Genomic DNA, 288,358 nt, shown 5'->3' with positions numbered 1-288,358 from the left:
ACGTAAAATAAAAAAATAAGCAAACAATACACATTTACTTCAAATAAAAATCCGCAAGTACTCCTTAAATCAGCGAGCTTCTGTGGAGAGAGAAACAGAGTTGACAGTTTACGTCGATGACCTGTCACCAGAATACAAACGCGTTAGGTACAGCACCAGAAAGGCATCGGGATGAGTTCAGACCATTGTCTTATTTCTGTGGTTATGTTTCCTGATGATACTTTGGGAAATGTATTTTTACGCTAGATTTCGTGTCTGTCAATGAGGATTTGCGCAAGCAGGATTTTGTATGCATGATTTATAATTCCTATACACTTATCCAACTATGATTTGCAAATTATCGTCGAAGTGTTCTAATGTGTTAAAACATAACCATCTGAGAAAAAAATTGGGCAATTTATTCATTATTTCATTAATCAAACCTACATTTCATATTCAGCTCTTTGTGGAATCTTACTATGGTATCACAGCGCAGAAATAGAATGAGAGCCAAGAATTACACAACCGTGATCCATAAAGTCACTTGCACAGGATATGTATCAACAATATAATGCTTGATGGTAAGCCTCAGCAGACATTTAGAAATATTTATCGCTGGAGGCACAAATGCACACTAGCTCCATAATTTGACCACCCAGTCAGGCTGGCTCTAGGATGGTTATGATCTCAGCCGCTTATCACTGGTGGATCTCAGCGGCATTTAGTTGAATAATATTATCTTAAAGACTGATTATGGTTTCTCACTTGGTGATTTGACTTCGCAATGCATTACAAGGGTAGAATGAACCCTTGTTCTGCGAGTGGTTTAACGCTAGTTTTTGGATCACGGGGGGAATATAACTCACGAATGCAGGTGCTGAGGAGAAACATCAGTCAATATACAAATCCAGTTGAAATGTTTCACACATTTTTATAAATTCCATTCAGTATTTAATATATAGAAAATCAATCTAAGAGATAATATTTTAGACTTCCTAGAATGCATAAAGTATCCACAAAAGTTGCAGATGATATCAGTAGAGGACACACAATAAAGAGTAACAGGGATTATATAAATCCTCCCGAGATCTGACTTGATAACCTGTACTAGATAATGTTGACCTGATACATACTCCACGAATCTTCAAAATATTTTCTTTATACCATTAAAATTAACATGCCAAATAATAAACTGAAATTAATTAGATAAACGATAAAAGCAGCTTTTGCAATTTAATAGATTTCCTTGTAGCGTGGCTTTGGTGGGCTTAGAGGTAGTGTGATTGCTAATTACTGTTGTTATGGTTCTGGGTTTTAAGTAATTATTGTTTGCATATCACTTGAAACAAATGCTCTCATGGTAAATAGTTAATATTTAATAATTGAATGTATGCGTGTATTCTGATTTGTATTGGGGCATTTTGCCATACTGCTGTTATTGCAAATCTTAACCTCTATTGTAATATGTGATGAAATGATCTGTATGGATGGCATGCAAAACATAGTTTTTCACTGTAACTCGGTACATGTGACAATAATAAACCAATAAATATTTTAACAAATAAGCAGCTTTAAAACAGTTCAGATAATCAAAATTCCTGTATTGGACGCTACGCTGTGTCTAGCAGAAAACAGCGGTACCCAAAAGTGTGTTCGTGTTCAATATCATTTGCTAGTGAAAAATCTTGATCCATTCTCACAACATTCAGCATTCAGTACGTGCTTTTGACCAAAAAGAGATTGAATGGGTCAAGTTACATTAAAACGAATGGATGATTTATCAGGCAAAATAGTTGGGATTAAAAATCTTACAGAAAAAAAATCACCATTGATCATAGTGCCTCCCAGTTCAGAGTTCAGTTTCTTACATCTCTCCATGAATTAAACATTGTATTCTCATATTTCATATTTTATTCTCCCGATCGTGTTTATGCATACAATTATATTACATTTCCGTACATTTTGGTTCAGCTAAAATTAAAGACACAAGCTATTTTTTCTGGATATTTGGTTTCTATATGGAAAGCAATTTTGTTTCAGCATACTATTGACAAACATACGTTTTTTTTTCACTTCTTTTCATATACTGTATCAGTTATCCGGTCATCCTTCTAATTCGACAAATGCTTATCCTGGTCGGATAACGAAATCAAGAATTTGGAATGTAATATTTTGTTAGGTTTCGCGCAAACAGTAATGCAGAAGACTAGATGTGTCCGCAAGTACACATGACTCAGCTCAAAGTAAAGGTTTTAAACTTCATGGCATTGTTCCAATAAAGCTGCTAGGAATAACGCATTTCTGGTCAAATCTATCCCAGAGTTAGAATGATTCTTTTGAGATGAACGTAGACACACATGATCAAGTACTCAACTGAAGGTGACGTTTCTAATGCCATCAATGAAAAGCAACTTGCAAGATTTGAAGATTGGTATTAGATTGCAGATATTTCCCTCAATCACCTTTGGCATTTAGATAAATTATGTAAAATGCTCCCTTAGGTGATTACATTTGTAGGTTGGAAGCCACAGCAGAATAGACTGTAGGTCGAACGTGGAAAGGTTTGATAACCTGAATGGCCGTCTCTCCGTCCGAGCAGCTTTTAGTTCTTAATCGTAAACAATGTGCACGGAGTTTAAAGTTGGTCTCATTTGGAGGAGGATGCTAAACTCGCATATTTATACTCATGGTCTCGGTAACCGGGAAGCCCCTGGTCCTGATGCTTCCCCGCCACACACACACGTTACCATCCAACACGCATTTGGTTTCTCCAGTCTAGAGGAGACCATGTCATGAGCAATGAATGCAAAACAGTAAATTTGGAGAAGTGCAAGTCAATTGCTGCTTTACTTGGAATTTAGTGTATTGCTTCCCATTGCCTCTCACCTTAATGCTCCATCTCACTCCTGCTCTTTGGCCTCCTATCCTCTTCCAGCAAACCCCAATATGAGGAACATCAACTCATCCTGTATCTGGTCACTTTGCAGTCCCGAATTCAACAATTTCAGAATTCCTGTTTGTGTTAGAGCTGACCAGTTCTGATATAAGGTTATCCACTGTTAACATCAACTCTAGTTTTCTCTCTCCACAGATGTAATCTGATCTGATGAATATGGCTGCTTTCTCTTTTACTTCAGAATTCCTGTAACTACTGTTCTGCATATTTCAGTTCCAATATTTTTGTATATTTTCCCTCTGACCATTGCCCCACTTGCCTCCCTCTGTTTACACTCCTGTAGGAGGATCTGCTACAATTTATAAACATTCATTTCCCTTGGGTCATCAAAGCAATTGTAACTTTCAAACAACCTTGGTCTCTGCCCCATCGCAATCATTCTCTCCCCATCTCTGCAATTTAACACAACTTGCATTCTTACTTTTCCAATCTGTTATGAAGGTCATTGACCTGAATTATTAACTCTCTTTCTATCTCGACAGGTGTTGGCTCGTCTGCTGAGTGTTCCCGCCATTTTCTGTTCTTATTTTTGCTTTTCACTGAAAGGTGGTGGTTTTCCCCAAACACTTGTCCTTGCCCTCCCGGGGGTAGGAGTTACAAGTCTGATAGATGCTAGGGAAGTAACTCTGGGGAGTTGCTGCAAGGCATCATGTTAATGATACACGCTGTATCCACGGTGCACTAATGGAGAAGGGAGTAAACGTTTTAAGTGGTGGGGTCTGGGTGCCAGTCAACTGGGTTACTTGTCCTGGATCATGCTGAACTTCTTGGATGTTGTTGAACGTGTACTCAACCTGGCATGTGCAGACTCCTGGATCATAGCCCCGACTTGTACCTTGTTGACGATGGAAACATTCTTGGAAGTCTAGAGGTAAGTAATTCACCACATTCTGACCTGCTCTTGGAGACATACTTTTTACATGAATGGTCTAGCTAAGTTTCTGTTCATTAATTACTCCAGAATTTGGCAATGCTGATACCATTGAATGTCAAAGTGAATTGGTTGGACCCTGTTGTTGGAGAGGTTCATTGTCTGACATTTGTGTGGTGCAAATCTGCTTTGCACTTTGATTTATGTTGCAATTTCTCCATGCTGCATATTTCTAGCAGTGTGTTTCCTAAGCAAGCACACATTGGTGCTCTCATCAATATGGCATTGTGATGCAACTCACAGGCTCCATTTTAGAATGGAAACAGTACCCAGAAAGTGTATTAACAGATCCAAATTCTGCACTCAGGAATTGTGCGAAATGTTTCCAAAGTGCTGTTTAAATTTTAGCAACATTCAAATGTTGGTAAATGAAACTGCAAAGATAATAAACTTAAAGAATTAAGTCCATACAACAAAAATAAAGGATTATAAAATGTTTCATGAGTAAATTGTTATTCTTAGCACAATTAATGTAAAATAATGTTAACAGTCAAAGAGTTGATTGCCACAACAATAATAGGTGAGAACTCAGAAATAATGATAGTTTGAGTGTATATATAACTTGAAATCTAAAGGATTGATATATCAATGTGCTCTCAAGGAAGGATTACATTAATGCATAACCCTTGATCTGCTTTGTCAAAGAATGGAGAGTGGACAGTCTACAAGCAAGCTAAACCAAGTGAGGTATGTAAAAGAATATGTTTCATGAGCTGAATTACTTGTGTGTTAGCTCACTGTTTTCTTATGTTTGAAAATATAATTCAGAAGAAAGATTAAATAGTTTAGAATTAATTAACTTATTGAAATATCTTATGCGACAGGATTGTAGAATCATCTTCAACTGCATTCTATTTAGTAATAATCATATTTTAAATATTTAATAGTATTTCTGCAGTTTTTATAGCTTTATAAACCTTAGATTGTGTTAAGTTTTAACAAAAGTCCCTAAAAATGTAAATAAAAGCACACTCTGAAACAGTGACTTTATGTTGCTCAACATCCATAAGCGATATATGTTTATTTATAATTGATAAAGTTATACAATTCCACTTAATGAAGCATGTTGTATATCACATGGTTTGCATTAGACGGTGCAACTTTGCACTTATAGTAGCTTACCCAGCATTAGACCATAATGTTCTGCATTATAATATCAACTCATATCTGTTTTATGTCAATAGTGCAATTATCTTTCGGTATTCGGTGCAAATAGCAATCCAGAAGAATTGTGACAAAATTTCAACCAATCGGCAACTGACTCACAGGCTTCAGGGAAATTGAAAATACAAAACTGATAGGCAAGAAATGACTAGCTGTTTCATCAAGGCTACCCTGCTCTGTAATAGCCAGACTATCAAGACCAAACATTTCTTTCAACCCAAATTCCTGGCCACTTCTGAAGCCATATAATCTCCAGGGAAAGGAAAAGGTGCCAGAAAAATAGAACTATAAAGGGGTAAAATCCTCTGGAAAGTACTCCTACAATGATCAGAAACAGTCCAGGAGTCACCCAGACTAATTGTCTTCCATATTAGTCCCAATCAAGAAATTGTGCAAGCTCACACTTGAAGGTCTACAGAGTACACATCACACCAGCTGGCTATGTATACCAGTGCCTCATGACCCACTTGGAAAGACGAACAGCCTAACATTCAGTTTTTACCCACATTTTCATAGTTCAAATTCCTTGGTCTTTGATTAATATAGCAATCGAATGTTATATGATCTGTGATCATATAACACAAAAATAGTGCTTTTTGATCCATTAGTGCAACTGAATATCCAATTAACTTTAGCTACACTTACTCTACATTAGTCATAAGCCATAAACAATCTCTGCCCCACTGTTGAACTATTTTGGTTTTCTCACAGAAATTTCAGGCCTTTCTCGCCAATAAAATTATATCAAAGGAGGTTCAAGAAAGAAGAAATAAAATGGGCAAAATAACCACGAATCATTGAAAATCCCAGTAAACCTTTGTATGCTATGACACCAAGCTCTGCTTGTTAGTATCTTGTCCCTGTTCACCAGATATCTTTCATCAAACCTTTGGTTCTGGATTTACTCATTTACCCCCAGTTATTTTAGTCATTTACACATTATTCTACACATTTGAAAATATAATTCACAATAAAGCTGGAAAACCTATCATATTGTGGCAACAGAGGCAAATAAATTAATGTAAGAAATATAGTTCAAACCATTAGGAATACAAAAAATCTTATCTGCACATTATTGGTTTGTTTCCAAAGCAACAGGGAACAATCTCTCTAACCTGCAAAGCTGCAGTCACCCACTCTCACTGGTCATGAAGCACCTGTATCTACTTAAATGTCATCTTCTTAGTGGCTTTTGGATAAAAAAATAAATTATTCTGACATTTACAAAACAAGATGTAGTTAAGCCACTGTTCAATGTTACTTCAAAATTCTGTTTAAAAATCAACTGCACATCCTTGCATGGGTGAATTGTCTTGTATCGAAAATTGTTTACAAAAATAAACTTAGTGAAAGATTGCATTAACAAAGTCACTTCGCAGCATGTCTCCCAACATTTTGATCTATCTTGATTTCCTCATTTTTTCGTAGTGCTGCTAGTAATAATTGTAGCTGCTGAAACATTGAAAGCAGTAGCCAAAGCTCAGAGTGAATTAGCTTTATAAATACTGACTATATATCATACATCATATATAACAACAGAATTACTTGGTGTTCTGAATCCACAAATTAGGAACTCCATGGAAAAAAGCATTTTAAAGTCTTATTTTTAACAAGGGGCATTTTGATTAGAATTTACACTCACAAATGTGTTCACCTGTACTAATTTTTGTATTTTATCACCTCAGGTTCTCATTTAAACTTCTTAATTTAAAAGTGTCGACAGGTGCTTTAAATAACTAAGAGAAGGTATTAACTGTCAGCCTCCCAGCTGACATATGATCATCCTGTTTTGTTCTTTGTTCTCTCATAATTCTGCACAAAATCAACACATCAGCTGAGATCTAAATGAGACAGTTGACTAATATTTCCATCTCCTGTATATTATCCAAATCATTTGAAGCAGAAAAGTGTCCTGAATGTACCAGAAGCCTGCAGAAATCTAATCTCCGAGAAACTCAATCTCCTATTCTGTACACTATTGTCGACAACCTCAAGCGGCATGTTGCTTTAGACAAGGTGAAGATATAATTGAATTACTAAAATAGCCATCTGTCTAATCATGCTTTTAATCACAGATAGGTTGTGCTTTAGGATTATATAATTTAAAATGGCTTACCATAGACTTATTAATGATTGAGATTGGTTCTGTAGAAAAATGGCCAATTGAACCAATCTCTTATGACAAGTTCAGATGGTGAAAATACCAAAGTAGTAATCTCTTTATGACACTATCTCTTTAACAAGATCCCATTGATTCATCTAATAAATAAGGTGTTATTTGTTGTTGCTAGACCCTCTTTTGAAGAATTTTGGCTATTATACTATTTATAAAATCATAGAAAAGTACAGCACAGAAATGGGTCCTTCCAGCCTGCCTCATCCAACCATGATGCCTATTTACACTAATCCCATTTGCCCACTCCAGCTCATACCCCTCAACACCTTTCCTATCCAAGTACCTGTCCTAATGCCCTTTAAACATTGTAATTGTATCTACCTCTACCGCCTCCTCTGACAGCTCGTTCCAGGTATTCACCACCTTCGGTGTGAAAAACTTACCCCTCAGATCTCCTTTAAATTTCTCTCCTCTCACCTTAAATCTGTGCCCTCTAGATTTAGACTCCCTTGCCTTGGGAAAAAGATTTTGACTATCTATCCAATCTATGCCCCTCGTAACTTTATAAACCTCTATAAGGTTACCAGTCGGCCTCTGACCTTCCAGGGAGAATAAACCCAGCCTATCCAATCTCTCCTTATAACTACAGCCCTCCATTCCAGGCAACATCCTGGTGAAACTCTTCTGCACTCTCTCTATTGCTACCACATCCTTCTTGTAGTGTGGCGGCCAGAACTGGACACAATACTCTATGTCTGGTCTAATCAATGTTTTGTACAAATGCAACATGACTTCCCAACTTTTATACTCAATGCCTCGGCCTATGAAGACAAGTGTACCAAATTCCTTTCTCCCTTCCTATCCACCTGTGTCACCACTTTCAGGGAGCTATGGACTTGCACCCCAACGTCTCTCTGTACATCAACACTCCTAAGGCCCCTGCAATTTACTCTGTATGTCCTAACAGAATTTGACCTTCCAACGTTCATCCTTTCGCACCTGTCTGGATTAAATTCTATCTGGCACCACTCCTCCAGATGATCTATGTCCCACTGTTTCCTTCTTCACTATCAATGATTCTACCAATATTTGGGTCATCCGCAAACTTACTAATCATACCACCTACATTCTCATCCAAGTCATTTATATATATTACAAACAACAGAGATGCCAGCATCAATGCCTGTGGTACACTGCTTGTTACAGATTTCCACCAGAGAAACACCGATTCACCACTACCCTCTGCCTCCTATCACCAAGCCAATTTTGGAACCAGTTTGCCAATATGCCTTGATCCCTTGTGCCTTAAATTTCATAACTGTTTCACTACTTATTTAAGTATGTTCCACACATGAATAAAAACAAAAACTACATGTGATGTTTGGTGATATACACTAAAAAGACACTCCATGTAGTAGGATTGTGGAGCTTCGATCTGATCCATTGGTTAGGAGATCTTTTACCTCTGTCTATTGCATGCTGTTTTTGCCACTTGGCATGTGTGTAGTTCTGAGCTGAAACTTCATTAGATTGGAATTTCATCATTTTAGGTATGTCTGGTGATGATCCCTCATTCTCTTCAGCATTCTTCATTGAACCAGGGTTGATCCCCCAGCTTGATAGTAATGGTAGAGTGAGGGGTTTGATAAGCCATGAGTTTATATTGTTGTGGTATATATTTCTGCTGCTGGAGATGGTTAAAAGCCCTTTAACATAATTGTAGCACTACACATGTCCTCAATGTGAAGGTGGGACTTCGTCTCCACAAGGTCTGTGCAGTGGTTACTTCCACCAATGCTGTCATGGACAGTTGCATCTGGGACAGGTAGATTGATGAGAATGAAGTCAAGTCACTTTATCCCTCATATTGGTTCACTCACTACCTGCCGAAGAACCAGTCTGGCAACTTTATCCCATGGGACTTGGCCAAATTAGTCTGCCATCATGCTACCAAGCCCCTCTTGATGATAACCACTGGAGTCCCTCACCCTGAGTACCTTGTGTGTTACACTGCTGGACCATAAGACGGTGTAATGGCTCATTAATTTTTCCCCACCAAGCTGAATGACAGTAACTCTCACTCCTGATTACTGCATTGTACTCACCACAGGGAAGCCCACCATGTGAATTTTGGCCAAAACAAAGTCAACTGTGACATCTCTGTTCTACAGAGTGTCACAGTAAAGGTTAATGCATAACACAAGTGAGGTAATGTGAAGTCTACAAAAGAATGCAGTAATTCCAAAGGACAGTTTTTGGTCAGGGTTCCCAATTATCAATCATTTATGGCTGCTAGAACTCAGCTCAGCAGTTACATTGAAATCAGCAGTTCTGAGGAAGGATCTTTGACCCAAAACATTAACTCTGTTTCTCTTCCCACTGATATGGCCTGACTTGCTGAGCATTTTCACCATTTTCTGTTTTTATTATTGAAATCAACAGAGACCGAACTGGTGAATAATTTGTGGATGCTTACAATAAAATTATATCCAATGTCAATTTTATGATTAAAATTAATGTTATTTTGAGAATGAATAAAACTTGCTGTAAAACCTAGATCGTGCAGAATATTATCTGTGTGCGCATTTAATAGTGAATGAATTGCCTAAGAGCAGATAGAGCATAATATCTAGAAACTATACTACAATGCAGATGGTAAGCTTTACCATTCTTAATTTACTCATATTATAAGCAAAAAGTACTTAATTGCTGTTCATTTTTAGGAAGCAATTTCACTTAAATTGATTGTCAATTCCAATGAGGGTCTGTGATCCATTTCAAATGTTTGCAGACAATCTACATTTAGTGCCAAACACATAGTAATCCAGTTTCATAGACTTTTGCTTTGTATATTATCCAGCATAATATGGAAACAACATCTTGCACTGTTTTAAATTAATAACACAAGGAATGAAATCAGTGGAAATACAAGTCATTTCATTTATACTTTGTGATAAATGGCATAAAATGTAATAAATTCTAGGGGTTGCAATTCAGAATTTTATGCTGTCTGTGGATTGCAGTTTCAAAGTGCTACCCTTTCACTTTTCAGGAAATCACTGGTTATCAGGAAAATCACCACTAAGGTGAAATGTTCCCAAAGACAACACATTGATAAAAATATACATGCAATACATTATCTATGAAGCTGAAACTCCCTCTAGTGGTTAGATTGGACATGAAGGATACAAAATACAACTCAAAAACAAGCACAGGAAGACCATCCCTAAAAGGTCAAGTTCAAATGCCAGGAACATTAAGTCAATTGAAAACTGTAACTATCAATGTTACTTACTGTAAATTGGTATCAAGTTGTTTTTTACTAATCAAATACAGGATATCACTGCCATCATTTAGCTGGTGATGTTAACCCATCCTCTTGACCTGCTGCATTAGAGAGTGAAATTAGGTAGAGTTGCAGGAATTTGCCCCAGCAATGAAGAATGTTAAGCAATACATATTCAGTTAAAAATGGCATGCAACTTGGAGGGGCATTTGAATGTAGTGGCTGGTTGGACCTACTGCCTTTCCCTTCTTGATGGCTGCAGAAGCCAGGCTGATGGAATGCACTTCGTAATGCTGTACATTGGAATATTCACTGGGTGGCAGGGGAGGGTGTTAATGCTTAACCTGGTGAAAAATCTGCTGATTAAAAGGTTCACTTTTTCCCGAATGGTGTCATACTCCTTAGTGTTGGAGCTACACTTGGCCAGGGAATTGCAGAGTACTTCATTACACTCCTAATTTATAATGCTGATTCCCCAAAGATATTCTCATTGTTGAGTAGTTCACACAGAATACCTAACCTCCGATCTATTCTTTTGGTCATAGTATTAATAAAACTTTCCTCAGTTTTGAGGTGTGGGGGAAAGGGGCGGGTCTGGTGAAATTTGATGATGGTAAGATTGCACACCTTGGGGAAGTGGTTAGACTCTCTACTGGTGGAAAGAATTAATTTCCTGGCACTGGTAGGGTTAGGATGTTATTTGTTACTTTCCAACTCAAGCACAAATGTTGGGCAGATCTTGCTGAACACAACCATAGACTGCTTCTTTATCTTGAGATTTATGAATGGAACATTGTGGAATTGTTAATTATCATGCAGGAAAGGTCACTGAAGAACTGAATGGTCAAGCCTGAGTCACCGCCCTGGGGAACTCTTGCAAGGACAAGCTGGGGCTGTAATGACTGGCCTCCAATTACTCCCCCTTTCTTTTTGCCAGGTTTAACAGGTAACATTTTCTTGATGCCCACATAGATCCAAGTCTCACCTCACCTCAGGAATTCTGTCTTCTCATTGCTATGGCTAAATCTGCATTGAGGTCCAGAATCAGATGTGAGGTTACACAAGCAAAACATCTTTAAGCAGGCTACTGGTGGACAAGCAGCACCTGATACTACAGTTCACAACCTCTTCCACCACTTTAGGCAGTCAGAGCAGGAACTGATTGGATTTGTCCTGCTTTATGTAGATAGGGCCTGGACATTGTTAGGTAGAAGTTAGTATTGCAGTTGTGTTGAAATCCTTGACTGGAACACACATCTACAACACTATAGGCTAGATGTTCTCACAATTCATAGTTTTAGCTGTATTCGATACACAGATTTTTTTGTGACATCACATGGAGAGAATTCTTTTGCCTTAACATTGGATTCAACAGTACTGGGAGCCTCAGAAAGGAGCAATCAACTCAGCTGGAGGTGGTTGCCAAGATTTCAGTCTCATGTTTTGCCTTCATTTGCTTGGCCCCACTCTCACTAAACATGGGAACTTCCATGAAGCTATCTGCTCTCATTAGTAATTTCAAGGACAGCTCAGATTCATGTGGCAGGACTGCTGAGCGCTGGTCTGATTCATTAGCTTCTGCTGTTTAGCAGGCAGATTGTCATGTAACAGTAACCTGAAGTTACATTTCACTTTTATTTTAAAAATATAAAGGTACATCTGAAGCAAAAAGTGCTGGAATCACTTATTAGATCAATCAGCGTCGGCAGGAAGAGAAACAGGGTTAATGGTTCAGGTCAAAGACCTTTCGTCAAACCCTTGGACCTGCATTTTCTGGTGGCTGTTGCAGAGTTCTGATGAAAGGTGTTTGTGGAGGCAAAAGGGGGGTTGATGTTTCAGGTCAAGACCCTGTATCAGGACTGGGGGGGGGATGTTTGGGGAGGAGGAAGAGATAAAATAGAAGTGCAGGGGAGAGGTGGGACAGGTGACAGATTTTTGGAAGGGGGGGGGGTGGGAAAGAGATGGAACTGATAACACCTGTGCTGACTGCAAGGACCATCTTGAACTTCTGGTTGCATGCCACTTCAACACTCCCTCCCATTCCTGCGCTGAGCTGTCTGTCCTCTGCCTTCTCCGCTGCCAAAGAGAAGCCAAAAACTACAAGAACACCTCATATTTCACTTCAGCAGCCTACACAATGCTATGAATACTGTGTTCCTTTCCCAGTCCTATCAATCCTCTCAGGTTCTCTCTTCCTTTGCTCACCTTTTCCATTCTCTCCCCCCCCCCCCCCCCCCCCCCCCCACATGGCCCCAACTGCCCATCATTTCTCCAGTCCAACCACCAGCTCACCTCCCTCCAAACTTCTATATCTACTTCCTTTTCCTCCCCAGTCCTGACTCAAAATGTCAACACCTCTCTTTTGCCTCCACAATGGCTTTACCAAATCAGAATCTGGAAGGAGATAATTAAACCAGATTACTTTTCTCTCCGCAGTATATTGTATATATATTATATATATAAAAAATCAAAATCAATTGATTTCTAATAAAGCCTAATCATTAAAGGATTGCTGAACTACCACTGAGCTTCCTTAAATAAATGCCATGCGAGTTCAGGAGTTTTACCCAAGTAGCAATGAGATTATTGATTATTACGAATTCAGGGACACATCATGAAAGGAAAAAAAACGTTCATCATCCTGCTCTACTTCCCAGTGTCATTAGAGCTTTTGTATCTCCCCAAATCACAAGTGGTAAACAGAAGCTGGGTTCTGTTAATGGAAACTATTATGGACTCAGTGAAAGTCCCTTTAAGATAGAGAGTGTGTGTGTATGTGTGTGTGGGGCGTGCTTACGTCAATAGAAGATAAAGGACGTAATGACGTTGTTGAAGAAGCCAGAAGAAGAGAGAGAGAGAAGGGAGAGAGACACCAGCCTGCTTGTTTTCTCTATCGATGGATGAGAAACAATAACTGTGTTTGCCACTGAAATCCATGTATGGAAGTTGGAAGTAATCCGGTGGAGTTCACTTTGTTGCTGACCTGTAGAAGGAAACAGGTATTTGTATGTGGACGACCACGGTTCGGATGCTTTTCGGGGTGAGGAAGTCACTACCGAGTAAACACTGAAGTGTCGTTTGGGTCCCATCGTGGAACATTTGGATTTTGTATGTACTCTCTCTATGTTTTTCTACATCTACATCTTATCTTCAGACAACGGTGGTTGTTGAAGAAGCCCTTGCTCATGTTTCACCTTATGGCTTGCGGAACTGAACTTTAAGAACCATTCTGGAACTGGGAGTTTTGGACTTTGTCACACACACACACGAAGAGTTTAGTTTTGGGGTTAACGTTCGAGGTTTAACATTCTTGAATTCTAACATACTAACATTTTTACTTTTATTTTACGTATTATCATAAGTAGTGATTAATAAAATAGTTTTTAACACTGAATCATGCTCAGTGTGTTTCTTTTGTTGCTGGTTCGTGACAAAATTGGGGGCTCGTCCGGGATTGTTCCCAAGGTTAACGAGTGTCATCTGGGATCGTTCCCCAGATTGACAAGATTTATTCGGGATTCAATCCAAAGATTTTTGAGGGAGGTCTGATAAATTCTTTTTAATTGGCTTGTGTGTGTGGAAACCAGCAGCAATGGATATTAAGGCATTTTTGGAGTCACCAACCCAAAAGGGATTGGAGGTGGCGAAAAAGGATGATTTGATAAAGATTGCTACAAGGCTAAACCTTACAGAAGTAAAGCAGTCTATGAGAAAGGCAGATATTCAGAGACTGATAGCTGGCCATTATGTGGAAAAGAAGGTGTTTGAGAAGGAAGTGTTAAAACAGTTTCCTGGCAGTGAAATAGCAATTTCTGAGGCACAGGTGCAGCTGGCAAAGATAGAGGCTGAACGAGAGCAAACCCAGTTAAAGATAGAGGCTGAACGAGAACAAAAGAAATTAGAGACTGAACAAAAGCTAACTCAGATGAAGATAGAGGCTGATCTAGCAATGAAGCAGATGGAATTGAAGAGGATGGAGCTGGATAACGAGGAGAAAAAGAGGCAGCATGAGTTACAAATGAAGCATAGGAGTTCGGAATCTGATTCTGATGATGGTTTTTCAGCCAGCAGGGAGGTTCGATTAGTCCCTCCGTTTGAAGAAGATCAGGTTGATCAGTATTTCCAACATTTTGAAAAGGTTGCTGTGAGTTCAAACTGGCCAAGGAAAGGATGGGCTCTTATGGTACAGAGTGTGATTAAAGGTAAAGCTCAAAAAGCTTATTCTGCTTTGTCTGTTGAGGATGCAGCTGATTATACCAAGGTAAAACAAGCTATTTTGAAGGCCTATGAATTGGTCCCTGAGGCTTATAGACAAAAATTCAGAGACTTGAGGAAATCTGCAGATCAGACTTATATGGAATTTGCCAATGGAAAGAGAATATGTTTTGAACGATGGTGCCTGGCTAAAAATGTAGATGGGGATTACGATAAATTGACAGAATTGATACTGGTGGAAGACTTTAAAAGATGTGTTCCAGCTGAATTAACAACATATTTAAATGAAAAGGCAGTGGAAACTTTACAAGAAACTGCTAGGTTGGCAGATGATTATGCTTTAACCCATAAATCCAAATGGGGACAACCTAAAACCTTTCAAAAGAGTTACAAAGACAATCCAGGTAAACCAGAGATTAAATTGGGAGGTAATCAAAAAGGAAAGGATGAAAAGAAGCCAGGGCTGGAGAAACCTGTTGAGCGTACTTGTTATTACTGTAGGAAACCTGGCCACGTGATATCTAATTGTGCCCTTTTGAAGAAAAAGAAGGAAGCTGGGCCCAATGCTTGCTTTCAGGCAATTAAAAATCAAAAAGGTTTAGGAGATGCTGTTAAAGACCAGTCCTTGCAAGAGGGAAAAGCAGAAAAGTTGGAGGAGGTGAGAAAAGAATTCCGTTCGTATGTATCAGAGGGTTTTGTTTCACTGAATGATGAGTCACCCCAGGTGCCAGTGAAAATTCTTAGAGATACTGGGGCTAGTCAATCTCTCTTGCTGGACAGTGTTTTAAATTTTGGTGAAGAAAGTGACACTGGTGAAGTAAATCTAGTACGAGGCGTTACAGGTGAGACCATGTCTGTCCCTTTTCACAGGGTGATTTTAAAGTCAAAGTTCGTAGAAGGACCAGTCGAGATAGGGATAAGACCTAGTTTGCCAGTGGAAGGAGTTTCTTTGTTATTGGGAAATGACCTTGCAAATGGAGAAAGTGATCCTGTGGTACGGTTAACAACCAAACCAAGGATTGATGAGTCTGAGGATGATTCAGATGTTTACCCATCATGTGCGGTGACTCGAGCTAGAGCTAGAGAATTAGCCAAGACAGACAGTCCGGTGCAGTCTGATGTAGTTCCTTGTGACAGTCCTAAACAGGAAGAAAATTTTGATGCCTTATCTGAGACTTTTCTGTCTTCACTGGAGGATCAACATCCTTACAGTGAGCCTGAATTTAAAGATTTGTCTTTGTCGAGGAAGGATTTTATGGTGGAACAGACAAAGGACCCTGAGTTGACAGAATTGAAAGAAAAAGCTCTCTCATGTGAGGAGATTGAAAAGGTGCCAACTGGATACTATGTCAAAAATGGAGTGTTAATGAGGAAATGGAGACCTCCTCATGTTCCTGTTAATGAGGATTGGGAAGTTATTCATCAGGTTGTTGTTCCAAAAGTTTATAGGGATGAGATTTTAAACCTGGCCCATAGTATGCCTTTGGGTGGTCATTTTGGTGTGAATAAAACTGTAGGGAAGATCTTGAAACAATTCTATTGGCCTGGTTTGAGAAAAGATGTGGTGATGTTTTGTCGAACCTGCCACACATGTCAGATGGTAGGTAAACCAAATCAAAAACCCCCTGTGGCTCCTTTGAAACCAATTCCTGCTTTTGATGAGCCCTTTTCGAAGGTGATTGTGGACTGTGTTGGCCCCTTACCAAAGTCTAAGACTGGAAATCAGTATTTGTTAACCATCATGTGTGCCACTTCTAGATTTCCAGAGGCAATACCCCTTAGAAATATTAAGGCCAAGACGGTGTCAAAGGCTCTTGTAAAATTTTTTACCTTGTTTGGTTTGCCAAAAGAAATCCAATCTGATCAAGGTAGTAATTTTATGTCAAAAATTTTTCAACAAATAGTCTATGAGCTGGGAGCAAAGCAGATTGTATCATCTGCATATCACCCAGAATCTCAAGGAGCTCTGGAGAGATTTCATTCTACTCTCAAAAATATGCTGAAGACTTATTGCTTTGAAAACACCAAGGATTGGGACGAAGGTATCCATTTACTTTTGTTTGCCGTTAGAGAATCGATCCAGGAGTCAATCGGATTTAGTCCGTTTGAGCTTGTGTTTGGACATAGGGTGAGAGGACCTTTGGAGTTGTTAAGAGAGCAATGGGTTAATGAGGAAGTTCACTTGAGTCTGTTGGAATATGTCCAAAAATTTAAAACTCGGTTGGAGAGAGTCTGCCAGCTAGCGAGAGAGAATCTGAAAACAAGCCAGATAAGAATGAAGACATATTTTGATAGACGTGCTCAGCCTAGGACATTCGCAGTGGGGCAAAAGGTGTTGGTATTTTTCCCTAGCCAAAATAATCCCTTGCAAGCTCGTTTTTCTGGACCCTATGTTATTGAATCTCGAGTGACTGATCTAACATATATAATCAAAACACCAGATAGACGCAAGAAAACACAACTCTGTCATGTAAACATGCTAAAACCTTATTATGAGAGGGATTCAGTTGTGGCCTTGGTGGATGGTGTAAAGGTTGTTTCTAGAATGCCTGATGTTGATGTTGAGGAAGGCCAATTTAGACCAAATATTGTTCCATCGAAACTGAAAAACCAAAATATCCTGGAGAACCTTGAAACGAAGTTGGACCATTTACAAGTTTCACAAAAACAACAGATGAGAGAATTAATTTTAAAATTTAAAAATCTGTTCCCAGATGTTCCAAACAGAACATCGATAATTACCCATGATGTTGATGTTGGGGATGCAAAACCAATCAAACAACACCCATATCGAATGAATGTGGAAAAAAGTAAACTTGTTGATCAGGAAATAAAATACATGTTGGAAAATGATATTATTAGACATTCTAGTTCAAATTGGAGTTCGCCCTGTGTTATTGTACCTAAACCTGATGGAACTGTTAGATTTTGCACAGATTACAGGAAAGTGAATGCTGTAACAAAGTCAGATGCTTACCCTATTCCTAGAGTGGATGATTGCATAGACAGAGTGGGAAAGGCAAAATTTCTTACAAAGATTGACCTATTAAAAGGGTACTGGTGTGTTCCATTAACAGATAGAGGAAGGGAAATTTCAGCCTTTGTAACCCCTTCTGGATTGTATGAATATAATGTTTTGCCATTTGGAATGAAAAATGCTCCGGCAACATTTCAAAGAATGATTAATTCAGTGATTCATGGGTTAAAACATACAGATGCCTACATTGACGACTTAGTGACTGGGAATGATACTTGGGAAGATCACATCTCTGCGTTAGAAAGGTTGTTTGAAAGACTTTCCAAGGCTAACCTTACAGTTAACTTGGCTAAAAGTGAATTTGGCCATGCCACTGTGACGTATCTTGGTTATGTTGTAGGTCAAGGCAAGCAAGCTCCTGTTCAGGCAAAAGTTCAAGCAATATCTGAGTTCCCTATTCCCACAGGTACGAGGACTGTTAGAAGATTTTTGGGAATGGTTGGATATTATCGAAAATTTTGTAAAAATTTTGCTGATATTGCTCTTCCCCTAACTAATCTTCAGAAGAAGGGAGTAAAGTTTGTTTGGACAGATTCTTGTCAAGAAGCATTTGAGAAGCTGAAAGCCATTTTATGCTACCATCCTGTGCTCAGAACACCTGACTTTGAAAAGCCATTTTCATTAGCAGTAGATGCCAGTGATGAAGCTGCAGGAGCTGTGTTGTTGCAGAAGGGTGACCTTGATGATATTGACCATCCTGTAGCTTACTTTTCAAAGAAATTTAATGAGCATCAAAAGAATTATTCCACCATAGAGAAAGAATTACTGTCGCTTGTTTTAGCCTTGCAACATTTCAGTGTATATGTTTGCACCGCTCAGAAACCATTGACTGTGTATACAGATCATAACCCATTGGTGTTTCTGAGCCGAGTCAAAAACAAGAACAGAAGGCTGTTAAACTGGAGTTTAATTTTGCAAGAGTTTGATCTCATGATAACTCACATTAAAGGCAAAGATAATGTGATTGCTGATTGTCTTTCCCGATGTTAAATGGGAAACATGTATCTGTACTAATCTGATAGTCTGTAGTTGTGTAGCATGATAATTATTAACATTACTAACTGTATGCGCGGTTAAAATTTTCTTGGGAAAATTTTTTTTTTAGGTGGGAGGTATTATGGACTCAGTGAAAGTCCCTTTAAGATAGAGAGTGTGTGTGTATGTGTGTGTGGGGCGTGCTTACGTCAATAGAAGATAAAGGACGTAATGACGTTGTTGAAGAAGCCAGAAGAAGAGAGAGAGAGAAGGGAGAGAGACACCAGCCTGCTTGTTTTCTCTATCGATGGATGAGAAACAATAACTGTGTTTGCCACTGAAATCCATGTATGGAAGTTGGAAGTAATCCGGTGGAGTTCACTTTGTTGCTGACCTGTAGAAGGAAACAGGTATTTGTATGTGGACGACCACGGTTCGGATGCTTTTCGGGGTGAGGAAGTCACTACCGAGTAAACACTGAAGTGTCGTTTGGGTCCCATCGTGGAACATTTGGATTTTGTATGTACTCTCTCTATGTTTTTCTACATCTACATCTTATCTTCAGACAACGGTGGTTGTTGAAGAAGCCCTTGCTCATGTTTCACCTTATGGCTTGCGGAACTGAACTTTAAGAACCATTCTGGAACTGGGAGTTTTGGACTTTGTCACACACACACACGAAGAGTTTAGTTTTGGGGTTAACGTTCGAGGTTTAACATTCTTGAATTCTAACATACTAACATTTTTACTTTTATTTTACGTATTATCATAAGTAGTGATTAATAAAATAGTTTTTAACACTGAATCATGCTCAGTGTGTTTCTTTTGTTGCTGGTTCGTGACAAAATACTTCAAATAAAAATAAGCTAAGTTCAAGAATTTGATGCAAAAAGATCTTAAAAGAGCATAGACCCTGATAATATTCTACCAACATGATCTCCTTATATATTTGAAGATTGTTCTTTTGTTGGATGGAGTAGTTTCAAAAGGAATGGAAGTAACTCTTGTTTCATTTCAATTTAAAAATGTTTTATTACAATAATCAGAAGCCAAGAGAACAATTTTAGTGAAAATCTACAGTACAAGGTGCTACCAATTTATTCTAGAACATATAAAGCAATAGACACCAGTAAGCAGAGACTCTGCAAAGAGATAGCTGGCACTTTGTGCTTTTCTTTACGTTAATCCATACAAATCAAAAATGCAAAACCCATTTCAACACACACACAAAGTACAGAATAAACACTTCTATAAATATACCCATTTACATGAATTATACTACAATGTATCATTTTAAGTGTGCAAAATCTAGAATAGATGCAGTTATTATTGAAAGCAATTGTCTCTACATAAAGGTGTCAAAGGAAATGCAGATTCACAGCTTAAAAATATGGATACAATATTTTCCTCCCTTTACCTTTCCATTAGCTAGTATTGAAAGAGACAATCTAGGACATGGTTCATTTTCTTCTTGAAACCAGTTAGCAATAACTATTCAGTCTGAAACCTAGGCTCCCAACAAAAAAAATAGATGGAAATTTGAGTTGGAAAAAATGGTGCAAGTAAAATTTCATTCATAAATCAGTACATATTATTCTTTGAAACTTCATGACAAACAATTCACTCAACAGGGAAAGAGTAGCAATTTTAAGCATAAATTATTTCCAACTAAAATTTCAAATGATACACTACTAGACATGGGAAATTAAAAAATCAATTTCACATGGGATATTACAGATGCAACTTTTGGTTTTGAAAAATTATATTTGCACCAATATTGTTATAATTTAACCATCTTTGTATCATACAAGGACAAAACTCAAATGGTGGAATGTGAAGGAAAATACCTTTCTCCCTTTGTTCCACATACAAAATAACAATTAAACCTGTTTCCTTCCAATGGAAACTGAGCTAAATAAATGAGAACGACTCCAAAATTTTAAATAAAAATGGAAAATGCTGGAAACAGGTCAGGCAGCATCTGTAGAAAGTGTTCTACGAAGAGTCCTGGACTTGAAGTATTAGCTGTTCCTCTTTCCACAGATGCTGCCTGAACTGCTGAGAGTTTCCTGCATTTTCTGTTTTTATTTCATATTTCCAGCATCTGCAGTTCCCTTTTTAAAATATTTTCATTCACTGAGTTTGCTCTCCAGTCTGCACCAAGTTCATCTGAAGAGGAAAACAATTGGCTTCAATGACCTTGAAAAGTAGGTCTGAAAGCTGTTTTGATGCTAATTCATTTATTAGAGATGACTGAATTACTTAAATACAAAATGTAATTTAGTGTTCAAATGCTCTAAGTTTCAATAGAAAATGCAAAAATCAAAAGTATTACAGCAGATAAGACAATGTTATTTAAGTTTTAAGATTAATTACAAAGTAGATAAATACAGCACATAATTACAATCCCAAAATGCATATCTGCTCTAAGGCACTCATTGTCAAAAGTGGGCAGAATATACTGTTGTTGCAAAATTGACATGGGAAAATATTCTGATTATACAGAGAAAATTGTAGTTGGTTCATAAAACTACATACACAAAAGATCATTGAAGAGAGAAAAGAGCAAATTAGCAAAAAAAATACAAGCATAGACATCAAAACCATAAAGCAACTTCCAGTGTCTGGCGTGTTATAGGCACTGATGGAAGTAGCTTTATTTACAGCAAGCTTTTATATACTATATCATCCTGTCATCTGAGGTCTCAAATATTACCTTCAATAACAATTTCAATAAATACTATAATCAGCCAACATAAATTCCCTGGAATAAACTACATCTAATAGCCTGATGCCAATCTTCAGAATGGAAAATGTAAATTGTCCCCAAAGTTAAACATAATTTTACCCCCATATTCAACCTGCATCCATAATTCTATAAAAGGTGAAACTTCATAATCAAAATGGAAAATCTTAACTGAACACCATTTAACATTTTAAACTGTTTTGTTAGATTTGCACTGACATTTAACTGAAATAGTTCTATAAAGGTAAACACACAATCTGAAGTTCAACATTTATATAGGGAAATGGGTGGGGGGGTGGAATGGAAACAGATGTGTCATAAATGCAGTTCACCATATCAGGTTTTAGAAGCACCTTGTTATTTATTGATCTATAGTATTAATTTTCCTCTAGTGAAATTTTGCATGGAATGCAGTTCTGATCCTTTGAATAAAAGAAATTATAAATTCTAAATCCATTATATAATCCCATCTTCAGTTTTCATTTATCATAAAAAAGAATGGCAATATTTGTTGAGTGTATTTAAGACCAACATCATATTGATAGAAACAGCACACTTGTAACCTTTAGCCCCAAAATATTTAATATCAAAATGTTAAGTTACTTGGATTTCATGAGGCACCTGGATATTAGTAGATTGAAAATTGTCTGCATGTGGTACACTGTAGCTAAAGACTTGAACAGTGTCTGAATTCCCCAAAAATGAAGGCACCATTGCTTATACTTTAGATGTAAACCCTTTAAAAATCACTGGATTTTTACCTTAGGAAAATGACTATTTTTCCTTTTGATGACACAGTAGTGCACAAAACAAAAATTAGTTGTCATGAGGATCCATAATAAATTAAGACATTTCTTATCCAGTTTTGTAAAAACTATACTTTCACTCCAAAAATGTCAATACCAAAAATATTTTCAATCACAAAATTAAGGTAATAAGGTTACAATGCTGAAATCACTGTGGCCAATATTCAAAATGTTTCAGTTTAATTAATCAACCACAAGTGTTTTCAGTTTCTTCCATGTAAGACTTCATTTTCACAAAACCCTTGATACATTTGCAGAAGTTATAGCTGCATTTCTGAAAGACCTATAATCCATGTTCGATTAGTAAACTACAGATGGTCTTTTTGCTTAAAACCAACACTTTGTGACCAAGAGATTAAATGGTTTAGGTTATACTTTTATAATAAATGTTATGCCAACATGAGTGAACATTTACCCCTTTTATAATAATAACTAGATAATCTGGTTAAGCGCGACAGTAATTTTCCCAATTGTGAATGACATTTCAAGAAATGTAGATACAATTATTGTCATTACTAAAGGCACCAATTAAGACACTTAGCGAAACTTGTGATTCTTCGTAACAGACACAGAAAAGCTCAAAATGCAGTCCTCTGCCTTTAAAATGATGTTCTACCTTCCCATCTTCATGCAAGTGGCTTTCAAGCCAAACATGTTGTAAAGCACTTTATCACTGCATCTCTGTAAACAAGATGCAAATTTTAATTAATACTCCTCTGTATTTTTTTTTTAAAAATAAAACTGGCATTTCTTAACACCAAGTTAACTAAGTGCTGCCTGAAGGCAAGATTTCAATTATGTAACTTTCGTATTAAAGCTCAAAACAAAATGCAACTTCCAATGTCAGAAATGATGCCAGTAGAATTTTCTCTTTTAACAAATGCATACAGATCAAAATTTACAAGAGAATAATAATAAAAGTTTTGTATTATAAATTCACAGAGGAACCAACAACACATTAATTTTGTACAACTATAGCGTCTCCTTTAGCAGTGGCTACAATCTACAAAGTTAGGGTCGCATAGTGACTAGGTAGGGAAGTGGCGATCATTAGAATTGAACTTGTGTTCAGTTAACCTGAAAGAAAGCAACAGCAGGTGGCCCAATGCGATCCAGTGATCCATGGACCTGACAAGATGACAAGCATGCAGGAAAAGCAGATGTCCTGCATATTGGGACACCGATTTAGAATAAAAGCCAGATGTTAAACGTCAACTTAATTTGACTGATAGCATGCAAAGTAAGGAGAACTGTCATATTAACTGCAATGTAAGGAGAACTATCATATTAACTGCAATGTAAAGATTGTTTTGGTAGTGCAGTCATTGCAGCAACTAATTTCCTAACTGCAAGATTCAACAAATGGCAATGGGATGGAGGACAAACTAAACTGTATTGGTTGAATATTGGCCAAGACATCAGGACACTACTCATCTGCAAAGAAAATGTCACTGGAACTCTAGCAAGCATTAGTCTCAAGTGAAACAGACCTTCTAACAAAGAAATACTCTTTCAGTGTTCCACTGAAGTGATACTATAGAATACCTATGTTACTCCTGGAGTGGAAAGACAGCAGTTCTACCATCAAATGCTGACACAAAGTGCATTTTACATACTATGAGATCTGAAGCAAGCAAGAATTGGTTGCTTAAACTTTGGTGAAAGGAAAATTGTAAAAGCAGTGTACCTTGAATTAACTTCTATGTTCAAACGATACAATATTTTCTCAAATTTGTTTTATAATAGGAATGAGTTTTCATTTGGTTGTATAATTTCTAAATAATATCAGCTTAACAGATTTTGTTCACATGCTTTCAGTATTCAAAAAGGTTAAAAATAGATGACACTGGCTAGATGCATATTGCTTGGAGACCAAATATAGAAAGTCCAAAGGATCATCGGGATTAGGTAGGAATTAACAGTATTATGATATTTTCCAGTTCTGTTGAAGGATGTACCCAAAAGAAATAACCCTCTTTTTTAAAGAAAAGAGCAGCTAATTTACTGGTGTACTTAAAATTTCTGTTTCTATTTCAGATGCACACTCTTATAATATATTTGTATTAGGCAACTCACCTTGCAAATGGAATATACGAAATACTATACCTATTAAAAAACCAGAAGGAAAAGAAACTATTACTGTGATTCTATTTGTTCTAACTCATTTGCTGTTGTCAAAATTTTAAAAAAGTCCCATGTCAGCTAAAAGAATAATAGGAGATTCACACATTCCAGAAATTGAACAGAAAGAACAGAAGCACCCAATTACAAACACAAGAAATTTACATTATGATTCACATAACATATATTATCAAAAAGAATGCAAGCAAATAAAAGAGTTGGCTCTTGGTTCAAGCCAAGGAATGCGGAACAGCGAGTATTTTTGTATGAACTAATGACAAACATTGTGCAATGCTGAGGTTTCCAGCATTTTCTGTTTTCACTTGGATAGAAGGTGACAATAGGAAGCAGGAGGCTAAATTTTCTTCTTACAATATGCAAGATATACTTTATATGATTAGGTAGTGTTTCATTTGAAAGTGATGTGCATTTCTTGCTTAGCAGTGGTCTACAAAGTAAGTGCTTATTAAAAAATAATCTTTTGGTAGAACTCTGGCAGTTCAAAGAATTATGGCTTTCACTTTCAGCCAAGAAGATCAGGTGATCTGAGTATGAAAGATAATTGATCATTTAAAGTGGATCATTAACCTTGTGTTAAGTAAAAACTTCCCATATTTAGATTCCCTCTCATCTGTACAGTACTAACTTCGTCTTTTTGTGAATTTACAACTTGCACCCAATCAAATTATCTTCTCACTTGCCCAGGCTAATGAGAATACAATCTGCTCCCTTTTGGAAGCTGGCTTTGAATCCTGCCCTTTGTTGCTTATAAAGGCTCTTGGATTTAAAAAAAATTCAGAACGCACCAAACCCAGTTTGTTACAACACAACTGTGTCCGTCACTGCACAGCTGCCTTTAGATTTTATTTCAGTAACTGTAATGGATGCCATTTGATCTCTTTTTCTTCATGGTTAACAAACAGCCATTTGAAAATTTTATCAGCCATCTTATTGAGACGGTCAATGGTCATGCAAAGCAACAAACAAATGAACTGTGTCATGCATGTTAATTGACAAAGATCTTGCAACTAGATTTGAAGAACCTCCAGTATAAATGTGTTTGCCTACCAGGCCATGGCAAAGAACTGCAACACACAGAATATCAAAGCAAGCCCTGCTTTCTTCCACTGTAAGAGAAAATAAAAATAGATTTCACATAATGAACCATTTTCTCTCAACAATTTCTTTATGGATTTTTAAAGACGTGAAACATACCCAAAATGCAGAGCACAGCGTACACACAAGGCAAACCTGTAGAAAGAAAACATTTCACACTTTGAGACAAAACTAAATACAATGACTGCATTCAAGATTTCCATACATTTGTCAAACATTTAATTGTTGACAGGCATACTATTACACTACCAAATTCTGTTCAAATCCAAATTTGTAATTTCAAGATTAAAAGTCAGACTCAACAACAGGAACAAAATCACATTTTCAGACCTTGGAAAATTAGCTCTTGGTAAATAGCTAAACTCCACCATTTCTGTTCGCTGCTCTAGGATCTATCCATCTGTTTTTGTAAAATGTCCAACACAAAAACTGTGTGATAGAAAATTTTGTTGCAAGGTGGTAGACTTTGTCATTTTAACTCATAACCTGAGTACAAGCTCAAATAAATATTCCTTAAAAAAAAAGTAGCATGAAAATGGACCATTCAATTTGCAAGTGATGATGCTGTTCAATTATAAATTTGCATTTTCCTGAATAAATTATTTTGTGCAGTCATTGATTCCAATTCAATATGGTACACAAACCTGAAACAGTTCTTTATTGGTCAAAATTTGAATACTCTGGATCTTCCAGAATTTTATGGTTCATGTTAAACTGAGGTAATTTTGTTTTATACATAATGGTAGTTTTGTGCCACGTAGACATTCCAATATTTGCCTATTTGAATACTTTGGAATCTTCAACAAAGAGACATGATTTTTTTTATATATACATGGAGCTTCCCGATTCTTTTAATATATATTGAAAATATTTCTCATTGTCTTATCGAGTCATGGAGCCATACAGCATAGAAACAGACCATGTCTACGCCGACCAGTGGGCACCCATCTGCATTAATTCCATCTCCTAGCACTTGGTCCATACTCTTCTCTGCCTAATTGATTCAAGTGCTCATCTAAAGACTTCTTAAATGCTGTTAGCTTCCACCACTCTCTCAGGCACTACTTTCTAGGTAATCGCCACTGTCTGGGTGAAAAAGGCCCCCCTCACATCTCCTCTGAATCTCTCCCCCTCTTATCCAACATCCATGTCCTCTTTGTCCATGTCTGATTTGGGGTAAAGTTCCATGAATCAAATTAGTGAATTGTCAGAACACTTATAAGGCAACCTGGAGAATCACTAGCATCTAGAGATTCAAATCCTCTTAAGAATTTTATACATTTCATTATCACTTCTCATTGTTTTAAGCACCTGGGAATATAGGCCTATCTTATGCAATGATAGCTCTCTTATCTTGGGAATTAATTTAAGTGAATCACCACACCACTTACAAGGCAATTACAGTCTTCCTTAAGTAAGGAGTTTTCTGTCTGCTCTCACTAATGTCCTGCACAATTGCAGAAAGATTTACCATTATACTCCAAAACACTTGTATTAATGTTTAGTATATCATTTGCCTTTCTAATCAATTGCTTTACCTGCACGTTTACAGGAACAGCCAAATCCTTCTGATTATCATAATTTACTAGGTCATTATCTTTCAAAAATAAAAACTTTATTTTTGTATAGTTTACAATTCGCCACATTTAACTCCATCCATCTTTTTGCCCAATCACCTCAGCCTATGATATCCCCATGTGATCTCATGTCTTCATAACTTCCTTTCCTCATGTAGCTCTGTTTAATCAGAAAATTTGATAAGATTACACAAAATTTGCTCATTTATTGCATTAATATAAGTTATACCTAGTTGAGCCCATGCTCCGACTTTTGCAGCCCTACACAAGATACAACCAGGTAACCCAAAAATGAATAGTTTCAAGAGATCCAAGACAATGGATTTCATTTGTGTTATCCACAATGCCTTTTTTTTTTGATAATCTCACACAACATGCAGGATAGTTTCTCCTTATCAGCCTTATTTTTGTAGGTACTTATCATAATCTTCTATTTCTATCAATTAAGTATTGTTTTGAACTAGAAAAGCAACTTGTTAGAAGGAAATATGGATGATTTCCTCCTCTGAGTATGATTAAAACACTTCAACATGGCAATGTTATCAGCAAATAAACCTAGTTATAATCCCAAACAAGGAATTATGCATTATATAATTCAGAATCAGGTCACATATAGAATTACAAACAAGAAAATTGTACTTGGGAATGCCAGAGAGTTCATAAATGCTCAAATGAAGATAAAATGAAAATACTAAGCACTTACAAGCATAACAATGGTAGCAATTAATCGAGTTGGTTCAAACATTTTTTTCAATTGTTTGACGGGCCCCATCAAGAACAATGTACTGAAAAGCAAAAGTGAAGCACAAAATCATTAATTAGCAATAACAAGAGAACTAAAGAAATGTATGCAAAAGGAAAAGGTTTGCAGGGGTGATATTCCTCTATGGTTGAAAACTCATTTAAACAAAGGAAATACTCACATTTGTATAGCACCTTCACAACATCAAGACATCCTAAAACCCTACAACTAATTAAGTATTTACAAAATGTAGACACTGTTCTAATGTAATAATTTGCACCCAGTAAGCTTCAATAAGCAACAGTATACTGAAGATCAGTTATTAAGTGTAGAATGAAGGAAAACTAAATCACTAAAGCAACAATTATTCTTCAAAATATTGCCATATATTAAAATAAAATCACACTGATGAAGCAGGATAACTTCAAAGAGCCAGGGTAACAGCTCATTGTTCTGAGAAGGTACTAAACAGGTGCCTTACTGGCATGTCAACTGAGACATTTTGTGTTCAAGTCTCTGGAGAGGGTCCTGAACCCACCACCTTTTTTTTTGGTGAAACAAGAGTGCCAAAAACTGAACTGCAGCTGACATTCAAGAAGAACATTAAGTTGGCTTAAATCCCTAAGCACATAAATAGCAGAATAAATTTTGAAAACCAATACTACTGCACTACAAAAGCAAATAATTGTAAAGACTATTTCATTGTTCTTTCACCTCTCTCCACAAAATATTGGAATGTCTACCTGGCACAAAATTATCTTCATGTATTAAAAATACTTCTTTAACACTACCATCATGGATCATTTTATCAAGAACCACAAAATTCTGGAAGATCCCGAGTTTAACCCTTACGCTCATTTAGCTGAGCCATTGTAGAATGAAGGTTTTGCAATCACCTTCAAAAAGCAGAAGTTAGACAAGAGTAGATAAGCTTGAATTCCTCTTCCTAACCTCCAAACACCCACCTTCATATAGGAAATGCATGTGAAAACTGAAGAGGTCAAAACTAAGCTCAGCAATGTTATGCTTCCAAATCAAGACATGTATCAGACAGCTTTTGAGTAACTTCACAACTATGAAACATACCATTACAATTTCTGCACTTCAAGAACTCTAGTGGGTAATAAAAAGGTGAAAAATCTTACGCTATCTTACAGTTGATGCTTCTAAATTTCTAGTGCTTTTTGTGGGAGAAAGTACTATTCATTCCATTCTGAAGAAATTCAATTATCAGAACTGAAGGTTTCATGGCAGAATCTTGAGTGCAGCTCAGAGAGAGGAGGTAAAAACAGTCTCCATAGATCCAAATTAAGTGAATTTGAATAAAATCACTATAATCGCAAATGTATTTTTTTCACTCAGAAGTGCAAAACTCCTCATTATCCATCCTGAAAAAATGAAAACAATGATGGAGCAGGATAATTGAAGGAGCCAAAGTTCAGGCTCATTGTTGGGAGAGATGGGAAGAATAGCTCTTTATGCCACATGTTGGAATAGTCAGTGGTTTCAGCAAGTGCAAAAAGATAGTGCAGCTCCAATAGAGACACAAGAGACTGAAGATGCTGGAAATCTGGAGCAATGCACCAAAAACTGGAGGATCTCAGCGGATCAGGCAGCATCTATGGAAGAAAATGGACAGTCGACATTCTGGGTCAAGACCCTTCGTCAGGACTGGAAGAAGGGAGATAGCCAGTATAAAAAGGTGTGGGGTGGGGTGGGGGGGGGGGGGAAGGGGTGGAGCAAGAGCTGGTGGGTAATAGGTGGATCTAGATGAAGGGGGTGATAGGCAGATGTAGAAAGGGAAGAATGGGAATTATACAAGCTGAAAGGTGCCAGACAGAAGTGACAAAGGGCTGAAGACAGAATCTAATAGGAGAAGATGATGGACCATGGAATAAAGGGAAGGAGGCAGGAACTGGGAGGAATATGTGGGTGACAGGCAGATCAAGGGGGTGGGGCAAGGGGGAAGAGATGGGGTGATAGGGCCGGTGGGATAAGTGGTTAAAAAAAAGGATGGAGGGGAGTGGTTACGGGCAGTTAGAGAAATCAATGTTCATGCCATCAGGTTGGAGACTACCAAGGCAGAATACGAGGTGTGTTCCTCTAATCCGGGCTGAGCCTCAACTTGGCAGTACAGGAGGCTGTGGACAGACATGTCATTGTGGAAATGGGAGGTGGAATCAAAATGGCTGGCCACCAGGAGATCCTGGCTGCTACAGCAGACAGAATGAAGGTGCTTGGTGAAGCGATCCCTGAATCTGCGTCAGGTCTCACTGATGTAGAGGCCGCATTGGAAGCACTGGGTGCAATAAATGACACTGATGGAGTCACATGTGAAGGACTGCCTCACCTGGAAGGACTGTATGGGACCCTGAATGGTGGTGAGGGAGGAGTAGGGGCAGGTGTAATCCTTAGTGCAGTTGCAGGGCTAAGTGCCTGAAGGGGTATTGGTGGGGAGGGATAAGCAGACAAGACAGTCACTGATAGATATCTTTATTAGTCACATGTACATCAAAACACACAGTGAAGTGCACCTTTTGCGTAGAGTGTTCTGGGGGCAGCCCGCAAGTGTCACCACGCTTCCGGCGCCAACATAGCATGCCCGCAACTTCCTAACCCGTACGTCTTTTGGAATGTGGGAGGAAACCGGAGCACCCGGAGGAAACCCACGCAGACACAGGGAGAACATAAAAACTCCTAACAGACAGCGGCCGGAATTGAACCCGCGTCGCTGCCACTGTAAGAGCGTTACGCTAACCGCTACACTACCGTGCCTGTGGAAAGCGGAGAGGGGAGGGGTGGGGAAAGACATGCCTGGTGAGATCCTATTGGAGATGACAGAAGTTGCGGAGTACAGTAGGCATTACATAGGTTAACAGCTCTTATATCGCATTTTAAGTGTATAATTCACAAGAAGCTCAAAAGTGAAAACAATAAAAAAGCCTCAGAATGTTTCATTGTATTAACAATTTGTAAAATTATTCAACATTATCCTGGGATAAAAAGCTCGAAAATTCTGCTTGGAATAACAAGCAAATAACTGGCATTCTGCAAAATAGACAAATGGTTTAAAAAATTTAATACGTGTTCTGATATCTCTGTAGTTGAATGTTTACATATTAATAGTAACTTACCTACCGATGGATGATATGTTCCCAATGCTATAAAAGACAGCGAAAAGTATTAACCCCTTTTTTGGAATCCAGAGAAAGCACGCACCCTGAGAAAGAATTGTATTTGTAAACAAAACATTAACTAACACAAACTGTACATGTACTTTTAAAACAATATCCTCTTTATTTTCCAACTTGAAGGTGTGGCAGGGAAAAGTGTAGATGTCTCAATTTGGCTTTGACAGCTGAGCTAGACAAAGAAGTTTTTGTATTATTTTACCATTACAAAAAAAATCACTCGCAATCTTATCTAATGGCACTGCAGGAGCTTCATTTCACAGACTGCAGTGTTCTAAAGAGGCTGATCACCATCTTCCTTTGTAATGCAAAAAGGGTTGAGAAGTAAATGCCAACTTTTCCAGTATGGGCCACATTGAGAATTATAAGAACATAGTCTTTGCTTGTAACTGGCAATGCATAATCTTTCAGTCTGATAGTTTTGATTTAAATACCTCTGGTAAACAAAAAGTGGCTGCAAACTTAAAAATAATTTATGGACTACACCTGGGAAATGTAAATTGGATATCATAAATATCAAGTCATAAAAAGTTTGTGGGGAAGCAGTTTTATTTACTAGAGTGAACATTCATTTCAAGCATCAGAAATATCTAAACCAGGTTTTAAAAAAAGGGCAAAAAGAAACTCAGCTCAGGACTGAATCTAAATGTTTCCAAGTGATAATGAGTTTCTGTTATATCAAACTTAAGTTATTGAAACCTTTAGCATGCTTAAGACGCATCAGCAATGTGGATGGATTTAGCAATAGCCTGTAGTCTCTGAAAAGGGCAGAGAAATTGGGGTGAGTTGTGTTGGAGGATAACTCTCTATTACCATTATTCCTACATGGATGGTATGAAAAGGATGACAGAAGAGAGGCAGTGAATAGAAAAAACTGGAGCAATCAGCATATCAGACAGCAGTGCAGAACAATATAAATGCAGCACGATTTCAGTGGTAACTTTCAACATATCCACACCTTCAAAAGAAAACATGTCCAATAACTAATATATCACATACTACCAATACTCCTGAAGAAAACTCAGCCAAATATTGATTTAAAAAATGTTGACATTTACTGTACAATCAAAAGAATGTCCTTCGATTCAACAGATGAGTAGATTGGCTATTGCTATTCAAACAATGTTATATTTTTTTTCCAAAAATCCACACAGGCTATTTTTCCAATGGCAAGGACAATATTTATCATGGCGACAATACATTTTCAGTAAGGATAACAGAGAAACAACCAGAAATCAAGAACGAGAGAGATCAATGAACAGAACAATTATAAGTCACCTACTTGAGCTCTAATCTCTGCCATGGAAAAGCATTCACAAATAAGTTTGCATGGACAGATATATTTCATTTGTAAGTGAAAATCTCCAAGAAAAGGAGTTTCAGTAAGAGTACTGCAACATTAATAATGCCCCCACCCTCATTAAGAGCTCTCCAACTTTCATTCCTCATTAGAAAACAAAATCTTTGAACACATATGGCCATGTGCCCCACAAATATTATCCTGGATAATCAGTATTTCACAAATATCAGAATGAAACATAACATTGCAAATATATTGATCACAATGTGTACCTTGTACAGGCGGCCTCCAGTTTGGTTAACAGAATTTCACCCTGACAGTTTTCACTTTTCCTCTTCACTTTTCTTGACATGTAGAAATGACGCGATCTCACCCATCAGAAAATTGCAAAACAGACAGGTTTCTAGGAAGACACTCCCGCCTGTAAGTGGGGGGGTCACCTGTACCACACTTTAGCATGCAAGGTTCCAAGTTATATTGTGTACATACTTCAGGAAGAATAAAATTTGTTTGTTCAAATTAGCTTACCAAAATGGAGCACAGAATTCCAGCTACAAAGCAGACAAGAAAGCCCTTCACTCGGGTTCCCCATCCTAAGGAGCTGCCTTCAATTACCTGCAGGAAGAATAAAGTAGCATATCATATAAACAGCGAAGAATGATTCTAAACAATTTCTGGTCATTAAGCAACACTGCTGTAGTTGATTCTTGTAGTTGCTCATTATATAGATTCTAACAGAAGTGAAGGCTGAAGGTGCAGTGAACTGAGAAGAGAATAGAAATAGACAATAGAAATATAGACAGATTGATGGAAGAGAAAACTATGTTGAGAATATGAAGAGTTACATTTTGATTTTATTTACATTTTGAGAGAGATATGTTCATAGAAAGTGGCAGGGCCATCATAAAAGTTGTTAAAAAAAGCTTATGGGATCTGGGGCTTTAGCTGATGTGTAAAGTAACAAAAGTATTTGGAAGCTAGAAGGTGGCCCTAGTGACAGCAGAAAAATACATTTCTACGTTTTGTAAAATATTGCAACCATGGAAAAACAATTCAGAAGATATTTGAGCCTCTTATTTAGATCTTTAAACATTCCAGAGTATTGATTCTGAACCAATGGGTCAAAGTTCTTATACTCCATTTGTGAAGAATAACTGAAGTCACAATGACTGTTATTAAAATAATGGTTTGACCACAACTGGAGTAACGTTCCCAGCTCTGGGCACCATACTTTTGAAAATGTTAAGGCTTACGAGATAGTCCAGAAGAAATTTACAAAAATGGTTCTGGGGCTAAGGGATTTTAGTTATGTGGAGAAGTTGGAGCAGAAGAGAAGGCAGGGGAATCTAATAGAAGTATTTAATATCATGAAACATACAGTGTAGAAAGAAAGAAACTATTCCCATTGAGAGGATACAGAATGAAGATTGTGAACAAAATAGCCAAATGTGACATGAAATTACCTTTTTTAAATAAAAAAACACAGCTAGTGGTAACAGTATGTAGTGTACTGATAAGGGTATTAATTGAGACAGATCCAACTCTAGATTCACTAAGAAGCTCATTAAGCACCTGAAGGAAAAAAAGTGCTCTGTGGAGAGGGCAGATAAATGGGATTAACTGGATTGTTCTTACATCGAGCTCCTACGGACTTCATGGGCTAAATGGTCTCCTTTTGTGCCATTACCTTCTGCAAAATCTCTTGCAGTTGACTTCAATGGCAGTTTTAATCTGGTGTTTGTTAAATATAGACATTCAATATTGTTGACTTTTTTTTAAACTGAGAAAAATAATAAAAATTGAAAAATTGGCCTCACTCGGAAGGCCAGTGTTTTTACCCATCTCTAGCTGCCCTGGAAAGGTGGAGGTGGGCACCTTCATTAAGCACAGGTCATCATTTAATACAAGTGAACGTTTTGCCAGATCACAGTGTAGTCGTGAGTGAGGGTAGAACCCCTCCAACAACAGTGGCAGAGGAACAAGGTTAACCTTAAAGACAAAACTGGATAAGCAGATGAAGGAAGAGTATTGGCGGGATGCAAGAATGGGGTAGATCAATGTCATTTCACAATAACACACATTGTCCAAGTATACATTGCTTTTTTTGAGAATTTATGTCCTTTGATTTTCTATCAAAACTCTGGAGGCATCGTGTTTTTTTTGAGCCTTTTGTTTAGATCTTTATCTTCCGGACTTGTTGTTCCATAGTTAATGTTAATAGTTGCAATATTTTACAAAATATGCAAAATGTCTTTTATTTTGCTGTCACTTCTGACTCATTCTAGTTTTAGAATACTTTCATTGCTTTAAACATCTGCCAAAGCCTCTGCTGACTGCCATTGCATTGTTGAACTCACCTCTAATCCTTCACTGCCTAGTTTCAAAATGCTTACATCTTCCTGGCAGCAATTAATTACTAACAATAATGTTTCATTCAATGACTGCACAACTCTTAATTAAACAAGAATACAAAATGGTAATACAAAGAAACCATCACTCCAAATCCAATCTCATTATCTTCTGATACTCTCATCCTGCTTAGAGTCACCATAAAATCATTGTACCTCCTTTTATTGACCATGATGATTTGCATCTTTCTGATAGAGAATACAGGTCAAAAGCACTAGATACTCAATTTCACTTTTAAACAGCATCCTTCTGCTTCTCAAAACTTAAAGATCAGAATCAAACTTTCAAACATTGCATAATGAAATATTTCATGTCCTCATGATTTAAAGACCTTCAAATGACAACTTTTGTTTCTAGAACATACTTAACCTAATGATTTTCAGTCTTTTCCTCACAAGGACAAACCTCCAGTATGATTGTTCAGCATTACCACTTTCACCAACTGCATCAATGATTAACCACAATATTGAATTGCACTGTTACTTGTTCCACAACATCAAACACATTAAATCAATTAGCCCAGAAAACTGTGAATCTATCACTCATAACATCGTCACAGGTGAGAGGTTCATTGATTTTGTGAAAGACTACCAGAAAACTACCATTGTTTTTCTTCCAGCATGGATGGAAATCAGACACCCATAATGGGATGTATTATAACAGCATTATAAACACCAAACTTACTAACTCCAAGATAAAAAAAACACAAAAATTATAAGATTAATGTTCCTTTCTTTCATTAACTCTTCCATTAAAGAAGCTGAATCAAAGAGTGTTGTTTATTCAGTTTTTGTTAAAGGCTTGAATGCAAAATTCCATTTGGCTCATTGAGCCATAGATTGTGCAAGACTTTACCAATATATTCAATTTTCTAAAATCACTTCAAAACATCTTTGTGATCTCAAAGATAGTCAACTAGTTGTCTACAATATTTTCTACATTAATTATTTAAGAGAAGCAATTAACATTTCAGCTCCCAAAATGTTAACTGTTTCTCTTTCAACAGATGCTGCCTGACCTGCTGCACGTTTCCAGCATTTTCTGCTTCAATGTCAGATTTCTAGCATCTCCAGTTTATTTGACAGTCATTTATCCAACTCTATTCAACTAAACAAACATGACTAACTGAGGTTTGTTCATCAATTATAGTTAAAGCATTTTGACCAGTGATAAATTGAAGATAAATTGAAGGTAGTTTGCTAAACAAGTTATTTCAAAATATCTGTGCACTACCAAAAGAATTAAATCCTCAAATGATTAACAGGTAGCTAGCAGAGCTACATATGCAAACAGAATATTTGATTAAATGCCATTACCTTCCAGATAATACTTCACTGTGGACACAGTTCAAGATGCATCTTTTCATACGATTTAAAGATTAACCATCAACATAGATCTAATTTTCAATATTAATTAGCATATTACTCAACACATCAAATATGACCAGTCTAATTTCAGCTGGAACAAGCAATGTTATGGAACCGAAATGAGCCACTTGCTCTTTGTGTTGGAACATCTCTTTGTCAAATATTATAGTTCTTTTAAAAACACAAGTGGATGGATACATGAGTTCTGTGTGCACCACTTCGAGGGAAAAATTCAAAATTATATTAGTCTACTTCATAAACAATTCTTCCAGTCCACAATTATTATGCTCTGTTAAAGTCACTTGTAATTGCCTTCACAGTTATAAAAATGAATGTGATCAAAGTTCTAACATTTTGCACCCTTCACATTTGTATATAGCATGAGAGAGAAAAACAAATGACAATCCTAAACCCCTGGGAAATATCACTGCTTAACCATTCTTCCAATACTAATAAAACACCTATTACCCAATTTTTGGTTTCTGTGGTTTCACTGAATTCAGAGTCACGTTACCATGTTCCTGCATTGTGATGTTTGACACCAAATTTTCACGCTCTTTGGGAATACTTCTGATATTCAGAAAGCTGGGACCTCCATAAAGAAGTAAAGCTACTGTATTTTTGATGCATACAATCAAGATTGCTGGTCTCATAGCAGAGGGAGCTTTGTATTCCTCTGGCATTCAGGTGACTTCAAAACATCAGTTTTGCATTCCCTTGGGCATTCTAACACAAATGTTATGTAACTGAAGATTGAAATGGTAGAAGCCCTGGAATTAACAATAGCTCAAACAGCTGAACCACTGAACAAAATAAATCTAAGTCAGTTGGAGATGTTCCTGACTCAGGGCTACACAGACTGGTAAGATGTATTACTTAGAATACTAAAAGACTGGGACCAAAATTATTCCATCATAAAAATCAGGATGTTTGTCCAGAGTATTAGACATCTCAATCTATTACATTGACATTTGTGCCACAAAAGTTGCAGACTGATTTGGCAAACATATTCAGGACCTTCTAGAAGCACTGTGCCACATATGGCCTACCAGTCCTAACATTAAGGAAGCCAATGGATCTATAACTATAGACTGCGCGCTGCAGATGGGAAAAGCAGCTTTGGAAGAATAATGAGATTTCCAGAGAAGTGTTTATGAACATGTTGCAGAACAAAACTAGTGAAACAAACAACACCTTTTTTGGAGAACTGACAGTAGAAACAGGAATGAAAAGAAAAAGAAACAATCTGTAGCAAGAAAAGGACTTTAAGGAAGGCTACTCAGTACAAATGTCTGTTAAATAGGAAAACTATGACCAGAGTTATGAAATCATATGAAACAGACCAGAAATAGGGTCACATGGTAAACTCCACTCTATCATTTGACACATGTCCAGCTTAGGGCACTAAGAGTTTGAAGATATAAGTTTTCAGGCAATAGTCTACATTGTATTTTTTGTGAACTTCCACACCCACAAATACAATATTCCCAACAAGGTACCAGAGAAGACTAAATGGGAGAGCTGTAACAAAGGCCTACATGCAGAAGAAAAAAGTCATACCAGAGCAGAATGAATCACTACAAAAAAATATATAAAATCAGACCTTTTTTAATACTAAATAATAATGCACACATAATAGAATCATGACATTATATACATATAAACCTAAAGAACTAAAATGTTGTAGACACAAATACTTAATCAAATGTGAACCAACATGATTAGTATGCTCACTTGTTTCAAAGCTGTTTATGACTCCTTGACTGGCCAAAGAGTTTGCAGATACCACTGAGACTCGCTCCCAACACTACTAAACTGCTAAAAGCTAATTTCAATAAGAGTTTTGAACTATGACCTGAAACCTACACCCTTGTGTATATCACATACAGATTAGCTCAGAACAGAACCAAAAATTCTTTTAATGAAATGTGAAACATCAGACATCACATGGAATGCGCACCAATCTTATCTACCGTAGCAAATACCAAGATACCAATAAATAACAATAGAAGCGACAGCACAACAGGAAGCACGGTTCTATTTAGAGTTTAATTTCTCCAGAACGTGTACTCTCCCAACAAAGATACTTGAATCAAGGAAAGACTGGGACAAACCCCATTCGTGTTTCAATGACGAGCCCAGAGTACAAGAGTCCAAATTAAAAGTGAAAGGCTGCAAGGGAGAATGTTCAGTGCTACAGTCTGGAGGCACCCCGAGCCCCGCGCCCGGGGTCCCGCACCCGGGGTCCGGGCACCCCGAGCCCCGCGCCCGGGGCCCGGCACCGTTCCCCGGGTTACCTCCAGGGCTGGCGTCCGCCCCCGTCTGCCCGGCCTAACCCCGCCCAGCTCCGAGCCGCGGCCCCTCGGCGAAACCTCACTCGGGACACGGCCTGACCTCACTCAGAGCGCCCTGGTCGTCCGCCGAATCCTCCCCGTTCAACACCTTCTTCAGCTTGTCCATCTCCCCGCGGCCGACCGCACACCCCTGACTAAACGCGCATGCGCGGTCGCCAACAGCACCCCCTGTGGCCAGACGGTGCACTGACACTACACCCTGCAAAATCATCTGAGGCAACACACAAGACGCTGGAGGAACAGCAGGTCGGGCAGCATGTCTGGAGGGAAACAATCTGAGGCAGTCCCTAGGGGTCCAGTCGACTATCCATTTCTCTCTCCAGATGCTGCCCGACCCGCTGAGTTTCTCCGGCAGCACGTATTTTTTCTCCACATTTTCAAGGTCTGCATTCCCTTGTGTCTCCTGACTTGCTTCCACTCCAGTTCTGTGGCTGAAAGTGTGAGTTCTGCAGACTCTGCCACAGATAGGCCAGGTGCTGTTTGGTAGGGTGGATGGAGGGGCCACTATCACTGGGTTTCTTTATGCACCTAACAAAGAAACTCGAGGTGCACCTGGTATCCCAGATTACCCTTTTAAATCATTCACTCTGACCTCCTAGAAACGTTTTGCCATCCTGGAGCTCAGAGTAGAGTACCTGTTTTAGGAGTTGGTTGTTGCACGTGCAGATGATGTGGCCTATCTGTTGCAGTTGGCTGTTAAATAGACCCTCAATGGTGTAATGTTGACCTGTGAGAGAGCACTGACATTAGTTCACTTTTCCTGCCAGTAGATCTGAAGGATTTTGTGGATGCAGAATTGGTGGTACATCTATTCTGCCTTGAGGTGCCCTCTGCACTAGTCCCTGTCTCTGCAGATTATAAAAGGGTAGGGATCACTGCTGCCCAGTAGACCCAGTTTAGTGACAAGTTTGAACACCTTTTTCCTCAGATGTTGTGATGCTGTTGTAAACTTTCTCATCAATGTCTGCCTCGCTGAGAGGTAGTTCTTCAAATATAGAAAATGATCCATGTTTTCCAAAGTCTTGATGTGAACCTTTATTGTGGGGGGTTGTGTCAGGCACTATGGAACAGATTGGTAGAAGAATTATGTTTTGCAGATGATTATTGTAACCCCTTTTCTCTTGTACATTGAACAAGTCAGTGATGACTTCGACCTTGGCCTCCAAGTGTGCACATATGCAATGATCATTCGCTGATTCCAGCTTGATGATGTGGTGGGAGTGATATTTGTTCTGGAGTGCCGGTCAGTTTGAGCATGAACCCATGAACAATACCTCATTATTCCTTTTTTTTGCACTATTTATTTATATTTGTAATCTACAGATTTTTATGTCTTGCACTGTACTGCTGCCACAAAACAAGAAATTTCACGTCCTATGTCAGTGATAATAAATTGGATTCTGATTTCAATTCTGAATAGTTTTCTGCAGATTCACTTCACTCCAATGGGAACTTGTTAGAAGTGAGGGGCAATATTGCAGCTTGCAAAACTCTGAGTAGGGTGAAAGCAATGACATATCCTTATTGATCTAAATCTGCATTGGAATAGGGTCTGTGCTAGTTCTGTTGGTTAGAATCATGACTTGCATGTAAACATGTAGCAGGTGTAGAATGGAGGCAAATTTCTGAGGGCAGTCACATTTGCAAAAGATTCCCTACAGTTCTCCTCAGTTATCAGAGTCAAAGGCTTCTATAAGTTTTAAAAGGAACAAATATAGTTGGTTGATGCTGTTCATGACTTTACTTGGAGCTATTGCATGGTGAAGATCTTGCAATAGCTGCAAATCAGGGAGAAGCCCATCAGCCAGTTGGAGTAATAGAGCAAGACCCATGCAGTTCCTTTCCATGTGGCAAACAGGAGGGAGACACCTCTGTAGTTTTCACGATGGGAATTGTTTCCTTTCTGGAAGATGGTCATGATTATACTGTCTGAGGTCCCCCAGCATGTCCTCCACATCCCAGATAAGATAGGTACAGCCCTGAATTTGTTCTCAGAAGTTTTAGAACTTCACCAGGGATACTGTCTGCTTCAGAGGCATTATTGTTTTCCAGTTGGTATATGTCTTTTTAACCTCTTGTTGGTCTTTGTTAGAGGTGACATTGAATCAGTTAGTGTACTGTGAAATGGAGTTAATGACAGTTGCATCAAGGATTGATTGAGGAATTCTTCCAGTATTTACTGACAGCCTCACTATCCTTGATAAGCTCTCCCCCTTTTTTGGCTCCTAATGAGGTGGACCCTTGGGGTTTTGGTCCACAAATAGCCTTGACAGTGGAGAAACCATGTAAGTTGTAGTTATTAACATGTTCCTGGATCTCCTGTACTCCTTCAGTACACCATCTGTTTTTTAGGTTAAGAATTTTTCTGTTGGACTTTGGTCTTCCGAAAGCTTTAGAACTGTTTTCTTCCCATGAGGCATGATTACATTTCAAAAGCAAAACCACCTGAATTTGTGATTAATTAGTGCCAGATCTTCTGTTTTTTTTCATCAAACCGGTCATGGCGTTTTCTAATGGAGAAGCCAAGAGTTTCTTCACAAGCGCTAATTATGCTGGACTTCAGGGGAGTCCAAGAACAGCAGACACCCTTCAACTCCAATTAGTTGAGAGTCCACAGATTGTCTACAAGGCATTAACTGTGAAGAGCAATCTTGTAGATTCCTCAAAACCTGAGACCTTGATTTTCCTGTTGCATTGTATCTGTTAATGCCATTATTTTGGAGCCAGGTTAATGGAAAGAACAGTTGGAGTAGGCAGTGGTCAGTCAAGCACTCATCATCACCTGTTGCGGTATGTAGTCTCGCTCAGATGATGACACAATCCAATAGATACCAGTACATAGACCAGAGTTGTTGCTGCAACGTTTTGTGCTTGCCCCTTCGATGAAACAAGGCCTGAATTGAATAAAACTGTTTTCCGAGCATTTCATCAGGAGAAGGACTTTACTGATGTTAGCTTTCCCTACTTCTTCTTTGCCAATCACACCTTTCCAGAGGTTTACACAGAAACAGACCCTTAGCCCCACCACGTTCATGCTGACCACCACTTAGCAGCACTTGGTCCGCAGCCTACCTTGGTTATAAGGATAATTCTTAAATGAAAGTATCTGCCTCCACATCCCCTCTGCATTGCATTCCATATTCTAGCCACTCTCTGGATGAAAGAAATCTTCCTCTGTTTGCAAACCAGTTGCATGTTAACAGAATGGAATCCTTGCTGATCAATGAGGTTGTTTTGATTGCCACATCTGCTGTCCATCACCCCTGCACCTGTGGGAAACGGGCCAGTACAGCTAATAAACCAAAGGTCTCATTCAAGGAGGTAGTAGGGTTCTACTGCCACCTAGTGTTTTAGCCTTAGCCTTCTGATTCAAAGAAATGGAAATGCCAGATATACTGCCTGATGCTTCTCCTTTGTTGAGGGTCCTACTCACTGTGCAACCGTAGGTGAATCAGTACCCAAGAAGCTGATAATCCCGATGCTTTTTTGATTGGCCAGCTTGTCCCTCTTCTTCATTTCACAGTATTGCTTTCTGCATGAACTACGCCTATCTTCAAATCTTGCTGGAAACCAGCTGACTGTGAGAAAACAATCAGCACAGACAAAATGCTGAAGGAACTCAGCAGGTCAGGCAGCATCAAGGCAGGTCCAAAAGTCTGGATAATGAGAGACACAGGAATAATCTTTTCAAAAATGTTCCAACATTTTCAAAGGAATGTCCCAATGCCTGTAAAAAAAAACCTTTTACAGAGTCGCTTGAGAGTTGAGAGAAATGCTAATACATTTTTTTGCAATTTTTCTGTCCCTTTCAAAGTGTCCCAAAGCCAGTGAAAGAATTTTGTTTCTTCCAAAACAAGATCCAGCAGCTCATTAGTACTGTCAGCTTAAAGTTTTGTGCTCCTCAGTGTTATCAGCTAAACTTTGTCAATCCCCCAGCTCCTGTCCAAAGCCATTCTGTTTTTACTTGGCAGCATTCAAACAACTCAGGAAATCTGTACAACCATAAACTGCAGTTAAAGTCACTCTTAATGAACAACGAACATTTGATATAGCGTCTTCGACCTGAAATATTAATTCTGTTTCTCTTTCCATAGATGCTGCTTGATCTGCTGAGCATTTCCATCATTTTCTGTTTTTAATTTATGAATTAATAACTTGTCTGTCCTGCAATTAAATCTGGGACTGATGCCTTTGGGTTCCTTTCCTAACCTACCGATTGTTTTTAGGGTTTTAATTTCCCACTGTGTAGAAACAATCTTTCATTATTCACCTCTTCCAACTTTCCATAATCTATTCCACAGTCTATTGAACTTTAACCTAAAAGCTGCAGATGCTGAAAATCTGAAATAAATAGAGAGAGCTTAAAATACTCAGGTCAGGCAAAGAGAGAAAAACAGAGTTAATGTTTCAGATTGATGACCTCAGATCAGAACCAGCCAGTTCTGCTACCAACTGGAATGGCTGATTAACTGAAATTATTAAACTCATGTTAAGTCCTGAGGGCTGTAACTCACCAAGGCAGAAGATGAGATGCTGAACCTGGAATTTTCATTCAAACGGCATAAGAGGCCAAGAGATCAGAGTGGGGTGGATATCGGGACTTCATAATCAGCAGGTCAGGTCAAGCTTAGGGAAATATTTAAATTCAATAAGTACTGTAAATGTCTATATTAGTGATAATATAGAATAACACAAAGATCCCAAGTGTGAAAGGTGTTCCTCCTTTTCAGAAGAACTTTGAAGCTTACTTTTTATACGAATGCAGAAATTTAGAAGCAAAGGGAAAACAGAAATAGTAAACTTGTCTGAATTATATGAGGTTAAAGTGTTATGGATAAGATGAATAAATATGGTCTTGATAAATTAGTTCAATAGGATCAGGGCATAAAACTAAATGAATGGAAAGCAAACTTGATTGTTTTGGAAACAATTGATCTGTTTGGAAGTATTTGCAAAGGATGACAATATAGTCAGGGGAGTTTGAAATATGGTTTAATATTGGCTGGGAGCATTAAGGGCACTTAAGATCTCAATGCTGAAGGGAAGATTAGTCTTTGATAAATATAGGATATGGCACTTGCAAGTTTAATGCCCATCCCTGACTGACCTTGAAAGTATAGTGATGATCTGTTCTCCAGAACCAGTGTAATTTTCTGAAGGTACTCCTAGGATTGATAGGGATTTAGTTCCAGGATTCAGTCCCAATGGCAATTGAAGAACAATAATATATTTATGATTTTTAAAGGATGTACAGGTGATGGCTTTCCCATATGCTTGTTTCACTTGTCCTTCTCAGTGCTAGGTGGGGTTTGAAGAAGCCATAATGAATGGTTGCAATTGGCATTTTATCAATGGAAAATACTGCAGTCACAATGAGGTTCCCACCTGCTTTAAGAAGACATCTGTCATCCTGGTACCTAAGAAAAACAAAGTAATGTGCCTTAATGGCAAACACCTGGTGGCTCTGACATCCACCATCATGAAGTGCTTCGAGAGGCTGGTCATGGCACACATTAACTCCAGCCTCCCAGACAACCTCGACACACTGCAATTCACCTAACGCTGAAACAGGTCTACAGCAGATGCTGTCTCCCTGGCCCTACAGTCATCTCTGGAGCATCTGGACAGTAAATACACCTACATTAGTCTATTGTTTATTGACTACAGCTCTCCTTTCAATATTATAATTCCAAGCAAACTCATCTCCAAACTCCTAGACCTGGAACTCAACACCTCCCTTTGCAACTGGATCTTTGACTTCCTGACCAACAGACCGCAATCAGTAAGGATAGGCAGCAACACCTCTGTCACAATTATCCTCAACACCGATCCCCCACAAGGCTGCGTCCTCAGCCCTCTACTCTACTCCCTGTATACTCATGACCAGATTCTGCTCCATCTACAAGTTTGCAGATGATACTTTGTACTGGGCCATATCACAAATAACAATGAGTTGGAGTACAGGAAGAAGATAGAGCCTAGTGACATGGTGTCATGACAGCAACCTTCCCCTCAATATCAGCAAAGCAAAATAGCTGGTCATTGACTTCAGGAAGGGGGTGGTGCACACACTCCTGTTTACATCAATGGTGCGGAGGTTGAGAGCTTCAAGTTCCTTGGAGTGAACATCACCAATAGCCTGTCCTGGTCCAACCACCTACATGCCATGGCCAAGAAAGCCCACCATCACCTCTGTTTCCTCAGGAGGCTAGAGAAATATGACATCCCCATCGACCCTCACCAATTTTTATCTGTGCACCATAGAAAGCATCCTATCCAGATGCATCACAGCTTGGTATGACAACTGCTCTGCCTGTGACCGCAAGAAACTACAGACAGCAGTGGACACAGCTCAGCAGATCATGGAAACCAGCCTCCCCTCCATGGACTCTGTCTACACTTCACTGCCTTGGTAAAGCAGCCAGCACAATCAAAGACCCCACGCACTCCAGAAGTTCTCCCTTCTCCCTTGCTATCAGGCAGAAGATACAAAAGCCTGAAAGCACATACCACCAGGATCAAGGACAGCTTCTATCCTGTTGTTATAAGACTAGTAAATGGTTCCCTCCTGCAATGACTCTTGACCTCACAATCTACCTCATTGTGATCTTCCACTTTGCCTACCTGCACTGCACTTTCTCTGCAACTGTAAAACTTTATTCTGCATTCTGTTATTGTTTTACCTTGTACTACCTCGATCCACCGTTGTAATGAATTGATCTGTATGAACAGTATGCAAGACAAGCTTTTCACTGTACCTCAGTACATGTGACACTAATAAACCAACTTACCACGTGCCAGTGGTGGAGAGAGTGAGGTAGCTAGGTGCTAATCAAGATGGAAGTCTAGTCCTGGTTGATATCAAGCCTTTTACGGGTTGTTCGTACTGAATTTAGCCAGGCAAGTAGAGAATATTTCATCACATTTAACCTGTCTTCTGCCTCATACATGTTATAAAGAGTTTGGGAAGTGAGGAGATTACTTGCTCACCAAAAATGTGCATTCATTTATTAATTCCTTTACCATATTCATGATTGGTTGAATAGGTAGCCTCATAGCTGCTTTTATAGAAAATCACATTTCTGTTTAAAGGTGATTACTCAACCCTCAGAGTGTTGATGGTAGCTAATTAGGAGATGGTAACACTATTGGAAATCAAGGTACATGGTAGACTCTCTCATTAGAGATGGTCATTACCTGGCATTAGTGTGACATGATTATTACACCACTTAAAGGCCCATGACAAAATGTTTGCCAGATTTTGCTGCATATGGGCAGAGGCTACTTTATTATCTGAGGAGATGCAAATGGCATTGAATACTGCATAATCATCAACAAATAACCCCACTTTGGTTTTGCTTTATTTGTAGTTGTCCTTATGTTAACATACAGAGTCATTTAGTCATATTTGCTTGAACACAATTTATAGAGAAATGAAAAAATAATTTAAGAATAACAATTTTAATCATTTTTAGAAACTTAAGACATCAACATAGGTATATTACAACAACTTTTAACAAACTGAAAGAACTTAATATTTGACTATTTCTAGTTAAAGAATCTTCATTTCCTTTATTTCCTTCAGAAATAGATTCATTGACATTAACATATTCATATAACCACCTAAGTACAGTACAATTTGAATTGACAGATATATTCTTCCCAATATATAGTAAGGGCATTATAAGCTTCAGAAAATAAATGTATTTCAGGCAGCAAAATTAAATGGAAAACAAATCAATATAAAATCAAATATATACATTCTTTTGAAATTATCCACTAATTAAGAGAGTTTGGAGATCATTTTTGGTCCTTGCTGAAAAAAGATTGCACTGTAAGCAAGCTCAATGGCAAACTGAAACAATTATACAACATTTAAATTAACTGAATCAACTTCAAGAATTGTGTTTGTTTAACAAAGATAAAACTACATAATATATTTCTCAGTTTTAGAAAATAAATATTAATTTCATCCATGATATATACTGCTTACCTGACTATATATTACTTAGGATTGCATAAAAAGAAAATCTAAGTTTATCTACAATGAATTTATTTATAAAAAGCCATTTCTACAAAAAAAAATCTACAATGGTTTCAAGCTTTCCTGTTCAATCTTTTGCATACTGCACATCAAGTATAGCTCTTAAAACATGTATATTGTGTAAATATGAGCGTTGAATGCTTAACATTTTAAAATTGATAAGTATGTAGATTTGAAAAAGTAATTGGGAGAATACTCAAAATTCTTAAATGTTTAAGGCAAAATGAGAATGTTTGAGTTAGTCAAATGTCTAAAATTCTTTTCTAATTTTTCAACATGTAAGCACACATTGAGCTCATCTGACTGAAGACAGGCAGGCACAATTACAGACATTGGTAGCAGTTGAGCAGGGAACAGGAAGTGAGAGGGGTAGCCCAGAGTTTTTTTTTGGAGATAGAGGTCTGACAGCATTGGACTTGGAAGATGGGGTTGGGGTCAGGTGGGTGGAGGGTGTAAATTGGTGAGTGTAAATTGGTGAGAGTGTAAGGGAGGAGGCATTTGCATTGGCTGAGGAGGAGGAGTGGCAGTTGGAACAAATTGCCAGCACAGTTGTCAGGTTGCAACCATCATGCAGTAGGAGTGAGGAATGGTGTCAATATTTTTCCCCAATAGAGACAAAAACTACTGTATATTGTATCATAATACCTATAGGATGTACCTACACTAAAACGGTGGTGTTTTTGTTCTTTTTATCTACTCAGTGGTATCATAAAAAAAATTAAGCTTTTCCTCAGTAATAATTCCAGAAGTTAATTCAATTTCCTTTTTCAGTCCAGGATTCCAAACAGTTTCAAGTTTGCTAACACTTGGTCTTTCTCAATAACCACCACAGCAACACCCATAATCAAAGACCCCACCCACCCAGGACATTCTCTCTTCTCTCCTCTTCCATCAGGTAGATACAGGAGCCTGAGGGCACATACCACCAGGACAGCTTCTACCCCACTGTGATAAGACTATTGAACAGTTCCCTTTATACAATGAGATGGACTATGACCTTACAGTCTACCTTGTTGTGACCTTGCAACTTATTGCACTGCAATTTCTCTGTAGCTGTGACACTTTACTCTGTACCGTTATTGTTTTTACCTGTACTACATCAATGCACTCTGTACTAACTCAATGTAACTGCACTGTGTAACGAATTGACTTGTATGATCGGTTTGTAATAAAAGCTTTTCACTGTACCTCGGTACAAGTGACAATAATAAACCAATACCAATACCCAACCACCCCCCTCCCCTGGGTGGTTATGGATACGACTGATTAATGTATTTCACTAACCAGTTACTGCTGTTGTTGGCTTGAAGACATTTATATATCATGAAGTAGCACTGACATCCTAAAATGCACATTGTGCGTAAAAGTATATGCCAATATTCTGGCAAATAAGGTAGAGAAATTCAGGATGTTTAGGCAGTGTGAACCAAAACTCTCTTCCTGAATTTTCTTCCATCTCATTCTAAATTACACTGGACATTTTCTTTTTGCCCCCCTCCCATCAGGCAGAGGATACAAAACCTGAAAGCAAGTACCACCAGGCTCAAGGACAGCTTCTATCCCGCTGTTAAAAGACCATTGAACAGTCCCTAGTATAAGATAGACTCTTGACCTCACAATCTACCTCATCTTACTGTCTACCTGCACTGCACTTTCTCTGTAACCATAGCACTTTATTCTGCATTGTTTTCCCTTGTACTATCTTAATGCACTTTTGTAATGAAATGATCTGTATGGACAGCATGCAAAACAAGTTTTCACTGTACCTCGGTACATGTGACAAAAATAAACCAATTTACTAAACTACACAGGGGTACTTTCTTTTCTTAAAAAAACACTGTAGCAACAGTTTCTGGTCATGGTACAATCTGTTCCAAATTAACTTTCCATTTAACTTATGAAAAAGTGTAAAGCTTAGTTAAGTATAACCAGTGGACCTAAATGTTAGTCCAGAAAGTGGTTCAGGCTTGATGCCCAGTGTTTGAAGTACAATGGTCTAATGTGACAAGAATGCCTTGTCCATCAGAAGTGAATGATGCCAGATATTAGATTAACTAATAATATGTCATCAATATCACAGCACAAACAGTCATCAAGAGAACAAAGTTTGCAAGTAATTTCCTGGTCCTGAAAAATTAAGACACAAAAATGTTCCAAAGGTAAAGAAACATGTTAAATATTAGCCTTGGAGGATCATTGTAGTGAAAGGCACCTGTTTACCACATCTGATTTGTCTTCTTGTTTGTACAGTGAAATCTACATCAGCCTTGACTAAATATTCATTTGTCATTAGGTACACTTTTTCGTCAGTCCTCAGCCTTCTGTGCTTTATTTCCTACACTGATTTTAAATGTTGTTCTCATCTCAAAAGTTCAATTATGGTACACAGATTTTCTCCCTTTAACATTATTTTCAAACACTACTATGAGAATATGTCTAATGACAAGACAGCATTTCTACTTGTAAAATGGTCCAAGAGAAACACATGGCATTCTGTTATTGAGATCGTATTAAATAGAACCAGCTAGGAATTTTCTTGGAATCCTTCAGTCACCATTATCACAAGATTGTTGGAAACCCCACTAATATCCTAAAGCATCTGCAGTTGTGGTGGTTAAACTTAAAAAATACCCAAGGAGATACTTGGCACCAATAACTTCTCAAGCAGAACTTAGAAATTATTTATCTTGGTTTGCAACGTTTACTCATTTTTTCTTAAAGCATAAACACATGTATAAAGAACACATGATTTTGCTACAAATATAAAAACCATAGGTCTTTTTTCATGTATGGCTCTGACAGAATCTTTGCAATGATGTGACTGCAGATACTTCAAGCATGTGAAAGTGGGTGACGGGGGTTGGGGGAGGTAAAATTTTTATCTTTGACTGGACCGTGAAGTAGACCCATAGGAATCCTATAGCTAGTGTTGACTTTCTTTTCAACTCAATGTAAAACAGATTTCTTGTTCACTCTGAGCACGTTTCATGTAATGGCCCAGACCAATTTCGTTCCATTGATCTTTGTTCAAAATTTTCTTTATGAAACTTCCATTCAAATTCTTTTCTATTTTATGTTCTATTATCAGTATAATCTTTTTTTTCCTGAAAGGGACAGTGCCAACCTGAAGCATTTAAGCCTTTGTCCTTTCTCGTGGAATATCAGTGTTATTGGTAAACTGCTTTAAAATGGAAAGCAGCCTGAACTGCACTACCTCGTATAGAGCATACTCAGGTATTCAGAAAGAACAGACCTTCAAGATTCATCAAAAGTCTTAAACATTTCTGGATATGTCCCAGGCAACATATTTTCTCAAACTGAAATCCACCTTGCAGGGACATTTTAAAAATGACTAAAATTATAATCAGACTTCCATTCTCTCAGACAGACAAACTACATTTTACAAATCACCTTAATTCCTATTCTGATTTTTCTCATTTTGTTTTCAACTTTAAAGCACAAAAAAAATGAGATTCTGACAAAAGAATGCATTTCTCCCATCTTCCATCACTGACAAAGAGTGGAACATGGTATGAAGTTGCACAATGCCAGCCTTTACCATCAACAGACTTGTCACAAATTATGGACAATGCAGAAAAGTACAGACAATACAGTTCATTTTCATGCATAAAGCACTTCATCATAGACACAGGTTTACCCATAGGAAAGGAGGTCAACCAAAAATCACTAAAGGTATTTTTTTTTTAAAAAGGCATATTCCAGTAATAAAGAAGGCACAGTAGTAGCAAATGACAAAATTTATCTGGCTACATTTCTTCTTCAGTCTCTTGATCTTTCTCAGATGATTTAAGCAGTCCCATTTCCAGAGGCTCAACGCGTTTTAACTTTGTATGAATCACCCTATAAGCACACAAGGTGTAAGTAAGTTTGATGACATTCGTAACAGTGAGAATGATACTGATTACAGTCACTATGTTAAATAAATTTGATTGGTACCCCATCACCAGCCTAAACTTTCATTCCTTCCATAATTGGTGCATTATGTCTGGGGTGTGTACTATTTTAAAAAAAAGGCTCTAATAGCACCTCTTAAACCCGCAATAACAATTTACAGAGCCAGTGACCTGGGTTCAATTCCGGCCACTGTCTGTAAGAAGTTTGTACGTTCTTCCCGTGTCTGCGTGGGTTTCCTCCGGGTGCTCTGGTTTCCTCCCACATTCCAAAAATGTTCAGGTTAGGAAGTTGTGGGCATGCTATGTTGGCGCCGGAAGCGCGGCAACACTTGCAGGCTACCCCTAGAACACTCTACGCAGAAGATGCATTTCACTGTGTTTCGATGTACGTGTGACTAATAAAGATATCTTATCTTAAAATCCACCAATAAGGATGAGGGCAGCTGGTGCCACCACCTTCAGGTTCCCTTCCAAGTCATACATTATCTTAATTTAGAAATATATCCCAGTTCTTTCATCATTGTTCAGTATAAATCCTGGAGTTCTCAAGGGCAAATAGGGATGGACAATATATACTGGCCTTGCCAGCAATACCCACAACTCAAAAAAAACTAAAATATGTGGTTTGAGTTAAAAGCATAGAATACATTTTCCATATATTTCTGCATATTGCTTTTATTTACCTACATTTTACAGTTAAGCAAAACTGTGTTTAACTAGTGTCTTTAATCCCCATTGTACGAGTTATCTTTTTCTTGTGCAGAAACCAGTACAAAGACACTAGAATACCTTCAGGGTTCTGAGAACCTTAACAGTTCTATTGAAATCTTCTGGGAGAAATCACTTCTGCACTCAGTTTTAAAACTTTAATTGATTGGATTGTCCTGTTAATTCCTGTTATTTAATCAATTCCTGTGATTTGAACACCAGGGGGCAGGAATGCAACTCTATTGTGAAATAAAAATTCAAGCTACCACATACCAACATAGCAAATACAGTCAATTTTCATGACAAATAATATACTTCTGTACATGTAGTAATGAAATGATACATCTTTGTGGCATACTTTCTAAAGTGCTGATTCGATGGATTTTGATTGATGTTTGGAATAGGATGGTGCACCTTTTGTCATTAATATTGGGATTTTTTGGAGGGTAGCACAGTGGCACAGCAAGTAGATCTGCTATCTCACAGCTCCAATGACCCAGGTTCAATCCTGACCTCTGGTGCCGTGTGTGTGGAATTTGCACACCTTGTGTAACTATGTGGGTTTTCCCCCCATATCTTGGTTGGTAGGTTAAATGGCTGTCGCAAATTCCCCTGGCTGGGTGGTAGGAGACTCAGGGTGGAATTAGCAGGTATGAGGAAGAGAATAGGGTACAGGAAATAAGTGGGGGAATGGTAGTGATGGGATTACTTTAAGAGCTTGCAGACACTTAACAGACTGAACAATCTCCTTCTATGTCATGAAATTCAAAATAAAATGAAAATCGAAGGTTTTTCATTGCAAATACAAAAACCACAGCCATGAGTGACAGAGCAGGATTGAGGTCTAACATTTGCTTCTGATTCCTAAATTAGTATTATGGTGTCACAGAATATATGCACCTGTTTAAAAAAAACAGTAAGTGTTTTCTCTGTTGCTCCCTGATACCTTGAAAACAAATTAGTTGGACACTTCAAGTATGAGTACACTCAGCAGAATCTTTACCCTGTTATATTAAAAATAAACCTACTAAATTTAAAAGCCTGTATTGAGGTTGGTACTTCCTACAGAACTGATTTCAATAACAACTTTTGCAATTAGCTTCACAATGGCTATAAACGAATTCAGTAAAATAGCACACAAAAACTTCAATAAATACAGGCAATAAAGTATGATTAATAATTCAGCCCAAGAATACTATAAAACCTCCCTCTCCACCCCCTTGGTTCCATCTGGCTTTAGTTTGCCTGAATCCACCTGTCACCAACCCACCTCTTTCTTCCAACCGCACCCCTGCCCCTACCTAGCTCCATCTGCCCATCATCCTTCACCCCTCTTCAGTCTAAAATTACCGACTGGCCCCTATCTCACAACTCCCCTTCTCCTCTTTAGACTGGCCATCTTCCCTCTCCAGAGTACTAATGCAGGGTTTTGATCCAAAACGTTGAAAAATTCCTTCACCCTCCCCCTCATGTTGCTTAATCTGTGAGTTCCTTCAGCAGATTGTTTGTAGCTCCAGATTCCAGCATCTGCAGTCCTGTGTTCCAATATTATGAAATCTAACTGCTGAGTCCAACATTTTGTTTTCAGCTTTGGAGGAGAAATGAATGTTAAAAGATGTAAAGAATGAAAACTATACCATTTTGATTCAAGAAATATTTGTTACTTGGCCAGTGCTTGTATAATTTTCCATTAGTTTTAAAATTACATAGAAAACAGTGGAAGTGTACAACCAGATTTCTAAGTGTCTGTGAGGTACAGAGCAGTGCAGAAGGAGCATGAGAGAGAAAAATCCACCAATATCAATTTATTTTTTTTTAAGATTTTGAGTTTCTTAATATCCAGACCATTATCAGGGACTTCCCTTGGAACCAAGGCGATACATTCATGAATATTTGCATACACCCTGAATGAAAGGTGGTATTTTGGATTTAAGCATTTATGTACAAAAAAAATTGCCTTAGTAAATCAACAGCTAGAAATATAATTGAAATGAGCAAATCTATAAGGTCAGTTTGGTTCTCTTTTTAGCTCAAATGAAAAGGTTACAGAAATTGATAATAATGCAGGTTGTTTACTTTTTTTGTGTGAAAACTAGCCTTTAATTAAAATAAACTAATTTAAGGACATAATTTCCTAATGTGGTTTATTACTTGACTGATTACCAATAAAATGCTTTTCCTCAATTGTCAAGCTTTTTAAATCAATTAGCATATTTCATTTCAGAGGAAATAAGACAATACATTTCAGAGGAAATACATTTTCAGAAGAAATAAAATGAAACCAACAGAACAACTGAAAATAGCAAGGTGCTTTTTGTTTTGGAAAGGTTGGGAGATTGAAAGTTGCCAATGTTTTGAGGGACTTGAATCACCGTAAATTAACATAGGCACAACAGGCAGTTGGGAAAGCCAACAGTGCATTGGTATTTATTGCAAGGGAACTTAAGTACAAGGAAGCAAAGAATCTTGCTACAATTATAAGGGTCCTAGTGAGGCAGAAGAATGTGTACAGATCTGAGCTTCCCGGCTAAGGAAGTAAGTAGCTTGTGATAAAGGGAAAGCAGCAAAGATTCACCATAATAAAAACAGAAAATGCTGGAAATATTCAGCAGGTCAAGCCACATCTGCGGGAAGAGAAATAAATTTAACATTTCAAGTTGAAGACACTTCATCATAACTGGGAAGGAGATAAAAGAAACTTATTAAGCTGTGGGCAAGGGAGGAATGTCTCTGATAGTGTTAAACCAGCTTGACCATGGGGGTAAACTGTAAACAAGGTTATCTGGTCTACCAGTGAATGGGCGCATTTAGAGAGTGACAGCATGGACAAAAGAACACAGGAGATCCAAATAGCAGAGAAGGAAGACATGCTTGGCATGTCCTCTACTACCAGGGGAGAAAAAAGGGCAAAAAACAAATAAGCTAAGCCAACATCAAGTTACACACAAATCAAGTTACCTGAAGTTGTAGAATTTAATACCGAGTCCAGAAGGCTGAAAATTGCCCAGAAAGAAAATGTGGTGCTGTTCAAGTTTGCACTGGGCCTCATGCTAACAGTACAGGAGGCAACAAACCAATAGGCCACATTGGGATTGAGAATTGAAGTAGCAGTCAACATGAAGCTCAGGGTCCCCCCTGCGGACTAAGTGCAGGTGTTCTGCAAAGTGATCGCCCAATTTGCATTTGGTTTCTCCAAAGCAGAGGAGACCATATTGTGAACATCAAATGCAGACTGGAAGAAATACAAGCAAATTGTTGCTTCACTGGGAAAGACTGCTCAGGTCCCTGGATGATGCAAAGGGAAGAGGTGAAAGGACAAGTACTGTGTTGCCTTTGGTTACAAGGAAACATGTCACAAGGTGGGGAGTCAGTGGGAAAGGAAGTGAAGCAAACAGTCCCCGCAAAATGCTGAAAGGGGAGGAGAGGGGAAAGTGTGTCTGGAGGTAGAATCTATTTGAAGGTAGCAGAAATTGCAGCGGATGATCTGTTAAATCCAGAGACTGGTGGGGTGGAAGGTGAGGGTCAGGGGGAACTCTATCCTTGTTCTGTCCCAGAGGAGAAGAGATGAAAGCAGCGGTGTGGGAAATGGATGACAAGTGTTCAAGAGCTTTGTTAACAATGGTAAAGAGGAAGCTCTGGTTCAGGAAGGAGGAAAACATTTCAGACTGACTCCTGGACGGCAACTTTCTCATAAGAGGAGAGATTAAGCAGACCGGAATTATGTTCTCCACAGTTTAGAAGAATGAAAGTTGATCTCATTGAAACACAAAAATTTCTTTCACGGCTCTGCAGGATGGATGCAAATTTGCTGGGGTATCTAGATCTAGGGATCACCATCTCAAAATAAGAGTTCAGCCAATCATGACAGATTAGAAGAAATTTCTTCACATAAATGGCCATCTTTTGAATTCTCTACTTGAGAGGGTTGTGGAGGCTGAGTCACTGAGCATATTCAAGATAGAGATTGATAATTTGTTTTAAGTATTAAAAGGAAATCAAAGAATATGGCATTAATGCAGTAGAGTTGCACTGAGGCAAAAGGTCAGCCATGATCTTAATGGACGGCAGAGTAGCCACAAGGATGGAATTGTCCACTCATATTTCTGTTTCTTATGCTCTTACGTTATTAACTAGTTTTGGCTTCAGCTATGTGAAAGGGAAATGTATCTACTCACCAACTGACAATTGCATAGCTAATGGCCACAATCAGAAGCGAAAAGGCGTAATGCCAACAGTAGCACATAGTAATAAACATCATATTGTCATGGCTGCTTTGGTCCCATTCAGGGCTTCCATTAGGAGGATAGAGAATAAACCCAATCTGTATAAAGAAATTAAATAATCTCATTTAGAGAGATTAAAATATGTGCAGTTTTTTTAATCCAGTGTAGTTATAAATTCAATGTCTTCAAGTGAAAGAATCATACTATTTTGAAAACTATGGTTTAGCAACAATGCCTTTCAGAAATATATCTAAGACTATTATAACAAAACAAATGTATCATTTAAAATAGTTTTATTGAATGACATTTATTTATAGCAATGGATCAATAATGCATAAAACATAGTTAAGAACACATTCTGTAGTGGGACACTGTAGTGGCTTCAGAAAACATTTTAAGCTGATCAAATTTAGAATTCAGGCACGTAAACAGGATGCAAATAAACATTAGATTTGGAACGGGGGTATCAATCTAATTGCCATTGTGAAACCAAACCCAGAAAATATGATTAAATATTTAAACAAATACAAAACTGACCTAATGATACTCATTAACTATTTAATTTGGTGGTTTTTGGCTAGGAAAACTAATCATTCTGCTATATGTGATATTATCTGATTGCCATCTGGAAACACTGCAACTATGGCAGTAAGCCCATCAGGAAACATACCAAAAAGAAAAACATAATTCAACTGCATGGGAAATACACAGTCTGGCTCTTCTGGGCTGTTACTTTTGCAATTTTTCTTGCTAATTCAAATACTAGTTATCTCGTACATAAGTATGATCAACATAACTACATTAACTAAAAAAGTGATGGTGACCACAATGGTGTATTCTCACTGGAAAATATGCAAACAATGCTGCTCATCCATTGAACTTTTGACCGAAAGGCATTAATAACAAAAAGGTTTGCAACGTTAACCAAAGAACAATAACCCAAAATCCTGAAGAATAAAAACAAATCTCAAAATTAATTACATTATAGAATGGTATGAATCTGTAACTTGTAATGTTCATTATAGTTTACCATTGTTTAATTCTGATAGTCATTGATGAATTTATCATAATGCCAACTGTATCTTATCAATCTATATAATCAGCACCAACTCTTTCCTTGAATTTGGTGAAATAGCCTCTTTTTAGAACTACTAATTAGAAATCTGTATGTTAATGAAAAAGATTAAAGATTTAATTCATGTTTCACTGATATTTTAAACCACTGGCAGTAAAAGAGCAAATCAATTAAACCCACCTAAAATATTAAGCAATTTATTAAGAAAAAAATCAGATTATCCACTTTCATCCCAGTATAATCTAAAACTTCCATTATCCTTTCAATCATGGGGGTCAATTTCATTCATACTAGTTCCAATTGTTTTTACCTGCACCCACTGGTTTTGCCACTTAATATACAAGGAAAAATTCTGCTCTGCACATTAGGCTCAAGTGCAAATAGTTTTGTCAATAATAATTAGCTGTTGCCAAACATGTTCCAGATGTTAAGCAAAGAGCAATAAAACCAAGAGCTGCAAGCTGTTTCTGCTCATGCACGTTATGTCTCTGCAGAAGGCTTGTGTTTGAAGCATTAGCAGAGCCTATTCCCATCCTCATGCTTGAAGCTTTCCCTAGTTCCTTTTCCCAGTGCATATAATTATGCCCCCTTAATCTCGTTGTTTCCCCATACCATCTCCAATTTTATTGTTTCCCATGTTACTCTGCCATTTTCCTTTACTCCGTTTTGTTAGTAACGTACCAAATTTAGTGGAATAAATGTATTAGTTTATAAGTGGGGCTAAAACACTAATTGAAGGAGTCTCTTACCTGCCAGAACCAGCTGCCCTGCAGTATACAAAGGCTTGTCCTCAAAAGCTCCAGTACTATATTCCCACGGAGAAAGACTTCAAGAAAGATGCTAATGGAACCACCAAACACAGCCACCAACAGCAGAATATGGACGTGAATGTCAAGCATCGCACGCCCATGGACATGATAATAAAATAAGAAACCTGTTTAAAAAAAAGAGATAGGGGATGTGATTCCTTTATGATTGTAGACTCTGGATTTTACAAGGTGGAATTATTGATGGCATGCAGATCAAATCTTGAGAAATTGAAGGCATGGATTTTTGTGGGGTTCTCCTAATTACCTTATGTCAACAGAAATTAACCAGAGGTGAAAAATATCCATGATGTATTGTAAATATGATTCTTTGTTATTAATAGACTGCTAGATAAGTTACCATTGTTGCACTCGATTATCTTTCGCACACAAAGCTTAAAAGGAATTAATCTCGACAAAGATTCACCTAATCATCTAATTACGATGCCTCAGCATTAAGAGTACGAAATCAATTAAACCTGCACAAAATATTGAGCAATTTATGAAGAAAAATCTGTGACTCATCCACTGGTAACCCAGAACAATCTCAAATTTTCCATGCTCTTTAATAGCTCCATAATAGTTCTAGTTTACACCTGCACCCACTTGTTATGCCATCTATATTCAAGGAAATAATATGCTCCACACATTAGGCTGAAGAGTATATATTTCTGTCAAAAGCAATTAAAAGTGTATTCAATTTCAGATCAAAAAAGTACACAGTCGTTATTACTCACACATGTACAGAAACCTCTGAACTTGGACACTGGAGTTAGAGTACAGGTTGGAAGTAATTGATTAAAGCTGATAATTGTTAGTACTTGTTCAGAAAATTTTCAACAAGCAGCTCCAAAGAATTTCTTGATACTGCAGATCTACATCTTCAGTTGCAAAACCATAGCCTTCCTCCATGATCCAATTAAACACAACTCCATATGCAGAATTATATGCATTAAAATTATATTTACATATTTCATTGTCTGGTTTTCTGATAAAGTCAGAAAGAAAAGACAGTAAAAGGGAAGATCATCATTTAGGGAGGCTGAATTGCAAATAAATAGTTCAGTTTAAATAAAGTTTTTTTTAAATTCAATCACAGGGTATATGTGTCACTGGCAAAACCAACATTTATTGCCTTTCCCTAACTGCCCTTGAAGATGGTGTTGAACCTCTCTCTGGAACCTTTGCAGTCTGTAAGGTGGAGATGCTTCCACATTATGGTTAGAAAGCAAGTTCCTGCAAGAATGAAGAAGTTGTGATATAATTCCATGTCAGAACGGTGTGCGCTTGGGGCTAACTTAGAAGTTGCAGTGTCCCGTGTGTCTGCTGCCCTTACTCTTCGTAATAAAATGCTGCTGGTTTCAGGGTGTCCTCTTGAAGCAGCCTTAATATATTGATGCTGTGTTGCTTGTAGAAGATACACATTGCAGTTACTGTGGACCAACAGTGGAAGCAGTGAATGCTCAAAGTATTATTGTATGAAGTGAAACACAGTTGGAGGTATTTAAAATAGTAAGAATAATTGGTTCAATCTAGCTGAAGAATTTGGTATATTGTTTATGAACTTCTGAAAATATAATTGGTATAAGAATTCATGGGGCGATCTAAAAGCTTGAGGGACAGCAGCCTATTCTCCATCTGGGCACACTGCAGCCTTCCAGACTACACTGAATTCAACAATTTTAGGTAACTCACTTTCTCTGGCCAATTCTATAGGTTAAACATCTGTAATTATAGCTTGGGGCAATACAGTGGTGTAGCTCGTAGAGTGGCTGCCTCACAACACCAGAGACCCAGGTTCAATCCTAACATCTGGTGCTGTGTGTGTGTGTGTGTGTGTGTGTGTGTGTGTGTGTGTGTGTGTGTGTGTGTGTGTGTGTGTGTGTGTGTGTGGAGTTTGCAGGCTCTCTGTTGACCATGTGGGTTTCCTCCAAGTGCTTCAGTTTCAACCCATACTCCAAAAGACTTGTGGGTTGGTAGGTTAATTGGCCACTGTAAATTGCCACTAGTCTGTAGGTAAGTAGTAGGATCCAGGAGCAATTGATGAGAATGTGGGGAGAATAAAAGGGATAGATTTAGGATAATTGTAAAATTCTCTCTCTCCCCTCATGAACCCATCAACTAATGATTGCGGTGGTGACAGACTGCAGCTTCATCAATAGCTTCTCACCACAGCAATCCAGGCCTGAACCTAGCAGAGATATTCCCTTTGTCCTATCCATCTCTCTCACCCTCGCTGCAATTTGAAACCGACTTGTTTCTCTCTCTCTCTGTTCTGACAAGGAATCTTTGATTGAAACATTTTCTCTGTCCACAGATGCTGCCTGACCTGTTGAACGTTTCCAACATTTCCTGAATTCTTATTATAAGCAGATATAAATGTAACTGACATACTTCGTGCCTTGATTCCCAAATGCCTTGCAACATGTGAAGTGTTTTAGAAAACCAAAAAAAAACTGTAGATGCTGGAAATCTGAAATAAGGCTTAATCTGATTTTAACTGCCACATTATTTCACTCCTTCAGAGAAATTCTCACCCATCTCCCTTCCCATCGTTCTCTGCTATGTGGACAAATTTATTTCTTTATTTCTCAGTTCTGATAAAGTGTCCCAGACCTGAAGCATTAACAGATGTTGCCTGACTGGATGAGTTTTTCCAGCATTTTCTGTTTTAATTACTTTTGAAGTCTATTTACTATTGTGAAGTCAGGAATATGGCACACCAAGGTTCCACAAACATTATAGCCAAAGAATCTACCTTTAGATATTATCCGCAAGCCAAATAGTGACAAGCACATCCAGAAAGAATTAGTTTGCTCCTCTATAGCAGTCTGACTCTGGGGAGGGGGGGGGGGGGGGGGGGGGGGGGCTAGTTACTACCATCAGGAGTGTTTTGTACATTTGTATATGAGCTCAAATACAAGTATCAGATTTTGGACTCAAGACCCAATTCCATGACATAAACACACCATCTAGAGAGAGGAGTTCATATCTGAGTGAGTGCTGCATTGTCAGGTGCTGTCATTCAGATGAGATGTTAAAATGAGGGTCTTATTTGTTCTAGTGATTCAGCCAACAATCAGGTTTTGGACAAAGAACTAGCTGGGATGAGCATTTTAGGGTGTCGGCAGACCACTGATGAACTGTGTTATATGTACTCCTTTGGATTATGGGGCAGTCACAAATGATATACAGTCCCCCATATCCCTCTATTTTAAATTCCTCCATATGCCTATCTAGTAATCTCTTGAATTTGACCAATGTACCTGCCTCCACCACTGCCCCAGGCAGCGCATTCCATGCCCCAACCACTCTCTGGGTAAATAACCTTCCTCTGATATCGCCCTTGAACTTCCCACCCATTACTTTAAAGCCATGCCCTCTTATATTGAGCATTGGTGCCCTGGGAAAGAGGTGCTGGCTGTCTACTCTATTTATTCCTCTTAATATTTTGTACACCTCTATCATGTCTCCCCTCATCCTCCTCTTCTCCAGTGAGTAAAGCCCTAGCTCCCTTAGTCTCTCCTCATAATGCATACTCTCTAATCCAGGTTGCATCCTTTCCAACGCTTCCACATCCTTCCTGTAATGAGGCGACCAGAACTGGACACAGTACTCCAAGTGTGGTCTAACCAAATATCTGCAAATGATCTATATCCTGCTGTATCCTTTGGCAACATCTTTAAGAACAGCACTGTAATGTTATCCAACACGTATTTCATAGCTGACAAGACTCCCGTCTGTAAAACAGAGGCATTCACTACCAGAGCTATCCAACAACACTAGACAGTCTTAGGTGAGGTTTAAAGGTTGGCACAACATTGTGGGCTGAAGGGCCTGTATTGTGCTGTACTGTTCTATGTTTAAGCCAAAACTGTCAATTTAAGAATGAATTAGCAAACCTTCAATGAAGACTGCAATAGCAAGCATGAGTCTATCCAGGGCTAATGGCACTGCAGGTGTTAAATGGACAATAATGTCCACAATCCCCGAGATACCATAGAAGAGATACATAGTTGCATGCTGCCAGTTCATCAGGTGATCCCAATGCTGTTCCTCATAGTTGTATAGCTTCAGATGAGGTCCATCAGGGACAAATTGCTCAGCTAACATACCTGTAACACAAAATGAAAGACTGTTTCAGGCTCATACTTAATCAGTATTATTTTTCAACTGCTGAATGCTTTAAATTTATATATAGAACTTGATAAACTATACTGAACAAAATGATCATTTTTCCTTTTTTTTTTACATTTTCCTTTTTTTTTAAAATACTCCTGCCCCCAATAACTGCAACACTAATTTCCTTTCAGAAAATTCAGTTGCCACCTGCTGAAAGCACACAGCATTGAGCAGATCCTGTATTGTGGTATGTGGCAGACCAGGCACCAAAGAGATATGGTCCCTGGTTCTACTACACCCATTATGTGTTATCAGACTATCTCATGCAGAATAGCCAAACAAAGTGAATTAACATTTACTTGTAATTTAGCTCTAATGTTTTATCTTCCAACAGAAGCAATTCTATATATTGTTAGTTTTTTTCTCCCCAAGCTGGAAAATCACGTGCAGTATGTACCCTTCTGACTCAGATCAAACCTTGCCCAAGTTTCCACACACCAGGCTAAAATGTTCGGGGTTCTTTGCCACTCAGCAGAGCTTCAGAATTTACCAGTTGTTTAATTATGCTGTTAAAACCAATACCATCTGTAGGTAAGATCAATTACATATTACCACAACAGCAGTGATTGATGGAATTGTTTATAATTATGCCACTTGTTACCAGAGAACTCGCTGTACATCACAAAAATGAATATTTGATGAGGTGCCATTAGGTGCAACTATTTAAATAGACTGCTCTGCCAAATGACAATTAATAAAGCTGTGACTTTTAGGTATGGAAACTGATTACAGACTTGTGTAAATAAGTGGAGTGCATTGTCTATGACTTGGGCTCTAAAATTCAACCCGATTAAATTTTTCAAAAGCTTCATTACATGTCAATTGATTAAGTGATACTTCTCATGATTTGAAAATGTTACCACATTTACCTGAAAAGTTGCATTCCCTGCAATTGAGTGTTTTTACTTGCAGTAATTGTAATTTTGATCCTTTTCCCAGTTTATCTTATTCACCTACTTCCTCGTGTTTTGGTAGTTACCCAGCCCCACTGCCCAACAAACCAGCCCCAGCAAAATCCAAGTATTGCAGACTGAATTATCTTTTTAAATATGCATCACAATACAGGTCCAAAATGTGTCCAATGTTAAAAGTAGAAAAACACACGTCAAAAGCAACAACAATCATCTTTGCTGGTTAATTACAATATTTAAAACACTGCTAAAAATAACATTTGATTTGGCAGCAATAATTGCATTCAATTTGCAAAAAGAAACAGATTAAATAGTTGCAGGACTTAAACCTATTGTACTTCCAAATGAAAATAATTAATGAACTGGTCACATTTTTATTTCTACTTCTATGTTATCGCCACCAGTACTCCATTTTTTTCCACCTTCTGGTCAGTGCCCAGCACTGCCTAACACCTGACTGTACATCAATGTTGAAAGGTGTGCTATTCATATTTTGAATATTTCTGAGACTTTGTAAATGTCTGCTATAAATTGCTCTTTTTTTTGAAAAGCACAGCTGCAACACCCAATTCTGTAACAGTACTATCACCAAAATATTATATTTATCGGGTATAAACTGAAAACACTGAAAATGAACAGTTTAATCATCCAGCATTTCAGAAGGAAAGCTGTTAACACCTGAGTCACGCCCTTTGATGAAAACCTCCATGGAGAATAACAGCAAAACATGCTGACATAGTGCACATATCCAGCTATTTCTTTTATTTCAAGTTGACAGCAAAAGAAATCCTCATCTTTTCTCATCTCTAATCCCTTCCATTATTTTGTTTTATATAGTCATTTTATCAGTGCCACCTGCACAGCTTTGATTTATAGACTGAACAGGCTGGATCCAATTTAGATCATCAGCAGTAATTGAAGCCTTGATTAGTATAATCAAGAGACCACACCATGGCAACAGGTGAACATTAAAGCTAGGCAGGATTAGCTCCTCATCATTGCATAGGTAACTTGGATGAAAATAAACCTTGCCTCTAATTACAACAAGAAAATGAGCAAACCACAGATAATTTTCAAACATACCTAAAATAGAAGGACACAGAGCACGGTCATCAGCATGGTTTGGTGTTATGCTTCTCCATGTTTTCCAAAGGACATGATTTAGGGCATTTGTAAAGAGAAAATAAAAGTATTTGGCTGTACATTTCATTTAATAAGTGATTCTTTAACTTTGTAGATGCTTTCTGAGCTGCAATGAATTTACAGCAATTTACTTACATTTCAGATTTCTTCAGATCTTTTAACCATTTTCTTGATTGTTACATTCAAGTGTAAAGGTGAGGGGCAAATTTGCACAGTTGAACAGCTGGTAGAGCTGCTACCTCATGGCTCCTGTGACCCTGGTTAAATCCTGACCCCATGTCTGTATGGAGTTTGCATGTTCTCCTTGCGACAATGTGGGTTTCCTCTGAGTACTCCAGTTTCCTCCCACATCCCAGTGATGAGGGTTGGTAAGTTAATTGGCCATTGTAAATTGCCTCTAATATGCAGGTGAGTGGTAGTACAAATTGATGGGAATGTCAGCAGAATAAATTGGGATTACTGCAGGATTAGTACAAGTGGATGCATGATAGTCATCGTGGACTCAATGGGCTGAAGGGCCTGTTTCTGTTCCCTAATGCTTGATCTCTTGTGATGGTAGTAATACACACTGTACTTCCCTAAATGATGTTTTTGGCAACCCACATCGAGTAAACCCTGTTCTATTGCTGGACTAAGTTCAGTTCTTGGTCTTCCTTTACATTCATGTTCAATTTATTGCTTTCCCTTTTGGCTCAGTACAGAATCAGAATCAGGTTTATCATCACTGACACATGTCAAAAAATTGGTTGTTTTGCAGCAGCAGTACAGTGCAAGAAATAAAGATACAAAAATTACTAAGAGTTACAAAAATAAATAAATGGTGCAAAAGAGGAATAATGAGGTAGTGTTCATGGGTTCATGGACTGGGAGTATGCTGTACTGAATCAATCATGCCCAGCAATAGCACTATCTACGAGTACTGTGGGACACATTACTTACCAAGAATGTGATTCAAGAACAAGGGCAGGCACGGTAGTGTAGCAGTTAGTGCAACGCTATTACAGCGCCAGCGACCTGGGTTCAATTCTAGCCACTGTCTGTAAGGAGGTTGTATGTTCTCCCCGTGTCCATGTGGGTTTCCTCTGGGTGCTCCAGTTTCCTCCCAGATTCTAAAGACGTCTGGGTTAGGAAGTTGTGGGCATGCTAAGTTGGTGCTGGAAGCGTGGCGACACTTGCAGGCTGCCCCCAGATCACTTTATGCAAAGATGCATTTCACTGTGTTTCGATAAACATGTGACTAATAAAGATATCTTTTTAATTTTCAAAACTGAAGAGGTAGCCAATGGCAAATGCTGAGTTTCAAAGTAAATGAATTAGCCAAAAAAGCCCAATTAGTCTTGGTTGACTTACCTATCAGTGCAAAGCTAGCTTTTACAATTCCCTCAATGATGTCTAATCGTCGATGCCCAGACATTGATGTTAGATAACAAACATTCTTATTCTTTCTGCAGAGATATCGCATAGGATATTTCACGGACCACCAGAGGCCAAATAGAAGGAAAAAGCTTCCAGGGAGTGCATGTCCTTTGAAATTACCCATGACTTTTTAACTGTATTGTTTCTGTAAAAAAGGAAGCATAATCAATGACAGGAAAATATTTAAAGAATACAAATCCATTCCCACACATATAATAATTCCCCTATGTGTAATAAAGGATAGTTCTCATTCATGTAATAGATTTAATTAATAGACAAATTATTCTACAAACTTTTTTAATGCACCTTTATTTCCTTTTATATACGAGATTTGTTAAAATTTAGGTTCATTTAATTTTCAAGCTATTCATGCGGTTAACAGAACAAAAATGTTAGACTTAAATTAAATTTATAATCATTTTCAGAAGTCATAGTGCAGCAAGACTGACTTGCATATAATACTGACCTTTTTATATATAGTACAATAGGATAATAGTCAATCTCTACTCTTTGTGTCACTCAAACCATTAGTAGCTTTGTAGGGAGACGCATATGGGGAAAGATGGCAGCAAGGACTAGGCAAGAGGTAGAAAGCATCACCTTTGCCAATGCCTTCCTCACTGGGCATTTGGGGGGGGGGGGGGGGTGGTGATGATGAGGTGGGAGAGGTCCTGAATCATATCCTTCATACATTCTAACTCTTTCAGAATGCCAGCGCCCTCAGTATATCCTATATAAAAGGCCTGCAACTTCCAGTGATTTCCTATTCACAACACCCTCTCTGGAAGTCCTTTCCAGGCCTCCATCTCACATTCTCTTACATTTGTGGTCTGTTAATTTTTTCCCCCTCTCCTTTCAGTCCATCAGTTGTTTTCATCAATTTTTGCTTTCAATTGTGGAATTTTTTTTCCTTAAATCCTTCATCTTTCCATAGTCACAATTGCTCCTTCATACCTATAATTTGATAATATTGTTGAGTGTCTTCTCTAATCATCTTCTGTTTCTGCTCAAGTCTGACACCCCTAGGTTTTGAAGTATCTAAAGAACACTTTGTTTTAAAGGAAATTAATCCTTACACAGTAATGCTCTACCCATAATATCCTGGTTTGGTAGCAGAGTTCCTGAGCTTTACAGTGTGGCTGTAATCTGCATTAGTAGCAAACAGATACATTTTAAAAAGACTATTGTAGCGGCTGCTACCGTGATGTGAAAACAAGACACTAATCGAAGGGTTTCAGAACAAGAACTGGTTTATTCTCCCGCCTTGCGCGGGCCTTTTAAGAGAGCCTGTTCCCGCCCACTCAAAACGGCAATGACGTATACGCTATGTCATCAAACCTTTCCCGCGCGCGGGTTCTCCCTGTCGCTCGGGGAAGACAAAGGCCCACTGCCATCTTGGGCCTCACCGCTCCGACAACGCGCAACCCGACCGCTGAGCCAGTTCGCTTGCTCGGACGGTGAGTCGCTACACTATGATAGTTTTAAAATACAACTTCCATAAACGTATCTTTGTGAATCATAGTCCATTTTAAAATTGGTAGAGGAAAGGATTGTTAATTAGAAAGCTGTGGCACTGTGAATACAGAAACAAACTTACTGAATAAAATATTAAATGTATGTCTTGATAAGAACAGTGAAAAAGTAATTAAAATTTCCAGATGTGCTAAATCTCAAAATGCCAACTAAATGAACATGCTCTGTTCATGGTACTACGTTTTGAGATAGATCCTTGTTCTAAGTAACATTAGCTAGATACTCAATCTTTCCAGTGTACTCTTCAGTGTAATTAATTACCAGAATACTAGACACCATTTGGAAAAAGTGACACAATGAATGGAACAGAAATGCACATGAGATCAAAAGCAGCGCATCCACTGCAGTGTATACACATGGCTGACTAGTAAAGCATTCCTGCCTTTGATCATGTAAAAATGGAATATGAAACAAGATGCAAGTGTTCACTGAAATTGCTCAGCAATAGGTTGCATTTCATTTAATTGCTAATTTCCTAATGGCCCTTTGCTAATTTCAATTATTTAAAATTAATAAACACTGGGACAGATGTTGCCAAGCAAATAACAGTGGTACAAATAACACTCACCATACACAGCAACTTCCTTTTAGCTTATATTGACAGTTAAACTAGGCAAATCTACAGATTGCTGTCCAAGATGCACTGCTCCCTTATTAGTTGAGCCAAAGCAGAACTTTGCCATCTGGCTCCCTATTTAACTGTGTAGAGTGCTATAAAGTTCCTGTCCTGACACCAAAGTTATTCAGTAAATTCACTACTGGAAATGTAATCATTATTTGCTTCAATTTAAATGCATTTATAACTAATGCTATTAATATTAGTTACAGACACAAGCTCTGGCACAGAAAATTAACTTTTTTTTGAAAAAGAAAACTGCATGAAGCCTTATTCCTTCAGCTTAATTATTTTTTTCAGATGTCTACCACCTTTCTCTCAGCAAAACAATGAAAGATTACAGTAATAACTTTTTACATTTAATTCAGAATTCTAACTTGTACTTCCCAGTTCAGACTACTGTTGAATAAACATTTCTCAATCTGATGGCTGCAGAAAATACAGAATTGTTTTCCCCATTCACCAAAAGCTTTCGATGCCTTTTAAAGGGTGACATGTCATTTGGATCTTTAGCTGACAAAACCTGCTAAGCAAAGCATCATAAAAAAGCATATGATAAGTGTAATTCTTGGAATAAAACCAGCTGAACTTCAAATTAAACAGGAAGGAAACTTAAAATCCAGAAATATTTTGTTACAAATATTAGTACAGTGCTCCTTAAATAAGATTCTGTAAATACCACAGTTCCTTCTAGACAAACATCCATTTTATATGGTTGGGTGGTTACCAAGCCTTATAGCTGGGTAAAAACTATAACATTGTACAGATACCTGAATAGTATCATGGTGCTTAATTGAAATAACAACTTGCATTTATTGCCAGTATATGACCAAACCACAAATTGAACAGGGTGTAAAATGGGCAAAAATTCACCATGATTTTTTTTTTGCTCTATTTCACCTGGTTGCTCACAATTTATTCCTAACTATTGCATGTAACTAATCTGAAAATCTACTCCTGAATCCACACTTCAAACACCCAAACGTTGACAAGACTACGTTCATTCGTTTGCTAAATTAATTCTCAATATTCCTCTTGCTGCATTTCCAAAGCCAAACAACACTTTCATAGTCAGTGCTAAATAGCTTTATAAATAAATGTCAGCTTAACTAACAAACTCTTCACATTGGAGTTTCTTCATTTTATATGTTTTATTAAATTGTTTATCTTAAACTAATTATTTTACCTTATCCAGGAGAATAAATTAAGGTGTTTGTTTTACACCAATATGCCATTGTTTGCTGTCTGTCTATTACTAGCTTTATTATCACAGCATTTTAATTAATTTTCTTCAAAAAGATTTTTAAATATTTGCTGTACTCCTATAGAACACAAACTAAATATTTGCATTGATTTAATTTTCTTATCCCTCCTTCAATGTATCAAAATATTGAAAATTAAACAACATTGCCCTATCTCATTAAATCAATCAGAAGCAATCTGACTTGTTTTCAGCAGTGCACACGGGGTAGAGAGGTGTGCAGTTGCATTAATCAAGGAGTTTACTTCAACAGCCAGGTATGCAGTCAAATCTCACAAAAAAGAAATCTAGTGCAGATGTATATACACCTGCATCAAGACGAGGCTTACTGATACTGCTCTGAACATAAGGATAAACATACTTATAAGCCAGGTGAGTCTATCATTTATATTTTTTAGCGTCAATATATTACATTGAAAAAATAAAATATTCAACTAGTTTATGCTGAATTGCATTTCCATCGCTTAAGAATTTATATTTCAAGATGACCATTTCTGCTGAACTGCTATTTTGAAATCAACAATGAATGGGTGAACAAGTTGCCATGCAAAACAAGTGTCCCCAGATAGAATACAGTATTGATATCACGCACCAACTACAATTGATAGAGATTAGTGAGCGGTGAAACTAAAATTTACTCGACAAATGCCAGTTTTCTCCCAAACAGCCATAATACCCCAAGATCTGACAAATAGTATTAAAAATCCACCTAATTTGTACACATTTCTCATTTTTCATAAGTAAACTGGCAAATTGTATGTGGTCCACATGGTCTTTTTAAAAACTTAAATTATTTTAATATTGAGGAAAACCACCCATCTACCATGTGTTGATATAATTTGTATCTTTGCTCTATAGCACACATTATGCGGAGAAAACATCTCAAAAGGATTTCCCATTCTGCATTGCACATTAAATAGCTTTTTTTCCCTCTAGGATTTGGAATTGAAGGAAATGTCATACCTTTAATATCAGCAATCCTCCTAATTCTGTAACATTAGCAGAATATATTTTAATGAAGAGATATTTCAAAAGTAATTCCTGCATGCAGTTATATTCCTTCCTGATAGGCAATGCAAACTGATGATTGTGTAGCGATTGAGAGCGTATCACCTAGTTAATCTATAAACACAATTTATTAATCATCTACTACAGTAGCATTTGAAGGCACTGTATGGGATGGTTCTAGAAAGGCCAGCTGATGAGGGAAGTAAGGGAGGAAACTACAAAAGCCCTGGTCATAACCTTCCAAATATCGAGATTCACAAGTGGTGCCCAAGAACAGGAAAACTGTAATTGTCACATCCTCGTTCCAACATGAATGTAGGGATGAATCCAGTAGCTACTGGAGAATCCATTTAATTCTGGTGGTGGGGGAAAAGTTTTAAAAACAATAATCAGGGACACAGTCGAACACAAAAACCAAACTGCTGGAGGAACTCAGGAGGGTCAGGCAGCATCCATGGAGACAAATCAATAGTTGACATTTTGAGTTGAGATCCTGCCTCAGGACTGAGAGTGTAAAGGGGAGATAGCTATTATAAATAGGTGAAGGGGAGGGGTTAGGCAGAAGCTGGCAAGCAATAGTGAGGATGGGTTGATGGGAGGGAGCAATGGAAATAGTCACAGAGGCTGGTAGGTGATTAGTGAGACAACAGGGAATCTGATAAAGGAAAGTGAAGTCTGAATTGATTGGAGCAAGTCAGCATGGATTTTTAAGGCAAACCATGTCTAACCCACCTCATTGAGTTTTTTTTAAATGAAGTAACAGAAATGCAGTTAATGTGGTTTATATTGACTTCCAAAAACACCTGATAAAGCCATGGAATAAGAGGGGTTGTAACAACAGCAACAGAAAATTGCTCAAGTGAAAACAGTAGTCACGAAAAATTGTTTCTCATACTGGAGGACATGTACAGTGATTTTCCAAAGGGGCGGAAGTAGGACCACTGCTTTTCATAATAACTGGTTTAAACTTGGGTGTACAGGACAATTTTCAAATTTGTAGAATGCACAAAATTTGGAGATGTGGGGAACAGCAAGGATGGTAAATAATAGACTTCAAGAAGGTTGGTACAATGGGCATATTGGTAGCAGATAAAATTTAATACTGAGAAATGCAAAGTATTACATTTTGGGAGAGAAAACGAGAAGAGGCAATATAAACTGGAGAGCACACATTTAAAAAGGATACAACAAAACAGATCTGGGAATATATGCCCTTAGTTCTTTGAAGGTGGCAGAGTAGGTTGAGAAAGTGGTTAAAACAGCCTACAAGATCTTTGTCCTTGTACATTTTGCTCCTTTTTATAAGAGAAAGCAAGTCATAATGATCCTTATAAAAACTGGCTCAGCCACAACAGATATTGTGGCCATTTTGAGTGCCAACCTTTAAAAAGGATGTGAAGGCTCTGGAGAGAAAATAGAAGAGATTTATTAAAAATAATTCCAGGAAGGAGAGATTATAGTTAAGTGGATGGATTGGAGAAACTGGGTTTGTTCTCCTCGGAACAGAAGAGGCTGCAAAGGGGTCTGAAAGAAGTATTTAAAATCATGAAGGGTACAGACAGGGAAAGTGGAAACTCTTATTATCGGTACAGGGGTCAAGATCAAAAGACATAAGGGATGATTTTCTTTTTAAGAAACCCTGTGAGTGGTTTGAGTTTGAAGTGCACTGCCAGTGAGTGCAGATTCAGTAGTGGTGCTCAAAAGGGAAACTAGCTAAGTAGCTGACAGAAAAGAGTTTGCAGGGCTATGGGGAAATGGAAGGGAGAGTAGAATTAGCTGGATTGTTCTTGTATAGAGGTAGTATCAATGAGACAGGCCAAATGGCCTCCTTTCATACCACAACTATTGTATGATTGTGTGCATTGTCAAAATATACACACCAGAATGGTGTGTGCAGCAGAAAAAAAAGGCATCCAGAAAGAGATAATAACAATATGAATAAGCTACAACATTACAAAGTTCACTCCCACCTTCCGCTCCTAATGCCTGTTTCCACACCACTCCCACACTCAAGAATGTGCGCAAGGAGCTCTCGGACTACTTGGAAGGGATAAGAAGGATAAAAACAAGTCACAATGTTTAAAGTTTGTGAAGAATTAACAAGGCAAAATAGTTTTATCCCATGTATGATCATAACCAAATCTTACCCTCCTTTTATTTAAGCTCTTATTCTTATGATAGAGTGCAATTTTAGAATTGTTGTGTTTAAAAAAGTGGGTAAGCAAAAGAAGGTCAAAACAATTCAGAACACATTAATCCTGTTGGAAAGAGGATCTAATTATGCATGCCTGAAGTGTTTTTTCACTTGCCCTCAGATCTCTTCACTCCTGAAGACTGTTATTTAGAAATCTGAGTTCATAGATGCCAACATTCCCCATTAGTCTTCTCTTAAATATAAACTACAAATGTCCACAGAATTTAATTCAAAATATCCAGTTCAGTGTAACACCATTAGTGAAAAAGTTTTGAAATATTCTTCAGATGTTATTTTTAAACAAATGTACAAAGCTCTCCACCCAAACTGACTGATTCAAATGTTGAAAGTGGAAGCAATAATAGTTCATTATTCTTAGCCAGGCCTGGAGGAAGCACTGAGGAACGAGTCACATGACTAGGTAAGCATAGGGGAGACGTGATACCTTACCTGCTGTCAATGGCCAACAAGTGACCTTTGTTTCTGTTTGAATAACTCACTCAGTTTCTGCCACATCACCTGAAAAAACATCTTTAATACAAAAATAGGCACAGTGAACCCATTATGCTTTCAAACAGCAGATTCAAGAGGCACCATTGCTGCTCAGACTGAAAATAGAATGTGGCATTACTATTTGTAATATATAGTCAGAAGTTGTATTTAAAAAGATGTATCAATTAAAATATGTGAATATCACCTTCAGTGCTAGCTCTAGATCTTCCCACTTACCTCCCCATTCCCCACCCCCATGCCCTACATTTAGCAACAATAATTACAAAGGAAGTTGAGGTTTTAGAAACTGGGATGGGGAGGAAGAAATATAATACAATCTCAACATTATTTAAAATAGGTGTTGTTTGGCTGCATAACAAAAGGCATGAAAGCTCAGATGATCGTAACCAAACACAGCCTCATTTAAATAAAAATTCCAGGTGTCCTGAATGGCACTCCTCCAGACTCAAATCTTGGCAGATGGTAGGGGCAGGGTGCTGGGAGAGGAAGGTTTGGGTAGGAAGCAGGACTTGGGCAGAAGGCAGGCAGAGATGGAGGGAATGGTCCTCAGGAGGTCAATGGGAAGAAGTGTCTGCAGCGAACGGGTATGAGCATTGAGAGAAGGGGGTTGGGTTAGTTTTAAGGGAGAAAAGTCCTAGGGCAATTAGGGACTCTAGGGTGGTTGGATTGTTCTAGATACAGTGGTGTGGTGGGGTGCGTAGGGCAAGGAACAGAGGTAGGGTTGCCAGTCCTGTATTTTAAAATAAAGGAGAGGTTGGGGTCAGAGTTTTTGATTTCTTTTGCCTCACCAGGAAGGATTTTCCTCAGCAGTTGCCAAAAGATCCCACTGGGAGGACTGCCTTGAGATTAGGTTTCAGTTTATTTATTTTGGAAGTCACTGTTGATCACAGAATCCTGGGCCACTGGGTTAATCAGTTGAATTTAGGGGTACAAATTACTCTGGGACAGGAATCAACTCAAAATTGGGGTGGGACTCTATCATTGCTGCTGCAGTGCCAAGATAATTACGTGAGAAAAGTCCCAATTTTCCACTTAAATACAAAGCATTTGATCAATATGGAATTGTTAACAATCCTCATCTCTCCCTTCTCCTACTCCTATGTCTTCACCTCCTCCAATTCTTTTCACTAGCTCTCCTTACCCACTCAGCTGTCTGTTACTCCTCCTTATCCTACCTCTATTTTTCTTTCATGGTCCATCATCAATCATCATTCCCTCCTAGATCTCTCACCAATTTTCTCCTTTCCTCACCACCTCTTCTCTTTGACTCTCCCTTCTTTCCTTCTGCTCATTTTAAACTTCTCTTCTCCTTCCCACTTTCCTAGTCCTTCTCTGCCTCCCCTTTTCGATCTCCCCCTGCCTCATCCCTCCCTACCCCAAATGTAGCTGTTAAAATCACTTGGTTCCTTAGTTCTGAATGGTAAGTAGTTTCCCCACCTGCTTTTAACCAGATACTGAAAATGCAAATTCTCATTCAATCTGAGATAGTGGCCAAATAGTGGGATGGCACCCAAGTGGATTTGGTAGTGGAACTGAAGCATGTACTCCAATACTCTCAATTGTAAATGAATAAAATTCCAGCTCAACCAAGACTGGACATCAGACACAGTCATAGACAGTGGATTGGATGAGACGAACAGTGGAGAGTTAATGTGGGCCTCTTGAATATACATACAGAAACTGATTCCACCTCTTCAAATAATGTTACCATGGGCCTGTATGCAAATGGGAATTCATTAGGGAAATTGTAAATAGTCATGCTGGGCGATTGTCTATGATTTGATAGGTTAGTATGCACCAATGAAAAACTATCACACCAAAATGGAACAAGCAAGAGAAGTTTTGGAAAAGGATAAAACAGTCAAATGTATCATAGGGTGTACAAGAAGGTAAATGAACTTTGAATACAGCTACACAGAATACGATTTTATATATCAGGGCTATTTCACTCCTTTCTATTTCCACTCCATCTTTCTCCCTCTATCATTTTCCTTCATCTTTCCCTTCTCTTCCACCACCTGGTTCATCCACCTCCCATCTACTGCTTCCTCCTTTAAGAATCCCACCCTCAAGGTTTAATTATTCCCCTCAAGCTATTAAAAACTATAACTTTGCCAATCAACAATGAAATTCTATATCCTGTGTTACAGCTATGCCAAGTGTTCAAATTCACCACAAGCACCAATCAGTCAAAAGACTTGAGAGACACGAGGCTAAGTGTTAGTTCTTTTATTAGCTGGAGTTCCCAGTTACAAGTATAAACAGCACTCTTCCATCATTTGCAAAGATTTATGTTTGGTCAGGCTTTTTTTGTGTGGAGCCAGTACAGAGTCTACAAATGACAGTTTCCACACCAGATGGTTTCAGTTTACAAGAACTCTGTATGCAAAAACCTGCGTGTGTGTATGCACGCACACACACACACAAGTAATCAATGACGTGTTTCATGATCGTTTAGCTGGGAGTACGGTCCTCGTTGGGTTTTGATGATAGGAATAGCTCAACAATCATAAATCTTCTTTACCGGCCTCTGTAGGGTTGACGGAAACACTTCACTCGTTCCAGTTTAGGAGTACTGCTTTGTCTGGTTACAGTAGCAACCCACTTTGTATTTCTACAGCAATCAGGGGAGTTGCTGTCTTCTTTGTTCTGTTTTAAGGAACAAGAGGACACAGTTTCACATCTACACACTGACAAGTTTTCAATGTCCAATGCCCATAAAGAGGGATAGATCACACTTGAAACTCAAACAAAATAAAACCAAATTAAATTGGAACATGTTTATTGCTCATCTATTTGGAGAAACCCGTGGAAAGTGCAATTGGAACACTGGGTAAAAGAACTAGGCTTGGCTATTGCAGTCTCCACAGCTGTGTTGCTAGACTGATCAGCTAAGACCAAGAAATAAAGAATGGCTATTTGAACAGGGAACTAACTCAGTTACTAACTCAAAGTGCGTAAAGCTTGACCCCAAACTGGCTCACTTGTCTCTACAGAATATGTTTAAATTATAAAATTCTGTTCTGTAACCAGTTCCTGAAACATCTCATCCCTTGGGACAATGCCTACATTACTGAAACTTAAAAGCAAGTAAAACGCTCATTTTCTTGAACCCTGTACACCATCTTGAACTACCAACAAGATTCACAACCCTCAATATTTATTGCCCCATAAGAATGTGCTATAATTGTAGTTTTAGGTCATGCCTTCTGGCTTCTTTCACTTCAAGACTAATAATGTGTTTTAAAAGGCATGAAATGTCAAAGCAGTGAACAATATGTCAATTATTAACAGATTTCTAACTTTTTTAATGGTTCTATATCACAAGAACTGATTTTAACTCCTGGTTAGGCAACATACAGGTGAGGACTATGATGGAAAATGCACTGTCCAGAACTCCAGACAATAAAGGGACAAGAGTTTTTATTTCCCATCTAGAACTGGTGGCTAACAACTGGGATGGATCAGGGTTCCTGATTGGAATAAATCAGGGTCCTGAAGGAAAATAGTGCAGCAGTCAAATAAATAATGTTGGATGGCAGAGGGGTGGGAAAGGGCAGCAGTGATTGGACATCAGGTGGCATCAAGGTTGGGGGAGGGAAGAACCGGAGGGATTTCAGTGGAAGCTGCACATCTATTTTAAACTACCCACCATCCCTTTTCTACCTCCACTTCCACCAAACCCACCCCAACTTCATCCCCACAGTGGTTTTTGCAATGGTTATTCAAAATATCTTACTTTGTTTTTTTTTCCTAATTTAGTTAAGGTATGGAAATTTGGTAAGAATTCTCCTACTCCTTGAAACATACTTTCTGACAACAGTACAGCTATGCATTTTCAATCTTTGGTAATGACATATACATCCTTTTTTTCGTACAAAATTTGATTCTGGCCAGTTCCCAGATCTAATCAACAGCTTCCATAGATGCAGTTTCTGTGTTTTGACCATCCACATCGATGAGAAAATGCATTGCTTTCTTTATACTGACAGATGACAAGCACTTGCCAAGACAGAGAAAGCTATGGACCAAATGCTGGTCAATGGAATTGGTGTAAGTGGGTAATTAATGGTCAGTGTGGACTTGGTGGCCAAAGGTCCCGTTGCTGGGCTATATGACCCTCTGACTCAATGAGAACTCCAGCAGTGAAGGAAACCTTTCTATTGATGACAAAAAACAAGGTCTACAAAGGTAGGATGAATACATGCACCTGACAAGATTGCTTCTTGAGAATAATGTTAACTACTGTTTATCTCCCATCAAACCTTAATCTAGCTTCCCAATCTACCTTAACCAACCTGCCTTTCATGTCTAAAAATGAAACAAAATGCCAGAAACACTCAGCTGCTCAAGCAGCATCTACAGAGAGAGAAACAGAATCAATGTTTCATGTCAATGATCCTTGAGCAGAATTGGCACAATGGAAAAACAAGCTTGTTTTACATTTCAGGAGAAATGGTGGAAAATAAAAGATCCGGTCTCTGATAGGAAGAAGACCAAGGCTGCTCCAAAAACATGTCTATTTGTAGTGCCAGCAGTTAGAGACAGAAACACAATGGAACATGTTAGCTGAAAATCTGAAACAAGGGAATACTGGATTTACCAGCAGATAAGATAGCTTTTTTGTGGAGAGAGAATAAAATTGGGTTAATATTAGAGGTAGATGACCTTACATCAGAAATGGTCAGTTTTAACACAAACAGGATTGGCTGGTTATCTGAATTTGTTGAAATCAATGAAATCAAAATGAGAATGGGGAACGGAGAATTAAAGTGACAAGCAACTAGAAGCTCAGGGTAACTCTTATGGACTGAAGAGAGATGTTCTGCAAAGCCTCCATCCAATCTGTATTTAGATTTCTCTCTCACTGCTCTGACCTCACAGCCTGTTGTCTCATTCACTTGTGGGTTTAAAACTATTTATATTATCTTCCCAAAGCTATGGCCCCATTGTGGAAACAGCTCTCATCACCTTATTCATGTTCATGTTTATAAAACATCTGAGAAATGTCCGACAATGCGTCATATTTAAGAACCATTTCACAATGCAATTACTGTTACACATATGCATTTCTAAATTAATAAAAGACAGCACACAATTTTGAAGCAAAAACATAATGCATTGAGCAAAACACATTTGGTACAGAATGGAAGGGAAGGTCAGATGCAGATTATGGGGAGGATGACAAGGCTTCAGCTCTAACTCCACCGACATCCACCCTCCCACATAGTAAAGAATGTGATTTAAATGTAATTTGTGTGCCATTGATGTAGACTGTCTGCTCTGTGGAATAATAATTTCTTACATATTATGAACCAAAGAGTAAAATAAGATGCTATGCACCAATTTTCATGCCTCTACCCTCCCTCCCCCCCACCACCCCCCCATATACCAGCTGAAAATTCAAGAGGGAGTAGATAAAGAGACCAAACCAAATTTGTGCAAAATAGACATGAGCTAAGACGTAAACTGTAATTTTGCCACCAAGCAATTATCTTAAGAAATATCTTGGGTTAACTGTCGAGACTCCTACCATCTACTTTCAGTGTACAGCTCTTACTTCTTAACAAAGAATTTGCGTCAAGGGGAGAAGAAATGGGAGCGGTTCAACTAATTATTGTTTGCATAAGTGGCAGAGAATGACTGTAAAGGAGGTACACATTATTTATGCATCTGCTGCAACTATCCAAAGTTCTAGACAAATGAATATTTTTGAGTAACTTTATCCTTTTCTCAAATATCAGATTTTCCACCACGATGATTACATACATTACACCATTTACAAGGATAGTCTTAATGACGACGCACAAGGCCCTCAAAAGTAAACAGCATTGGTATCTTGGATCCTTGGCATCTAAGTGAAGGCTCTTCCCCCTCTGAGAGACATCCCAGAAGGGGCCAAAAAGCTGAAAAATCTAACTTGGAACAGTCCACAAAAAGTGCTGGAGGAACTCTGCAGGTCAGGCAGTATCCATAGAGGGAAATAAACAGTTGACATTTTGGGTCGAGACCCTTCATCAGGGCTGGAAAGGAAGAGGGCAGAAGCCAGAATTGTTGATTGTTTATTTCCCTCAATATTCCTGCAATAAGCGACACCCAGTGCGGCCTCCTGTACGTTGGTGAGACCCCGACACAGATTGGGTGACCACTTCGTCAAGCACCCTCGCTCTGTCTGCCGCAACAGCCAGGACCTCCTGGTGACCACCCACTTCAATTCCACATCCCACTCCCATACCGACATATCTACTTATGGTCTCCTCTACTGCCACATTGAGACCAGATGCAAGTTGGAGGAATGACACCTCAATTTGTGCCTTGGGAGTCTACAATCTAATGGCCTCAACATCGATTTCCCTAACTTCTGTTTACCCCACCAATTCTTTTACTTCCCCCCACCTTCTTTGTCTTTCCTTATTCTTGTGGCCCCCTTCCCCCGCCTTGATGACGTGCCTATCTCCTCCCCTCCTCCATCCTTTATTGCATGGTCCACTGCCCTCTCCTACAGGATTCCTTCTTCAGCCTTTTGCTTCTTCGACCCATCACCTCTCAGCTTATTACATTACCCCTGCCTCCCCCACCCATCTACCTTCCCCCCCCTCACCTGGACTCACCTATCACCTGCCTGCGTGTGCTCCTCCCCCTCCCCCACCTTATTCTGGCTTCTGTCCTCTTCCCTTCCCGTCCTTAAGGGTCTCGGCCTGAAACGTCAACTGTTTATTTCCCTCCATGGATGCTGCCTGACCTGCTGAGTTCCTCCAGCACTCTGTGTATTGCTCCAGATTTCAGCATCTGCAGAATTTCTTGTGTCTACATGGAACAGTCCATTCAGATGTGTCAAAAAAATGCTTAAGGATAAACAGAATGGATATCAGACAGGGTGTGTGTTTGAGGCCTTAAGGTTACTTTAATAAAATGTAGTGAAACAATGGAAATATCACAGGGCTAGTATAATTACAGAGAAGTACTGCAGAAGAGGCAGCTGAGCAACTCAATATGGCAGGACTGGGTGTCTGAAACAGCAGTGACTTTGGTCCTATTACCCTTCCCAATTCCCACAGTACTGCAAATTCCCACCCTTTCAGATTGTACATTGAAAATATTAACAATTTAACATGTCAAAAAAATTGTAGCCTCTGATCCTTTTGCCAATTAGTTAAAATCTGACTTGTTACAAACCTTGAAACAACTTACTTGCTTTATCAAAATACTTCATCTCCTTTCAACCTCATCTATTCCCAGGGAAAACTCTCGACATAACTCCAATTGCTTATGCAATTAAATCTTCTCTGCACCATTTTTCAGGTTTTGACATACTTAATAAGTTTCTTACAAAATTGAGCTTTACCAGTGTTTTATAAAGACTTATCATTATTTTCTTGATAATGTAAACTAAGCCTCAGCTTATAAAGCCAAAGATTCCACTTCTCTTTTTAACAGCTTTCTCAACTGTTCAAGTTCCCCGACATCACCACCTTAAAATTGTACTATTTGGTTTATAATGCCTCTCCTCAATTCTTCCTATGAAATGAGTTAAGAGATCTTCCCATGTTAAATTTCACCTATAATATATCTGCCCATTACATCACTGCTTTCTCAAAGTCTGCTGCTATCTTCCTCATTGTTTACTGCACCGCAACACATTGTCTTTGAACTTTCAAATGCTTGTTTCTAGTGCTGTAAGATGCATTAAAAAGGTAGGCACAAATGAGTCAGATGAATGGTAGGGCTTCAACTTTTTACAATTTTCATAAATGATTTGGACGAAGGCAACAAAAGTATGATGGTTAAATTTACTGATGACACAATGACAGGTGGCAAAATAATTTGTGAGAAGGATAAAAGGAGGCTGCAAAAACAATATTAACTGGTTAAGTGTGGGGGCAAAAATCTATTAAGTGGACTATGATGCAGTGTGTATAATGTGAGAACATGTGAAATTGTCCATTTCGGCAGAAAAATATGATCTAATTAGTGAGGGGCTACAGGGGGATCTGGGTGTCTCACTGTATGATTCACAAAAGGCAAGTATGCATGTACTGCAAGCAATGAGGAAAGCAAACAGAATGTTGTTTACTGCTAGGGGAATTGAAAACAAAAGAAGGGAGGTTATGCTTCAGTTATGCAGGACATGCTAAGCTCACATCTGGAGTATCATGCATTGTAGAGATGTCCTTAATGCATTGAAAACAATTCAGAGGCCAAGTGGGAATATTTTATATTTCATATTATTTTTTCATGACACAGGAGGGCGGCATTTGGCTAAGTCTATGGGGCTTCCAGAACAATCACGTTAATCCTGTTACCCCCACCTATTTCCCTGTAACCCATTCTCTCTCACCTAACCATCAATTCCACCTTCATTCTTCTATGACCCATCTATACTAGGGGTAACTTACAGTAACTAACCAATCAATCACTACGTATTTGGGATGTGAGAGCTCAGGAGTGAACCCAAATCACTAGTGCCCTGAGGCACCAGCTCAACCTGCTGCAGCACTGTGCCACCCTGCTCCCCCATCACAGGCATGTAAAACTCCTCCACCTCTAACACCAACATTTTCCTTCTTGCTCATCTTTCTTGACAACTTCACAGCCATACATTTTAAATCTTACGCTTTCCCTTGTTTGAACAACATCTGTTATTGTATCATAATCCCATTTGCCATCTGTCCTTGTCGCTCATCAACCTTTCAGGACAAGCTCCATTGATTTATACAGATATACTTAAATACTACCATGGTCTGCCGCATACTTCCTTCTAAAGGATCCTTCCCGCGCCCCCCCCCCCCACTGATTACTCTTTATTCTCCTATTGTTTTGCCCTCACAGTTCTCTGCGCATTTCACATCCAGTCTCTTACATTATGTTGTCATTCACCTCCCCAGTTTAAATCTTCCCCAAATGCAGTTACTAACTTTCCACTGATCTCAGCTCTGTTGAGGTACAAGACATCCAATTAATACAGGTCCCTATTGCTCCAAAAATGTGAAGCCTGCCTTCCAGTTATACAGTAACCTGGCCAATCTTACTGCTCTTTTACTCAATTGCACATGACAGACAGAAAAATTAATACCTTTTAGATTTTTAATTTCATCCCGTTCCTGAAGTTGTCTAAAGGATATAAATTATTTTCTTTCCCTTACCACTGCCTCCGATATGGAACCAGCCAAATTTTCCTGTAATCATTTGATGTCCTTTTTACTGAAATGTGAAGCCACACAGCGTGCAAGGCTCACATTTGCAAGTCTGCAGCAGAAACTGTTGGACAGGTACATGGTTAGGAAAGGTTGAGAAGGTTATGGGCCAAATAGGACTAGCTTGGATGGGCATCTTGGTTGGCATTGATCAGTTGGGCCAAATTGCCTACTTCTGTGCTGTATGGCTCTATGACTCCCAAGTTAAACACCTGTCTATCCCCCACAATTAATCAATCCCCAATGACCCTTTACTTTGTCCCCCAAGCAGTATTTTGCCACATGGTGCGAAGGATGTACTCTTGACTGTACTCCACCTAGTTGTCTTCACCCTCAACATTCACCACTGGTAGAATGAGATTAAATGGGCCGAATAGCTTAGTTCTCCAAAATAGTTCTGTAATAAACTGCATGACACACATATTGAATTAAATGTACTGTAAATTGTTTGGATGCAAATGATTAGAACTAGTGCAAGCAAGCATTATTTCACTCAACTAATATAAAATAACTTCACAAATCACAGAAAAACTATAAAACTAGTTTGCTTGGCTTCAGAATTAGGCTAGGACCTTCCTCATCTTCTACAAATTAATTCTTAAAATTCACTATTTATTGATTTCTGACATGTTAGTGGCAAAACAAAGCAGCCTCATGTCTCACTGCAATAAAATTTCACTCCCACTACCATTATAACAATACTTCTGTTCCTTGCTATTGAGAATGGGCTTGCATCCATTCCAGTTCTCTGGATCAGAATGACAGCCAATGTGGGATCCATAAACTTGAATGAACCAGGATGAGGCCAATGTGGGCTCCACAAACTTGGCCACAGCTGGAACAGGAGGTGTTTGACAGAGTGGATGGTAAATAGAATGGGAGTTGGCGTGTTCCTTCTGAAATTTGAGCTGGGTTTTCATGTGCTCCCAACTCAGGATTGTGGATACTTCTTCCCCACTTTGAGTTGCCACAGACCAAGAATTCGGTGAAGATGTTACATTTTCTCATGCAGGCTTTGAGAACACGCGAATGATTTCCACCACCTTCCTGGCAATCACGTCCAATGAAGGAGATTGGAGTAGAGAGCCTGTTTTGAGAGTGTATCAGAATTCCAAATGAGTGGCCCACCCATCAAAGGCAGAGACTCAGTGCTGGGGATGTTGGCCTGGGAGTGAATGCTAATATTGGTTTACTTATCCTGCCAGTCGATTTGGAGGATTTTTCAGATGCAGAATTGGTGGTATCCCTCTAGTGCTTTGAGGCGCCTGCTGTTGGTAGTCCATGTATCAAAACTATGTAAGAGGGTATAGCTCACTACTGCATGGTGATCCATTAACTTAGAGCCAAGATAGACGTCTTTCCATTTTCACTTTTATTCTCAGATGGCTAAAGGATGTGCTGGTGCACTGAAGGTAATAGTAAATTTCAACATCGATATCTGCCATTGCTGACTCTGAAGATATGGAAAATTTGTTTAGTGCAAGGCCCATTCTCACACAATTCAATGAATGAGTCAATGACCTGAATATCACTCTCCAAATATGTACAAATGCAAGTGTCAACTGCATACTACAGCTTCACGACTGAGGTTACAATAACCTTGGTTCTGGAGCGAAGATAACATGGATTACACCATTTCCAGTCATCTTGTGGATTAGCTCCAAAAGGAAATGAAGGTTTCTGCTGAGGCTTTATTTGCCTCATCATCTTTAACTGGCAGAAAAGCAGTACAGAACAAGTACATCTCCGAGGCCATTGGCTCAAAAGGACTTTCCTCTGCTACATCGGTAAGTTATTCAGACACTGGAATTCAGAGTGTTTCCTATTAACAGTGAAATCTATTCCCCAAAGAACAATGCCACAAATTTGAACTACTTATCAAGTAATCTGAACTAGTCAAGAGGAAACAAGTTTCTCTTCCTGACTTTGATCTTGTTTGATTTGAAAACCATAGCAATCAAATTTTCTGAATACAATCTTGCTTCTCCTTATTTTTAAAAGGATCTTTAGTGTAGGCAATGTATTATTTTCCTTACCTAAAAATGTGTAACAAGTTTGTTATAGGGTGTTAAATAGTAAATGAAGAACAATTTAGTGAAATCTCACTGTAATAATCCATACATGCAGTGTATAATTTCAAATTTAACTCAATTGTTGGACACAAACTGCTACAAATCTAGAAATGTCAACAACTGGAAAAATGACCCAAGCAGAGTTTAAAGTCAGACAAAAGAAATAGGAGCAGGAGTAGGCCATCTGGCCCATCGAGCCTGCTCTGCCATTCAATGAGATCATGGCTGATCTGGCCGTGGACTCAGATCCACCTACCTGCCTTTTCCCCATAATCCTTAATTCCCCCACTATGCAAAAATCTATCTAACTGTGTCTTAAATATATTTAATGAGTTAGCCTCTACTGCTTCCCTAGGCAGAGAATTCCACAGATTCACTCCTCTCTGGGAAAAGCAGTTTCTTCCTCATCGTCCTAAATCTGTTCCCCTGAATCTTGAGGCTACGTCCCTGAGCTCTAGTCTCACCTACCAGTGGAACCAACCTTCCTGCCTCTATCTTATCTATCCCTTTCATAATTTTATGTTTCTTTAAGATCCCTTCTTCTGAATTCCAGTGAGTACAGTCCCAGGAGACTCAATCTCTCCTCATAGGATAACCCCTCATCTCCAGAATCAACCTGGTGAACTTCCTCTGCACCGCCTCCAAAGCCAGTATATCCTTCCTCAAGTAAGGAGACCAGAACTGCATGCAGTACTCCAGGTGCGGCCTCACCAGTACCCTGTACAGTTGCAGCAAAACCTCCCTGCTCTTAAATTCACTCTAACAATGAAGGCCAACATTCCATTTGCCTTCTTGATAACCTGTTGCACCTGCAAACCAACCTTTTGGGATTCATTCACAAGCACTCCCAAGTCCATCTGCATAACAGCATGCTGCAATCTTTCACCATTTAAATAATCTGATCTTCTAATTTTCCTTCCAGAGTGGATGACCTCGCATTTACCAACATTATACTCCATCTGCCAGACCCTTGCCCACTCACTTAACATATCTATATCTCTCTGCAGATTCTCTGCATCCTCTGCGCAATTTGCTTTTCCACTCAATTTAGTGTCATCAGCAAACTTAGAAATGCTACTCTGTCCCCCCCCCTTCCAAATCATTAATGCATATCATTAACAGTTGCGGGCCCAGCACTGATCCCATGACACCCTGTTCACCACTGATTGCCAACCAGAGAAACACCCATTTATCCCAACTCTCCACCTTCTATTGTTTCACCAATCATCTATCCATGCTAATACATTATCCCCAACTCCATGCATCCTTAAGTCTTTAATGCGGCACCCTATCGAATGCCTTCTGGAAATCCAATTATACAACGTCCACCTGTTTCCCTCTATCCCCTGCGCTCATTATATCCTCAAAAGAACACTAGTAAGTTTGTCAAACAGGACCTGCCCTTCCTGGATACATGCTGTGTTTGCCTGATGGAACCACTTCTATCCAGATGTCTCGCTATTTCTTCCTTAGTGATAGCTTCAAGCATTTTCCCCGACTACAGACATTTAGGCTTATAGTTACCTGCCTTTTGCCTACATCCTTTTTTAAACAATGGCGTGAAATTCGCTGTCTTCCAATCCACTGGGACCTGCCCGGAGCCCAGAGAATTTTGGTAACTTATCACAAGCACTTCTACTATAACTTCTGCCATTTCTTTCAGTACCCTGGGATGCATCCCATCAGGACCAGGGGACTTGTCTAGCTTTAAGCCCACTAGTTTGCTCATCATGACCTCTTTAGTGACAGCGATTGTATCGAGATCCTCATCTCCCATCACATCCATAACATCCCTCTTTGGCATGTTAGACATGTCCTACACCGTGAAGGCACACATGGTCCCTCCTTATATGAAGCTGCTTCAATGGACAAATAAAGAGTTTATTTTACATAAATCATTCTGTACATTTTAATAAATGATACACAATGTGGTTTGAGCAAACTGTCACATGGAAGAGTAGGAACTTGAATTCTGTCCAGATATAACTGTGGCAAGTTTCCGATAATAAAGTTACAACACTGAAATGGTCATTCAGCTGAACCAATGACGTTTATTGTCACTGCACAAATGCAATGATAATTTATAATATAAATAACTGGAATTTTAGTAAACTGCTCTGTTAATTTTCTCATCTCTCTCGTGGTGTATTCCATTTCTGCTACTTATCTAAACAGTGCTTCATAACAATAAACACCCACCCAGTTTAACAGTCCATTCACATTTAAAACTATAAGCAACATTCAAATTTTACAAGAACCAGAATTTTGATCTATAATCAGAGATTTCATTCGATTCAATACATTCCATTCTAGAGATTTTTGGAAAACATTTTTAAACTGTACTTCTGATCAAATGAATCAGAAACAAGTGCAATCACACTTCACAATGGTTACAACACTTCAAAAGAATTTATTTGCCTATAAAGTACTTTGAACATGACAACAAGGGTCATCAAAGCTGCTGCATAAATGCAAATGTTCATCACACAGAAATTAACAGGTTTTCAGATTTTCCCTTCTCTTGCTGTCAAAAAAAACTATTCCTCTATCTGAAGGAAAAAAAATCCACGTGAAACAATGACCTAGAAATACTAGTACACCTAAAAGGGTGTGTTGTATTGTCAAAGCAGTCTGAAGCACTATTGAGAGTAGCAGCCGCAGGCCAAGGACTGAAATCTGTTGCCAGATAGGCGAGCCAAGAGGCCAAGGTTTGGGGCAGGTGGAGGGGGAGGCAGTAGGGGAGAACTGGTAGCAGACATCAGGCATGGCGTAGTCTGCAAGGAATACCAGGCACTCAGAATATTACAATTAAACATAATGTAAAACTAAAATATTTGCTTTGCAATCCTACTTAATAGTTTTTGCTTAGAAAAAAAGATACCTGGCATTTCTCTGGATGGCCCTGTGCAGATCTAACCACTTCAGTTAATACACAACTGGAGCCCAACCTCTCAATGGCATTAAAATGTAGACATGTTCTAGATCACAGTAATAAAACTCAGAGACCTTAAAATATTTATCCTCCTGAGAGATATGTAAACAAAGACATTTGGTTGCTTTTTTTTTGCATTTTATTAATTATAATCATGCAACTTCTGAAACTGCTGTCATGTCAGTGTTCAGGAAGGCACAGCAAACCAGGCATTTCATCCACAGAATTAAACCTCGGCAAGCAAAAGTTCAGTGGTGCCTGTGCTCTGCAGTTCTTTAGTAATCATAGACTCATAGAACAATACAGCACAGAAACAGGCCCTTTGGCCCAACTCATCTTCAACTTTACCAGATGAACAAAATTAAACTGAGCTGATGGCCTCTTGTTTTTCTGCTGTAATGCTGGTGTTAAATTGTATGAATTGGTTTGAAGATGAAAAAGTGTGAAACATTACTCTGACTTGAACTCCTTATCTTTAATTCATTATATTTAAATAAGTGGAATCCACATTGAGCTGATTTGCTTTGGTTCCAGAATCACATTTAGAACCACTTCCTTCCCATAGAGGAAAAGATTACTTGCTTCCACTGCAGTTCTGTGGGTTCAGGTGGTTGAAGAGTCCAATTTGGGAACTGTAGACTTTGCCACAGGTGGGGCAGGTAATGCTCAAGGAGGCAGATGGATGGGTGGGTAGTTAGTGATGTGCGCTGCAGCCACATGCCTTCTGGCACAGTCCTAGTGTCATAGAGAGATACAGTAAGGGAACAGGCCTTTCAGCCCACTGAGTTCACGACGACTATCAACCACCCATTTACAGTAATTCTGCATTAATCCCATTTTTATTCTCCCTGCATTCTCATCATCTCCCCCAGGTTCTACCATTCACACACATTAGGGCAATTTACAGTGGGCAATTAACCTACCAACATCTTTGGGATGTGGGAGGAAACCAGAGTAGCTGGAGAAGACCCTCCTGCTGTAAGGACTTAAGATGATCAGTACTTTCTGGATGCTCTGTCTTCATTTTGAGCAGTAACAGGCCCAGGACTCCCACGGTTAGTGAGGATGTTCCTTTTATTGTAAGGAGACTTCTAAGGAGTTGTAAGGAGTTTTCAGTCTTCAAACTGCCCGTTTCTCAGTCACTCAAAGGTTGTTTGAACTTATTACAGATGGTGGTGTATTTTGTCACGGATGTATATCTTCACTGAGAGGTAGCTCCCAAATATAGACAGTGATCCATGTTTTTCCACGCTTGGGGATCAGCATTGCTGTTTGGTGGGCAGACTGGTAGAGGACCTTCAGCCTTCCAGTACAAGGCCCACACTTTCCAATGTTTCAAATTATTGACATCTCTTTCAATTTGCGAGGTGCATATACACAAGGGCACCTGTGTTTTGCAGTTCCCATGATCAAGGTTGATATGGCGATTCTAAATTCCACACTCGAGTCACCACAGCAAAGTATGGTACATCACATCACCTCAACACCCATAAAACCTTAAAGAGACTGGCCTTTCATTGTTAATTTCCACGTTGTTGTATACAAAAACAAAATTCACAGCCAGAATTCTGACCAGGCTGTCTCCATTTGTCCAAATGACTTTGATCCAATTTCTGCTTCTAAGCTGACCTTAAGAGATTGGCAAATTTTACTCGGTGGGAAAGAGCATAAACAAATGTGTTAGCAACATAAACTGCTGAGTAATGGCTGCTAGCTAACATACATCACAGTTGACAAGTTTCCATAGGCAATGACAAATTTCCATAGGCAAAACAGATGAGAGATGGGGTTGTCTTCTCTTTACAAATTAAAGCTAATTGGTTTTCTTTCTTTCCCAGTCTGAACTGTTTCTCTTTCCACAGATGCTGCCTGACCTGCTGAATGCTTCCAGCATCTTCTGTTTTCATTTCCAGGTATTAGACCAGTAAACATTCTCTGAACTATTTCCAACACATTAACATCCTTCCTTACACAAGGACATCAGTTCTGTTGGCAGTACTCCAGATTTGGTCTCACCAATGCCTTATATAACTGAGACATAACTTTCCTACTTATGTTCAACTCCCCTGGTAATAAATAACAGCATTGTTTGCTGTATTTGCTTACTAGCTTTCTGCAAATTATGCACGAGGGCACCAATATCCCTCTGCAACTCTGAGCTCTGCGATTCCTGATAGTTTATATAACATAAATATCACCCTGCCAGATATCAGCCTAATTTTGATTATGCTCAAGTGGGTAGTATAGGTTTTATTGTTACTGGCAGAGTTGTGAATGAAGCTGAACTCTGAAAATATTGGCAAATGCCTGCATTCTGACCTTCTGATGGAGAAAATGTCATTAATACAGCAACTTAGCTGCACTTTTAGCCGGAATTACTGGATGGAAATTAAATGTGTCAATAAGTATTGAAATACTTGCATTCTCAGAAAGATCAACTGTTAAGGATACCATAATAGTGCTATTATTCCATTCATGAGCTCACTCTATTGCATTCCAGAAAACTTGTGCATCTTATCAACAAAGTTATTGCAAAAGAAAAGTTACACTTCTGGATATTCTTTTTTAAAAGACAAAATTTAGAAGAATTCTTATAAGATTCTACACACATTCAGTTATATAATTTTATGTCTTTCAGAAACATCCTACTTAATTATTTTGAAAAGCAGTCACAACTAGGTATGAATCTTTTTCAGACACAAAGATATCAGGAACAACAGTAAGATAATTGCTAGTTAATCTACTTTATTGGTGAAGGGAATTATGCCACAGCAAAATACTACACTCCAACCTTGAAGTTTACTGCACACTAACTGCCATATTTGTCTGCACTTTGAACTTCACTGACAGCTTAAGAATTGTAAATTGGTTTATTATCGTCACATGTACTGAAGTACAGTAAAAAAAAAACTTTTTTGCATACAGATTACCGCATTATAACAGTGCATTGAGGTAGTACAAGGAAACGACGACAGTATGCAGAATAAAGTGTAACAGTTACAGAGAAGGTGCAGTGCACACAGACTATAGGGTGCAATGCCACAAGAAGATAGATTGCGCAGTCAAGAGTCCACCTTATACTCGGGAACCATTCAATAGTCTTATAACAGCGGGATAGAAGCAGTCCTTGAGCCTGGTGGTTTGCGCTGTTCGGCTTTTGTATCTTCTGCCTGATTGGAGGGGGGAGAAGAGAGAATGTCCGGGGTGGGTGGGGTCTTTGATTATGTTGGCTGCTTTACCGAGATCGTGGATGTCTTAAAACAGTGAAAAGCACAGTATAAATTTTTTACTTCTTTAATTTAATACATATTGCCTTCGGCTAAATCCAGGAATTATTGAGAGATAATTCTCCATTGTGCGCATGTCTATGACACTGGGAGGATTTATCAATGAATCTAAATGCTAACTTTTATTTTTAAAGAATTCACAGAAGAATGTATATCACAACATATAATGGATCATATGTAATAGTAATAGACAAATGAATCTAGTTTACAAAAAAAGTATTATGGCATATGTTGAACAATTATTCTTATGGAATGGTGCATAAAATGGTCTTTACCTTTGAGGCCAGCAAGTCCAAATAACATCAACTCCCTCAGTCTGGAGTCCATCCCTCAAAATATGGACACTTAAAATCTGAACTTGCTACAAATCACTGCTTCTTGGTATCCCTCACATGGGTTTCTCAACCAAACTAAAAAGTGCAGATTTGTACAGTGTAACTTAACAGCCAAGCCAATGATTAGCAATTTCACCAATGGAAAAACAAACAACAGATATCCAGGCAGTCCCCAATTACGCAAGGGCTGTGTTCCTGAGAATCGTCCATTAGCCAATTTCTTGAGTCAGAAACATTTTTTTTGAAACAGTAACCCATATCATAACACTTGCTATAATTCTTTCATTTCATTGGATAATCACCCTAACACTACCCATAATTAAACTAATTGTATTTATACTGTAACCAGTCATTAATGAATACCATGAAACATTTCATAACTAGCTTGAAACACGCTTTTAAAGCAAAAATGCAAGAACTTCTGCAAGTCAGATTTCCACAAGTCAGGTCATTCATAACCCAGGGAGCCCCTGTACAGGAGTCTCCCCAGTTAACTCATGAGATAAATATTTAATTAACGTCATGACTGTAATTATTTACTTAACTAACTTGACACTGAAAGTGATTTTTGCTGGTAGACTCAGTGCTTTTGGTGCTCTGGCCAACACAGCTCGAACTGACAGCATAAATGCCAATGATGCTTCACTCCCCGATGAACTCAACGCCTTTTATGCATGCTTTGAAAGGGAGAACACCTGTGCAAATCCCCACAGCATCTGGTGACCGTGATCTGTGTCTCGGAGGCCGACATCAGAACATCCTTCAAGAGGGTGAACCCTCGCAAGGCATCAAGCCCCAAAGGAGTACTTGGCAGGGTACTGAAAATCTGTGCTGGCCAATTGGCTGGAGTGTTCAAGGACATCTTCAACCTCTTACTACTAAAGTCAGAGGTTTCCACCTGCTTCAAAAGGGCATCAATCATATTGGTGCCCAAGAAGAGCAGGGTGAGCTGCCTCAAATGACTATTGCCCAGTAGCACTCACATCTACCATGAAGTGCTTTGAGAGGTTGGTCATGGCTAGAATTAACTTCTGCCTGAGCAAGGACCTGGACCCACTGCAATTTGCCTACTGCCACAATAGGCTTACAGCAGATGCAATCTCACTGGCTCTCCACTCGGCTTTGGAGCACCTGGACAACAGCAATACATACGCCAGGCTGCTGTTTAATCAATTACAGCTTTACACCATTATCTCCTCAGTACTAATCAACAAGCTTCAAAACCTGGGCCTCTGTACGTCCCTCTGCAACTGGATCCTTGACTTCCTTATGGGAAGACCACAGTGCAGATCGGTAGTAACATCTCCTCCTGAGGATCAACACAGGCGCACATCAAGGATGCGTGCTTAGCCCACAGCTCTACTCTCCACTCATGACTGTGTGGCTAGGCACAGCTCAAATGCCATCTATAAATTCACCGATAACACCATTGTTGTTGGCAGAATCTCAGATTGCGATGAGGCGGCGTTCAGGAGTGAGAGAGATCAGCTGATTGAGTGGTGTTGCAACAACAACCACCTCGCACTCCACATCAGCAAGACCAAGGAATTGATTGTCGACTTCAGGAAGGGGAAGTCAGGAGAACACACACCAGTCTTCATTGAGGGGTCAGTGGTGGAAAGGGTGAGCAGCTTCAAGTTCCTGGGTGTTAACACCTCATACGATCTATCTTGGGCCCAACACATTGGTGCAATCATGAAGAAGCCACGCCAGTGGCTCTACTTCATGAGGAGTTTGAGGAGATTTGGTATGTCAACAAAGACTCTTGCAAATTTCTACAGATGTACGGTGGGGAGCATTCTGACTGGTTGCATCACCGCCTGGTATGGAGGCTCCAATGTGCAGGATCGAAAGAGGCTGCAAAGGGTTGACTCAGCCAGCTCCATCACAGGCACAACCCTCCTCGCCACTGAGGACATCTTCAAGAGGCGGTGCCTCAAGAAGACAGCATCCATCATTAAGGACCCTCGCCACCCAGGACATGCTCTCTCCGTCAAGGTGGTACAGGAGCTGAAGATCCACACTCAATGTTTCAAGAACAGCTTCTTCCCCTCCGCCATCAGATTTCTGAACGGTCCATGAACCCTACTTCATTTTTCCTCTTTTGCTCTACTCATTTTTGTAACTTACAATAATTTTTATGTCTTTATGGTCTTGCACTGTACTGCTACCACAAAACAGCCAATTTCACGACATATACCAGTGATAATAAACCTCATTCTGAACTGAAGCCATTAGTAGATTCATCACATTTGTCACTTATGCGATTTTGTAATGGATTAACAGACTGCTCATTCCATACTTCAACATGATAACAGCAACTATGCTTCAAACAAAGTTCACTGACTGCAGCTATAGAAAAGGTTCCTGCTCCTGATGACTGCACCATGATTTGTGTTGTTAGAAAACTGTGTTTGCACTCTGGACTCACAACAGTTCAGTTTCCTGAACTATGAAGCCATCCCAAGGAAAGCATCCATACTCTAAATACCTTTGATGGTCACACTTTCATTTGTTAAGCCAGAAAACTGTGCACTCAGGACCCACTCCAGGATTTCGACAGCTAGAGTAGTCTGTATTTCAGTGCTGTATTGAAGGACAGCTGGGCTATCTGAGGTGTTTAGACAGGCAGGTGGACATTAAGACTTCACTGCACTATTCAAAAAAGCAAGATAAATTCTTACAAATGCCTGGCTAACACTCTTCTCTATGACAACACCAAGAGAAATAATTTGTCATTTATTTTATTGCTGTTAGTGAGATAGTTAATCACCATAATTGCCTCAACTCCATCCCACAACACATTATCCTGTCCAGTCAAGCAAGTATCCCAGCCCCACAAGAAGCTGGAAAGATCACATTATCTGAAAAACAAAAAGGCCTCTGAAACATGACAGATTGGAATTTCTGGCACAAATTCACAATCCCATCTCCCTTTCCTGGGAAGAAAGTAGCGCGCCAGGTAGGCTCAGAAGCACAATAATAATGACCATCTTCGAGAAAGGAGACAAGTGTGATTTTGGTAATTACAGAAGTATCACTCTGATTTCTGCTGCAACAAAAGGTACACAACAATCTCCTCCCAGTAGTCAAAGAACTCCTTTTTGAGTCATGGTGTTGATTCTGTCCATCAAGAGATACAATGGATATAGCTTCCTCTTGCATAAAACCAACCCCATCAATAAATATCCCAGGCTAAGCCTCTGGAAAACATGGATAACTTTCCAAATCTGGGAACCACCCCTCAGGAAAAGCAGACACCCAATGACAAAATTCACAATACTTTCTATGACTCATCACAGCCTTTGTCCATCTGAGGACATGAGCATTCAAAGATTATCTCAAAGTTGACTCCAATCTCGTGGTCTACCATGTAACTGTGACCACCGTCCTCTGGAATGCTGAGGAGACATGGGCTGCAAAAGGCATCTCAATGCAAATTCCTCCAGATCCATTGGCAGGAGAAGTTAAACACCATTAGCATCCTCTTCCAGGCCAACACCCCCATCATCAGGGCTCTAATTAGACTCAGCCAGTTTGATGAACAGACCACAATATTTGCATGCCTGGCAACAGACTCCCAAAAAAATAGATAAAAGGTTTCTTGAACAAAGAAACTGTTTCAGCATGTTCTCAAAGCCTCTTTAGAAAATAAGTAACATCCCTATCCTTAATCCTGGCCCATGACCACACAAAATGGAGGAGGAGCATTCCAGGAAAGCACAAAGTACCTTGAAACTCTTCAAGGGGAGTATGGAAAAGCCCAAGCAAAAATATTGGACTGACCATAGAAACAACTCACCCACCTGTCCAGTCCGGCATCCTTTTGTCCCACCTGTGGCAGAGTCTGCAGATCCCACAGTAGGTCTGATCAGCCAGTTCAGGGCCATAAGAACAAGAATGAAGGCAAGTTACCCTTGACCAGACAATAGTGAAGGCACTTAAGTAATTCATTGGCTGTCAAGTGCAGTGGGATGCTGCAGTAATGTGGAGGTTATACTCCAAGCACTTCTTCAAAACATGATTGACGATACTTGACAAAATACTGAAGGATATCACTGTCCATGAAACCAGCCCTCAGCAGCAACCTGCTGCTGTGGCATGGGAGAAGCGAAATAGGTTAGAAAACTGGAAACAAAACTAATTAATGTGATGACTTGATTTGGATTACTATAAAGAGACAGAAGCTACTTGCTTTTCTACAGATTCAAATGTATTCGATCATGGTGAACAAGATGTAATGAGTTACTTATCTCTTTGTTGCAGAGATTGTGACTCGCTACACAGCGCCAGAGTTAATCATGATATCATTATTCACAGGTGTTGTTTAGAATTCCAGTGAGAATGAATTAGGTTGTGCAAACAAACCATCTCATCTAACTGGAACAAAATCCTATCTTAACTGAAAATTCAGTTTATTAGAAACTATGTCACCCTGTGACCAGGTGGGTTTCCCCCAAATGCCCAGGTTTCCTCCCACATCCCAAAGCATTGCGGGTCAATAGGTTAATTGGCCACTGAAATTTGCCCCGACTGTGTAGGTGAATGGTAGAATCTGGTAGGAATTAATGGGAAGGCAGGAAAAATGAAATGGGTTAGTGTAAAAATGAGTGGTTGATGATCCATATGGACTCAGTGGACCAATGGGTCTGTTTCTCTGCTGTATGATTCAAGTCATCTTTGGGCAGGTATGAGCTCCCACTATCACACATGCATTGAATTCTCAAACTGCTCTTTAGGTCAGTAATAAAGTGAGGAATGGGAGCCCCTTGAGCCTGTTCCACCATTCAATGAGATTGTGGCTGATCTGTGACCCAACTCTATAACCATTCCTTTACACAATGTCTCTTAATGTTAGTTAAATAATGTGATCAAGGAATAACATTCCTGAATAGGGACTGGTGGCAAAAAGGAGGAAATAATGGAAAGGCTCATTTATACATACAAGGAATAAAATTTGGCACAATGCCATATTTACTAAGATCCTTCTTTTCATATTCAAATTTTAACACATTAGCTGAGGCAACAGTTGAAGAACAGTTGAATCTATTGCCAACAAATTGTTTTTAAAGAGTGAAATAAAATATTAACCAATAGTTCCTGTTTCTGACTGTCATGCAAAGACCGCTTTTAGACAATGGATTGGGAAGTAATCAAAGTTGATTTTGATACAACTTCTTCATGGGCAAGCACTGGATGATAGTCACTGTCAAACCACATATCTGTATGTAAAAATTTTGTGCAAACAACAGGAGGGCAACTGGGATCTGAGGAAAGCATTACCAAAGGATTGAAGGAAGTGAAGAAAAACGGGTGGAAAACATTTTTTGAAAATGTATTTTCTAAATTAAGCATCTCTGTAGCTTAGATTGACTAACCACACATTCTCTGAGAATTGCTTTATGATGAGAGTGATGATGAAAAATATCAGCACCAAGTACCTTCACTTCTTTTCTGGTCTGGGTTCCCAGGTTTGGGATTAGTGCATTTACACTCTCCGAATAAATGAAATGGCCAAATGACAACCTGAAATATCCACGATCTTTGCTCAAAAATAAAATTGGGATTTTCGTAATTTATATGGCTCAATGCCACACTAGCTGGGTACTTATTTTCTGAACCATCAAGCCAGTTTCTCTAAGTGAGATGGCAGTGCACAGAATAAATCTGATTATTACTGTATAGTCTTACCTTGTTCATCTAAAAAAAAGCAATTCCTTTTTGGTGCATGGTTCCCTGCATACCAGCATCTTGCTCAGGTACCCATTACTTCATCTGTCAATCATGGAAATGCTTGTCAGCACAGCGTTCAATAAACAATGGGAAAAATAGGAAATGTGAGACACAGAGGTCGATGTGCAAATCAGCCTCCTTCTGTGCCATAATGATTCCATGATTCTCTATAAAGGACATATTAGCCTTTTCAGCCATTTCATGAGATCACAGTTCATGAGATCCGATTGTTGACCTGAACATTTTCTTGGTCATCACAGTGATTCCCCCATACTCTGAAGCTGAGAAACCTAGATTTTTGAACATACTGAATGATCCCCTTGTTGAGTCTGTAACCTCATTCCCTCAATGTTTTGCAATATTACAATTCTAGCACCAAGAAGATCCAAACTCCAATCACTCCACCATTAGAGACTGCGCCTTCAGAGGCTTTAATTCTCTCTTTAGATCTCTCTGCCTCTTACCTCTCTTTTCTTTCAAAATAGTCTTTAAAACTGACTTATTGATGATCATTTTAGCCATCTACTCCAGTATCCCCTTGTATGGGTTCGATATCATTTCTGTGAAACACATGGTACACTCCTTTTAATTAAAATATGCGAAATAAAATCTAATTGTGTTGTTGTTTGCTCTCACTTCACACTGAAACACAGCTAGGATGTGCAGAACCTTAAATTTTCTTTCCTTAACCTGGGGTAATTAACATAGACCAATTACCTTCTGTAGTCACTCCCATCAGTATCCTACTTCGATGACCTATTTACTTCTCATGTCTACCTTGTGCCAAGTCCTCTGAAATACGATGGCAAACACTTGGAACTATTATTTCATTCATTGTAACTGAGAACAGCTCATTTATTGCAGATCAGCAGTGAATTCTAGAACATTACTGGTGTGCATGGCTCAATCCTGCTCACGTAGACATTATTTCATACACAAGCTTCGATAACGTGTGCCAATGCAGCCTTCAAATGCGAGAGCATCATTCTGCAATGTCCTTCAGTTCAACAACCTTCCAAGGTAGCTCCAATTCTGCTGTCTTGCATATTCCCAAACTTAAATAGATCTTGTCCCTTCTATTTAAATATGTTAAATATGTTTATTTTAAAGAATAACATTCAGAAGCTGTACAAGGGCATGGAATCTCAAGTTTATTTGCTGCCAGCTTTAAAACAATAAAACGTGCATTTTATTAGCATTCACACAATTGTAGAATGAAATCCCTTTTTGATATGGTAAAGCATACTTCTAATTTCAGCTTTCTAACTCAGATACACTTCTACTCTACTTGAATTTTAGAAAAATTGAGACAATGCTGTAGAGTGTGCCATTGCTAAGGATGTTATACTGTGACAGCTGACACAACATAATTCAATGATTCTACATAAAAGTGATCTGAATCATTTAAAACTGAACAAATCATGATAGGTTATTCTAGATAGTGCTACTAGAGAGGGGGCAACACTTGACCACCTGTTGGGAAATGAGACTGGGCAAGTGATAGAGGTGTCAGTGGGGGAGAACTTTGGGATCAGTGACCATAATTCTATTAGTTTTAAAATAGTTGTGGAAAAAGACAGGCCTGTGACCAGTGGTGTACCACAGAGATTGGTGCTGGGTCCACTGTTGTCATCTACATGACAATGTTGTTAACATGGTTATTAAGTTTATAGATGACACCAAAATTGGTGGTGTGGTGGACAGTGAAAAAGATTATCTAAGATTACAACAGGATGTTGATGAACTGGGGAAGTGGGCCAGGGAATGGCAGGTGGAATTTAACTCAGACAACTTCAAGGTGTTGCATTTTGGTAAGTTAAACCAAGGCAGGACTTGCACAGTAAACAGCAGTGCCCTGGAGAGCATTGTAGAACAGAGACCCCCAAGGTTACAGGTACATAGATACCGGAAACTGGCAACACAGGTAGACAGGGTGGTGAATAGGGCGTTTGGTAAGGAAGTTGGGACATCATGTTGCAACTGTACAAGTCATTAGTGAGACCACACTTGGAGTATTGTGTGTAGTTCTGGTGGCCCAGCTACAGGAAGGATGTCATTAAGCTAGAAGGGGTGCAGAAAACATACAAAAGGATGTTACCAGGATTGCTGGGCTTGAGTTATAAGGGGAGGTTGGATAGGCTGGGAATTTTTTCCTGGAGCGTAGGAGGCTGAGGGGTGACCTTATAGAGGTAAGTAAAATCATAAGGAGTGTAGATAAGTTGGATAGCCACAGTCTCCCCCTCCCCCCCCGAGTACAGTCATCTAAAATTTGAGGATATGGATTTAAGGAAAGGGAAAGATTTAAAGGGGACCCAAGGGAAAACTTTTTCACACAGAGGGCATTGGGCATATGGAACAAGCTGCCAGAGGAAGTTTTACAGGTGGGTGCAATTACAGATGTTTAAAAGACACTTAGACAGGTACATGGATGGAAAAGGTTTAGAGGGATATGGCCAAATGCAGGCAGATGGGACAAGCTTTGACATACATCTTGTTCAACATGAACAAGTTGGGTCAAAGGGTCTGTTTCTGTGTTGTATAACTCTAATCTAATCAAATCTCTTATACAATCTTGGACGGCTGTACAGTTGTACAACAACTTCTATGGCAGTTCAACAGAAAATAATTATACTAGATGGGCATATCATTCTAACAAACTTATTCACATTTGGGTTTATTGGAGCTTCTTACAGACTTATGAGATAGCTAAATAAACATCCCATCATCTAAGTTTGCAACTTTTGTTTTAGTGCTGAACTCTCACACCGCACACATGGAAACAAAATCATATTCATCTTTCACCGACCTCTCAGACTTAAAAGATGGATTCGTTTTAGAATAAAAAAGTTAAAAAGGCTTTTAACCCGAAATATTAGCGCTGCATTGCTACTACCTGCCCTTCATTTTCTGTTAAACGGCCAACAACCCTAGTACATTGTTTAAGTACAAACATTTTGGAGTAGGAAAAGCAATAACGACTAACTGACCAAGTATGCGCTTGGACATTTTCTGCCGCGCTGAAAATGAGGTTACAGAAAGGACACTGTTCAAACGGACCTTTTTTTTTAAGCTGATGAGCTGAAGACATAAACAAATACCATCGAAGTTACCGGATAGCCTTTTTTTTAGAATAAGGATCTAATTGGAAAAATACCATTCTTGATGTTTTTCAATCTCTGAAACCTTTTTTGTAAATAAGATTGAAACTGTTTCATTCACGCTACGTCGTGAACATAATACGATTGGACTGTTTTGATTCAATAACATTACTGCAGTCCCTACAACTGTTTCCATATGTAAAGTGGGTGGCCTAATATTCTTTTATAACATTGCAGATTAATAATTATCTAGTCACGTATCTGCGACTGGCATTTAATCCGAGTCACTGATACTTCATAGTTAGACAATGAATCACATAAAAGGTATCCTTTAATAGTACTTAAATCCCAATTGTTTTCGCTGAGCAATACTCTGGAAAATTAAGTAAAATATACAATGAAATAAATAGCAACATTTCAGCTTTTCTGAGGTTTGACCATTTAAAATATTGATTGACTTGCCCCCAAACTGCTTCAGAGATGCTCCATCCACTCTCCCCTCAATGCAATCCCTTAAAGCGAAAGAATTCTGTCTCCGGAAGTCCTGAATATCATACTTTCATCACTTCTTTTTGTTTCAAAGCAACACAGGTTTCAAAACTCCTCAAACTCCGCCAGAATCCAACTCATCAGCGACAGCGCTCCCACTGTGATACATTGAACGGCCCGGAGCACCCCGCCCCACCCACTCAAACCGCCGATTGGGTGCAACCTGGACCCATCTGGTTAATGTCAACCTCTGAATGGTCAGCTGGACTGTCAATCTATATAGCACGTTTCGTAACGTGCTGACGCAGCGCCACCCCCCAAACATCGGGTGTAACTGCGGGAATAGGGAAGAGAGGAGGGTCGATGTGGCAACAAGTTTCTTTCGAGTTTCCCCATTGCATCAAGTTTACATCATGCATAGCTCCTGCCCTCTTCCTTTCCAGTCTTGAAGGGTCTCGGCCCGAAATGTCGACTGTTCATTTCCCTCCATAGATGCTGCCTGACCTGCTGAGTTCCTCCAGCATTTTGTGTGCGTTGCTTCAGACTTCCAGCATCTGCAGTCTCTCTTGTGTCTTAATATTATGTATTGTTCACTTAAGAATATTTGTAGAAAGGTTACAATTTCAGTTAGGTCAAATGCATTCGTTTTTTATTGATTTAAAGCAACAAGAAATCCATATATATTGATTCTATAATAAAATCTTTCTCTGTAACACTTTATTCTGCACCTGTTATTTTCCCTTGTACTGCCTCAATGCACTGTTGTAATTAAATGGTCTGTATGGGTCACATGCAAAACAAAGTTTTTCACTGTATCTTGGTACATGTGACATAATAAACCAATCTGCTTTGAATTCCTATAACAAACTTAAAGCATTTTTGTGTCTTCCTGTGACTAGAATAGGCATATTCATGCATGGTGGAATATTAAATTTTCCGACAACAAAAGCTTACTACAACACATTTTCTGAGCAGAAATATATTCTGACTTCACGCTACGTCGTGAACATAATACGACTGGACTGTTTTGATTCAATAACATTACTGCAGTCCCTACAACTGTTTCCATATGTAAAGTGGGTGGCCTAATGTTCTCTTATAACATTGCAGATTAATAATTATCTAGTCACGTATCTGCGACTGGCATTTAATCCGAGTCACTGATACTTCTTATAATGTATCACCTCACATTATGGCCTCACTGTGATTGAGCAGTCAAAGATTTCATGGGACTGGAGTCAAGAGAGCAGGAAATATATCGGCTTGACCTTACTTAGGTAATAAAATAATTTAAGTATAAAATCCATGGCAGAGCTCAGTCTTGCTGAGCTGAGAGACCTGATACAATATATATCTGGGTTCTCAACTTCACACCTGCCATAGCAGTGTACCAAACAAGGCCCCATTCATATGAATAGAGCTGCTGAACTGAATGGAAAAGGTAGGTGTAGTTAAATGATCTGATTATTTACCCCTTTGTTTGAATTAGTATTAATATCTTAATTAATTTATATCCACTAAATGTGTTTTATCTTTATATTTTTTAATTTTATAATTTTTATTTTAGCTACATTTCAATTGTTATCAGAAGCATTTAGAACAGTTGAAAGGACCTGTGACACTATCAGGATGGTCCAGGGATAGGGGCCTCAGGATCCAGCAACTGAGGCTTGTTGGCTGCTCAGGGACCACCTGTGGCAGAGAGGCTTCTAGTTTAATTGGACCCACAGGATCACAGAAGATTAGTGCTGCTGTGAGGATTGCACAATGTGCATGTGGGACATGGGACATGTCATACATGATCCAGCTATTCTCTTTCAGTTTCAAAACCATCATCATTGCACTCACCCATATCTCTTCCAAAAAAAATCCAATCTTTAATCCCTGCAATCCCAGTCCCATTGCTAGTCCAGTCTGACCTGTTTAGCTGACTGGACCTGTCATTAAAATACCAATCAATGGTTATGTGTTGCATTCACAGTTCATTAACACATATCAACAATTTAACTCCTCACCTGCATCTATTTGGAAAACCAATCCACTAATCTTTATCTAAGGGTTATTCTCTTGGGTCTCTGGCAGAATTCAGCTCCCACACAAATTTCTGTCACAAGGCATAATTTTCTCCCAGCTGCAGGTGGGAAACAATTCAGCCAAATTTAAAAGAAATTGTGGAGTAAATGGGTGTAATGCTCCTAGCTACATGCTCTGCTTTTTAACTCACTCCTAATGCCTTTCATTGTCTACATCCTTTCCCTCTTCAACATTCTTGAACAGGTTATTACCTCCTAATTCATGACTATATTTCCTGAACCTTGGGTTTTGAATCTCTCCAATCAGGCGTAAATGCCTGTCACAGTAGTGAACTGGAATCCTCCCTCAGCTGCATGCTGCCCCTTGTCAATATCAGCTACAGGAATGATCTCAGGAATCTGGTAACATCTAGTTCTGCATTCCATCACCTCTCTTGACTCCTCATCTGCCTCCGTTTTTGTTCCTCTAACTCTAATTTATCCCACCCCTGACTTTGCTCTATCACTGAAGTTCATTTCTCTGAGCCCCAAAGTATGGTATTCCCTCTCTAAACCTTTCTGCACTTCCAATCTCTTCTTTAATACCCTTATTAGGAATCAGATTCTTTAACCAAGTTCTTAACTCTCTTGTTAGGTCACTGTTCATTATACAACTGTGAAAGACCTCAGGACATGATTCTTACCATATGAGTTTTTTTTCCATGTAGCAAAAAGCCATGTAGAGTTATCGTGAACTTTTTTCAATTATGGCCATCCTTTCATTTATCAAGTATATATCCATTCATCAGTGATTGCAGAATTAGTTATCGAAACAGAATTAACCAGGGCTGACGAAAGGGAATCAGATTGGCACTTGAGGGAAAATAATTTCTCAGGCTATGGGGAAGAATGGAGGAATACAACTGAATAGAATGCTCTTCAAGGAACCAGCATGGGCTGGAGGCCTGAATGTCCTTGTTCTGTGCTGTGGTCATTCATGGATTCATGAATAATTGTTATTAAAAATGGATCAGTTATACAATACATTCCAAGGATTACTGGTAGTCGGCTTGCTGTGGTTCTGGTATTTTGGGATCTATTCAATTTACATCTTGGAAGGATGCAATAAACAAGGAAATGTGCCTCTGCAAATTCATCTGCTAAATTGCCTGCAACAGTTGGGAAAGTTCTGGCCTTGTCACTGGCAGAAATCTGATAAAATAAAATGATCAGTGGTGTTGCTGTCAAATCTTTACATCCCTGTTTATTGTTTTTTATATGTGGAGCTTCATTCATATCTCTGTAGACACCATCATTGCAAGTTAAGTAAATTTCCTTATTCATACAAAATCATTTTAAAACCCATAAAAAAGAGGTTTTTTTTAAATGTCATGCTGATGTCTGTTTTGTCATGGTGCACAAAGAGTCCATCAATGCCAGCATTGATTTGATAAGTGATAATATTTTCTGCATTAGTCTCTCAGATTGCAACTGTACTTTTATATTGATACTGACGTGCAGCAGCAGGACTCCAGATGTAGCAATAACAAGTACATAGTTGATATTGTTCTAGCATCACTAATTTATATTGAGTCCAAAAAAAACAACACTTTTGCATGCACTCTGGTAAATAACACAATGGATGCAACAATGGGTATTAACTCCAACATTAACTTTCATATTGACTTCAAAACTGATCTCAAAAAGATCAGTATTCCCAGAAGGGATAAGAATGAATAAAGCCTTTGCAATACTTGAACAGTGGGTGGAAGCTATGGTGAGTTAAGGAGTGGGTAATACAGTAGTTTTCCAGGGGAATGCTTATCTTGTGATCTTGATAGCAACAAAAACCTTAATCCCCAGTTAATGCATATTCTTATAAAAATTCTACCACGTAATGCAATAACCAAAAACTGGTGTGTAGTTCTAGAGACTGAAAATGGGAATTGAATACTAAAGAATTTTCAGATAATTTCTATTACTAGGTATTTCTAATAACCTAACTTAGAATTAACAAATTCAGAAGTTTATAAAATAGATCACTAAGTATGTTTTTTTTAATGCACTGTCCAATCCAGAATTGATGTCACCTGGAGCAGATTGCCTAGATTAACAATTCTGGACGAAATTACGCCAATTGCAAAATGTTACCAGGCATTTCCAGGTACAGTCGGTGTAGTATGCCTGACCTTTCTCCAGTATCAGGCACACACCTGATTACATCAACGTTCATGCAAAACAAAATTCCATCCACACCAACATTAATTGAGATTCAAAGCTTCACACAACAACCATCATGGTACAGACTAGGTAAAACTAGGTGTATATAATATTACACCTAGTCTTTGCTTTTCTCATTTTTTAAAAGGACACTCTAGTGATATCAAGAGATTTGGCTGGGGAGCCTCAGAACTGATGGCAGACCCCTCAAATATGTTCCAAAGTATACATAGTGTGTGACAACTAACAGGAAGTGTTTTTACACCATTGAGCTGCTAAGCTACTCTTTCTGGAGTGCCCAAGTTGTGACACTATCAGAATAGGCTCAGAGAAGGTCAGGGTCCTCAGGGAAACATGTTATCTGCAAAGAGCCTGTGCCCAAAGAGTTTTACATCACATCCTATCTGGACTTAGTTAAGCAGTAATGTATTCAGATGTGCAGGTTTTCAACATTTGACATCACTGAAGTTTGTGAAATTTTGCAGGAAGATCTTTGGCTCTTGTGCCTGGATAGTTCTCAACGGAGGTCAAGGTGTCTCTAAACTTCCTGCTGACTGGAACATTTCCAGATAGCAGTAGTAGATCCATTTCATACTTCCCAAATTGCTGCTCACTGCAGCAGCAGAGAGGTCAATGGGGCACGGTACTCTTGTAAGAGAGATTTATTTTTTATTTCAGAGAGGAGAGGATGGCATCTCAGGCACTGGATATTGCCAACATTGCTGGTTTCCCACGTGTGCAGGCAGCCATTGACTGGATTCATGAGCCATCAGGGCTCCCTGTAATAACCCAGTGCCCTTCATTAACAGAAAATGTTTCCACTCCCTTAATGCAGAGCTGGTTTTAAGAGTACTTCATAACACCAAATGCCACATTTCTTGGCAGCAACTCCATCCTTATTGAGTGTGCACTGCAGATATTTTCAGCAGCCATCAGGGCTCTTTGGGATGGATCTGTGGGTTACCCTCTACCCCCTTGGCTGTTCTCACCAGTACAACCTCCAATTACAGCAGCTGAGCACTGAAACGACAAGAACCACCAAAGCATCAGGAGAGTAGTGGTAAGAAACACTGATATCTTCAGGAGGAGATTCCATTACTTGCAACCGTATCGGCAACCATGCAGTAAATACCAAGCAGGTCCAGAGATCTCTTTATAGTGTGCTGTAGGCTGCACAACCTTACAAAGCACAATCAGCACCCTGGTACTGGGGGACAATCAGGATGCAGGCATGGTGCTTCAGGGACATGATGCGATACCCGAAGACTACCTGTGGGATGTCCCAGGAAAATATCAATGGCTTTCTTGCCCAGATGAGCAGAGGAGGGGGCATTGTCCTCACAGGCTACAAGGGACATCCTGATTTAGAGACACTTTTCATTGGGGTCTGCAAAGTCCCCAGTGACCATCTCCATCCTTCAATCAGTACTGATGTTATAGTAAATGAAAAGGATGGAGAGCCCAGGTGATGCGTTCCATTTAAAAGTAATTGCATGTAACATGTAGTTGTAACATGACTGATGCCAAATCTTCCATGCTGTTCTGGAATTGGTTGAGTATGACCTCCAATGTGAAGCTTATTTCTAGCTGTGAATGTTTCTACCCTCCTTGGTCTGCTTCTGGAAGCCCTCACTTTATGTACAAGATTGAAAGTGACAGGAATGAGTTGAATGATTATTAGTCAAAAGTGATTGTGCTGGAAAGCGTGATACTACATTGATCACATCCAGTGAAGTACTATTAAGTCTTCATCAGTTCTTCCATATAGTGTACTTTGAAATGGTCAGTTGGTTTGAAGTGATCATCATGGAGTTCAAAAAGGATTTTTTTATCAGTAAATAAGTGTGTATTTCATTGCCTAGAAATGTTAGTCCCCCCTTGCAGCTGTGCAAGGCCATCTGTGCTGTCTCTTACACATCAAAGAATGAATCCCTGATCCCTTAACTTAAGTGACTTGCTACCACACACTTGTCCTTCCTGACTGGCTCCTCATTGACAGAACTCTGACCATAGATAAGGTACACTTTCTTTGTAGGTTCCACTGCAGAGGTAAACATCTGTCAATATGCTTTAGACTTTGGCTTGTTATTCAAAGACAAAGGTGGCTATTCACCACTCTAGCCAATGCAGCTGAAATGAATGAAAATCCACAATATATGGATTACATTGGCATGCATTGGATAGGGAGCTGCAAGGAATGAATTGCATTTCAAGCCTTCCTTTGAGTTCTCCACCAATACAGGAGAATAAAACTTTTTTTTTGATAAGGAAGCAGATATGGATGAAAGAGATTTTAAAATCTACATGGCATAGAAATTACTACATCAGTTTGCATTGACTTAGTTTATCAGTCCTATCTTGAATATAACAAAACCTGCAGAATATGTGATCTGGTCAACTTTTCTATGCTGTGAGCAAGATCTCTAAAGTTGAAGACTGAGCCAAGTGTTAAAAGTTCAGAAATGGTGTTTTCCAGCAGCTTTCAGTTGTCATAAAGTCTTCACTTATTCATTTCCTATCTTACTAGCATATATCTGTTTGATACAAATATCTGCTTGTAAGCAAAGAAATGATGTGTATATATTTAGAAAGAGGTTGCTCAGAAATGAGGGTGACACCCTTAAATTAACAATGAGTTACAAGGTCTATATTGTACTTTATAAGTGTGAGTGTACTTTTAATTAAGATACAGCACTCTTGGCATGTTATTAAGTTTTTACAGATCTTGTTCAAAGGGAATTTACCGACAGACACATTTTAAACTGTAATTTTCAGTCAGTTCGTCTGGGATTCCTTCACACCAGAATTCTTTCACACAAAGCAATTGAAGAACTTCCATACAACTATATAATATTCCTTAGAAAAAACAGAAACAGAATCAGGTTTATTATCACTGATATATGTCATGAACTTTGTTATTTTGTGGCAGCAGTACAGTGCAAGACATGAAAACATAAAAATTAATATAAGTTACAAAAATAAATAAGTTGTGCAAAAGAGGAATAACGAGGGTAGTGTTCATGCGTTCATGGACCATTCAGAAATCTGATGGCGGAGGGGAAGAAGCTGTTCCTGAAACATTATATTGATTATGAAGATCATATTGAGAATTTTCTGCAAATCTGTTACAAATCATTCTCAATAAATCCCCTTGTGTGCAAGAAATTTCAAATCAATTGTCAAGGTTTACATTCAAAAATATCCAGGGCTTAAAGTGAGGACAGGTTGGATCAAAAACAAGTAAATAGATTGAGATTTCAATTTAATCGTAATCTAATTAATTGGCAAAATAGCCTACTCTTGCTTCCACATGAAAATATGCATTAGCCATTTTCTTAATAAGAGGAGAAGGACAAATTATGCAGAAGGTTATGATACGATATTGATTAAAGGTTGTTGTCCCCATCATAGTGTTCAGGAGATCGTTTTAAATCGACCTGCACTTCAAATTTGAAAACATACTAAACTTCACATTAAGGAATATTACCCCTATAAATAAATAAATATTCCAATTAAAATATCTTGGCATTGTATTACTGCTGGAAAAAAAGCAGCAGGAAGCCTGGCTTTTAAAAAATGATTCAGTGAAACATAAAAGAAGCACCATAAATTCTTACCTATTAACAAATAATCACATATCAAACGCAAATGCTATTACAGACTGTAAAAATGGAAAACATTTTGGTGCTCATTGCCTACCCAACTTTGGAGAGTGCATAGTAACCAGAAAATCAAATAAACTTGTTAAAATGTGGTGCCACCTGGATGAGTAAAAGTGCAGGCAAGTTCTTTTTATGTTTGCTTATAGGCATGCAACACTATTAAATTACCCACTTCAAAATGTACCCTGTGTGATTTATTTTTAATGCCTTTTGGTTGAGGAACTTTGGTGAAAAGCCAAAATGTACAACAAAAAGCAAGACTTAAAGGAGTAGTAGAAAAGATACAATCAATATACTAATGGTTGAGTAACGTAATGCATCGTTTTAAAAGGAGGAGTTGACAATTAAGAACAGCTATCAATTTTAGATCTTGGAAAATAAGATTAAGAAATAAAGTGGTACTTTTAATCTTCCCAGCCAAGCAGCAAAACCCACAAGATCTGATGGAATGCTTTATTTAAAATTATCTGCGATAGTGAGTAAAATCAGGAATAGTGATAGTAATACATCAGCTTTCTGCTTGAGGTGCAGCTTTCTGTCCCCAGGTTAGGTTAAGATTGTTCCATTTCACATATATACTTGGTACCTTATTCTGCTTTGTAAATATCCCCACGTGTTTCACAGTAGCAATTTGTATTCATGTGAACTGACTTAAGTATGAAAGTATAGCGTGGAGTTTCATGTAACATGATTTCAAACGGAACAACTGAATAATTTGCTTTTGGTAGCATCTGAAGGAGAAATATTTGCCAGGCACTCAGAAGTTCTGGGTCATCAAATGTTGCTGGCCTAGAAGTCTGACTAAATATTGGGGCAGAGGTGGGAATAGGGCATCTAAATTAGAGTCAATAGAGTGATATGCAGTAGATTGACTGCAGGCCTGATGGTGAATGAAAAGGCAAAGACTAGTAAGTTTGAAAGTGCATTTGTAAGTGAATTGAAGTGAGTTTTTACCATGAGGAAGGACGTGCAGGTAGAAGGAAGACTTCAGCAATGAACGATACAAAGAAGTGATCAGCATTGACCTTGTCTGTAGTTAGTGCAAGAAGAGTAGGGCAGCATGCAAGATATCATAGAGGAGGAGATTAAATGGGGGGGGGGGAGTGGGCTGATGGGGGAGAGATGAGGAGGACAGAATAATAGTGAACCTGGAGGAGACTAGGCAGCATAAGTTTAGGTGGTGTTTTAAAGTAATCTAGCTGAGGAGTCACTCCGTGCAGACATGGAAGAAGGAAGTGATATTCTTAGCAGGTTTTATTTCTGCCTAACATATTTTGAAATTAAAAACAGAAATGCTGGAAACAGCCAATAGATCAGGCAGCATCTATGGAGAGATAAAAGTTACTAATACTTCAGGTCAATAGCCTTTTACTAGAACAGAGAAAAGTTGGATATTTCACAGTATTTAAGTAAATGCAGTCGAAAAAAAAGAAAGGATGAGAGGAAATTTCAGGGGGAAAGGTCTGTGACTTACTGCAGTTCTTCATTCTAAACAAGATATAGCAATTCATCTTTTCCCTTTACAAAGAGATAATTAAAGAGGTTAATTATTCATGTTCTAGTGGGATCTCTGACTCATGTAAACAGTGAACTCAGCTAAGTCATGTAAACATGTACCAGATATAATATTAATTGATTTTACATGGGACAGGGTGGTATGATTAATCAAATATGAGTATCTTCAGAAATCATTGTAATTTTTTTCAGAAGGGCCTTATTTTAAGTAGTACTTCTAAATTAGGAATTTGAAGTAGCAATACTGATGCATTTGCAATCAACTTAATGAAGACATAGTGTCCATTTCCCAACAAACAGTTTTGATTATTTCAAATCAGGTTCTTAAATTAAAAATTAGCTGGAACCAAGGCATCAGATTATTGTAAACAAGACATTGTCCCTGTTTGTTTTATATCAGCTGCAGGGCATTGACAATATCAGAGAAATCAGAAACATTCATAAACAATTAAAAACCATAAATCTATAAAAATCCAAAAGCTAATACAAATTTAAAGAAGTAACTCACCTAATTTGCTAAAAACACTTCAAAACACCTCTCAACATTAAGCTCAATTATTTTTTACAATATGGATGACCTTATACTTGTCCTTGCCCCTTGCAGCTATTCCTGCACCAGCCCTAACAGGCTCAGTGCAACTACAGCAATGTTGCAGCTTTGGGCCTTGTAACTGCAAAAGAATTTTGTGCAAGTCATGTCAAAATGTGTGTTGCATGCCAATTGACATCACTGTGCATGTCTGGTGACTTCCAGATGCATCCTCATTTAGGCCCAAAACAAATTTCTGGTTGTACTCAGTACTCAAAACATTTAGCAGTATGTTTTTTGCTCAAAATTAACCCTGTAATGCATAAAACTGTCACTACATGATCAGCACCTCCAGCACTGCACCATTCACTCAGCACTCCAATGAAGTGTCACTAAAGCCTTTGACTCCATCAGTTGGATGCCCTCTCCAAATCTAGCTGCCCACAGAAATTCATCTCAATCTTCCATTCGTTACACGACAACATGCAATCCACTATACGGACCAAAGGGTCGACAACAAAACCAATCTCACTGAAAACTGATGTCAAACAAGGCTATGTCATTTCCCAATGATTTTTCTCAATCTTTTTCAGTGCAACATCTCACCTCATCTCCAATGAAATTCCTGTGCAAGTACAGCTAATCTTCAGAACTAATGGGAAACAGTTCAATCTACAGCAGCTATGCTCCAGAGCCAAGGTCACCTGAATCTCAGTAGTAAAGCTAAATATGGAGATTCTTTATTCTTTCTTTATTTCTTTATTTGTCATTGTACTGTTGCAACAACAACACAACAAGATTACGATGGCACTCCCTTGCCTAATAAAAACCAAAACAGTAAATTGATAAGAGCAATTATAACTATAAAATAAAACAAAACTTACAAATACTTACAAAAATACTTACAAAAATATAAAGTATAAAAAAAATAAAAAGGCAGTGTGCAAATGAACCATGATAGTAATAATAATGATAATCAGCAGCATATCAATATCAATATATTAAATAACACCATGGTAAGTCCAGCCGGTAAAGGGGGGAAGACATAGTATGTGTAGGTATGTATGTATAGGAGGTGTCAGTCCATGTTCAACAATTTAACAGCTTTGGGAAAAAAGCTGGGTTTCAGTCTTGTAGTGTGTGCATGTATTGTCCTGTATCGCCTACCAGAGGGGAGTAGTTTAAAAAGGTAGTGAACCGGGTGAGCTGGTTCTCTAATGATGTCTAAAGCCCTGCTCCGACATCGAGCCTGATAGATGTCCTCCATTGCTGGTAACTGAGTCCCAATCATGTTTTGGGCCATCTTGATGACCCTCTGCAGAGCCTCCTGCTCCTTCCTAGTGCAGCTGGCATACCAAGCAGTAATACTGTATGTCAGGATGCTCTCCACCACACACCGGTAGAAGTTCACCAGAATGTTCTGAGACAGTCTGGCTCTCCTCAATTTCCTCAAAAAATAGAGGCATTGCTGTGCCTTCCTAATGACAGCTGAGGTGTGTGTTGCCCAGGAAAAGTCCTCGGTGATGTATGCCCCCAGGAATTTAAAACTGGAGACTCTCTCCACAGCCTCGCCACCAATGAACACTGGACCAAGAGCTATCTTCCTTGACTTCCTGAAATCCACCACAATCTCTTTAGTCTTTTGGGTGTTGAGAATGAGATTGTTGGCAGAACACCAGGCTGTCAGGTTTTGTACCTCATCCTTGTATGCCAATTCATTATTGTTCATGATCAGGCCAATGACTGTTGTGTCATCTGCAAACTTTATGATGGTGTTTGTTTCATGGACAGATGAACAGTCATGAGTAAAAAGGGCATACAGGAAGGGACTCAGCACACACCCCGGGGAACACCAGTATTCAGGGTGAGGATGGAAGATATGTGCCCTCCTAACCTGACAGTCTGCGGACGATTGGTCAGAAAGTCCATAATCCAGTTACAGATTGTTGCATTCAGGCCCAGGCTGTGGAGTTTGGACTCTAGTCTGCTGGGAATAACTGTATTAAAGGCTTAACTGACATACGTGTCCGGCCTTACCAGGTGCGCCAGAGCAGTATGGAGGGCGAGACTAATTGCATCCTCCGTTGATCTATTTGCCCTGTAGGCAAACTGGTGCTGGTCCACTGTGGCAGGGATAGCATGTTTAATGTGCTTCAAAATCAGTCTCTCGAAGCATTTGGCTATGATTGGTGTAAGTGCAATCGGGCGATAATCATTCAGGCAGCACACATTTTTTTTTGCTTAGGAATGGGCACAATGATTGTTGATTTAAAACGTAGGGACAACAGCATATGTCAGGGAGAGGTTGAAGATCTTAGTGAAAACCCAAGCTAATTGGTTAGCGCAGGCCTGAAGCACACGCCCTGGTACACCATCAGGTCTGGCTGCTTTCCTTGCGTTGACACTGTGTAGTATCCTACTGACCTCATTAGTATCAAGTACCAGTCCATAAGGATCTTGAGGCAGTCTAACCATTTCCTTGCTGTAGTTCTCCCTGTCAAAGCAGGCAAAGAACTTATAAAGGTCCTCTGCCAGATGATGCAAGATCCTAGAAAATGTGAACCACTTCCCCTATCCTGGGAGCCATCTCTCACCAAATGATGAAATCCACCTCTGCCTTCAATGTGTAGCACAACCTTTGGTCAATTAAGGAAAGGGGTATTTGAACATCAAGACCTCAGACCTGGCACAAAACTCATCGTCTACTGGACAACACCTTTCTCTGCGATCCTTAATATTTCTGAGATGTTGACTACCTACAGCAAGCACCTCAAGGCACTGGAAAAATACCACCAGTGTTGTCTCTGCAAAATCCTCCAAATTCAGTGGAAGGATAAGCAAACCAACATTGGTGTCTTTGCTAAAACCAACATCCCCCAGCACTGAGGCCCTAGTTAGTCTCAGTCAGCTAGATTGGGCAGGCCACATCAATTGCATCCTGACGCTGGACTCCTGAAACAGACACTGAATTCAAGGTATGTAATGGGAGGTAATTATCGGACAGGCTGAGAAAAAGATATGAGGGTGTGCTCAATGCTCCCTTGAAGAAGTGCACCAACTTGTGTGAACCTCTGGTTCAGGACCACACAACATGAAGAAGGAGCAGTCAGGATGGCATTGAGAACCATGAGACCATACATCAAAAGCACACAGAAGTACCATCTCAAAAGCTATCCACCCATCCACCCCATGAGCCATCTCCTGGCCCATCAGTGGAAGAGTCTGTGGTTCCAAAATTGGTCTCATTAACCACCTCAGAATTTACAAAGCTGGAGCAGAATTGAGTCATCCTTGATCCAGAGGGGCTATCTAAGAAGAATTGACCATAGATTATGTGCTTAAGTCTCTGGAGGGGAATGAACAAACACTCTTCTACTTGGAGCCAAATATGCTACCACTGTATTATGCCTCTGCTATAACAAATACTTGAAGAAACATAAAATGTAGAAGGCTGTAGTGAAAGGTGGAATAGATTAAATTCATTCCTCTTGTCAGATTAAATTTAGAGATTTTTCTTTGTGAACCAAATGATTTGGATTAATAGCAGGGTTACATTTATTTCATTCCTATCCCGAAATAGTACTGTAATATCACCAGCTTCCATCTGAAAGGCCTGGAAACCCTAGACAGAGTGAACATAGAGAGGATGTTTCCATTAGTAGGAGAGTCTAGGATCCAAGGGCACAGCCTCAGAATAAAGAGAGGTCCCTTTAAAACTGAGATGAGGAGGAATTTCTTCAGCCAGAGGGTGGTGAATCTGTGGAATTTGTTGCCACAGAGGGCTGTGGAGGCCAAGTCATTGGGTGTATTTAAGGCAGAGATTGATAGGTTCTTGATTGGTAAGGGGCTTAAGGGTTACGGGGAAAAGGCAGGAGAATGGGGTTGAAGAAAAATGTTAGAAATGATTGAATGGCAGAGCAGACTCGATGAGCCAAATACCTAAATTTTGCTCCTATATCTCATGGTCTTGTGATTTGTGGAAACAAAGCCCATTGTGATAATTCTGCATTTTGTAAATCTGAACTCACAGGTCAGTAGAAGATTAATGATCCCACTGAGAAATAAAAAAGATCTACAGACCACTAATTGGGAAAAGTGGGCCAGCAGAAGTTGATCAAAAAGAGAGAAAAATGCAGGAAGTGTCCTTCTAAAAGAGGATAACTTTAAAAAAGTAAATTCTTGATGTCTCTCTGCACAGGAAGCCAAGTTATTCATGGATGTTGCTAACTAGTGACCTGGCAAAGTCTCCCATCCTTAACAAAGGGCAATTGTTAAATTTTCGAGTTCATGGGACAGGTAGCAACCTGGGATACACACTCAGTAGTAGACGTTCTGGCTTACTGTGTGCAAAGAAGGTGACTCTCCACTGACTCCACAAATCGACACCAGTTCATCACTCAGTAAGACCAACAGGTACGTTCCCCGTGCAATTGTGTACAAGAGTACCTCAGCTACTCCCTGCTATTGTAGAATGGGATGAGATTACCAAACACTTGGAGCAACATGAGTTAGTCTTGACATTTTTTAATCGTTAGAGATGATCAATCATTTCTGATTTGGCAGCTGATACTTGGCACATTCTGTGACGTAAGTTCTGCTGACAACTATAATGACGATGATGTTCGTATGCACAGCTAACACCCACCAGGAGTATACAACTCATGATGTCAATCAACATGTAACAATGATTTGATGGCAGCACTGCCACTTGGAGCCCAGCACATTAACCCCCTTCATCAACCCCACGCAGCTGAATACACATTCAGCAAGAGGAAGGACAAATCACCAATACCGTTTAAAATGATCATCAAGTACTGGTATGTTAGTTGCTTTTGATTGTTCCCATGATTCTACTGGCTGTTGCTACAATTCTGCAAACATATGATTTGCAGTGGTGTGGCAGGTGCCAACTTCACAGCTTTTGCAATAACCTGTCATAGCTGCATGAATAGGTACCCACAGGGGAATACTGCATGACTGAGGGTGCACAGAGCAGGCAAGGAGTTCAGGGAGGGAAGGAGAAGGGCCCTCAACTGATGCCATTTCTATCCAGACTGTTTGGGGGTAAATCTCCTCAGTGAGGAACAGTGTTTGAGATATCTGTTCTTTTATAAGGATGCACTCACTGAGATATGTTATCTGCTCTAGCCACAACTGCTCCATCAGGGCTGAGGATAACTTGCTGCCATTCCATTTCCATAGGTTCTTAGCTCTCTGACAAGCCAGTGTTGAACCCGTGGACTCTGTCACAGATAGTGCAGAGGAGACTTTTCTTGGGACAGGCGGGTGTGTAGTTTGGAAGGTGGTGCACATCTTGCACTGTTTATTCTGTGCCTTTGTGTGATCCTGAAAGAACTAGAGGTTCTCAGTGCCATGTCAAATACTCCTTCACCATTTTGGATGGTCATAGTCCAGGGAATCCCACAAGTTGGTGGAGACAATACACTTTTCCAAGGAGGCTTTGAGAATGTTTTTGAATTGTATCCTCTGTCTCCCTGGTAATATGTGACAGTTCTCAGCATAGGATATTAATTTTGGGCATGCAAATGATCTGGCATGTCCAACAAAGCCAGCCTCATTGCTGGGGATGTAGGCCTGGGAGAGACTATCGACTTTTACTTTACTTCACCTGCCAGTGGATTTGGAGGATGTTGTGGAATAGTATTGGTCGTATCTCTCCAGTGCTTTGAGGTGTCTGCTGCAGGTAGTCCATGTCTCAGAAGCATTCAGGTGGATGAGGATCATTTCTGCGTGTAGACAATGAGCTTGTGCTGGGTTTGAGATTTTGATGTTAACACACATTTTTCATCAGGCAGTCAAGGCTTTTTCTGACACACAGGAGTGAATGTGAATTTCATTATCAATGTCTGCCTTTGCTGAGAGATGGCCCTCAATAATCAGGTTGAGGTTCATATTTTCCGAGGTCTCATCACAACCTTTATGGTTGAGGGATGTTTTTGTGCAATGGGGGCATCTTTATTTTGCATATGTTTAATGTAAAGTCCATTGTGAGTCAGTGATGATGGAGCTGGTCTCTGAATACTAATGAACACGAGCATTTTTTCTGTGTTGCAATTCAATGACAGAGTTTAGAGTGACTTTGTTTCTGGAGTGTACGTGACAGATTGGATAATTTCCTATTTGTCTTGTAGATTAGATTTACTCCGGCAGGAAGCTTGTTAGAGGTGAGGTGCAATAATACAGTGAGAAAGTTTGAAGAAAGTAGTGGGTCAATGATGTAACCTTGCTTGACGGCGGTCTGCACTGAGATTAGGTCTACTGTAGACATGTTAGTTAAGATTAATGCTTGAATGGCATCTTGAAAGCAGTAATCTTGCCCTTGTGTTGGCTCTCCTGAAGGCAGACAACAGGGAGGTTCTTCTATGGTTACTGCTATCAGATTTTGTTCCTTCTTTGAAGAGGGTCACAATTACAACATCCTTAAAGTCCCCGGCATGTTCTCCTCTTTCTTGATGTGCCCTCTTCTGAAAACGCTGGTAAGCTTGTGGCCACTCACACAACACTGCCCGAAGCTGGTCTTGTGGGTTCTATTGGTGTGCCATGAGGGTTTTGTTGAGTCCCAGTTCATCACTTACCAATTGATGCAGACAGATTTATCCTCAGTCCAGGGGAGTGACTTACCTCTGTCATGACCTCTATAAACTTTATCAAGGCTTTTTCTCAGGGTCGGAGACTGAGTTGGGGCATGGGAAAGGAAGGAAGAGTTTGTAGGGGAGAGATGGCACAGAGGGGAAAGAGCAGAGAGTAAAGATAGGGGGATGGATTCCCATAGCAGGGACGGAAGGAAGGGGCTAAGTGGCAGGGTGCAAGAGAAAGAGAGGGAGGAATAGGGGGTGGAAGGAAGGGTGTGAAGAAGATTTGGGGGTGGGGGGAAGTCAGGACTGGAGGGACGTGAACTGATTAAGGAGGTATGTGAGGAAATTACAGGGTTGCAGTGATACTGAAGCAGAAGTGATGCAGCGATGGAAGACTAAAAGTGAAAAAGGCCAAGGGGAAGTGTGTAAGGTGAGTGGGGGTGAGGTAGATTGGGGGGAGGGAGCGGTGTATTGAGGAAGAGGCAATCGGCAAGGATGCCTATGCCTGGATCCATCCGCTTGTGTATGTGAAAGCTTATGTGCAACAGGCGTCTACAAATACATCCACATCTGTGGGAATGTTGATGTCCTGGCTGCAGATCCCAGCCTATAGTCATTTTAGAAAATCTTATCACTGGAACAAAGCCTTACTCTATCAAGCCAGCACAGTAGTTAGTGTGAAACGGTTACCCCATGTCAAAGGAAATCATGGAGAGGTAACAGTGACTCCACAATAAGAAGGACCTAGAATGCCAGGACTCTCATAGACAGTCCCAACATTGACTAAGTTAAACACTGCTTTGCTGTCATAGCCTCAGAATTCAGACTTTCTAACATTGACATCACCACCCTGAGTGAGACGATGAGCCAGAAAATAAGGAGATGAGTGTACCCTCTGCTGAAAGAACAAAACCAGAAGAGGGAAACCTTCTTTCGAGCAGACGATATGGGAAAGTTTTTAATGAGCAGACGATATGGGAAAGATTTTAATTGGAGGGCTAATTACGACGGTATTAGGTAGGAGCATGGGACTGTAAATTGGGAACAGATGCTCACAGGGAAATGCTCAGGAGAAACGTGGAGGCTGTTTAGGGAACACTTGCATGGGGTTCTGGATAGGTTTGTCCCACTGAGACAGGGAAAGGATGGTAGGGTAAAGGAAACATAGTTGACAAGAGAGGTGAAACGTTTAGTTAAGAGGAAGAAGGAAGCATACTTAAGGTTCAGGAAGCAAAAATAATACAGGGCTCTTGATAATTATAAGGTAGCCAGGAAGGAACTTAAGAAGGGACTTAGGAGAGCTAGAAGGGGACATGAGAAGGCCTTGGTGATTAGAATTAAGGAAAACCCCAAGGTGTTCTACATGTATGTGAAGAACAGGATGATGATTAGAGTGAGGGACGGACCACTCAGCGATAAAGAGGGAAACATGTAACTGGAGGCAGAGGAGGTAGGGGAGGTCCTTAATGAATACTTTGCTTCAGTACTCACTAGGGAAAGGGACTTTGATGAATGTGAGGTCAGCGTAGAACAGGCTAATGTGCTGGAGTATGTTGGGGTTAAGAAAGAGGTAATGTTGGAGCTTCTGAAAAACATTAGGATAGATAAGTCCCCAGGGCCAGACAGGATATACCCCAGTTACTATCGGAAGCAAGGGAAGAGATTGTTGGGATGTCAATGATGATCTTTGCATCCTCTCTGGCCACAGGAATGGTACCAGAGGATTGGAGGATGCCAAATGTTGATCGCTTGTTCAAGAAAGGTAATAGAGATAATCCTGGGAATTATAGACCAGTGAGTCTTATGCCAGTGGTGGGCAAGCTATTGGAGAAGATTCTTAGGGACAGGATTTATCAGCATTTGGAGAAGCATAGTCTTATTAAGGGTAGATAGCATGGCTTTGTGAGGAACAGGTCGTGCCTCACGAGCCTAATTGAGTTTTCCGAGGAGGTGACAAAATAAATCGATGGTAGAGCAGTGGATGTGGTGTATATGGATTTTAGTAAGATGTTTGACAAGGTTCCCCATGATAGGCTGATCCAGAAAGTCACGAGGCATGGGATCCATGGAGTCCTGGCTGCGGGGATTTGGAATAGGTTTGCCCACAGACGGCAGAGGGTGGTTGTAGATGGAGAGTATTATGCCTGGAAGTCGATGACTAGTGGCATTTTGGGACCCCTGCTCTTCGTGATTTTTACAAATGACTTGGATGAGGAAGTGCAGGGATGGGTTAGTAAGTTTGCAGATGACACAAAGTTTGAAGGTGTTGTGGATAGCTGAGAAGGTTGTCATAAGTTATAACAGGATATAGACAGGATGCAGAGTTTGGCGGAGAAGTGGCAGATGGAGTTCAATTTGGAAAAGTGTGAAGTGATGCTCTTTGGAAGATCGAACTTGAAGGCAGAATACAAGGATAATGGCAGGATTCTTAGCAGTGCAGAGGAACAGAGGGATCTTGGGGTCTAAATCCATAGATCCCTCAAGGTTGCCGCACAAGTTGATAGGGTGGTTCAGAAGGCGTATGGTGCGCTGGCCTTCATTAGTCGGGGGATTGTGTTCAAGAGCCATGAGGTAATGTTGCAACTCTATAAAACCCTGGTTAGACCACACTTAGAATATTGTGTTCAGTTCTGGTCAGCTCATTATAGGAAGGATGTGGAAGCTTTAGAGAGGGTGCAGAGGAGATTTACCAGGATGCCACCTGGATTAGAGAACACGTCTTATGGGGAAAGGTTGAGCAAGCTAGGGCTTTTCTCTTCGTAGTGACTCAGGATGAGAGGCGACTTGATAGAGATGTGTAAGATTACAAGGGGCATAGATAGAGTGGACAGCCAGCACCTTTTCCCCAGGGCAGCAATGGCCAATATCAGAGGACATCAGTTTAAGGTCAGAAGAGGAAAGTTTAGGGCAGATGTCAGAGTTAGGTTTTTTAACACAGAGAGTGGTGGGTGCCTGGAAAGCACTGCCGGGGGTGTTGGTAGAGGCTGATACAAAAGGGACATTTAGAGGTCTCTTAGGTAGGCACATGGATGTAAGAAAAATGGAGGATTAGGGGCTGTGTAGGAGGGAAAGGTTAGATTGATCATGGAGTAAGTGTTTATATAGGTGGCACAACATCGTGGGCCGAAGGGCCAAGAGTTATACAACATAGAACATGGAACAGTACAGCACAGGAACATGCCTTTTGGCCCACAATGTTGTGCTGAACCAATTACATTAGCAATAAAATGCCCAACTAAACTAATCCCTTCTGCCTACACGATGTCCATATCCTACATTTCCCTCACATTCACGTGCCTATCTAAGAGCTTTTTGAACACGCCATTGTATTTGCCTCCACCACCACCCCAGGCAGCACATTCCAGGCACCCAACACTCTCTGTGTAAAAAAAACATGCCCCACACACCTCCTTTGAACTTACCCCCGTCACCTTAAATGTACGCCCTCTATTATTAGATATTTCTACCCTGGGGAAAAGAAACTGGCTGTCTACTCTATCCATGCCTCTCATAATCTTACAAACCTCTATCAGATCTCCCCTCAACCTTTGCTGAGCCAGAGAGAACAACTCAAGTTTGTCCAACCTCTCCTTATAGCACATGCCCTCTAATCCAGGCAGCATCTTGGTAAACCTCTTCTGCACCCTCTCCAAAGCCTCGACATCCTTCCTATAATGGGGTGACCAGAAATGAATGCAATACTCCAGATGCAGCCTAACTAAAGTTTTGTAAAGCTGCAGCATAACTTCCTGCCTCCTAAACTCAATGACTTGATTAATGAAGGCAAGCATGCATATGCCTTCTTTACCAACCTGTGTAGGCACTTTCAGGGAGCTATGAACTTGGACCCCAAAATCACTCTGCTCATCGACACTGTTAAGTGTCTTGCCATTAACAGTGTACTGTCTCTTTACATTTGATCTCCCAAGGTGCAACATTTCACATTTTGTTGGGTTGAACTCCATCTGCCATTTCTCCGCCCATATCTGCAACTGATCTATATCCTGCTGTATCCTTTGCCAGTCTTCTACACTATCCACAACACCACCAATCCTCATATCATCTGCAAATTTACTAACCCACCCACGTACATTTTCATCCAGGTCGTTTATATGCATCACGAACAACAGAGATTCCAGTATGGATCCCTGAGGAACACCACTAGTCACAGACCTCCAGCTAGAATAAGTCCCATCTACCACTACCCTCTGTCTTCTACGGGCAAGCCAGTTCTGAATCCAAATGACCAATTCACCATGGATCCCGTGCATCTTAATATTCTGGGTGGGCCTCCCATGAGGGACCTTTTCAAATGCCTTACTGATATCCATGTAGACAACATCCACAGCTCTACCTTCATCAATCACCCTCGTCACCTTGTCAAAAAACTCAGTCAAGTTAGTAAGGCACGACTTGCCCTGCACAAAGCCGTGCTGACTGTCCCTAATTCAGCTATGGTTTTCCAAATGCTCATAAATCCTATCGCTAAGAATCCTCTCCAGTAACTTCCCTCCCACTGACGTGAGTAGATCTGTGCTGTACTGTTCTATGTTATTCTTGGTCTCTGGGTTTTGTTGTCAAGAATGAGCTAGTGCAGGGTGCCAGAAGGCCAGAAAGATCATGGGTCTGTAAAAAATTTTCATATAAGTCCCTTATCAGGTGTCCCTTATCAGGTGATCTAGTTGTCTAAGTAGTACCCATAAATGGTTGCTTCTAGGACAATATGGTTCAAATTCCCCACAATTCTTCAATGAGAGTTGCATGGGGAATGACACCACCATGTGTGCACCGATGTAGAAGTTGTGTTAGGGTGCAAGGATGACTCATACCTGGCAGATTTCAAGAGTGAATTACCTTTACTGCATTTCACTCTGAAAAAAGAAGATTTTCAATTGCATTACAGTGAAAACGAAATGTTGTGAAATTTAATTTTTAGGCCACTGTGTCTTCAACTTCTGTATTTCGTCTCACATTTCATGTACCCATATTTTTTCCACTTTAGCATAAGTGAATTGATACTGGGTATACCTGCAGGTTATGTTACAAAGCCCATGTAACTATTTGTTTTCACCTGTCAAATGCTTATAATCAGGCAGCATCAGCTTTCCTCAAGCTGTTGATCATTTTCTAGGTTTGCATGTGTGCTTCCAGCAAGATGACAGTTTGATCAGGAGCAAGAATACAAATGGATTTTTCACACCTGATGAGATGCATTAAATAGGGCGAGAAATTCTGTCCATCAGCAAATGTTTTCTAAGTGCTGCACAATAAACTTGAAGCGAAATTGGAATCATCACTCACATGCACATAATAAAAACCTGTCATCCAGTGTGCATGATATGCATGCACGTTATGTCTCCTGGGCGCATACCAGTGAAGTCATGTTTAATCTTATTGCTGCAACACTGAAGTGTTCACATGTGCTTTAGAAACTGCAGGACACTCAACTACATGAGCAGCCCTTACAGGGAGGAAGGCAACCTCAAGCATAATTTAAAGGACCCAACCTTTGCCCAAGTCACTGAAAACTCAAAAGGAGATTTTGGAAATCAAGGATAAAATTTTCTGATATGCACAAATATTGCAATCCCTTTATGTGTCATCATATTAAATTTACCCACCACAAGACAGTAGCAACTTAAACACAAATGGTCTTAAAATTACATGGCACTAGAGAGGTGAGGAACCTGGCCTATAAATAGCCCACTATTTGCGGCAGAGCATGTATCTGCACCCACTACTGCACTTTGAAGTGTGGATCTAGGGGTATTCCCAGCCCAAAACTGGAAATTCTGCTTGTGAGCAACTAACTGATCCAAGTGAGAGCAGACGCACGTCCAATTCTAAACCACACTAGAGCCACAAAATGGGCTTCTGGTAAAGACAAATGAAGATAAGGTTAAAATCAATGGTTTTCTTTGAATAACCTGAAAAAAATGTTTATATTTTGGTTCTGGCATCAAGGCTACAGTATAAACCACTCAGATTTTCCAGGTTTCTCCGATGTTCCTATAAGTGAAGGATTTCTGCCACCAGAGAAAGCATCCTATCTGGATGCATCACGGCTTGGTATGGAACTGCTCTGCTCGGGACCGCAAGAAACTGCAGTGGGTTGTGAACACAGCCCAGTACATCACAGAAACCAGCCTCCCCTCCATGGACTCTGTCTATACCTCTCATTGCCTTGGTGAAGCAGCCAGCATTATCAAAGACCCCACCCACCCGGGACATTCTCTCTTCTCCCTTCTCCCATCAGGCAGAAGAAACAGGAGCCTGAGGGCACATACCACTAGGCTCAAGGACAGCTTCTATCCCACTGTTATAAGACTATTGAACGGTTCCCTTATACAATGAGATGGACTCTTGACCTCACAATCTACCTTGTTATGACCTTGCACCTTATTGTCTACCTGCAATGCACTTCCCTGTAGCTGTGACACTTTACTCTGTATTCTGTGATTGTTTTTACCCTGTACTACCTCAATACACTGTGTTATAAATTGATCTGTACAAACGATATTCAAGACAAGTTTTTCACTGTACCTCGGTACAAGTGACAATAATAAACTAATACCAATACCAATACAAAAGGAAATGACACTAGCCCACAATTAGCGGCAGGGTCCATGCCTTTGACTCCAATGGAGTATATCCTTGCCCACAAAGCTTGGATGATGGAGCTCTGCGCCCAAAATATTTATCAGTCCTGAACAAGAAATTTCTGATAGGACAAACATTATAATCCCTTTACAAGTGTAAACTTGGATTTGGGTATAAATAAATTACACTCATGAATGTGCTAATTCGAATTTCTCTTGGGGTAATGGTTTAAAAATGGTTAAAATGGCACTTTATAAACATGTAGTATTTTGTGAATAAATTGGTTCTAAATGGTTAGGAATTCCATAAAATTACAAAATACCAAAAAAACCCACCAAAAGTAACATGCAAAGGTACCTCTTATAATCAGAATTTAAACATGGACAAGAACAATATCAATGGACAATTTGGGATTTATTTAATGTCCTTTAAGTTGTTCTGACAACTGGGCTCATTGGTTATTGGAATACATTGGTGGTAATGAGTTATAAATATCAAGAATGCCCCATTAAATTATTTACTTGCTGGGGGAAATGCATTTCTCCTTTGAGATTCCATAACCTTCTCGGAAAAATAAAACTGTGTGAAAGGCTTCTACCCTTCCATAGCATATATTTCTGGCATTATTTCATGAATTTTGATTTTCATTGATGATGATCTCTGTCTTCGTTCTCTTTTGCCATTTTTTTGAAGTATTTTAGATTAGTGGTAGATGGCACTTCAGGAACTGGAAACATTTAACACAAGGCAGACAATTGACCATGTGAAGGAATGGAAAAATATTAAACTGATTTCTTCAATCAGGAGTATTTGTAATAATAAGTAATAATTTGTAATAATAACAATAAGGACTGTTTCACAGAACATCTGCGCTCTGTCCATAACCGCGATCTGCATTTCCCCATTGCCAGTCACTTCAACTCCCCCTCCCACACTATCACTGATATGACAGTCCTCGGCCTCCTCCACTGCCAGGAGAATTCTGAGCGCAAACTGGAGGAACAGCACCTCATTTTCCATCTTGGAACCTTGCAGCCTAACAGCATGAACATTGAATTCTCCCACTTCAGGTAATCCCCACCCCCCCTTCCCCACAACCCCCCCCCCCCCCCACTTCCAAAACATACTTCTGCTCTTCTTCCCTTTACTCGCCTCTTTTTCACTACCTTTTTTTCCTTTCTCTCCTTACCTTTGGCCCATTCCCTGGTGGATCTGCTCTCCCCTCCTCCCCGCACCTGCCTATCGCTATCTCTTACCTGCACCTACCTATCATCACCTTGTGTCCACCCCACCTCCCCTCTTTTGTCCACCTATCACTGCTCTGCTTTTCCCTCCTATATATTGGGCTTCCCCTTTTCCTATCTTCAGTCTTGACCGCCTGCTTTTCTCCACGGATGCTGCCTGGCCTGCTGAGTTCCTCCAGCATCATCGTGTTTTTCAACAGGAGTATTTGTAAGACTTCCTACAACTCTTGGTTGGAAGTCTCTGGAGTATTACAGCCCTACTTCCAAAACGTTCTTCCCTCCAGTGATGCTCTATGCCTGAAGCAAAGACTGACAACAATACAAAGACAAGGACTAGAAATTGTAATGTGCTATGAAATATGTATTAAAGTGGATATTGGAGAGGTAGTGGGTTAGAACATAGAATATGGAACAGTACAGCACAGGAACAGGCATGATGTTTGCTTAATCTCAAAAAAATGTCACCCTTTTAATAAGATTAAAAGAGGCAGGAAGAATGGTTTTAAATTCCAGATATGCAGAGACAGGGACGCTGCAGTTCACTTCTACAGAGCGACCGGTTGCCCCTGTAGGCAGGACTGCTGTCTTTTGCACAGCAAGGTGAGTGTTGAAATTTCATGCCAAATGAAACTAAAAACCTGAGATCACATCCAATCATTGGAACTGATGCCATTTTGTAAACTAGATTGAAAAATAGGAAATACCCATCTTCTACTGTACGGTTAAACTTTTTCTCAGATTTGGTCACTCTGGGGGAAAAAAATAGATAAACTTGCTGAAAAAGACAAGATTTTGCTACTAATGGTAGTCGCCTATTTTACCGATGGGAACCTGGCAATTGTTCTATGCTCATTTGTTTTGGTGTGTGAGTTGAGCTTTTATTAGCTCTCCTGCTTGAAGTGGTTCCTGGTCAGCCTTTAGTCCATGTCATAAAATTATGAGAGGCATAGATAAGGTGGACAGTAACAGTCTTTTCCCCAGGGTAAGGGAGTCCAAAACTAGGGGGAATAGGTTTAGGGTGAGAGGGAAAAGATTTATAAGGGACCTGAGGGGCAAATTTTTCCTGCAGAAGGTATGGAATGAGCTGTCGGAGGAAGTGGTTGAGGCAGGTACAATAGTATCATTTATGGATCACTTGGATAGCTACATGGAGCAGCAGGGCTTGGAGGGAGGTAAGCTAAATGCAGGAAATGGGACTAGCTGGGTGGGTACTGTGGTCGGCATGGACTGGTTGGGCTGAAGGGCCTGTATCTGTGCTGTATTGCTCTATAACTCTATAACTCTAATGCTCTTTATTCACAAACCTGATGTGTATGTCTTTAGACTAAAAAGCATCTCTGTCCAATGAATATAAATATAGAAACCAGCATTTTCTCATTCATTTTGTCATTGTAGGAATCTCCCTCTCAAAAAATTGTTGATTCTGAAACCCTTTAAACACAAGATGCGTAAAATAGGAGCAATATGGGAATTCAAACAAACAAAGTATTGCTGTTCTGCAATAAAGCATTCAGGGGCCTGAGAGAAAAAAGAGCTTAGAATTGGGGTCGTGTCAGGAGTGGCTCAGTGGTGTCCTTATCTTCGAGTGAAAAGTTGTGAGCCCGAAGTCATGAGCAGAACAGTACTGAAGAAGTACTGCACTATCAGAGGTATGCCCTCTCAGGTAAATGATACCAGTGAAATTTTAGTGAAGAGCAAGGGAATTCTCTTCTGTGTCCTGACTGATACTTATCTCTCACACATACATCATTATTAAAAACATATAACTGATAATCATTGCATTCCGTTTGCAAGAACTTGATGTGGAAATATGGCTGTTGTGTTTTCCATGTTCTTCTGCCGAGATGTGGACTGCGATCATTTACTGGGGATTCATTGTGTATCTTTGCTGTTGAAGACCAATGTTGGTGGAGGACCTTTGTTTTGCAGGCATTAGCTGCAAGGCCCATTCTTTCATGCTTCAGGGAATTAATCGACGCTGACTTGGAGCTCGGTCTTTGAACCTGCACTTACGTTTCGTTGTTGGTGTTAGGGTGTCCTGGTTCTGGGGTGGAGGCGATGTAGATTGAAGAACTTCCCATTAGTCCTGTACGTTGGCTCCATTGTTGGAGGTGAGCTGCAGCACTGTCATAGAGTCATAAAGAAGTAGAGAACAGAAACAGGGCCTTCAGCCTACCATGTGTGTGTCGACCCTTTTACCTATCTACATTAATCCCATTTGCCCACTTTAGGTCTGTATTCTTCCATGCCTTGCCTATTTAAGTGACCGTCTAAATGTAGCGATTGTATCTGATTCCACCACATCCTCTGACAGGAGATGGTGGAATCACCCCTACCCTTCTGGTATCCCCCTTGTTTTTGATACCCCTACCATGGGAAAAAGATTCTACCTACCCTATCTATGCTTCTTATAATTTTATATACCTCCATCAGCTCACCCCTCAGTCTCCTTCGCTCCAGGGAAAACAAGCCCCGTCTATCCAATCTCTCTCTCCATAATTAAAGTCCTTCAATCCAGACAATGTTCTGGTGAATTTCCTCTGCACTCACTACAGCACAGCCATATCCTTTCTCTCACCAATGAATCCCCATCCCTACTGCTCGCTTAGACTTTTCCCTCCCCTGCTATGCATCAGAGCCAAAAGTTGTGCCACAAACTTGGCTGCTGCCACTTTCCTCTGAGAGACCACCTCCCCCAATACTATCTAAAACAATATACCTGTTTGAGAGGGGAATGACCACAGCGGCCTCGTGCACTACCTGCCAGCACTTACTACTCTTCTGGCGGTCACCCATCTTCCTCCTTACTGTGCCTGCGGCACGACGAACTCGCTAAGAGTGCTTTCTACGGCATTTTCCACATGCTGGGTGTTCCAGAGCAGGCTCAAGCACAGATCCAACTGCTCTATGCGGTCTGACAGGAGCTGCAGCTTGACACACTTCCCACAGGTGTCATCACCAGGGAATCGTCCCTGATCTCCCACGTCCTGCGGGAGGAGCACATCTCTGCCCTAGCTTCCATATCCTTTATCTCCAGCCTTACCTGACCACTACTCATCCTCCTTGCTGAAGCCCAATGCCCATCAAAGCTTGCACTTTGACCTCAACAGCAGCACCTCGACCTCACAGTCCTTCACCAAATGGCCACTCACATTTTACCTGCCTGTCTTTCCATTCCTCTTGATCACCATCATCATCATTGAAAAGTTATTTGGACGGGTAGATGGATAGGAAAAGTTTTGTGGGATAGGGGCCAAATGCAGGCAAATGGGACTAGCACAGGAAGGCATGGATGAGTTGGGCTGAAGGGCCTGTTTCTGTGCTGTATAGCTCTATGACCCTATGACTGATCTTGCAGGTACTGCCAGTTCTGCTGCTGCCTCTAGGGCTGACCTCTCTTCCTCAGCCAACCTCAACTGTTGTGAAGAAAGAGTGTCAGGGCAATGATGCAGCCTTACTTGACACCAGTCTGCACAGAGTTTGGGTCTGTTTTCTGTCCACTGGTTAGATTCAGAGTTTGCATGCTGTCATGAGAAAAGGCAAAATGGAGACAAATTTCTGCAGGTAGCCAAAATTTGAGGAGATTCTCCACAGTCCTCATGACTGATGGAGTTAATGGATTTAGCAAGGTTGAAAGAGGCCATGGAAAGTAGTTAGTGTTGCTCCATGCTTTTCTCTTGGAGTTTACGGGTGGTGAAAATCATATCCACAGTGCCTTGAGATGTACAGAATCCATACTACAATTTGGGGAGCAGCTCTTCAGCTGCCTGGAGGAGATGGTTGAGGAGAATGACTTTCCCTAAGGCATAAACAGAGAGATCCCTCTGGAGTCAGATTTGTCGAAGATGGTCACGATTGCAGCGCCTCTGATACCTCCTGGCAGGATCTCACCTTCCGAGATTGTGAATTTGTGACTGAAGTTCCCCACTGCCAAGTTGTAGAATGTCGGTTAGGGATGCCAGTACGGCTTGCTGTGGGAAGACGTCAAGGGGTCTCAGATCCAGGACAGAATCAGAATTGAGGATGTCTTTGAAGTGTTCTCTCCAGATTGTGCTGACTGCCTCTCTCTTCCCTGTTCACCTCTTTCTTGGCTCTCAGAGAGGTGGCATGTTGGCTATTTAGGCTGTAGATGTTCTGGACAGCACTGAAAGTGCGCATGCCATGGTTATCAGTGAATTGGTGGACTTCCTGCACTCTTTCACTGACTAATACCTTTTATTAGGTCAAGGGTTTTCCATTGGAGGCACTAAAGATGGCCATCATTATAGCCATGCACATGTTTTCTGCCTTAACAATCCACACTCCATAAATGGCTGGGCATAACATCATTACATCATCAGTAGTGGGAGCAAGATGACTGGCGGGAGGTAAAGAGGGGTAACTGGAAGCAGGGCCAGGTGCAAGGGACTGGAGCACAGCTGGAAGCAGAGACAAAGATGCCTGGTGGTGGTGGTGGTGGGGAGGGATGTTAAGTTTGAAGGAAGGGGATCGTAGGGGATGAGCAGAGGTCAAAGGCCAGGATTTCACCCAGGGATTTGGAGAAAAGGGAAGCGGGTTTGGGACAGGGTGAGGGAAGAAAGCAGTGGAGAGTGGGCATCTGGATCAGACAGTCTGTTGAGTCCCAACTCTTAGGAGCTCCAAGTGTCTGGAACATCCTGAAGTCTACCATAATTTACATCTGTGAAGACTTCTCCACCAGAAAGAACCAGATTAGTTTGATTAGAATGACCAGGAAGTCAAGGAACTAATTAACCACAAATGCAAGGAATTCCTGAATTGGAAGCTTCAGCAACCCTCAGGGGAAAAGGAAGAGCTCTACAGGCACCTGAAGACGGAGGTCCAACAGAAAATTACAACCTTCCCACATTATGACAGGAATGTAGATATTATTCTGCATCTTTCCTATATTCTTATTCTAATGCATGAAACCTGACATTCCAAGTACAGTACAGTGTTTCGAATGATGTTTGTAATAATGAATGTAAAGAGTTTGAGATATTCTGTCACTATGGAAGGCTTTGTGTAAATGCAGATTCTGAGTTCATGAGTAGAAAGGATCACTTTTGAACCAGGTGTAATGTTTGGAATTATTAAGATGCATTATCGAGCCACATACTGTCCTGACTTGGAAATTATTGCCACTCTTCCTCATCACTGGACAGGTGTTTACAACAAACAGATTGTTCAAAAATCCTGGATATCCTGGCACCATGTAGTTGCAGCCTTTCAAGAAGGAGATTTATCATAATCTTTGCAAAGGCCATTTGGAGAAGGGAAGTAAGTCCTGGCCTTGTGAGTAACACCTACATCCCATGAATGAATTAAAGAAAAGTGAGTGCTCAAGTATCAATTTACTGTATGGACCTTGTCTAGGCTTAGATAAGTCTTGCATCTTTCGTTACTTTTATATTTGATGAGGTATATGTTTGGAGCTCTGTACAAAAGTCAGCAGTCCTTTGTTTACTCTACATTACTGTTTACCCATGCCTTTAATAAAATCTGATTTACAGCCTACACCCTAAGCCACAAAAGAATTATTGTTCACTATGCAGCGGTAAGGAGACTGTGGAAGGGTTTCTGCCAATCTCTGAAAATCCATTGCTTCAACAAGAGTTTAGTTGCATTACCAATATTAGGGCCAATCCATGTATTGGGGTCAATTCTACTCATTGCTGCATCTGGGAATTCTGAATTCCATGCGATAAAGAGGAAAGGGGACCTGCATGTGCAATACCAGATACTCCATCGTGTCATTTTTCTTGCACGACTTTTGCTAGTCCTCAAACATAAGAACACACATATTGGAGCTCTGGGGAAAGCCAAGGGGTAAGTTGATCCCTTTGCTCTTTCAGCTGGGTCTTGCCTCTATGGATAGCTTGGATCTCAATGCAAGGGTCCTGCCAGGTGAGGAACAATCCAGGTCCATCTTAATGACAGGAGACAGGCAATTGATGAAACGTACAGATTAACAGACCTCTAAATCAAATGGACTTTTTGTACTTGAGTTTTAGCTTTTGTCCATTACTGTGTTTCTTTTCTTCAGCAGACCCTGGGATTGAGGATGACCTGCTTTCACTACGATTCTGTGGATTCCGACTTGACTGATGAGGCCAATGTTGGAACTACTTGAGACGAAGGGTCTCAACCTGAAACATCGACTGTCCAGTTCCCTGCCTGACCCGCTGAGTTCCTCCAGCATCTTTTCTACTTGAGGTGCCTGATGGAGTAGTTGGGTGGGTAGATTGTAAGGTGGTGCACTCCTTCCACCATTCACACTGGCTTCTATAGGCTACCAATGTATGGACTCAAGGTTCTCAATTCCATCTCCACATTGAGAAATCGTGGACCAGGATTCCAAGAGTCAATGAGGATATTGCATCTTTACAAGGAACCTTTAGGACATCCTCAAATCTTTTCTTCTGCCTGCCTGGTAATCTCTCTCGTGACAAAGCTCAGAATGGTCTGTTTCTGAGTCTGACTTTGGGCATGCAAATGAAGTAGGCTGTGCAATAAGCCTACTGGAGCCTCAATACAGGGGGTGTTGATCTGGGAGAGGACACTTGTTGTTGGTTTGCTTGTTCTTCTATTGCTACCTGTGAGACAAAGAGTTTTATTCCAGGTTTGGGGTTCTGATCTACAAATACCGTTTCCTCAATTGATCAAAGCCTTTGGTGGTTAATTGAAAACATGGTGAAGGCCACCATCAACGTCTGCCTTTAGAGTTATAGTTATACACCATGGAAGCAGGCCATTCGGCCCACCATATCCATACTGACCAGTGGAAACCCGTACGTTATTAGTCCCACCTTCCAGCACGTGGACAAATTGTGGAATTTAATTTCAGGGTCAGTATTTGAGCTAGAAACTATGTCGACATTTATGATCAGATTGAATAGGAATGCTTTCTCACATGACAGATGAATGCTATGCAAACTGGCTTAGACAATGAACTGTTTCCATGCTGTAACTTGTGTGTAGACATATTAACCCGCCAATTCTACTATCCTCTATTATGGGCAAGGCACGGTAGTGTAGCGGTTAGTGTAACGCAATTACAGCGTCAGCAACCCGGGTTTGATTCCAGCCACTGTCTGTAAGGAGTTTGTACGTTCTCCCCATGTCTGCGTCGGTTTTCCTCCGGGTGCTCTGGTTTTCCCCCACATTCCAAAGACTTATGGGTTAGGAAGTTGTGGGCATGCTATGTTGGCGCCAGAAATGTGCGACACTTGCGGGCTGACCCCCAGAACACTCTACGCAAAAAGATGCATTTCACTGTGTGTTTTGATGTACATGTGACTAATAAAGATCTTATCAAGTGCTTGTGAAGACACGACTTAAACACAGTTGTGACTGTGTTTCCACCACTCTCTCAGGACAGGGTATTCCAGGTACTCACTCACCTTCTGAGTGAAAATGGTCCCCTTCATTTACCCTAAATCTATGTCCTCTAGTTTTATCTACCTTGAGAGATGAATCCTGGATATGGGAAGTGGTCCACATTTTCCAGGATCTCACTGTGAATCTTCAATGTCAGAAGGAAGTGTACAGAGGAATAAAGTTTGTAGGGGATCTTGTTCTGCCATGTTGAGGATGTTGTAATGTCCATCCTCTTATGTGCTTCTGTGAACAAGTTGAAGCTGGCTTGGAGCTCTGTCTTCGGGTGCATGCAATCGCAAGCATCATCTACATACCTCACACTCGACTGCTGAGGTAAATATGAGCTTGGTTACCCTCACCATCATGAAGACTGGCACTTCCATCTCTGCAGCTCTGCTTATTCCCTGCCGCTGTATTTGGCCCATTGACTGGTGAAGCCCACATCTAAACCTAAATTACCTCCACACTCAAAATGTTTCTCTGACTCAACAGTTATTGGTCATTTAATGACTCAAATTTAAAATTCCCATCCTCATCTTTAAATTTCTCTCCGTATTTTTGTAGCCTACTTTAATCTGCCATCTGCTGAGCACTCTGCGACATTGAAATTCTCCTGCATTTAAAGCAAAACACATTGGAATGACATTGACATGTGCCAATTTTATGAAAGGCCACAGGGGGGCGACATTGTAACCCACATGCAACTCATAATGGGTGTTTGAATTGCAAATCCCATGCTTTCTGTGAGGTTTCACCGCAGAGGCCGTGTTTCGGTTGCAATGTTATATGAGAAGCATAAGCTTTGCTGCACATGTCCTGCATGGGTGGAAACTCTTTCCAGAAGTGGTGAGATTTGCCTTTGAGTGTTGGGTGGGTGATGGAATGAGCATCGTACATCTCCGATGAAACAATCACACCATTGAAGGTGGTATCTGTACAGGGACTGTCACCATGGGGGATTTTCCATCAGCACCCATTCCTGCCCCACCAAGAAAGGAGGATTTAGCTTGCTGATGGAAGGGGCCTGGATCATCCCTGAAGATTCCAGGAATCGTTTACTGCTGGACGCCCTGGCGCAGGCCATTTACTTAATGCTGAAGCACTCCGTTCGCCTCCAATGAGGACCATGCCATTTGCAAAATGCACGGTTATGTTAGAATATTACAACAAGAACTTCAATGACAAGTTGCATGTTGATTGATGGCTCTGTTATGTGCTGAGTGCCTTATTTAGATATAAGACAGAGATCAGTTTTCTGATATTAAAACCTATCAAGTAGCACAACAATATGTTGATCTGGAAGCCAAAGCTCTGAAATTCCCTTCCCAAGTATGTTTGCCTTGCTATCTCTCCATTAAAACTTACCCCAGCAACTAAGTACTATTCCCTCTTAATATCTTTGTTCAATGTTATTTTTTAATTGGGACATCTTGTTTAATTAATGGAATTATATAAATACAAGTTGTTATTGCTGTTGTTTCACCTATGGTGCACAGGGATTGTATGACCATTAGCCCAGGAAAAGTGATGAGAGAAAGCAGTGTACATATTCAATATAGTCACTGCTACCCTAAAGAGAAAAGATACTGGGAAAAAAACAACACAAGGTCTTTCGCTGATTTTTGGCAGTAAGTGCCTACATGCTGACTTGGTGTCTGAAATTATGATCATCAGCATTAAACACAAATGATTGCCCATATGAATTTATTGATAATAAATCAACAAATGTAGAAAATTGATATGAACTTGGGGTTCAGGATTCTGAGGGTAAGAGTTGAAGACTGCACTGTCAGTTCACGCAGATGGATTTGGTAATTACTTAAAACATAAGACACAGGAAATGAAAGGGTGAAGGAAGCCAACAAGATCATCTTCTAAATAAAGGCATTTTCCTACCCTATCCCCATTTCCTTGGATTCACCGACTATTCCAAAACACTTTTGATCCCAGATTTGAATGAAATCAATGGCTGTACCTCTATAGCCCTCAGGGGAAGTGAATTCCAAAGACCACTAATCTTTCAGTGAAGAGGTTCCTTCATTTCAGTCATAAATAGTCTACTCCTAAGTTTGAGACTGTAAGCCCTGGTTCTAGTGTCCTCATCCAGGGGAAGTAACCTCCCTGTATCTACCACATACAGCTCTCTAAGAATTTTTAACGCTTCAGTGAGATCACCTCTCAGTTTTCTGAACTCTAGAGAGACCAAGGTTCCTCATCCCTCCCCAGATGACATCCAGCCTGGTGAATCTTTTCAAGCAAATGTATCCTTGTTTAAGCAAGGAGACCAAAATTACGCACAATATTTCCAGGTATGGTTTCAGCAAAAGCTTTGTGCCAGCAGGGGAGGGGGGAAGCTTGAGGAGATATTAAAGAAATAGAAAATAATCTAGAAATAATCTTTCAAGGTCGAACACGTCAAGTGGAAGAAAGAATTCACTTGTGTCCGTGTGGGTCCTCCCGACGGCTGGTGGCGCTGCAGCACAAGGTCCCGCTGTGATTGGCGAGGATGCGCCCCGGAAGTGTTTGCCGTTGGGTGTCCGCCCCTTGACCCCCCCTTCGCCGTTGCGAGCACACTGATGGCGGCCTCGAAGCCCGTGGACCTCGCAGGCCGGCTCCGGCTTGTCCCGCTGGCAGCTGGCGCTCGCCATCGGCGCCCCCGTCCTGCTGGGGGCCGGCGCCCTCTACCTGTGGATAAACGGTCCGTGTCGAAGCGGAGCGAGAGGAAAGCGCCGGAGGGCATCTCCAGCCCCCGTGCCCAAGGAGGGGGGCCGATCGTGGGGAGAACCAGACGGACAACCAGGTACCGGGGGGAGGGGCAGCCCTGAGGTGGGGAGGGGGCGATCGTGGGGAGAACCAGACGGACAACTAGGTAGTGGGGGGGCAGCCCTGGGGGGGGGGGTGGACAGGGTTAACTCTGGGGCGGTAGAGCAACCCTGGGGAGGGAGGGGGGCGATTGTGGGGAGAACCAGACGGACAACCAGGTACGGGGGGGAGGGGCAGCCCGGGGGGGGGGAGGGGGCAAGGTTAACTCGGGGGGGGGGCAGCCCGTGGGGGAGAGGGGGCAGGGTTAACTCTGGGGGGCGATTGTGGGGAGAAACCAGACGGACAACCAGGTACGGGGGGGAGGGGCACCCTGGGGGGGGCAGAGGGCAGGGTTAACTCTGGGGAGGGGCAATCTTGGGGAGGGAGGGGGCGATCGTGGGGAGAACCAGACGGACAACCAGGTACGGTGGTGGAACAGGATTAACTCTTGGGGGGAGAGGGGCAACCCTGGGGGGTGGGACAGGGTTAACTCTGGGGGGGAGAGGGGGCAACCCTGGGGGGTGGGACAGGGTTAACTCTGGGGGGGGCGGGCAACCCTGGGGAGGGAGGGGGCGATCGTGGGGAGAACTAGATGGACAACCAAGTACAGTGGGGGGGGTGGTGGAACAGGATTAACTCTTGGGGGGGGGCAACCCTGGGGAGGGAGGGGGCGATCATGGGGAGAACCAGATGGACAACCAGGTACGGGGGGGGGGGGGGGATGTGAGTGGAGAGGCAGCCCTGGTGTGGGGGGCTGGGTAAATCCTTGGTGGGGGGGGGGGAGAGGGGCAACCCTGGGAAGGGGCAATCTGTCTCCTTCCTTAGGGTAAACCCTGGGGAGGGGGGCACGGTAAAGTCTGGGAAGGGGGAGAGGGGCAAACCTGGGGAGGGAGGAGGGCCGGGTAGAACCTGGGGAGGGTGCCTGGTAAATATTGTGGACGGGAACAGGATAAAAACTGTGGAGAGGCGGAGGGTGAAAGCTTCGGAGGAAAGAGGGGGGTGAACTCCCGGAAGAGGGGAACAGGGTAAAAGCTGGGCAGGTTGGCAGAAGGGGGCAACAACAGAAACGAGGCAGCCGTAAACTGCAGATGCTGGAAATCTGAGCTACAACAGAAAATGCTGGAAATATTCAGCAGGTCAGTCAGCGCCAGGGAGAAGCAGCGTTACTGTTTGCAGGTCAATTACCTTTCATTAGATGGGGGTAGAAGGATTCTGGTGAAAGGTCATTACTCCGCAACATTAGCTCAGTTTCTCTTCCATGGATGTTGTCTGACCTGTTAAGTGTTACCAGCAATTTCTGTTTCATTTGGGGCTGTCATTGAAGGATAAAGAGGAACAAGCAACTGAATGAAGGAGGGTAAGTCATTTAGTATGGACATAACACGGGCCAGAGAATTGTAGGAGTTATGCCTTTTGGACCAGCTAATATTAAAGTAAAGCTATCAGCTCTGGATCCCCTTTCTTTAAGCTCCTCATTTTCCGCCCCTGTTGTAATCTTGCGGAATTTCTTTCAGTGGTGGAGCTCCATCACTCCAACAGTGTTTTATTCTAATGATCCCAGAATCGGGGTATAGTATAAGCTTGTGATGGCATTTGAAGAATTGTTGATACCTGTGCTGTCATCTGAATGTCAAAGTAACAGAAACTCCTTCTCTTTCTCCATACCCTATCATGTCTTTTACCTTTCAAATATTGATCTATTTGCTGCTGAAAAGCTCCAATAGATTCTGCTTCCACCACAAGGTATGACTGTGGGACATAATGTAATAACATAAGAAATAGAAGTGGGAGTAGGCCACTCAGCTCCTTGTGCCTGCTTCACCATTCATAAGGTTGTGGCCAAGTGCCATTTCTCTGCACTAACTCCATATATCTAGGTATTCTAAAAATGTGCTGCTACTCTGTATTGAATGCACTCAGCAACTGAGCCTCTACAGTGCTCTTGGGTAGAGAATTCCAAAGACTGACAAATCTTTCAGTGAAGAAATTTCTTCTCGTCTGTCCTGAATGGCTGACCCCCTTTTTGTCTCTCTGACTCCTTGTTCTATACACTCCAGCCAGGTGAAGCAACAACTCTCCATCTGGTCTATTGACCTCCATAAGAATTTTAGTACATTTAAATGAGATCATCTTGCATTCTTTCAAACTCTGCAGAATATAGACCTCATCTCTTCATCTTTCCTTGTATAATAAACTCTCCATCCCAAGGATCAAACTGGCAAAACTTCAGTGCACTCCCTTCATAAAATCTTCCTCTCTGCTACTACCCTACAAACTTGTGGTAAAATGTTGCAATTCAAATCCTTTTCCAATAAAGAACATACTGTTTGACTTGCTGTTTGCTGCACCTGCTCATTAACTTTTAAGTGAATCATATACAAGGACTTTTGAACCGTCTGAATACAATCTCTTACCTTTTTAAAAACTATTTAAAAAAAAAACTGAAAATGCAGCAAAAACTCAACAGGCAAAAGAAACATCCCTAGTTTATGGTTGGAGAGCCATTGTCAGAAGTTGTTTCAGTGTTTTTAGTTAATTTTCTCTGAAATGTGCAACCATACATTTTGTAATTGTGCCAAAATAATTTATCACAAATTTATTGAGCAGTACATCATCAGTAGAAAAAAAGTCCCTTAACTTGGTGAATGACTATGATGGTATTAGAAATGTATATGTGTTGTAGCAATTCTAAGAAACTGTAATATGATATGCAGAGCAGAACAGAATGAATGAAGACCATAGGAGCAGAATTAGGCCATTCAGCCCATCAAGTCTGCTCTGCCATTCAATCATGGCTGATTTATTTTTCTCTCTCAACCCCATTCTCCCGCCTTCTCCCTGTAACCTTTGACACCCTTACTAGTCAAGAACCTATCAATCTCTGCTTTAAATATACCCAATGACTTGACCTCCACAGCTGTCTGTGGCAATGAATTCCACAGATTCACCTCCCTCTGGCTAAAGAAATTCCTTGTCATCTCTCTTCTAAAGGGATGTCCTTCTATTCTGAGGCTGTGCCCTCTGGTCCGAGACTCACCCACTACTGGAAACATCCTCTCCACATCCACTGTATCCAGGCCTTTCAATATTTGGTAGGTTTCAATGAGATTCCCTCCCGTCCTTCTAAACTCCAGCGAGTACAGGACCAGAACCATCTAATGCTCCTCACATGTTAATCCTTTCATTCTTGCGATCATTCCCGTAAACCACTCTGGACCCTGTCCAAGGCCAGCACATCCTTCTTTAGATACAGGGCCCAAAAACTGCTCTCAATGCTCCAAATGTGGTCTGACCACACCTTATAAAGCCTCAGCGTTACATCCTTGCTTTCATATTCTAGTCCTCTCAAAATGAATGCTAACGTTGCATTTGCCTTCCTTACTACCGACTCAACCTGCAAGTTAACCTTTGGGGAATCCTACACTAAGATTTCCAAGTCCCATTGCACCTCTGATTTCTGAATTCGCTCCCTGTTTAGAAAATAGTCTACACTTTTATTTCTTCTACCAAAGTGCATGACCGTACACTTCCCTATCTGCCACTTTGCCCATTCTCCCAACTTGTCCAAGTCCTGCGGACTCCCTGCTTCCTCAACACCGCCTGCCCCTCCACCTATCTTTATATCATCTGCAAACTTGGCCACGAAGCCATCAATTCTATCATCCAGATCATTAACATATAACATGAAAAGTAGTGGACCCAAAGCAGAACTTCAGGTTACTTCACCTTTGTTAACACTATATTTCCAGCTAACCTTTTTTCAGTTCCATTCTGAATTGAGTGTCACTTCAAGTTGGCAATTTGACTTCAATTGTTTGAAAACTATTTTACGTTTGCACCCCTCTCATGAAATATTTGATTAGTCACTGGAATCCTGTTTTTGGCATGTTGTTTTTCTGTCATAGGTAGTTGAGCAGCAAAATTCAATAACTGGAGTATTTTTGATTTCATAACACAAAACATTTCTAGTGCTATAATTGAGTACACAGAATGTATATATTGGATAATTTGTCTTCCTTTTCCCAAGATGTTTTCTATTGTATAAAATGCTCAGTAATGTACATTATTAACATATATAAATACTGTAATAACATACATTTATATCAGATGAGCATTGTATTGAAGAGCCCTAATACAAAATGAGTAGATGTGATGGATGTGGATTCAGCAATGTCCATATTGCTGGCCTCTTTGGTTTCAGCTTCAGTGCTGAAATAGCTGGAAAACTGGCCATTTGCAGGGAAGCAAAACCTAGAGCTATGAAGCTAATGTAATCCATTTTCTCTTGGCACAAGGGAAAGGAGGTAAAGGAACAGGCAGTGATTGCTTTCAGAAATAAAATCAAGCAGAAATTATTGCCAGTGGTTAAAGAGAGATCAAGGAGGATGTTGTTTGTTCATTTGTTTAGCTTCTGAAACTTTGTTTTCTGTGTCCTAGGTCTTTGAGTTGGTGAGAGTGTGAACTGAAATGTTAATGTTTAAGGAGAAGATAGCAGAAGCTTCACTACACAAGTTTAATAATTAATCCTTAAATATGCTTTAGAGGCAGAGGTTTGGCAGATAGATAATGTAATACCAATAGTTAAGGGGGGTGTACAATGTCCAGGGAATTATAGACCAGTCAATATCATCGGTAAGAAAAATAGTGAAATTCTCACTAAAGGAGAGAACAGAAGAACATTTGGAAATAGAAAATGATTATCGCAAGGATTTGAAAGGGATATTTTGCTTGACCAACGTTATTGAACTTTTTGAGATAATAATGCAATAATGTAAGTTAGCAAATGTTATCTAGAAAGCCTTTGATAAAGTATCCCTTAATAGACTAATGATTAAGGTTGGAGAGTGCATTCATGGACAGGTAGAGGAATGGATTGCTAGTTTGCCTTGGGACAGAAAGTAGAGAGTGAGGATAAAGGTAGAGGTGGTTAGTGGATGTAGAATTTAGACATACTGGAGTGGGCACATTTACAGGATAATACCTGAAATGTGAGCATATAGATATCAGGAAAGGATGGACAGACCAGTCCAGCTGTTGAGAAGAAAAGCTGACATAATGGACGTTTTTAAAAGTATGCAGGTTTTTGAAAGTAGATATAAAGAGAATTGCTTGACTTTTCAAAGAGCATAATGAGAGGTGACCGAAGTGATAGTAACCAAGAAATTCAATAGGGAGAGAATTTAGATGAAGCTTTTTTGCCATAAAGTGCTAAGAATGTGGAATTCACTATAACAAGGAGTGCTTAAATTGTCAGGGAAGGCTGGGCAATCATATGAAAGAGAAGGTAATAGGCTGGTAGACTTAGATTAGAAAATACAGAGGAGGCTCAAACAGCGATAAATGTTGGCTGGATTGGTTGGGCTAAATGTTTTTTATATATATTCATTGAAAGGATTTGGGTATTTCAGGCAGAGCCAGCATTTATTGCCAATCCCTAGTTGCCTTTGAGAAAGTGCTAGTGAGCTGCTGTTGATTTTCTCTGATAAGCTTCTGTGCCACTTTAAGTTTAATTTTACTTTCTTAGAGCATGTTGGACCGGGCTCAAGCTGCAAAGAATAAGGGAAACAAGTATTTCAAAGCTGGAAAATTTGAACAAGCTATTCATTGTTATACTGAGGCAATAGGCCTGTGTCCTTTGGACCAGAAGCAAGACCTTTCAACATTTTACCAGAATCGGCTGCAGCATTTGAACAGCAGGTATGTAATACTTTAATTAAAACTGAGCTTACCTAAATATTAGCTACAAGACATCTATGGTAGACTGCTTAGTCTTCCATGATAATGGAATAAACAACCTTTGTGGAGAATTCTTTATGGTAGTGATTCAGTGTGCACTTGTATTATAATATGGCTACATGATTTCACTTTGCTCTTCCTTAACCTGTTGATGTAAATATGAGGACTTGCACAATCCTGCCATAGATTTTAATGGAAATTAATATGGTCTAATGATGTTTTCCACATTGTTGCAACCTTTGTCGTATGTGCACAACAGTTGCTGATGGATAAATTTAGGTTCACATTGTTAGAACCACCTTCTCCCAATGGCTGAAAAGCTGCTCCTGATTTTCATTGTGGATTCTGTCCATCGGAAGGCACTGCGGATGTGAGCATCACTGTGCCACAACTCTCAGAGCAACCAGGAAACAGCACCAGCCCTTACACATGGCCTATTTTGACCTCACCAAAGCCTTTGACCCTATTATCCAGCTGGGATCGTGTAGTGCTGTGCTGAAAATCAGTGGCCCACAGAAATTCATTCATTTCCATCTTGTATTTGTTTCATGATGTATGCAAATCATGATCCTAATTAATGGGTCTACAGTAGTAATCCTAACTAATAAATCTGCAACAAAGCCAATTCAGTGAAGACTGGTATCAAACAAGGCTGCAGAATTGCCAAAAAAAACTTCAATCACTCTCACCACAATGGTGCACCTCACCATCAACAAACCTCCTGTAGAGGTGGAGCTAATGTAAAACTGTTGAACTTAGTGACTACGCTCTAGAGCTGAGGGCATATGAACCTCAGTAGTTGAGCTGCTATATGCAGATGATGCTTGATTTTGCCCACACTTAAAGGTCGAACCATCATTGACTTGTTCACTGAAGCATGTGAAAGGATAGGTCTTAATCTCAACATCTACAAGACAGAGATGCTCCATCAACCAGCCCCTCCCCCCACCCCCTCTCCACAGATAATAATGATTAACAGTGAGGTTTTCAAAGCACCAATGTATTCTTATGGTAAATTGAGAAAGGGTGTTTGAAGATTACATGCTTAGACCTGCCACAAAACTGTGACCCCAGCCCTCCTAAATGCTACTGTGGCCTGGATTACTTATGGCTGGCACCTCAAGGCACTAAAAAGGTACCCAAATGCTCTGCAAAATCCTTCAAATTCACAAATAAACATCAGTGATCTCTCCCAGGCTGACATCTTCAGTATTGAAGCCCTTGTTACAGTCAGTGAAATTTGTTGTTTGCCTGCCCAACTCTAGAAACAGACACTTAATTCTGAGCTTTGGCACGGGAGGACATTACGAAGTGGACAGAGGAAGAAAGAGGAGAAATCTTCACACTAGCTGAGGAAGGGGAGGGGGGGGTTTCAACTAATTCTGAATCCTTTAGTAATGTCTATTTCACTGCACTATCACACTGCATCACTATGATTCTAGAGGAAGAATTGTTTTCAATGTTTGCATAAGAAACTAACATTTAGGATTAACTCATAAAAATGTACTCAGTAGTTTAGGGCTTAAACCTATTTGGAACATATTTTGAAGCAAAATGATCTTTGTCCAGTAAGATGTCAAATGTTTAAATATGGTGTTGATGTTGAGCATTTGATGACATTATTCAAGCATATGTTTTCCAAAACATCTATGTTAATCCAGATAACATTTTGGAAAGTAAAAATGCATGTTAAACTTTCCATTGCTTACATTGAATTAAATAAGATTGCAGTATTTCCTCTTTTATATCTTGCTCCTCCCTATGAAACTCTAATTCTGTATGAATGAATTACTATATTCACAATCAAAAAGCAACAGTGCATTAGAATTACTGACTTTTGGGGAATGTGCAAGTTTTCCTCCTGCGTGCAAAAAAAAAAAGTCACTGTAGAATGCCTAGGACAGCTGTTGGTTGCAAAGCTGCATCACTTGCATTCCACTGCTGTTTCCACAGCACATGCACAGTAATAGAATGTTGCATCTTGGGATCAATGATGGGTGGGACAGAAGTATTTACTTAGTTGGAAGTCCCCACAAATAATACTGTTCTTTGTAATTTCTTTCCATGGACAATAGGTTTTCCATGGCACTCTTTAATAATATGTGAAAACCTGTATACTGTGAGACAAGTTAATAGCTATTGCATTAGTTTAAATGTTATCACTCTCGTTAGTGATCCTGGAACAAAATCCACAATTTTTGTTTAACAATGCAAACACATTTGTATTGCAGCAAAAATGGAAAGAAGTTGCTCAGGATTGCTCCAAGGCTGTAGAACTCAATCCCAAGTACATAAAGGCACTATACCGCCGTGCAAAGGCTTACGAGAAACTAGATAATAACAATGGAGTGCTTGGAAGGTTTGTATTTTGTTTTTGCCTCAAACTGATTTTTTTTTCTACATCATCAATTTCCTCCACATCTGTCTGATAAGTAGTTTTCTGGGATTCAGTCTTCCAATAACCATCACTTATAATTTTCCTAAAAGAAAGCTAGGTAGTGAAAATCAGTGTTGGATCTTGAGCGGAATTGTACCTAAGCCAGGTTCGCCATAGTGCACTTTTCAGTTTCAGCCCTTAATAGCATTGAAAAGTGGGAAATTTAGCTGAATTATAGGTGATATTCAGTAATGAATGTGTATCTTTCAAGTGTGTATGACTTAGTATTATGCAATAATCCAACATGTTGAACTGAACTTGGTAAGCAATTTTTATAACCATACTGGATATAAGGCCACAATTATACTGTTGGTGTGTAACCATCAAACTTGAGTATAATGAGGTTGAGAAATTCTAAACATCATTCTCTGGCCTTGCCATAATTATGTTTCCAGGACAAGGAAACAACAATATTTAACTTCCAACTTGCATAGGTGGAAGACCTGAAATTCTACATGTACTTCATGAGAAAAAGAAATGCCACTTTAATATAGTGGAAAAAAATCTGGATTCAATTATTTATTTTTGCTTCTAGAGCATATTCAGAATAATTTGTTATTCATCTGTTTTGCAGCAGAAGAGTGGAATGCTGCTGTCAGCAGCACCTTGCAACGATTTAATTTTTCATCCACTAATTTCTTCCTGCTTATTGAAGTGAAGACCCACCACTGGTCAATGGTTTTCTCAAACTATATCATGTTTAAACTTAGAAAAAATTAGGAGTGGCACTGTTGATTCTTCGCTTAAATTTGAGAAAGTTTGGAGTCCATTTATTCAATATTTTCATATGATATCGATCCCTTTTCAATAATCTTTGAATTTAGAGGAGCGGAGTTGACGACATAATAATGCTCTTTGTTCAGCGAGAAATATCAGTCCAGTTTTTTTTTCTTTTGAAATTTTTGTTTTAGTTTGTTTCATTTTATTACTTACAATGCTTTTTTCGATTGGGTTTCTTTTTATATAATAAATCTTTTACTTTCTCCTTTTGACTTTCTTTTTGTAATATATTCATTTAGCAAGAAACCATGGGGCCTAGAATATTTTTTATTGTTTATGATTATATATGTCATGATTGTCCTCCCAATCTCTTTGTATTACGTGTATAATTATCGATGTTATATGTATTAATCTGAAAATTAATAAAAAGATTGGAAAAAGAAGTGAAGAATATGTTGGGAACAGATATTATCCCTTTCAAAACAAAAATTAGATGCATTGTAACGGTTTGGCTATTATATCTGACTAAGTCCTTGACTACTCCCTCTCCGTGAACCAGGGGTAGCACCCTCTTTCACACTCCTGAATGATGTTCTTCATTCAAACTGCCATTAATTCCCCAGTTTGTTGATTGTTTTATGTTGTAGCTTCCCATTTAGATTCAGCATGAATGATCTAGAATTTAAAAATTACTTTATAGGAAAGTTAACCCGTAGTTTTTTATATATAAATTAGGCAATAGCATTATTTGATTTGTATTGCACCAGATCACAGCATACTTGTTTTTGTATGTGTCCTCTCTATACTAACCTTTTGTTTAAAAAAATGGTGTTTGCAAACTGTTTGGAGCTATGCCAGGAAACTGTCTTTCATTTAAAAATAATGATGAGACTTTAACCATTGCTGGGGATATTTCAAAGTGTTCTTGTTGGATATCTTAACAGTGTCTTTACGTTTTTCAGATGTTACTGCAGTTTGTATCCTGGAAGGATTCCAAAACCAGCAAAGCATGCTTCTTGCTGACAAAGTCCTTAAGCTACTTGGAAAGGAGAAAGCTAAAGAAAAGTATAAGGTTAGTGGCTAAAGTACTATATGTACCTGTTAGAAAACGTCGGCTTGAATTTTTTTCAAGCACAACAATACAATCTGTGTTTCCATCTGCCAAAATGAGCATACAAGTTCGCAATGGTACGCAAAGATTTAACTTAGTTAATCATAGGTATCAAACAGTGAATGAAAAGGGAAACTCATTAAAGGCACAAACAGAAGAGCTTTGAAAGCACAGTGGAAAATGGTAATACTGGTATACTGATGGAGTTTCAGGGAGAGTGAGGAAGTGTGCAAAGGAGTGGAGCTCTAAAGTACATTCTATAAACTCTGGACAAGAAGGGGAAACTTCTTAAAGCAGTGTGGTCTTCACAAGGCAGTGGAATCAGGAGACCGTGGTGCTATGAGAGCTGTGCTGCAAAGGACACATTATTGTGGAGAGTAGCGTGTTTAAGGAGGATGGGAAAAAGTATCCACAAGTTGCATAGAATGCTTGTGGTGGCTTTTACTGATCTTAAGTCCCAGTAAATGCCTGAGGTGGGATCCAAGTTGGCAAGTTGAAATATTAACTTAGAGATCATTTTGAGGATGGAATCATAATCATCTGAAATAGGAGCAGGAGTAGATCTTATGGCTGCTTGAGTCTGTTCTGACATTAAGGGGCATCATGGCCAATCTGATAGTTGGCCTCAACTCCACTTCGCTGCTTGATATTTATTCCCCTTGATTTGCTCCTTAATCCAAAAATATAACAACTTCAACCTTGACTGTATTACTGATGGCCTCCATGGGCTTCAGGGGTGAAGAATTCCAAAGATTCACAATCCTCTTTTTAAAAACAAAAGGAATCCCTCCTTTATCCCGTGTAAAGTGTCTGATCCTTTATCCTGACACAGTTCCCGAAGTAGAGTTTCCCACCAAAGGAAATAGCTTCATGACATCCAGCAAAACAAGAACCCTTTGATGAAATTGTCCTGTTATTTTTCTAGACTCCAGAGAACAGCAGCCCGCTCAGCTTTTCTTTTCTCGTAAGACAACCCTTCATCCCAGGAACCAATCTCACTAATCTAAGCTGCACCTCCAGAACCAGTAAATTCTTCCTTAACTAAGTAATTAGGAGTGTTTATAAAGGTTGTGGCAGAGCTTTCACAGCAGCATTGAACAATAAGGACATTTTGATAATGGGACTGATAGAAAGCAAATTGAGAGAAATTGTGATGATTCACAAGGTTGAGGGCTTCATGGACACATTAAGTTTTAGTGATGACAAGTTCAAATCAGATAAAACTTGAATTGGGGTGATTAGTATCAGGAGAGAGAGATGGAGAGGCCAAAGTTGTTGAAGCAACAGAATGGATGCTCTGGGTTTTTAATATATATAAGCATGTTAATCCATTATCATTGGTATATTGAGCACAGTGAGAGTTGTGTGAATGGCTGCAGCAAAGAACACATAGAAAATCATAGTTGATGCTGCTTTCTAGAGATGATGGTAAAGGGAATTGATGAAGAAAAGACATTCGGTGTTACCATAATGATGATACTAATGAAGTTACATGGGTTAGTGTGGGTAAAGTCAATATTCACAGCGGCAGTGATTTAAGAAGGAAAGAATAAAAAAAACATGGAATTATGAGGAAAAGTAATAAAGGCAAAAATTAAAATAAATTGAAAATTAAAGAAAAATGTTAGAGCAGGAGATACAACATTGAATGAATCCTTGATCAACTAACCTACTCGCAGTAACCTTAATGTAAGTATAGTGCATTATGTAGTTTGAGAGGCATAAAACATAAGCTGCCAATGGGTTAAAAAAAATTAGGTTGCTAAGATATTTGAAGGCTCAAATCTATGGCTCCTTAAAATTCTGCTGATTATGTTGGGAAGATATGTAGGGCAGATATGTAGGGCATTTATTTAGTATTTGAGCCAGAAAGAACTGTAAAACAACTTTGTATTTGATAACAATTTTAAAAAAGAGAATTCTTTAGTAACCTGCTGTAATGAGTATATCTTTGTATTTTACACTGGTTAAGAATCTTATGAAGTATTTTACCACTTTGGGAATTTTCCTCATTTTCTTGTTTCCCCTCCCTCCCCCCTCTCCCCCTGCATTATAGAACAGAGAGCCTCTGATGCCCTCCCCTCAGTTCATCAAATCATATTTCAATTCGTTTACTGATGATATCATCTCACAGCCTTTGCTTAAAGGTGAAAAGCCTGACGAGACAAAGACAAAGAGGGTGAAGCTGCTGACGTCAGGAGAACAGGAAGGTGATTGTATAATAATGTATGTTTTTCAAAACATTTATGGATGAATTCACAATATAGCAATGGTTCAGGTTGAAAAGGTCTTGTTTTTAATCCATGATCTGTATTGAAGGAATTTGTCACACTTGGGGAAAGAAGAATGGAAATCGGCTAAGATTCCTGTCACTGGCAATTGATGCTCTCACTAATGCTCTTTGAAGTTCATTCTGGTGGTGATTGGATTGTCTTAGCTTTTGATGGATCTTTAATTATAGTTGTATCATCCAGAAGTCACCAATATTGATTTGGAGTATGAACAATGATTAGCAGCAAGGATTTGCTGTGGTTCCTGTAAACCTTTAGCAGGTCTAATGGTTCACTAGATGGATAAATGGAATGGGCAGAATATACTTACCTAATAATGCTATTCAGTCATGACTACATCTTTTGTATTTTTCAGGTCTGGCTACCAGAAGGCAAAACAGTACATGGAGGAAGAGAACTATGACAAAATTATTAGTGAATGCACAAAAGAGATAGAGGACAAAAGGAAAATATGTGGCAGAAGCCTTGTGCTTCGGGCTACCTTCTACCTGCTAATCGGCAATGCAGCAGCTGCTCAACCTGACCTTGATATGGTTGTTAGTATGGAAGATGCAAATGTGAAAGTAGGTGCTTCATCCAACTTTCCTTTCATTTGACCAACATTGAAAGAAGAAAGTTGTACTTTTTGTTCACAAAAAAAAATATAGCTGGTCAATTTTTATTATTTTAAAAGTAAGTTCTTCAGTTATTGGTCACCTTGAAGAAAATCCCATGATAGTATCTAACAATCTCCTATGTTTCTGTGACCAACATCATCATCTGAAGAAGTTCTTAAGGTTTTATTTTAACCACTGCAGCATCTGTGACAGTAAAGAATAATCAATTTAAAACTAAACCAATGTTTAAGATAATACAGAGGAAAAAAACTTTCTTTTTGTAGTGCTTTTTGTTTCGGTGTCTCAATATTGCTATTAAAGTGTAATCATAACAGAGTAATTTCTTTCAGTGAAGTAAGACTTCTGTCGTTGAACTAACAGGTCAGTTGATTTGTTCTGGTGAATTTGTTTGCATGATGGATGAATACAAGCTAGAACATAGGAAGAGCTCACTTCTCTAAGAACTTTATACCCTAGGCCTTCATATAATATACTCTCTGGGAAAAAAAGCACTTCCTCAGTACTGTACTTGTAAGTCTACCTGACTTTTGTGCTTAAAGGAATGTGGCTTGAGCATAACATCTGAGCTGGGTGTGGAATGTTGCCACCAAACCAAGCTGACACTATTATAAAATTAGTAGTCCATTCCTATTGAAGAAAAGTGTAAATTTTATAATTAATATAATAGTATTCACTTAGCAGCCTTAAAACAATAGGTTTAATGAACTCTTTTCACATGCTGCAAGCACAATTGCACCTTGCCCATTGTAAAATCGACGGCAAAGCATGCAGTCAGCATCTTGTATAATAAATATGCTCAAGGGAAAGGAATTTTTAAGTAATGTTCTGCTATTTGTATTTATTCTTCAGCTGCGTGCTAATGCATTGATCAAGCGTGGAAGCATGTACATGCAGCAGCAACAGTCACAGCTGTCAACGCAAGATTTCAACATGGCTGCTGATATTGATCCTCAAAATGCTGATGTTTATCATCATCGAGGACAAGTGAGGAGCTTGATTTGTCTGTATCATTGCGAGCCAATTGTGTTCTATTATTTGTGGAGCTAAAATAACCAGTAAATTTCTGATTAATTGGCAAAGTGGACTAATCGTGCAGCTTTATTAAAGTAAAATATCTTGTTTTTATTTGTTTTCAATGTGAGTGATAGGGTTGCATTTATTACCCATCTCTAGTAATTGTGGTAAACTGAACTGAACTTCTTTCAGACGACGTGGCTGTTAATCCTACCTTCTAGTTGATGGTTTTTGTGCCTAAAGAATTAATGGCAGAAGCTGTTTATGGAAAAGACTTGCTTTTATTTTTTTTCTTTCCCTCTTTCCAGCCCTCTCCTCTCCTCCATCCTAGCCTCCTGCACATCCTCCAAACTTGCATCTTCCCAGAGTTTGTCTATATTTGGTATGCTGTTGGAGTAATGGGTGTGGGGGATAACACTGTGATCTTTCCTAATTTCAACACCAAACCAGATATGTATGACTTTGATATGTGGTAATTTTGCTTGTAGTTGAAGATTTTACTTGACCACGTGGAGGAGGCTGTTGAAGACTTTGATGAGTGCATTAGACTGCGTCCAGACTCTGCTCTAGCACAGGCCAGAAGTGCTTTGCATTGGTAAGCAGTTAATTTCTAATTTTGTTCAGTAAGTTCCATTACCGGTAAATGTCTTGATACACCATGGCTGCCTGCTGAATATTCACTGAGCAAGAATCAATAATAAACCCTGAATAATACTTTACTAACTGGTATTTTACTTGTTACAGCACTGTGAGCTAAGCCTTGGGTGTCAGTTTTAGTTTGCTTTTCAACATTTAGCTCCTGTGGCTTTATTTGAAAGGGTCAGTTTTTCACAGGAATGCTGGTGAATCCCAGATCTGCCTCACCACTACATCCATCCATTCATTCATTCATCCTTACAGCTGTTGTCGCTGTTTTCAAGTGCTTGCCTCAAAGGCCAAGATGAAGCCACATTTCCTTCTGTAAAACCAATGCTATTCTATCTCATAGAAGCTTGCATACCTCTGCTCCAACTCGCTCCCTGATAACCACCTCGGGCTTAGTTCAGTAATGCGAAACTTGGATATGTTCTCTCCACCAAGTAACATTTCACATCATAGCTAGATTTTTACCAGTGCTTTTTGTCATCCACCTAGTTTAAGCACTCTTAAGAATGCTGTCTTTACAGTGCTTGTGCCCCCATTGCCCAGATCCTTCCCATTATCCTCTGACGTGCTGTGACCCGTAGAATTGACCTTCAGGATTTTCATCCCTCTCCTATTTAATGTTCTGTGCAAATCACATATTCCCTGGCTTTGTGTCCCTGCATTCCTACCAGTGCCATCCTTGCCCTCCACCCATCTTCCATTCTCTGGACAGGCATTCCAGATGTCTGTTTTCCCCCTCTCCCCGTGTGCTTGCATTACTCCATCTTTCTGGTACCATTATCCATGCATAACCTGAATGCAAGAAATTTTAACTTATAGCATACAAGATCCTGCCAAAAGAGTGTTTCAACGCAAGGGGAAAGGTTCCAAATGATGTGGAGCTAATCATGTAACATTACAATGTCAATATAGGGATTTATGTAGGAAAAGTATTCATTGCACCTCCCGAGCCTAGTATGAGTGTGATAAATTGAATATTGTTTTGCTTGCTGTAATCCCTGAAGTTAGAAATTTAAAAAGTCAGACCGTTAATGGTGGTTCACTGAGTGATTCTATTATGCATTGTGAAGGAACTGAAATTATATTGAGCAACCAAAATGATCATGATTAATATTGGTACTTGATTAATCTTGTTAGATCTGGAGATGTTGTTATCCAGAAGGTTCTGAGAAGTCACAGCCGTATCTATTATGTGTTCATCAGAGTGCAGGTCAGGCAGTGTCATCAAGTAAAAGCAAGTAACAAGAACTTGTCCTTGTGCTCTCCCTTTATACTGCAAACCAGTCTAAATTGGTCAGAGATGAGGGGGGGTCTTCTGAAAGGCAGTCAGTGGAAAAGTACTGTCTGAGTTACACTACCATGACACTTCAGTCTTACAGACAAAGAAAAATACAGGAATACAGAGCTAAATAATACTACAAGTTACTGAAAGTTTACAGGCAAACAGGTGATTATACAAACAAGCGCAAAGAAAACTAAAACTACAAGAAAAAATAGCAGAGACACAAGAAATTCTGCAGATGCTGGAATCTGCAATACAGACCCTAATCCAACAGTCCCCCCTTTGATTCTAAATACAGCATTTTGAATGACTACATTTGAAAATTCAAAGGTAGAAAAACTTGTACCAGCGTTGAGTATAAAGCTTAGTCATGTCCCAGTGGTTAGTGACTTTGTTCAATGTCTTCTAACTGGTTGGTGATTTAATCACTAGCCCAGTGGCCTAGGCACTGAGTCAGAGGTTACTAGCACATTAACCTCAGTGCTTGCTGTCTCTGTCTTCACTTCCTGGTGCCATCTTCGCTCACTAGTAATGGCTAGCATGCATTCACTTACTCTTTCCTTCAACCTTTACTACTGAATTAGTAATCAACAGCACCTGATAAGGTCCTTCTCACTGAGCGCCCAATGGCTCTTTATGTGGTTTCTTAATCAGGACCCACTCACCAGGAACCAAGGTATGCCCTCCTCTTGCTGGATCGCTCTAGACGGCAGAAATCTGAGAAGCAGACTGAACAGCTTGGGTTAGTTTTCACTCAATAGTCAACTAAGCTGTCTGTTATAATGTGTATCTCAGCATCTCTGAGGTCAATAGCTCCAGGTAATTACATGAGTCGTACTGTCACCACCTCAAATGGGCTTAGTCTAGTCTTCTTGTTTGGGGGTTCCTCTGATGCTGCATTGGACCATGGGGGGGGGGGGGGGGGTGGGTGGGGGGGCATAGGCCATGGTACACCCTCATGATGCTTAGTCCTTCTTGTTTGATAGTCCCATTCATTCGTTCCACCTGTCCTGATGACTCTGGATGATGTGGACGGTGGAAGGACCATTCAATATTCATCAGTCCGGCATAACTCCAGACATACATTTCCAGTGAAGTATGTCGTCCTTGACCAGAGGGGCAGTGGCTTTCGTTGCTCCACCCACCATGAGAACTTCTTCACTATTACCAGTACATCTGAGTATCCTTGGCACTTTGGTAATGTAATGTCTTCACTTGTAGATGCAAAAATGGTCCAGGTGGGGTCGGAGCTCTTAATTCTGGTAGCTTTTTCATTGCTCCTGTGTTTGCTTTCTGGCACGTCGTGCACCTTTCTAATGTTTGTAGGGATTGTGACTTGAACTTTGATTCCACCACTATTGGGAGAATCTATTGGTCATCTTCTCCACCCCAATATGTCCTAAGGAGTGTATCTGCTGTGCCAGATAAGGAAGTAACGTGGTTGGGGCTACCAGTTTGTGACTAGTGCGATACCTCCATGCTCCGTTGTTGTGTAATTTCCCACCATTCTCCATCCAGGACCACTTTCTTTGTTAGAGCATTGAGGCTGCATTTCCTCGAATATCCTGTATATTTGTGTGCGATAAAGTTTGTTCTTGTGGCTTTAGTTAGCCGATTCATTCCTTCCCGTGCTGCCTCTTTGCTGCTTCATCTGCTAGAGCATTTCTGTGGCTTTCAACTGTGTCCATCTTGGAATGGCCTTTACATTTCAATACAGCCACTAATTCTTGTACCAACTGCCCATTTTTGATTGGAGTTCCTATAGCCGTAAGAAATCCCCTCTGCCTCCACAGATTTCCGAAATCGTGAACACCACCAAAAGCATATCTGGAGTCTGTGTAGATGTTAGTTGATTTTTCTTCTGCCATCTTAGAGGCCTCAGTGAGAACTTTCAGTTCCACCTGTTATGTAGAGGTACCAGGAACCATACTTCCTGATGTCAGCACTTAGTTTCAGAAACAATAGCCCACCCAGCCATTCTAACTCCTCCCTCAATCATTGAGGAGCCATCTGTCAGCAAGATCAGATCTGGTCTTTAACAGGGCTGCTGGTCTATTTTCTCATCATGGTCATCATTGTTTGAATCACTAGAGGTCGCTGTTGTATCAGTGTCATGTTTGTTCTGCAGTTCCTCCAAGTTTGAATAGACTTGTTCAGTTAACGCACACATCTGTTTCTTTAGATTTTTGCAGTCTCCATTGTATTGACTTTGTAACTGAACACGTTTTCTCTTGGTTGTGATAAGACTGCTAATGTCCATCCAGTTTTCTCCTTTCCCTCGGGAATTCCCTGGATCTTACCCCATGCCCTTTTAATATCATCTAGTAGCCAGATTCCATTAGACTCTGCAATGATGATATTTCGTTCTGATTTCTTCACTGATCTTATCCAGTTGGAATACTTTGTTTACATTAGAACTCAAACCCTCAGTCATCTGTTCACATGTAACAACTGGAGTTCAGTTCCCCTTTTTCTGTAGTAGGTTTCTTCTCTAATTTGGCCATGGCTTTGATTCTCCTCATACACGTGTAGATATAGAACAATTGTTCGCTTAACTGGAGCCTGTAGCCAGAATCAATAGGTGCTAATAGCCCATATCAATAGATTGTACAATCAAAATTCAACAGACTGTACAACAGCCAAATAGATTACACTGAATCATCCGATTTTAATAAGTAGACTCTGCACAGCCAAACAGTACTGTTTAGCTTCACTTAAAAAGAGTAAAGTGGAGGATCCCTGGATTTTAACTTCAACTCTTAGACTTCCTTTAAACAGTGTATGGAGGGAAGAACTAGGTTCTTCTCTGATTAGGGAAGTAAGGAGGAAGGTCTTGCCTCCTGTTGAAAACGCCGCATTGAAACTTTCCATCTCATCTGGAATTCTCCCACGTCCTTCATCTATCCTGTTTGTGATGCCAAGTTGTTAGATCTGGGCATGTTGTTATCCAGAAGGTTCTTCGGAAGTCAAGAATGATGAATCAATCTTATGGTTACATTTCGTATTTATTAGATGTTCATCAGAGTACAGGTCAGGCAGTGTCAGCAAGCATCAAAGAACTTGTCCTTGTGCTCTCCCTTTATACTGCAAACCAGTCTAAACTGGTCAGAGATGAGGGGGGTCTTCTGATAAGGCAGTCAGTGGAAAAGTACTTTGAGTTGCGCTGCCACGAACACGTCAGTTTGACAGACAAAGAAAATACAGAGCCAACTATACTACAAGTTACTAAAAGTTCACAGACAAATGGGTGATTATCCAAGCATATAAGCAAGTGTAAAGAAAACTAAAACTACAAGAAAAAATAGCAATCTTGATCCTAATCCAACAATCTTTACAGATATCAATGGGAAAATGTGTTAAAACTTTTTTGGCACAACATCATGGGCCGAAGGGCTGTCCTGACCTGTATTCTATGTTCTAAAACTCATACTTTCCAGCAAAAATGTTTTCAATTCCACCTTCACCAGATACTTGGCTGAATGACATTTATCGTTTTTCTCTTCCAGTATCGTCAGGCCTACACTGGAAGTAATCCTTTGCAGATCCAAGTGGCTGTAAAGGTTTTGAAGACGTCATTAAAAGTTTTCCCAAGTGTGCAGAAGGTTATGCATTATATGCACAGGTAAGCTTTCAGCACAGTGGAAGTTATTTTGTGTATTTCTGTTTAGCAGTAGTTATGGAGGATGGAACATTTTAACATCTGAAGACCTTTTTAGTATTGTTCATTTGGATATAGCAGCATTTATATATTGTTTAAACGTGTCTTTCACTTTATCACTCTGGGGTTACTAAGTTTTTTGATTTTCTGAGGATATTTTAAAAAAAAAAAAGGCAGTTCTGCTGTTAAAGCTGGTAAGCAAGGAATAAGTCTATCAAATCATGTCAAGATTGATTTGTTCAGAAACGTTGTGTTTCTGGTCTAGGGTATCTTAGCAACCCAATTCAGACTGATAAAGCATTCTGTCTACTGCCTATACTGTTGACCAGCTTGCTTTGTGTTACTAGTTTATTTTAAGATTGCCATATTTGCAACTTTTCATTTATCTTTTACCCTTTACTGCCAGAAGTCTGACCTAAACTGATCTTTCACAACCTTGAAGGTGTACCCGCCTTCTCTTGCTGTTTGAATTTAGAGCAGTTAAAAATAGCTTAGTTCAAAATATAATTGCTTATTATTCAGATTTCACACTCCATAAATTGTTCAAACTCCAGTGCAACAAGGTGGGGCTCCCTCATTTATTTCAATAATAAACTTGTAGAGGCCATTTTTTCCCACGAATGTTGATTTGCTAATACTAACTTATTTTTGGTTACTTTTACTTATGGTTTATGAAGCAGGCTAGTGGAGTACTCTAAATTTGCATACTGTATATTCCACAACTAGTCCAGACGGTTGCATAAAATTATCTAGACCAAGAAAATTGTTTGAAAGAAATTAAACTGAGGTCTGCTCTTAAATGCAAGTAAAAGGTTCTATTATGCTACTTGAAGGGTGGGAAATTTTAATTGGGTCTGAAATTTTTTAGCAATGTCCTAAAGATGTGGAAGATGTTATGTTAATTCATATTCTAATTCTGGTTCACTGACATTCTGAACATTAATCTTTGCAATCTTGTGTATGGACATTTATTAGATAATGCAACATTTGACAAAAAATTATTTGTTCTAGGCTTTAACTGACCAGCAGCATTTTAGTAAGGCAGATGAAATGTACGATAAGTGCATTGAACTAGAACCAGACAATGCAACAACATATGTTCACAAAGGGTAAGTCATCTGTGATTTATAAACTCCCTTCGAACAAGTGGAATTTCAGATGAATGTACCAGTGAGGACCAAGAACTGGTGATCATTCCTATAAAGCTTTCCTTCCTTCCTTTGCTGTCTTATTCTTGCCACCAAAAAAAACGTTTAGATGATGAAGATCACTGTAATGTCCACCCATTGCCATCTATCTGGAATTGGCCGATTTGAACATCTTGCCAATTTTCTTTTGTCATTGACTCCTTAGGGGATACAGCTGCAGGGGTGCATCCCAGTACCTTTGTCATGTGGGATTTCTACAGCATGGACAATGGCTGCAACTATCATAGATTATTCAACTGAAAAAGCATTCCTGTCCTCAAACAACATGTGTGCATACACATTCTAGGCAGAGATATTGTATAAAAATATTAAGTATGTGTGCCCTCTCCCTGTCTTAGGAATGCTGTGGCCAATGGCTGAGTCTTTGTGCTGACTCAGTTCAGATAAGGTAACTGTACAAAAGCACAGAATTATAGACCTAACCAAGTTTCAGAGCTTGCACTACATTTAAAGTTTGAACCTATCAGAGCAGCCTCTGGTTCTTTCATATTGATTTTTTAAAAATTTAGATCTAGTGTTATCTTGCCCTGGGGAAAGTTAGTGTGTCCTTTTGTTTCATCGCTGTTCATTGTAAGCACTTTGTATATAACTACAGAAATGTATTTACTTCATTTTAGCTTGCTTCAGCTTCAGTGGAAGCAGGATTTGGATAAAGGCTTGGAACTAATCAGCAAGGCCATCGAGATCGATAACAAATGTGATTTTGCATACGAGACCATGGGTACCATTGAGGTCCAGAGGTAATCATTTGTTTTTACAAGCTTGAAATCTGGTTTCTAAAAGGATTGGTGCTTAGAAATGCATCGTGGATATTGGGTTGTGTCAATTACTGAGTTCTAGATTGCCACAAAGCATGTTTTCAAAACTTGCAAACCTCTCACGGGTTATAACCGAGAAAAGCATCATCCAATGTTCACGCAGTTCATTGTTTGAAAATACAGCAGTTTCTAGATGCATCTTTTTGAAAAGAGAAAATGTCCTTGGGATATAGATGACATCAATTGACTGTTTCTTATTAGTCTGAGAGGTGGTGCACTCCCATGAGCTGCAGCAGTTTTTGTTAATAATAACCCCATGGTACTAATGAAGAATTCCCTGGATTTTGGTCCTACATTGAATAAAAATTGATTGTGCACATTGTGAAATTGTTTGTGACTTCAGAACGAACTTGGATGATTCCTTGACTTCACTGCTGTGGTACTAATCAGCAAAGACATCGCAGGAATAAGTTTGGCATCCTATAGATAGTAAATACTGCAGTGATAATGTGGAACTGGAGAGTGTTTGACTTCAGTGGAAGAGGCATTAGCTTAAAACTATTATGGAATCATGAATTGAGCAGGTGGTGCTGTACACGTCCATCTGACAGTTGAGTATTTGATTTCACGTATGAGTTGTGCTGTTCTGTGGCAGAGAGCAAACTGGCGAGCCAAAACATGCAATTGTGGTACTGCTGAAGGGAAGAGCTGGAAAACTCAGTTATGCTTAGTTATAAAACAAAATAAGATTGCTCAGATCATACCAATAGAGTTGTAGAGTACCAAGTAACCTGTCCTATTATGGGTTATGCTCCATCAGTTAATCTTATTTGGCAAAGTGCTGGGTAACTGCAGCCTGGAATCAAAATACAGGAAGGAAAAAAAATCAGCATATTTATCGATATTCCCTGTCGAACAATGCTCAGCAGTTCTCAGATAACATTCATAGAGTTGTACAGTGGCAGAAACGGGCCCTTCAGCTCACCACATCCATGCTGACCTTTTGGCCCAGCAGCACCCATCCCATTTGCCCTTATTAGGTCCATATCCTTCTATGCATTGTCTATTCAAGTCTAAATGTCTCTTATTGTATCTGATTCCACTACCTCGTCTGGCAGCAAGTTCCAGATATCAACCACTCTGTTTTAAAACAAAATATTCCTCTCACAGTAAACCTGTGCCCTCTGTTTTTGATACCCCTACTATGAGAAAAAGATTCTGACCCTATCAGGTCACTCTTTGGCCTCCTTCACTCCAGGGGAAACGAACTAAGAGGTAAACAAGCCATTCCTTCACTTCCATCCAAAAACTTTGCCCTGGGGAGCATGAGATCGATTTAGCAACTTTTTATTGTAAGCTTAAATTGTTCCAATTCTGTCTTAATCCTACTGCATATTGAAGGTCTTAGTGCAACTGCAACAGTTATAGAGTGATAGAGACAGTATTGTGTCAGGGCCTTTGGCCCTTCAAGTGTTTCGCGCACCATTTTTACACTAAGCCTACCCTAAACTATTATTCTCCCCTCATTCCACATTAGTTTCCCATACTGTACTCAGAACAGTATGGGGAATGATTGCCAATAATACTATTATGTTCATGGTAATAGTTCCACATTGAAGGGAAGCATGGAGTATAAAGCTTTATTCAAATCCCATTTGAGGTCTCTTAATTTTGAATGTCTTCTCTTGTTCTAAACTTTGCCTCTTGCATCATCAATAATTCACCATCAATTAGTATGTTACTATTGATTTTCTTTATTCAATGAAATTGAGTTCAGGTTTACAAGCCTGTGTATGGCTTTGTGCTCTATATACAAAGATTCCTGGTTGGGGTTCCCCATCTACTTAAATGTCAAATTTTTAAAGTTTTATTCAGTCTTTTATGTGGATGTACCTCAGGAAGTTTCATCTTATTTCTGAAATGAAAACATAAAAATGCTGGAAATACTCAGCAGATCAGGCTGCATCTGTGGGAGGTGAAACAGAGTTAAGTTTTAGGCCAAAGACCCTTCATCAGAACTGACCTATTGAACATTTCCAGCATTTCTGCTTTTATCTTAGATTTCTAGCGACTGCAGTTTTTGATTCACATTTTATTTCTAGATTGCCCAAATTGTACTATTGTTTCAAAGAATTTTCACTTTGCATTTTCTTTTAAAATCTTTACAGGGGAAATCTGGCAAAGGCTATCGAAATGTTTAGCAAGGCCATTAATCTGGCCAAGTCAGAAATGGAGATGGCTCATTTATATTCACTTTGCGATGCTGCATATGCACAGACCGAAGTTGCTAAAAAATACGGATTGAAGCCCCCAACACTGTGATTTAAAGTTACTCACAGCACGATTCCCATTCTTCTGTTAAGCCTCTGAATCCTTTCTAAAACTGTTTGAATGCCACAGTGATGTTTGTGATACTTGGTAATGTCTTCTGTATAGGTGCGTCAGTGGTTGATGATGAATGTGTGCAAAATAAATTGCACTCAAGTTGGCCTTCGAAGTGGCACTGAGCAAAACATCTGTTTTACACAATCAGGCCACACAAACATCTTATAGTTTATTCTCATTAAAGGTGATCATTTTTAAAAAAAAGAAACTTATGTACATACGTTTGGAGCTCCCCTTTAAAAGTATGTTGTGATATACAAATAAATATAAACAAAAATTATAAACAAAATTAACTAAATTGTGATTGTTCATATTTTCTGCCATGAGATGAGAATGGGCAAAAGTAAGTTTGTAATTTTGCCTGTTTAGAGTGTACAATGAAACGTCGAATATTTAAGACTGATTCTGGTGGTCATAGCTTAAAGATTGAGCATGCATCATATAGTATCCAACTTGAGTTGATAGTTTTGATGCTCCCTACATTCATCAATGACTAATTGAGTTATAATATGCTGAGCCTTTACAAAGTGTCCATTGAAATACTTATGTTTATATGTTGTACAACAAAGCCCTATTCAAATTGCTGTGTCCAGTGATAGATGACAGAGTAAAAAAAAATGTATGGTTTGGGGTGTTTTTTTTTAAAATGGGTAATTTGCTGATGTGGAAGAATACTCATCTGTTTTGCAGTTTGTTTTTCTGTTTACAACAAATGAACCCAATTTTTTCCCCCCTAGTAGCTATGATGCTATATAGCGAGCCTGCCAGTTTGGCCTTGAAACAAGCTTTTAAATTTCCATTTAATGTACATTCATGTGCGGTTGTTGCACAGTGAATTAGATTTTGATCTTGCTAAAGGTCTTTCTGTCTGGTCTAACCCATTTTATTTGGAAAGGGCCCCTATGGAAGCATGTGCTCTTCATAAAAGCATTCCATGTTACCAAGAATTAAATGGCTGTTAAGTATGTTGGAAACTGCACTGGAAAAGTTATTGAACTAAGTTTTTTTTGTAAATGATATACACTGTAAAATTGCCCAATAAATATTACACTCAGAATGAAAATGGTTCAAACTAAAAAAATGAGAGTAAACTCACTGCGACTACATTGCAATGGGCTAATAATAGAGAGTATGATGTATTAAAGAATTGTTAGATATGACATTGTCTCCACATCTATGAGTGCACGTGTTATAATCATTTAAAATAAGATCAGCCTTGGGGAGGCAAAGGAAAGAGAAAATGTTGCACTTATAGAGTACCTTTCACAAACTCAACATTCCAAAGCACTTTACAATTAATGAAATATTTTATGTATAGCCACTATAGTAATTAGGAAATGCAAGACCCAATTTATGCACAGTATGGTTCCACAATCAGCAGGATGATGGTGATTGGTTACTATCATCCTAAATACAAAGTTTTTGTGTTCAAATCTCCAGAATAGGACTTGAATTCACAATCTTCTGATTTTTGATGGGAGTACTACCAACTTAGTCATAACTTAATGTACTAAATGTTAATGGTATTTGCTTTTTCCACAATATCTTACTGCACAAACTGACTTCCAGCAATTTTCAGCACCAAGGTCTATGTGGTTCTCCTCACAAAAAGTCTCTATCTTCTCCTTATGGCCAGGATGAATGAGTCACTGACTTTTTCCCCCTTGGAGTCCTTCCTTGCAACTTGATATTCAACATGGCTTATATCTTTGTGCCATTTAATGACCTCTCATTCTTCTGCACCTACAGTGAATTTGTCCTTGATGCAGCACAGTGGAGTAGGGATGCTTAATATGACAAATGAAGGAGCAGAAGAGCTCAGAGCTGGAGCTTTCTGAGAATCTAAACATAACGATGAGAGTTTTAATGACAATAATGTTTATTTTGATTAAGTTGTACATTGAATGGAGAAAAGTTGAGAAGAATGTGAAAGGGCAGAAGAATTTGGTCTGTGGAGCTCTGAATTTTTTTTTTGACTTGGTAATTTCCTGCCACCAGATTGTCCTATATATCCTTATTAATTATATCACTCATCTCAATCCTTGGCATTCATCCCCCATTTAATAGTATCCTCTTAATGACCAAGAGGAAGTATGTACTTGAACTGTCTACCATTTCTTTGGTTGTCTTCTGCAACTTAATCCTCTCAGGTCACCTGCCTCAGTTTTTTTCCCATTTTCATAGTAAGGTTTAAATGTATCTCACTTTTCCCCACTCACTTGTATTTTTACTCTTCTATTCTCCAAGTTCCTTTCCTTTGTAACTCCATAAACTGCTTATGTACTTTAACTTTGCAGTTTCTTTCTAAAAGCACATTTTACTGGTGCTCCATTGTTACATGTGAAACTTTCTACCTTCATCAGCTTACTCACTTATAACCTTTATAAAAATTTGCTTTAATTCAATTTTGTGTTCTACGTTCTCAGAGATTGTAGGTACTAAATATAATTCCACAATTGAATGAAAGACAAAGAGAGAAATTGTTAGTTGTCATTCAGGAAGTAGCAACAGGGCACTTGGAAAATAAGTTGCCAAATCCTATCTTCCAAAAAAAACCCCCTCTCAGAACTTGTCATTTAAAATTTATTATTTACTTTATACAGCTTATTTCCACAGTTCCAATAGATTTATTGGATTCACGGTGGATAATCTATCAATTTCATTTATATTGCATTTTACATGCAACAAAAAACACTTCTAGCTGCTTCATGAGTGTTTTATCATCCAATATTGGCATGTATTACTGTTATGATAGATAGCTAAAAGCTGGGGAAATGGGGAAGAAAATTATTTTGTCATCAAAAATCCTCCTGGAGAACAACTGAATGAGTTGTTAAAAGTTAGCCTTTTTAAAATAAAAGTATTCAATAGCTTAATTACATTAAATTCCCAGGTCCTGATGACTGTATCTTCAGATTTTTGCAAAAGGAAGTTAGATGGGTGGATGGACTGGTTGTTATCTTCCAAATTACCATAGATTGTGGAATGGTACTCACAGATTGGAAGGTGGCAAATATAATCCACTATTTAAGGGAGGAAGGAGAAAAAAGAAATGGATCTACAAACCAGTTAACCTGATATTTATAGAACAGAAAATGCTAGAATCTGTTATTTAGCAAGTGGCAATGAGGCACATTTCAAAATAATAATTGGATTAAGCAGCATCAACATGGATTTTAAAGAGGGAAATAATTCAATGAATGTTTTGAGACTAAAATAGACAAGGGGGGAAAAATCAGTGGACTTCTAGGCTTTGGAGATGATGTCAGATTATTAAACATTAGAACACTGTATTGGGGGTAATATCCTGCTTGTGGATCAGATTGGTTAACATTCAGAAAAATAGAAGGAATAACTAGGTCATTTTCAGGTTGGGAAACTGTGATTAGTTATATGCTACAAAGATGGGGTGTTGACCCTTATGTTTGGAGCAGCATGTATTGCATGGAGGTTGCAGAGAAGTTGGGGTAAAGGAACAAGGATGTGGCAGATGGAATATGTTGAAAGATGTAAGGTCATCCACTTTGGTAGAAAAAAAAATGCAAATTATGTCCTACTATCTACCACTGGGTCCTTTTCAACCACCTCCCAGTAGCCCAAGAGTTACTTCCCTAAATTCCAATGTAGATTCTGTCCTAGAGGCACAATTGACATGATTTTCACTGCACATTAATTTCAGAGCTTCAGCTGAATGGCTTCCATCTGAATGATACATTGTCTTTGACTGACAGGGAAATAACTCATTGTCAAAGCTTCTTTCAAACAAAAATGTACCATCCAGATCAACTTGTGACATTTCAGTCTTAAAAATGGAATAGCAACCATTCGGGGGCAGCAAAAACCTCACACTGATTTGTCAAGAGCACATTAGACTGCACCACTACTTCATCTATGGCAGGGTCTGCAGGCATTGCTGTTGAGAATTTAGCTGGTATGGGGAAGTGATGACATTTTTAAAAAGTGAACAATAGTTTTGGCTTGACTGTTTGAGTCTGTATTCCTTGGAGTTTAGAAGAATGAGGTCTCAAGGGAGCTTGACAGGGTAGATGTTGAGATGTTTTCACGAATGGGAGTCACAAACAAGGGGCTGGTCATTTAAAATCAAGGTACATAAGTGAATGTCTGGAATTCTCTGCTGGGGTAGGGAAGGGGAGAGAAAAAAGGACAGAACATTAGACATATTTAAAGGGGGAAATAAATATTTCTAATGAATAAGCAGTTACAGGGCTGTGATGACATTGAAATAGCAGTGCACGCTCAAGGCACTTAGTGGTCTACGCCTTTGTTCTTGAAGAATTCTGCAGATGCTGGAATATGAAGCAATACACAAAAAGTGCTGGAGGAACTCAGTAGGTCAGGCAGCATCCATGGAGGGGAAAAAGTCAAAATTTTGGGTCAAGACCCTTCATCAGGACTGGTTGAGGAAGTGGGCAGAACCCAGAATAAGGAGCTTGGGGGTTGGGGGTGGGTAAGGAGCACACACAAGCAGGATAGACAAGTTCAGGTGATAGGCAAATCCGGGTGAGGGGAATGGTAGGTGGGTGGGGGAGGAGGAGGAGATGTATAAGCTGATAGGTGGAAGAGGCAAAGGGCTGAAGGAGGAATCTGGAGGAGAGGGCAGTGGACCATGGAATAAAGGATGGAGGAGGGGAGACAGAGAGAAGGGGGGGGATAACCCCTCATATTCCACCTTGAGAGTCTCCAACCTGATGGCCTCAATATTGATTTCCCTAAGTTCTGATAACTTCACCCCTCCTTTTTCTCCACCACCCCCCCCCCACCGTTTTCTCTTACTCCTAAACGTGCTCCCCCCCCCCCCCCCCCCACACACCTTATTCTGGCTTCTGCCCTCTTCCTTTCCAGTCCTGATGAAGGGTCTTGGCCCACAACGTCAACTGTTTCCTCCCCCCACCCCACTCCCCCTCCATGGATGCTGCCTGACCTGCTGAGTTCCTCCAGCACTTTGTCCCCTTTGTTCTTGTTTTGGGCAAATGAAGCAGTATACAACAGTGACCTCATCGCTTTCTAGTTCAATTAAGGGGCCACCTAGAGAAGTGTCTTTTACAATATTTTATTAAATCCATGAAAAAAAAAGTACATGCATCAAGAAAGAGTAAAAATACTACTGAATACGTTGTGTTAAATAATACTTAAGATCACAATACTCTAATAATTACATGTAATGATTAATAAAGGAAAAAATTGAAATATTTTATTATAAAAAAAATCTACTCCCACTACCAAAAACGGAAGCTGTTTGATAGAAAATAATTCAAAAAAGGTCCCCACAAGGTTTGAAAGTCTAAGTTAGATTCAAAAACTGAACAACGAATCTTCTCTAGATTCAGGTGTGACATAACATCCCGTAACCATTGAGCATGAGTAGGCGAGTAACTTTATTTAAGCAATACAGCTCTCCTGGCTATAAGAGAAATAAAAGCTACATCTCAGCTACATCACCTTCTTCATCCCCAACCTGCCTCTTTTCTCCAATGATCCCAAATAATGCAGTCAAAGGATTAAGTTTAAATTTATTTTGAAAAGTACAGAAAAAGTTTGAAAGACCTCTGTCCAATATTTTTTAAGACTGACACGTCCAGAACATGTGAATTAGAGAAGCCACTCCGTTATTGCATTTGTCACAGTATCGGAATAAAAATGGGATAGTTTATCTTTAGATAAGTGAGCTCTATGGACCACTTTAAATTGAGGAGAGAATAACAGGACGAAATATTAACCAATTTGAAAATTCATTCCAAGTTTCCTCAGAAATTGACATCTGCAAATCTTGTTCCCAAGCGTTTTTAATTTTATCTAGTGGCACCTTACTCATTCCTAGTAACCTGCCATAAATATTAGATATTGAGCCATCGTGAAAGGGTTTCAAATTAAAGATTACATCTAATAAATTTTTAATCAGGACTGAAAGGAAAAGAATGTAATTGAGATCAAAGAAAATCTCTAATTTGTAAATATCAGAAAAATTAGTTTTTGGTAAATTATACTTAGTAGACAATTGTTCAAACAAAGGTTTCCTCCTAACAAACAGATCCTGAGTAATACCTAATTTGTCCCACTCTTTAAAACTACATCAGTCATAGAAGGTTTAAAAAAATAGAGAAAATGGGACTGGACAAAGAAAAACTCAATAACCAAATTATTTTTTAAATTGTAAACAAACCCTCAAAGCATGTTTAACTACTAAATTATCTGTTAGTTTATTTAATGATATTGGAAGTGAAGAACCAAGCAGAGAAATAATAGAATTTTTTTAAACAGAGTTAACTTCCAAAGAAACCCATACTGGACAAGCCTCTTGATTAATGTAATGTAACCAAAATGTAAGATTTCGTATATTGACTGCCCAGTAATAAAACCTAAAATTAGGTAAGGCTAGACCTCTGTTCTTTTTAACCTTCTGAATGTGAACTTTATTTAGTCTAGAATGTTTATCATTCATATGTAGGAAGATATAATTGAATCAAGAGAGTCAAAGAAAGACTTAGGAATAAAAACAGGTAAAGCCTGAAACAGAGTATATAAATCTAGGTAAAATATTCATTTTAATAGCATTAATTTGGCTAATCAATGATATAGAAAGGGGAGACCAACTTGATAAAAACCTTTTTCACATAATGCAGTAAGGTGAAAAAATTCTCTTTAAATAAATGTTCCTAATTTTAGTAATTGACACCCCCGATAGGTAAAATGATTTCTTACAATTTTAAAAGGAATGTTAATATCAAATGGTACCAGGTTATTCAGAGAAAAAGTTCACTCTTGTATAAGTTCAATTTGTATCCTGAAAAATGACTAAAGCGAGAAAGTAAAGAAAGCATAGGAGGTAACGAGGCTTCAATGTTAGATATAAGTAATAAATCATCAGCATATAAAGAAACATTATGGTTAATACCTCTTCTAGAGATACCAACGATATCTCTAGATTCTCGGAGAGAAATAGCCAAAGGTTCTAAGGCCAAATCAAAGAGCAAAGGGCTCAAAGGACATCCCTGTCTGGTTCCACGTTGAAGTTTAAAAGATTTAGAATTTTGAAAATTGGTAAGAACTCAAGCAGAAGGGGATAAATACAGTAATTTAATCCATTGGATAAAACCAGGCCCAAAAATTAAATTTCTCTTAAGGTATTAAATAAGTAATTCCATTCAATCTGATCAAAGGCCTGCTCAGCATCTAGAGATCACACATTCCAATATTTCCTTAGAGGGAGAATAGATAATATTCAATAAATGATGACTATTAAAATGAGAATATTGATGTTTAATAAAACCAGTCTGATCATCAGATATAATTGAAGGTAAAATATTTTCCTATCTACGAGCTAGAACTTTAGATAAAATTTTAACATCTGCATTAAGTAATGAAATTGGTCTGTACGAAGCACATTCTATTGGGTTCTTATTTTTCTTAAGAATGAGTGAGATAGAGGCTTCATAAAAAGATTGTGGTGATATACCCAATTTAAAAGAATCCAAAAAAAGCACATAAATGAGGTATAAGCAAAGAGGAAAAGGCCTTATAGAATTCTCCAGGAAAGCCATCAAGAACCCAGAGTCTTTCCAGAATGTAAAGATCGCACAACCTCAGCGATTTCCTTGTATGTAATAGATTGATCCAGCTGTTTTCGGTTTTCAGTAGAAAGTATAGGAATGTTTAATTGGTCAAAGAAATTATTCATTACAGTATTATCTTTAGGAAAATTAGAACTGTAAAGTTTAAAATAGAATTCTCTAAAAGTATCATTTATTTCTAGAAGATCAGTTGTCCTCTCATGAGTGGCTTTCGAAATTTCTTTAATTTGCTGTCTAGCTCTGGATATTTTTAATTGGCTAGCCAGTAATTTACCTGTTTTATCTCCATGAATATAAATTGACTTCTATCTTTTAAAAGTTGGCTTTCAATTGGATATGTTAAAGAAGATCATATTTAGTTTTAATTTCAACTTGCCTTTTATATAAAGCCGGATCTGGATCCAAAGCGTATTTTTGATCTAATAGTTTCAGTTGATTAACTAGATCGGCTCTTTCTCTGTTAGCTTTTTTCCTAATGCTTGCCGTATAAGAAATAATTTGACCTCTAATAAAGGCTTTAAAAGCATCCCAAATGATAAGACTAGAAATCTCTTTAAAAAAAGTGTAATTTGTTTCTCCATAAATTTAAAAAAATATATCAGATCACAAGGTTAGGTTAAAATGCCAAAATCTATTTGTCTGAGGGATCCTAGGGACATATAAAGATAGAAGCACGGGAGCACGATCTGAAAGAGCAATCTCTTTATAGTCACAGGATCGAACTGATGAAATCATTTGATTATCAATAAAAAAGTAGTCAATCCTGGAATATGTATGGTGAACATGAGAGAAAAAGGAATATTCCTTATCTTCTGGGTGCAAAAAATGCCAGGTGTCAATGACACCAGTTTTTATTAAAAACGATTGAAGAAATAAAGCTGATTTATTAGGAGCAGCTAATTTAGTGGATGACCTATCTAGTTTGGGATGAAACCAGCAATTAAAATCTCATCCTAACACCAAGAGTTAAAATTCAAATCTGGTAGGAGTGAAAAAAATCATTCAAAAAATCCTGGGTCATCTGTATTTGGAGCATAAATATTAGCCAATACCATTGGTCTATTATTTATTTTCCCTGATACTATAACGAAACGACCATTAGTATCAGTTATTACCTTATGTTGATCAAATAAACTATCTATAAGAATTGAAACCCCTCTAGATTTAGTTCGAAAAGAAGAATGAAATTGGAGCCCATTCCATCGATTAAAAAAACGTGAAGTATCACAGTTACGAATGTGAGTTGTAAAAAGATAGAGGCTGAGTTTTTTTAATATAGGCAAAAATCTTATTTCGCTTCAAAGGATGATTTAAGCCTTTCACATTAAAACTAAGTAAATTACTAACTCGATCCATTATAATATTATTACAGTAGAGTTCGAGATAAGGTAACTAAGCAACAGATTTGGCTGATAGCCCAGAACAGTTTCCCAGGACACCATCCCCCCCCAAAACACCCAACGAGAACAAGCCAGCTAAGCAGCTGGCGCCTGCCTAAGGACAGTTTAACCCCAATTATCTCTGCTCAATAACTTAAAGCTTAGGAAAATTCCAACCCAGTCATAACAATAAGATAAACAAAGAAACCACAGTTACAAATGTAAAATAAACAAGTGTTCTTAATTCAGTACAGCTTTTACATGTTGCTTTTTTCTTATTTCAAACTGTATTGAAAAATGATTCAAAAGAACAAAATCAAAAAACATAATCATCCCAAGTATTAGTAAGTGATTACTAGAAAAAATGAAAAAATAGAAAACAGAAAAATATTCATAGCGAGGAATATGAAATCATTCAGTGGGAGTTTCCAGAAAAATCTGGGCTTCTTCAAACAATCGAAACCATTTTTGCGAGCCATTTTTCACTGTGATTCTGAGTCTTGCAGGGAAGCAAAGTGACGGCTTGTACCCTTTCTGATACAGATCTGACATAACCTTTTAAATTTAACCCGTTCCTTCATAACTTCAGGTGAATAATCTTCAACTATTCTGATCTGACAATCTTGATCGTTAATCATTCCTCTACAATGTGCTTCCCGAATTAGAAGCTCCTTAGTTTTAAAGTCATGGAGAGAGATGATGATTGATCTGGGTTTGATGTGCATAGGAAGTTTAAAAAAAGGTATTCTGTGTGCTGGATCAATCTTAGGCAAAGATTCTAGAATACCAGGGAATAACTGAGTCAAAAACTTTGCAAAGAATTCCGTAGGTTGATTACCTTCAGTCTTTTCTGGTAATCCTAGAATTCGGAGAAAACAGGAGCAAAGATCCAATCTAAGTCAGTAATCTTCAGCTTTAATCTTTCATTGTCTTTGGCTTGCTTTTTACAAAGGTTCTGTAAATCATCAATTTTCCCATCCAAAACTGAAAGAGAGGCTTCGTTCACTTTAATTCTTTCTTCATGATCTTCCAGGATTCTTTGAAAAGAGTTGAATTTGGCAGTTGTTGAAGCTGCTTGAAAATAGCTTCCAGAGTTGCAGGAGGAACATCTTCCTTAGTGGTTTTCATAGCCTTAGCACCCCTTGTATTCACAATAAGATAAAATTGGGTTTAAATTTACTACAGAGGGTGAAAAGGAAGGATTTCAAATCGGGTTGAAGAGGTTAGATATAGTGAGAGCAGCAGCAAATAGCTGTTACTCCATCAACGGCCAGCAGAGACTCGAGAAGTGTCACATCTACCTCATTCCTGCACTTGAACTGCAACTTGAAGCTTGAAGAAGATGTTGGAACCAGTTGTCAATGGATCTCCCTGTCCCCCTCTGCATTGTGGTTTAATGTCTAAACTGGAGACATTTAGTGTTCATTTAAGATACTTTCCGTAGATCAGACAACTTGCAATACCATTTCACTTGAACATACAAACTTCAATTTTCAACTACTGTGAAAGCACTAGACAGTGTTAAATATTTCCTTAGTCACCCAAACCACAACCATGGACATGTCAGCGTCTTCTCCACACCAAACTCTCAACTGCAAAGCAGTACTCAAGACCATTAGGAGACAAGAGATTTCAGATGCTGGAATCTGGAGTTAAAAGAACTGCTGGAAGAACTCAGCATATCAGACAGTATCTATGGATCATTCCTCTGCCTCCAGATGCTACCCGACCCATCCAGTTCCCTTCAGTTTTTGTTTTGAAAACCATTAGCTATGTTTCACTTTCTGCACTGAGCCATACATATATATTACAAATTTTGGTTTAATCCCGTTCACAACACTTATTCCCCAATTGACTTAAAAATTAACAGTTATGTTCCTATAAAACTGAATTCCTATCTGACATCCACTCAAAATGGACAGTTGATGTTTTGGGTCCAAACCCTTCATCTGGACTGAAAGATAGAGGGGAGATGGCCAGTATAAGGTAATGATAGGCAGATGGAGGAGGGAAGATGGAAATAGCAAGAGGCTGGGAGAGTGGAGGCAACAGAAGGACTGCAGATCATGGATTCTGATAGGAAAGGAAGGTGGAGCATGGAATCATACAAGGGTGGGCAGATGGGAATGGGGAGGAGAGGGGAACGAGTTTGTGGATAATGGGCAGATTGAGTGGATGGAGGAGAAAGCAGGGTGATGGGGACTGGGGTGGATGTGTGAGGAACTGAGTAGATCAGGAGTGAAAGGGACGGGGTGGGGGGGGGGGGACAGTTTACCTTAAATTGGAGAATTCAATGTTCATGCTATCAGGTTGTAGACTATACAGGCAAAATACAAGGCGCTGTTCCTCCAGTTTGAGTTTGACCTCAACCCTGACAGTGGAGGCGGCCAAGGACAGGTAGGTCAGTGTGGGAATGGGGAGGAGAATTAAAGTGTCTAGCAACTAGGAGCTCTCGAAGGCCATGACAGACGGAGCACAGGTGGCTGGCGAAGTGGTCACCTCATCTCACTGATGTAGAGGAGGCCACATCTGGAGCACTGCAATAAAGGCGGCGGGATGGGTAAGAGCAGAGTGCGGGAAATAAACGTGGGTGATCTGATATTGTGCAAGGGACGACTAGTTTTGGACTGCATGCAACTAGTTTTGACTGGAATTTCATCAGCTCACGAAGCAACTTTGCTCCAAACAAAGCACCAATTCTCACCTTTTGATAAAAAAAGGTGATTCTACCAACGATTCCTTCTCCCGCTTCCCCCCCCCCCCCCCCGATTAAAGCAGCTCAGAGTTCGTGGATTCTGCTGTTGATAATGAACGCTGTACATTCAAGTCCGAGGCTACCACATCTGGGGAAACTATGTTCTATACCCCGCCACACCTAAAAGTTTCCCTTCAAAACACGAAAGACACGCCCAGACACCATCCCAACAAAACTAGCGGGCAAGTGGGACCAGCGCTGATAGGACATCTTGGTCGACACTGACCATTCGGGGCCGGAGAGCCCGCTTCCTTACTGTATGACTATGATAACGCCAGTGAAATGGAAGCAGCTGTATTAGAAAAAGCCTTTATTAGAGAAAAAAGTTCAGAGCAGAAGGGCACATTTGAAAATTTCCCAACATTTTAAAACCAGAATCCACGCCGAAATGCTCGACCGTTTTGATGGGGGCCTTTAACGACCCAACGACAGTCCAGAGATAGTCTTTCCATTCCAGTCAAGTGCTGCACTATGGAAGGATTAGTACTCCAATACTAACATTTCAAGGATCTGCCGTCCTCCTCGGCTCTTCCCGCGCTCATTAAAGTTGTCTTGGGCAAGAGCTCAGCCTGGATATTTGGCAACACTCCTCCCTGGGGTTAGTCACGTCTCCCAGGAGACGCAGCAGCTCCGCATCGTTGCTCACCGCCAGCTGGATGTGGCGAGGGGCGATCCGGCGCTTATGGTTGTCGCTGGCGGCGGCTCCGGCCAGTTCTACCACCTCCGCCACCAAGTACTCGAGGACAGCTGCTAAGTACAACCGGTGCGCCAGCCCCAATCCTCTCAGCATAGTTGCCCTTCTTCAACAATCTATTCACCCGCCCAACAGGGAACCGCAATCCCGATCTGGATGAGCGAGAGCGGGGCTCTTCCTTGGATTTGGCGGCAGCCTTCTTAGTAGCCAACATTTTGCCTTGTTGCTATGAATGGAAAGGGGGGTAAAATGCACTTGTAGGCACTCGGTATATGGACACTTAAATAAGGTGCTCAATTATCCGTCACCCCAACTACTAATGGGGTGCACCGGTCAAATCAATAGCCAGTCTTTTGGGAAAAAGAAACAGTGATCAAAATCAAACTATCGAGATGCCTAAAGTGAACACATTATTTCCAGGTGAATTAAATAAATGAATTAGTTGTTAGCGGTAACACGAGTGCAAATTAAACACACCCTGATTGACGTAATTTAAGCTAAATTGTTTAAATGCACGAGTTTTCATTATTGGGGGAGGGGATTGACTGACTGAGTTGGGTGGAGAATATTTTAGAGGTCTTTTGAAACTGCATTTCAGAGCAAAGGTTATTGTAAAACCATTTTAAATATCTATGACAAAATGCAGAAAAACAAGTTAGAACTAAATAACAAAGTGGTTTCACCTTATCAAGAATGTTTCCTGTGCATAAATATTCACCAGGAAATCTGGTTGAAAAGTTGATAAACAACCCCTGTGGGGCAAAACAGCTTTCAGAAAAAGGGATTTGATTCCAGTTGTACAGTGCGTGGCAGCCATTTCTGGGGAGGTGGGACATTTTGTAGAAACTCGGGTAGTTTGCTGCTGTCAGCATCTTCCTCTGCTGTGTGACTGTGGGGGTGAATCAAGCTGATGTAGTTTACAAACACCGCTCCCCATCACTGCTGGAGTCCTTCCTACTACACTCGAAAAGAGGGAATTTCTGTCTGGATAAAGGGAGCTTTGGAATCTTTGTAGCGTTGCCAGGGATGTGGATTGTAGATGCTGGTACAGAAATATAGTGTTATTTCTATCAAAGAGAGGTGGGAGATGTGTTGGAAGGGGTGCAAGCGTGAAGTGCAATTAATTGAAGAGTTGGCACCAGTTGCCATGTTTGCTGCTAGTTGCTAGAAACTGATTTAATTCAAGACTTGAAACAAGTTGAAGTGGTTTATTCATCTGTAAACACCACCTTCAATTTTAGACAAGCTTTAGTTTTAAAGTCGTTGTTTTGGTCAACACTTGAAATGGATGGATGGATGGAAGCACGACTCGACTGCACATTCATGCCATTGCCCTTGTTCTAGCTCTCCACTGTTCTCCCGTCTCCCCCCCCCCCCACATACTTTTCCCTGGGGGTGACTGAGGCTGACCCTGGACAGCTGAGCAGTAACAGTCCTTGGCCTGATGAATACCAACAAGGAAAAGAAGAGAAAAATTAAATTAGCTCTACAGGAACTTGAATGCAATTTTGTGCTCCTTATCGCATCCTTCAGGATCTGTCAGACCACACTGCTGTCAAGTGACTCCTTCTCTTCCATTACTCACAACAAACTGAAATCCGAGGTATTTGGACCAGGGGAATTAAAGCACTCCTGCTTTCCCGCACATCCTGCCCAACCATTCTCCCTTACTGCTGCCTTCTCGGCTTCTACGAAAAAATTGTCAGCATGCTCTTCCTGAGTAAATCTCGATATAAAGTACTCATTGTATTCTATCCTTGCCCTGGACATCTCAGCTACATCACCTTCTTCATCCCCAACCTGCCTCTTTCTTCCCTCTTATTATTTATCTGCCGGTAAAGGATTTTTGGATTTTTTTTGTTAACTCCCATTCTATTTTCACACTCTCACTTTCCATCTTACTGTATGCCTTGTGGCTCTTCAAGTGCTCATCCAGTTACTGCTTAACGTGGGCTGGGTTTCTGTCTCCACGTCCTCCAGGCACCGAATTCTGGCTCCACCACACACTGAGTTAATTTTTTTTCCTCAACTCCTCTCTCATCTTTCTTCCAAATGAATCGAGTCGGTGCCCCTAATTATTACCTCTCTGACGAAGGGTGTTTGACCTGAAACATTAACTCTGTATCTCTCCCCACAGATGCTCTCTGACCTGCTGAGTATTTCTAGTATTTTTTATTTCAGATCTCCAGCATCTGCAGCTTTCTGCATTTCAATTAAATATCCCCTTAGTTTCCTTTGTTCTGAAAAAGCAACCCAGTCCAGACAGTAAATAATTCTCCAGCCCTAGCCACATGCTCCAAACTCTCTTCTGGACCCTCTCAAATGAAGTCACATCCTTCCTGTAGTGTGGTGAACACAACTGTACACAGTGCTTCAGGCAGGGAATCGGGGGGGATATGGACCATGTGCAAGCAGATGGAATTAGTTTAATTTGTTACCATAGTCGCACAGACATGGTGGGCCGAAGGGCCTGTTCCTGTGCTGTACTGTTCTGTGGAGAAAAGGTGTGTAGAGGACAGGGTGAAGGGGCTGGGGCGAGGAACTGATATGGAGCTGGAAAGGGGTGATGATGTGGTGGGAGAGTAAGTAGGGTGGGGCTAGGATGGGATGGTGGGGGATTGAGGAGGGGTTGATAGTGTGGGGAAAGGACAGTGAGATAGACTGGAGTAAGGGATGCAGGTGACTGATCAGGGGGCTGAGGCTATGGGTGGACATAAGAAGAAGAGGAATTGAACAGAAAGATGTAATTATTTATTTTTAGCTATTGGTGGACAAGGAACCATAGTAGGTGTTCAGGAATTGCCAATGACCTGACTTACTTTTATCCTGGTGCCATGCTTCTGACCTTAGAAAACATTGTTTTTGCAATTTACTCTTTTGCCTCATGATAATTCAATACTAACTGAAAAACTGATATATAGAATGAAAATATCCAGATTTTATTGAGGCTTCACTTTGCACTTCATCAGCTGATAGAGTTGCTGCCTCTTGGCTCCAAAGACCCTGGTTCAATCCTGATCTTGTGTGTTCTCTGTGTGGAGTTTGCATGTTCACCTTGTAACGTGCAGATTGGTGGGTTAATTGGCCACTGTAAATTTCCCCTTGTATGAAGGTGAGTAGTAGAATCTGAGAGGATTTGATGAGAATGCGGGAGAATAAAAAATGGGCTTAATGTGGGATTAATGAAATTAGGTGGGTGTTGGTCATTGTGGACTCAGTGGGTCAAAGGGCCTATTCTGTGTTGTGTACTCTAGTGCCTTCTAAATTGCATCAAAGCTTCCCTACTATTATACAGCATACTTCCGGTAATAAAAGCCAACATTCCATTAACCTTCCTAATTACTTGCTGTATCAGCATGCTAAATTTTGTTTTTATATCCTATTATCTCCAGATTGCTTTAGATCACAACATTTTGCAATCTCACTCCATTCAGATAATTTGCTCTTTCATTCTTGCTTCCAAAGTGTATAACTTCACATCTTCGCACATTATATTTCACCTATCAACTTCTTATCCACTCAATCTATCACTATCCCTCTGAAGGGTCTTTGTGCCTTTCTTGCAATTTACTAACTCACCTATTTTTGTATCATCAGCAAATTTAGCTACAGTCTCTTAATTCAAGTCATCAATGTGGATTGTTAATAGTTGTGGCCCCCTTTCCTCCGGCCACCCATTACTTACCGATTACTGATCTGAAAATGACCCACTTATCTTGCCTCCTTGTTTTCTGTTCATCAGCTGCTCCCCTATCTATGCCAATACGTTATTGTCAACTCCATGCATTCTTATCTTGTGCAGTAACCGTTTATGTGGCACCACATCAAATGCCTTCTGGAAACCCAAATACACTTAATCTATTAGTTCTCCTTCATCCATGCTGTTTTATTATATCTTCAAAGAATTCTAGGAAATTTGTCAAACACAATTTCCCTTTCATAAACCTTGCTGACACTGCTTCATTGTGTTGATTTGCTAATTGCCTTGCCAATATCCACAATAATGGAGTCAGTCTTTTGCCAAATGTTAAGCTTACAGGCCTACAGCTTCCTGCTTTCTGTGACCCACCCCACCCACTTCCCAAGAAGTGGTATTATATATGCAGTTTTCCAGTCCTCTGGGACCTCACCAGAATTTAGAGAATTTTAGTAGATTACAACCAAATGCTGTCATCTTGCAGTCACCTTGCATCTCCACCATTCCCTAACTAAACTTTGAATTCTTCAATAGGTTGACATTTTTGCTTACATGTTGAACATTTAATGTCCCTAATTGCTCTATAAAGAAAATGGTGAGCTGCCCCCTTGAATCCCTGCAGTCCACTGGTGAGGGTGCCCATGATGGTGGGAAATTCCACCATTTTGGCCCAGCATCTGGGAAGGTTTGGTGATATATTTTCAAGTTAGATTGGTGGTGATGTTCCTATGTGGCTGCTGCTCAGGTCTATTTAAGGGATGAATTTATAGATTTAGAAGATGTTGGTATACATTGCACGTTGAAGATGACAGAAAGTTCAGGGAAGTCAAGAGATGTCACTCATGAGGATATCCAACCTCTGCCTTGGAATTTAACTTTATTGTCCATGTTAAACTCTATTGACCTGGTTAATCTCCTCTGTGCCCTCTCCAGTACTATCACATCCTTCCTACAGTGCAGGGACCAGAAATGCATGCAGTACTCCAGCTGAGGTCTGACCAATGTTTTATGAAGTTGGAGCATAACCTTCCCGCTCTTGTGTTCCATACAAGGACTAATGAAGGCCAGTATCCCATGTGCCTTCTTAACCAAATTATCTACTTGTGCTGCCATCTTTAAAAATCTTTGGATTTTGTGCTGTATCAAATAGTTTCAGCTACTTCTCTGCCACTTGAGTTGATTAGAATTGGCTGAAGACTGATCAGATGGTAGGGAACTTGGTGCTTCTGGTCAAAGGAGTCTCTGCGTTGACTTTTGAACTCGTAATTGACTCTGCCATCATTAAGGACGGGAATTTCTGTGGAATAAAAATTGTGTATAATTTATGTTTAATTTATGTTTTTATTGTGAATGCTGTTTATATGTGCCTGCAATGCAGCAGTAAGAAAGTTTTTCGTTGCACCCAAGTATACAATAAACTCAACTTTGACTTTAGATGTTTAAGTATCCACCATTGTGATGACTAGATGTGGCAGGACTGCAGTTTTAATTGAATCCATCAGTTGTGGGATTGCTTAATTGTCTATTGCATTCTTCTTTCACTCTTTAGAATGCATATAGTATTGCATTGTAGCTGCAGTACTGCACCTCACTTTTAGGCATGTGTTGTGCTTATTCTTCTTTACTCTTCATTCAACAAGATTTGGTCACCACTTAAAGGCAATGGTGGACAGCGAGAGAGAGATCTCAGGTTATGCATTTGAGGAAGTACTATTTTACTGATGCTGATGGCCTACCTACGGATGCTCAGGTTTGAGCAGCCAAATCTGTTCTGATTCTACTGCATTTGGCGCAATGACAGTGCCACATACAATGGATGGCATTTTGTGTGAAGATGGGATTTCAACACACAAAATAATCTTCTACCAAAAGAGTTGGGAGGTATATCCGACAGGGGGACTGGTAAGGACTAGGTCAAGTAGGTTTCTCTCCTTGTGCTGGATCTCGTACCTCCTGCCATCCAGTTTGGCAGGTTTGTCTTTCAGGACTTGGTCAACAGAGGTAAGAGTGTTGCTACCAAACCACTCCTGATGATGCTCTGAGATCCCCCACCTAGATTACATTTTGTGCCCTTCCTTCAGTGTTGCTTCCAAGTAGTGTTCAACATGGAGGAGTTAGAAACAGAAAATATTGGAAATACTCCACAGGTCAGACTACATCTGTGGAGAAAAAAAATTGTTAATGTTTCATGTTGATGATCTTTCATCAGATCTAAGTAGTGATTCATCAACTGAGGGTAGGAGGCTTCCTTGCCCACATCTGACCATGCCTTGAGACTTCATGGGTTCCAGAGTCAATATCAAGGACTCCCATAGCCACTGTCTTCCAACTGTATGTTACTGTGCTTCCATCTATATCGGGGCTCTCCTGCCCAGAGGATAAGGTGTAATCAGGGATAATATGGGACATTGGCTGAACACCATGATTCTCCAAGTTGTCGGCCGTTGTCTAACAGACGTGCTGGAGAGGATCTTTGTCCTACACTCATCAATACAATTCACTATCTCCTTCAAAGTGCCAGTACATCCTTTGGTCAATTGTGGAAAAGGGTATTTGGAATCTGGTGCAAAACTTATGATCTACTGGGCAGCAGCAATCCCTTCCCTCTTGTATGCTTCTGATGCCCAGATTTCCTCCAGCAGGCACCTCAAGGCACTAGAAAGATACCAACAAAGCTGTTTCTGCAAAACCTTCAAATCCACTGGAAGGATAAGTGAATCATCCTAAGCACCCATCCCCAGCAATGAGACCTTAACTATACTCAGTCAGCTCCATTGGATAGGCCACGACATCAGTCTGACACCCAGTTCCTGTAACAGACACTCTATTCCAAGCTCTGTCATTGGAAAGAGGTTACTGGGCAGACAGATAAAAAGATTCAAAGATGTGCCTGAAGCCTCCATGAAGAAATGCCATATCCCCATGGATTCTGGGAACCTCTGGCCCATGAGCATTCAAATGGAGAATGAGTATTCAGGATAGTATTGAGAACCTCAAGTTCAGGTATCAGGACCACATGGAAGCCCTGTGTAAATGGAGGAAAGAGCGCACCACCTCACAAGTCATCCACCCGCCCACCTCATCAGGGACCTCCTGCCCCATCTGTGGAAGAGTCTGTAGTTCCCACAGTAGCTTCACCAGTTTTCCCTTAGAGCCACAAAATTGGAGTAAAGCATGCCATCCTCAATTCCAAGAGATGGACTAAGAAAATGGTGTTGGAGCTGTGAAATAAAATTGTTCTTCAAATAGATGCTCCACTGTATCAAACAATCTGTCAGTAGAGGAGGATTCCAGTTCGTAAGTGAAAGCAGAAAATGCAGAGGTAAGCTGCAAGTACCGAGTTTCCATGTGTCACCAATTTTGGGAGTCCCGAAGAGGTTGGAAGGAATGCAAAATGACAGTATCTAGTTATAAAGTCCTTTGATATCTTAAAGAAATAAATGTGAATGATCTTTTTTAATTATATTAATCTTCAGTGCTAAAATCGGACTGGTCTCCCAGGAATATCAATTAACGTAACATCAACAATCTATTTGCATTGGCATAGTTTCAAATGTATGAAAAGTGTATTAATTAAAAGAAAACAATACAAAGCTGTAATTTAAACTTGGGATTCATATACAATCATCTTAAACCATGGGGGGGTTATGTCAATTAAAACTGATAACAGTATTACAACCCACTCCTTATTATCCAAAACTCTATGCATAGAAAAACTGTGATAGGTGCAGTGCATGTACAATCTTAAATCCAGGTGGGTTTAAGATCCATTTGCAAATTATTAAGTTGATTGGAAGATTTGTACTGTCTAAATCTTAATTCTGACAAAGACCTGATCAATCTGAGGTCTGCAATCCTCAATCTTTCATTGCCTGCACGCAGTAGAGGTCATGCCGTTTCTGCTTGAGAACAGGTATCTGCTGTCGAATGTCTGAAAGATATTTCAAATCTGTTCCAAGAAAAATAGAATGCACAGGATTTAAATGTAGTATCTTTTTTGGGTAATCTAATAACACAATATCTTCCAAAATAGAAAACTTATTAAAAAATAGTTTGCTTGTGCACACAAGATAGATCTTATGCTGTTCTAGAAACCAGCAGCAGCAAAGTATTAATCCAGATTATTAACATAAAAATATTTTAAAATGATTGCATTCAGTTCAGGTTCCCAAGGAAATTACATGTTTATCCTTGCAAGGCCTGGGAGTTCTCTAGAAATTAAGGGGTTTTAGACATTTTTTGAAATTGCATTTATCATCAATCCTTTGTGTTTAAGACTTCTACAAAAAACGTTTTTTGAGAGATGTGGATCAAAGTAATTAAATCAGTCTTGTGCATGTATTTCTAATAACCTGACATAAAGAAGACATTAAGACAATTTACATGGCAATAAAATCCAATTAAACACAAAAATGACTATCCCACAGGGACAATAAGGAGTGAGCAAGCAGGAAATGAGAGTGGCTTCAGGCTTTCAGTTTTTTCAGTCAAGCCCAGAAAAGTTCTGGCAACAATCTGAACCTATTACCAATTGTGCAGGTAAGAAAAGCAACAAAGGAGGAGGTAAAAATTCTCTATACTTAACTATTAATCTGATATGATGTTAGTTTCTCAGCAGTACTACTATACCTATGAATCTCACCTATATCTGCATATACGATGGTCTCTTCGGAACCAGCCTTGGCTACAACTTCACCCCTGAAAATGAATGAAGCAGATTTTCAGGAAACAGTGTCTGATCGTATCTTTGTTTAGTAAGCAAAGATCTTTTTTTCTATAGTATTTTTCAAAGGAAACAATTAAAAGGTCTCATGAACTTCCAATAGCACTGTTGATAAATTTGTACAAATGCTCATTGCAATTGTGTTCTTCCTCCTATTTTAGTCAGTTTTGTTAGAAAGAAAAATTCTCCTGCTATCCATTTCTCATTCTCAGCCAAAATTATCCAAAGTTTGTCAGTTGAGGGGGAAATCACAGCTGGGTGCTCCTTCTCATCTCGAGGCTGAACTGCAGGGCACACTCTCAATATAAGTTAAATTAAAACGTCCAAGTATAGGAATTTAGGATGAATCTTATGAAATCTAAATGATAAACACACACTGGAAAGAATATATATATTTCTATGAATGCATTGACATAGTTAAGAATGAACTGAAAGAGACTTATGAGTCCCAATAGTAAGGAGTCTCATTAGTATCTAGTACCATATTTTTACAAATATATTGCTGAGGACTAAAATCCAATTAATCCTAAGGACCTAATGATCTATGTACCAGAGTTTTGAAAGAGTTGACAATAGAGACAAGGTTGCATTAATTATTCTCTTTCAGGATTATATAGATTCTGTAATGGTTCCTGTAGATCAGGGTTCGAATGTGACCCCACTGAGGACAGATAGGTTAGTGAGGGTGTGGGAGTTACAATGACATGCAAATGGAAGCTCAAGATAAGAACAGAATGCAGATGCTTTGCGAAATGGCCACTTCGTCTACACTTGGTTTCACCAGCGGAGAGGAGGCTAAGTTGCAAGCAGTGAATGAAGTAGACCAGGTTGGAAGTTCCTGGATGGTGGTGAGGGAGGAGGTTGTAACACCTGTTCCTTCAACTCCTACCGTTGCAGGCAAAAGTGCCAGGAGATAAGGCAGGGTGGGTGGGGAGGGATGAGTAGGCCAAGGAGTCACGAAGAGAGTGGTCCTTGTGGAAGGCAGAAAGGGAATGTCTGATAAAGGATACAATAACAGAATACCTAAACAAAAAGAAAACAGTGAAACTGCCATCTGACTATTTGGAAATCCTGATGGTTCAGCACATGGCTCACTGAATACTGATTCCTCTGCTCCCTTTAACACACTGGTGCTCCCATCTCTTGCCAGCCTTTTCTGCAATTTAAATTTAATTTGTTTTCTCACTTTTCCAGTTCTGACAAAGAGCCTTCAACCTGAAACATTAACTCTGTTTTTCTTTCCACAAATGATCCCTGATCTGCTGAGTGTTTCTTGCAATTTTTTTGTTATTTTTTAAATGATGACAGATGAGGAATGTTGATGTTCAGTGATCCGGGTACACACGTCATTGAAATCTAACATGCAGGTGGAACAAGCTGTCTGGGGGGGCGGGGGGGCGGGGGGGAGGTGGTTAAATGGTGGGTTAACTTTTATTGTGAGAAGATTTAAGTACAAAGGTTTCAATGCAAATAGACAGGGCCTTGATGAGAACATACCGAGTGTATTGCGTACGGTCTTGATGTTTTTAAGTAAAAGAGAAAACACTTGCCATAGAGGGAGGGAGCAAAGATTCACCAGACTAGTTCTTGGGATGGCAGGTTTGCCATTTAACTAGAGGTTGTGTAGATGAGACCTGCATTTTCTGGACCTTAGAAGAATGGGATGTGACCTTATTGAAACTTACAAAGGTGTTACAGACTGGATGCAGGGAGGATGTGTCTCCTGATCCTGGAGTCTAGAACCAGGAGTCACGGTGTCAAAATAAAGAACATTTAGAACTGCGATGAGGTAAAATTTCTTCACTCAGAGGGCGGCACGGTAGCGTAGCAGTTAGTGTGACACTATTACAGCACCAGCGATCGGGGTTCGATTCCTGTCGCTGTCTGTAAGGAGTTTGTACGTTCTCCCGTGTCTGTGTGGGTTTCCTCCGGGTGCTCTGGTTTCCTCCCACATTGCAACGACGTATGGGTAGGTTAATTTGGGTTTAAAATGGGCAGCGCGGACTCGTTGGGCTGGAAGGTCCTGTTACCACGCTGTAAATAAAATCTTAAAAAATTAAAAAAAAGAGGGTGGTCTTTGGAATTCTCTATCCGAGAGGGCTGTGGAGGCTCAGTCATTGAATTTAGACAGTGATGTGCAGGCAAACCACTAGAATAATACAGGTTCCTGGATATTAAGGGAATCAAGGTATATAGGGATAATGCAGCAAAAAGGTACTCGGGTAGATCAGCCATGATCTTGGTGAATGGTGGAGCAGGACTGAAGGGCCTACTACTGCTCCTAATTCTTATGGTCCATAAATTAAATGCTGAAAGTAATTTAACAAATGCCAATAAGCAATAAAAAAAACTAGACACCCAAAATGACAGAATACACATCTAAAAGAGTTCTGTTCAAATAATATCACAAGATCACAAGACAAAGGAGCAGGAGTAGGCCATTCGGCCCATCAAGTCTGCTCCATGAGCTAAACTAAAACTATTCCTACCTAGCCCCAATTTCCAGCCTTATCCCCATTTCCCTTGATACCTTGACCAATTAGATACCTATCTATCTCCTCCCTAAACGCCCCAATGATCGGGCCTCCACAGCTGTACGTGGCAAAGAATTCCATAATTTCACTACCCTCTGGCTAAAGAAATTTCTCCTCATTTCTGTTTTAAACCAGTACCCTCTAATTCTAAGATTGTGCCCTCTAGTCCTGGACTCACCCACCAAGGGAAACAGCTTAACCACATCTACTCTGTCCAGTCCTTCCAACATTCTAAATGTTTCTATGAGGTCCCCTCTCATTCTTCTGTACTCCAGTTAGTACAGTCCAAGAGCTGACAAACGCTCATCATAAATAAGCCCTTTCATTCCAGGAATCATCCTCGTAAATCTCTTCTATAGTTGTCAGTGCACACTTTGACTGGTTCTGGCTAGTAAAGAGACTCTCAACAACTGGAGGCAGGGCTCTCAACAGCTGGAGATCCCTAGTGTTTGAAATCTGAGGTGCAAGGAGAAACTAGAGGCTTTTCAGCATCGAAGCAACTGTTTAAGAAGTAATCTGAGAGGTATACATTGCCAAACTGTACATTAAAAGGTTCTGAAAATTGCTTTAAATCTCAAGAGAAGAAGAGAAGCCGATAAGTACAAGCAATTGCAAGGTAATTTTAGCTTTGAAGAACTTTCTGTTCTACTTCACTGGAGAGAGCAGTGTGGGCAAAAATTTAACCACAGGATGCTGTGAGGAGCCAACTTCTGAGTGGATGACCAGAGATGGTTTGAATGGGTTTCTTCATTGTAATTACCTTGTTAAATACGTACCATGGGTTTACTACAGTGCTGTGACCCCAGGCCACATAAGAACTTTTCTCATTTCGTGCAGGTGATACTGCTGCTACATATACCTGGTTATCAACAGCCCTGCAAATAGAAGAAAGAATAATTTAACTTTGTGGGACTTTTCTCATGTACCATATTTCAATGTTTTTATTACCACAATATATAGATTAGTTTAGTTACTAGGCTACATGTATCGTAAAACTAATAGTCATGAAATTCCTGCTGGTGGGGGAAGCAGGCCCAAGTCCGTCTAACGGGATAGGTGCACGGCCTGCTTAAAATGACCGAGTTAATAGTTTACGTGAGGTAGCGTTTTACACTAGTAAGGTGCACTGTACATTCATTCTATGTCCATTACAGAGAGTCAGGATGAAGGATCAGCCAGCATGCTGCTGTTCTGAGAACAGGCTAGTTAGGGGCTCGACAGTTCTCAAACTGGTGATTCTTCATTTCTAATGGAAAGAGACCATTCCAGTGTTAAGGCAAGATGTTTTTAGCTGATGCATTCCAACTGAAACCTTTATAAAGGTAGAAAGGTAACTCTCCCAAACACACATACTCAATGTGTAGGGGGAAAGAAACTAAAATGCCCCTGCTTTTGTTGCTGGAAAATGACAGGACCACTTTCTAGTGAACATGGCACTGAAGTTCCCCACTGCTGCATCAGTGGTTCACCCCAGCTGTGGTGAGGGCAAGAGTGGAATTTCAAGCCCAACACAAACTGGATTGGAGAGTTCAGGAAGGTGAAGTAGAAGAATATCATCATTCTCCTCTGAAGGAGAACAATGGCAACAATGCTGAGGGAACTCCAATGCCTTCAGAGCTCACATTTGAATGCTGGGTCACACAGATGGGTTCGATAAATTTTTAGGTATTAATGGAATCGGAAGGTATGGGGTTACTGCAAGAAAATGGTGCTGAATTAATTTTATTGAATCGATGAGCAGACGTGAAAGGACTAATTGGCCTGCTCCCACTTCCATTTCTTATGACTTATGTCAATATTAAAAATAATTTTCCACTTGTCACATTTTTATAAGAGCATCTAAATAAATTAAAGAAAGCAGTTCAAGGAGTCAAAGGACCAAAGTCATAGTGCAACGGGATGGGGAAGAAACATTGGCCGACTCAGCCTCCCTCATCCCAAGGACAATTCTTTAAAGTGCCTTTTTCTCGCATTTCATAGAGTCCAAGAGTTGTACAGCAGAGAAACAAGCCATTTGGCCCACCACGCCCATGTCCACCTTTCTGCCCATGTACGCTAATCCCACTTATCCACATTAGGTCCATATCTTTCTATGCCTTGCCTATTCAAGTGCCTGTGAAAATGCCTCTTAAACATAGTGATTGTATCTGATTCCACCACATTCTCTGGCAGTGCCTTCCAGATATCAAGCACGCTAAACAAAAAGGTACCCCTCAGATCCTCTTTAAAACTTCCTCTTGCCTTAAACTTATGCCCTCTTATTATTGATACCCTGACCACAGAAAATTCTACTCATGTCAGAAACATATCTTTCATCTAACTGTCATTAGACTGTTTTATGTATTATCCATTTTAATAGAATTCTTCACTGTTCCAGGTAGGAACAAGTTTAACAGGTAAAGGAAGGAGGTGGATGTAGGCTGGTTCAGCTGACCTGTTGCTTAGTTGGTCGCTTTTCCTGATCCTGTTATTCTCACTCCATCCCTTTCTTCCTTTCAGTCCTTGTAATTTGTTCCCTGATTTCCAGTTCTGACAAACTCTATACCTAAAGAATAAACTGCTCTTTACTGACACTGCCAAATAACAGGCAGTCTCCAGATTATGAAAGAGTTCCGTTCCTGAGAACTTTTGGCAACCTGAATTTTTCCTGTAAAGCTCTGAGTTCCAGAAACAGCTTTGATGGGAAAGGGAGCAGGCACAGGAAGAACAGCAGCCAGCCAGCCAGCCTCACTAACTCAGAGCTTTACTTGGCTTGAGCCAACCCCCAATTGTTGTGACACAGGGTGGGGAGAGAAGGTACACGGAAATGCCCCATTCCATCCCAGCAAATGCCTGCAGCCCCGCAGCAGTTAGCAAATCCATCCCCATCCATCTCGCTGGTCTCCCAAGCACCTGGGAAATACCACATTCAACCCCAAAAATGACTGCCTGCGACCCTGCAGCAGCTGGCAAATCCATCCTTCATGTAGACCTCTGAACAGCCAGTACAGCAGCTCAACCCACCAATTCCTGCCAAAATATCACCTCTGCCTAGGCAGCATACAGCTGCAGAGTCGGGGTCCCACCACACTGGCTAACTACGAATCACTTATTCTCCTCACACTCACCAGTGAAACTCTGCTATAAAGTTAGGGAAGCTTAACTAGTTTCAAAAAAATTGTTTAAAGAATTCAAAGGATTATTTTTATGAAGTTGAAAATTCGTAAGTGAGGGCTTTTGTCAGCCAAGATTGCCTGTATTTGACTTCCAGCATTTTCTGTTTCAATTTTAGTTTTCCATTGTTCTTAGTCTTTTAAAATTATTTATACTGAATGTAACCAAACTGCATGTGTAACAAGCAAACATCAAGTAAATCTGCCATACTCATTTAAAGAAAGATACCTCTAGGGTTTGTGAGAATGACTATTTTCTACGGCTATTAATTTCACGTTAGTGTGGAAGTGACAGGTAGTAAGATTAATGTTGAATATTTGCATAATAATTTCTATTAACTAGCTATACTGTCTCAAACAAAATAGTGCAGAAAATCTGAAATAAAACAAAATTGCTGGGAATACTCAGCAGGTCAGGCAGTATCAGTGGAGAGAGAAACAGTTAATATTTTGGATAAGTGAACTTAAATCTCATTCACTTAAACATTCTGATTTTCTCTCTCCACATATGCTGGTTGACCTGCAGAATATGCCAGCATTTTCTGTTTTGTTTTATACTCTCTCGTAGCCCAATCTCAATTTTCCATGCTAACCTTGCCCTTTGTAGGAGTTCCCAATGCGCTGGGCCTGTTGTCATGTTGAATGCTCCTGGATAGACTAGAAGCTGGCAGCCTGTAGAGCACATATAAAAATTATTTTCCAATTTACTTTTAAACACATCTAACGCGTATTAACAAACAATCTGCTGGAGGAACTCAATGGGTCAGGCAGCATCTGTGGTGGGGGGAGAGGAACTGTCAACATTCAGGTCAAAACCCTGCATCGGGACAGCAACGGGACCAGGATTCTGTACTGTTCTCTGTAACTGCTCTGCCTTAGCCACCTGGTATCAGCAAATGGAACGGTGGCAAGAGCATAGCCAAGAGTGGGGGCAGGAGTGAGGGGCAGAGAACCGTATCACAAGCTCAGAGTTTACAGGACCACTTTCATTTCAAAAAGGTAACTTCAAGTATGAATCTCAAGCCCGTGACCAGTAATGTAACCAACTTGCATTTATGCTGTCTATTTGAGTCTTCAAGTGATCCCAAATAGCTGAAGGGCCAAACAACATACTTCTCAAGTGTAATCATTGCTGTAAAGTAAGAAATGCCTCTAGCCAGGCTCCACACAGCAAGGACTCATGAAGAGAACAGAAAATACCATATTATCTGTCTGAGTTTAGAATAAATGTTTATCAATAAACCAGGAGCATTCCAGCTCTTTGGGTGGTACCAATGGCATCCTTTATATTCCTATGCAGGAGCAGAAGTATCTTCTATTTAAAATCTCATCTAAACGATGGTAACACCAGCACTCCACTGCAAATAGTATCTGAACAGAAAGTAATTCTATTTACCAAAATATCATTGTTTACTTACCTTTTTTGGTATAAATTTGAGCAAGTTCTGCAAACCTCATGTCATAGCAGATCCCTATCCCCACTTTGCAGCAAGCTGTACAGAAAAGAGATTATAACACATTACAAGTATGATGAGGCTTTCATTTAGAAGTTCATATCAGGTCTATGTGTATATAAATACTGTATATATCATGGTCAGCAGTAGGAGAATGTAGGTTCTTACATACAATTGTCCTTGCAGCAAGCTTCTGCTCTGTTTCTTCCTAAACTCCCAGGGCAACTGTGCAATGCAGCCTACATGCTTCACCCAACGTAAAAGGGTGGAAGAAGGCATAAAGAGGTCAGTCGAAAAATAACATGGGACCACTGTTACATTTCTCCAGGAAATAAAATAGAACAGGATATAGGAGCACTTAAGGCTTATTTTACCTGAGCCATGATTTTTTTATTGGGATGCTTGAGTGCCTGTGGAATTCTGTTCTGTAATGCTATCCGTTCTTCAGTGGAGATCGCACTGCTATTTTTCATTGGGGAAAGTGGAGGAGGAAACGACGGTACAACTGTCTTAATGCTAGAAGTCTCCTGGCTTATATTTTAAATTACAGGAAATGTGGGCAAGAATTGCAATTTCTTGTTGAAAACTGGAGAGGTTAAAGAAATTATGCAACATTCCATCGTGATGTTTAGAGGTAGTTAGAAATACGTGTGTAATTAAACATGTACGTATCTTTACTTTAAAAACAATTACTTAAATCCCCTATATAGTATGATTGCTTGACTGTCAGGGTGGTAGAAACATTGAGAGGTACATTCAACCTGATTGCCTTCCCCTCTACTGCAGATACATGCAAGTCCAGGTATCTACCACCCACCTTTAAGGTCTTGGGTGTTGGTGAATTGGAATACATTGATTTAACTTCACATTTTATTCAAAAAGTATTTTTTTAAAAATCATAGTGGATTAATGTTTGAGTATCCGCCATTGCCATCTACAGTTACGATGGACATTGATTTGCTTGCCAGCCATATTTCTTCCTCCTTACTAGAGGCTGTTCTGTTTACGTAAAGTTCTATCCCAACAATCTAATTCAAAATCCAATGTGAAAACAATGGGTATTAACCTGCACCTTGCATTAATTGAAGGCAACATGTAAATAGTTTCTATTTGAAAAACAGAATGCACATACAATAAAGTTCCATCAATGTAAGAAATTCAGATTAGAACATGTGTCTTTTTACTTACGTGTATCAAAGGTGCATAATGAGTTACCAGGAGAAAGAGTCTCAGATTCCTGGAAATGGATTTTCCCAGGGACATCAATATCAAACAAGTGAGTCTAGTTCAAACAAACAGCAGGGAGGGTTAGTGAGAGTTAACATAACCATTGAACTTGAGTTAACTCTTTGAATCATTACTTTCCAGCTTACTGTGTTTGCTTGCTAAATCTCACAGTTCCACACCGACATTCCTGTGATTCAGCTCGTAGAAAAACAACATCCAAGTATGGGTCTGTGATTCTGACATTAGCGTAAGGCAGCTAATTTTAATAATGCAAATGCAAGCTACCAAAACATGGCTGCTGCTCTCTTTTTAAATTTTAAAGTACTGGAGCCTAAAATTCTTCAATAAAGCAGTGTCCTTGCTTCATATTTCTTGAATCAAAGTCGGCACCATCTTTCTGACAATTACATCTTATCTAAGTTCATCTGGTTATGTACTAGATGGTAGCAAACCTCCATCTTGACCAATGCCCTAACAATGAGAGGCAAAGTGCAGTTCACCTTTCTCCGGAGGTGTTTAAGCTGTTTTTATAGATTTACCAGTTGCCTGCACAGCTCTGGCATCATGTTTTATATTCTAGTTCCCCAATTGCATATTATTATCATCTGTTCCAACCATCACTGATCATTTGCCCTACATTTCCCACCCAATGAATTATCTGCCCAACTCCTCTTCCCATCCCTCAACAATCTTCTACCCACTCACCACTAATTCTCTCCACAACCACTGCTGCTGCCCACTGTTTCCTTGATAACCCTGCCTTACAAACCTGCCATTACATTGTTTCTCCCACATTTGCACCAGTGATATTTTGCAAATCCCCAGGGGTAGACACACCAAATTTGAAAACCTTTGATCTAAACCATCTTACAACAAGCTAGATGTCTCTTTTAGTTCCAAGAACATGTATTGAGCTGGGACCTGCACCACACCAATCATGACATTCTAAATGATTCTAAGGCTTTGGGGAAAAAAAAAAATTTAAAATAAAAATCACCAAGCACACTCACCAAAACCTAAACTTGGCATAATATTTTTGACTGTTGGAAGTGACTTACAGCTAGAAGCAATCTTTATCAATGATTTTCAATCTCATAAAAAATAGTTTCAATGAAAATTAATGCCAAATAGATTTCACATTGAAGATATATTTACAAAATTGTGTCCAGCAGTGCATGTCACAACATAGTTTTTTTTAACTTCTGGAGTTCAAATGTTTAAAATCTCTGACTAGTAAGTAAGGATCATTGACCTTAGTTTTTGTTGCTGATTTATAAATGAAAAATCAGAAGAAAATACAAGATAAGTGGAATGAATGAGACACTAAAAATTTTGGATAAATTTTGAAAAAATCGTTGAATATCAAATATTATCTGGAACAATGTTAAATCTCTACAAAGATAAACAAAGCACCAATAAGTTATAGTTAAGCTCAATAATAACCCAAGATTATTTACAAAGCTCATGGCCACCTTTCTAGCACAACTTTATTTGCAGAAGTTGTATTAAACTATGAATCCAATAGGGAATTAATAAGAAATTTCTTTATGCAACGAGTGCTGACAACGTGGAACTTACTTATAGATGCACTTATGGGGAGGCTATCCGTGTGTTATATGGGAGAGGGGAATAGATGATTACACTGATGGATTTAGATCAGAAAGGAAAGGAGACTCAAATGGAGTACTATTATCAGAAATGGACTGATAGGGCCAAGCAGTTTATTCTGCTGCTATATATCCAATAATGCATGTTTATTGACTTAGATATAGTTCATAAACTTAGATTTGGCTGCATCACAGATCCCAATAATTCCAGGCATGGCACATAACAGTGAAAGCACTACACACATTGCAGTCACAAGCACCAAACCAAAGGGAGAAATTATAACAGTTGTTGTACTATTCTTTCCTTTTATCATTGAGACATCGGTATCATAGACACATGAACAGTTTACCCCCCAACTCTTTTTAGATAATACACTGGAAAAGAAAACTTTGGCACCCAGGTGAATGAACTTTAAGGCCAATAAATGCATGATCACCTCGGTCGATTTTGAGCTAGAACAGATAGTTCTGTTTGCTGAAAATGTTTACCTAATCGACATGATGAATTACGTCACCCACACTACACAAGTCTTGCCGCTGTTTTGATAGGTAGGAACATCTTCAACAACAAAGGATACCTCTGTCCACATTACAGATTCAAGAGACAGCACAAGCCATCAAAAAACATGGAATTGTCACAGTCGGGTTAAGAACGCCTGACTTATGGACACCGCTACGCATGAACGTGCTCCCATAATATTATTAAATTCAGAAGTCCAATGTACATACATAAGTTTGCTCCTATGAATGGCAGAACTAGTTTCCTCTATCCACTTTTAGGAATTATTCTTTATTATGCTTTTGATGCCAAGTGATTTTTGTGCATTTTCCAATTTATGGACAAAATCGACTTGTGGACATCTGTAAAAATGGAACCCGTTCCTTATCTGGGGATGGCCCTTACCTGACTTAGGGCTTCCTATACATCTTAGAGACGTGCAGTGATAAGTGTCTCTGCATTTTCAAGAAGTAACAGTTTGGGTTTACGACTAATCCACTGCACTCCCCAGTCATTGATTATATAAGTCCCTCTGTATTTAAGTAATATGGATTCATTGTTGTAAATGTTGCAAAATTTCTGTAAGACTTTCCACTAAAAGCAACAGCCTTTGAATATCTTTGCAGCTGGTCAATCATTACCAAACTGTCCCCAGATTACTTGTGGTGCTGGATGCAGGATCAACTCTATCATCTTGATTTTTTCTTTGTTAAATACTATCCAAGTATTCATTGAGGTGATCAAAGGTGATACTTGAGAATAATAATATTTCTAGGCCCTTATGCAGAATAAAGCTACTTGGGATGGAAGGTAATTGACTTGAAATTTTAACTCTGTTTTTTCCTTCACGTGTTGCCTAACCTGCTGGGTACCTCCAGCATTTTCTGTTTTTATTTGGAATGCTGGTTTCTTTTTACATTATCTGCAGGAATGTCCACCTTTACAATCATTTCAGGAAAATCCCCTTGCACAAAAAGAAAATCTGCCAGAGAAATGTAATAGCACCAGTGGTTAGAGCACCAAGCCAAGACACCAACGTGAAACTGAACGAGGCTCTGTACTCACAACTTTGCTTTGGTAAGTGGAGAGGCAGAAACTAATACAATAATGTTTCTAACCCCAAACAGCCCCTCAACCTGCCGAGGAGCAAATTTCAAGATCCAATGAATTACAAATTAGTATTTACTTTCAAGGAGAGAAAAGCTGCTTAATTAAAAAGTATGACTTTCATTTTTTGCACTAATCAGCACTGAGCCAATGATTCCAGATGCATTTTTGTGCATAACATGGGTGGAGACTGTTTGACATCATTTTGAAACTTTGTGTAGAAAAGAGAACTTCCTCTTATCATCTTAGACTAGTGTCTAAAGGAAAGTCTTGCAATCCACTACACTACCATCAACCACTATAACACTGCACTACAGTCAACCACTATAACAATTAGACCTTGCGGTATTTCAGCAACATGGATCCATCGGGTGCAAACACTGTGCTGGTGTTGTAAAGCTTGCTATTCTCTTCCTCTGGGATAGACCCTGCAGGAACAACAAAAGGAATCAATTCCATGTAACTAATGGTAAACTTCTACTGGATAATTCTACAAACTAAAGTCAAAAGAACAAGTTGTCCAATATTTTCCTCTTATATAAAATAACACATATTCATCCTTCTAACTAGTCACAATTATTATGAATACATCTGTTTTTATAACACGTTTACGTGACATCCCAAGTGCATTGACTGATGTTGTAACAGCAATAGCCCCCCACATACATCAAATGAAAACGTGAGGATATATTCTGTAAATATTTGCTGGTGTTAGACACCAAGAAAACTCTCTGATCTCCTTCAGATGAGGTGTAGATGTTTACATTTTCATCTTAAACCAGCAGACTTGGATTAACCTCTCACATCCAGTTAGTGCTCCAACAAAGAAAAAGGTCAAATGCATTATCTCCTCAAATCATGCCATATGAGCCATGTCTTCAGTTGTGAGTTGAACAACTTGGCAAATTGGTCAGATGATGCATATATCCTGTCCTGGTCAAATCACGTAGATGCCACAGCCAAGAAGCTCACCAGCACCTCTACTTCCTCAGGAGGCTAAAGAAATTTGGTATGTCCCCTTGACACTCACCAACTTTTATCGATGCACCATAGAAAGCATCCTATCTGGATGCATCATGGCTTGGTACGGCAACTGCTCTGCCCGGAAACTGCAGAGAGTTGTGGACACAGCCCAGCACATCACGGAAACTAGCCTCCCCTCCATGGACTCTGTCTTGACCTCTCGCTGCCTTGGTGAAGCAGCCAGCATAAGCAAAGACCCCACCCACCCGGGTCATTCTCTCTTCTCTCCTCTTCCATTAGGTAGAAGATACAGGAGCCTGAGGGCACATACCACCAGGCTTAAGGACAGTTTCTATCCCAATGAAATAAGACTATTGAACGGTTCCCTTATACGATGAGGTGGCTCTCACCTCACGATCTAACCTGTTGTGACCTTGCACCTTATTGCACTGCACTTCCTCTGTAGCTGTGACACTTTACTCTGTACTGTTATTGTTTTTACCTGTACTACCTCAATGCACTCTGTACTAACTCAATGTAACTACACTGTGTAATGAATTGACGTGTATGATCAGTATGCAAGACAAGTTTTTCACTGTACCTCGGTACAAGTGACAATAATAAACCAATACCAACACCACTGAAAACACAATACACGATAACATTTTTATAATATATAATATGGTTATGCATGTATCATATGCACAGGTAGAGCAAAGTCATTTATATAATTCATGCAACCATAAAAGCAGCATTCACTTGTGGTCTAAATATTATGGTAATGTGATGTCTTAATATAAACATTAAAAATAATAGCAAGTGTAATAAAGATGTATGGGGTGATTTTGCCTAGCTTTGCTCCACACTCGCACCCAATTATCACTACTACCACTACCCACCACTACCTCAGGGGGACACAGAATGTCTGCTTTACACCAAGTTTGATTGCGCTTTCAATAAGGGATTAGGTTATCTCCAATGCTTTACCATGTAAACAGTAATGTGCTTCCCAGCTCTATTAGTATGAGCAAGAAGCTGTTTCACAAGATGGAATACAGCAATTACAGCAGTTTTGTTCTTCATCAGTATGAATTAAACTTTCCAACAGAGGTCCCATACTTACCACCAATAAGATAAACACTATAGTCCTTTGCTACTTCAGATAACACTTGGGTCGACTCTCCTGGGATTCTTTCTGCATTCTCAGAGAAATATTTCGTTCCGTAGGGAGAATTGTAACATTCCTGTAATTTAAGAGACAGAGAATCTTTAAATTCAGGCATTCAGAAAAAAACTAAAATGAGCAATACTCCAAGCAATCATTTTCTAAATTTTGTTCAAAGCCACTGCAATGTACTCCTGGAAAAAGCACCATAAAACAAGGGTGCATCACAATGGAAGAGTCTGAAGGATGCCATTATGCACAAAGGAAACCTCAGTCTATGAGTGATTTGAACTCTTGGATTGAATTATTATTTATTTTCAGAGGCATTTCCAGAACAAAAAAAATTCTTCATTTTATCAACCCTTCCCATTTGTATACAAGAGAAGTCAAAAATGATAGAAAGGCATTTGGCCCATTAAATGCCTGCATAACCCAGGAACTTAACATCAATACAGTACATTCTGAGCACCTCCAGTGTCACTGCCATTCCCAACCTGTCGTGCAGGTGAGTGAAAACATTCATCATAATAAGCAAATACTCTCACTCCACACCAGTCTAAGTTCTGTTGGCACTGTAGTGCTACGTCTGATGGCAACTTCACCATGGAAGAGTTAAATTCTGCAACAGGTAGAATGGGAAGAGTTATTTTGTTTATTTCCATTACTTACAGGGAGCGCTACAACCTTTGCTCCCTTCGAAGCTGCTTCTTTCACGAACAGTCCAACTCTACTGAGGTTACTGGCTTTCAGGGGTGACACCATGAGCTGGATAAGTGCCAGACGGAATTCTAGAAACAAAAAGCCAGACAACAAACATCTGTTAATAAATCACATGTCTATAACAAACCTGTGTCACTAGAATTGCCAACTTTGTCTCAATCATTGCAACATAAGAATGTTAGAAATGGGAGCAGGAATAGACCATCTGCCCTTTGAGCCTCCTCTCCCATTCATCAGGATCATGGCTGATCTTCTATCTCCCCCTTCCAGCTTATCCCCATCTCCCTTGATGTAGAGAAATCTAGCAAACTCGTTTTTGAACAAACACAACAATTGAGGCTTCCCAGTCCTCTGGAGTAGAGAACACTAAAGGTTTACCACTGTGAGTGATGAAATTTCTCCTCATATCAATTCTCCATGTATATACTGTTTACTCTGTGAACATCATGTAAACAAGGAATTCGTTTATTGTCATATGCACCCTGGTGTTTATGACAATAAACTAATCCAATCTAATCTGAATAATTACCCTTTGTTCTGAAACTGTGCCTTCTCATCCAGGGTTTGCTCACCAAGGCCCCATGCAGTTGCAATAAAACCTCCTAGTCAATCCTCTCATTATAAGGCTAACTTATCGTTTGCTCTCCTGTTTGCTTGCTGCACCTGTGACATTGTACAAACAGACCTAGGTCCTTTTAAAGATCAACACTACCCCAATTCTCTCGCCATTTAACAAACATCTTGCTTTTCCTGTTCCTCACATTTTTCCACATTATATTCCATCTGCACTTTCTGACCCACTCACTCAGCTTGTCCATATCCCTTAAAGCCTCTGTACTGCCTCTGCATCTCTGCCTGTACAGTAACTGTAACATCTCTGACCATAAAACTGCAGAGAATTGCGAGTACAGCTGGAAAGATCATTGGAGTACCTCTTCCCTCCATCCTGATATCTACAACACACAATGCACATGCAAGGTCTGGCAGAATCATAGACGATCCTTCTCATCCCTCCCATGACCTATTTGTCCCACTGCCGTCTGGCAAGCAGTACCGGAGCATCCGGGCCAGAACTACTAGACTGTACAAACAGTTTTCTCCCCCAGGCTGTCAGGCTCCTGAATACCCTGGAAGCAGTTTCAGACAAATGCTGCATCAAAAGCCCTGGTTTGCACAACAGCATATAAGAACTTTGGCTGCTGCTGAACATGTTTATACATTTAGTGCAACACACTGAGTTCTGTATTTTCTTCATCCAACTCGGTTTTGCACCAACCCTGCACTCATTTTGTATTCTGTATATACCATCTTTGCACTATTGTACTTGCACAGTTTTTTTGTCTGTGTTTATTGTATGTCCTCTGTTCTATGTATGTCCTCTGTTGTGTGAGTCCTGGGGGAAACGACATTTTGTCCTCCATGTGTTTTTTATAGCATATGGGTGAATGACAATGAAGTATAACTTGAACTTGAAAATCCCACTTTATGATCAACAAAACTGAAAATATGACATTTGGTCCCCTTAGCCAAATAGTTGATAAAGATTGTGAATAGTTAGGACCCAAGCACTAACCCCTGCTTTACTCCACCAGTCACATCCCGCCAATCTGAGAACAATCTGCTTGTTCCCACTCTTTCTGTCCAATAAATAAATCTCAGTCCATGTCAGTATATTACCCTGAATCTTACGTGGTCTAACCTTGTGGACCAACTTCTTTTGTGGGACCTTAACAAAAGCCTTCTGAAAATCCAAATTAGCTACATCCACTGCAGGTTTCATCAATGAAGGCTGTGCCTTTTCAATCTGAAAAATTGCCCTCATTTCTGATACAGTGTTTCATAAGAATAACAATATTTTATTGTGCACAATATCTAGCTAAGGCAGGGTTATCTTCGCCCCAAGCCATGAACTAGAATAAACAGAGGCTTACTTCAATTAGGTTCAGTTCGGTTGCTGCTTGACTTGGGAACTGGGGAGATTAGGCTATGAGTTTTATTTACAACACCAATTCAGAAGAGACCAACTTTTTAACAAACTGTGGCATCGCATCACTGTGTGTCAGATGCACTTCTTTTTGTAGAATTACCAACAAATGTATTATGATGCTGTTCACACTGTGAATGGATGTGCTGCAATGTTAAATCAAGTAAACAACAAGTTCTTAACTCAGCTGTTAAAGGCTGTGTGTGCAATTATTTAAAGCCATAAAGTTTAATATTGTCACTAAAGGCTGATGTAATAATTTGCAACAAATCCCACTCGCCTATCGCTTGTTGACTCACAGTGGCTCCTGTAAATATTTACATCCTTCTATTCAGATCCCTCAATGGCTGCTCCCAAACCCCATACAGTAAACTTTTGCAGACTTATAGTCCTGCAAGAATGACACGTTCCTCTGACTCTTGACTTCCTTTGCCCTGACGTTGTCAATTCTGTTTTCAGCTGTCTAGGTAACACATTCTAGAATTCCTCCTTAAACCTCTCCCCTACTCCACCTTTCTCTCTCCCCCTTTAAAACCTCTCTCTTTGACAAAGCTTTTAGTCACCTGATCTAATGTCTTCTCCTTTGGGTTCATGTCTATTATATTTTGCTTGATTAGGCTTCTGTGAAGTGCCTTGAGACAATTGAAATATATTAAGAGTATAGTAGAAATACAAATTGTTATTGCGAATGGAACCAAGTAAAGGGTAATTAAAAGCATGTTGCTCTGATATTTGAAATACAAGCAGAAAATGCTGGAAATGCTCAGCAGGTCAAACAGTTCTGAAGGAAGGTCACTGACCTGAAACGCTAACTCTGTTTTGATCTCCACAGACGCTACCTGATCTGTTAAGTATTTCCAGTTTTTTTTCTATTTTTATTTCAGATTTCCAGCATGTCACTTTTTGATTAGCTGCTTTTTTTTTCTATTTTTGATGAATTGTTTCTATTCAATTTATTTCGCATGTTAGCATTGATATTTGTATTAGGTAAGTACAATATCTCTGCAGACAGGGCATATGATATTCCAGACTTAATTATACTGTATATAAAAAAAATGACTAAATATAAGCAGGATACATCTTTTGACTAATGCTACTAATTGACATTTTATTTAACACGAAATCTATTACTAAGATAACTCATTATTAGATGTTACTCAAAACTTCTTGAACATATTAACAATAAATTACACTTATAAAGCCTCCCTAACATAGAAGAATCTCCCAAGATGTTTCATGGAGATATAATCACATAACAATTAATTCTAAGTTAAAGAAGCAGATATTAGAAGTTTGATTAAAGGGAAAGTTTGATGGAAGTTCTAAGAGAAGGATGAAAGAAATAGAGAGATTCAAGAAAGGCAACAAGGAAAAGCCTGGTAACTATAGGCCTGTGAGCCTAACATCAGTGGTAATGAAGATACTGGAAAAAAATTTTGAGGGAGAGGATTAATGATCATTTGGAAAGACAGGGACTAATCAGAGACAGCCATCGTAGTTTTGTCAAGGGCAAATCCTGTATGACCAATTTAATTGAATTCTTTGAAGAGGTAACAAAGCACATCAATGAGGACAGGGCAGTAGATATGACTTACATGGACTTTAGTACAGCCTTTGACAAGGTCCCACATGGGAGAGTGGTTCAAAAGGCTAGGGCCCAAGGGATCCAGGGCAAGTTGGCAAACTGGATCCAAAATTGGCTTGGCAATTGGAACCAAGTAAAAGGCAATTAAGAGCATGTTGCTCTGATATTTGAAATAAAAACAGAAAATGCTGGAAATGCTCAGCAGGTCAAACAGTTTTGAAGAAAGGTCATTGACCTGAAACGCTAATTCTGTTTTGATCTCCACAGACGCTACCTGATTTGCTAAGTATTTCCAATTTTTTTCTGTTTTTATTTCAGATTTCCAGCATCAGTTACTTTTTGATGGTCGAGAGTTGTCTTTTGCAATTGGATGCCTGTGACTAGTGGTCTCCCACAAGGATCAATGCTGGGATCCGTGCTGTTTGTAATATACGTGAATAACTTGGATGTGGATATGGGAAGTAACATCAGTAATTTTGCAGATGATGCAAAAATTGGCAGAGTTGTTGATAGGTTGCAGAGAGATAGTGATGTTTTGGTGAAATGGCAGATGGAGTTTAAACCAGACAAATATGAGGTGATGCATTTTGGGAACACGAATGAGGCGAGGACATGCACTATGAGTGGTAGGAGCTTGAAGATCAGAGGGACCTTGAAGTACAAGTCCATAGATCCTTGAAATAGAAGAACCCGGTGCTTGGGCTGAAGACGATGGCTTCAGTCTCCCCTGACCATGAACCAGAACCTAAATTAGACGTTGTTCAACCAGGCTGAGAACACAATGGGTGTACAGGGACAGCGAGAGGGGATTGAAGGCTATGGTTGTGCCACCTGGCCCCTTGCCACAAAAGTGCAACAACAAGTAGCCTGGAAAGTTCGACAGCCCAAAATAGATTCTAGAGGTAGACGTGACACGAGAAGGATTTGGGGAAATCCTAGGAGATATCAAGCAGCCCACTTCTGGAACTTTTATGCAGTACTATTGGGCGGGATTGCAAACCCAGTGAAATTGGCAGTTTTCCTTAAACAAGAACATGCAAAAGACGTTACTTTTTTTTCCCACAAAGATAACAGTAACTATCACCAGAAAGACATAAAACCTAAAGTGATTGACACCACCGAGGAAATCTCACCACGCCAAAGTACAGCAGAAATGTGCACTCGATTTGCAACTACTAATCCTGCCCATAAAAGACCTTACAATATAATTACCCCATTTAAGGCACTGTTCGAAATCAGATGAGTTTGTATTCGCATAGACGTTTAACCCAAATGATTGCAGTGTTATCCTTATTTTAAAACTAGCGAATCTGATTGACCTGAAGGTGTACAGCAAACAGGAACGCAATTCTGTGTAGAATGACTCCCAGCTTCTGGGAATAACAAAATAAAAGCAACCGACGGCATCTCTAGATCTAGATAACTTACTTGTCATCGCCCTTGACATGTTGTCAGACATGGACAAAGCCTGCAAGCGCACAACTCAGGGAGCTTTGACCTTTCCTCTTCCTGCCTAGAGCCTGTCACTCCCCGGAAGGCAGCGATGCGCTGCTCGGGACTTGTAGTCCGCCACTGTCAGTCGGGACTACACATCCCTCCAGGAACTGCGAGCAGATCTGAGGCAAAGTGGACCCCATGCACCGCTCGGTGGTTTAAACCAGATAGACGTGATTCGCAATCATTAAGAACAGAACTTACTTCCAGAAGCAGTAAATATTTGCTCTTAGTCACTATGCTAGAGTGACCCAAAGAATCCTGTGGATGGGGTCGGGGTTCCTCAGTGAACCCTTTTTTTTTGTTTGGGGGGGGGGGGAGGATCCCAGTGAATCTGTTTGAGGATGTGTAGGTCCCTGTGTGAGGATCACAGTCAACTCCTTGTATGGTTCGACTGTCCCTGTGAACTTTCTGGATGTGTGTGGGTTCCTTAGTGAGCCCTTTGGAGGGCGTGACCATTCCCGTGAACCCTTTAGAAGGTGTGGAAGTCCCTGAGGGTACCATAGGGACTCTCACACCTTTGGAAGGTGTGAGGGGCGTAGTGAACATTTTGTAGTATGTGGGAGTCCTAGTGAAACTTCTGCAGGCTGTGAGGATCCCTGTGGACTCTTTGCAGGGTGTGGAGGTTCCTCGGTGAACTCCACAGATATGTGGGTCCCTGTGAATCCTCTAGCAAGTGTAGACTGAGCCCAGTCAGAGCTTCTACGAAGGAGGAGGAGGAGGAGGACTGGAGAAGTGAGCTTGGGGAAAAGAAATACAAGTGGACATATGAACTTAGGAAGTGACAACTGCTTTCACTAACTCAAAGGTATTAAAATAGACTATCTCTAAAGTGAAGTATTGACCAATCTCAGCTATGGAGAGAATTGGTGGAGTGCTAATGTGGGGTGGTGGCTGGGACTGTTGTGTGGTAGAAGAAATGAAAGTAACTTTTTAGGGAAGTGCTGATCTTTGTGGTTCATTGAACAGGCATACACTAAAGTATCCAATTGTTAATGAAGACTTGGTTTTAAATGATTCAGCATGTAATATTTTAAGCAAAATCTCCAAACTCTTAAGGGCTGATGACAGCATTGTGAACAAATCTACATTGTTTAAATTTGATGTGTAGGCTCCTTATTATGTGTGATAGTTACTTAATTGTTTTTAAACAATGTAATCTAATTTTCTATCATAGAATCATAAAAGGGAAATCAAAGGTTTAGGCATATCTTCAGTAAGTTACAGGAGTGGCAGGGAAGATTAGAAACAAAAATCCTCTGACAATAATCTTTCTTTCCTAGATACATGATATTGTCAAATAAATAAAGTATTGCAAATGTTGGACCATTGTTACATGTTGCAAAATAAGGGAGAATAATCCTGCCTTTTGCTAGTCACAGTTTCACACCAATGGTAGGAAACTCTTAGAAACAATAATTCTGCAGAAATTTGACAGGCATCAAGAGGACATCCCCTATTAAAAGGAGAGCCAACATGTACCTGCTAACGGGAGATTATGTTTGACTCATTGATTACCTTGGTGAGATAACAGGGGTTGTATTAAGGCAATTCATGTGGAAATGGATTTGATAAAGCATCACGTTAGCAAAATTAAAGCCAGTGAAATATAAAGAGAAAATTAATAATATGATTACAAAACTACTTAATTGATATAAAGAGTTGTGAATGCCCAGTCTCCAAATTGGTGGGAAGCACTATGGCCCCATATCCAAGGAATGATATGCAGGCATTGGAGAGAGTCCAGAGGAGGTTTACAAGAATGATCCCAGGAATGAAAGGGTTAACGCATGATGGCTCTGGGCCTGTGCTTGCTGGAGTTTAGAAGGATGAGGGGGGATCTCATTGAAACCTACCGAAGATTGAAAGGCCTGGATAGAGTGAAGGTGGAGAAGATGTTTCCAGTAGTGGGAGAGTCTAGGACCAGAGGGCACAGCCTCAGAATAGAAAGATGTCCCTTTAGAACAGAGATGGAGTCATAGATTCAGAGAGTACTACAGCACAGAAACAGGCCCTTCAGCCCATCTAGTCCATGCCGACTTGATCTTCTGCCTAGTCGTATCTACCTGCACCCGGACCATATTCCTCCAAACCCCTCCCATCCATGGACCTACCCAAACCTCTCTTAAATGTTACAATTAAATCTGCATCCACTACTTCTGCTGGCAGCTCGTTCACACTTCTGCCACCCTCTGAATGAAGAGGTTCCCCCTCAGGTTTTCCTTATATATTTCACCTTTCACCCTGAACTTATGTTCTCTAGCTCTAGTCTCACCCAACCTGAGGGGAAGAAGCCTGCATGCATTCATGGTATCTATACCCCTCATAATTTTGAATACCTCTATAAGATCTCCCCTCTTTCTCCTGCGCTCCAGGGAATAAAGTCCTAACCTATTCAACCTTTCCCTATAACTCAGGTCCTCAAGTCCTGGCAACATCCTTGTAAATTTTCTCTGCACTTTTTCAAGTTTATGGATGTCTTTCCTGTAGGTGGGTGACCAGAACTGCACACAATACTCCAAATTCGGCCTCCCCAATGTCTTGTACAACTTCAACATAACATCCCAACTCCTGTATTCAGTGCCCTGATTTATGAAGGCCAAACTGCCAAAAGCTCTCTATGATGAGGACGAATTTGTTTAGCCAGAGGGTGGTGAATTTGTGGAATTCATTGCCACAGATGGCTGTGGAGGCCAAGTCATTGGGTACATTTAAAGTGGAGGTTGATAGGTTCTTGATTAGTAAGGGCGTGAAAGGTTACGGGGAGAAGGCAGGAGAATGGGGTTGCGAGGGAAAAATAAATCAGCCATGATTGAGTGTTGGAGCAGATTCGATGGGTCGAATGCCCTAATTCTGCTCCTATGTCTTATCGTCTATGGTCTAAGAATGACCATTTTTTTCCTGATACGCATTAATGACTTAGACTAAGGCACAGTTTTGAAATTTGTTGCAAACATGGCAAATGCAACTCAAAGCAGAAAGGTAGCAGTTGATACACTTTGGAAGGAAAATGATGGACCATACATTTTAAGTGGTACAATATTAAATGAGGTGAAAAAAGAGACTTGTAGCTGAATGTGGAATAAAACCCTTGAAGGTGCAAGATGAGCTCCACAAAGCATTTAACATGAGATCCTTGGCTTTATAATTAAAGGCACATCATAAAAACACCCAGTGTAGTATCATGTCTAATTCTGAGCATGACATTTTAGAAAGGATATGAAGGCTTAGTTCAATTCTGGATGGACAATAAGTGCTATGAATAGTCCTGGTCTTCCAGCTACAAAAGTATATAGATACTGTGGAGAAGGTGCAGAGAAAGTGATACTAGAACCAAGAGAATATATCCCAAGAAATAGATGACAACCGTTGGGGAGTTTAATTAATACCAATGTATCAGAAAAATAGAAAATGAAGTAGAAGATTTCATGTCTAGGTCAATGGAATTCAAAGGCAGTGATGGAACGACAGATAGTACTGTGAATCACCCTGTAGGTGTAAATATGCAGGCGGACGTGGTTATAAAGTGCTACCCACAAACAGTTGAGGCAAGAAGGATAGATGGATTTTAGGGTAGGTTAGAAAAACAGATCTCGCCGAGTTCCTCCTGCAGATTGTTTGTTGCTCCAGATTCCGGCATCTGCGGTCTCTTGTGTCTGCAGTTAGTTCCATTCCCCTATTATTTTCCCGTTGCATTTTCTTAACTTCAGGTTTTAGCCAATTCTTTTTAAAAAAGTTACAATTGAACCTACTTCCACCACTATTTCAGACAGTACATTTGCGTTCACAACACTTTCCCTCGTAAATTAAAAAAGGTCCCATCTCAGGTTCTTCCGCTGGTAACTGAATGCTTACAACTGGATAAAATACTTTCTTACAAATAATCAACCTGTCTCGGATCTCACTCCCTAATCTATATCCTTACTCATGGTAAGAACTCGGGTGCTTTTCCTGCGGCAAATGCAAATCAACAAACAATAAATAAATTAGAACCAAAATCGCCCATCAATCAATCTTCCCAGCAGTCGAAGGTCCGCCCCCTGGCCAAAGCACGTGATACACGGGGGTGACGTAATGGGGAGGTTACCCCCAGGTCCGCTTCAGTCGGAGATCTGCTTCGCACAAAAGGTTCAGCTACACAGTCGGTGTTGTGGGACGAGGTTGTGCGGGTGCGTTCGCTTTGCTGTGGAGTGGAATAGTGTATAAAAAAGCAGTTTCGTGGAGATGTCCGGACGTGGAAAAGGAGGCAAAGGTCTGGGGAAAGGAGGAGCGAAGCGCCACCGTAAAGTCTTGCGGGACAACATCCAGGGGATCACCAAGCCGGCCATCCGCCGCCTGGCTCGGCGCGGCGGCGTCAAGAGGATCTCCGGCCTGATCTACGAGGAGACCCGCGGCGTGCTCAAGGTGTTCCTGGAGAATGTGATCCGCGATGCCGTCACCTACACCGAGCACGCCAAGCGGAAAACGGTCACCGCCATGGATGTGGTCTACGCATTGAAGCGGCAGGGCCGTACCCTGTACGGCTTCGGGGGCTAGAGGGCGGCCCGGCCCGGGCCAGCTCAGCCCGGAGTTCCTCGTCCAGGCGGACTTTGCTATTTTAGGGTTTTAATCTTTCACAAGCATAGCTTGGCTTCTGTTGCGCGTCCCCGCAGCTCCGAGTCCGTCTTCGAGTATACTAGTCTATGTATGGTTGCCTAGCTTTGTAGTTTTTGCAGTGGCCCACTGGGAATCAGTCCGTTCAGCTCTCCATGATCTGCTTTTGTATAACTGCGCCGCGGTCGCCGCTTTGTGCTTCCAGTCAGTGGGTGGGTGGTGGACAATGGGAGCCACTGTGCTGTTGGAAACGCCTGCATCGGCTCAATGGTGTGCTTCGCCTCCTGGAGCAAAACACACATACAAACTGTTGGGTGAACTCGGCGGGTCAGGGCAGCCTCTGTGGAGGCCAAAGGATGGTCATCGTTTCGGGTCGAGACCCAGCATCAGGACTTGACTCGCTGAGATCTTGCAGCGGTTTTTATTTTGCATCACGGAACAGGTTCCATTTGATGTGATCAAAAGACGTCTCTGCGCTTCCGGAGAGGCAGCAGTGTGTTTCCTGGCTCCATCCGAGCTGCATTCAACCGGGTTCGTGCCGCCGCAGACTGGTTTCGGGCGACTGCCTTTGCTATCATTTCTTTGAACTCACAGGACTTTATTTACTGCTTGCGAGAAGGACATTTTTTGTGATGGTCGCGAATTTTTTTTGGTAGTTGCAAACTAGGACCAGCCTCTTAATTATCGTTTATCTTGTCTGACTTTTTTTGGGGACTTTGTTACTCTTTTATTGTTGCATTAAAGCTTGTTTTTTCATGTCTCTTGGTCTTGAATCTCGTAGGTATTCGATAAGTTACAGCTATTACTGCCAGGCTCTTTCACATCATTTCTCGTAGACTTCACAAAGTCTTTGGCAAAACAAAAACCATTAATAGAAAATAATTGAAAGAACTGTAAATGGTGGCAGTTTTCTTTTAGAAAGCAATGTTGGAACCACCCGGATCAGACAGTATCTGATGAGAGAAATTTTCCACAGATGCCTGACCAGAGTTTTCCAGATGTGATGATTATTGAGGGGGAGGTGATGCTTGTAATATCAGCCCATACAAATAGTTTTCCAATGGGTACTGGGGGTTTCATTGAAATCTCAATGACACTTTATTTGGCTACTGAGTCTTTGGAAGTTACTGCCTTAACCTCTGAAGGTATTCTCATTGGTGTTAGAGTGGTGAATCTCTTTAGATTTGTTTATGGAACCCCATAATTGGAGTTCATTCGAAGATTGATTTCTGGATAATGGGGATAATGCTGAGGTGGTAAATTAGCCTTGCTTTTAATGAATGGTGGAACAGTCAAAGGGCCGCTCTTGCTGCTGGTTACGTCGGGATAGAGGAACTCTGATGTACATTGGCATAAATCGAGTGGTGACTTAAGGGTTTATAACAAAGCTATTGAGCCTCAGGACATTATTCAAGGAGTTACCTGGGATAGTATTCCAGGTTTAGCCATCTTAAGTTGCTTCATCATCATCTTCCATCACAAAGGCAGTAGTGGGGATGTTGGTGAAGTTCTATGTTAAATTCTATTTGCACCTCACCAAAGGAAGCATTCTGTCTGAATGCAATAGAAAAAGAAAAATAGTAGGCCGTTTGCTCTTTTGAGTATGCTTGGCTATTTAATCCCCCTATCTCTCAATACTGTATTCCTGCTCTTGTCATGTATCCCTTGATTGTCTTAGAGTATAGAAATTTATCCAGTGAACTGGTGGTTAATTCTACAGCACTATCTAAATGGTACCCTGCCTGACTTCTTCATACCAAGAGGATGATTTCAAATGGATGTAGTACAGCATTTGTCATATGTTGGCTCACTTGCAGTCATCTTGAAGCCTTTTTGTATTCTTCCCATAATTCACAATCAACCAGTTTAGTGTCATTGGCAAACTTTGAAATATTATTCATCCATAGCTGGGGTCTGAGAACTGATTGCTGCAGTACCCCATGAATTGCTAACTACCACTCCAAAAATGATTGATTTGTTCCTGTTCTCTGATTTCTGTTCATCAACCAAATTTCGGTGCATGCCTGTATATAAACTCCAGTGCCATGCACATTAATTTTACACACTAACCTTTTACGTGGGACTTTGCCAAAGGCTTTGGAAAATCCAAGTACACTGGTTTTCTGTCATGTAGTCATCAACCATATTCCCGAAAGAAACTCCAGTAAATTTGTCAAACACAATTTCCCTTCCAGAAATCCATGTCCAATCCCACTGATAGTTTCCATGTGTTCTGTTGTCTCATCCTTTATAGTAGCCTTTAATTTTCCCACCACTGATATTAGGCTAACCAGTCAGTAGTTTCCAATTTTCTCTCCTTTTTTTTAAAATGCTGAGGTTATGTTTGCAATCTTTCAATTTGTAGGAATTATTCCATGATCTACAGAAATTTGGAAAATGATAAGCAACACATTCATTATTCCTACAGCTACCTTCCTTGGTACTCTTGAATGTAAATTATTAGGCCCTGTAAAATCTCAAATATGCAGATACAGCAACACCTAGACAACTTTCAGGCATAGGGTAACAGTTGCACCACAAAAATTCCAGGTAACTGCACTGTGTAATGAATTGACCTGTATGATCGGTTTGTAAGACAAGCTTTTCACTCAACCTCGGTACAAGTGACAATAATAAACCAATACCAATGACCTTCAACAAAAGAAAATCTAACCATCTACTCTCTGCATTCAATGGAGGAATCATTATCGAGAACACAACCATCAACATTCTGAGGGTCACCTTTGACCAGAGATTCAACAGGATCAGCCACATAAATAGCTACAAGAGGAGGTCAGAGGTTGGGCATGCTGTGGCATATGGCTTGTGACCCAGCCCCACCCCCCAAAGCCTTTACATCATTTAGAAGGCACGGGTAAGGAGTGTTACGGAATACTCTGCACTTGCTTGGATAAATGCAATCCCAATGATTCACAAGAAGCTTGACTCCATCCCAGACATAGGATTGGCATCCAATCAACCATCCAAACATACATTTCCGCCACCAGCAGTGTACAGTGGTTGGCGTGTTTACCATCGACAAAATGCACTGCAGCTACTCACCTTGGATACTTTGGCAGCCTCCCCTAAACCCACGAACCTGCTGCACTAAGAAAGACACTGGGTGCAGGTGTCTGGGGGCACCACACCTGCAGGTTCCCCTTCAAGTCATTCACTATCTTGTAAAATATATTACTCATCCTTCCATCATCATTGGGTCTAAATCCTGGAACTCTCTGGGAAGACAGTTCACCACTAACCTCTTAAGGGCAGTGAGGGAATGGGCAATATGTACTACAGAAGCCCAAATCTTGACATGCTGTATTCTGTTATCATTGAATTTGGTTGTTCTAGGATCTTATTCTCCTGAGCTGCTTAAATGTCCATCACTGCTATTAGCTCATTGTGGCAGGATTGCAGAGGTTTGATCTGATCTATTGGTTATGGGGTCAAAAACCAGAGGGCAAAGGTTAAAGTAATGGTAGAAGGGTTAGAGGAGAGATAAGGAATAGTGGGTTGTAGGAGTCCGGACATACCACCTCAAAGGATGATAAGAGGCTCGAGGCTAAAATGTGCTTGATATGCACTTGAACAACACTTACTGTATTTGGAGTGTTTGATAGATCTGGGCTTGATGAAGTTCAGAAGGATGAGGGAGGATGCCCTTGGAACCTATTGAATACTGAAAGGCCTGGATAGGGTGGATGTGGAGAGGATGTTTCCATTTGTAGGAGAGTCTAGGATTCGGGGGAAGAGCCCCTGAATAAAGAGACACCCCTTTAGAACTGAGATGAGATGGACTCTTGACCTCACAATCTACCTTGTTATGATCTTGCACCATATTGTCTACCTGCTATGCACTTCCCTGTACCTGTGACGCTTTACTCTGTATTCTGTTATTGTTTTTACCCTGTACTACCTCAATGCACTGTGTAATGAATTGATCTGTATGAATGGTATGCAAAACAAGATTTTCACTGTACCTTGGTACAAGTGACAAAAATAAACCAGTACCAATACCAAATGAGGAGGAATTTCTTCAGCAGAGGGTGGTAAATCTGTGGAATTTGTTGCCACAGAGGGCTGTGGAGGCCAAGTCATTGGATGTATTTAAGGCAGAGATTGATAGGTTCTTGATTGGTGAGAAGGTTAAGGTTTATGCTGAGAATGCAGGAGAATGGGGTTGAGAAAGAAATCAGCCATGATTGAATGGTAGAGCAGACTTGATGGGCCGAATGGCCTATTTCTGCTCCCCTACCTTATGGTCTGACTATGATCTGCAAGACCATGGATAAGTATTGGAAGGTGGGAATAGATGGGGCAGTTTTTTTCTGACCAGAACAAACATGATAGGCTGAATGGCTTATGTTGTAATTTTCTAAATCTTTAACCTTGTTCACATTCGATGAGTGGGAATGGTCACTGCAACAGTGTCTTCAGGATGAGAAAATTTCTCAGAGGTGTTTTATAGTTCAAAACTGGACAACTTTGAGGAACTGTGAGGCATTAGCTGCTGCAATATTGTATTCTGCTGCAAATCCCTCATTATTATAATCACCTCAGAGCTGCCCCCCAGTGGCACAGTCACGCTGCTCACTGAACCACAATTTGGTTTCTGTCAAGACTACGAAAGGATTAATTACAAGCCATAGTTCAATAGATGAGCGAGTTCTCAATATTATGCAGTGTCCAGAATCTAAAGCTTACAAAGTTTGACGTGCAGAGTCAGAAAAATTAATAAGCCTGGAGGAATATTTTATTCATTTTAGGGATTGGGTAGCACTAGCAAAGCCAACATTTAGTACATATTCCCAATTGCCCTCAAGGTGGTGGTGGTAAGCCACTACCTTGAACCTCTGGCATTCTTCTGGTGAAGGTACTCTCAATAGTGCTGCTGGGCAGGGGGTTCCAGGATTTAACCCAGCGATGATGAAGGACCAGTGATATATTTCCAGTCAGGATGCTATGCAACGGAGACACAAGAGACTGCAGATGCTGGAATCTGGAGCAACAAACAATCTGCTGGAGGAACTCAGGGGGTCAAGCAGCATCTGTAGGAGGAAAGATGCTGCTTGACCCCCTGAGTTCCTCCAGCAGATTGTTTTGGGTAGAAACCCTGCATCAGGACTGAGAGAGGAGAGGTGAGACGGCCAGCATGGGGAAGAGAAGGGGAGTGGTGAGAAAGGATTCCAAGGCGATTGGTAGACTGAGGAAGATTGTAAGATGACAGGCAGGTAGTGCCAGGTAGGGGAGGTGAGCAGAGCTGGAGTTGGAAGACTGTGGCAGGTGAATAATAGATAGAGGCAGACAGAGAGAGAGGGAAAAGAGGAAAAAAAACATCAGATAGAGCAAGGTGTGGGGAGGGGAGTGTGAAGCTAGGAGACAGCTGCTGGAGGGAGATGAGCAGCAACACAAAGCACTGCCAGTGCTGGATTCTGATAAGTAAAGGAGGTGAAAATGGGAGCCTTTAGAAAAGGGAGAGGTGAACCGGGTGGGGGTGGGGGGGACGGGGCGGGGGAAGAGAAACCTGTGTGAAGTGGGCGGATAGAGCCAGTAGCGGGAAGGGGGACAAAAATGGAGGACCAGAGGATCAAAAAGGGGGTGGGGGAAGAGAGAAAGAGGGAAAATGCTATTCAACTTGAAAAGCCTGCAGGCAGCAGTGTTCCCATGTACCTCACACACAAGAAATAAAAAAAGGGGCTGGGGGGGGGGGGGGGATGAGGTCACTGGAAGTTAGAGAAATCAATGTTGAGGCTGTCAGGTTGGAGACTCCCAAGGTGGAATATGAGGTGTCGTTCCTCCAACCTGCGCATGGCCTCAACGTGGCAGTAGAGGAGGCTATGGATAGACATGTCAGTATGGGAGTAGGATGTGGAATTTAAGTGGGTGGCCACTGGGAGGTCCTGGCTGTTGCGGCTGACAGAGTGAAAGTGCTCAACAAAGCGGTCACCTAATCTGCATCGGGTCTCACCGATGTGCCCACCCAGAAATCACAAAACGTCGACTGTTTATTTCCCTCCATAGATGCTGCCTGACCTTCTGAGTTCCTCCAGCATTGTGTGTGTGTTGCTCCAGATTCCAGCATCTGCAGAACTTTGTGTTTCCATGTACCTGCTGCCTTTGTTCGTCTTGGTGATAGAAATTGTGGGCAGGTACATAGAACAGTGCAGCACAGAAACAGGCCCTTCAGCCCACGATGTTGTGCCAGAATAATTAAACTAGTAATTAAATGCCTAACTAAACTAATCCCTGTGCCGACACAATGTTCATATCCATATCCCTCATTCTCTGCACGTTCTAAGAGCCTCTTAAACACCTCTGTTGTACCTGCCTCCACCAGCATCCCTGGCAGCGCGTTCCAGGCATCCACCACTCTCTGTGTAAAAAAATTGCCCCACACATCTCCTTTGAACTTACCCCTCTCACCTTAAATACATGCCCTCTAGCTTTAGACATTTCGACCCTGGGAAAAAGATACAACCTATCTATGCCCCTCAATCTTATAAACCTCTCCCCTCAGCCTCCGCTGCTCCAGAAAAACAACCCAAGCCTGTCCAATCTCTCTCCATAGCACATGCCCTCTAATCTAAGGCAGCATCCTGGTAAACCTCTTCTGCACCCTCTCCAAAGCCTCCACATCTTTCCTATAATGGGGCGACCAGAATTGAATGCAATACTCTAGTTGTGACTTAACCAGAGTTTTATAAAGCTGCAGCATAACTTCCTGACTCTTGAACTCACTGCCTCAACTAATAAAGGAAAGCACGCCATACACCTTTACCACCCTATCAACCTGTGCAGCCACTTTCAGGGAGCTATGGACTTGGACCCCAAGATCCCTCTGTGCATCAATGCTGTTAAGGGTCCTGCCATTAACAGTGTACTGTCCCTTTATATTTGATCTCCCAAAGTGCAATCAGCAAGCAAATGTTTTCCCAAAGATTTTCCAAAACAATACCCTTTAAAACTGAGTTCTTGAAATTATATAAAAACACGGTATGGCTGGGTTTGATTGCTTTGATTTGACTGGTTCCTCAGGAAAAGCTTGTTGTTTTACATTTAAGATTAGCACCTGACAGAGAGGACAAGTGTTCATCTGGTGAAAGATCACCTTTAAACACATAAACACTTCCCATCATCTGTCAATTTCAAGTCAGCCATGGAAAGCCAGACTTCCTTTCATTTTGTGTGACCGGACTCCATCCAACAGAGAGCAAGTTACAACACAATGTGTTCTTGGAACGACTGACCTCCACACTTAAAGGGGTGTCCTTGTCCTAATGAAAGGCTTTATGTGATACTTTTCACTGGGGGAAGACTGGCCCAGCGTGTAGAAATATTGGGCTCAGGCACGGCACCATTCTATTTGCCACAACTGCTTAAAAGGCAGCTGAAGAGCTGGGGAAGCAGGCATCCTATCACCTGTGGGCACTGTGGGCTGTCTCACCAGTTCCTTAACTCCACGGTTAAACTTTAGAAACTAAAGTCAAATGCTGCTCACCGATGCTTCAGGTATTTCACTGTAGGTCAGTTGCACACGGCAGCAGGGCAATGTTGACCTTGTGGTGCTCAAGAGCGATCCTCACACACAAGTAACAGTGCTATTAACACGGTTATATTTCACAATATGGTGCACAGAAATGAGGGGGCACTTTCTGATGGTCGATGGGATGACAATCAAGGGGGCTGTTTTGTCCTGGACAGCATCGAACTGCTTAGATGTTAGTAGTGAACTCTTCCAGGCACATGGAGTGTATTCTATCACACTTCTGACTTGATGATGACAGAAAGGCCTTAAAGGTGCAAGGAGACAAGTCCACCATACAATACCAAGCCTCTTATCTACTCCTGTAGCTATGGTATTTATGTGGCTCATTTAGTGGAGTTTTCAGTCAATGGTGACTTCCCAGATTTGGACTATGTTTAGGCTCAAGCTAATTTATGCAACTGAGACAATTTCTGACCAGGTAGAAAGATTTCACTTGAGAAATGAAACTCCACACTCTCTGCATAAAGCAGCCTACAAGAATTGGACCTTTATGAAAGAACACTCCTTTCCTGCACCTCTGCATAAATTACAGCAAATGAAATATTGGTGTACTGGGTAGAAATGTTCTCTGGTTTCTTGAAAATTGTTATAGACCCAATAGATTTTGGCACAGCGGCACAGCTAGTAGAGCTGCTGGCTCAGAGCACCAGAGATTCAGGTTCAATCGTGACCTCAGGTGCTCTCAGTATAGGGTTTGCACATACTCACTGTGATTGCATGGGTTTCCTCCCACACCCCAAAGACGTGCAGATTGGTAGGTTAATTGGCTATTGTAAATTGTCCCTAGTGTGTAGGTGAGGGATAGAATCTGGGAGATGGTGAGAATGTGGGATCTGTGTAGGATTAGTATAAAAATGGTTGATTGTTGTGTAGGATTAATATAAATGGTTGATGATTGGCACTGACTTGGTGGGCTGAAGGGCCTGTTGCCATGCTATGTCTCCATGTGATTTTTTAAAATATCTGAATAACTTGGGAACTGTCTTAGCTACTTAATTCCCATGACAAAAATATTCAAGCAGAAGCACCTATTCTTGATCAACTTTATCACCTCTTTCAGAAACCTATGACTTAAATTCAACTTTTGAGATTTACAGAGTTGCGACTATACAGCAAGGTACAACAGGTAATTATTTACATCTTTAATTTCTGTGGAGATACTGCAATGAGACAAGGTGGAAGAAGATCAAGTTGCTTTTATTAAAAATACAGACTCTGGATAACAAAAGGATTTTTATAATTGTGGCATGCAGAAAGGCTGGAGCCTGTGCCTTTGATGCTGAACAATTTAAAGGGGAAAAACAGCCATATTATTCAATTCTAATAGATTAAAGTCACAAACCTCAAAAAAAATCTTCAGATCTCCTGTTTAACTTATCCAAAACATATTTATTGTAAATACTGCAGTAAGTTGGTGTTTAACACTCTGAAATGGCAATTCTTTGTAAACAAGAAATTCCTGACATTACCCTTAACAAGTAAATGCCAAGTTATATTACACCTCATAGAGTTTTCAGTGACAAAGACAAACAACTGCTAAAATTAAGATTAATGTTTTCCAGCTTATTTACAGCTATTTTATAAACAGAAGTGGCATCCAGTAACAGTTGTTCACATTAGTTTACTGAAGATTACACTACTGAAATAGGCACAAAGTAGAGGTTGTGTCAGGAATTTCAGAGAGAACAGAACTTGAGTGAAAGCATGAACTGAGTATGCCTGATATGTGCATATTCATGCTGAAAGCCTAGTGGAAATAATTTTAGTCCCTTTGCACTGTATTAAAAGATCCTTTACAACTTAAGGTGCCTAAACAAAAACATCCAAGGTAAAATCTGTTATCTTTATACAGTGATTATGAAATTGAACAGAACAACATTAGGTATTAAGGACTTTTCAAATCAAATAGTTTGGAAAAACACCAACAATAAGTTAAGAATATTCAAATAATCTGAACACTTTGCCTTCAATAAAACTCTAGATTTTAGGAGCTCAGTTCTCAAAATGGTTCACATCGTCATGTATAGGCTGCATAAAAGTTTAATTAAACACCCACAAATCTGTATCAATTTTATGCCAGGCCGCAGATGTTCCACTGCCAGGAACAGGATTACCGTTAAGTTAATCATCCAAAGGTAAGTCTTAAACTCATTTTGTTTCAGTCTCTCTAATTTTGGAAGGCAACATCTTGTCTCTTGTTAATCAGCTTTCTAGTGCATCAAGGACTTTCATAATCTGCTGTTTTATGGCTTTAGTGGCATCTCCTGCATTTGGTATTAAATACCTGTTTTGGGGGGGGGGCAGGGGAGAAGAGAGAGAAAAAAGTAAAATATTTTTGTATTTGACAGACAGCTTGTCCCTCACAATTTGGAGATAGCATCATTAATGCTAGCTTGAAAATCAGGTAAATGACCAATTTTGTTTCTCTGATAGCTATACCAAATGCTGGTGCATGCATATTAAAACCAGCACACACTCTCACTGCATTGGCCTGATGGATGACATACCCAAAAGGTGAAATATGGCCTTTGTATTTGAACATTCACCTACAAAACACGTTTACAATACATCAAATTATAAATTAGCCAAGGTCCCACAAATGTTGACATTTTAACCATGCTCAAACATGGGTGCTTGAAAGTGTTTGGTAACTTAAAATTACAAGAGTTTTGAAGAAGTTTTGTTTCCACACCCCCCCCCTCCCCCCACCCCAAAGACTATTTAACCTGCAGCGGGATAGAAGAGGAGTTTATGAAGAACCTTTTACCAATTTGGTTGAAACAAATAAACACAAGATTTCTAATTACTGAGATCTGAGGGAACCTGAAAGATGGAGGAAAGACACATTCACTTCTGGAAGCCAATTACAAAACAATTCAATGTTTGCTGATACACCTTAGAAAAGCCTTGTACAATACATTAGTTACTAGTTCATGGATAATTGGACATCCAGAATGGGCTAGCTGCAATACTGATCAGTAAATGAAAAGTAAGTAATGTATACATTATGTGTTATAAATGCTCAAATTCATGCAGCACATTTTAATATTGCAGATGAAATAGAGAGAAAGCAGAGTGTGCAAGGGCTTTGTTTAAAAAAATCAGTTACAAATATTTATTTGGTGATTGAATAGCAGGAGAACATTGTTGATATCTGCATCTATCTTGTTTAATGTCTTTTCTAAAATACATGCACGAGGCTAAAATGTTCTTGCTCTAGGCAGGGTTGCAGTTGGTCACCAATTTCTATCAGACAACATTGTTAAAGGAAGTTAACTATTGCTAACAGGTATGGGACCACCAGCTTGACACAGTGCTATCAGACCCATGGCCTTATTCTATTATTCGATCAGACACTGGAACTCTATGATGGACCAAATCTAGTCTACCACCTGCACCCCACCTTCCCTTAACACCAACACAATTTGGCTAGGCTTCACCTTCTTCCACCACTCTTTTGCCAAGCTCCAGTGACACTGGAGCAGCAACTTCTTTGCCGTTGCCTCCTAGCTAGAATCTTACTCCACTTACAACTCCAGGGTTATTTCCGATACAGTCATAGCCCCAATCACCAAGAGTGCTGATGATCCCATCACCTTCTTTAGCACTGATAAAGATGTCTATTGATACACTTCACATTTTACAGGGCATTTTCAATTTGAAATAGCCTATAAAAGTTATAAGATAATGTGTTTTCATCACAATGGACAGGTTAATGAACAGAATATTGAACTAATTCATATTCTGCTCAGTCTCAACATGAATGAGCAAAATGAAATTTGACTTAGGGACCAAGTTAAAGGCTTTGCAGTGCCCTTGCACTTCACAAATGCCTTGATTACTACAAGCAACTCCTTCTCTAGCTTGTTATAAAAAATGTCATGGGTGACCTTCATTGAAATAAAAAGATAGAATGAAGTGGTTCATGCTGTAACTCTGAAATATTGTGCACCTTAGTCTGGTTACCTGATTTCTTTTTAGATATTCTCAGTTTTCCAATTATTATTTTCTCACTGTTTCTGTGAGAAAGTTTGCCATGACCACTTCCTTCATCTAATTTTATAAGTTACATCTGGAGGAGAATTCATAAGACAAAATTCTTAGAAGAGAGTAAACAAGTTGTTTTAGTTAAGGTTAATGCAAAAAGACACACAATGTTTCACCAAATTTCCAACAAGTATCCAGTGAATTGTAGGTTCAAGCTCAAAATGAATTTATAATCTTACCTTTCTACAGCCAAAATCTCTACTGGTGAGACATTACTATTTCCAAATTTAAATGTGATCAGCTCTGGGTGCTTTTTCTTGGATGTAATTTTTACCATAGAAGTTAAGGCCTGCCGTGATTGGATGTAAGCAAATCCTTTCCGAGATGGAATTTCTCGCAAACAGTACATGTGCGATGCTGTTACCATTAGGTGACTAAAAGATCAAATAAAAGAAAAATCAGCTGCAATATTATTCACTAACAACTTGCTTTAATTCCAATTAAAATATGATGGAAAGATTTGAAGGGAGGAAAGTCTATACAGGTGGTCAATTCTGCATTAGGTTGCTGAGTAAAATGATTGCATAAAGTTATAGCAAGTTTTGCAGATCATTTAGACCAATAACTCCATGTATGAGCCATCTCAAACAAAATGAAATCACATGCAAGATCACTCGGATATTACTGATGCTACTAGCAACTATACTGCAAATTTACATTAATGACATCCAAGATCTCCCCAACACCAGGATCTGCAGTGTTGCAAATAACGAAATTCAGATTTGGACCAGAATAAAGAGAGAAACTGCTAAGCAGTTTGACCAATATCATTGAATTTTTTCCAAACTGCTTTTTCCTTTTTTTTTAAAGAAAGAGCACCCATAAATATTACATCAAGAATTTCAACCAATTTTCTTCATGCTCTATTGTGAATTGTTAAATAGAGGCTGTTGTCAAAAGAGAACCAACCTTCTATTAGGGCAGATATTTTAAATCCTTTAAATAAGATAGAGCAGTCTTTATATAATTAAATGTTAGTTAATCCCTTTAAAATATACAAATTAACAGGTATATTGTTTGTTACACACCTTGGAAACATATGTCCTGTCTCTTTCACCTCATTACATGGAAAGTGGTGTTTAATGTCAGGCTTGTTCAACCATGTCTGAATATTCACCATCTCTTTCCGATCATCATCGGACATGGAAGAACTATCAATTTCATCTATTAACGTAAATGAAGACAAAAATCTAAATGAAAGTGTTGCATTAAAAATAACCAAAAAACAAAGCACAAATAAACATTACAGTACTTCCAAAAGTTATCTATTGACTCTTTATACATAGTTGCAGACATATACTTGAAGGGTTTGTTTTAAAAAAAATACTTCAAACGTGTAGCAGTACTGTAGTATATTGGGATACAAGCAATTGAGTCTTGTACCTGTCAAGCAACCAATGTTTTAAATTTGGAAGAATTAAAACTGAATTTCAAAATGCATGTTTTGTTAAGAACATCCATGAACAACATCTACAGAAGCAAGCCACATTACCACAGCCAGCTTTTAAAGAGTTCATTTATGACAGAGTTGAAATACTGTCTCTTTCACCTTCCTGAGCAAAATGCCTAATCTCAGTCACATTAGTAAAACTAGAAATGCCTTTGGAACCTGCATCCTGCCAGCCACGGGAGATGCATGGGCCAAAAGAACTTGTATAAAAGAAATGTATTAAGAGAGTAATAAGATTTCTTAGTCCCATCTTACTACTACGCTTCCTCATCTGAAAGATAAGTAAAATTTTGATTATATGGAAACAAATAATTTTTTTAAAAAATGAGATCAACTTATTCACCCAGTTGAGCCACCTTATTAACTGGAGATACCTGTAAGGGATTTAACTACCTGTATCATATTCTTCTTCATCTCCAATACTGAAGACAGGCTTTACCCCACGATAGGGCTTTCCTACCCTGTCACTGCTGCTTACATGCCTGCGAGGGGAAACACAGCAGTCAATAACTAAAATTAAAACAAAAAGCCAAATAGTGAGCTATATTGGTATCGGTTTATTATTGTCACTTGTACCGAGGTACAGTGAAAAACTTGTCTTGCATACCATTCGTAGAGATCAATTCATTACACAGTGCATTGAGGTAGTACAGAGAGCATTGAGGTAGTATATGTTAGTCAAAGAAAGTTTTCACACAACAAAACTAGTTAAATTACTTCAGGTTTTCCTGCATAATGAAAACAGCAAACCTTCCTAAATACAATGGCCATTCTGAAGGTTTTAAGTAAAATTACAGAACAGAGTCTTGACAGCTACACAGATAAACTATTAATTGAACAGAGGACAAGGTAATTTAGCATTTATATATTTTATCAAGGAATTTTCCATGTTGGAAGGTGTTGATGGTGCAGGCTCCAGGATTTTTGGTAACTTTGTATTTTTACTAAAATGTAAACATTTTGACATCAGTGGCGAAATGCCCAACACTAGCCTCTGGCCTGGAAGGAACCTGCCAACAAAGATCAAGTCACCTCTGTGGCTTGAATTTCACCTTCGCTGATTTCAGTTGGTATCTGGTGTTAACTGGAAGGGATTTCTGCCAAAAGCAATGAAATGTCCTCAAGCAGGCTGAATAGACAATTCCACTGAAGAACTCTCAAAGACAGCAAGCAAGATGTAAAATGCATAATTTTTAATTAATAGCTTAAACATTTTTCAGTGAGTGCAATAGCGATTGGAACATTTGAAAGTATAGTAGAGGTCAATATATCAAAACATTTTTAAAATGAGATACAAATTATTTAAAAAACAGAATATTAATATAATTGTGCACATATAAAATTAGTTTATAAACAGCCAGAAAGAATATTGTGGTTATGGCTTTGTATGTTGTTAAGTCAGCTTCACATTAAATAATGATTAAAAAAATCTGAATTTGTTACAGGAAGAATAGGTCATAAATGCCTGTAGGTCTCGTTAATGCGTTGATGTATGAAGAGTACCCTTGGTGAGGATGGAAAACAGTGTATCCCATGGAGGGGCAGGAAATCACCAATTTCTGTGTTTCCATGTGTGTACCTAAATATCTGCTGTCAGTTTCACAATTTAATTACAATGAATGTTGACAGTTTTGCCTTAATCATAACCTCAGAATCCCAGCCAACAAATCAGCAGTTATGCTTGTGGAGCTGGAGGCAGAGATTAGGACAGTGGTTTTGTTGGGGCAAGGTAAAAATAGCGCAAATAAGACAACCATGCACATTAAGAAAAGATATTTCTTTCAATCAGAAACTTAAGTTTTTTAATAGCTTTATAACCAATTCTTCAATATGACATTAAGTATTTGCTGTTATAAATGTCTTCCCACTTGAACGAACAACCTTAAATTTTATTTGATTTCAAACATGCATGTGTTATAGTGCACTCAGCACTCATCATTTCCTACATTGAGGAGGACTAAGTGACACCATTTCAGTATTTTACACAGCAGTCTCAAAAAATTATGAACCTGATCAGTTGATAGTTATAGAGTCACAGAGAAATAGAACATGGGATCAGGCCCTTTGGCCCACCAAGTCCATGCCGACCATCAACGATCCATTAACACTAATCCTACATTAATCCCATTTTTAATTCTCCCCACATTATCATCAATTCCTGCTGGATTCTACCACTTATCTACACACAAGGGGCAATTTAGTGGCCTATCAACCTAATAATCCATTGTTTTTGAGATGCAAAAGGAAACTGGGGCACCCAGAGGAACCCCACTGTTGTGCAAGTATGGCTTGACAGGAATGCAATGTAGTTTATCTAGTCATAAAACAAGACTGATGATTCCCAGAGCTGCAAATCTCATGAGAATTGATATGGTGGCTCGTGAAGCTGACTTTAGACTGAAGCCGTTGCACGTGCAAACTCCAAGATGTTATCCAGTGTATTTATGGACTAAAACTATGATATGCATCATTTTCCACCCTTCTATTAACTGTTTTTAATTCACATGCATTCTGTGGGTGCAGAGATCAGGAATAAAACAGGAGACTTGTGTCAGGTCAGCTATCCGATTCCTTTGATAAAAGTTTAATAAAATTATAAAACAGTACCAAGAGAAAGGTGAATGAAGAGTCCGCATTTTAAAGAAATATGATCATTCGCTACAATTGCAAAGTGGGTGGATACGTGAGCAGCAATCTTTGAATTAAATTTAGCATACTACATGCATACTGGGTGTAGTAAAAAATAAAATCAGGAAAGTGCATGTGGTTAGTGAGACAAAAGCAAAATGCAATACCATGTAAGCCTGCCATCACTGAAAAATCTGTGATACCTTTTGATGTTTCTCCCCACAATAACAGAAGACTTTGACTTTTCAATAAGACTTCATTGCAGTTTCTAATACAAGCATTCATATTTTACAATTCCATTTTCATGGGAAATTTAAAAAAAAGATTATGACACCTGTCAACCCAGAAGGTAACCAAAACCATGGATAAATTGGGGAGGTTCTAGTACAGAATGAAAAGTACACTGAATAAGTAAATAAATATTCATATCAAGTGTAAAGCCATATTTCAACCTCATCAACATAATGCATTTCATGTTGAAGAACATTTTAAAGTGCTTCATAGAACCATAATTTAAAAACTGCAAAAGTGCACAGGGACAAATGAAGGAACATGAACACATGAACAGGTCAGGCCTGTTCTGCATTCAATAAGATCATGGCTGATCTGATTGTAACCTTTACAATGCATTCCAGTCTACTCCGGTAACATTTCAACACCTACTTTCGCCTAAAAAATATTCAGACTCTGCTTCCACTGTCCTTTGAGGAAGAGTGTACCAAAGAATCACTATGCTAGAGAAATAAAATTGCACTACATCTCTACCTTAAATGGGTGACTCTTTTTTTTTATAGGAACAGTTTCAATTAATTGCCTAAATTCCAATGGATACAAGCCTAGCCCATTCAACCTTTCCACATAAAATATCCTGCACATTCCATTAATTAGTCTAGTAAACCTTTGGATTACTTCCAAAGCATTAACAGCCTTGCTTAAATAAGGAATCCAATATGACACACAGAACTCCTGGTGCAATCTTGCCAGTGCCCCTATATAATTGAAGCACAATCTCATTAGTTATGTAATCAATTCCCCGAAGTAATAAGCAACATTCTGTTAGCTTTTTTAATTTCTTGCTGTAGTTACATAGCTTTTTGCAAATCATGCACTTGGATACTGAATCAATTTGCCTTATAATCTCTCACCATAATGTTTCTTCTTTATTTTTCCTGTTAAAATTAAAAACTCACATTTTCTTATATCATACTCCATCTGTCAGATCTTTGCCCACTCATGCTCCATTGTAACCTCATGAAGTCTTCCACACAACTTACTTTCCGACTTACTTTCTATCAGCAGCAAATTTAGCCTCCATCTATGTCATTAATATATATTGCAAAAAGCTGAAGCCCAAGCACTCTGTAATACAACACTCATTACATCTTGCCAACCAGAAAAAAAAGGCTTATTTATGCCTACTGTTTCCTGCTAATCTTCCATCCACACCAATAAGTCATTTCCTACACCTTAAGCCTGAAGATGGATAATCTAAAGTTCTGTAAAAACAATGAGCTTCCTTTATCCATTCATGGGTGTGTGTATCACAAGCCAGGCCAGAATTTACACTTACAGCCTATTTACAATGCTCTTGAACTGAGTGGCTTGATTATCCACTTCAGAGGATGGCTAAGAGTCAACCACATCCTATTGGTCTAGTGTCACATAGGGGCCAGACCTTATTAGGATGTCAAGCAGCATGAGTAATCAATTATCTGGCATCACCTATATCTATGCAGCAGTGTAAATTGGGGGAACTTAAATGAGTCAGCATATGTTAAATACCAATAATTTCTGAGGTGTGATTATACAATTGGCAATTATATATTAAAAAAACACAGAAAGCATAGCATTGGCAAAACAAAAAGCATACCTTAATAAATGGCAGGACGAACATTGCAGTAGAGTACTTTGCAAGACCCCAGGATGCCAGATAAGGTGAAATACAACTTAAAATGTTACATGTATGTTTTAGTTTATTTGCATTGTTACCTTGTTGAAAAGCAATAGCATCTGTCTTTTGACAAACCAAGTAGAAATTCAAACAAATATTTGTTGCTCAAGGCTTAAGACACTGCAGCAAAGCAACAGTGAAGGTGAAATAGAAAGAGCTTGCACAACATGCTAAAGTACACAGGCTAGAAGTTGGCAAGCTATTCTGAACACCATCTTACCAATCTAGGTTCACCTTTTCTGGCCAAGGAAGTTGAAAAGTCATTCTATTTTAATTAATCATGGAAAAAAAAAGAATAAATTTCAAAAACACTCAAAAATTAATTAAAAATGAAAACTTAACTATGACAGAAGATGATTAAAACAAAATGATCTTCATTCCAAAGACATTCAATTTTATTACTGCTGTAATTGGACGTCTTTTTTGTGCCATTTGGATATGTATCTATATATCTATATTCATACAGATTGGACAAACAAACAGTTTCCTAAATTGGAAGTGGAAGCTCTGTGAAATTGAAATTCTTTCTAACTGGGAATTTTATGCAGGAAAAAGAACTACTTCTGTCAAAACTTCTCGTAACAGAGGAAGACCTATTTAAATTAGCACACAACCTTTCAGTCCATACAGCAAGGTTTTACATGAAAAACCAAGTATTCCTACATTACCTTTCAACTGGTGCAGATGTATTCTCAATAAAACTGATCACTTTCTCCTTTACATTTACCGACTTGGACTTCAGGGCAAAGGTCATTTTGTTGACTAAAGACTTCACTCCTCTTCCATCACCTGAACCATTTGGGGACTCACCCTGCAAAAATATTCAATGAAATACAATTAAAGAATACCCAAGACACAGCACCTTGTGCTTAGCTTGCTTTACAATTTATTAGCAAGTCAAGTCCATGCTGTATGAGAAATTCAGATTGAAGTTTTACGCAGAAATAAGAACTTTTAAAAAAAAATGCATATATAGCTGTTGGTCATTCACTCAATACTTTAGCATTAAACTGAATGATTAGTAAGCTACCCAGACAATGCAACACTGATGTTCAAAAACATCATCAAGTCAAAGCACTCAATTACCCCTGTACTTATACTATATTAGAACTATATATAATTTACAGTGAGCTGAAATTCTGAAACTGAAATTAAACCACAGTATTTCAATCAGAACTACACTTGGTCATTTGAATATGTACATGGAAAATAAAATGAAATTGAAAAAAAGAGCTTCAAGGCCAGATATAATTGTAACAGATGTGACAATTTTCAGTAGAAAGTTGCCACACAACATCATTTTATACGGCCAAAAATATCAGCAATTCAAATGAAATCTCAATGAGACATTTTGTTTCTGGGCACCAATTAAAACTGCTCCATGTCAGCCACGAGATGTGAAGGTGCAGCTCTCTTCTGCTTATTTTCTTTGGACCTGAATGATGTGTCGTGTCAGGAAATTAGCAGAGGGTTTTTGAACCTACACGCTAGTTTTACAGGGAGTGCCTGTTCTGACTTTTTTCCTTATTTTAATATAGTTAATGAAAGAATGCTAAAATATCAGTCCTTTACCAAACAAAGTGAAGAAATCAGAAAATTCATAACGCAACCCTTAATTTTGGACTGGAAGAATTGGATAAGTACGTATTACAGACTGGTGTCACCTATGATTCAGACTGAATTGAGACACTGTACAGAAAGATTTAAGTCTGAAAGATGCAGCATATCCAACTGTAAACCAAGAGGTAATTTCTACTTTTAAATCAATGCTGGATTTACACAATTTATGCTTTACTTTAACTGAAACCTTGAGGTATTGAAACCATAACCAATAATCTTAATTTAAACAAAAGTGAAATAAGGACAATATACTTACATCAGCAGAAGAAGAGATACTTCCACGTGATCCAGAAGTACTAACAATCCAGTGACCGTAGCCATTTTCTGGCCCATCTACATTTATGTCTACAAGGTGCTGCTGCAATGCTGCAAGACAGTGCAACTTATAGATACTGACAATACTCAAAATCATCTAACCTTAAGTCCAAAAATAATCTTCAGGAATGTTGATGAAGAGATTGCTGTTCACCAGAACAACCTTTCAGTTTAATCAGATCAAGTGTATACTACTCATCATGGTTAATTCCTTAATTGATATAAACATAAATGTGATGGACTGTTCTTGTTTCTTCATTGCAAGTAGTGAAATAATTTAATATTACAAATTACAGCAATTTTAATTATGACTATCTTACCAACAAAAGAAACACTGCTCTCTAGTGAATCTAACTAAAATATGCTATGGATTATGATTACTGAAATAATTATTGAAGTGCATCATACTTTAATAAAGTGAAATGTTATCGAAGTGTATTGTGAACTCTGCAGGTACATCTCATTTTCTATTTTAGTGATCATTAAGGACCTTGCAAGACATTACAGGTGCAGCTTGCAAAAAAAGTGTGCAGAAGCTTTGAAAATTTATGGATTCAGAAAGATCCTAATTTGAGAACTGCATCACTCTGTACCTCAGGAAATGGTCCTTAAAAGGTGCATTAAATGCTAACAAAATAAATTAAACCCAATTAATGAAGCATCCAAAATTGTCCCTATGTAACAAACTAAATTACTTCAACTAAAAGAATTAAGCTTTTTACTGTTATAATGGGAGGGAGGTATTGTATTCAGCCCAATAAACCAGATCTGGTTGTGCTGAGTACCAGATAAGAGATACCAAAAGGGACCCATGAGGAATGTAATAATTGGAGAAGATGGCTGGCCTGGTGCTAGTACCACCATCATGGTAACCAAGCCTGCAACTGAACAAGGAGATACATTAGGCCTGAGAGTACAAATCCAGGGATTTCTGTGCACCGGGTGATCATGCAAGAACAGTGATGTCAGAAGCAACTGATCACGTTTCCTCTTCTTGGATTGGTCAAGAGTAATAACTGTGGGTATACTGGCGGAGATGCTTTAGCTCATCTATAATTGTATATAAAAATGCCATCTTTGTACAACTGGACAGTGTACGAGGACCACATCAGTGAAGTGAATCAATGTCTTTCTCTCTCTCTCTCTCCCCAAGGTGGAAGATCAGTTGAAAAAATCAATTGAAATAAGTCTATGCCTTAGTGAAGTGTGTCAAGATAGTTTCTGCAGACAAAGAAGATCAGTTAAAAACCCTGATGTCAATCATGATTAGTGATTTCTGACTTCTTCTGGATCAATATTTTTTTCTAATATTCAAAGTGAAATAATGATCAACTTCTGAGTAACCAGGAACTTCTGAGATTATGGACTAGGTGAATTACAGTAAAACATTAGCTAAACTGCTTGAGACAAAGGAAGCTCTTTAAAAACTTTCCAAAAATATTCACACCTAAAATGTAGTGTAATGTTCCATCTTTAAATTATTTAACTTTTAAGGGGAGTCATCACATTGTAGATTGGTATTCAATTGATTGGTGGCTCATCGGGCCAATCCCCAGACCTGGAGAAGGATAGAAGTCAAGTTCTTAGTTTCCTATTTGGTTAGCAAAAAAAAGCTTGAAAGTGGTCTGTACATGTAAACTTTAAAGATGCTCAGGGTCAAAATTATCTGTAGGTGCTGGGAGAAATAAATATTTAAATATAAAGATGACCATTTCCAAACTTGGAATAATATTTTTCCACAACAGACAGCAACTACTCCCGATTCCTTGATTTTACAGAACTTCCACACCCAAGTTCATTGTAAATGAGAAACAAAAGCCAAGAAATGAAACAAGTGGTAGAAATAAATTTTTTTTTATATGAAGGGTGACAGAGATCCCTGCAGACCCCCTCAGACTGAATCATCTGCCTTCAACATTTGCAATCCCAGTAAATTTTCAGACGTTTCCCCTCAGTTGAGAGAAGTAATATTTAACATGCCTTCGAGTTAAGTTGGAAGTCTATGTCTTACTGCACTTTTAAATGTGTTTATTTTGTTTCTAGAACTCCTAGGCTGAAATTTGGGATGAATAAATTCTTGGGCGTTTTGGGAATAGACAATTTTCTTTGGTTTCTGATCAATTTTCAGGTTTTCTTGCATGTATACATGTAACAACAGATGAGAGTTACACATTTCCATTAATATTCAAAATGACTGAGTATATTTTTAAAAAATTAAAGGGAAATGTTGTACCGAGCATAAAATTTAATGGATGGGATTAAATTTGAGCATCAGCCAATCATCGTGGTTGTCAGACCTATGTCCTGATATGGGATGCCTATGTGGAGTCTGCACGTTCTCCCTGGCAGTTTTGGTTCTGCCCATATCCTAAAGGTGTTCTGGTTGGTAGGTCATTGGCTATTGTAAATTGGCCCTAGTGTACATGGGTGGCATGAGAATTTCAGGCAGATGATGAGAATGAGAGAAGAAAAATGGAATTAGTGTAGATGGGCGCTTGATTTTTGGCATGGAGAGAGTTGACTGAAGGGCCTGCTTCCATTCTGTAAAGCTCTATATCAACTTGGATGTATGGTTTACATTGATAATTACCAGTCCAAATTGTATCTTCCCACTAACAGACTATAATATTTCAGGAACAGCTTCTTCCCCTCCGTCATCAGATTTCTGAATGGTCCATGAACTCATGAACACTACCTCATTATTCCTCTTTTGCACTATATTTTTGTAACTTATAGTAATTTTTATGTCTTGCACTGTACTACTGCCACAAAACAAAAAATTTCACGACATATGTCAGTGATAATAAACCGATTCTCATTCTCTCACTCTAAACAAGCTGAATCCAAGAAGGAACTACATTCAATCCAAACACCACTGAATTAACTGATCATAACCAGGGCCATGACAAAATGATACAAATGGGCTCAGTGCCCCTTTGTTAAGAGAGGAAAGAACTATTAGTGTTTCTATTCCTGGTTTTTATCCAACAACCTAAGATTGTAGATAGTTGTCTCTTAAACGTTTCCTCAAGAATCAACATAAACCACCTGGGGTGGGCAAAACTAGTCATGACTCAGAGCAGCACAACACAGAGATCTTCCAAATATTTAAGATTGACCGAAGACCACAAAAATAATATAATTACAAACACTACAAATAATACGACAAAATGGATATATGAAATTGATATGATTTAAAACATAAACTTTTGCACTTTAATATGATCTTCATGCCTTATACAGCTTTAACTCACAACTATAACTGTGACTCAACTCTTTACATTTCAGAAAATATTGTATGATTTGCTCATATCTTTCCTAACCTGCACACCAATTAATAAAACATCAGTGTACATTATTCACAAATGCAACATATTTGTTCGTATCACATTAATCTGAAAATAAAAAAAAGGTTGTTCTAGGACAGTCTTAAACCCAGTGATAAACAAGGCAATGGATCACCAAGTCTAAACTTAAGGTAGAAATGACTTGCAGAAAAAGGGCTTCAAAAATAAAAAAGGATGCAGCTTCCAACAGCAACCAAGGACACCAAATGTATCAGAGCCTTCCCACAAGGTTTTGCATAATTCTTAATTTCTATAGCAAAGGAAAGTTACAGCTAGTGAAAAGAGGGCTACATATTTGTTATACTATACCATAATTTCAGGTCCAGAATGGCAGGACAGGAAATTTTACACTGAGTACCATAATACCATTTGTATATAAAATTATAAAGGCAGCATAATCAGTAAATATTGACACCTATATAATCATTTAAAATTTAAAAGTTTAAAGATTTTTGTGTCCTGTAACTCAGTACATTGCCTCAGGGAAAAAAAATAGCACTGTACCTTCTGGGAAAAGTGAAACATAAAAATTGATAATTCAGTATACAATTTGACGTGATACAAAATACCATTCTTCCCCCCCTTGGATTTGAAGGAAAATCTATTCAGAATTATTAGATCATCCCATATTAAAGATTTCATTGTTTTTAACACTTCAAAATGGCTATTTAGACACATCATAGAGTATAATTTGTACACAACTATCCTGTTGACTATAGTTGAATACCATACTTGTTTCTGGGTTGCCTCAAAGCAACAGCTTTAAAACATAATGATATCAACGTACAATAAATCTTGACTAGAAAATCTCTAGTTATCTTACTCTGCAGCATGTTATTTACCCAAGAATTCAAAATACACTTCTTAATTAAAGAGTTATAATTAGAACTAAGCTACAGCAGCTGGTTTCCATTCTCTACTAAAGTTGTTTGAATACATCCACTTTTTTGTCAAACATGAAATAAGCTTGAAAATTCAAATTCATAGAAGAAAATGTCAATAGTGTGTGTGGAAAGCAAACACTGACAAGATTCAGCAGATACACTCACCAATTCCTAATTATTGTCAACAGTATATTAAATAGGCCTTATTTTCATGAGTAATTAAATTAAACAGTTGTTCAATATAATATTGGTCATCCCAAACTGGAACTTTTACGGAAAGTATGGCAGAATTCCTAAACAGTCAACTAATGATCTTTCTGAATAGATACTTTAAATTGTTGAATGTACCCTCTCTTACTTATGCTGCAAAATCCTTTGCGTAAAACAGTGAAGGAAGGCTCTATCAGAAAACAGCATGCAAACTGACAAAAAACATGATATTAGGTTGGGTATTGGATGCCATGCCAAAATCGACTAAAACCTGTAAAATAACATCAATATTGTGACAAAAGCTGAAAGCAGGTCATAACCCGACAAGTTTAAAATATCTAACGAAATGGCTGCTGAGTAGCAATGGCATACAACTGAACATAAAAGATAGCGACTACTATGATTATAGATGATCAAGCTATTAGAAATAAATCAAGTCTTTATTAATCAAACCCACAATCCCTTTATTGCACATTTCCATTAGCTAACCCTTCAAGTATTTTGCACAAATATTTTGTTTTAACTGCACACATAATTTCTGTAATTACACCATCAGTAACAGCAGTATTTAACCCCACAAGTTGATTACAAAGAATAAAGCATATATGATACCAGAATGAACAATTTTTTGCCTATCAATCTAAAATGGAAATATTTGCACAAAGCAGTAGGCAAGGATGTCACAGAGTAAACTTATTTTCAATCAAATTAAATTGAGTTGGGTTGAGACGTGCTCGTGTCAATAAAGTGGAAATTTGAAATCAATGCCTTCAATACTTTCATGCAGTATCAAATGGATTTGCTCAAGTATAGCTTCTTTTGAATAAAATGAACCAACAATCAAAGATTGAAAACTTACCCATAAAGCCTCCTCTTGCAATACTAACATATTCTTTGTTTTTCTAGAGTATAAAAACATTTTAAATAATATTTTAATATTAAGCATAATCACAAAACATATAACCTGATGTATTCAAAGATTCATTACACATTTTTATGGGTTAAATGGGATGAAAAATTAATGGTTAAGTCTAACAAGTTTAAAATACAACAACTTCAACAAATTGTTCAACAGCTGTACAAGTTCTAATTGTTCAATAATAAAAATGATAGCAAGTCAAAATTATAGCTACTAGGAGCTCAAACATGGCAGATGTTTTCTTCAATGTTTTTATATCAAAAGGATAGAACAAACACCAATATTCAGCACTTATTAAACAACTGTTAATCTCAAATTCTTTGTAGATTGTTCTCACATTTAGAAAGTAAATGCAATTTCTCTTCAGTTATACTTATTTAAAATTTTTCAGTTATCCTAAAATGCGAGAGAAGATCTCTCGTGAGATTATTCAATATTTGAATATCACCATGTGCAGTGTCAAGTAAGGGTTAATGGCATGAATTTCATTATATTTAACATTTGTAAAAAGAACAGTGAGATATAGACGAATGCAAAGAGAAACATCAGTATCTTGAAAATATTTTCAGGTGTACACTTATTTACATGGCTTCCCAAAGTATACGGGTTACCTCAGCAAATTTTGTATAGAGGATGCATAATGATGATGAATTTCATTACCTTTATTCAACGATGGCCATTTTTTAAGGAACATTTTGTTTTAAACTCATACTACATGAGGGAGACAGGTTGTTTTGCTTCCCAATATTAAGAATTATCTAAATATTGTGGACTTGGAATTTTTAATTTCCTGTATTAATTTTTTTTGCTAATACACTAATTGATAGAACAGGAGCTAAATTATGCTAGAATCATATCATACCTGAAGAAAGTGTGCTAGCACCATGTTCATGTACATATCTTCCTCTTCTCTGCCACTTCCCATAAAGCAGAGATGTTCACCACTTGCTACTGATCCTGACTCTATGGACTGTTTCTGTGCTTCCAAAAGAGATTTAACTGAAAGTGCAAACTCTGCAGGGTTTTGCAGCATCTGTAGAAGATGGAAAGAATAAGTTACAAGACACATTGTAAAATATTTATGAACACTTTTCTGATTGCAGTGCATTTTTACATAAAAATTAAAATTGGTCAGTTACATTTATCCAAAACACATTCCAAATGTGACTGTTTTAACTTCATATTTCCTTTATGAAGCTTAAGAAAATTACTGATTTTTATAAAGATCGTAGGGAAAATAGCTGCCCACTGATAACAATTCAGAGATCTCAAATTACCCTGATATTTGTACAATTCTTTTACGTATTAATATATACAACATAAGCTGTTTTCACTTATGTTCCATATAATGAAAATCAAAATCCTGTCTGTAGGCTTAATATTCATATACTTACTGCCTTTATGATCTATTTATATTACCCATTCCTCTCAGCATTTTAAAAATTGGAACAGACATTTTGCCTAACATAAAATTCAGTTTTGCACCAAGACTGTCTCCTTAACTTGATCACCAAAACCAAGATAATCATATCTTCTTAAAGCCATTTGTCCAAAACAGCGTAAAGTATCCCAACAGGACCTCACCAACAATATGAGGTTTTAATTATTAATTTGGAACTCTCCTAATTCACGTCTCAGTGCCGATTGATGTAATTTCTCAAGATTCATTTGAAAGATCCTTCCAAACTTTTCAGTATCTGGGCCCAGCAAGTAATCTAATGGAACTTGAACTTGCCAAACAGATAAGTATCTCATATTGTCTAGAAAGTCCCTACAAGGGAGCCAAGAATAAAATACAATAATTCTAAACAATATTAAACAACCTTAGTACATTTATGCTAAACATACACTTATCCAGTACTTTACACTTAGTTTTCATTTACCAGGTCTGAATCCAAGTGAAAAGCTGTAGAGAGGTGCCCAGCATTATATTGTTCTGCAGGTCGACAATCCACTACAAAGAACCGAACACCGTCCTTTAAAGGGGAAAATAAAAGGCAAAGAAACAAACAAGATGTATAACAGACAAAAGTGTAGTGGAGAAAAGTTACTTACTACATACTTAAAAATTCCAATATTGAAATCCTGCCATTTTTCAATCTAAACTTTCCTATTTGAGGAATGATTATTGCTTCTCTCTCCACTGATGCTGCTGAACCACAGTAGAACTGGTATTTACTGTTGTTTCATAGTTACATCAATCTTTTTTAATTAACATCTATACCTCAAAATATTACCAAACTGTAACACCATCCTGCAACTGCAATGTAAATTTCCAATCTGGGTTTAATAATGCCATTTTAAATTTCTAAGCAAACAAAGCAAAACTTTTCTTTTTCTATTTATGTAAAATGCAGAACTGTATTATGTTTTAGAGTGAGATGAAAGCTGTTTCTGGTTGTGAAGAATGTGTTTTAATTTAAATAAATGAGGTTACATTTACATTTCCAATGTTACCTCTAAGATAAATAGAACATTTGGAGATACTGAGTTATTTAAACAATGATTCATTAAATAAAAAAATTGTAATCAAATAGCAAAAATGTGGTAACATCTTCTGAAGTTTAGTACCATCAAACCATAATGAACAGGCACTGCTCCTTTATTTTGGACAGCACTACTATGATTCTGGTTTGGCTTCTTTAATTGTCCCATTTCCATTCCGTTTTGCCATGACACACCATCCCAATCTCTTGGCATTTACAATAGTGCCTTCTGTACTATCTGACCTTCCCTTTTCCTTCTTTCCTCCCCTAGCCACTTTTACAGTCTCTGTATTTGCTAAGAATCTGTTGGATGTCTGGCATTTGCTATTTCTGGCTAAAGTTTTTTGACCCAAATCACTAAGATCTTTCTTTATTAGTCACATGTACATCGAAACACACAGTGAAGTACATCTTTTTGCGTAGTGTTCTGGGGGCAGCCTGCAAGTGTCGCCATGCTTCCGGTGCCGACGTAGCATGCACACAACTTCCTAACCTGTACGTCTTTGGAATGTGGGAGGAAACCGGAGCACCTGGAGGAAACCCATGCAGACACGGGGAGAACTTACAAACTCCAAGTGGCCGGATTTGAACCCGGGTCATTGGTGCTGTAAAGTGTTACACTAACCGCTACACTACCATGCCTGCCCACACTACCACTGTTTCTTGCTGCGCCAATGCCGCCTGGTCTGTTAATTATTTGCAACACCTGATATTTACTTCATATTTCTGACATCTGTCTTATTGTGTATCCAGTATCAGCAGTGACTTATTCCCTGTTCAGGCATTACATTCCTATAAAGGGAATCTTGATACTTCATGAATAACTGATTAAATGAACAACAACAACAACAAAAAAAATCACACATGTAACACTGCTCAAATATTTTGTTTAAATAGGTTGGCTTCTTTAATTTTAGATTTTACCCCTTGCAGTTGATTTGCCTGTAGTATTTCTGATACCGATACAGGCAAGCATAAAGCCTGGCTTAGATCCATCTCATCATCCTTCAGGCCCAGCAGATTACTTCCAAATAGATTTTGGTTATCCTGCAAACAAATGTTATTAGTCACGAACAATCACTGTCAACAGCTAGATGGCAATAGTTGTACTGCTGCTTAAAAATATCTGCATTTTTCCTGTCCTGATGTGCTTCACTTTGATAACCATAAAAATTCATCACAAAAGAACAATAAGGGATCAGCAATTTGCACTTTATCTAATAGAAAAAAATTCCTAAGGAAAGTGGAAGCAATATCAAACATCTGATTCACTAAAAGACAGGAGAATTGAAAGCAACTGAAACTCAAGTCAAGATGCAAGGATTGCTTCCACTTTCCTTAGGAATTTTTTTTTGTTAGATAAAGTGCAAATTGCTGATCCTTTATTGTTCTTTTGTGATGAATTTTTATGGTTATCAAAGTGAAGCACATCAGGACAGGAAAATGCAGATTTATATTCACTTTATGAATTTGGGGTCAGAACTAAGTAATCTGAGGTCAGATGTGGAACAAAGCTCCCTTTTCTAGACCCCAACAATATGCATTTATAACTCTCAGTATCTGTCTTGGCTTGGAGGTAATCCTCTTGCCTTTGAGCTACAAAATTATGGGTTCAAGCAACACTCCAGAGATACCAGCACATACTGTATATCTAAGTTCTTAGTTTAATGCAAGACTAGAGGAGTGCTTTATTATCTATCAGCTGAAACTATGAACTAAGATATGTATTCTCAAGAAGATATAAAAGACTCTTCGATTCTATTTTAAACATTGGAGATGGATTTTTAATCAGCATCTGGCCAACATTTATCATGCAAAACATGACCATGTTTTTCTGGAAATGTAGTTCATTGTTGTGTACAATCTTGCTATATGCAAATTGACCTACAATCTAACAGAACCTATTTTAAAAGTAATCCAGTAGTTGAGATACATCCTGAAGCAAAATGTAAATAGAAAAGTGTTCTTTTAATCTGAATACAATGCTTCTAATTTACCAGCATGTCTACTTCTTTCATTATTTTACCCTTGCAGAATAAGCAACCTGCAAATATAGTTCAAAAATCAGTGCTGTTCTGTTACACGGGACTATGCTTAAAATTTGGCATCAGATTCCACATATGATTCAAGCTAGCAGTAAAGGGTAAAAAAAGGATTACCTCCACGACTCCAAGCCAGGTGTAAGAGACAAGGCTTTTCTAATGAAGAGCATTAACTAACCATAAAAAGTTGTCTTTAAACCACGAAGGCAGAATATATAAATTAGATTTTCCTATCTATATTGTTTTATTTAAGTATGAAAATATGGTCCCACTTTCTTCTCCCATGAACCATCCCAGTCTCCACAATGGTTCCAATCATTACCCAACTCTATTTCAACAATGAAGTCAAATATGTGGCTGTCTCTAGAGCAGTCAACTCTACAACAGGCAAACACACAAAGCCCAAGTACAAAATATAGTCTGTCAATATAATTTACCATAGCATATAGAAAAAAATAAAAACACAAATACCATGGTAGAGTTTCGCCTGTCTATGTCCAATAGCAATGAGAATCTGATGCATGGCATCTAAGGGAAATTGTAGGGAGAGCTTTTACTGGCAATTAACCTAGAAAAGGGCTGAGAGGGTGGAATGTTACAAAGGCAAGTGATCAGAAGTGACTGTGTTCGAGACAATGGGAGCAGCAGGGAGACATAAGGTAGCAGTTAGGGAGTTTGCATGGAGGCAAATGATGAGAGAGGAGTGTGGGACAGAGCACTTAATAAACTGAAATGAAGTGTGAAAATCTTGGAGAGAAAAGTTTTATTATACTTAGCTGGGAGAGGGAGAAAATGATAAATTTAATCAAGAAATAAGAGAGAAGGAATAAATTAAGATGTTCAAAAGTGTCAGAGGAGAAAGCGAGCAGACTGAGGTTTGATTCGCTGTTGTTATCCATGACACCATTGCAATGGTCTCTGATCTTTTGATACCAGTTATTGATTTTTCAAATTTTGGCTTTAGACAAAAGTATGGTTAGCCTTCTCAGACAAACTCAAGATATTTTTTTGTGATAGAAGGCATCTTGCATGCTAATTCTAATTACTTTTAAAAATAGCACAAAATTCTTGCCTTGTCATAAATGTTTACAAATGTTTTTAGGAATTAAATGTGATTGGTTTAAAGTTATACTTCTTTCAAAATAACATACAAATTATTTAAAGGAAATCTGCCTCATTTGAATCTTGTTTATATGTTTAGTTGACATTTACTGATCAAAATAAAAACCTACTGTTATTTGATTTTCAAACTGAATGTACCTTTCTAAAAGAAGCAGGTGTTCTGGCATAATAGTACAGAGCCAATGAATACAGATCTTCTATATCTTCTGTTTCCAGGTTGCATGGAACACTTTCAAGTGAACCTGAAATACAAATATATATTGCACTGATCTGACACATTCTGACAAAAGAAAGGGAAAAGGATTAGCCAATAAGAACATCCGTATAACAATTGGGAATTGGGTTTTGCTAAATTTTTATGGATCCATTATCACATTGACAGGAACCAACAAATAATGTAAGAAATATATTTGCATTGACCTCAGATATAATTGAAAAAGGATACTGCTCAATCACAAAAACCTACTTAAATATTTATGGCTTACATCCGGTATGTTACATACACAGATTCATTGAAATAGTTGAATCAACAGCTCAAAATTTCTATTTATATAGGAAATAATTTACAAAGGCCACAAATGCACAACACAAAAATACTAAAAAAGGTCATAAATTATGTATTGGCAAAGAAATAAAATTATTCTTGTAGAGAAGAACAAGTTTAAGCATGAACTTCTTTTGAAGTAACCAACAGGAAGAACAGTGGAATGAATTATGTTCAAGGGCTCTATAGTAGTTATTTGCGTATGTCTAATCCTATAAATATGTGAAAGGAACAACCTTTTTAAAATGTATCTACTTGAAATAAGCAAAGAAAATTATTTTTGGAAAATCACCTGCTTCATAATATATGCTTTTCTGAAACTTCAATCCAAATCCTTTTAATAGTCATATATACGCCTGTCCTAACACTAGAGTAACAGTATAACCCCTGGCTTGGAATGAAAAATTTGATAGATAGGTCCGTTTAGACAGAGTTTTGCTGATTTTTTTTGACATTAGAAATTAATTAAGGCAATAAGATTAGGAGAACCAACAAGTCACTTATTTGCACTTACTCAACAAATGGGGTTGGGTTACATAAGCCAACCATTAAAATGCATCCCTCAACTCAGGACCATTAGACTCAACACCAAACCCACTAGTAGAGCATAAGGAAGTCAGAATGCTTCAACATCTGATTTCCAATTTGTTTTTGATTTTCTTGTTGCAATGTGCTGGTGTGGAAATCAGGAACAAGGTGACCATGCCCTGCAGAGTTGCATTTACTCACATTGGTATGATGAATGGACCACATACCTCCAAGTAAAATCATTAAACTCCATCACTGAAAGATTTCAACATGGAAACAGCCCATTTGACCTAATCCTTCCGTGGCGGCTTTATACAACAGCAATCCGATTAGTCTTTCTCTTCTACCCTCTTCTTTGCCCTGTAAATTTCATCCTTTCATGTACTCATCCAGTTCTCATTTGAATAGCACAATTGAATCTGCCTCTAATAGTTTCCCCCACCCCAGCAGTCCTCTCCAGATTCTAATTACTTTCCTCAAGATATTTTGATGCTTATATCATTCTTCAAGATATTCTGTATCATGAACAGCTTTATAATTTATAAATCCTTTATAATCCCTTCTCTATCTTGTCTGCTCCAAGGAGAACCACTCCAACATCTCCGATCTACAAAGGTGACTAAGGTCCCTCATCCCAGGAATCAGACTATTAAATCTCTTTTGTATCCTCTCTAATAATAAATACAAGAGAAATGGAAAATGTTGGGGGGGGGGGGAAATCAGCAGTTCATTGAGCATTATTGGTCATGGAAAGGGCAACACCTCTTTACAAAGATTGCCTGAGCTGTCAATATTTTCTGGTTTTATTTCAGATTTCTAGCATCTACACCACTCTGATTTTGCATCATTACTTTCTACTCTGGTGATAAATGACTCAGTATTTAACAAAAAGCAAGTTTTGGTTAACAATGCTCTTTTCATTACAAGGAACCATTGAAATTTAGCAGCTGAACAAAATTATGATAATTCAGTCATTGTTCTCAGGGACAGTGTTTGAAGTTTCATTGTCGATGATGATGGTAGGGAGGGCAGGTTGCTGTCAATTGGCAATTTTGCAATAAAGGAAGAACAATTTTGAGGATTGAGCATTTTCGCAAAGGAAACTTAATTGATAAAGCAAAGGGTTCTTGTTCCTTTACTAGTGGACTTCCCCTAAGGGAGCAGCTATACAAGTTAAGGGCAGAAGAACAAAGAAATTGATAGGATAGCTTGGGTCAAGAATTACTTTCAGTGGGAGAAAAGTTAAGCTTATTTATGGAGAATTATACCCTTTAATTATAAACAAGACAGAGGCATGTTTATAATCGCTATTTATAGGCTATATGGCAAACAGATCTGTGATAAGAGCAGATTAAATTTAAACTATAATCTGAGTGATGGTCTGAGAGATGTATCATATGACCATACTTCCCAGGATTAATGCAGGTTAAAAGTACATCAAACCCATTTCAAATGAATTAAATGTACATATAGTCAATGTGTCTTAAAAGCACACAAATTGATTTTAATCTCAATTCCACAGTGTGACCATGTACAAAGGAAAAGTGTTGGGATTGATCACCGTAGCACAGGAAATTTGCATCATTCTACTAACATTGATCTGAAGAAAACCACTTTCAATACCTCCCAGATAAAGAAATCTGTATTTTGTGGACAACTAATATAACAATAGTTCTGCATCATGTGTATGATTATCTCCCTCAGCAATTAGCTGATCAGTAACACTCAAAGGAAACAGCCTGGCAATGGTCTGAGAATAGTTTGCAAGTTGTCAAACCATTAAGGATGCAACAAATCGGCAATTCCAAAAGAAACAATGCTTGAAGTGTAATATGAATTATTTGTATATTCCTAATCCTATGCAAGAAACTTAATATTTAACTGAAATTGTTCTCACTTACGTCACTACAAAATTCAGAACATTTCCCAATTTAGTAGCATATGCAATTACAATACTGAGCAACCCAACTGAAATGATCATGTAAGACCTTAATCTTGAATAGAGAGGGTTGATGAAAAACTAGCCAAGATGTGGAAAAAAAGCTGCACAAGCACAAGATAATACTGGGGCGGAAGGAAAGAAAATCAATATCTCTTTTTAAACTCAGTGTATGAATGCAGCTGTAAGACCTTCAGCTGACTTTTGGAAACTAAGCAGGAGAAGGGATGTCAATTACAAAGTTATGGGTTATTTGTATTTTAAGCTTATAGTGCTTTTGTATTGATGATATTGATTGATAAGGTGAGATCACACAATATAATGAATACAAAAGCACTGTAGGCTTAAGAAGCAAATTTAACTCATAACTGCCCAATGAACATCACCAAAGTCCCAACAAATTAAACTGTTCCATTTGGTCTGCAACCTGCCAAAACCTTAGTGAAGTGTTAGAGTCTGGAACTCAGCCAGTCTTATCCCATACTACCATGCCATAACAGCTACAATGAGAACAAAACTTGATCACATTATTTCCACTGTATTCACTTTTAAAAGGGATTCAAATTAAGGTAAAAGCTTTTACTTTCATTTGGTCCAAAACAAATATCATTTCCAAGTTATTTATACATAAAATTAATATTCAAGATACAGTATCCATTTTCAATTCCTTGACAGCTTTCTATATTAATTTTAATAAACTAAATATCAATGTTAAGAGACAGTTAGTATGGAGAGAAATGCTGCACTGGCTCTGTTTTAAACAAAGGTCACAGTGCACTTGGTGAGCATAGAAGAAAAAATGTCGATACTTGTGCCTAAGTGGTGCAATATTACTCTTTTGTAGTGGAGTAAAATACATAATTGAAACAGAGCAAAAGGAGCTTTACTCCCTCATCTGGTTGTACTGCACCTGACCAAGGAGTACTTAATGCTAATACTCAGAAACTTGAATCATTTCATTTCTTAGCTGTGAAATCTCTCACTGTGTGTAAAAATAAAGTAAAATTTCTTGGAGGAAATACAATCGATGCATTTTTAAACTGGCATCAGTGTTGTTTTCTGTTTTTTGTTTCAAATTGCCACCAATGAATTGAGAAAGTTAGGCTAGTTAAAAATTGAAGTTATTTCTACAAATAAAAGACTTTTACTCAACTTCAAGCAAAAGACAGTTGATATAAATTTTAGGAACAATTTTAAAAATTACATTATATACTAGATTCATTGTCTTAAGTGTGCAGAGGATCTCTGAATTTTAAGTTGCAAGTTTAGTTCAGAAAAATTGACTATTTGGGCAAACTTACGAATCAGTTCCTCCTTGCATTCTGCTTCTTGGGACAAAATAATCTCTCTGGGGAAGGAAAGGAAGGATATACAAATTAGCAGCATTGATTTAATATTGAGCACTGTAAATAAGCCACGAGGAGGTTTCAGGAATCAGAAATTGATCAGACAATTAATTCTTAAATTGAAAAACCAGACTAAAAGTAGAAATATCCATAATTCCTACTGATGTAGCACTGCCAGTTTCTGTTTATAAAGCACTTTTAATGTATTAAAATGTCCAAAGACACTTCATAGAAAGTTAACTAAAATCTGACACCAAGCTGCACAAGGATGCATTAGGACAAAGAAACAAAAAAATTATCTGAGGTAGGTTTTAAGGAGCACTGTAAAGGAGGAAAGACATGTAAAGAGATTCAGAATTCTACAATTTGAGTCAAGGTGGGTGAATGGATGGCTGCCAACAGTACAGCAATGAAAATCATGGATACAAAAGCAACTTTTAAAAATAACTATTTTCAACTGAGTACCTTCTCCAACGTAGAAAATTTAACAGTGCCTTATAGTGCCAGAGATCAAATTCAAAGAACAAATGGGAAGCCATGTGGTCAAAATTAAAAATAATAAAAAGGCTAGTCAATATGATGAGCTTTTAACATATTTATAAAAAGATATAGACAGCAGTACAGAAAGGAACTGAAGAGCAAGAAAAATAGTATTTAAATAGTCCCATCAATAGTAGGATTGAAGAGAAATACAATATAACAAAAATCAAAGATGCAGGACCAAAGCTGAAAGAGCAATCTATGACTAGAACTAAATCTTCCTGTCATAAATTTGAAGACTTCAAGCTTTTCTTGCTAACATACTGCAATGATGGAATGTGGGGCTTAAAACTAATCTTTAGGTCCAATTGCACACAGATGTTTCATGTCATGTGAACAACCAGAGTAATGGACTTAAGAACAATGAAGTAAACTTCAAACCAACCACCCAAAATGCTAATTTTGGTCATTTAAAAATTTAGTTGGGAGGAAGCTTATTAATTCATAACTTATTGTATTCCAAGCTGAGGTAATTGTGGTTTCAAATTAGTGCTGAGCTTAATGTAGAGTTATTGGTATGCACACGCATTGTAACTGCATACCTTCAAATGATATAACTGGGGGTGAATGAGTAGGCAAGAAAGAGAAACATCCTTTGGGGATGTCAGAAGGGTGGTCAGAAAAGATACTGCTGAAGATATTCAGGCTGCATTGAAGCAGGAGTGAAGTCAATTCCACAGACCTGGACAATAACAAAGACTAATATAGTGATATCATCAATTGGTAATAGAGATTAGGATGGGATAATTCACACTGAATTTGCAAAGGATGCCATTTCCAACTTTGGCCAGAGTGGTTAAAGTGTTGTGGGCACGGCAAAAGATGGACTAAAAAGGTATTTGTTTAAAAAGTGTTATGAAATTGGGAAACGTCAGTCGGAGCAGAGGAACATGAGAGGCAGAATGACAGGTGGGGAAGGGGGCAAATAGATTAAACATTTTCTTTTGAGGAGAGTGGAGTACTATTGAAAGAGAAATAATAACTTAAAACACTTAAATTTACATTGTATTAAGGTCAGTGAGTGGTCAGAAGTTATGGAGGCACAAGATGGGCAGGGAAGTAATTGGATTGACAGAGCAAAATGCGTTCAGCAGGGTGGGTGGAGAAGAGCACAGCGATATAACACTGACAAGGGCATAGAGATGAAATGAATAGTTAAAGCAGCTTCAAGTGTATACAATTTATGTGGCTCACTGTTAGGACAGTATTCAGGATTATGAATCAAATTTAAAATCAGTCCATGAACAGCCACAGGCGTGGCTCTGTTGGTAAAAAATCAAATCAAATCCTGAACAAGACATGACATAGGATCAGAAGATGTAGAAAATATGGGTAGAGTTAAGAAATTGCAAGGGTAAAATGGCCCTAATGGGAATTATATATAGGCCTCCAAATAGCAGCCAGAATGTGGTGTATAAATTACAACAGGAAATAGAAAAGGCATATGAAAAGGGAAATGTTAGTGTGGTCATGGGGGGGATTTCAATATGCAGGTAGATTGGGAAAATCAAGTTGGTACTGGATCCCAAGAGAAGGAATTTGTAGAATGCCTACAAGATGGCTTCTTAGAGCAGCTTGTGGTTGTGCCACCAAGGAAAAGGCATTTCTGGATTTAGTGCTGTGCAGTGAACCAGATTTGATTAGGGAGCTAAAGGCAAAGGAACCCTTAGGAGGCAGTGATCATAGTTTGATAGAATGCACCCTGTTGGGTCCGCTATTTTTCATGTTATCCAGTATGTTAATGATCTGGATGACAGAACTGATGGCTTTGTGGCCAAGTTTGCGGATGATATAAAGATTGGTGGAGGGGCAGGTAGTGTTGAGGAAGCAGGGAGTCTGCAGAAGGACTTGGACAGGTTGGGAGAATGGGCAAAGAAGTGGCAGATGGAATACAGTGTAGGGAAGTGTATGGTCATGCACATTGGTAGAAGGAATAAAGGCATAGACTATTTTCTTAACGGGGAGCAAATTTAGAAATCGGAGGTGCAAAGGGACTTGGGAGTCCTAGTGCAGGATTCCCTAAAGGTTAACTTGCAGGTTGAGTCTGTAGCAAGGAAGGCAGATGCAATGTTAACATTTATTTCGAGAGGACTAGAATATAAAAGTAAGGATGTAATGCTGAGGCTTTATAACGCATTGGTCAGACCACATTTGCAAGTACTGTGAGCAGTTTTGGGTCCCATATTTAAGGAAGAATGTGCTGGCATTGGAGAGGGTCCAGAGGACGTTTACAAGAATGATCCTGGGAATGAAAGGGTTTACATATGAGGAGCATTTGATGGTTCTGGACCTATTCTTGCTTAAGTTTAGAAGGATAAGGGGGGGATCTCATTGAAACCTACCAAATACTGAAAGGCCTGGACAGAATGGATGTGGAGAGGATATTTCCAGTCATGGGAGAATCGTGGACCAGAGGGCACAGCCTCAGAGTAGAAGGATGTCCCTTTAGAACAGAGATGAGGAGGAATTTCTTTAGACAGAGAGTGGTGAATTTGTGGAATTCATTGCCACAGATGGCTGTGGAGGCCAAGTCATTGGGTATATTTAAAGCGGAGGTTGATAGGTTCTTGATTAGTAAGGGTGTCAAAGGTTACGGTGAGAAGGCAGGAGAACAGTGTTGAGAGGGCAAAAAATAAATCAGCTATGATTGAATGGTGGAGCAGACTAATTGGGGCAAATGGCCTAATTCTGCTCCTATGTCTTATGGTCTTATAACTTTTATTGGTATTGGTTTATTATTGTCACTTGTACCAAGGTACAGTGAAAAACTTGTCTTGCATACTGATCATACAGGTCAATTCATTACACAGTGCAGTTACACTGAGTTAATACAGAGTGCATTAATGTAGTACAGGTTAAAAACAATAACAGTACAAAGTGTCACAGCTACAGAGAGAGTGCAGTACAATAAGGTGCAAGGTCACAACAAGGTAGATTGTGAAGTCATAGTCCATCTCATTGTATAAGGGAACCGTTCAATAGTCTTATCACAGTGGGGTAGAAGCTGTCCTTAAGTCTTTTAATAATACTAAGTGATGAAATATATGTTACTTACGTATGTATTATTTTTAGTTGAAACAAATGAGAATGTAAAGATAAGAAATTTACAAAACAGTCAAAAACACCCTTTTATAAGAGGCAAGATTACAGTTTAAATCAAACTGAAGTTAATCAATTAGAATCATGCACTTTTAAACCAGCATGGTGCTACAAATAACCAAATGTTAAGTGAACCTAATCATAACACTTCAAAGGTTTCCATAAAGGATACTTACTTTGCATTAACTAGAATGACCAACATGAGGAAGAAAATTAGGAAAGGGTCTGCTTGTTGTAGATACACATCCCATATCAGTTGGGCAACATCTTCAGTACAGCAACCTGCAAAGAGGCTTGCTCCCTTCAGAACAATTTAAAAAGGATAAGAATGTTCCATAAATGAAACTAACATTTCAAAATCGTAGCTTCTTGGCAACTCATATTCGTATTTCAGGAAAACAAATTAAAAAATGCTCTTCAAAGAAAATAACAGCTTGTGATTGTATTTTCATCAGGCACGTGCCATAAATAAAGTGAAATAAGTTTAAGGCATTTCTAATTAAATCAGCTCTGAATTACAGTACAGCTTTGCAATACTTGTATACGATTTCAAATTAGAGAAGTAATTCCGTTTTTGATTACTTCATTCATATAGTCAGATTCTTCAGGCATAAGGCAATTCATAATTGAGTTCTAGCAAAAAAAAGGTATTTTAAGCCATATCACATACTAAATAAAAGTATAATATGTAGATTAAAATAATCGTTCTATAAAAATGCATTTTAAGAGATAAATTGTATCATTTTAGTAGTGAGTGATAGTGGGAACATTTGTACATGACAAAACTAACAACCAGTTTTAAAATTGTCTGTCAGAGTAATATAACCAAGACACTCTAATTCCAATAAATGGAGAAATAGAGATACTTTACAAATGCTCCACAGAAAACATAAAATTATGTCAAGTCACTGTTAGGATTTATTGAACATACTTTGCAACACAATGAATTATTTTATTGAAACATGCCATGAAAGACCACAACTGACAGATGTGCATAAGTGCAGAGGGTAGAGGTTTCTGACTGGAAATCTGTAACAAGTGGTGTACTGCAGTGATCAGTGCTGGGACCTATATATAAATGACTTGGATGACAATGTAGTGGGTGTGATTGAGGATGCAGAATGGGACACAGAACAGCTGGAAAGTTGAGCAGAGCAGTGGCAGATGGAATTTAATCCAGACAAGTGCAAGGTAAAGTACTTTGGGAGGTCAAATTCTGTTGGGACAGAGTAAATGGCAGGCACCTTTGGAGTATTGATGTACAGAGAGACCTTGGGGTGCAAGTGCATAGCTCCCTGAAAGTGGTGACATAGGTGAATAGGGTAGTGAAACAGATATTTGGTATGTTTGCTTTCATAGGCTGAGGCATTGAGTATAAGAGTTGGGAATGGCATGTTGCAGTTCTACAAAAGATTGATTAGACTACATTTGGAGTGTTGTGTCCAGTTCTGGTTGCCATGCTACAGAAAGAATGTGGTAGCAATACAGTACAGAAAAGATTCACCAGGATGTTGCCTGGAATAGAGGGCTGTAGTCATAAACAGAGACTGGATAAGCTGGGTTTAAATCCCACTGGAATGTAGGAGGCTGAGAGGTGAGCTTATAGAGGTTTACAAAATTATGAGGGATAGATAGGATAGAGAGTTGGAATCTTTTTCCCAGGGGAGAGGAGTCTAGAACTAGAAGTCAGAGGTTTAAGGTGAAACATTTGAAAGAGATCTGAGGGGTAAGTTTTTCCACACAAAGGGTGGTGAATATTTGGAACAAGCTGCTAAAGAAGGTAGTGGAGACTGGTACTATTACAACGGTTCAAAGGCATTTGGACAGGGAATTGGGTAGGAAAAGAGGGATTGCAGGCAAATGGGATTAGTGTAGATTGGCACCATAAGGGCCCATTTCTGTGCTGTACATTTCTATGATTCTATGATATTGTGAAGCCAGATTGAAAAAAACAATTCAATTAACTGAATTCTATCAAAAACACCAGCTTTTGTGGAGAGGCACCTTCAATGGATTCAAGTAATTATGATACATGGATAATTGGAACAGATTACACCAGATATGCTGTTAGTGATGCAGCACAACATTTTTTTTTAAAGAAGATAATATTTACCCATCTTATTGCATAGGAGTCTGGAGTAATCTTCTTCGTGTCAAGAAAAGAGCAAAGCTCTGGTTCATGATACTGCAGTAGAAGCCTGAAGAGATGGAACGGTCTCCCATTGGGGAGAAAATCCCTGTAAAGGACAGCATTCCAGTTTCAAAAACAAATCAAAACTGCAACTCAGCACATGGTTAATCACGCCAGCTGGCACTTCAGAATATATAACGTGGGATCTTTTCAATCCGAAACAAAGCAATACACTATTCTAAAGTGCTACAAAAATAATTAACATTGTAAGAGAGAATGGATGACTGTATTGGTGCTGTCTCCAGCACTTGTACGGAACTTTAAAGTCTCATCACCCCTGCCGACAATTTCCACCATGCTCTCACTTCCACATCTTTCACTGTGTTCATCCCTCCTTTGACTTTTCTTTCTTGATCTCAGCATATAGGTTCGTGAATCGCACAGCTATCTTGACTACCTCCTACCAACTCTGCTTCATACAAGAATTCTGTTCAGTTCTGAGTTTCTCCAGCTTTGTTGTATTTGTTCTGACGATGAAACTTTCCACACTAGAGCTTCTGAGATGCCTTTATCTATAACTGTGATTCTCACCATCACAGTTGATTGAGCCTTCGACCGTACATGTTCCATTTCTCATACTCTGCTCGAACTCTCTCTTCTCCGACCTAGAGCAAGGATAGGGTTTCCCTTGTTCTCAACAACAACCCCAGTCTTCACCTTCAATAGATCATCTGAGTTCCATAAGTTTCACCACCTTCAGTCCAGTCCCACCACCATGCACATTCTTCCCTCTGCTTTCAGGTTCCCAAGTCAAATTTCCCTCTTTCATCTCAACCAGCTCCCATTCTCCTTGTCACAGCACCTTTCCATGCAGCCACAAGAAAAGCACCTGCCCTTTAACCTCTTTTCTTCCCATCATCCAGGTAGCCAAATACTCATTTCAACTGAAGCAATAATTCACTTAGAACATAGAACCATACAGCACAGGAACAGGCTCTTTGGCCCACCACGTCTGTATTGACCATGACACCAATCCAAACTAATCTCATCTGTCTGCATATGGTCTCCAGCCCTCCATTTCCTGCCTGTTCACGTGCCTGGCCAAATGCCTCTCAAACTTCCCCTGGTAGCGTGTTCCAGGCACCTAACACACTGTGTAAAAAAAAAACTTGCCTCATCAGTCTCCTTTAAACTTTCCCTCTCTCGCCTATGCCATTGAGTACTTGACATTTCCACCCTGGAAATAAAACTGACTATCCACCTTATCTACGCCTCTCATAATTTTACAGACTTCCATCAGGTCGCCCCTCAGTGTCTGATGCTCCAGAAAAAAACAAGCCAAGTTTGTCCAACCACGCCTTATAGATAACACTGTCTAATGCAAGCAACATCCTGGTGAACCTTTTTTGCACCCTCTCAGAAGCCTGCACATCTGTCCTATAAATGGGGTGACCAGAACTGAACACAGTCACCTCCTCAAAAAAAAACGAATCAAGTTTGCAAGACACGTCCTCCTCCGCACAAAGCCATGCTGCCTATCCCTAATATATCTATGCTTTTCCAGATGCAAGTAAATCCTATCCCTAAGAATCTTCACCAGTAATTTCCCTACCACTGAATTAAGGCTCACCATCCTATAATTTCATGGGTTGTCTCTTCTGCCCTTCCAATTTAGTATATTACCTTCAGTCCTTACAATGTGGTCTCTTCTGGACTGGAGATACAAAATGCAGATTGGCTTTACAGAACGCCTCCATTTGAGTCTGTATGGGTGACTGAGCCTACAGTTGCCTATAACTTTAATTTTACACCTTGTTCTGTCTTTGGTCTCTGACATTGATCTATGAAGCCCTACAGGAGCTCAATTTTCCAACTAAGCATGTTACTGAGCTCAGGATTCAACTCTGAAATCAACAATTTCAGATAACCAGCCTTTCAGTTTGTATCAAAACTGTCCAGTTTTGATAAAAGGAAATCAACTTGTCACATTATCTCCATTTCTGTCCACACAGATGCTGCCTGACCTGCTGAATTTTTCTGATTGCCATTCTCGTCTTTCAGCCACATACTGACCAAATGCCCAAATATTTGATTTACAACTTTTCTTAGTTCTAATGAAAGGTTATCTATGTGAAATATTAACTGTTTCTGTTTCCAAAGATGCTCAAAATATTCAGCAGGTCACACAGACCTGCTGAATATTTTGAGCATCTTGTTTTTATTTCAGATTTCCAGAACCTGCAGTTTATTGCTTTTAGAGAAAGGAGAGATCATATCCACTAGCCATAATAAATGGAGATTAATTCAGACAACATCCCTGTTTCCTTACCTAGGTATGTATTTATTCATGATTGCATAAAAGCAATTGTATAAATCATTGCGTGGCATTCGGAGTGGAACAAGAGGTTTAAGCAAGTCAGTCCAGCCAAGACTCTGAGTATAAATGACATTTCTGGACTTGCAGTAAAATGTGATTACAGATTCAATGTCTGAAAGTAACTGTGCCTTTTCTTCATCTGGCATTGAAAGGTGATCTATATGCAAGAAAAGATAACATATTGATTTACAAAACAGAAATATGATTGTACTTTAGACATCATTGTGCTAGGTTTCTGAAACTTAAATATTGGGTAAATATCTATTCCTTAAAAAAGAAAATTTAAAACTACTTTAAAAAAAAACAAATGGAGCCAGAATTGATGGATCTAACAGGATGGGAACTGCTCATATGAAGATTCCTTTAATAATCCTGCATTGTATGCTGAAATGTTGTATCAGAGCTGAAAGTGCAAGAGAAAGATGTGTCTGCATTGATATGAATGCTGACGATTTTTTCTTGTTAAAGCACATTGAGGCACAAATCTCAGTCACGTTTACATCACTTGATCTTTTTCTTTAGTCATTACATGCTATCTATTGTTTTAATCCTAAAACAGATTTCTTGCAGGTACATTTCTGTAGGTGGCGTTGCCCTCCAGCACTTAATGTAATTTTGTTTTATTAACGTAATTTTGTTTTACTAATTTAAGAAGGTAGCCGTGAGCTTCAACAAGTCATTCAATTGAATTGGAGAAAAAACGGCTCCGCTGTTTAATCCTTAGACTCAGGAATTCCTGTGCCCTACCTCCTATTTAAGTGTGCTCTTAGAACTGTGTCTTCCTGTGCTAATATCTTCTTAGGTGACTGAGACAAATTTTGCTTTACAATACTATGAAGTACCTCGAGGCATTTTACCATGCATCCCCATGCAATATCCACCAATTTATAAGACACAAAGCAGGAACAAGAACTTAAAATGATTTCCCACCACTAATTCAGTTTGTTGATACCAATGACAGCACCTTTATAAGAAAGGATCCTGAGTATGCCATTTGGCCTCTTGCACCTGCTCTATTATTCAATAAGATCATGTCTGATCTTTTACCTCAGCACCATTCCTCCACTAACCCATAACTGTTGATTCCATTAATATCCTAAAATCTATGGATCTCCACCATGAACCTAATCAGTGACTGGACCTTCATAGTCCTGTTTGGGTAAAGCAATTCAAATACTCATTACCTAAAGAGTTAAGAAATGTCTTCTCATCTAAATCCTGAGTGGTCAACACCACTGGGACCCCTGGTTCTAGATACCCCATTCAGGAAAAACAGCTTCTGTGCCAAGCCCTGGAAAATGTTTTGTGGATCTCAATAAACCTTCTCTCTTGATATCTGTAAATGAACCACTGAGGAAATTTCCAGCAAGTCTTCAACAATTAGTACATTACAAAAATGCACTTAATGCAATAAGTTGCCTCAAAGCACTTCACAGGGATGTAATCAGACAGAAATTGACACTGAAGCAAGAAAAAACACCTTGGGACAAAGAAGTGGTCAAACTCATTTTTAAGGAGCCTTTAAAACTGGAAAACACAAGAGGTTAAGAGATTTCCGACTCTTGGGTGGCTGAAGCTTTAATCACAGTAGTGAAATGAAAAAGACAAAAACTGAAGGATTGCAGAATTATGAGAAAATTGCAGGGATGGATATGTACAGAATTGAATGGAGAATTTTCAAATTGAAACACTAGTGGAATGAGCCAAATACAACTCATTTAGGACTGAATGCCAAACAAGCTGTATGCAACACAAATGTAGTGATGTAGAACAGGGTGTTGTAAACTCGCATGTCCAACAGTACAACAAATATATGCATGATCTGACTAACGGGAAATCTAGGTGACATATTTTGGTAATGTTGTTAGCTACAAATCACTTGTGTTTCTTTACATCCTGTAATGATTTCTACTACATGCTCAAGAAATACAGCATTCATGATCAGACAATAGGATCTTCAGTGAATGAAAGAGCAAGGTTTATGGAAGACAGGAAATACACGTTGAATAAGATAATTGCATCGGTTATACAAGTACCTAAATATAATAAAAACTTTTACATAGCCTCTAAGTAGTAAAACATCTCAAGGATCTTCATATGAACACTATCAAAAAAACTAACTTTACATCACATCAGGAGATATTAGGACAAATTAACAAAATTTTGGTCAAAAATAAAACAGAAAATGCTGGAAGTACACAGCAGGTAAGGTAACGACTGTTGAAAGAAAAGCAGAATTATTATTTCAAGTTGAATGCAGTTCTGATGAAAGGTCATCGATTTGAAACAGAAATTGTTTCTCTCTGCATAAAATCTTCCAAAGGCTCTTAAGTAATTCCAACATTGTCTGTTTTTTTATTTCAGATTTTCAGCATACAAAGCATCTTGAAAAGTTTAGAGGTTTAGAGTAGGGAATCCAAAGCCAAGGTTTTGGCAACCAAAGGCACTTGACAAATGAGGGAGAAATTAAATCTGGGAATGATCAAGAGGCCTTAATTGGAATGCTGAGATCTCAGAGAATTGTCAAATTTGAGCAGATACCAAAGAAAGAAAGTAGAAAATTCATGGAGAGATTTGAAAACAAGGGTGAAAATTTAAAAGATTGAGCAAGTCACCAATTACATGGACAGCAAATGAATGGGATTTGCTGCAAGTTAGGATATCGACAGGAGTTTTGGATGATCTTGCTTACAAACACTAGAAAGAGGAAAGGCAGTGAAGAGTGGATTGTAATGGTTAAGTTTTGTCAAAACAAATGCACAGAGCTTCAATAGGACATGAATAAAGGTGGGCGAAGACACATTACCTGATTTAATTTTAGACAACTGTCAGGGAGTGAGATAAAATCAGTGGCAAGGAAGTGGAATATATTGCAGGATATGAAGGCATGGTTTCAACATCCACAAAATTAAGAAAATAAAAAAAATTGGAGAGATTTAGGGAAGAGTACAGGAATGAAATTCAGAACTTTCAATCACATGTATAGGGCAGGCTCTGAATGAGCCTTGTGCTGTATACTTCTACTTCTCCTATATCCTTTAGTTTAACTCGTTTAGCATAACCAATCATAATTTACTTAGTTAATTTTATTCCTTTCAGCTTTGATGGCATCCTGCATCATAAACCTCAACTTTCCCCTCTCCATCCTGCTAGAATACCATCCCTGGCAGCAATTATTGTAAGTAATAACCTGAACACAGACAAACATTCCGCACTTCACAGAAGTTACTTCATTACCTATGAGCTTTTGGCAATCTTCTTGAATTAATGTTTGTTCAGGCAGATCCAGAGATCCATCCCATGATCCCAGACTACCTACTTTCCCTGCTACATTAAGTGAAATCTGAAAAGTAGAACCAGTTAAAATTTAAAAGCATCACAGAAAATAATGTTTTGCATTCACATGGTGCTGCTTTTGGAATGCAGTAACAGTTGTAATACAGGCAAACACAGACAAAGTGCATACAACAAAAGCTTAAAAAAAATTAGATAAATGAGTAGATCATTATTTTTGGGACTAAAATAACAAAAAGTGCTGGAAATACTCAAGAGAACTATCAGCATCTATGAAGACAGAAACAGGATTTGCATTTTAGTTCAATGAGCTTCCATCAGAACTGGGAATCATTATAAATAAACAAGTAGTAAGATACAGAAAAGACATAGGCTGGAGATGGTACAGGAAAAGAGAAATATGATTGAGGGCCCTGAATACCATAGAGGGAAGCCATGATTGAAACAAAAAGGAAGACATCTTGGAAGCATTGACATGAAAGGTAGCATTATCAGAAGCAAATGTAATGAGATCAGGAAACTGGGAAAATGAAATAAAGCTCTCACAAGATGGAGTGGGTAAAGGAAGTATAGTCAAGATAGTCAAGAGAGTCAGTAAACTGGTAGTAGATAATGGCTGGCAACCTAAGCCCTGAAATTTACGCTTTATTCATTCACAGGACAAAGATGTTTATTAGTTCAGTGTGTAGTCGTTTCTCAACAATAGAAGGAAGGCAAGAGTCAAAAAAGGATCAAGTGAAGGTGAAAGCAGGATGGAAATTGGTAGTAAATGCGTCAAATGATTGAGGCAAAGGAAAAGAGGCAAGGGAGGAGACCAAGCATTGATTGGAACAAAGAATATTCACATATCCCACAATTAAACAGACCTATATGGATTCTAATAGCAACCCTTTTTATATGGAGAAAGTGACTGGAGTTAAAACTGAAAGCTTTCAATGTGAGAACATTCAGCCAGGTGGAGATCAGTGGTACAGTATTAATTGGACCTGTGTTCAACTAAGAAGTGGAGAGCTGCCCAGGTTTTCCCAGTTGGAGGTGTGGAGAGTTTGTTATTATTAGTATACATTGGAAAAACAGAAGTCAGCTCGGACATTGCAAGTATTCCCTTGTTTTTCAACAATTAGTGTCATGGTACCTTTTCTATCTCAGCTGACGGTGTCTGGATTTAATGAGTCATCAGAAAGGTGGCACTTTCAACAATGCAGCAATCCCTCAGTACTGCACTGGAAATTATGTTCAAGTCAGTACTGTGTGTCTTGGACACACAAACTTCTAATTTATAAGTGAGAGTCTTGGCACTAAGCCAAGGCACACATAATAGGGTCAGTTCATGCCCATGTACATTTCCTATTAAATAACTGTTGCCAAGTTCATAACTTCCCTTCCTCAAATCACTTAGGAGGAAGCATACTGCCAGGTTGCAGAGATGGAAACAATTGTATCCTTAGCTTCATTATATCACAATATAGCAAATTTATATCATTTGCTAAAACAACAGAATTTTCTCAAATATATTTAGTTTCCATCCAGCTTGTTTCTCCTGAAAATACACCAGACTGGGGTACAGTTCCATGGCACTGGAACAGAAATGGGCCATTCAGCCCAAGTCTTATAGGAAAAAGCAAAGGAAACTTCAGACAGAGAAGTACAAGTTTTGATTTTGATGGCTGGAATAGGAAGAGGCAATATAGACACAAGGCATAGTTCAAAAGAGCACAGGTGCAGAGCAACTGAAGGTTCATGGGCAGCACTGTGGTGCAGCTGCTGCCTCACAGTGCCAGAGACCCTGGTTCAATCATTACCTCAGGTGCTGTCTGTGTGGGGTTTGCATATTTCCTCATGACAGTGTGGGTTTCCTCCAGGTGCTCCAGTTTCCTCCCACATTCCAAAGGCATGCAAGTTGGTAGGTTAAGTGGCCACTGTAAATTGTCCCGAGTTTGCAGATGAGTGGCAAAATCTAAGTGGAGATGATGAAAATGTGGAGAGAATACATTGCTATAGGAAAGATGGAAAGAGTGCAGATAAGATTTACGAGGATGTTGCCAGGACTCGTGGGACTGAGTTAGAGAGGTTGAGCAGATTAGGACTTTATTCATTAGAGCATAGGAGACTGAGGGGTGATCTTAGAGAGGCATATAAAATCATAAGGGGCATAGATAGGGTGAATGCACACTATCTTTTTCCCAGGGTTGGGGAATCAAGAACTAGTGGGCATAGGTTTAAAATAAAAGGGGAGAGATTTAATAGGAACCTCAAGGGCAACTTTTTCCACCCAAAAGACTGTTTGTATATGGAATGAGCTGCCAGAGGAAGTGGTTGAGGCAGGTACATTAACAACATTTAAGAGGTACTTGGACAAGTACATGGATAGCAAAGGTTTAAAGGGACATGGACCAAATGGGACTAGCTTAGATTGGCATCTTGATTGAGCTGAAGGGCCTGCTTCTGTGGTGTATGACTATGACTCTAGAATTTTAAAAAATGGGATTAATGTAGGATTAGTGTAAATGGGTGGTTGATAGTCAGCATGAACTCACTGGGTTGAAAGGCCAATTTCTGTACTGCATCCCTCAATGACTCTTATGTGCACAGGTTTTTTTGAAGGTGACAGGACCTATTGAGAGTAATTGGCAAAGCATATGTGACCTTGGGTTTCAGAAACATAGAAGCTGAACACAAAATGAGAGGATATATTGAACCTTTATAAAACTCCAGTTAGGTCACAACCAAGAGCAGTGTTCCCAGTTCTGGTTACTACACTTTGGAAAAGGTCTGAGGGTTCTTGAAAGGGTGTAGGAAATTTTTATCAGAATAGTTCCAGGGATGAGGTAATTTAGCTACAAGGTTACGTTGGAAAAGCTAGAGTTCTTTCTTTGTGCAAAGGAGATTGAGGAAACTTTTTAGAGGTGTTCAGATTATGACAGGTTAAGGTAAATTGAGAAAACTGTTTCCTTTATCTGATGGCACAAAGGTAAGGGAAACACAGATTTAGGTTTTGAGTAATAGTTACAGGGGAGGAAGCGAGGAAGAACATCTTATACAGTGAGCAGAAATGGCCTAGAACTTGCTGTCTATGAGGATGGTGAAAGCAGATTTGATCAATGATAACAGGGTGAGAATGAGGGAGCGAATGGATTACTGGATCTGTAGAATCCATGGGCTGAATGTTCTTCTTCTCTACTGTAATGACTTCATAACCCTAATCCTGTCCCTTCATATTCTTGGTATCCTTTAAGTCAAGATTTGTTTCCTAATATTGCTCAAATGGCATAGCCTTAATTTTCAAATCACATTCCCTTGTCCTATACTCTGCTTCCAACAGAAAAAAAGTTTCTGTCTCCCCTTTCAATTTCTTTCAGGATCCGAAAATGTCAATCATCCCTAATATTCTGATTACAAGGGATAAAACCCCATTTTATGGAATCTCTGCTCACATTCCTTGGAACTCTGGAAATGCACTGCACTCCTTCTGCTGCATATCCTTCCTAAATGCAATTCGCCAGTCACTGCTCAAGTTTACACAAGAACAATGGGTACATAGGTTAGAAACAAGTCATGCCAATCTAACAGGACACTAGCAAGATGCATCCTTTGCAAAAGAGGAGAAAATGTTGCATATTAAATCAACATTACGCCAATACATGTGACAGTTTTTGGGACTCAACACCATTTAATGGATCCACTAGAAAGCATGTTTTAGCCCTTTGAAACAACTGACCTTAATACATTTACATATGAAAGCAGGAGAACAAAGCCATGTATTAAACTGTCAAATTTGAGTTTAAGCACAGGAAACGGAGTATGAGTGCAAGTTCTGTTGGAGTGATGCAAGAGCAGAAATCTATAGCCATGTCTGGCTGAATCTACACATTTTGAGAATCAAAAGTACTTTCTTCTGGTCTGTATAATTTAGTACAAAACAAAGAGCAGAGGAGCTGGGGCAATGTTATGTTCATGATGATCAAAAAGAGCTAATTATCCAATTGCTATCATCAGCAAATTATAAAAGTAGCTATTGCCAAATAAACCAAGCCCTAAAAATAAGCCTAACAATTTCTCCAGATGGATTGCATAAATAATTTAATTAATCCTGGATGACCAAATTGCTCTAAAAAATCTTATTTTATGAGCTGAAAAGTCCTATGTATCTGCATCATTTGCTTTTACCTTCCACACTTTGGCCCTTTGGTCGGCTGGTATGCATCGCCCTTGAATTATGCTTCTGAGTGTCTCCAAGTCACAGCCTCCTTCATCCAATGCTTCAGCTAGATCTTTATCCCTAAGACAGAAGTGAAAGATCAACAACTCAGTACTTAGCTGATTATTGATCGAGGATTTATTTATAGCATTGAGAACACTTTTACCAGCAACTCAATGGTTCACCTTGGTCTGTAGAAATACAGTACCTTACAAGTATCAGTAGACTAGTCTTACCAGTACTTTAGAAGTGCCACAGAAGTGCTGGAAAAGAATTTGGTCCAATACTAACGTTACACTAAAGGTTGAAAAAGTGACTGTAATAATAAATAAAACCTTATTCTTTATGTTGAAATTTGAGAAGCAATAATTGTGTATGATAAATGAAATTGGAAATAGTATTAGAAATTGAAAATGGAGGCAATTTCTACAGCCTGTCTAAATATACTCTCTCTATAGTATTGCCTGGTTCATTGAGAGCTTTCCAGCACTCTTCATTCATATTTCTCACATCCACAGAATTTTGGTTTTATTTTAGTGGAAATGCAGTGGCAAATTGGTATCTGTAAATGCTACTCCTACAGTCTTCACTCTGCAACAAGAACTGTTTCTCTACATGGGTGTTAATTTTCATGCAGGTACCTCTAAAGTTTTAAATTTCCCACCATTTAAAAGAAATTCTGCCTTTCTATTTGTTTACCAAAGTGACTGATCTCACATTTTTCCCCACATGACATTCAATCTGCCAAGTACTTGCCAATGAACATAGCCTGTCCATATCTCCCTGATACTTCTCTGCATTCTTCTCACAACTTACATTGCCATTCAGCTTTGCATCACGAATAATACGTTATGCTTGATCCCCTCATCCAAATCATTTAAGTTAAATGTGAACACCTAGGACCCATGCAAAAACCCCTTTGGCATACTACTGCTCACACCCTCCCAAACTGAGAATGATATGTTTATCCGTACATTCTGATATATGTCTGTTAACTAAATTCACCATTACATCAGTTATATTCACTGTTATATAGATCAGTGTGCTGATCGACGTGTTCTGTTGAAAATTGTTATATTCCTTATTTTTATGCCCCATACTTACTCATATGCAACTTCAATAATTTTTGATGACATGCTTCCAAGTGACAAGGAACCAATGCTGAGGACATTATTATTTCACATTATATTAATTTGATTTGAACTTGGAAGAATGTCATCAAGAATTATTCAAGTCATACAAGTAGCAGGTTTATAGAGAAAATAGAGAGGAGTTTCATCAGGATGTTACCTGGATTGGAGGACTTCAGTTATTTGAGGGGTGGGGGGGGTGGGGGTTTAGATTCAATAACCTAGGCTAGTTTTCCTTGGGACAAAGGGAGCTGAGGGGTGACCGGAGAGAGTTGTACAAAATTCAGAGGCATAGATTGGGTAGATAGTCATAACTTTTTTCCCCCCATTGTAGTGGCATCAAAAACAAGATAACAGAGGTTTAGGGGGAGAGGAAGGACTTCAGGTGAATTTGAGGGGAAAGTTTTTTTAAAAACTCAGTAACGGTTGAGGTCTGCTGCCAGAGGAGGTGGTGGAATCAGACACAATCACTACATTTATGATGCATTTAGACAGGCACTTGCATATGCAATGCATAGAAGGATAAAGATCTAAGGGAGGCAAATGGGATTAGATGGATAGGCAAAAAGGTTGGCATGGGTGTGGTGGGCCAAGAAGCTTGTTCTTGTGCTGTACAACTCTATAACTATACAAGTTCTCAGTCTGATGTAGGTGGAAAGACACAGAAAAGTGGCAGCTGTTATTTACAGCACAGAATAAGGTGAGAATAAACTTTACCCTGACAATTATATAATGTAGTACATAATCAAATGAAAGTTGTTAAAGAATCTTGATCAAAACCAAAACTTAAGGGTACAAATGCATATCCTTACATGTAAGGCAGCTAAGATTAATAATTTCTATTTGCAAAGCTTTAGATGAATACAAGGAAAAGTGAAAAAATCTAGACTGGAAAATAAGTCAATAGTATATTTGAGTTTTATGGATAATGGCAAAAAAACCCACAAGAACAAAGATGTAATAATAACTTTGCACGAAGTAATCATAGGGTCACAGTGCAGTGTGTGGTTTTGCATACACATTAGGGAAGGGCATTAAAGCCACAATATTAATGTAAATTTATCAGTGAGGAACCATAATTATTTGAATTTTAAGATATTGGGGCCATTTCAACCAAAACGCACATTGAGAATATTTATGAAGGATTTTGTTATGATGAACAATTGCTCCTTTTGAGCATATCAATTTCAAATTTTCAGAGTGAGAACTCCCTTCAGTGCTGTAAACATCTATGGTTACTCTCAATGGATGTGCATCCATTGATCAATTACTCTTGCATTAACACATTTCCAGTTAACACTGATATTTCCCTTTAAAACATTTTTGTTGCCATTAACAGATCTGTGTAAAGAATCTTAAAATAACAATACTTTGAAATTTAGAATAACAGTTCCAAAAAAAAAATCAAATCATTCTTTTAAATTAACAGGAACCTAAAAGCATTTGGGCAGTAATTTATAACGTGTAAGAATTTATATATAAAGCGCCACTTTTATTAGATCAAAACTCAAATTGACTGCAAATTAGCAGTAAACCGCAGATACTTTTAAAAGAGGAATGTTACATTACATGAGGAGCAAAATTAGGTTAAGAGCTTCACATAGAGAACAGCACTAATGGAGTCCAGCATTACAAGCAGCAAGTGCTGGATATACAAAGTAGATTGGGCAGCAAAGTATCCATTAAAAGTTCACCAACTCGCATAGTTTTGTTGACTACAGTTCCTCTCACAATGCTTCCCAGAAGGACACTGTTCCTCTTTCCCAGTTTTCCATCTCTTTTGTATCTGCTCTGAAGGCAAGGCTTTCCACACGTGCCTCTAGATATCTTCCTTTTTTCCTCACTGGAAGCCAGAGGCCCTCAACTGCACATGCTCTATTCCCACACTTTGTTTTTCTCTCCTCTCCCTGCTAGAACAAGGATATAGGTCCCCTTATCCTTGCCTTCCACTCCAGCAGCCTTCACACTCAGAGCATTTTCTATATTTTACACCATCTTCAAAGGGATTCTATCACCAGATGCATCATCCATACCTTTCAGCATTCTGATAGGATCAGTCTCTTCATGACTCTCTGCTTCACTGTTCCATCTCCACAAACCACTCCTGCAAAACCTGTCCTTTTACTTCATCCCTTCCCATCATTCAGGGACCCAAATATTCCTTCAGGGTGAAGCAGTAATTCACTTGCACTTACTCCAATCTAGCGCATTATGTTCAGTACTCACAATGTAATCTTCTCCACATTGGAGAAACACTTTGCAGAACACTTCTAATCACTCCACAAGAGTAACCCTAAGCTTTCAATTGCTTGTGACATTAATTCTTCATCATACTCCTACACTGTTCCAAAGAAGTTCACAGAAGATCAAGGAATACCATCTCATCTTCTGTATAGGCACATTGGAGCCTTCAGGTCTTGCTATTGAATTCAACAATTTCAGATAATTTCCTTTTTCTGTTTGTATCCAAATTAGCCAGTTCTTTTGCAAATTATCCATCTGTGATATTAGCTCAGATTTTTTTCTCTTTCCACAGACACTGTTTGATCTGCTGGGCATTTCTACAATTCTCCTTTTGGCTTCAGGTTCAGCAACAGCTCTTACCTGCATTTCACAACTTTGTATCTCCCTCTGATTGTTTTCTCTGTCTCTAACTGCCCTCATTAATTTATTAACCAGGCACTTGGTAAACTTTGGAATCACCTCAACAACCCTGACCTCACCCTACCAGAGATATTCCCTTTGTCCTATCCATTACTCCCACACCCTCTTTGGAATTTAAACCTAGCTTGCTTTCTCACGTTCCGTTCTGATAAAAGATCTTTCACTTCAAACATTAACTCTGTTGCTCTTTCCACAGACACTGTCTGATTTGCTGTGTGTTTCCAGCATTTTCTATTTTTATTTCAGTTTCTAGCATCTACAGCTTTTTGATAATCAAAGAATATTCCAAGTTTGTCTTTTAGTCTGAACAAGATATCTGTTCAGACTAAAAGGAATTAGGGGCAGCAAGAACAAGAAGCACTAAGGAAAGAGTAAGAATCAAGGTTTGCTAACACACTATATTGTTCAACAACAATTTGCATTTGTACAGCATCTTTACAGTAGTAAAATATCCAAAGGCCCTTCACAGGAGCATAAGAAAATACAATCTCCAATTCCATTCCAAAGCTTGGCTACAAAAGTGCAGCAAATAACTTCAGAGACGATCCAGAGGCTATAATCTCAGCAAAGGCATAGATATATCGAAGTGTGGTGCTGGAAGAAATTGCAAAGGAGCAGCAAGGGCACAGAGCAACTTGAAAATGAAAGGGAATTTTAACATCAAATTGCTTAACTAGAAAAAGAAACAAGAAAATAGCTTCTAAATATTTAGTTGGAGGAAGTATTTTCTCACCCAACAATGAATGTTATGCAACAAAACACTCTCTCTCTCCCCATCTTCCCAAGACACAGCTCATCTGAAGGAGTGGGAGGGCAAAAGAAGTAATGCTGACAGACTTGGGAATATTGATGTCAAGATGTGAGTGATTTTCAACAAGTAAAAGCTCCACTATAATGACCTCATCCGTACAGATAAGCAAGTTTGTAACATTCATCTTCCAGGCTCATAATGAGATACTGGAGAACAATTGCGTAGCACAAGTTACCAGCTTAAGGAGGAAGAGGTAGAAACAACTAACATTTACATGGAATACTCCAATGGCACATTACCATACGGTCATAGCTTTTGCAGTTGAAAACTCTCCTGCCTTTTCAAGAGACAGAAGGTGCGATCCATTGGAGCTGAGAGTCAGAAGACTACAAGTTGTAAAATGAAGTGAAAGATGAGGATAATTCAGAATATAAAGTGAGGAGTTATGTCTGAGACTGATGTTATTAGTGTTACGAACTGGGTTACTATTGGTGAATGTCCCTTTAAGATAGAGAATAGTGGTGTGTGTTGGCGTGGTTACGACAACAGAAGATAAAGGATGTAATGACGTTTTTGAAGGAGTCAGTCTCAGAGAGAGAGAGAGAGAGAGAGAGAGAGAGAGAGAGAGAGAGAGAGAGAGAGAGATCTGGATTTCGTAATTACTCTCTATATCTACGTTTTGTCTTCAGTCAGCAGTGGTTGTTGAAGAAGCCTTTGATCACATTTCACCTTATGGCTTGCTGAACTGAACTTTAAGAACCATTCCTGGACTTGGAGTTTGGGAATTTGCCACACACACACTACGAGTTTAGTTTTTGGGGTTAATGTTTAAGATTTAACATTTTTACTTTTATTTTGCTTATTATCATAAGTAGTTATTAAAGTAGTTTTAAACACTTATACATGACTCGGAGTGTTTCTTTTGTTGGTGGTTCGTAACATTAGGTCCAGGAACAGGAAGCCAATTTGTCAAAGGACAGGAATGATGGGATATGAGAGATTTGGGTCAGGACAGGGTACTATCAGCTACCCATAAGAGAAGTTGAGTGGCTAGATTGAGAAAAGACAGCATTGGATTAATTGAGCCTGGAGGTGACAAAATCATTGATATGCTTTGGAATAGCAGAGGTAGGGACACATGCAGGTGCAGTTGCTACTGCAGGGATATGCAGCACAGGTGACAAAGTGAATGTGGAGTTTGCATTTCAGGGTCTAACAAGATGTCAAGGTTCTGCATGGTTAGGTTTAATCTGAGTTAAGGCTAGATAAGAGTGACTGTAATGAAAACTGAGAACAGCGATAACTCTTCCCAATGATCAGCAACCAAGTGAGAAAAACATGCACGGCAAATTAGACTTGGGTTGGACACAATTTTTAAAATGGTGGTAAGGATACATTACAATGAGCGTCAGCAAAAGCACGAATAGATGGAGACACGAGATACTGCAGATACTAGAATCTGGAGCAAAAATGAGCTGCTGCAGCAGGTCAGGCAGCATCTGTGGAGTGTCTAGTTTTAGCTTTTCTAGACGTCACTTTGTTCCTTCTCTGGATTCTTTGTTCTACTGTTTGTCTTATGACTTCCTTTATGTCTTATGTTTTGGGTCGAGATCCTTCATGTGAACAAAGAGTAGAGGCAAGATGGCCAGTATAAAGAGATGAGGGGAAGGAGTGGGGCAAGAGCTGGCAAGCAATAGGTGGATCCAGGTGAGGAAGGGTTGATTGGAAGATGGAGTCAGGTGGGACAGGGAAGGGTGGAGATAGCCACAGAGGCTGGGAAATTCATGAGACAAGCAGTAGAACAAAGAATCCAGAGAAGGAACAAAGTAGTGTCCAGAAAAGCTATAAGCAGTTCTAGTCCAGCAGCAGAAAGAAACATGCAGTTTTCAGCAACAAAATAGATGGCTGGCAAAAACCAAAAGGATCAGTCCAAGGAAGTTTAAAGTGGTGATGGTGAACTGAGAAAGTCATTAAAGCAACCAAGGTTTATCCCAGAAACCAAATCAGCAGTTAAATTTACCACAGTTTTCTTAATCCAAGTTCGACCCTTCCCTTGCTTGCTTGCCTTCAGGAGCTCCTTTCTTCTAAGCTATTTGATATGGTTCTCCTTAATTAATTTAGCCCCTCTTGTACATCTAATCTAAACCTTTATTCCGGTAATTGTGTTGTTTTGTTATGGAGGTGAAAATAGGATTGCGCATTCCATCATGGTCCAAGTGAATAATACCTATCTTATGCCACTATTCAAGGTTGACCTTAAGTGAGAAAAACTGGCAAAGCAGCATGTGGTGCCTGTCATCATTGGCACTTTGTTAACCAGCACAGACATTGTAGTGGAATGGTTGAACTTTTGGGTCAAACACTTTCTATGATTCTTAAATGTAGAAAGGCCCGATCACAATGGGACGAAAACACATCTGGTTCAAGTAAATTAGAATCAAAAACTGGTAGGAAAACCAGGAATTGTACTTGTAGGAAATGATCCAAATACAGTCTTGCTACATTCCCATGAGATGGAAAGGTAAGGCAATTACAGCCAGAGCTCCTTGTATGGCCAAGAGATTTAAAGTAAATAAAACATAAAAAAAGCAGATCATGGATGTTGGGTTGATACAACTTGAGAACCAGGCTGATTATAGAATGCTCCAAGAGAAAATAAAAAAGGAACAAATAGAAGCAATGAAAAAATTATGGTGGCATATACCAAGAGAATTCAAAAATTAGGCATGTAAACAGTAAACAGCTAGTTAAAGATGTGGCAATGATAAGGAACCAAATAGGACAGTGCTCTTCATTGCAATGCCCTTTAGCCCGTGGCAGCTTCCATTGACCCTGAACCAGGCTCCCTAATTACTTACATTCCAGTTTACATTATAAGCAACAATGACAATTGATATTACAAGTGTCAAAGATTGCCATCAACCAGACCAACAGCTGCACTGAAACAAACTGCTGTTCATTGACTATTGGCATTACTGGCTACTGAAACAAATCATAACTATCAGGAATAGGTCCTGTTGGTTATGGCAGAATCTTCCCATGCACAGATTTGTTCAATGTTATGGTAGGCTGAGTGAGACATGTCCACAAGGCATAAGATATTTGGTTAAATATACAGGAGACAAGGGCCAAGTCAGGACAGATTAGACAAAGAGCTTGTGCAACAGCAAAGCATGTTAGTTCTTTAAGAGATGCACAGAAATAGAGCCAGGACTACTGAATACTGAAAAATAGGCAAATGAATGAGATATACCAGATGGCTGACAACAGCCATCAAAAGGAACCACACGACTGAATGGACCAGGCGTCATGAAGACAATACATATGAGAATGGAGGCAACCAGGATGATTGTATCAGGGAAGTATCAATAAAGACTCTTTGGACTCAACAATTATGCATAGAATAATGGGTGACCCAACTTGCCATCTACCTTTGGCCTCAACAAACATCATCACGGTCACATTTCCTGGGCTATCACTCCACTATCAATTATTGTTCTTGTGCCAGAACTAAACAAAATGCTATGTATTCTGAGTCCCAATAAATTTTTATTGAATTCCCTTGCTTGTAATCGGTACTATAAAAACCTGTTACATTTATAGCTCTGGCCTACATGTGGTAATCACACACAAATAATTCCCTATCAACAAGGGCAGGCATGGTAGTGTAGTGGTTAGCATAATGCTATTACAGCGCCAGCGACTCGGGTTCAATTCCGGCTACTGTCTGTAAGGAGTTTGTACATTCTCCCCACGTTTGCATGGGTTTCCTTCGGGTGCTCCGGTTTCCTCCCACATTCCAAAGATGTACGGGTTAGGAAGTTGTGGGCGTGCTACGTTGACGCTGGAAGCATGGCGACACTTGTGGGTTGCCTCCAGAACACTCTACACAAAAGATGCATTTCACTGTGTGTTGCAATGTACATGTGACTAATAAAGATATCTTATCTTATAACCAAGTTTTTAACGGTTTGTGTCATCATGATGTTTTTTTATGGCCACGGGAAAGAATGGATTGATTCATAAATCCATTGAAGATAAAATTGGAAAGTAAAACAGGAACAAAACCAAATAAGGACACAACTGTGGATGTTAACAATATGCAACAACTGCAGAAAATAAAGTTGGCTGGATAAAGTAATGGCCATAATAAGACTATAACCAAGCCAAAAGCCAAAAGAAAAAGAGAAAGGTATAGGCTTCGTAAGATTAAAAAATGGATGTTCCAAGGAAAGTAGACTGATGAGTTTCTCTTCACGTGTAACGAAACATGTATAAAGCCTATTTGTTGAATTTATCAGATGTTCTGCTTTTAAATGCTGTAATTTAGAACAAATACATAATAGTGTATGCAAATTTAAGTGAAATTTACTCACCTGTAGTAACCCAAGAAAAAGTAAAATTGAACAACTTGCTGCTTCAGCAAACAGGCAGAAAAACAAAATGAGAGATTGTTGCAGAGAATACAACAGAAGTGTCTATTGACATGACATGGATTTCAGCAAGACATAAAAAACAGAATTTACTAATGCAGAGAGTTTTTTTTCCTTCTATGGAAATCCTACATGTTGATTTCAATAACAACTCTAAAAGAAATAATATGATTGCAATTATCTGACAAAACCAGAATGAAAAGGGTACAGAAAATAGAAAAAAATTCAGACAACTTAACAGCGCATATTTTGACAGAACCATGTTTTAACTTAGAATTGGATAAAGATACACATCTGCATGTTGTCTTACAATTTGTATCTGGGTTCATTTCCAGAAAGTAGAACAAGTTTGGGAAGAACTGCTGTGTTTAATATCTTTGAAAAATTAAAAAACATTTTGACTGCCCGTCTCAATATTTTTTTGCTGACAATAATGTTGTCTGGACAGAAATAACATCTGTGTGTACAGATGGTGTGCCCAATCAAGGGAAGGAGAACAAATTGATTGGCCTGAAGGGGAAAATGAAAGAAATAACCAAATTCCCTGTGCATCATACACTAAAAAAGTACAAGTAAAAACAAATGAAGTGCAAAATACCATGCTGTTGGTGATAAAAGGTGGTCAATTTTCTTGTTTCAAGAACATCGATCACTTGCAGTTTCAAGCAGTATTGCAAGAGTAAGACTATCTCACATTGCAGTGAAGGGTTTACAGTGTGGCAGGGACCTTGTAAGATTTTTGGATCTTCTTCCTCAGATTTGTGAATTGCTTGAAACCAAACAGACACGAGAAAGCCTTGGAAAATACAGAGTGGATAATTAAGCTAGCAATTTTGACTGATATCACCTACCATCTGAATGCATTAAATCTGCATTTGGAAGGGAAACAGAAACTTCCCAGTGACATGTTGCTTGTTACACATTACAACAGATTTTCAAAAAAAAGATTTGAGTCTAAATTTAAAGATATAATGAAGTACAAAAAGATATTTTTATTAACTTCATTGAAAACTGCTTATACTTATGACATCATCTCCATTGCCATTCATTGCAAATATTTGTTTTGACTGGTGTAAAGTGGAAGGTGAAATTTTGGAACTTCAGGCAAATTACATCATGAAATTTGAACTTAAGACAGGTATTTATCCTTTCTGGGACATAGCCCTTGATACACCATACCCATTTCTAAAACAACATGCACAGAAAATGCTGCTATTTTTTGTAGGTATGCATGCCGTAAATATTGTCAAAACAGTGGAACCAATTGACCAATTAACATTTGGACTGCCTTATTAGAATTGCAGTGATTGACTACAAATACCGCATGAATGAAGGCAAGGAGCAACAGGCAAACTTCTGATCACCAAGTTTTTAAAGTAATATTTGCATTGTTCTGCTCTTATAAAAAGTTTATGTACATAGGTGCTTTTCTAATTCCATATAGTTTTCTGCATTTTTAAAAATAAAAATATTATTTTGTTGTACAAATCAACTACTTCCATTAGTTGCTCTGTAAAATTACATTATTAAAGAACAATAAGACATGTACTAATTTAATAGTTAACGTGGTTCCCACATTGAAGGTTTTTTGCTCCTGCTTGAAAAAGAATGATCATGGGAACAGGAGATTTACTCAATGAAGGGAGAGGTACTAATTGAGTACTTTACATTGGTCTTTAGCAAGGAAGATTCTGTTTATAGAGTATTTAAGAGACTGGATTAGCTAACAAGTGAGAAACAACACTGGAAAATCTAACTGCATTTTAAAGTGGAAGTATCACTTGGTCCAAAAGGGATGCATCCCAGGTTTTTGAGCAAAGGGTGGAAACTGCAGAAGTATTGGCTGTCATCTTCCAAAAATCTGTAAATGCTGGGGTAGCATCTGGGGACTGGAGAGTTGCAAATATTCCACTGTTGGTGGGAGGGAAATTTTGGGGAACAATAATCAAAGACAATATTAGCAGTCACTTGGATGAGTGTGGATTGATCAGAGAAAAGCATTATGGCTTTATTATGTTTTTTCTATCAAGTTAGTTAAACCCAAATCATTTATGTTCATTCATGAGAACATAGGTCTACTCTGACACTCAATAAGATCAAGGCTAATCCAATATTGACCTCAACATTACTTTCCCGGGCTCTCCCAATACCCCTTGAAGCAGTAGATAGCTTTGCTTAAGTGCACCCAAGTTTTTTTCCAGTATCTGCCATTTATGAATTTTCAGCCCATCCAGTGAATCAATAAGGTAAATTTGGTTAAAGAGATACATATGAACTTTCAAAAGGTGTTTCATGAACTGCTGCATAATAGACTTGTGGTCAAGACTCAAGTCCATGAAATAAAAGAGGCAGCAGTGATAGACAGAAAATTGCTTAGTGACCGGAAACAGAGTAACAGTGAGTGGTTCATTTTTAGACTGGAGGGAAGTGCACAGGGGAACTCCCCTGGGAAAGGGGGGTACTAGGAACATGGTGCTTTTTTTTAATATATTAATGATTCCTTACGTTGATGACTTAAAGAACATAATTTCCAAATCTGCAGAAGGCATGAAACTTGCAAGCAGAGTGATCCATGAGGAAGACAATATCAAACTTTGGAAGGATAAGACTGGTGGAAAGCACAGGTACATGGTAGATGAAACTCAACACAAAGTTGCAAAGCATTACAGGAGGAAAAATATGGGAGGGGCAAAATAAAGAAGAGGGCACAATTCTAAAAAGGGAATAGTAGCAGCAAGATCTGGGAAAATATGTGCATAAAATGTTTACAAGTAGCATTTAAAACAAAACAATTGGGAACCTCATGATGAACTGTCATAAAACCATGCACTTGGAACTGGAGTATTGAGGCCAGTTCAGGACATTACACTTTAAGAAAAAATAATGGAGGGTTTGAAAAGGGTGCAGAAGTTGTTTACTGAAATGATTCTAGGAATGAGGGATTTTAGTTACATAGTACACTGGAGAAGTTGGAGTTGTTCTCCATGGAACAGAAATTGTTCAGACAGGATCCGACAGCTGTATTTAAAATCATGAAGGGGACATACCAAGTGGATAGAAAGAACCTACTTAAATTGGTGCAATGTCCAAAACCATAGCATATAGCATGGAAGAAAGATCGACAAAAGAACCAAAGGAAATGTTGAGAGCCTTAGTTTTCCCCCCAAACAGTAAGTGGTTAGGAGAAACAAAAGACAGCAGATGCTGAAATCTGAAACAAAAGAACAAAGAGGAACTCAGTGGGTCAAGCAGCATCTGTGTGGGGAAGAGGAAGTGTTGGGTCGAGACCTTGCATCAGGACTGAGAGTGGAAGGGGAAGATCGCCAGGAGGGAGAAGGGGAGGGATGAGACGGGGCAGTAGGTGATAGGTGGATAAAGGAGGGGTGAAGGATGATGGGCTGATGGAGCATGGCTGGGGAGGGGTGCAGTTTGATGACAGAAGCAGACAAAGAGGGAGAAAAAGGGTGGGTGGAGCCAGGTGGGTGAAGGTGGAGAGAGCTGCTGGAGGATGACAAGCAGGAACACAAAGGCTACCAGTGCTGGAATCCGATAAGAAATGAAGGTGATAATGGGAACAATTAGGGGAAAAGTGAAGGGCTGATGGAACCAGATGGGGAGGGGATCTGGTGGGTCAAATGTATGGGTAGAACAGGACGTGGGTGGGGGGAAAAATGCAGATGCAGGGGATGTATGGGAAAGGGGACAAAATAGGAAGACCTCTGATTTCAAGTGACCCTTACATCCTGTGTCCTTCCCCTCCCCCCTCCTTCCAATCCACCTCTAGTCCTCCCATTTTTGTTTCCTTTCCCATACCATCATCCTTCACCCCACCTAATGACCCCTCTCCTCTCTTCTTTATACTGGCTACCTTCCCTCTCCACCCTAGGTCCTGATGCAGGGTCTCGACCCAAAATGTCGGCAATTCCTTTCCCCTCACAGGTACTGCTCGATCTGCTGACTTCCTCCAGCAGCTTGTTGTTTGCAGTGAGTGGTTAGCAATGCATAGCCAGGAGTCTTATTAGCGTACGTCACCAGTCATAAATGCCATTGTACTCTCACAATTATCTAAGAAACCAATTAAAAACAGCTTCTTCGACACTGGTATGAAATTGTAATATGACACCAGTGATAATATGACCAAATTAAATTTAGATAAACGTGAAACAACCTGTAGACTGTAGCGTCACAGGTGTTTCCACTCTGCAAAAACTGCAATGTCAAAGCAGTCAAATACCCAAACTTAATTTTACTTTTGATCTTTTTGCTACTGATCCACTCTCTCTGCCACCTCCTCAGAGTTCATTCTTTTGTGATTTTACAGATTCCTGACCCTTCTTCCCAAATTACCATTCTGTAGGTGAGGTTGTTAGCAGCATCACCAAGCTTTTTAACTTGATAAGGATCATGCCCCACCTCTTTTTTTAATCCAACACACAGAAAACAAGCATGCTCAAAATACTTGACAGCAGCAGAAACCAAAGTATTAACAATAACAAACACATAGCAATTAGCCAATGGACGTCACATGAAAATGCAACTTGAACATCATTATACCATAAGTATGTCCACAAAGCTTTGCACTTTGTCCAGAAAATGCAAAGCTAACAATACAACTCATCACTACTCTCTCAACATGACTGTTCTCTAACAATCTGTCATTGTGGCATTCTTGACAATTTAGCCACCTTGAACAGAAAAAAAGTTCAGCAAAGATGATAATTACTTATCCATGCTAGCATGTAATGGCAGATTTGAGGAAGAGTAATGTTAACTCTGTGGTGCTTATTACAATTTTAATGCAAAAACACATTGTTTTTTTCCAGGTTCATTCAAACAAATTAATTTCAGCTAATGGCGAGGAAGAAAGTAATAAAGTCTGGACTGGTGCTTTTTCAAATCAAAAATGCCTTTCAAAGTAATTTTCAGATAGAAATCCCACTCTACACTACTCTTTTACAAGGTCAGACAATATAAGCAGAACGTCTCTGTCTCAACACTCAAACTTCCTCAGCAGACCGCTACAAAATGCTTGAATTTCAGAAAGCAATAAGATGCCAGTTTAAAATTTACACATCTCCTGAAGTTTAATGATATTTAAATACTCGATGTTCTTATGGCAAGTCTAGCACTTCGAAACGCTACTTGTGAAGTGATTGAGGCTGTGCTAGTACAATCTGCTGATGGGAAAAACCGAAAAGCCTTGTTGTATTATCAACTATTAATTTCCACATTAATCACGGGATTCAGACTTTGACGACTTGATTTGCCACGGGAGGGGAAATGACTAGGCTTACATTAGAGGTGAAGTAACACACACGGAACTGAAATGAAGAGACTCTGTCAAACACTCAGCCCATTCCCTTCAATCGATCCCCTTGTCCAGCTTCAGGCTCTTCGCCTGGGCTCGATGGTGATGAGCCACTTGAACCCGCCAGAGAGACACCGCCACTCTGGGCACATTCAAGTCCCACTGGCTCCCTTCCATTTCAAGCCGACCCCACGCCAAGCCAGGCTGACACCCACCAGCTGCTGCCGTCGTCTCCCGGTACAAGCCGCCCGTCCTCGGCCGCCGCCGCCATCCCTCTCTCCGCTTCCACGTCCGTCCCTCAGCTGTTGCCGTAAGCCGGTTCGCCGGATTTTCCCCTCTCCGCAACCCAGCGTCGTGAGAGGAGAGCGCTGTCGTAAATAAACCCCAGGGGCGAGTTCATTTACGGCACTCAGTCTTGGTGTGGCTCAGGACTGAAAGTTATCAGGGTGGTAAAGATTTTGTTTCTCTTTATCAAATTGTTTACGTTTAAATGGATTATTATTAAAATGAGCATGTTTTCATATTGCCAACATGAAAAGGTAAACACTGTCTTCTGGAGATCGGGAAAAAAGAGAACGAAAGTGCTGCAAATACTCAAGAAAGTCAGACAGATCTGTGCAGAGCAAATCTTCGGTATTTGTCGGTAGAAACATCTTTAGAGCACCTCTCACTAATTCCTGTGAGGGATGCTTTAATTAGTTTTTGGTCACCAACTGTTTCTTCACAATCACAATTTAAATCCTCATCAAAGTTTCTTTTGTCCTGAATCAATAACTGTTTTCTCCACAGACACTGTGTACAGAACAGATTTTTTTTATTGCACCTCCCCCCCCCCCCCCCCGATTCTTTCTGAAATACCTCCATAAAATGCTCCCGGAAAAAGTTTTCTCGAGAGTGCACACTAGCCGTTTACAGAAGTCTTCTGTAATTCCAATTTTTGATTTAATTAAGTAAGTGCAAGGCAGAGTAAATACAAACCTAGCAAGATACTAAACAATACATAATATAGGTATTAGGGACTTTCAATGCAATAATCCATGTTTTTTGCTCTCAGGATAAGTGGTTTCTGCATCTGGTGTTTTAAGTAAACTTTAAAAATTATTGTCATTTAGCTATTGCCCTATTTTTGTGCAGTGTTATTATGTAGAATACCTCAGAATCTTTTTGAAATTCCTTCTTATATTGCCATTACTTTTTGCCCTATCTACTCCCAAAGCAGATGAGGCATGCACATAAAACATGCTTGGCCTCAGCTATTCCTTCTTCAGTTAAACACTTTTCAGTCAGTCCTGATGTTCTAATTGAAGAACAAGCTGAGTATTAGAAAATGAACGGGTTTGAGCAGTACCACACTAACAGTTTGCATTTGAAATGAGAAAAAAATGGGTTGATTTACAGTAATTAAATTTGTCTAAACTTAAAAGCATAGCTTTCTCAATTGTGCTAAGTAGATGTATGTGTTGTTGCAATTATACAGTAGCTATGAAAGAGTAACTTGCTTCTATTCCATCCCCTATGATTTAAGGTAATTAATAGTCTGTAGAAAGTAGGAGACATCCATGTGTACATAGCTGTGAGAAATTGAGAAGTGATGCAGTCAACTTTTAATGACTTTCAGCAAGTCTAATAAGAATTGGTAATATTAATTGGTGACCAGCATGCTCAAGTCCAGGAGTAAATGCTGCAGGACAAACTCAAGCAAGTTATAACCTATGCAAAGGATCGATTGGGAAAGCCTATTCTGTAATGCTCTGCATACCAAACAATGTGCGAGATGATGTAGGACATTTATAAAAAAATAAGATTGCTCTGTGTATAAATGAATTGATTTGAAATGTGTAAAACATTTGTCTTTGCATGAACTAAGTACAAACTCCTTTATTGGATTATTTCCCAAGAAATAAAGTAATTTTGGTAAAAGAAATCTTATTTTCAAATGTTACTTCAGTCGTCTGTTCAATCCATCTTCTGTTGTCTAAAAAAAATCCCTTGTGGTTTTGTTTGGGTAACCAAGACAAGGTGCAGTCTTGTGGCGGTGAGGTTGGAGAATAGGGATAATCGGACTCTCACTCAAGCAATTTTTGCTGATGGTTTGAGAAAACAAACAAACAATATTACATGTCCAATTTCAACTTGTAGAAGATGTAAATTTAATTGAGGTTATTTGTGCATGAGAATCATAGAAGATACAGCCCTCAGTTAGGACATACGGCCCAAGCTGGCACTTTGAAGGAAATTCAAATAGCCCCAACCTGCTATCCTTTCCTGCAAATATTCACCCTCAAGTATTTAATTTCCTTTTGAATTTATTATTGAATCTCTTATCATTACTATTTAAGACTGTGTTCCATATAAGTGCATAATTTTATTCTTCATACTGTCTCTGCTCCTTTTACCAATGATCTTAAATCAACATTTCTGCTTTGGAAAGCTTCTCATTACTTACTTAGACAAATCTCCTTTTGGATTTATCTACTAGTCCAGATAACGGTGTAGACAGAGCCAGTAGTCACCTGGTGTGCCAGGATTGCAGAATACAATCTCCTAAAACATAGCTCCAGGCATCAAATTGGCCTATAATGTAATCTCATAAATGAGTAAACCTCATAAGCTCAAGTATTTTTATGATTTTTTAAATCCTTTTTCATAACCACTCTAAATTATTCACTGTTCCCCAAATGAAACATGCTCCAGTTCCTCTGCTTCATTCCAGCACTTGTTCCTACTTCGTTAATCTGGAAGCCTTTCTATGGGAACCAATAGATACACAAAAAGAAATAAAACTATATAAAAAGTTAATATAATTTTTTTATAATAAAGATACAAAAATAATATGAATTTATCTTTTACATTTCTCAAAATTCTTCCCACATTTTACCTCTTTATTTTCTCCAATCAAGAGCAAACTGCCTCATAGTTGTCATGGAGCAATACAGCACGGATACAGGCCCTTTGGCCCAACATGTCTATGCCAACCATGGTGCCCACCCAGCTAGTCGCAATTTCCTGCGTTCGGCCCATATCCCTCCAGGCCCCACCCCTCCATGTACCTATCCAGTGCTTCTTAAATATTATTGTACCTGTCTCAACCACTTCCTCTGGCAGCATGTTCCAATATACTCACCATCCTCTGCATGAAAAAGTTGCCCCTCAGGTCCCTTTTAAATCTTTCACCTCTCAGCCTAAATCTATGCCCTTTAGTTTTGGACTCCCCAACTCTGGGGAAAAGACTGTTACTATCCAACTTATCTATGCCTTTCATAATTTTAAATATGTCTATAAAGGTTGCCCCTCATTCTCTTTCATTCCAAGGTAAAGAACTAGCCTGGCCAACCTTTCCCTATAATTTAGGCCTTCTTGTTCTGGCAATGTCCTCATAAATCTTTTCTGCACCCTTTCCAGTTTAACCACATCTTTCTTATAACAGGGTGACCAAAATTACACGGTACTCCAAGTGCGGCATCACCACAGACTTGTACAACTACAACATAATGTCCCAATTCCTATACTCAGTGCTCTGATGAAGGCCAGCATGTTAAACACCTTTTTCACCACCCTTTCTACCGATGACACCACTTTCAACAAAATTGTTGAAATAAGACTTGAAATTTCTTTAATCTTTCTATTATTTAATGGTTTCATTCCAATTTAGTTGTTTGGAGACTGCTACCTACATCACAATAACTTCTCTAATTATCCCTTAATGCTAGACACAGATCCCGTCTTTGAACCCAGAACTACATAACCCCCAGAGCTAGTGCACAGAATGGTACTTTCTTCCCATCAGTCTAATAGTTGGACCCAATTTCTGAGCAACTGGCTAATTTAAGGCTAAACTTAGTATAACTTCTCCAAATAATTGTTAAAAGTGATATGACTCATTTTGCTGTTGCACCTCCAGATGACAGGTGTTAATTTCCACAGAGCAAGGTTAACTGGTGCAGCACTAACAGCGCACCAAGATCAAGCAACAGAGTTAAGATACAAGCTCCATAGAAGATTGGGAGAGAAACAGCACCAGCAAGGAAAGCTTTGGAATCAACACCCACAAATTTCAGGCAGACAGGGTGTGAAAGCTGTATCCTCGTAGAGGGCAAGTAGTTTTGAGCAAGTAGTTGACTTTCTGTTACTTCATTTTACAGCTTGATTAAGGAAAATGACTAATTGATAAATGCACTATAGTCTGCATGACATAGATATTGCAAAACAAGACATTTACAATATCATATTTCCAAAATTGAAAATACAATACTTTTGAAAATACAATAGGATTACAGATCCAATCTCCATGCATTTTTAAAGGTTATAAGTTAGTACTCATTTTATTTGGAAAATTCTTATAAACACCAAATTGCTCATTTACAAAAACATCTAAAACATAATGACACTTTTTCCTCACGTTAGATACATTGCATTTCAGTGTTCAAGTAAAATCAACATATTACATTGCTCATAACTAGGTAAATTTACACATTTATGAAGTCCATAGATAATTTAAGGAATAGTATTTTTTTTAAACATATGAAAAATATTCCCAACTCTGGCCAAAATTCATAACTTGTTTTTTTGGTTTATTACCAGAAACTCCACATTAAAAACAGTACTTAGTCAAAGGTTAAAGTGCAATTGCCATTATTAGATTACTAATATTGCTATTGCACCAAATTTATTGAACCGTACATTCTACTTGCATGCTATGACTTACAGCACTCTGTCTTCTTATACAAAAAGGAGTGAAATAAGATTCACTGGATGATTTTCAAAAAAAATACAATCTGCATTTTAAAAATCTCAATTTTATACTTTCACATTTCCATTGAAAAATGCCTCCAGAAATATCCAAAATGATCAGTACCAAAACTTGCACAAACCTTCTTAAGATCCATCAATCCAATTACCTACAATTGCATATTGTCTCAAGACAGAATCCTGCAGTTACCATTTTGAGGTTAAAAAAAAATCATGAGCTATTCTTCCTTTTTTGTTTAAAAACAAGAAGTGAACAATTTGAATTAGAGGACAGAGGCTACCTACCCCATCCCCACCTTTCCCAAACATGTAAAAAAATACTATTTTCTCCACCAAATACATTATTTGATCATTAAATTCCAAAGGCCACTTCTTTTAATTCCAATTTTCCGATGTTGTGCTGGACCCAATCCAATGCAAAGTAGGAATACTCTGATATGGACACGTCATTTTGAACAAACAGGTTTGATATCAAATATAACCTTTCTGCAACAAACCAAAAGGAAATAGAGCTGCCATTTCCCTCTGAAGGCATTGGATTTTCTTGTTGTGGACATGCTACACTTCTCATTCAAATTGAAATTTCAAGCATTTAGGCAAGATGGAATTTGTTCTGAAGGACTGCATTCCAGGACTACAATTATCCTATCCAATTCTTCAAGACAGGGTTTGATCAGTTTGTTTTGTGTATATGCAATTCTAAGTCTGTAACAGAAAGAAGAATTGTTAGATCATAGTTTAAAGTCTTATTTTGCTTTCATTACATTATATAAATTACAATTGTGTTCTTCCTTCCATTACTCAGCTTCTTAAGTGCCAGGGTAAAGCCTATGACGTTATCAACACCAGATCTCAAGTCTCTGGTCATTGTTGATGTAGCACTTCAGTAAACTCAGACAACAAAACTTTAGTAACTAGGTTACTTTTAGAAATGAATGCATGTCCCATGATATGAAGATACATGAACAAGGGTCTTATGCAATGTTAAGTTTATATTCCCCCCCCCAATCAGGCCATTTAAGTTACTACATCTATCTTCATTATTTCATCAACTTGACAATTTTGCTACAACATACAAAGTGAAGGGGTGGGGGGCCAGATCAGTATTAATTTCCAAATGGATGAATTGGAGGATACTGTGGAAGAAAAACTGGAGTAGGAAACAGCCTGGTCAATGTACACAAAACCTAGGAAAATAAGAGGGAAAACTAAAAGTTCTGGGCACATCAAAGACAAACGAAAATATATGAAGGTTAGTTTAAATATTAGTGATGCAGTTCATGCCACAGACTGTTTATTTACAATAGCAAGGCTAATAATGGATGAAAATTATTAATTTGCTCATTTTTGGTAGATTTTAAATTTTACAGGAAGGGGTAGTCTATAAATGAAAATGAGTAGAGCAGCTCCAAAAGAATATCAGGCCAAAAACAAGAAATTATGAGGGCTGTGTATTTAAACAATGTTTATATTTCCTTGACAACTAAAGATTTAAGTCTGAACCAATTGAAATATTTATGATTTAAGAATTCAGTAGTTATTTGTAATATGATTATTTCATTTCAAGGAAGAGTCTAGGGGGAGTGCAAATGCAACCCTTTCTCAAAAAAAGGTCACCAACTCCTCGTATGGTTGGCCATCTGGAACTGTGACCAACGTTAATAACAATGTGATTTTTACATTTACATAGTAGAGTATTTTGGATAGATCAAAGTCACTACCAATTCAACACCCCTTTCCAGAAATTAATTCTATACCTTCTCTTAACATCGATGTTGAAGCATTTACCTTTTCCTAAGTTGTTTATACTTGTCCAACTCTAGACAGCTTTTTTGCAAGGCAGTTGTGCCCTGAACAGCTAAAACTGTAAAACACTGTTGTGTACATTCATTGTGAAAGCTATTATCCCACTGTGGAAGTTCACTTGTAATCCTCCATGCAATCAGTATGTAGTTTAATGAAGTTTCCCAGCATCCTGCTTGCAATAATAGCTTCCCTTGTTCCAGGCATGTTCTCTGCAAAGAAACAAAATCCATCATAACATTTTCTTAGTCACTTCTGTTGATTTGAATACATTTCACATAACCCACCAGAACTTTACTGAACCTTTCAGTGAAGGAAAAGATGCCCAGGGTTTAAATCAGTGGGAGAAGCTTTGAAGAGGATAAAATAGGTTCCCCATTTTTTGTCTTTTAGTTGCTTTAATCAGGATCTCAAGAGACCATGGCTATGAAGGCATTTAGTCTCCACATGTTGAATGATTAAACTCTGTATACATAATAAAAAGGAGGATGGATTGTTTCACTTTATTTACATTTTTGACAACCAAGCCCTTTGGACCATGTAGCAAGAGGAAATAAACACAATAACATTTTCATTTAATACTGGACAAAACTGGTAGGTGGAAGATACATGCTAAGCATATATCTGTGGTTGAATGATTAAACTCTGTATACATAATAAAAAGGAGGATGGATTGTTTCACTTTATTTACATTTTTGACAACCAAGCCCTTTGGACCATGTAGCAAGAGGAAATAAACACAATAACATTTTCATTTAATACTGGACAAAACTGGTAGGTGGAAGATACATGCTAAGCATATATCTGTGGAATGAACCCCCCCCCCCCCCCCCCCAAAGTTTGAATTTTATTTCTGCTCTAGGCAGTTGGAACAACAAATACAGCCAAAATCAAAATAGTGCTGTCAAATCATAGGATGGACTACCAAAAGACGAGTTAGTAAATAAAATATTTAACTAAGCAGACAGAAAATGCAAATAAAGTGTAATAACAAGTGAACATGACAAAATGTGATAAAAGCACTCAGGAATTTTTTTAAAATCCATAAAGGATAAACGTGAAGGATTGCCAGCATTTGGTCGACAACAGAGTTGATAAATTTCAAGGTAGGTAGAATGCCAAACTATATTATGAAAAAAAACCAAACAAGTCAGACTATATTTGGAATAATATGCCACTTGTGGCCAAGTCTTGACTGGTGGCACAGTTTTGAGAAAAGGCCGGAGAAATGTGTTTGAAAGAAATGAGAGGCACAGAGAAAAACGTCAGACTAAACTTTATCAAGATAAGAGATTATGGAAACCAACAAAAGCAAGGTTAGGACTGAAGCAAGCAAGTTTTTCATGGTAAAACAAGGCAATGGAAACGTCCACCTCTGCAACTCTGCAGAGATTTATTTTTAGGAAGAGGCTCATTGAACTTAATTTCCTTACCATTTATTATCTATCCTGTTAAGACTAAGTTTGATACACATGAACTTTGATGCCCGATTGTCATCCAACACTTGCATTAAACTATATTATTTGTATATATGGAACGTATTCAATAAAAAAAATAAAAACAGAAAAAGCTGGAAGCACTCACAGCAGGTCAGGCAGCATCTATGGAAAGTGAAACAGAATTAACATTTCAAGGTCTTCCAGTGTTGAGTACTTCCACTATTTTCTGTTTTTCGATTTCAAATTCCCAGCATCTGGAAAGTTTAATTTCAACTTCCTTTACACTAGCACTGAGCAATTTGGTAAATCTGTTAAATGCCAAGGTTATTTTATTACATTAGGCCCAAGGGTCAAAATGTTAAATCAAAGTCTTGCAATCCTGACTATTATTTTAAATATTGATTGAGACATCCGTAGAATAAGACGATTAAGCATCTCTGATGGTCAAACAGGCTGATTTGCATTGAGCATACAAATAACCACTATATTAAATAGGGAACTGATGGTGTCCACCAGCTTAAGTATAAATTAGTACACTTAGAAATATAAAAGGTGGAAAATGTTAGTGGAAACAAGTATTCTGATGGCCTTCCAATCCATCTTAGTTGGAGAATACAAACCTTGAAAGCCTGAAGATGATTATGTGCTTTGCGATAGCAGTATGCATCTCTGTTGGAACCCAAACGCCATCGTGGTATTGAACGATAAACATTGCTTTTGGATAACTCCAGCTGTTTCTGAGCACATTTCAAGATCAATGATGGAAGAACCAATTTCATGTCCTATTTCAGAAAAAAAAAACACACTGGATTTGATCTAATTCTGAACTGAACAGCCGGAGTTACAATATATATTTAAGTCTTTTGTCAACAATTAGAGGGAAGATCTGGTGAGACTTTGGTCCAATTTAAGTATAAAAAGTTGTGGTGTGTTAGGTTAATGTCACAACATGACTACATACCTCATCATCAATTGCTGGATATCGGTGCAATAAGAGAGTATGCACTAGCTGAGATGTTAGTAGATCATCCAGTTTGACTTCTAAATTTACACCTGGCTTAAAATGCAGTCGTTGTTTCTTGAAAGGTAATTCTGAAAAGTGAAAATTTAAATTTTTGTCAGTTCTTTCATGGAAATATTTCTGTTAAATAGTATATTTTACAACACTACCAAAGGAATAATGTCTCTTGGGTGCACACATTTATTCTCTCTGCAAATGGCATGCGAGAACAAATCACCATAACATAGCTACCTTTTGTTCAAAACAAAATACTCTCTTGGCATAGATTGAAAATGATGGCAACTGTTTGATATCTGTCAAACATCAATGGTGCACTTGGATCCCACAGTGGAATTTTGACTACCAACACAAAATGAATGCAAAATGAATTCCACAGAAATACTCAGGTTTGTATTAAATAGCATCAGACACACACCTTTCTCACTGTCATTTTCCAATGTTTTTTTGTTACTGATAAAAGTTGATGAATTGATGCACATTCCTCTTCTAGCTCCAAAGTTTCTTCTGGTGAGTGATGTGACTTCAGAAATATCTTGTGCTGGAAAACATAAAAATGTATTTACAGCCAAATATAAAGATGGATAACTGCCAATAGCTAAAACTATCATATATATGCCTGTTGTAATAGTTTCAGTCGCTCCCTTACAAAGACCCAGACAAAACCATAAAGATCAGTAAGGCTAATAAAAGGCATTATGTTATTTGCTCAAATATTTCAATCTGTATCAAGGCAAATTTTCTGGTTATTTCTCTCATTTTTATTTGTTAGACTTCACTGTACATTGACCGTCAAGCACCCATTTAGACTAATCCTTCACATTATTTGCCCCACATTCTCCATCAATTTTCCTGAGATTTTATCACTCAGCAACATAGTAGGGGCAATTCACCATGGCCAACTAACCTACCAATCTGCATGTCTTTGATAATGCAAACCAGAGCACTAGGAAGAAACCCACATAGAACAGGCAGTCTTCACACAGACAAAGGCCAGGATTGAAACCAGTTGCTCGAGCTATGAGACAACAGCTCTACTAGCTGTGCCACATTTGTAAAGCTGTCAACCTGAAAACAGTATGTATTTGCATAGTTTCATAAGGACCTTCCATAATTGATTAAAAACAAATTTAATTCTAAGATGGACACAGTGAATACTTGGCCTGAATAATGCCTACCAAAATTTTGCAAAGGCGGGGGAAGAGCAACAAATGATATTGTCAAAATCTCAATGGTTTCTATAACATTGGGACTACATACAAAGTGTAGGTAACATACAGAATGCAAATACCTTAGAGATTTGCAGGCAAGGAATTTTTCAGAGCAGTCATATCAAATAAGTTTGATTGAATTCCAAAAACCTTGCCACCCTTGCCTTGTGTTCTAATTGCCCTCAAGCTATGTTAAGCACAAATTGTAGTGGAACAAACCAATATAGATGAATTTCTGTCTGTTGAATTTCCCATCTCAGAGAGAGATAGTGCCAGTAGGATCAACAGATTGCCTCTGCATTTGTGATAACAAGATAGTGTTTTTTTTTTGTCTGGATAAGTAACTAAAATACAACTATAGCAGAGAGAAATACAACTATTGCAATTTACACAGCAAAGTCCTCCTCAATAATGACCAAGGCCTCGTCCGAATGGGAGAACTGCCCCACAGACTAGTCAAGCAACAGATGAGCATTGGATGTTTTATATAATGCTCTAAAAGAAAAAGGCTAGAAACCTCACAAACAGCAAATTAAATCCAAGCTCTTGTGAATGGTCATGCAGAATTAAACAGCCGAATGGAAGGCGTTGCTGCATGAACACCCTCAATTTATTGAGGACAGAACTCATCACATTAATGAGAAAGATTGCACAACAACCATCTTCAATGCTAAACACACAATAGCTGATCCATCTCCAGAGCTCCCCAGCATTACAGAAGCCAATTTTCAGTCAGTTCAATTCATTCCACATAATGAAACAGCTGAGCACACTGGCTAAAAAAAGCACACACCCTAGATAACCAAACAAGACTACTGTTGACCAAGGATCCCGATAACATACTCGTTGCAGCATTGAATACTAGTGCTTCAGAATCATCTGCACAACATCTGGAGCACTGTGTAGTGACTTTTAAGGGAGAATGTTAAAGCATTGGAAGATCAGATAGGGTTTGCTAAGCTAAGTCTGGAAATGTGGAAGTTATCTTACGGAGAGTGGTCAGACAAGCAAGGCTTGTACCTGCTGGTGTTTAGAAGTGTGAGAGGGAACTTGATTGAAACATAACAAAAAAAATCCTTGACTTTCTTGTAAGACAAAGTTGGATTGATTCTTGATAGCAAGGGCATGTACAAGCTTACTGCAGGTGGACAAAAATGCACAGTCGAGATTATAAGCAGATCACCCACGACCTTATAAAATGGCAAGCAGGGACCAAGTGGCCTACCCTGACTCTCAATTCATATGTTTGTACATTGCCTTTTCAAGTAAAGTCTACATCTTATGTAAGACAAAAAAAAAGAGGAAGGGGAATAGCCCATTGCCTTTTATTTACACGGATGGGATGACAACTATTGCACTAATGATCACACACACACACAAACCTGACTCAACATTCACATCCTGAACCAAGCAATCACCTGTTGGTTCATTCTCTCTTCTGAGAAAAGACATTGGAGGAACATTGGCATGAAGTGTTGTTAACCGTGTTTGTACTCTTGTAGAATTCAGAATTTCTTCATAGGACCTGCGAAGATGGACTAAAAGAGGGAAAAACAATTAAATGAAATTAGTGACAGGACCTTTTTATTACTTTCCTTCTATTACTTCAAAAGGCAACAAGTGCTCAAGGCAGCCAACCAAACCCCCAGGCACACCTGATCTGCTGAAAGTGTTTGGTTTTGGATGATTTTATTTACATATATTTGGCTCATAGCGCTCTATACCTCTCTTATCCATATACTTATCTAGATGGCCTTTAAATGTTGCTAATGTGCCCATCTCAACCACTATTTCTGGCAGCTGTTACGGACTCAGTGAAAGTCCCTTTAAGATAGAGAGTGTGTGTGTATGTGTGTGTGGGGCGTGCTTACGTCAATAGAAGATAAAGGACGGAATGACGTTGTTGAAGAAGTAAGAAGAAGAAGAAGGAGAGAGAGAGAGAAGGGAGAGAGACACCAGCCTGCTTGTTTTCTCTATCGATGGATGAGAAACAATAACTGTGTTTGCCACTGAAATCCATGTATGGAAGTTGGAAGTAATCCGGTGGAGTTCACTTTGTTGCTGACCTGTAGAAGGAAACAGGTATTTGTGTGTGGACGACCACGGTTCGGATGCTTTTCGGGGTGAGGAAGTCACTACCGAGTAAACACTGGAGTGTCGTTTGGGTTCCATCGTGGAACATTTGGATTTCGTATGTACTCTCTCTATGTTTTTCTACATCTACATCTTATCTTCAGACAACGGTGGTTGTTGAAGAAGCCCTTGCTCATGTTTCACCTTATGGCTTGCGGAACTGAACTTTAAGAACCATTCCGGAACTGGGAGTTTTGGACTTTGTCACACACACACACGAAGAGTTTAGTTTTGGGGTTAACGTTCGAGGTTTAACATTTTTGAATTCTAACATACTAACTTTTTTTTTTAACTTTTATTTTACGTATTATCATAAGTAGTGATTAATAAAATAGTTTTTAACACTGAATCATGCTCAGTGTGTTTCTTTTGTTGCTGGTTTGTGACAAAATTGGGGGCTCGTCCGGGATAGTTCCCAAGGTTAACGAGTGTCGTCTGGGATTGTACCCCAGATTGACGAGATTTGTTCGGGATTCAATCCAAAGATTTTTGAGGAAGGTCTGATAAATTCTTTGTAATTGGCTTGTGTGTGTGGAAACCAGCAGCAATGGATATTAAGGCATTTTTGGAGTCACCAACCCAAAAGGGATTGGAGGTGGCGAAAAAGGATGATTTGATAAAGATTGCTACAAGGCTAAACCTTACAGAAGTAAAGCAGTCTATGAGAAAGGCAGATATTCAGAGATTGATAGCTGGCCATTATGTGGAAAAGAAGGTGTTCGAGAAGGAAGTGTTAAAACAGTTTCCTGGCAGTGAAATAGCAATTTCTGAGGCACAGGTGCAGCTGGCAAAGATAGAGGCTGAACGAGAGCAAAATAAATTAGAAGCTGAACGAGAACAAAAGAGATTAGAGGCCGAACAAGAACAAAAGAAATTAGAGGCCGAACAAGAGGAAAAGAGATTAGAGGCTGAACGAGAACAAACCCAGTTAAAGATAGAGGCCGAACGAGAGCAAACCCAGTTAAAGATAGAGGCCGAACAAAAGCTAACTCAGATGAAGATAGAGGTTGATCTAGCAATGAAGCAGATGGAATTGAGGAGGATGGAGCTGGATAACGAGGAGAAAAAGAGGCAGCATGAGTTACAAATGAAGCATAGGAGTTCGGAATCTGATTCTGATGATGGTTTTTCAGCCAGCAGGGAGGTTCGATTAGTCCCTCCTTTTGAAGAAGATCAGGTTGATCAGTATTTCCAACATTTTGAAAAGGTTGCTGTGAGTTCAAACTGGCCAAGGAAAGGATGGGCTCTTATGGTACAGAGTGTGATTAAAGGTAAAGCTCAAAAAGCTTATTCTGCTTTGTCTGTTGAGGATGCAGCTGATTATACCAAGGTAAAACAAGCTATTTTGAAGGCCTATGAATTGGTCCCTGAGGCTTATAGACAAAAATTCAGAGACTTGAGGAAATCTGCAGATCAGACTTATATGGAATTTGCCAATGGAAAGAGAATATGTTTTGAACGATGGCGCCTGGCTAAAAATGTAGATGGGGATTATGATAAATTGACAGAATTGATACTAGTGGAAGACTTTAAAAGATGTGTTCCAGCTGAATTAACAACATATTTAAATGAAAAGGCAGTGGAAACTTTACAAGAAACTGCTAGGTTGGCAGATGATTATGCTTTAACCCATAAATCCAAATGGGGACAACCTAAAACCTTTCAAAAGAGTTACAAAGACAATCCAGGTAAACCAGAGATTAAATTGGGAGGTAATCAAAAAGGAAAAGATGAAAAGAAGCCAGGGCTGGAGAAACCTGTTGAGCGTACTTGTTATTACTGTAGGAAACTTGGCCACGTGATATCTAATTGTGCCCTTTTGAAGAAAAAGAAGGAAGCTGGGCCCAATGCTTGCTTTCAGGCAATTAAAAATCAAAAGGGTTTAGGAGATGCTGTTAAAGATCAGTCCTTGCAAGAGGGAAAAGCGGAAAAGTTGGAGGAGGTGAGAAAGGAATTCCGTTCGTATGTATCAGAGGGTTTTGTTTCACTGAATGATGAGTCACCCCAGGTGCCAGTGAAAATTCTTAGAGATACTGGGGCTAGTCAATCTCTCTTGCTGGACAGTGTTTTAAATTTTGGTGAAGAAAGTGACACTGGTGAAGTAAATCTAGTACGAGGCGTTACAGGTGAGACCATGTCTGTCCCTTTTCACAGGGTGATTTTAAAGTCAAAGTTCGTAGAAGGACCAGTCGAGATAGGGATAAGACCTAGTTTGCCAGTGGAAGGAGTTTCTTTGTTATTGGGAAATGACCTTGCAGATGGAGAAAGTGATCCTGTGGTACGGTTAACAACCAAACCAAGGATTGATGAGTCTGAGAATGATCCAGATGTTTACCCATCATGTGCGGTGACTCGAGCTAGAGCTAGAGAATTAGCCAAGACAGACAGTCCGGTGCAGTCTGATGTAGTTCCTTGTGACAGTCCTAAACAGGAAGAAAATTATGATGCCTTATCTGAGACTTTTCTGTCTTCACTGGAGGATCAACATCCTTATAGTGAGCCTGAATTTAAAGATTTGTCTTTGTCAAGGAAGGATTTTATGGTGGAACAGACAAAGGACCCTGAGTTGACAGAATTGAAAGAAAAAGCTCTCTCATGTGAGGAGATTGAAAAGGTGCCAACTGGATACTATGTCAAAAATGGAGTGTTAATGAGGAAATGGAGACCTCCTCATGTTCCTGTTACTGAGGAATGGGAAGTTATTCATCAGGTTGTTGTTCCAAAAGTTTATAGGGATGAGATTTTAAACCTGGCCCACAGTATGCCTTTGGGTGGTCATTTTGGTGTGAATAAAACTGTAGGGAAGATCTTGAAACAATTCTATTGGCCTGGTTTGAGAAAAGATGTGGTGATGTTTTGTCGAACCTGCCACACATGTCAGATGGTGGGTAAACCAAATCAAAAACCCCCTGTGGCTCCATTGAAACCAATTCCTGCTTTTGGGGAGCCCTTTTCGAAGGTGATTGTGGACTGTGTTGGTCCATTACCAAAGTCTAAGACTGGAAATCAGTATTTGTTAACCATCATGTGTGCCACTTCTAGATTTCCAGAGGCAATACCCCTTAGAAATATTAAGGCCAAGACGGTGTCAAAGGCTCTTGTAAAATTTTTTACCTTGTTTGGTTTGCCAAAAGAAATCCAATCTGATCAAGGTAGTAATTTTATGTCAAAAATTTTTCAACAAATAGTCTATGAGCTGGGAGCAAAGCAGATTGTATCATCTGCATATCACCCAGAATCTCAAGGAGCTCTGGAGAGATTTCATTCTACTCTCAAAAATATGCTGAAGACTTATTGCTTTGAAAACACCAAGGATTGGGACGAAGGTATCCATTTACTTTTGTTTGCCGTTAGAGAATCGATCCAGGAGTCAATAGGATTTGGTCCGTTTGAGCTTGTGTTTGGACATAGGGTGAGAGGACCTTTGGAGTTGTTCAGAGAGCAATGGGTAAATGAAGAAGTTCACTTGAGTCTGTTGGACTATGTCCAAAAATTTAAAACTCGGTTGGAGAGAGTCTGCCAGCTAGCGAGAGAGAATCTGAAAACAAGCCAGATAAGAATGAAGACATATTTTGATAGACGTGCTCGGCCTAGGACATTCGCAGTGGGGCAAGAGGTGTTGGTATTTTTCCCTAGCCAAAATAATCCCTTGCAAGCTCGTTTTTCTGGACCCTATGTTATTGAATCTCGAGTGACTGATCTAACATATATAATCAAAACACCAGATAGACGCAAGAAAACACAACTCTGTCATGTAAACATGCTAAAACCTTATTATGAGAGGGATTCAGTTGTGGCCTTGGTGGATGATGTAAAGGTTGTTTCTAGAATGCCTGATGTTGATGTTGAGGAAGGCCAATTTAGACCAAATATTGTTCCATCGAAACTAGAAAACCAAAATATCCTGGAGAACCTTGAAACGAAGTTGGACCATTTACAAGTTTCACAAAAACAACAGATGAGAGAATTAATTTTAAAATTTAAAAATTTGTTCCCAGATGTTCCAAACAGAACATCGATAATTACCCATGATGTTGATGTTGGGGATGCAAAACCAATCAAACAACACCCATATCGAATGAATGTAGAAAAAAGTAAACTTGTTGATCAGGAAATAAAGTACATGTTGGAAAATGATATTATTAGACATTCAACTTCAAATTGGAGTTCGCCCTGTGTTATTGTACCTAAACCTGATGGAACTGTTAGATTTTGCACAGATTACAGGAAAGTGAATGCTGTAACAAAGTCAGATGCTTACCCTATTCCTAGGGTGGATGATTGCATAGACAGAGTGGGAAAGGCAAAATTTCTTACAAAGATTGACCTATTAAAAGGGTACTGGTGTGTTCCATTAACAGATAGAGGAAGGGAAATTTCAGCCTTTGTAACCCCTTCTGGATTGTATGAATACAATGTTTTGCCATTTGGAATGAAAAATGCTCCGGCAACATTTCAAAGAATGATTAATTCAGTGATTCATGGGTTAAAACATACAGATGCCTACATTGACGACTTAGTGACTGGGAATGATACATGGGAGGATCACATCTCTGCGTTAGAAAGGTTGTTTGAAAGACTTTCCAAGGCTAACCTTACAGTTAACTTGGCTAAAAGTGAATTTGGCCATGTCACTGTGACGTATCTTGGTTATGTTGTAGGTCAAGGCAAGCAAGCTCCTGTTCAGGCAAAAGTTCAAGCCATATCTGAGTTCCCTATTCCCACAGATACGAGGACTGTTAGAAGATTTTTGGGAATGGTTGGATATTATCGAAAATTTTGTAAAAATTTTGCTGATATTGCTCTTCCCCTAACTAATCTTCTGAAGAAGGGAGTAAAGTTTGTTTGGACAGATTCTTGTCAAGAAGCATTTAAGAAGCTGAAAGCCATTTTATGCTACCATCCTGTGCTCAAAACACCTGACTTTGAAAAGCCATTTTCATTAGCAGTAGATGCCAGTGATGAAGCTGCAGGAGCTGTGTTGTTGCAGAAGGGTGACCTTGATGATATTGACCGTCCTGTAGCTTACTTTTCAAAGAAATTTAATGAGCATCAAAAGAATTATTCCACCATAGAGAAAGAATTACTGTCGCTTGTTTTAGCCTTGCAACATTTCAGTGTATATGTTTGCACCGCTCAGAAACCATTGACTGTGTATACAGATCATAACCCATTGGTGTTTCTGAGCCGAGTCAAAAACAAGAACAGAAGGCTGTTAAACTGGAGTTTAATTTTGCAAGAGTTTGATCTCATGATAACTCACATTAAAGGCAAAGATAATGTGATTGCTGATTGTCTTTCCCGATGTTAAATGGGAAACATGTATCTGTACTAATCTGATAGTCTGTAGTTGTGTAGCATGATAATTATTAACATTACTAACTGTATGCGCGGTTAAAATTTTCTTGGGAAAATTTTTTTTTAGGTGGGAGGTGTTACGGACTCAGTGAAAGTCCCTTTAAGATAGAGAGTGTGTGTGTATGTGTGTGTGGGGCGTGCTTACGTCAATAGAAGATAAAGGACGGAATGACGTTGTTGAAGAAGTAAGAAGAAGAAGAAGGAGAGAGAGAGAGAAGGGAGAGAGACACCAGCCTGCTTGTTTTCTCTATCGATGGATGAGAAACAATAACTGTGTTTGCCACTGAAATCCATGTATGGAAGTTGGAAGTAATCCGGTGGAGTTCACTTTGTTGCTGACCTGTAGAAGGAAACAGGTATTTGTGTGTGGACGACCACGGTTCGGATGCTTTTCGGGGTGAGGAAGTCACTACCGAGTAAACACTGGAGTGTCGTTTGGGTTCCATCGTGGAACATTTGGATTTCGTATGTACTCTCTCTATGTTTTTCTACATCTACATCTTATCTTCAGACAACGGTGGTTGTTGAAGAAGCCCTTGCTCATGTTTCACCTTATGGCTTGCGGAACTGAACTTTAAGAACCATTCCGGAACTGGGAGTTTTGGACTTTGTCACAGACACACACGAAGAGTTTAGTTTTGGGGTTAACGTTCGAGGTTTAACATTTTTGAATTCTAACATACTAACATTTTTTTTTTAACTTTTATTTTACGTATTATCATAAGTAGTGATTAATAAAATAGTTTTTAACACTGAATCATGCTCAGTGTGTTTCTTTTGTTGCTGGTTTGTGACACAGCTCATTCCAAATACACACCACCCTTTGCATGAAGAAGCTGCCCCTCAGGTCCGTTTTAAATCTCGTGCCTCTGATCATAAACCTATGCGCTCTTGTTTTTAGCACCCCTCCATGGAAAAAAGACAATGTGCTTTCACCCTATCTATGCCCCTTATGATCTTATACACCTCTATCAGGTCACCCCTCAATCTCCTAAATTCCAGGGAATAAAGTCCCAGTCTATGCAACTTCTCCTTGTAAAGTTTTTCGAATGTTTTTGTAAAAGTTGCAATATTTTTTCTTCTCGTCGATTCTTTAAAATAATAGAATCATCAAACAACAAAAAAAATAGAAATTTTCAAATTGTAAAGACGTTGAAAGCCAAGTTGCAGCAGGGAAATAAAATCTACTGTAACTTGCAAAGGAAGATAGAATTAAGCGGTATTTTTTTTTACAAAGTCAAAGGTACAACAAGCCCCCTCTGTTGAGTTTTGAAAGTTCAGTTTATAAATTCTTTGTAGGTCATCCTACAAATAAGGCGCTAAAGTCAAAAATGTATTGTATGCGAGTGCAATATTTTTTTTTAAATAATGAAGTGACCAACAGGGGTCTCACGGTCTGATCAAAAGGCCAACTTCTGAAGTTTAAAGTAAAAGGATACATCTCTTTTTACCCGATCTCACATTTTCTTTGCGCCCACAATCCATCAATCAGATTATATCTGGTCACTATTAACAATAACTGATCACTATTACCAATGTATTGGATCTTTACACCATATAATTGTTTATGTTAATCCGTATAAAATATAATATACATTTAAGTTACTATAGCATCCAAAACCCAAGAATTAATTTTAAGATCAATATTGTATTTAAATGAGGACAACCATCAGTTGTTGGGTCACGTTTGGCGCGTCCCGCGATTTCCATTGCTATAATAATGATCAACATACTCAAATTATTTTAGCTAATAATTTAACATTATAGATTAGGTCTATCTATATTATAACTATAATATTTTCTATTTGAAATGTTAAGCATTATACTTTGGGTGAACGTGCAGGATGGAAACTGCTTTCTCATCTACCCGCCAATATCTCAGTGGAACAGCTACTTCTAAAAAAACATAAAACTGATCATTTTTTGAGAAGAATGGTGTAGATTGACAAATTAACTGAACAGATATAATATCAAAAATCTATTATCAGGGTAATGACTTTCAAAAGTGTTTTAAACTAGCGAACAAGACTTCTCCACTTCCCTCCCCCAACGCCTCGTCTCAGTTGAGCGCCTTATTTTTTCCGCGTCTATTTAAACATGGGTCATACTCACCGGCGATCTTAGGTTGCGGGTTTGGAATTTCCACCAGCACTTGCCTTAGGTTTTCAGAAGGAGCCATTAATATATTCGTAAAACCAAATTAAATGAGTGTTAAAGTCCACCTACTTACTGGGGGGGGGGGGGGGGGGGGAACAAAGGAAAAACTCCCGATGAAAATTTAGTTTTTTTCCCTCCTAGTTTCTCCTGAGCAATACAAACTAAGATGATGCAAATTTTCTTTTCACAAATGTCAGTTTTCGGAATTTATTCCTCTTTTCCCCCTTCCCTCCCTACCCAGCCCTTGCCGTCCACTACACTGAATGACGGATTTCTCAGGATTCACTAAACCTTTCCGCTCTCTGGCACCAATGTAACAAAGTGAAAATTGCCGCGTGGGCGGAGCTTCCTGAACTTCACCCAATAAGATCATCGCACAAATGTAGAGGAAACATCCTCTGGACACTCATCAGTCATCTAACCGGAACTGGAGTGTTTATTGAAAGTCATTCACTTGTATGTTTTACAAAGGAGGAAGATTTTATAATTATCTTCTGTTAAAGATACACTTAGAGAATTGTTAATTCATCAATTATGCAAGGACAAGTATCCCTAAAAGTACCTGTGAATTTTCAGAGATCAAATGAAATTTGGGGATGAAGAAAACCGAAATTCTGCATCAGGTCAGGGAGCATCTGTGGAGAGGCAAATAAAGTCAATGTTTCAGGTCGATGAGCCAGCCTTTTATGGCAACAGAGAGATATAAGAAATAAAGAGCTTATAAATAATTACAGAGGTAGGGAAAGAACCAAGGAGTGGAGGTCAAAAAGAACGATGGTACAAGATAAAGGAAGTGATAAGAGACTAGTAGAAAACGAAAAGGTGGTCCAGACAAGTTGCAAATAGGAGAAAAAACAGACAAGAGTACAGCAAAGAAAACCTGACAAAGTGGAAATAATCCTGTGGCCCAGACATAAGAAAGATTTGTATGCAGATCTCATGAAGCTGGACCACTCTGCCACCTATGAAGAGGAATTCCCAAACAAAACACCAGTTTATACTCTCTCTCCAGTGAGTATTTCATTACCAGTGCCTGCTGTGTGATATAAAATGGAGAAAGTGATTAAGAATTAAATTTGTTGAACTCAGTGTTAAGGCTGTAAAGTATCTTCTGCACCTTGTAAGTGACACCCTTTCCCTCAAGCTAGTGTTGGGTTCAGTGAAATAATGCAGGAGACCAAGGTCACAGTGCAGGTGAGACGGTGAATTAAGGCTCCAAGTGA

General features: G+C 39.1%; 7 protein-coding genes and 1 pseudogene across 12 annotated transcripts; 2 read left to right on the top strand and 6 right to left on the bottom strand.

The window, feature by feature from the left end:
* Positions 1–19,668: 19,668 nt before the first annotated feature.
* On the bottom strand, positions 19,669–38,537 carry sft2d2a (SFT2 domain containing 2a). The gene is made up of 8 exons (XM_052014086.1): positions 38,429–38,537; positions 32,787–32,873; positions 30,902–30,987; positions 27,729–27,810; positions 25,548–25,583; positions 25,401–25,459; positions 24,288–24,317; positions 19,669–22,892 (listed from the first exon to the last, which is right to left on the bottom strand). Exons 1-8 carry the CDS (start codon positions 38,492–38,494, stop codon positions 22,853–22,855), a joined length of 486 nt encoding a protein of 161 aa, XP_051870046.1. The 5' UTR covers positions 38,495–38,537; the 3' UTR covers positions 19,669–22,852.
* A 7,223-nt stretch (positions 38,538–45,760) lies between these two features.
* On the bottom strand, positions 45,761–99,273 carry LOC127569439 (transmembrane protein 45B-like). The gene is made up of 6 exons (XM_052014084.1): positions 99,049–99,273; positions 64,745–64,955; positions 61,061–61,273; positions 57,102–57,286; positions 55,230–55,375; positions 45,761–50,293 (listed from the first exon to the last, which is right to left on the bottom strand). The coding sequence occupies exons 2-6, from the start codon at positions 64,932–64,934 to the stop codon at positions 50,200–50,202; spliced, it is 828 nt and encodes a 275-aa protein (XP_051870044.1). The 5' UTR covers positions 64,935–64,955; positions 99,049–99,273; the 3' UTR covers positions 45,761–50,199.
* A 34,133-nt stretch (positions 99,274–133,406) lies between these two features.
* tomm70a (translocase of outer mitochondrial membrane 70 homolog A (S. cerevisiae)) lies at positions 133,407–157,671 on the top strand. Its single transcript, XM_052014088.1, is given in 19 exon segments — positions 133,407–133,430; positions 133,432–133,521; positions 133,524–133,630; positions 139,159–139,307; positions 139,310–139,329; positions 141,600–141,713; positions 141,715–141,727; positions 143,488–143,597; positions 145,693–145,795; positions 145,798–145,846; positions 146,283–146,490; positions 147,394–147,528; positions 148,047–148,131; positions 148,134–148,153; positions 152,992–153,040; positions 153,043–153,107; positions 154,155–154,252; positions 154,969–155,091; positions 157,278–157,671. Coding segments are annotated over 19 exon segments (1,716 nt in total). The 3' UTR covers positions 157,432–157,671.
* Positions 157,672–169,531: 11,860 nt separating this feature from the next.
* Positions 169,532–170,655, bottom strand: LOC127569441 (histone H2A, sperm-like; annotated as a pseudogene).
* Positions 170,656–174,545: 3,890 nt separating this feature from the next.
* nit2 (nitrilase family, member 2) lies at positions 174,546–197,843 on the bottom strand. 2 transcript variants are annotated; one of them, XM_052014083.1, is made up of 11 exons: positions 197,757–197,843; positions 192,709–192,827; positions 191,998–192,118; positions 190,251–190,339; positions 186,660–186,753; positions 185,436–185,510; positions 184,611–184,689; positions 181,642–181,740; positions 178,251–178,306; positions 177,441–177,557; positions 174,546–174,905 (listed from the first exon to the last, which is right to left on the bottom strand). In XM_052014083.1, the coding sequence occupies exons 1-10, from the start codon at positions 197,785–197,787 to the stop codon at positions 177,466–177,468; spliced, it is 855 nt and encodes a 284-aa protein (XP_051870043.1). In that variant the 5' UTR covers positions 197,788–197,843; the 3' UTR covers positions 174,546–174,905; positions 177,441–177,465. The 2 variants fall into 2 exon arrangements, with proteins under 2 accessions (XP_051870043.1, XP_051870042.1); XM_052014082.1 differs by lacking the exon at positions 174,546–174,905 and having other exon boundaries at positions 177,141–177,557.
* A 4,080-nt stretch (positions 197,844–201,923) lies between these two features.
* On the top strand, positions 201,924–203,175 carry LOC127569442 (histone H4). The gene has a single exon (XM_052014087.1). The coding sequence runs from the start codon at positions 202,047–202,049 to the stop codon at positions 202,356–202,358; it is 312 nt and encodes a 103-aa protein (XP_051870047.1). The 5' UTR covers positions 201,924–202,046; the 3' UTR covers positions 202,359–203,175.
* Positions 203,176–211,145: 7,970 nt separating this feature from the next.
* Positions 211,146–267,710, bottom strand: tbc1d23 (TBC1 domain family, member 23). Of its 4 annotated transcripts, XM_052014075.1 has the most exons (20): positions 267,483–267,578; positions 252,951–253,062; positions 250,586–250,740; positions 248,727–248,832; positions 245,442–245,646; positions 243,095–243,218; positions 241,158–241,282; positions 237,298–237,344; positions 233,124–233,227; positions 230,746–230,868; positions 229,219–229,311; positions 228,198–228,368; positions 227,276–227,318; positions 221,917–222,026; positions 220,709–220,851; positions 220,261–220,305; positions 215,855–215,943; positions 215,040–215,175; positions 214,191–214,385; positions 211,146–212,248 (listed from the first exon to the last, which is right to left on the bottom strand). In XM_052014075.1, exons 2-20 carry the CDS (start codon positions 252,985–252,987, stop codon positions 212,167–212,169), a joined length of 2,133 nt encoding a protein of 710 aa, XP_051870035.1. In that variant the 5' UTR covers positions 252,988–253,062; positions 267,483–267,578; the 3' UTR covers positions 211,146–212,166. The 4 variants fall into 4 exon arrangements, with proteins under 4 accessions (XP_051870035.1, XP_051870038.1, XP_051870037.1 ...); XM_052014078.1 differs by lacking the exon at positions 220,261–220,305; XM_052014077.1 differs by lacking the exon at positions 250,586–250,740.
* Positions 267,711–271,592: 3,882 nt separating this feature from the next.
* Positions 271,593–287,222, bottom strand: LOC127569437 (uncharacterized). Of its 2 annotated transcripts, none has more exons than XM_052014080.1 (7): positions 287,091–287,222; positions 278,870–279,025; positions 276,695–276,817; positions 276,220–276,350; positions 275,879–276,040; positions 273,805–274,031; positions 271,593–272,721 (listed from the first exon to the last, which is right to left on the bottom strand). In XM_052014080.1, exons 1-7 carry the CDS (start codon positions 287,155–287,157, stop codon positions 272,601–272,603), a joined length of 987 nt encoding a protein of 328 aa, XP_051870040.1. In that variant the 5' UTR covers positions 287,158–287,222; the 3' UTR covers positions 271,593–272,600. The 2 variants fall into 2 exon arrangements, with proteins under 2 accessions (XP_051870040.1, XP_051870041.1); XM_052014081.1 differs by having other exon boundaries at positions 278,906–279,025.
* Positions 287,223–288,358: the final 1,136 nt, after the last annotated feature.

This window comes from Pristis pectinata, chromosome 4, assembly GCF_009764475.1.
Source record: "Pristis pectinata isolate sPriPec2 chromosome 4, sPriPec2.1.pri, whole genome shotgun sequence".
Taxonomy (NCBI): Eukaryota; Metazoa; Chordata; class Chondrichthyes; order Rhinopristiformes; family Pristidae; genus Pristis; species Pristis pectinata.
Note: the sequence above shows the minus strand (reverse complement) of the source record. Positions and strands in the feature narration are given on the sequence as shown.

What these genes read in the sequence shown, in the direction of transcription:
- sft2d2a (XM_052014086.1), bottom strand. Translation starts at nt 38,494, where the DNA reads ATGGACAAGCTGAAGAAGGTGTTGAACGGGGAGGATTCGGCGGACGAC. An exon ending in AACATATCATCCATCGGTAG is followed by an intron (nt 27,811 to 30,901) that starts GTAAGTTACTAT and finishes TTTGCTTTTCAG; the next exon opens with TACATTGTTCTTGATGGGGC. An exon ending in TTGCTACCATTGTTATGCTT is followed by an intron (nt 25,584 to 27,728) that starts GTAAGTGCTTAG and finishes TTCTTTCTACAG; the next exon opens with GTTTGCCTTGTGTGTACGCT.
- LOC127569439 (XM_052014084.1), bottom strand. Translation starts at nt 64,934, where the DNA reads ATGGGTAATTTCAAAGGACATGCACTCCCTGGAAGCTTTTTCCTTCTA. An exon ending in TATTGCAGTCTTCATTGAAG is followed by an intron (nt 57,287 to 61,060) that starts GTTTGCTAATTC and finishes TTTTTTAAACAG; the next exon opens with GTTTCTTATTTTATTATCAT. An exon ending in AGCTATGCAATTGTCAGTTG is followed by an intron (nt 50,294 to 55,229) that starts GTGAGTAGATAC and finishes GTGTGCTTATAG; the next exon opens with GGTGATTCATACAAAGTTAA.
- nit2 (XM_052014083.1), bottom strand. Translation starts at nt 197,787, where the DNA reads ATGTCTGACAACATGTCAAGGGCGATGACAA. An exon ending in TGTTGCTGAAATACCGCAAG is followed by an intron (nt 186,754 to 190,250) that starts GTCTAATTGTTA and finishes TGTTTGAACTAG; the next exon opens with ACTCACTTGTTTGATATTGA. An exon ending in ATTATGCACCTTTGATACAC is followed by an intron (nt 185,511 to 186,659) that starts GTAAGTAAAAAG and finishes TTTTCTGTACAG; the next exon opens with CTTGCTGCAAAGTGGGGATA.
- LOC127569442 (XM_052014087.1), top strand. Translation starts at nt 202,047, where the DNA reads ATGTCCGGACGTGGAAAAGGAGGCAAAGGTCTGGGGAAAGGAGGAGCG.
- tbc1d23 (XM_052014075.1), bottom strand. Translation starts at nt 252,987, where the DNA reads ATGCATACCAGCCGACCAAAGGGCCAAAGTGTGGAAG. An exon ending in AGGCAAATCAACTGCAAGGG is followed by an intron (nt 229,312 to 230,745) that starts GTAAAATCTAAA and finishes TCCCCTTTAAAG; the next exon opens with GACGGTGTTCGGTTCTTTGT. An exon ending in GAAAAGGTGAACCTAGATTG is followed by an intron (nt 215,944 to 220,260) that starts GTAAGATGGTGT and finishes TTCCCCTCGCAG; the next exon opens with GCATGTAAGCAGCAGTGACA.
- LOC127569437 (XM_052014080.1), bottom strand. Translation starts at nt 287,157, where the DNA reads ATGGCTCCTTCTGAAAACCTAAGGCAAGTGCTGGTGGAAATTCCAAAC. An exon ending in CCCGCAACCTAAGATCGCCG is followed by an intron (nt 279,026 to 287,090) that starts GTGAGTATGACC and finishes TCCCTCTTTTAG; the next exon opens with TCCATCTTCGCAGGTCCTAT. An exon ending in TATAAACAACTTAGGAAAAG is followed by an intron (nt 272,722 to 273,804) that starts GTAAATGCTTCA and finishes TTTCTGTTACAG; the next exon opens with ACTTAGAATTGCATATACAC.